The sequence below is a fragment of the Pangasianodon hypophthalmus genome, chromosome 16 (assembly GCF_027358585.1).
Source record: "Pangasianodon hypophthalmus isolate fPanHyp1 chromosome 16, fPanHyp1.pri, whole genome shotgun sequence".
Lineage (NCBI taxonomy): Eukaryota > Metazoa > Chordata > Actinopteri > Siluriformes > Pangasiidae > Pangasianodon > Pangasianodon hypophthalmus.
The window spans coordinates 4172896-4433761 of NC_069725.1; the positions used below are offsets into that span (position 1 = coordinate 4172896).

General features: G+C 39.0%; 11 protein-coding genes and 1 pseudogene across 16 annotated transcripts; 5 read left to right on the plus strand and 7 right to left on the minus strand.

Moving 5' to 3' along the window:
* The first annotated feature begins 3318 nt into the window (after positions 1 to 3318).
* LOC113545680 (PDZ domain-containing protein 4) lies at positions 3319 to 14830 on the plus strand. Its single transcript, XM_034312240.2, has 5 exons — positions 3319 to 5240; positions 7103 to 7347; positions 7848 to 7938; positions 12653 to 12748; positions 12845 to 14830. The coding sequence occupies exons 1-5, from the start codon at positions 5181 to 5183 to the stop codon at positions 14294 to 14296; spliced, it is 1944 nt and encodes a 647-aa protein (XP_034168131.2). The 5' UTR covers positions 3319 to 5180; the 3' UTR covers positions 14297 to 14830.
* A 1484-nt stretch (positions 14831 to 16314) lies between these two features.
* On the plus strand, positions 16315 to 23703 carry LOC117599294 (cilia- and flagella-associated protein 100). The gene is made up of 13 exons (XM_053240690.1): positions 16315 to 17009; positions 17311 to 17497; positions 17770 to 17834; positions 18413 to 18570; positions 18754 to 18834; positions 18990 to 19159; positions 19648 to 19729; positions 20406 to 20463; positions 20885 to 20987; positions 21283 to 21446; positions 21577 to 21779; positions 22436 to 22541; positions 22690 to 23703. The coding sequence occupies exons 1-13, from the start codon at positions 16926 to 16928 to the stop codon at positions 22804 to 22806; spliced, it is 1578 nt and encodes a 525-aa protein (XP_053096665.1). The 5' UTR covers positions 16315 to 16925; the 3' UTR covers positions 22807 to 23703.
* A 247-nt stretch (positions 23704 to 23950) lies between these two features.
* cpne9 (copine family member IX) lies at positions 23951 to 78690 on the minus strand. 2 transcript variants are annotated; one of them, XM_026945099.3, is made up of 20 exons: positions 78150 to 78690; positions 70337 to 70377; positions 66998 to 67044; positions 57949 to 58052; positions 56440 to 56479; positions 55847 to 55923; positions 41872 to 41935; positions 36868 to 36971; positions 36555 to 36659; positions 34632 to 34673; positions 33178 to 33253; positions 32991 to 33044; positions 32841 to 32902; positions 31815 to 31861; positions 31492 to 31673; positions 30224 to 30351; positions 28609 to 28711; positions 28444 to 28501; positions 28035 to 28108; positions 23951 to 26719 (listed from the first exon to the last, which is right to left on the minus strand). In XM_026945099.3, exons 1-20 carry the CDS (start codon positions 78224 to 78226, stop codon positions 26537 to 26539), a joined length of 1668 nt encoding a protein of 555 aa, XP_026800900.2. In that variant the 5' UTR covers positions 78227 to 78690; the 3' UTR covers positions 23951 to 26536. The 2 variants fall into 2 exon arrangements, with proteins under 2 accessions (XP_026800900.2, XP_053096435.1); XM_053240460.1 differs by lacking the exons at positions 56440 to 56479; positions 57949 to 58052; positions 66998 to 67044; positions 70337 to 70377; positions 78150 to 78690 and adding an exon at positions 56029 to 56395.
* Positions 78691 to 85665: 6975 nt separating this feature from the next.
* cmtr1 (cap methyltransferase 1) lies at positions 85666 to 103983 on the minus strand. The gene is made up of 25 exons (XM_026945035.3): positions 103651 to 103983; positions 103357 to 103530; positions 100598 to 100728; positions 99675 to 99823; positions 99388 to 99546; positions 99097 to 99189; positions 97483 to 97554; positions 97125 to 97219; positions 96286 to 96358; positions 95137 to 95335; positions 94885 to 95003; positions 94678 to 94774; positions 94377 to 94509; positions 93267 to 93446; positions 92734 to 92790; positions 92545 to 92602; positions 92244 to 92312; positions 91307 to 91438; positions 90307 to 90432; positions 89727 to 89818; positions 88431 to 88499; positions 87945 to 87992; positions 87756 to 87868; positions 87551 to 87659; positions 85666 to 86949 (listed from the first exon to the last, which is right to left on the minus strand). The coding sequence occupies exons 3-25, from the start codon at positions 100710 to 100712 to the stop codon at positions 86793 to 86795; spliced, it is 2514 nt and encodes an 837-aa protein (XP_026800836.1). The 5' UTR covers positions 100713 to 100728; positions 103357 to 103530; positions 103651 to 103983; the 3' UTR covers positions 85666 to 86792.
* Positions 103040 to 103207, plus strand: LOC113545696 (uncharacterized; annotated as a pseudogene).
* Positions 103984 to 105856: 1873 nt separating the features above from the next.
* LOC113545659 (cilia- and flagella-associated protein 100-like) lies at positions 105857 to 115451 on the minus strand. The gene is made up of 12 exons (XM_053240691.1): positions 114231 to 115451; positions 113729 to 113915; positions 113323 to 113387; positions 112621 to 112778; positions 112357 to 112437; positions 111893 to 112201; positions 110735 to 110792; positions 109997 to 110148; positions 109066 to 109201; positions 108735 to 108937; positions 107413 to 107518; positions 105857 to 107264 (listed from the first exon to the last, which is right to left on the minus strand). The coding sequence occupies exons 1-12, from the start codon at positions 114312 to 114314 to the stop codon at positions 107148 to 107150; spliced, it is 1656 nt and encodes a 551-aa protein (XP_053096666.1). The 5' UTR covers positions 114315 to 115451; the 3' UTR covers positions 105857 to 107147.
* A 19690-nt stretch (positions 115452 to 135141) lies between these two features.
* si:ch211-225h24.2 (uncharacterized protein LOC564539 homolog) lies at positions 135142 to 152406 on the plus strand. Its single transcript, XM_026945044.3, has 4 exons — positions 135142 to 135819; positions 141777 to 141824; positions 147517 to 147632; positions 149559 to 152406. Exons 1-4 carry the CDS (start codon positions 135724 to 135726, stop codon positions 149995 to 149997), a joined length of 699 nt encoding a protein of 232 aa, XP_026800845.1. The 5' UTR covers positions 135142 to 135723; the 3' UTR covers positions 149998 to 152406.
* Positions 152407 to 154319: 1913 nt separating this feature from the next.
* On the minus strand, positions 154320 to 169060 carry fbxo25 (F-box protein 25). 2 transcript variants are annotated; one of them, XM_026945042.3, is made up of 11 exons: positions 168918 to 169060; positions 168541 to 168656; positions 165454 to 165557; positions 163790 to 163839; positions 163593 to 163685; positions 163417 to 163510; positions 162399 to 162583; positions 159657 to 159839; positions 158098 to 158241; positions 156400 to 156426; positions 154320 to 155171 (listed from the first exon to the last, which is right to left on the minus strand). In XM_026945042.3, the coding sequence occupies exons 2-11, from the start codon at positions 168654 to 168656 to the stop codon at positions 155082 to 155084; spliced, it is 1086 nt and encodes a 361-aa protein (XP_026800843.1). In that variant the 5' UTR covers positions 168918 to 169060; the 3' UTR covers positions 154320 to 155081. The 2 variants fall into 2 exon arrangements, with proteins under 2 accessions (XP_026800843.1, XP_026800844.1); XM_026945043.3 differs by lacking the exon at positions 156400 to 156426.
* Positions 169061 to 171959: 2899 nt separating this feature from the next.
* On the minus strand, positions 171960 to 180074 carry fam110c (family with sequence similarity 110 member C). The gene is made up of 2 exons (XM_026945045.3): positions 179116 to 180074; positions 171960 to 176028 (listed from the first exon to the last, which is right to left on the minus strand). The coding sequence occupies exons 1-2, from the start codon at positions 179873 to 179875 to the stop codon at positions 175823 to 175825; spliced, it is 966 nt and encodes a 321-aa protein (XP_026800846.3). The 5' UTR covers positions 179876 to 180074; the 3' UTR covers positions 171960 to 175822.
* Positions 180075 to 192052: 11978 nt separating this feature from the next.
* Positions 192053 to 204338, plus strand: acp1 (acid phosphatase 1). 2 transcript variants are annotated; one of them, XM_026945048.3, is made up of 6 exons: positions 192053 to 192125; positions 193943 to 194016; positions 194655 to 194768; positions 198745 to 198806; positions 200968 to 201073; positions 204073 to 204338. In XM_026945048.3, the coding sequence occupies exons 1-6, from the start codon at positions 192083 to 192085 to the stop codon at positions 204148 to 204150; spliced, it is 477 nt and encodes a 158-aa protein (XP_026800849.1). In that variant the 5' UTR covers positions 192053 to 192082; the 3' UTR covers positions 204151 to 204338. The 2 variants fall into 2 exon arrangements, with proteins under 2 accessions (XP_026800849.1, XP_026800847.1); XM_026945046.3 differs by lacking the exon at positions 194655 to 194768 and adding an exon at positions 194822 to 194935.
* Positions 204339 to 208417: 4079 nt separating this feature from the next.
* Positions 208418 to 216183, minus strand: LOC113545651 (ALK and LTK ligand 2a). 3 transcript variants are annotated; one of them, XM_026945082.3, is made up of 6 exons: positions 213624 to 216183; positions 212463 to 212766; positions 211345 to 211398; positions 211156 to 211236; positions 210114 to 210188; positions 208418 to 208840 (listed from the first exon to the last, which is right to left on the minus strand). In XM_026945082.3, the coding sequence occupies exons 2-5, from the start codon at positions 212716 to 212718 to the stop codon at positions 210124 to 210126; spliced, it is 456 nt and encodes a 151-aa protein (XP_026800883.1). In that variant the 5' UTR covers positions 212719 to 212766; positions 213624 to 216183; the 3' UTR covers positions 208418 to 208840; positions 210114 to 210123. The 3 variants fall into 3 exon arrangements, with proteins under 3 accessions (XP_026800883.1, XP_026800882.1, XP_026800880.1); XM_026945081.3 differs by having other exon boundaries at positions 208418 to 208843; positions 210103 to 210188; XM_026945079.3 differs by having other exon boundaries at positions 208418 to 208843; positions 213624 to 216180.
* Positions 216184 to 257134: 40951 nt separating this feature from the next.
* Positions 257135 to 259405, minus strand: tmem18 (transmembrane protein 18). The gene is made up of 5 exons (XM_026945056.3): positions 259159 to 259405; positions 258862 to 258979; positions 258719 to 258773; positions 258532 to 258625; positions 257135 to 257603 (listed from the first exon to the last, which is right to left on the minus strand). Exons 1-5 carry the CDS (start codon positions 259249 to 259251, stop codon positions 257505 to 257507), a joined length of 459 nt encoding a protein of 152 aa, XP_026800857.1. The 5' UTR covers positions 259252 to 259405; the 3' UTR covers positions 257135 to 257504.
* Between the last annotated feature and the right edge of the window lie 1461 nt (positions 259406 to 260866).

Here is a 260866-nt window from a genome sequence, read left to right on the forward strand (position 1 = left end):
CTGGAACCTTAGCTGACTAGGATAAAATCTGCTAACATGAGGCCTTGTGCTAAGGTCATCTATTAGTGGATTTCTAAAGATGATTGGGTTACTTAAAAACTCCAGCTTTCAGTAGGCATTTTACAGGGTTAGCATTGTGCTGTATCTCTGGCCTCATTATTTAATTTGGAACTGCTATATACAGCTATTATTATTGTTAATCATGTTGGTAGTGTCACTAACTGTGTGTGTGTGTGTGTGTGTGTGTGTGGATGTTCTCCACCTCACTGCAGGATCACTGCGGCATTCACACTGACACTACACTATTACATATTCATCTCACCCACTCCTCCAAATCTCTCCATCGTGTGCTCTCTCACTTCTCTTCACTGCACCTAGAAATCCCACACTATCTCTCTCTTCACACCTTCTCACCTCACTGAGTGGCACAGAGCAGAGAGGATAATTACATATTGATCTGTTGCTGCCTTGGGTTACACACTGCTCACACCAACCTACATTCCAGCACTAGTTTTAACACTTTGCCTTGGGTGAGTCCCCTTGCCTGTTACATTGCTCTATTAGCTCGAGCGTAGTTGTGGGATTAGGTTCTAAGGGATTAAGTCACTGCAGACTTTAGGACCACATTTATGTCCCCAAAAGGCATTGTGTGTCCAGACTGGGTTATGTGCATGACACCAGCAGCTCTCTGCTATCAAGCTCCCTGTTCTTGTTTTAAAAAATCTGCTTTGATACATATGTAATGGATGGGTTTGGTGTCATCAGCGTAGCAGTGTTATGAAAACCGTATGAGGATATGTCCTCACTGAGAAAGCAGGTATAGGGAGCAGAAGAGGACCCAGTACTGAGCCCTGTGGGACACCAGTGATGAATCAGCATGGAGCAGATGTGGATCCCCTCCATGTCACCTGATATGACTGTCCCTCCAGGTAAACCACTGCTACGATGTGCCACTAATTCTATAACCTTAAGTGCGAGTTTGAATTGGAATAATTGTGAAGAATTAGTTGATTTTGGGGAAATGTTGGTGTCCAGTAGTTCAAAGAAAAAAGTTGTGGATGAATGGCTTTTAATGTTCTTGTGATGGTCTTATATGAAGCAAACAGTAATGACTGCGGAAGCAGGATTGGTCAAGAGTGACCTTTGGGAGTTATAGGGTATTTAAAAAAGGGTCTAGTGCACACCTCTAGTATAAAGTTTAAAACCTCTGACAAGAAAAATGTACTAGGTATCTTATTGCCTGTAGTGAGAGAGAGAGAATTTAGAGTTTATTCTTTGGATTGCAACTCTCCAATTATCCATGAGTACTGCCAGGATAATCAGTTTGATCAAATTTATATACTAATTGCACATTGTTAAAAATGAGGTAATGAACTTCGTAACAGTTCAAGTGACCATATTGGGTAAAATTGTGCAACCACCAAAAGTTAAATACCACTAATAACTAAAAATGCTAAATGCAGGTGGTGCTCAGAGTATGTAGTTTTAGAAAAACAAAGGAGAAGATAAAGAATATAGACACATAGGATGCTGTTGGCACTGTTCAGCTATTGCTGCTTCCATTACCTAGGTGTTTTTGTGAAAGTTTTTCTTTTTTCTTAGTGACTAGTTTGCAAACAGTGATCTAGTTTGTTTTTGATTTTAAACTTGGCTAAATCATGTCTAAATCCAGCCAAAATTGTACAATGTAAGCCTGGCTCAGGGAATTTCCCATTGATTACTATTCATTAATAAGCGTCAGAATATGTTCCTTAGTCTTACATGCACACACACAGGAGTGTGGAGTGTATTATTTACTGATTCCCTGAAGCAGTAAATAAATGATGAGAAGATTAACATTCCGCTGGTATTCCACTGCGCTCTCTCTCCCCCTCCCCTTCCCCCTGTCCCTCTCCAGTCTCTCTCGCTCTCTCAGAATCTTCCATGTCCCCACCACTGAATTTTAACCATGTGCGAACACACAGCTTGAATACCTGCACTCCTGCCCCTCCTTACTGTGTCTAAAGTGCAGGTGTCAAAATGAAAGATTGCAGACCAAATCCAGTTCACATCGTTTCATTCAGACTGCGCATATGTATACACACACACCATCCACTGTAATAGGAACATCTAATTGCAACTATGTTTTAACTTTCTGGCCTTCTTGGATGGTGTGTAGATTAAAAGCCTCACCTCTTCATAGAACTAATCATTATGGCCAAACGGTAAATTTTTGTATCATTTGACCAGGGAACACTCCTCCAAAAGGCTGGTGATTGCCTGCCAACTTAACTTCACTCTGGCTTTTTTTTTTTTTTTTTAATTCCGGCCTTGGAGTAAGGGCTTCTTCTTTGCACCACAGCCTTTCAGGCAATATAGGACTCTCTTAATGATGGATGGACATACATTGGTAGCTGATGCCTCCAACTCTTGCTACTTCCTTTGTTGCTGTCTTGGGGTTCTGTTGAACCTTTCGGACCAAACTTTGTTCATCCCTGGAAATTAGTTCGTGCCTCCTTCCTGAACGAAGCAGTGTTGCAGTGCTGAGTTGATTGGATTTTCCCATGTTATCAAGACACTGACATGTTTCCCATGACACTGGCTCTGAGTACAGCCATAAGTGCAATCCCAATTAACTTCTAATTATGACCATTGGCAAATTGGAGGCTTCTAAAAGTCATTACCTCAGTCTGTGGAGTCTTCCAACCAATTTAAAGAGCCTAATGGTTAGAGTCTCGGACCTGTAACCTGAAGGGGAACCTGAAGGTTGTGGGTTCGAGTCTCAGGTCCGGCAGGGATTGGAGGTGGGGGGAGTGAATGACCTGCGCTCTCTTCCACCCTCAATACCACGACTGAGATGAGACCCTTGAGCAAGGCACCGAACCCCCAACTGTTCTCCGGGAACTGCTCAACTGTTCACTACTGTGTGTGTGCACTTGGATGGGTTAAAAGCAGAGCACAAATTCTGGGTCACCATACTTGACTACACGTCATGTCACTTCACTTCACTTCACATACATATCCACTGGAATTCTGATATAGTGAATTAAGGCTGAAATAAATCTGTCTCTAATTGATTTTTTTTTCTTTGCCAAAACAAATGTATGGTAACATAAAATGTGTGGAGTTGTAAAAAACTGAGATTGAATCGTTAGCCTAGGTGTATGTAAAGTTTTGGCCTCAACTGTACATCAGCTCCAACCTTCACCCCTGAACACTTTCAATAAAGAGGTGCAGGACTAACCACACCTTTACTGCACTGTTTTGATGAGAATGATGTATTGACACACCAAACACACATCAGTGCACAATGATGTGTAAAAAAACAAAAAACAAAAAAAACCACTCTGTTGTTTATTAAAGGTGTTCACCAGAGTTTTGACAGAACATACTCTACTGTGGCCAAGCGTCAGCCAACAGGAGAGATCTTGGGTGGGGCTTCAGTCATTCACACCAATATTTTGGGTTATAGCACAAAACAAATACACTTAAATTGATCATTATGCATACAAATTCAAACCAGCAATACATCCATTCATCCATCCATCCATTCTTTGTACCACTTATCCTATACAAGGTCGCGGGGAGCCTGGAGCCTATCCCAGGAGACTTGGGGCACAAGGGGTGCCAACCCATCGCAGGGCACAATCGCACACACGTCAAACAATTTGGAAATGCCAGCTGGCCTACAAGGTATGGCTTTGGACTGGGGGAGAAAACCCCCGAAGTGGAAGTGGGAATCGAATCTCCAACCCCAGAAGTGTCTGTCTAAACATACATGTTAAAGTACACCAACCCAATTTTGGCCACATCACATGCAAAAGGTTTTGGAAGATAATCTGTAACACCTGTTCCTCGAAAGCACTTGTATTCATTGTGTCTCTCTGAGGCAGGGGTGTAGTACAGAGAGTACAGAGACAGTGTGTGTGTGCGTGTGAGAGAGAGAGAGAGAGGAGCATGAGGATGTAGTGTACGGCCGGGAGGAGACACGCCTTGGTGTGTGTGAGTGAGAGAGGTCTTTGTGTTCCTGCTGCAGTGGGGGGAGTGAATTCAGCATCGCACACAAGGAAACCAGACAGCAGGAAGCTCTTGTCACCTGCGTCTTTGCTTCTGCCATCATCACACCAGAATGATTTATTTTTTTATTTATTTTTAAAGAAACATCAAATGAAAGGTGGATTTATTTCTTGTTCTTATTTTGCTTTTCCCAGAGAGGATTTTTTCAGTTTCTTTTATTACTCTGGATTATTATCAGTGAGGGAGAGAGAGAGAATGAGAATTACACTCCTCTTTTATACATCTGACTTTGTACCTCCACTCCTTTGTTTGCATTCTTCTTTCGCTTGCCTCAGCTGACTGGCTGATGCTTACTTGTTTGCTTTTTTTTTATAGATTTCTTTGCTATTTTTTCTGTTTTATTAAGATAAGAGGACTATGGAACAGCGAACATGAGGAAAACTAGTGCAACTGGGACATTTAGTGAAAATAAGTGAATTGGGCAGTTAAAAAGAAATAACAGGAACTAGGAGGAATGAGTGAGGGAAAATGAGGAAAACAAGAACTAGGGAAATGGATAACAAGACTAGGAGAAAAAGGAGACTGGAAGAACTAGGGAAAATATAAGTTAGATGAAGAAGGTGAGTAAGGAGAGCTAGACAACACAGAGTTGGGGAAACTCTGGGAAAGTAGAACTTTGACAAATGGGGAAAACTACAACAATTAGGGCAAACCAGAGATCTTGGGAAAGTAACAAGACTATGAAAACTAGGGAAATTAAAACTATGTGAATTCAGAGTGCTGGGGAATCTACAAAAACCAGGGCAAATCACAGAACTACGCACACACAGAGAAACAGCAATGGAGGTCAGAGTAAAAGTGGAAACTTCCAAAATGTAAGTACACACTTATTGCACACACTCACTGGAACATAGAGTGAGACAGACACATTCATACATATGCTTTTTTTTTTTTTTTTTTTTTTTCAAATTTGGTGCTTGAGTTAAGAGCATCTTGATATCTGATGGTGACCAAAGAGACATTCTGAGCTGATCATTACGATCAAAAACACATGAACACGTGTGTGTATTTCCAGATGAGTTGCAGTTTGCTGTGTGTGGAATTTTGTTGTGGTATTTTCATCCTCTGGACGAGAGAGGTGTAGAGTGGTAAAATTGTAGCAGTGATCTCTTGTTGCGGTCAGGATGGGGTGTAACATGTGCGTAATGCAGAAGACTGCTGAGCCGTACCAGGTCACATTCCAGGTAAAAGACTCCTTCTTCTTTTCTCCTTTCTCTTTCATGATGTCTTTCACGTTCTTGTTTTTGGGACAAAGATGAAAAATTTTGATATGATAACCTGTGATTGGCTTTTGTTGCTAAATAGATTTAAGTAGCTGGAATTAGCATAGCATCATTGCTCAAGATAGGAAAAGAGATGAATTCAGGATCTAGATGATATGCTGTATAATATACAGTTCCCTTCAAAAGTGCTGGAATGACAAGGCCATTTTTTTTATTTCTTTTGGCTATACACTGAAGACATTTGGGTTTGAGATCAAAAGATGAATGAGATTTCAGCTTTCATTTCCTGATTTACATCTAAATGTGTTAAACAACTTGGAACCTGGCACCTTTGACGTTAGATTAAAGTGAAGTGACATGTGGCCAAGTATGGTGACCCATACTCGGAATTTGTGCTCTGCATTTAACCCATCCAAGTGCACACACAGAGTAGTGAACACACACCTGGAGCAGTGGGCAGCCTTTTTTTCCTGCGGCGCCTGGGGAGTAGTTGGGGGTTCGGTGCCTTGCTCAAGCGTCTCACCTCAGTCGTGGTATTGAGGGTGGAAGAGAGCGCTGGTCATTCACTCCCCCCACCTACAATCCCTGCCGGACCTGAGCCTCAAACCCATGACCTTTGGGTTACAAGTCCGACTCTCTAACCATTAGGCCACGGCTGCCATTAACCAAATTTCTAGCTGAGCGAAAGTACAGGAACAGATAATCTTAAAGTAAATGACACACATTTGGTTGCATATCCCTTGCTTGCAATAACTGCATCAAGCCGGTGAACCACTGACATCACCAAACTGTTGAATTCTTCATATGTAATGCTTTTCCAGGCTTGAACCACAGCTTCTTTCAGCTGGTGGTTGTTTGGGGGGTTTCTCCCTTCACTCTGCTCTTCAGGAGGTGAAATGCTGCTCAATTGGGGTAAGGTCTGGTGATTGACTTGGCCAGTCTAAAACCTTCCACTTTCTCCCCCTGATGAAGTCCTTTGCTGTGTTTGGGTCATGATCTTGCTGAGTTACATCATTAATAAAGATTAGTGAGTCCATTCCACAAGCAGCCATGCAAGCCCAAGCCATGACACTACCTCCACCATGCTTGACTCATGAGCAGATCCTTTCTTTCTCCACACTTTGGCCTATCCATTACTTTGGTAGATGTTAATCTTGGTTCCAGAACATTTGTGTCTTGTCTCTGTATTTCTTTGTAAATTCCAATCTGGCCTTCCGATTCTTACCGCTGATGAGTGGTTTGCATGTTGTCGTATAGCCTCTATATTTCTGCTCTCGAAGTCTTCTTCAAACAGTGGATTGTGACACCTTCACCCCTGCCCCGTGGAGGCTGTTGATGTCCCTAACTGTTATTTTCCTTGGTCGACCTGTTTTATGTCTTGTTAATACACCAGTGGTTTCCAAATTATTGCAGGATTCCAAATTTTTGTATTGCCTATACTCAGTACTTGTACAATGACTCTGATTTTTTCCCTCTTTTCTCTTTCAAAATGGCTTGCTTTTCTCCCACAGACAGCTCTCTGGTCTTCATGTTGCTTTATCCATTTTAACAACAAATGGCACCTTTACAGGCAAAATCCAGGGCTCAAACCGAGAGTAGACATTCAGAGCTATTAATTATTTAAACAATCAATCTAACAGGGCACACCAGGGCAACAAGAAACACATGGCAGTCACATGTTCCAATATTTTTGATCAGTGGGAAAAATGGTTGTGTTAAATGCCATGTTTTAATTTGTTTAACACATCCAGCTGTAAATATTGGGACATGAAAGCTGAATATAACAATTATCTTTCTCAAATTTTGTTTCTTCCTCTCTGTAGATTGACACTAAAGATCTTTCTAGACTCACTCAGGATCAGACACGTGCGCCTCGAAGTTGTGGAAGCTGGAGGCGGGGCTTCAGGACAAAAGGGGTTGTGGCCAGAAGAGGCAGCTTGTTGGTTGATTGTGTAGACAGTGGGACACAGACAGACGTTAGCTTCAAGAACAATCTTATGTCAAGCTCCATCAGATCATCGTCTCCTCTTCTGGATTCTTTACCAGAGCCATACCAATTAAGTCGAGTGTGAGTGAGCACATGAGCAAACTCCATTCCAATACTGTCGCTAATACACTCTTATTTACAGTATTTTCCCTAATAAACCCATAGTAAGTGAAGTGACGTGTGGCCAAGTATGGTGACCCATACTCGGAATTTGTGCTCTTAACCCATCCAAGTGCGCACACACACAGTAGTGAACACACACACCATGAACACACACCTTGAGCAGTAATAGCAGTGTCACACACGTGCAGCACAATGGGAGGAGTGTTTATTGGGGTGGACTTTTTGATCTAGATAGCGACAATTTGTTGATCACATCTCTAAACTTGCAAATAATTTATTTACAGTTTTGAAATAAAGACAAAAAGGACCTTACTGAATTTTTTTTGTGGGAAGAACGGGTCAACGGAGTGAGGTCACAGGTCATTGTGACAGTGGGTCAAGATACACTTTCAGGGTTGTGGTGATTTTTATTTTGTTATTTTTACAATTATTTTACTGTGCTTATTTGTTCACTTTAGGCCTATTTTAGATCCTGTGCACTATGATCCAATGGATTATCTGGATATTAGTCAGCATGAAGTGGACAGACAGAGTATCCTGGAGTATCAGGTAAGAATGATTTCATTCAATCAATCAAAATAAAATAAATACCATCCTCCCCAGAGAATAAGAAATAGGGGAGCACACTGAATACATAACGATGTAAAGAAATTTTACATTTTAATGCCACATCATATGTTTTATTGCTTTTATTTTAATCTTGTTTATTGTCTGTATGCTGGCCTTCATCATGATTTTTCTTCATATTGCATTGTTAATTTTTTTTATTTTGTTTAATTTATACCAGTTTTGGATTGTTTATCTGTATTATCTGTTTTGATTTCTATTGTTTGAGTTAGTCATAAATAGGTGTTTGGACTACATAAATAAATATTCACGTGTGTAGGAAGTTGAGCTGTTTAAGTCAGGGCAGGAGAAGCTTGGACTTATGCGGTGTTATTGAACCGATGATGAGGAAGATGTCACCATTTACATTGGAGCGGTAAAGTTCAAATAATTAATTAATAGTTTCATAGTGCATGACCAAGTATTGTTTTTTACTTGTTCATTTATTAGAACAGATTTCTGGAGTACAACCAGGTTGGAAAACAGCTTTCACACTTGACCACACATACCAAGCTCTCTATGCAAACCACATGCATTCATTTTATCATTTTCCTTTCGCTTGTACTGGTGGGTGTCATGGAGGAAACAGGCTGAGGTCAGCATAGACGTCTCTATCCCTAATCACATCCCTAGATGTTCCCAAGCCAGCAGTGAGATAATTCGTACATTGAGTCCTGAGTCTGTACGGGGGTCTCCATCTAGTGGGACATACCTGATACAGCTGTAGCGGAATCTGACCAGTGGGCATCCTTTATGGCACCTGAAATACTTCAGCTGGCCATCTTAATTCGGTGGATCAGCAGGTCTACTTCCAGGATCTCCCAGATTGTCAGACTCCTCATTTATCACACAGAGTAAGTCCAGCAACCTTGAGGAGGAACTCATGACCATAGCTGAGGATAGGGATGTAGATTGGCTGGTAAACAGAGACCTTTGTCGGAAAACTGCTTCAACACCTCAGATCAGTTCACTGGCTGTAAAGCTTTTTCCATCATTCGTGAATAAAAACCCAAGATATTTAAACTCCTCCATCATGGGGAAGTGCTCTCCCCTATCCTGAAATGGGTATCCCAATCCTCTGCAGTGTCCTGTGCAACAAGCCCAACTTACCACTAAGTGCCTTTGGTGCATACATACCAAAACTAAGATATTTCCTTCCTGATACTTGAAATTCTCAGAGACAACACTCCTGTCCACTGGGGAAAAACTCCAACCCTATCTCCTGTGTGAACTTATGCTACACTCAACTTGCCTCATAAGCAGTAATTCACAGGTCGGAATGGCATCATTTTTTACCGTGGTGAATTCGACATACAAAGTGGAACTAATATGAAGTGAAGTGAAGTGACTTGTGGCCAAGTATGGTGACCCATACTCAGAATTTGTACTCTGCATTTAACCCATCCAGTGCAAACACACACACATACCATGAACATACACCCAGAGCAGTGGGCAGCCTTTTTTGCTGCGGCGCCTGGGGAGCAGTTGGGGGTTCGGTGCCTTGCTCAAGGGTCTCACCTCAGTCGTGGTATTGAGGGTGGGAGAGAGCACTGGTCATTCATTCCCCCCACCTACAATCCCTGCCAGACCTGAGACTCAAACCCACAACCTTCAGGTTCATCTTCGGGTTGCAAGTCCGACTCTCTTTCCATTAGGCCACGACTAATATGGATGTCTCCATGTTTGTCTTTTGTTAACAAGCTAGCCAGCTAAACTGTTATGAGTGATGTATATTTTCCTCATTAAACAGCAAAATGTGTAGTCATGTTTTAGATTTAACAAGCAAATATATCTGTATGTTGATTGATCTAAAGCAAATACTGGTATATACATCATAACTAGCCATGTTGATTTGCCGTTACTCCATAACCAGGGAAGGAACTTACATTTGAGGAGACTACCCCAAGTGGACAAGTAGGAATTTCAATTTGAGGGACATTTTCTTTGGCTTTTCCATCTAAGACTGTTCATCCCATACCTGCCGCATGATACCTGCTGCAGGGAGGTTGAGATTACAAGTTTGACCATGAGTCAGTCACAGAATTAGACCAACCCCGATCAAGAATTTTGGTACTGCAGTCCATTCTGTGTGTGTGGTTGTAAGGCTGACTATATCTAGTCCATACCTTTCATCTCATTTCTTAACTTAGGCTCTTTCCCCTCCAAAGAAGTGACATTCCACATTCCCAAAGCCAGTTTCCATTGCATGTGTCTAGTCCATCTCAGACTGTCCATCCCATACCTGCTGCATGATTGACATTGCACCTGACCCCCATCCTTCATCTTCCAGGTAGTCTACCCATAAGATGGTTCCACATTTCCACCTGAGCTTGACCGGCTTACGTGGGTGGCCTGGTCACCAGGCACTCACCTGTGGAAGCCAGGCTGGTTGCCTGGCTATATGGGAGGGCCCTGTCATAATGCAGACAGTGTATTCTTAATCCTTATTGTAGATTTCTTTAGGTTTGCTGTTTATCTGACCTCTCCCCTCAGATCTGTTCACTAAGGGTTGGGGAACAAAAATGCCCTTCTGGGAGCATTAACCTGCTGGTGAAATAGCTCAGAGTTTCACATAAGTACACAATCATGGTCATCATGACAAGGGGTCTGTGTGAATATGAATAGTCCTGTTAAAAAATATGCAAGTGTGAAAATGCCCTTGGCCAATTAGTACATCTACTTTTTTAGTCTAAAATGTATGTACAGTTTTTCTATGCAGTGTGTGTGCTGATCGTCCTCTAGCCTTCAGGCTCTAACCTCATACACTCATTCATAAATGTCTGTATGTGAAGAACATACCTGTTCTACATCATCTCTTTCTAGGTGAATCCAGACAGCATTGCTGCTAAAGGTGGACACATAAGAGAAGGAGACTGAATACAGCAGGTGTCATAGCTAGTTTTGGGTTAATACTGCTGTGATGTCATATTTCATCCAGTAACACATGTACACTCCTACCACTCAATGTTATTTGTTGTAGTTTCTTAACTAAGTACTAGTTTCCTGTGTTATCATTCCTACTGATCACAACACACTGTAATGCTCTCAGACCATCAGAACACACTGTATTCCATGCAGCCAGTCAGAATATAATGTACACATTTCAGTTCAATTCTTATTTATATCCCCAATTTAAAAATAGATTTTGTTGCAAAGCAGCTTTACAGAAATCTGCATATGGATTTAGATCCCTAATGAGCAAGCCAGAGGTGATGGTGGCAAGGAAAATCTCCCTGAGATGACCTGAAGAAACCTCTAGAGGAACCAGACTTGAAAGGGGACCCATCCTTTTCTGGGTAACACCGGGTAGCGGGATAATGAATCATTATCCAAATCATTACACAACTGTATATTATAAAGTCAAACAGTACTAAGTGTGTTGAAAGGCTCTTCAGTACAAGCATCAGGGTCATTTTTGATTTCATTAGTGTTTTTAACTTTAAGTCTATAGTACCCAAGTCTAGTTATCCACTGAATAATGAATGAGACTTAACCGTAAACTGTTTTCAGTAAGTGCAGTCTTTCAGCTATCCAAGTGAGACTGTCCACAGCGATCTTTAGGGTATCCATGTGGTACCTTCCACAGCAATCTTATGGCAATCTGCTTTGCTGCTTTGTGACAAAGTGCATTGTTAAAAGTGCTATATAAATAGAATCGAATTGAATTGAATTGAAAGGCTATCTATCTCATCAGGCAGCTGGAGTAACATGTGTAGCTCGAGATAGGGAGAGAGGGAGAGAGAATGAGAACACAGATTATTATACACTGCCCTGTAGTGTTTTAAGAGAATGTACAGTAAATTGTGCAAGCAGGGACTCCAGCAAGGCTAGCTATGGCCACATAACTAAAAGGGAGAGCCAAAAGATAACACAGGCATGAGGGCACCCTGGGACATAAAGTGGCCAGCCACTTCACTGTCAACAAAACTGAGTGAACCAAAACACACTATGCCCATGGACCCTCCAGATCTGTGCCTTTACTTGAGAGAAAAGCTATTAACAAAAGGCTTGACTAAACAAATATTTTTTTTATTCTAGACTTACAGACTAAGACTGTGTCTGAGTCCCGAACACCAATTGGTTCCATTTAGTTTGTAAGGGCTTTGTAAGAAAAAGCCCTGCCCCCTGCTGCAGACTTTATTATTCTAGGTTCTAATAAAGAGCCTGCATCTTTTGCTCAAAGCAGCGTGGCAGATCATAAAAGACCAAAAGTTCAGTCAGGTACTGCGATGCAAGACCATTCAGTGCTTTATAGGTCAGCAGTAATATTTTATAATCAAGGCAAAATTTTACTGGGAGTCAGTGCAATATGGATTAGATAGGAGTGATGTGATCAAATCATATGGTTTTATTAAGGACTTTGGCTGCTGCATTCTGGACTAAGTGGAACTTGTTTATGCACCTACTGAAACATCCAGACATCAATGTGTTACAATAGTCTAACCTAGAGGAAACAAAAGCCTGAACTACATTTTCTGCATCATGTAGTAATGCCAGTAAGCCAATCAGGACACAGCAATAATCAGAATGTAGCATAATGTAGCTTTCTGCATATCAATACATTGTACTGCTCTCAGCCAATCGGAACACACTATGGAGTTAATTTAGTTTTGTTTGTGGAACAGATTGTCACTGCTGTGTGTGTATGTGTGTGCAGATTAATGGTTTGCATGTACAGGATGGAGAGGAAGTTGTTGCCATTTTGACCTCTGAAGACAGAACCAACATTTCACTACTACTGGCCAGACCAGAGGTAAGATGCACACTACAGCTTTTCCTCACTGCTTCTGTTTGCCTCGATCCCCACTGACCTTTGACCATCACCTTTCATTACCTTCCTGCACTTCAGGACGAGGCAGAGGATTTGGAGTTGGACCAGGAACTCCTGCATCATGTGTCTCAATTTCCTGGTTTTCATCACAGCGAAGTGGATGTCCTTCATGCCAGTCAGAATCAAATCTTCTGGAACACGTCGCTTGGCAACAGCCAGGAAGTAGACAGTGGTATGGGACAGACAGATGAAAGCGCAAGAAAAGAAGCGTCATCGGAACACGATCTTTTGGGAAGCATGCAGAATTTCAGCAGGAAGCCACATGCTTTAGATATTGCAGACTTGCTTATTGTGCATAATGGGGCAGCAACCATGATGGATGCATCAGAGGAGAAGGACGAGCAACACCAGAAAGCTTGTTTTTGCTACGGAAGAAACTGGAAACCCTTTAACCTGCTGGATGATGATTCAAGCGAAAGTGTGAAGAATGAGAAACCATTTCAGGAGGAAGAAGTGAACCACCTGCAGTTCAAACAGCGCAACGTGCAGAAAGTGCAGTCGCCGAAGAACCAGCATGTAAAGAATGACCAAATGGAGGGTGACACGAGGGGAATGAGGCTATGTCACAATTCATCCATCAATCCTGAGCATGAGAAGTCAGATAAAGAGAGCACTAGTGCCTATAACACAGGAGGTGAGAGTTGTAGGAGCATGCCACTAGCTAGTGAGCATTACCCATCATCTTTTGCTACTGATGATTCCAGGACTTGTGTGACATTGCACCCTCAACCCCTCGGGGCCATCCAAAAATGTGACCTTGCTAACAATACTAAGAACCCAGCAATGGCATTTTACGATGCCAGAAAAGGTTCCCATAGAAGCATGAAGATGAATGTGGCATCTCCTAGAGGAGGAGCTAAAGGATCCCAATGTCACTATGGAACTGAAGCACTGCAATGGAACCAACATTATGTAGACTCTAAAAGTCTGGAAGTTCAGAAAGTCATGACCGAGGACCCTACTGGTGGATCAAGTAACTTCCTGCTTAGTGCTAATACATTAAATGTGCTGTCGTCTTCTGAAACATTAGCATTTGCTTCACCCTGGATGGAGCAGAAGGCAAAAATGATTGAAGCTTCAAAACATCGTCCCATCAGGGCTCAAATTCTTAAAGCAAGAGCTGTGAGAATCAATGAGGAACGAGGAGGCTTGACCACGGACGATGATGCTGTTAGTGAGATGAAAACAGGACGATACTGGAGCAAAGAAGAGCGCAGACAGCAGCTGCACAGAGCCCGAGAGCAACGCAGTCGGCGCGAAATGATGATGCAAAGCCGCCTGGACTTGCTGAGAGACAGAAAGAAGGACCAGGAGACCATTTTGGAGCTCTGCCAAAGAAGGAGTATAAAAAGAAGGAGTCGTCGTATTTTGGACAACTGGACCACCATTCAAGAGCTTCTGGCTCAGGGGACTCACTCAGCAGATGGAAAGGCAGTGTACAGTCCTCTTCTCTCTGTAACTACAGTCTGAATCAGGGAGGTTGTGACACTAAAGGGGGTCTGTCTTCAGGCTGAAACTGAAGTAGCTATAGTGTGATTTAGGGGAAGCCCAGAGAGAAAGGGTTAGGGTTAGTAAGGAACTTGAACGGGTAAAAATATTCACAACTGTGGTGAAAGGAAAAAGCCCATCATTTTTTGAAAAACTGGTCAGTGAGGCAACCATCTGATCATACACTGTGAATAAGTGTGACCTGACATCTTAATAGCATATAATTGCATAGCAGAAAACAAGCGTGGGTACTAAGCAACAAGTCATAATTCACACAGACACAAATAATGGCACACACTGCGCTATTATGGCACTGCTGCTTGAGTTCAAAGCTTTAAAATCAAATCACTAAATGCACATACTGGCATTACCACCATGGCCACATAACAGCAAAGTTATTTAAGTTACTGAAGATCATTTGATGGGCTTTCTCCTCTTAACACAGTTGTGATGTTCTTTAATTCCAAACCCCAGGCTCTGACAATGGAGATTATAATGGAGAGACAATAAATTGAATCTTTCCTGAGAAATAATGCTCCTTGGCTAGTTCTTATGTTTATTAAAGTTCACTTTAATTAAATAAATGAACACAGAGGCTGGTAAGGAAATACCTGTTTATGACTGCTATAATCTGAGTGAAAACAGAAAATAACTGTGTGGAAATCTGATCATGCTACTGTGTGCCTCCATCTAGTGGACACATCTGGAACTGCACAGCCTGTTTAAAAAAGATTAATTTACAATTAATTAAATTAATTAATTTGTTAATTCATTCATCTTCATTAACTGCTTTGTCCTGGTCAGAACTCAGTTCATTTTAAATGAATCTTACTGGTTTCAGGTGAGACATGAAGCTGTAAAATGCATGATGGGACAGAGGAGTGCTGTGGTATCTGGCACCAAGATGTTAGCAGCAGATCCTTTAAGTCCTGTAAGCTGCAAGGTGGGGCCTCCATGGATCGGGCTTGTTTGTCCAGTACATCCCACAGATGCTTGATCGGATTGAGCTCTGGGGAATTTGGAGGCCAGGTCAACACCTTAAACTCTTTTCATGTTCCTCAAACCAATCCTGAGCAATGATTGCATTATCCTGGTGAATGAGACCACTGCCATTAGGGAATACTGCTACCATGAAGGGGTGTACTTGGTCTGCAGCAATGTTTAGGTAGGTGGTATGTCAAAGTAACAGCCACATGAATGCCAGGACTCATATTGCCCAGAGCATCACACTGTCCCCGCCAGCTTGCCTTCTTCCCATAGTGCATCCTGGTGCCATCTCTTCCCCATGGTAAGCGGCACACACGCACCCAGCTGTCCACATGATGTGAAAGAAAACGTGATTCATCAGACCAAGCCACCTTGATCTGGGCCACTGCTGATGCTTACGTAAATACTCACTTGTAATATTCACTTGGTTGGAGCACGTTACTATAAATCAGTGAAATTTTGTATGTAAGAACCACTCAGTTGAATGATGCAGTAAAAATCCTCACCATTCAGACACATACTGTATTGCAGGGAATTGTCAACACTGATCAGTTTCATGTAGAAACTCAAGCCTTCAAAAATTGTTCAGAAAAGGTGAGTGAGTGCGTCATTAAGAGATGACGTCACAACGCACCTGGATGGTTGGGGACCTTTATGACGTAAGCTGTAGAGCGTTTGGACTCATTTGTGTTACAGAATCAGACGCTGAAGATACTGAACATGAGCACAGGTAAGATTTATGCTTATTTATTCAATTTATTACAGTTTCTCTTGCTGAGATTATTACTAATTACTTGAATTAATGAACATTTATAAACCTTCATTTTGAGATGTTCGTGTCCAGGCTATTCCGGGTTTTTAACCATGTTTACAGACTTGAGCCAAAACAGAGAAAAAACTTTATCAATCAGAACTCTTTTACAGTTTTTAATGAAAAATATTCAGTCTGTAAATACGATTTAATATGATTTAATATGATTTAATATGATTTGTGCCGCCCTACGTGCGCACGCGCGCATTTGTGGGCGTTTACGTGAGGTTTACATGGATTAGATTATTAGCGAATTAAAACGCTTCCCTCCATGAAGCAGTCTCCTGATTGGCTGATGTTGGCGCTTATTTGCATAAAGTTGAGCCTCGCTAAACTCCGAGCGCTCAGGAGTGACATTGCGCATGCGCTGTCCGGGAAGTTTCGCTCTGAGTAATGTAAAAAGTCATTTCTAAGACAGACAGATCAGCTATTCTCACTCTTCCTTCCTAAAAACAGATTGTAAGCAGCTGAAAACTACTTTGTACACTTGAAGCATTCATAATACAGAAGTTCTACATGTTTTACAACTGGACAGATGTGAAGCTGTGCACATAATACAAAGAGCTAAACACAGTTACATGACCTGAGCACAGCAGCCTTTTGTATGATAAATAATGCATTTCAATTATAATTGACTCAGATAGAAGATTAGACTGATCAGTTATTCTCAGAGAGTTTGAACATCCAGAGCGATGAATTTAGTAGGACAATATACACTGCTGTTTTTTGATGTGATAATGATGAGGGTCTTAACATTCAACTAACATCAGTCAATTTGATTAAAATCCAGAAGTAAAGAAAGGAAGCAGCAAAATGACATCCTCAAGCAGCAACCCCTTTAGGATGCCCAGGAACCTTACAAAGTTCAGGATCCAGGAAGAAGAAGAGAAGAGACAGGTTACAATACACACACACATACAGGCATTAAAAGAGCATGCATCTCTTTTTAGGTAAACTGTAGAAATGTGCCAGACCCAGTACATGGTAACACTGCAGATCACAGCCTTTCTTAGAAATCATAAGATTATTATAGGCCTAGAAACATTTTGGACATCACAAACTGCACATTTAAGTGCTATGCAGCATATCTACCAACCACAGAACACAGAACATCACACAGCCCTAAACCTCTGAAAAAAAATGTTTAATCCTTCATTAAACTGAGTATACATGTCTCCATCAACCTGTTTCATCTCAGGAGCGGAGAAGACAGCACACTCTGAAAGTGCATGAGAAGGGGCTTAAACCCAGAGAGAGCAGGCGTGCGATTGTGTCACGCTATTTACAGGAGATTGAGCAGGAGGAGCAGAAGGAAGAGGAGGAGAGAATATGGGGTGGTGAAGCCTACATCGCTCCCCCAAAGACACACAAACCACTCGAATGGGGTGAGCAAGTGGAGTAATTAAAGCTGTGCTGGCGTGAAAGTGTTTAGTACGAGCTTGTGATATTGTGATAATATAAACAATATTTTGTCTATTTATTAGAGCCATAGAGATTTCTATTCCTGACAGAGCACATTAGGTCCGTTATTCATTGTTTTCTATTAAAACAAAGAAACCAGTCAAATAGGAAAATAATGAATAGACTCAGGATTAAATGTCAGTCTGTTTCAGATCTCAGATGTTCCCTTCAGTCTCTTGTCTTGTTTTCCTACCAGACTATTACCACATGGGGACTGTGAGAGACTTCATTGAGACGGAGCAAGAGATTTCTCGACTGAAGGTGAGGGATCATGTAGGCTTTATTTTATTATGTAAATTAAATGCATAAAAAATACTAACCTGTTGTGTCATAATTGTGCCTGAAATGCTAACTAATTAGCAGTACTTTGAAAGTCTCAGTTTGTCTGAAATTACATTTGTTGAATTTAAAAATTAATGAGTATTTCATTTTCGATCTGAAATATTTACACAGTCTAATTTAGTCTTTTTAGGTTATTCTTAATCAAATTTTTCATTGATTAAATCTGTTCTGGAGACATTAATCTAGAGTAAAACTAGAGTAAAAAACTAGGCCAGTTTATCCAAAAGTTGATCGGTTCTGCTGAAATACTTTGCTGAGTCTACATCCGGACTGCAGTCTGCCATTTGATGACTTCTGCTCTAGACACAGTCCTGTTTGTGCTTTTTTGCTCAAACAACAGAATAAATACATCTGTTCATGCTCTAAAATTTCAGTCTCCCTCTCACACACTCACCAACTGACTGACACAACATAGCATCTATTTTCTATTCCCCTTACTGGTGTTGATCTGTTTGTCCTCTTATGCTCTCTCTCTCTCTCTGTCTCTCTCTTTTCAGTACTCTATTGCAGTGGGGCGAGAGACAATTCAGGGTCTGAAAGGGCAGGTACCCTTGCATGAAGAGGAGATGGCAAAGGCAGAGCATCGCTTTAGTGAAGAAGCGTTTGCGAAGTATGTCAAGGAGGAAGAGAAGAAGACGATGCTGGCTTTAAAAATGTATGGATATGAGCTCTAGTTCTACTGGAATTCTGTAAAGATGTGATATGCTAAGATCATTGGGTTGTAACTGTGTATTATGGTTCAGCTGCTTATTAAAGGCTCTGTGAAGATCATGAATGAATAAATGTTTATTATGATTGTTTTTTTAACCATTGAATATTCATTTCTTTCATGCTGTAGGGCTGAAGAAGAGAGCAAAGCCATACTGGAGACAAGGGAAAAGATCCAGAGGACCAATAATGAAATTGTAAAAGTTAAAAAGTAAGCTGCTAATAGAACAGAAACACTACACAGAATGTTCTTCAAAACTGTTGAGAAAAACAATATTCAGTGGGGAAAAAAAAGCAAAACAAATTTTTACATACAACCCCAAAAGACCTGCGCCTTTTTAACTGCACAGTGCAATCTCTCCCCAGGGAAATTGTCAGGTACCAGGAAATGCTGAATTACGATCAAAAGTGTCGGGAGTTTCTCTGGAAGCTCTCACCCCCTCAGTGGCAGAAGCAGCAGGAAGCCAGGAAGCAGATAGCTGAGAAAATCAAGGCTGCTGCAGAAGAGAAGGAACCAGCTACACAAGCGAACCTGCGTATGTCCACACACCTGACCTCATCACCGCGACAGTACAGAGAGTGCCACATTCTAGACTTAAACTACATAAACACTACAATTTACGGGTGCTTTCACACTATGCATTTTTTTCTCGACTGCCAGCACACAATTTACATGTAGTTCTATGGGACGTGGCAGCACAGCGGGTGGGACATGGCTGGAGAATTTGTTCATAGCAGAAAATATAGGGAGATTTGACATGTTGAATAAAAAAATATTTTTATGCCAATATTCCAACATTGCAGTATGAGTAATAATAACGATGAGTCTGTGCCATGTGTGAAAGCATCCTAACAACACAAGTGTGCTGTGATTACAAACAGTCTAAACTTCAGTGCTTTCCTGAACACTAAAGTACTACAGTACAGTTCTGACAATTTCCTAAGGTCCAGACTTAAATATAACCTGCCACTTCTTGGAAATTTTCTAAAGCTCAGTGATCTAAACGATCTTAATCATTCACAGGTCGAAGCAGTGGCTGTAGTCCAGGGCTTCCCGCAATTCAGAATTCTCATTCCACGTTCTTCTCTATGGAAAGTTGCAAACCGTAAGTGACAACTGATCCAAGAAATCACACACCAAACCCAACAGCTCTGCTCGGTCCAACTCCTGTAGGGATACCTGTGCTGCAAAATGTACAGCCTGTCATGTTCTGATGCTCCAGCAGATAAAGTACATCATGGTGGAGTAATCAATAAACCTTGAAGAATAAGGTCCTCCCAGGACACGGGACTGAAAACTGCTGAAACACACACGGCTAGTCTAATGTTTCTGAACAGCCTATACAGTATTTCAGCGTGCTGGTTCAGCCTGCTGGTTGTCCTAGTAAAAATAAAGTGTAGTGCAATCAGTATTTGGTAATGTAATGCAAAAGTGAAAGATATTTAATACACTTAGGAGACAGGGAGACTGTACCTCAGGTAGACAGCGTTTCCCGAATAATTGCAGTCGTCCACATGTGGAGCCAAACAGGACAGGGCAGGACATGAGGAGGTCATTAGTTAATTAACTGAATAGCGTTTGAGGATATTATGTGAGGTCTGATCAAGAAAAAAACAAAGCAAGTTACAAAATAAGGAGCATAATTCAACAATATAGCTAACATATTTACTCCTTAAACTGCTGATGCAGTAATGACATATCAACGAAGATGATAATGAGGATGATGCACACTCATTTTCTATGTCTTGTCTTTATAACGCTGTCTATCTGTGATGCCCCAGCAGTGAGAAGATGCCTCAAGAGGACGAGGGGATTGTGGGAAACCTGGAGGTCTATGAGGTCTGATTCCAGCAATGTTTCTTCATCTTATCTTATTTCACTATACAAAAATTCATTAAGTATCTCCACTGTAACCAGATTGTGGTATAGTTTATTTATGTTATTTATTTATTTTTTTGCTGTAATGACGTAACTTGACGTAGCTGTAATGATGTATGTGACACAAGTTACATATATCTGGCCACACCCCTGTACTTTTTTTTTTTTTCTTTTTTCTTTTGAACAATTTGAATTTCATGATTTTATTGTATAGCTATAGGACAATATGACAATACGAAATTAGGAATGTTTAATGTTGCTGATTGCAGCTCTAGTCAATTACAGAATGTACTGTATATCTACTTCTTATACATTTCATGTTACAAAAAAGAAAAGGATTGTGATCATTTACAAGGCTGTGTACATGTATCTGCATGTGCAGAAACCTCAGATCTATTTCACGGACCCTAAGCAGCTGCTGAACATCATGGCAGAGATGGAGGAAGAGACCAATCATCTCTGGACCAAACTCCTCGCTCTGAAAAGTAGCCCCAGAAAGGATAAATTACAGATTAACTTCTTCATTTTAACTGCTAACCTGACAAAGATTCACTGAAAATGATTGAATGATCATGTAAAGCTGCACAAGCACTGCACCACATACACCACGCTACCATATTACTGAACGTGGTCTTTCTTTGTCCCACAAGCTTCATATCTGACTGCCTGACCACATGAGAGTAAAAAAAAAAAGCCTATTCCTGACATTTTTTTTTGGAGCCCTGCAGGAGCCCAGTCCTGATGCACACATCTACAGTAGACTCTCTGACTGCATATTCTAACCTCTGAGGTGTTTGTGTACATGCAGGGAGAAGGAGGCTGCTCGGGTTTCTAAGGAGATTGACTACCTCACTAACTGCATTAACGCAAACAAAGCGAAAGCAGCAGAAATACAGGAAAAAGTCAAACTTTTCAACATGAGCGAAGACAGTGTTGAAAGAAAGGTACACACACACAAAGAGTGGAATTTTGTGCATAAAGATTAACTTAAATAGGACTTATTTAAAACCACTAGAGTGCAGTGCTTAACACCTTTTGTCCACTGTCTTTCACTCTCGTCTCCTTTCCACTCAGAATGCAGTCCTGAAGCAGTTGCACCAGAAGATAAAAGAGGTGTACAGTGTCTGCATGGGATGTTCACAAGACACTGCGACCTCATGTCAGCTACTCGGAACCATCGAGATGTACTTGTATGACCTGCTGGAAAAGTTCGACAGACTTCCGGCGGAGGAGTTAAAAACCATAATGAAGGAGTACCGCAGAGAGAAGTTAGCCAGGTTAGAACATGCAGGAAAACAAACACACACTTGTTTAAACACAGGTCATGCAAACACAGTTAATTGGGTACACATGACATATTGATGCACTTTACATGTAGCTTATCTGTTGCTATGCACAATTCAGCCCCCTCTACCCCATTTAACCCCATCAATAGAAACAGAACAGCACTGATATTATTTTGGTTTCTTGAGACCATTGTCCTGTTAGTCTTAGTGGATATACTGGGTACTCATGATCACCCTTTTAAAACCCAAAATGAAAGTGAATAACTACAAAATGGTCACCTGGAGACCCAATTCCTTTCCACTATATATTAGTACAAAACAAAAGAATAGAGCCTCAGCAGACATGTCCCACCTGCAATTAGATTTTTTTTGCCTAACTATTCCTTTAAGATATCAAAGAATAAATCAGTTTGCTTTCATGTACTAAAATCTCACACCCAGTTACCCTTACACAGCCTTTACAGATCTGAGACTGAAATCTAACATCATCCTCTGTAATAATCTAGAAGCTCTAACCCTGTCCATGTAAATCACATTGAAAAATGGATCCTAGATCAGCTCTCACACATACAGCTCTGTAATGGCTGAGAGCCAGTTTAAAAGTTGCTGTAAGCATGGTTTCACTCTTTGTCTCTCCATTGCCCCAGGGCTAAAAAAGAGGAAGAACTGCTGAAGGAGTTGGCTCAGCAGGAAAGGTGGAGACAGCGTGCTGAAGTGATGCGACAGCGGGCTCTGGCAGAAGTTAAGAAACCTGTAAGTTCTAACTAATCACACACTACACTCACTAACTACCCACAACAAAAGTGAGAGTGTTTCCTTTGCACACACCCAGATACAATTTGTATCTCTTGTAATATTAAGCAAAGTGAGATTTTAAAAGTCTGCCACTTTTTTATTTCAGATGGTAAAGAAAGTAATGTGGCGGTCATGGCTAGAGAAGAAAGTCCCCAGAGAACAGGAGAAAGCCGACCTCGCCAAGAAGGAGAAAGACCTTGAAAGCTACTTTTTCGAAGAGTAACACTGTACTATAAGGTCCAGAAATAAGCATTTAATAGTTTCTTGTTTTATTAATGCCATCATCCTTAGCAAATCAGGAAATAATGAAGCGCCCCAATTCTAAACCAAACCCAGGACAGGATATGTGTGTGGCGGCCTGTAAAAACCTGCCGGAAGTCACTAAGGCTGAATTCTAGCTCTCGGTTCTTGCTGGTGAGTGTTGTGAGGTCACCTTCAGTTCTTTCAGCGCTAGAATAGGATGGAGGTCAGCATCCTTTTTCTGAACAAGAAAAAACGTTTAGCAGAACACCTTGTTCTACTTTCTTGATCGCACCTCTGTCCAAGGAGGAAAGAACACCTTGTGCCAGAGCAGCAGCTTTTTCAGGGTCTGAAATTGGTGAGGCCTTGAAGTCTGAGAAGTTTAGTGGTCAATGGTGGACCTGGAGTTCACAGGTATTCCTGTGATATGGTTGTCAAGATGAAATCTACTGATCGGATGAAGTTGCTTGGGAAACACTTTAAAATTCACTCACGGCTGCTGAGGATGGCCCCACATGAATAGCCTATTGACAGTATAATCCCACTATAGTGTGTCACTCAGAAGAGGATGGGTTCTGTTCTGAGTCTAGTTCCTCTCAAGGTTTCTTCCTCATATCCTCTCAGGGAGTATTTCCTTCCCACAGTCACCTCTGGCTTGCTCATTAGGGATCTAAATCTATAACTGGATTAATGTAAAGCTACATTATTTACTGATTATTTATGTTTAGCTTTATACTAAAATATTAATATTATTTTTGGACCTTATTGTGAGGTGTTAACCGAATAAAGTGTTTCCACACTGCATCAGCGTTTAGTCATGGTTCTGTACAATTAACAAGACAGAATATATTTTAAATATACATGCCATTGCCTCACTGACTCTTTGTGGATTTATTTGATTGTGACTGGTTTTCTCCAGCAGATATAATAAAATCTAAACTCTGCAAAATGTAATTCCTGAAAATTACAAAAAAAGAAATAAGTGCAGTCAGATGCGAGCTTTAAGAAAAAAGAGGTTTGAAGACTTAGAGTGCTCTTTAAAAATGCAACTTTTTTAAAAAAATCTGGAATAGGATTTTGACAGTAGTTTGATTGATACCTCTGCCAAAAAGCTTTCTGACAACATGTACCAGACATACATGCTTTATTAAAAATGTGGTAAGACACTGATGGCAAAGAAAAACTGAAACTGTCCTTCATATCCTAACAGTATGCTAGATAAAAATGTTTTAAATATTTTACTAGATTTAGATATTACACTGAGGCATTTTGCACAACTACATGTGATGACATTGTTTACCACAAGATGGCACACAAGCACAATAAACTTGTACAAATATAATTATATTTAGCTGTAAGTTGTTTCACTGTATGTAATTCAACCATGCAACATTTGGGTTGGTGGGGAATTGAGAAAACATCCATTAATATCAGAGCAAGTTGTGCAGACTTATACATGCAAAATGCTGTGCAATTACTGCAACTTATAGAACAATATAATTACACATACATTTTCAGTACAATGCCATTACTCCAACATGTCCTCCTTCAATGGCAGATTCAGTGTCCTGCCTCATCCATGACTTCCCAGCATAATACAAACCTCTTAACATAAGATACCCTACTCCCAAACACTGCCAATAATATTCTCAGCACGCTCATCCCTCTGTGTTGTTGTGTATGTACAACCAATCTGTCCCATTTTTCACTGTGCCTTTTTACTTCCTCTGTCCATGGCAAGGCTTTTATAGTAGTGCCAGCTGCAAGGCTAATGACAGGTATGCATTAATGTGCTGGGTCTAATACATTATCTGTGAATTTCCATATCAACAAGGTCAACACTTTACAATACTGTTCCATAATTCATACGAAACTATGCAGGAAGTAAGCAGAAACAAATGCACAGTTCTTCATTAACACTTGTGTTACTCCTATTAAATACTAAAAATTACTAGTTGATGAGCAGCTGGTAGGAGGAGTTCGTTATTAACTTAGCACTAATCACTGCATCTTTAATAGTATTTACAGAGTTGAACATATCTCTGAACATATATATGCAGAACTACTAGCTAACTATGGCTATTTTATAATAACTACTAATGAAGTACTAATCACATCAACATTAATTCCCAGTAGCTATGCTTTACTTTCCTCATGGAGATCTACTACCTAATATACCTCAACTTATTCCAATACCTCAGTCTCTAACGTACAGTATAAATCAATATGAGTTATTATTGTCCACACAAACAGGTCTCCTCAGAGGAGTAAAGGGTCGGTGTGTTGTTTTATTTAGCCAGTCAAGGCCTAAAGAGAGAAATTGGCAACAATAACCTACAAAGGTACAAGGTTAGTTCTTAGTAATTAAAAAGTGTATGGCAAGTTTTAATGAAAGACTATTCATTCGTTCTTGCTTAGGGACCTATTATTTATGGAACGGTATTGTTAAGTGTCAAATATTACCTTACCAAATAACTCAGCAGGTCTTGCATGGCAGAAACTCACATAATTTAAATTTAACAATTAAAAAATTTCTTTTTTTAAAAAGTGTTGCTTAACCAAGATGAACACATTGTAGTGAAGCTTTCTGGAGACTCCTGTGTCAGACAGTAAACTGTTCCTTTACGTTTTTTGCCATAGGGAATGTGTTCAGGGTAGATGATTTTCTCAGTAATGTTCTCAGTTTCTCAGTAACATGACAAGCTGCATTTTTTTTTTTGCCTTGAAAAAAACAAGAGGCTGGTGAGGGAACGAATATTTTTACCTGTTATATCACACGTGATAACAGGAACTAACTTGTTTCACGGACATTCTGCAACATTAAATGTAACAGCATCTGTAATTACATGTAAAAATATAATTGTTGAAACATTCCTATGGAATAAATGTAATAAAACAACTTAGGTGTGCTGTTAAGGGTAAACAATGTCTTTAGTTCTTCTCTTTCTCAACAGTGTCTGTTTAATTTCTGTTTATAAATCTTTCATTTAGAAATGTTGTTGTTGTTCTTTCAGCTACTCCCATTAGGGGTCACCACAGTGGATCATTGTCTGCATATTGATTTGGCACAGGTTTTGCACCAGATGCCCTTCCTGACTCAACCCTCCCCATTTATCCGGGCTTGGGACTGGCACTGGGCGTGCACTAGCTTGTGCACCCCCAGTGGCTGGGGTTGGCACCCAGCGTGGGGCTCAAACCCAAGATCCTGAGATCAAGAGTCCCATGCTTTACCAACTGAGCTAGCCAGACGCCAAAACTTCTGTTTAGAAATAGCTGCACTTATTTACACCACTTGTTCTCTCTGAACAGGTAAAGGGTGAATGTATATGAGTTGACAAGCTGTTTTAAGAGAAAAAGAAAAACAAAGACAGAGTAAGAGTGAAGGCAAAACAGCTGAAGAAGGAAATAGATATAAAAATGAATAACTATTAGGGGCTGCACTACATGTTAAAGACATACCTACAAGTGTGCATGAGTTAAACCGTCCATCTTGGACACACATCTACAGCATGTAGAGACTGTGGGAGAGCCATACAGAGATGTCATACGTCCATAAATGACAAGACAGTACTTAAAACCTGAGTAAGTGTAAACCGATGAAAAAACAAGGTGATCATTACCATCAAAGGGTGACGTTACCACATACACTACATTATATTATACAGTTATTATATCCAGCTAATCTGCAGTGTGAACGGGAGCTTGATCTGGGTTCAGAGATGTACGTGGATATGCGGTGTAGGAGAGTGGGACAGAGCAGGTCTGGGTTCGATGCCACGGCTCTTCATGTAAGACAGCAGCTGCTCAGGGATCTCAGCCAGTACATCCTTGGCCAGACGAGCCATGCTTAGCACCTGATTTCCTGAGCGGTCGATGTAGTCCCTGAACGGCACAAACTGAGAGACACATACAGGACGATGATCTAAAACAAGATGCAAGTAATTACAGCTGAGAATTCTGCATATATACATATATATATATATATATATACATATATATATATATATATATATATATATATATACACTGTATATAGATAGATAGATAGATAGATAGATAGATAGATAGATCTAAAATATGTAAACCAAATGTGGGTGGTGAGCAGGTACAGTATAAAATAGGTTTGTGGGTGTATTCTTAGTTTGGTAACCCAAAAACATTCACACAGACACACTCAGTAGTTGTAGTCACAGTGGTTTGCTAGCTTTATTACAGTTTATACCACAGCGTGGTTCAATTGTGATTGGTCAGCAGGTTTATATTAATTGGTCATAGGTCTATATTAATATGCTTGTTCTAACTGTTCCTTTACTGACAGCTACATACGTCACAGTGATGTGTACAGTACATAGAGGACACTACAAAATCTAAGCCTAATAACTGATATGATGGACGTTTTCTGCAAGGAGACATTTAGCATTTATGGAAGGAGTCTCCAATGCTATCACTGTTTAACAGTCAGAGGTAAAGCTGCCACGGTTTTCTGACACGGGGAAGTCTTTAGGGCAGAGAATTTTCTGTTTTGTTGTTCCTTGCTAACATGACAAGCTGTATAAGTTTTACTAACTTTAAAAGAGATAACTATAAACATTTAAAATGTGTAAATAAAAAATTGTTAACTATGGCCCTTTGTTGGGGTCTAAGATGAAAAAAAAAAAAACACTTCAGGATGTAGTTTGGGGTGATAACAGTAACTCTTCATTCAGTCACATAAATTCCAATTTAATCATTCTCATTCATGTCGCACTGCCACTTATCGGATATGTATTTGATAAGTGACCACATATATCAAAGTGGTTCAGGTCAGATTTGAACAGATTAGATTTTTGTGTCCACACAGTCCTGAAAAAATCAGATCTTTGTTACATCAAGGCAGAAAATCAGATTTGTGTCACTTCAACCGGGTAAGGTGAACATAGCCAATTTAGAGGATAAATGTGGGTCCTGAAGCAAGACCAACTGAGAACCGCTGATTTATATTTTTATACTGTATTTATGCAAGTGTACAGCTAGAATGAAATTCCTACCTGGATATTAACCACTGTAGCTGCTCAGAAATGAAGTACAGTAATGAAAAACTCTGTGCTGCATGTTTGTGTTCTTCCTGCTCATTGGCTCAAGCTATTGAATATTTAACTCATTAGATAATAAGCTGTATCAGGTGCAGTAGAGTAGGAAGAAAATGGGAAAAGCTGGTGTCATGATGAGCACCTGAACAATGTCCCGTTCTGCGACACGGCCCCGGGAGGACACCCGCACCTCGTCTCCATCCAACTCCTCCATCGCTGGATAGAGAGAGGCAGACACAGTTTTCTTCTCGTCAACACACAAATGGCAAAAGGCTCCACAGGCTAGCAGTCACCAGCATTTGTATATATATATAAAACATTAAAACCATGCGAAATAAATGCCAGTGAAACAGATAAAAGGACAATATCCAAACCGGGAAACACGTCAGGTTTCTGAGCAACCAAAACATGAGACAGTGTGGCACATTAGAGCTTTCACTTGCCTGGTTTGTGTATATACACAAATATATTTCTTCAAATGGTATTGTGTATTTCCCTACGCTATCTTCTATACCAGAGCAGCTCATAAATTCAAAGTCTTCTACACTCACCATCAAACTCGGCAGGCCCCACCCCGACGATGATGATTGACATGGGCAGGGAGGAAGCCTATAGGGAGAGAGAGAGAGAGAGAGAGAAGTCTCATTTTACTGAAAGAGCTCACATTTGGAAACTGCAGTAAAGGATTGATGGAGCTGATGGTGGAAGAGACGCACATTGACCACGGCCTCTTTAGTCTGTAGCATGTCGGAGATGACTCCATCTGTGATCATGAGCAGCACAAAGTACTGTGAGCCGTCTGTCACACCTGCTGCAGCCCTGTGAGAGGAGGAACAAGCCTTTACACCTCAGACTTACAACCACAAACACAGAAACAAAAGCTTTTTCCCTCATTTGAATGTGAAATTTATTCATACGGCTTATTGTCAGTATACCACAACAGACATTTGACATGACGTTGATCGGAAAATGACAGAGAATAGAACATTTTTAAAGCTAGTAGGCAATTCCAGCAGTATGGATGTAAAAGTTAAACTCATGCTGACAAAGAACAAGTTTAGCTTATGTAAGACAGTCTGCATATCTTGTTGATTTCTTTCTAGCCTAGAATGTAAATTCATGCAGCTTATCAGTGACAGTCGTGTCTGGTGATTACACCAAGTGAAACAGATTTGATCTGCATTTGGACTAATATTTTTCAGCCCGCACTGACACATCCATACCATGTCATCAGCAGTGATTGAGAAGCTGCATGTGAAATACAGTCGTGGGTGTAACGCACACAAAGTAGGTGGATTATTTACTCTATTTTCCCCAAAATTATTTAGACAAGGAAAAATAGAAAAAATAGCACATATTGTCCAAAATACAACAGAACCATAAGTTGAATTTTTTTCTTCATTTTTCTTTTTCTTTATTTTCTTATATTTATTAAAAAAAATGATGTTTTAATATATTTTGTAATAGCAAAGGGTACTAAATCTGGAATGGGATGTTCAGCAAGTACATATGAATGTGAAGGTGTCCACAAACTTTTGGCCATATAGTATAGACTATATAGGGAACAGACATAATCCTAAAATCTTTACCAAAACAGACCTTACATATCAAGTGTAAATAAATATAAAAGAAAATAAAACACTAAAATAAGGTATTGAAAGCTATAAAACACAGTTAATTTTAGAAAAGAGCTTGTGAGAAGTCAAGGAAGGGCCGAAAAGAGCATTCCTTAGAGCTAAGCCCAGCCATTGATGCCCTTGAACTATTCCACATCAATACCAATCTCTAAATCTTTCCTCAGTTAGCTGCAGCACTGTGTTGCCATTGTGTTGTTATTAAATGTAAACCGCTCAAGATCGATCAGTGGGGCCTCCTAAAGCCCCCTTTCAACCCTGCAGTCAGGCAAGGATCCGACAGTTTCAGGCTCCCTAGATTGGGGGATTTTCTCGCATCTGATAAAGCTGTGCACCAGAGATAATTAACATTAAATACAGAGAAAGAACTGAAGCCTATTGCATATCAGTCACAGTGTGCAGTTCTCTCGAAGAGGGTATACACTGCTGCACACCAGTCTGCAAAAGTTAACTCGACATGTATTGAGCGCATCTCCCTTTGGCTTTACCTCAGCTTTCTGCAAAGTAATAATGACACTGACAGCACACTCAGTATTCAGACAGAGTTTTTGATGTATGTGAGTGTGGAGAGACGCTGGAGAGTCTGGGCTGAGCGTATTAATCACACTAATGGAGAGGGACTGAGAGTTAGCAACAAATAAAATGGACAATAAAGAGAAGAGAAAGAAAGCAAGGCATTTGAGAGAATGTCGCTTACTCTGCCACCTGGCTGATGACAGGAGCAAAGTTGGTGGGTCCGTAGAGCTGCACCGTTCGCAGACATTCGTAATAAGCTTCCAGGACTCCCTCAATTCCCACACAGTTAGCATTCTCACAGTCTGAGTTCTACAGCAGGGGGAAAACCACTTACACTTAATGCATAGATTTTTAGTTTACAATTGCACAATTACAAAAGGAGTTATGAAAGGAATAAAACTCTAGGGGGCGTGCTGTAACAGGAAAATAATGATCAGTGATGGGATGGTGCAATGTGGCCTGAAACAAAGCTGAATAATGCTGCATTCCACTTACCTCAGAAGTGGGAAGTCAGAACTTGGAATTATGTCATTTTCAGGGAAAAAACTTTTGTCTTTGTGTGTGATGAGCGATGTATATTTTTCTCCTCAAAACAGCGAACTGTATAGTCAGTGTTATAGATTTAACAAGCGAATATATCTGTATGTTGATTGATCTAAAGCAAATACTTGTATTTGTATATACAGTATAACTTATTTAAAGGTAAGAAGTGCTACATTGTTTACTGGTGATGCTGTGAGCAGCCATGTTGATTTGACATCAAGTGCTGAACTCGGAGTTGAGGAAGGTTCCCGAGTAGGAATTCAGAGCCGACGGGGCGTTTTCTTTGGTTTTTCCTAGTCCAAGGTCGTCAGTTACAAGTTATGACTTTTACTCAAATACAGCATTACTCTTATCACCCTATTCTCTTTTATTCCTCTTACACCACAGTGATTTGTGGTATCACTCTCTACTTCATTTCAGGCTTCTGTTTACATTTTACAGCCTGGAAATTAGCTTTGGAACAGTTGCTTTTTCCCCACTGAAAACAACTTTAGACTATTACATAGTTTCACCAGAGGGTCAGCTAAGGGCTTTGGAAAGGTTTTTTTTTTTGCAGAAGAAGGCTCTAAAAATTACAAACATCTCTGTTAGCTAATGTTTATCCTATTTAGTTTTCCAAGTAAGTGTATGATGATCAATGTATTATTTAATGAGTTATGAATAAACCACAAACTTTAATTAATTAGTAATTAATAAACCATTAATTTTCATTATGTAGGTACAAGTTCTTTAACTTTACAAATGATGGTTTAATGTTATTAATGTTTGATGAATAACTGATAGCAGTAAGTGAATAAAGTGTTTTAATGTATAAAACAAGTAAAGCACCAACAATAAACCTAATCAACAAATATCATCCTTGATGTGTTTGTACATTTAAAGCTGTACCGCTCAGGTGTAGCTCACCAGAGGAAAAGCATGGGAGACATTTCCATCAGGAGGAATTTTAGCCCCAAACCCATAAGCAGGGAAGAGTTTGTCACTGTCGTAATCCTGAATGATTTCACCAACTGCTTTTAACGCCATTGCGTAGGCATTCATCTGATACGGACTCATGTAGTGGAGAGATGTGGGCTGGGATGGGTTACCTGCAGTGTGCGCACACAGCACAATGAACACAGAGTTAGAAACTGCATGTTGCAATACATTGTAATCAAATCCTGAAGTTCTAAAAAAAAGATCCAGAAGGACAGATGTCAGTAATAATAATAATAGAAAGTCAAGCTCACCGTTGGAAGCAGTGAAGTCTATGGCTACTGTGAAGTTGAGCTGAGTCCTGTTTTAAAATTTAAACAGTTTTCAGTTGTCGAATTTGGAAATGTTACCAATAGTTGAATTATGTCTGACTGACTATGATAAACAGACACTGAAATTTCTTTATATTGGGCCTCATTCGTCATTCTTTTAGTAAAGTTGTGTGTAAATGTTTGCATAACCCGAACTGAACTAAAAGTTTCCTCCGGATTTACAGAAGTTTTGGAAATGTTGATTTTCTTCATACTTGCATGTCAAGTGGACAGACAGCTGAGAGCATGAACTGAACGATCAGGGTAAAGGCTGGAAGACAGCAGCGGAAATGATTTTGACTCATGTCTATGCCAACAAAAAATACTGAATAATATATAATATTAATAATAACAAGCAAGCGCTAAATCCCCCATCAGCTGAGGCGTTTGTTTACAGCTTATGACTATGCACAGACAGACCGGCCCGTCCTCCACTTATTTGTCTGCTTTATTTGTCTTAATTTATGGACTTGTGCTGGCTCACCTTCTTTATTTTTTTATATTCTTTAAATTATGCCAATAAAGTAAAATATTTTCGATGGTACTCTTAGTCCCTGACCTGGTGAACTAGCATGAGGATGTGTTTTTGATAGAGACTCAGCTCTTCTATAAGTCGCTCTGGATAAGGGCGTCTGCTAAACGCTGTAAATGTAATAAAAATAAGCAATTTAAACTCGACAGTATATTCCAGATATAAAAGTGTAGTAATCCATGCTATGATATGATTTGAAGTCGAAGTTTGCAGTAGTTAGTCTTCTAATGCGTATATTTACACACACTCAGGAGTAGGATAAGAACCTTTTTCCAAATTTGCAGGATTTTCATGAATACCAAATTTCTTGTGTAAACAATTTATGAATAAATCTGTCCACATTCAGCTTGATAAATGAGGCCCATTGTACAGAATAATGCAGGTGCATAAACATCTCTACTTTATTTATGTTGTACAAAGTTGTGCAAAGTTCTCACCCGCCCCTGATGAAGTCCACAAAAGTGTACTCTGATTCCACTTTGAAGGACAAAAGCGTCACCTGGAGAGAGTATGAAAGATTAGATAATAAGGGTAATTATGAAAATTAATTTGTAGGAGAGGACACGTTGACAGGCCATCCTACTTACTGTGCCAGAGTTTATGTATTTCTTTTTCCTGCCTTTCTTTTTGGGGTTGAGGACCTGAAATTAGACACGGCAAAAAAATGAGGCTGATGACTGCAGGGCTTTATAGTTACAATCAGCATGTCCTTTCTTGCTCAAAAGGTAAATAAAATTATATTTAGCATGAATCGCGCATGAGCTTTTCTCTCACCTCGTAGACATTAAACTGGCTCTGGCCTCGAGACAGCTCTCTGTAGCTGGTGGTAAACTCGCCAATAAAATCATGACTAAAGAACAAAACTCAAATGAATCAACTAAATATGACTGAATAAGGTATAAATCTCCACTCAGATATTTCACTCAAAGACTGAGGAGCATGTGCTCTTTAAATGGATCAGCATCCTTGTCGTGTTTCTGGAACATCAATTATTTTAGCTAATCACTGACCAATCAGTATGATGTCATCAGTATGCGCCTCTAACACCTCTCTCTTGAGCTCCTTGAAAATTCCCTACAGCGTAGTTCTGTATTTCAATTCATAAAATTGAGCAAAATTGTTAATTTGTTGCAGATATTGAACCACTGAAATATTATACTAAAATACTGACGTGTGTTTCCTCAGGTTCTCCAGTTTCCTCCCACCTCCTGTAGGAGGACTGGCTAAGATAAATTGCCTGTAGGTGTGAACAAGTGTGTGTATGGTGCCTTGTGATGGACCAGCGTCCCACCCAGTGTTCAATCCTGAGCTCGGGTAACTGCTCGTGTGGAACTTCCTCCTGTATGTTCTTTCCATAATCGTCTCCGGCTTCCTCCCATATCCTGCTAGGTGGATTGGCTTCTCTAAATTGCCCCTATGTGTGAATGTGTGTGTGCATGGTGCCCTAAGACAAACTGGCATACCATCCGAGGTGCATTCCTTCACCATACCTACAGATCCTGAGATAGGCTCTGGATCCAGTGTGATCCTGACCAGGATAAAGAGATTACGGAAAATGAATATTGATATTATGCATCCACGGTAGACTACTCCTAGTAAAAAAATTTGCTAAGCATGTGTTAACGTCAGATCCTGTCAGCATTGCTAGCTTTCCTACAACAAGCGAGGGGACTAAACTAAAGAAAATTGGAAAAGAATTAAAAAAAAAAAAAACAACCTCTAAAACACACCATTTTGTAGAGTGGTAAAGCATGACATTGCCCCACATTTCACACCATAAAAAAAAATCTTTAATTCACTGCACATCTTTCTTCATTCATTTAATTAAAGGCTTTTAGGACTTTTATCTGTATAGCCTTCTGATGTAGGTGATGCAAAGTCTTATCAGAACTAATGTTACAGAGCTAACGGTCAATTGCAGCCACCATGTCATCAATATTTCAATATTTAATAAATAAACAATTTTACAAACTGAAGTGAAGAACTGCACCATAGTTTAGCAGTTTGGAAATGGACTGGTGACTCTGGAGAAAACTTTCATGTGACTCAGGAGTAGGAAGTGTAGGAGGCACACATTGATCACATCAGGTGGGAATGAGTGGTTGAAAGAAATGTTCCAGGAGCAAGAAAGTGATGTTGAAACAGGAACATGTCCTGGTTGAAAAAAAAAATCAGGTTCAAACTCTGCTAAAGGTCAGTGAGAAACACAGTGTCAGAAGATACAGTACCTTCCATCTCGGTCCCAGTCATAGACGTCGACTTTAACTGTTCTGAATTAAAAAAAAAAAAAAAAAAAACTATAAATAAATTTAACCTGGCAAACGTGATTCTAACTTCACATCCTTAGACTTTCCAATAACGCTCAATTTGAGGACAGATGCAATGAGATGCCAATAAAAAAACATCATCTTTGTAAAACTATCTTCCCTTTTTTTTCCCCCCAAACAAAGCTGTTAAGTAATGTCACGATTATCAACATTGTAATTCCATTCCTATTTCTATTCCTACACATTTACATTCCTAGTTGCCTTAGATGTGTCAGGAATTCTTCATGCTAAACCATCAAGTTACTAACAGGCAGTACACTGGAGTTTTCAACATTCAGAAATGGCAATATATTGGGTTCAATATATAGGTATAATAAAAAAATCCAGATAAAATAATCAGGTATAATAACAAATATAGATACAATCCCAAAAAAATCCAATGTTAGCTGGGGAAAGGTGCTTAGAGTTAATTTTAGTTTAGAAAATATGACTCTCTTTCATATTAATTAACTACATTTAACTATTAATAAGCATTAATAAGCTGTCTAGCTACCTAAATGGATTTTATGTTTTCTTGTCCTGGGAAAGCAACTACACTCTCAAATCAGATGTGTTAAAAACAACACGTAGTGAGTCATACCTGTGTGTCCGGTTAACCCCTAAACTCCTGACTTATTATTTAATTATTCACCTGCAAGCATATTATTTAGTAATCACTATGCGTTATTCAGTAACTATTGCAAAATGTAGTCACGAGATGGAAGAATTAAAGTCAGGTACTGTTAAATCAAGGGGTTATGAACAAGCATAACTTTTTTGTATAACTTTTGTGTAACACAACCATAATTGGTGAGGTGAGATTTTTTACACAAACCTGCAGGACCCTCATCTAATCCTAGAAGCAAGTTAATGGCTCTGTAGAGGATTAGGCCTTTAACCTAAATGTGTGCAAAATACCTCAACAGTGTCTGCTATACATATAGACCAATTTTACACCCGCATTGTGATTTGCTAAGTTTGAGAGACACTTCAGCAACTTTCTGATTATTTTATTAATAATTTAAATAAACTTTCTCAGTAGTTACATTTAATAAATGGTTTTGTCTTCGACTGTCAAAAAAGAGGCTTCAATACACAACACAATTTAGTACAAAAACATCATATATATATATATATATATATATATATATATATATATATATATATATATATATATACACAGACATATATATTTTTCTTTCACTACTTTTTAGGATATAACCCATGTGATTACTCTTTGTAATTCAGCCACAACAGAGTCACTATTTGCTACTATTTGCTATCATATCATACACTCAAATTAGTGCTCATTATTTTGGATCTTAATAAATCAGGGCCAAAATACAGAAGGGGTTCACGCTACTTTCTAGGAGGATTTCTGTCACTTAATTTTTTTAACACTTTTTTTTTTTTTACACTTCTACACAGTATACTTGCAGTAGACCCTTACACATACTGTGATACTGTGCAAACTTTGTGGGATGAAAGAGGAGCCGTTTTATTGTAGCGAAAGGTCAGTGTGAGCAGGAAGCTGGAGCGAAGGCGTCACTCACTGCTGGTGTTACACACAGTGCCGCAGAGACACAGCAGTCAGGCTCCAGCACATGCTCAGCATGGCTGCATCCGAATCGCACAGCTACACCACACGCAGGCAACATTTTCAAGCTAGCCAAAGTACTGAATATCTCGGGCTACCACTTCAGCAAGAGGGCTGAGTGCATGAGAATATAAATCACCATGCAGTAGATAACAACAGCAACAAGAACAGAAAGTAAAGCTGAGAGCTCTGTGTGTGTGTGTGTGTGTGTGTGTGTGTGTGTCGAATGCATTGCCCACTCTCCTCACCTGTCATAATCTCCATTACACAGAGCACGTACAGGGATAGTGAAGGGCTGCCACACTGGATTCAGAGTGTTTTTGATCACCTCTGTTTTATGGCAGATGGTGAACCTATAACAAGAAGCACCATGGCGAGTCAAATAAACAGTGGCTAAGAGCTCAGACAACAGTCATATTAATAATAAGCACATATAATGAGCACTTTAATGAGCACTTAGCACCTTATCTGTATGCAAGAAATAATCAGGCCATGCTGGAATGATCTATACTGGTAATTTTAGTCAAAGAGCATCCATCTAAGCTGGTAGCTGTTGCTTACGTGCCGTCCTCGTTGCTGCGGTAGAACACCAGGAAAGGGTCCGATTTCCCAAAGAAATCTTTCTTATCCAGCTTGTTGGCACAGAGCTGCATGGTGGCAATATCCTGTTTGAAAGTACATAAAGCCCTATAGTTTGTTATATTTAATTTAACCTGAAATTCAACCTCACTTTAAATCCTTTTGACAAAAACATAATCTTCATGCAGTTGCATCAAACAACATGGTTAAGCTATGTATTCTGGAGCTGTACTAAAGTGTCAAGTAAGCACATATCAACCATCCATCCAATCTACATTGTATACATTATGCATCACTGGTGCAATACCACTCTCCAATTATTTTTAAAGAGAGCTAACAGTTGAAAGTGCAGTGTCCACTAAACATGACAGATGGGGACAACACTGCACCTGTTGTATGTACACTATACGGCCAAAGGTTCTGTGGACACCTGACCATCACAGCCATATGTCATTCTTCCCTAAACTGTTGCCACAAATTTGGAAGCGCACAATTGTATGCTGTAGCATTAAGATTTTCCTTTACTGGAAGTAAGAGTTTGAGTCTAAACCTGTTCCAGCATGACAATGCCCCTGTGCACAATGCGAGCTCCATGAAGACATGGTGTGTGAAGGTTGGAGTGGAAGAACTCGAGTGTCCTGCACAGAGCCCTGACCTCAACCCCACTGAACACCTTTGGAATGAACTGGAACACCGACTGCACCCCAGACCTCCTCACCAACATCAGCGCCTGACCTCACTAATGCTCTTATGGCTGAATGAACACAAATCCCCACAGCCACATTCCAAAATCTAGTGAAAAGCCTTCCCAGAAGAGTGGAGCTTATTATAACAGCAAAGGGGGAATAAATCTGGGATGGGATGTTCAACAAGCACATGTAGGTGTGATGGTCAGGTGTCCACATACTTTTGGCCATATAGTAAACAATTCCAGTAGTAGTAAACAATTCGCTTAACGATGTGACGAAACAGTGACAGAATGAATAAACTGCGTGTTTGTGTTGACATATTTCTGTGACGCATGTCCAAAACGCTTTAGAAACACATCTGTCCTTTTATATAATCAGTGACTCCAAATGCCTAAATGCATTACCCATGAAGCAACCTAAAATAATAAATACAAGAATGAACTGATACTGAAGACATGTATGTTCTTAGTGAAGACTGTATGATTTCTTTTTCACTACAGCACTAAAAAACCTGTGGTATGAAGGAATAAATTTTGTCATCATTATGAAGCAAAAATAAACTTGGTAAACTGACTCACAATATTAATCAGATAAGAATAGCTGCATTTATAATATTATGTTAAAATCATAATAGCCTCAGTTTTTGGACTTTCAGGGCCCAAAGCAATGCAGATGCGTCCCAGGCTGAAACTGCATTTGACAGTCAGAGAAGTTTTGTTCATGTTTTGTTCATCAGCAGATCTGTCTGACATCACTGAAGAAATGGAGGTGGTTTAAGGCATACATGTACAAAAAAGATTTTAGTTGAGGCAGACATCTTTTACATGAGAGGTACATTACTCTCTTAGCTCCAGAAGCAATTTCAGACACCAAACATGTCTTTGCTGAAAGCCTATATTTGGCGAAAAGGGCAAAACTGTGTAAATTCAAAAGTTCACAGTTCTGTTTCTTTATTAACCTTTAGTAACCATCGCTGAGACACTGGTTCTGGATGCATCTTAAGCTTAATTATAGAGGGAGAAGAATATTCACTTCCTTTATACCATTCACTTCCTTGTGCTTAGCAAACTGAACAGCTTTTGTGCAAACCCTAAAACATTTTTCCTAGAAATAACGTTTTTTAAAACTCACTCACAGACCAGGTTGAAAAAGGCAACTTGAAACCTGGACAGAGACAGAGACAGAGACAGTCAATGCCTCTGAGAGGACAGTGTCATGGTAGAGAAGAAGAGCAAGTTCTTCATACATACTAATGGTCCATTTTTTCTGCCTGCATACAGTGATGTGTTGATCCCAGGGGCAAGTCATGTCACAGAGGAGAGGACAAATGCGTAACGGCTTTAACTGGCACCTACAGTAGTGGAGACATGGTGTCACGGGAAAACTCTCCACACTCTCATACTGATGAGGTATCGCTAGGAATTTTGGTCTCATATACAGTCAACTCTAGAGCTATCAACACCCTTCATAGGAAATGAACAGAAATACATAAAAGACATAAATAATACATGGAATAAGTTACATTTTTCTTTTGTAAAACACTGTTTTCAAAATCATCAACACCCTTGCAATTAATATTTGTTGGAACCTTCACTGGAGAGATGAACAGCTCTGAGTCTCTTTCTGTAATGTCTAACAAGGCTGGAGACCCCTGTAGATATTAAACCACTCCTCCATGCAGAAAATTCACATTGATTAGTAATATTTATACCACAGAACGGTTGAATTCTCAAATCTGATTGGTCAGAAAGAGTGCATAAGTTTTGTACAACAGTACAGCTCGGACTGTAGCTCCGCTGTAACATGAACGATAGGTTAATAATAATGTGCTCGATCTAATACGTTATTGTTTCTATGGTAACAGCTCATACACAGGGACTTGCATTGCAGAGCTGCACATACTAAGACTAATAATAAATAACAAAAAAAAAAAAAAAATTAAAAAATTAAATAAACAAAACCGTTTTTTAATAAGGAAAAATGTATAATTGTTGATGTGGTGATGTTTGTTGTAAGGAGACGTTTATTTAACATTTATGGAAGGCGTCTCTAGGTTGCACTCGTAACAGTCACGGTGCTTTGCAAAGCTTCCTATCACGGGAAAGTCTTCAGAACAGTGGAGTTTACCACTTTCCAGTATCTCGGTAAAATGAAAGGCTGCATGTGTCGAGAAAAAGAGATGGAGAGAGAAAGAGAGAGAGAGAGAAGGAGAAGCTGGTGAGAATGACTGTTTATCGCAGCTATAACGTAAGTGATAACAGGAACTAACTTGTCTCTCGGACATTCAACAACATTGAATCTAACCGCTAAAATGTGTGACGTGTCGTTCATGAATAAATTATACATTGTAATTGCTGGGAAATCGCTGTGGTTTAAGTGGAATAACACATCAATCTTCCTGAGAGCCACAATGATCCACCACCATATATTACAGTGCATTTGGCATCTTTTGGTCAGTTTTTACTGTTCAAGACCTCTGTGTGATTTTCTGTTAAATACGTTTCTCAAACCATAAAGGAAATATGGAGATGGGTGATGGAAAACCTGTCAAATTTGGTTAACAAAAAAACCAAAAAAAAACAAAAAAGACATAATGCCGAACTCCCCAGAAAAGGCTCGCCACACGTTTCCTTTTCTTCTTTTATTGTCATTGTTGTCTTTGTAAAATAGGGACAACTGTTTTTCAAACTGATACAGTGATATAAAGCATCAAGAAATAATCTCAACAAACAAACTAAAATCTGTTAGAGAGAGTGTGTGTAAATTACTCTTGAGCACTGTGCTCCGTATTACACAATTGTGTAGCTTGCTTTCAACTCTTGAGCATTTGTGGAATAATCACAAAATTGTTTGTCAGTGTTTAATTTCCATTTCAGCAGTGTGATGAGTGTGTGAACCCCCATGAGTGTGTGTGAGCTTGATTTGATCTTCATTTTAATGCTGAACGCCCCTGACACCCCAGTCTTTACATTACTCCTACACTCTTTACAGCAAAACCCTGAGTCTCACATGTAAACCAGGAGACTTGAAAAGTATGGATGTCCAAGTATGATACAGACCCTGTTTTTATCAGCCTTTGAACAAATATTAAAAATTTATTATAAAATCCTGGTTCACAACTCCATACATTTTTAATTCAGTTGAAATTACAGATACAAGACTATTTACCAAAAATTTGCTCATGTTTCTACAGTAGATGCGGCAGCAAACACATTTCCCCGATTAGCTTCCATAGAGTTATTACTGCACTTATTATCCTAGTGGTTAAAAATGGGAACTGCAACATGCTCGTTATGAACATTTTCAGTGGAGAAGCAGGAGCAGCACGACATTTAATGACCAGGTTGCCAGACTAAAATACTTGTTTAAAAATACTTACCGGCTATCAAGTTCTTGTTTTATCGCAAATAACCGGAACTAAATCCAACATATTTCTGCAAAATGGCAAAGTTTAAGTGCAGTTTGTCTGTGATGAACAGAACCATTACTATTGTAAGATATAGTGCAAAGATTGGGAAAGGGAAAGGGGGATTATGGAGTGGATAATGTCTGTACATCAGAAATACATGTAAAATACTTGTTTCCCCACCCAAGGCTGAGGAAAAGAAGAAAAATGTGTCTGCCGTTGCCAATGCCCAAATTTACAGTCTTTTTGAGATGAAGTTGAGCTGGGAATTTTTCTGAAACCTGTTAACCCTGGTTAATGATATTACCTTGAACACAGCTGAACTGAGGTACATCTAAAAACCACTCAAAATAAGTTGCTAGACTATGCTAAAAAATTCTCTAGATAGTAGCCTATAGCATTCTCCTAAATGGTACCAATAATTCTGGAGAGGACTGTATATGAATTTCTTCACAACAGCTGCAGACATTGCATGTCCTTACAGAGATGTAAGAGGGAGTGTCACTTAAAATGATTCAGACAGAGGAGTTATTTGAAGCTGTACCTAAAAAGTGCTGGGTGAAAAATGAACCTCCTGCTGGTTAGTGCAGCTGTCAGTATTGATTGTACAAGGTAATAGTGACAGTGGGCACTTATAGTGACAAATGTATTTGTTAGAGTGAAAATGGGAAACGCAGTGCTTCGGTGTGAGAGCAAGATGGTCTCAGTGTAATTTGCACTTTCACTTCCCACCCTGCTTGCTCTAAATGACTTCCTTGTCCACTGAGATTTCCAAACATATATGATAAAAAAAAAAACATGAAAATAGAAATATTTGTGTTTCTAATGGCATGGCATAATGTGTGTGTGTGTGTGTGTGTGAGAGAGAGAGAGAGAGAGAAAGACACTGACCCTGCAATTGCTGAGCTCCTCTGCTGTAAATACGATGTTCCCGCATTTCTTGCCTGGAATACCCCTGGAGGAGAGAAAAGAAGGCAAAAGTAATTTTTCTTAGAAAATAGTGAGCATGATTCAACGTCAAGAGTTTAATTCAGCCTTTGGGAAGACAAGGTAGTGTAGGCATGTACAAGTCTGCAGTGGGGAAAAAAAAATAAGATCTACTTTTCTACAAGCAGTGTTTTCTGTTGGATGAATTCAGTTATTTGCGGTACAAGATGACAGCTTCTGTCAGAAAATTGGACCTTTTTCTTCAGTAGAGGCGATAGAAAAAAAAATATAACAGAAAGAAGACAGCAGAAATGGAGTTATTAGGTGGTAAGAACGGGGGGGGGGGGGTGGTGAAAAGGAAAAATGAGAAAAAAGGAGGCCATGAGGAAAAAAAAAAGAAAAGTGCAGAATAAGAAAAGGTCGCAGGGTGGTAAAAGCAGAGCGAGGTAGAATCCGCAGTGGGTAATGTAAAATAAACTCAAATTATACCACATTACAAGTAATTTTATACCATAGCACTGTTGAATTCTCTGATCTGATTGGTTCGTAGTGCTGGCTGAATATCTCAGGTTTAATATACTTGTTCTAATATGTTTATTTAGCATTTTAAGAATGAGTCTCCAGTGTCAGTACTTTAGAGTTTAGTTTCAGAGGTTAAGCTGTAACTTTATGGGAAGCTCTTCAGGATAGAGGAGAGCAGTAACATGACATAATGCACCGGGGGAAAAAAAAAAAGCGAGGCTGGTGAGGGAGCAATTCTTTATAGCTGTATAAAGAAAGTGACAACAGGAACTAACCTGTGTTGCATTCCACAACATTAAATGTAAATATAAACGGGAGAAGTATGTGTCCTTGATAAATCAAAAATTCTTTGGAAAATTGTAAAACTGCATGTGGTATTAGGGGATAAAACAATTTGATCATGCTGTTATTAGAAAATAATTAACTTTTGAGGTGGTACCAGTAACTTAGCTTTATGTTGGGATATGGCTGTAAACTACAGTCTTTAATCTCTATTTATCTTTACAGTATATAAAACTACTGATTATGATTTTGAAAGGCATCCCTCAGACAGACAGACCCCCCCCCCTCCCCCGCCCCTTTCCTTATCTGCCTCCTCCTGGGGCGAGTGTCAGACACCAACATGCAGGTAGGATGGATGCGCTAAGTCAAGGCAGCCAGGCAACTGATTAGAGACAGCATGTTCAGAGAACAAAGAGCTTTACTGAATCAGTGAATAACAGCAACGTTTTGAATTTAGCATTTAAGGAAAGATGACCAAAATGCTGGGAAAAATAATTCGCCAATGTGTAATTCTGGTTGTTGCTGAGATGGTACAGCTTTTTGTACCTTTATCCTGGGAAGTTGCACATGGTGTTCCTTTAATTAGCTTTTAGAATAAAGCTTCAAGAACATCAGTGGTCTTTACGATCTGAAGGTTTGTAGGTATTATATAACATATAATATATAAAGGTATTGTATTATATAACATTAAAACCACTGAGAGATGAAGTGAATAAGATTGATGATCTCATTACAATGGCACGTGCCAAGGGGTGGGATATATTAGGCAGCAAGTGAACAGTCAGTTCTCAAAGTTGATGTGCTGGAAGCAGGAAAAATGGGCAAGCGTAAGGATCTGAGCAACTTTGACGAGGGCTGAGTTGTGATGGATAGACGACTGGGTCAGAGCATCTCCAAAACAGCAGGTCTTGTGGGGTGCTCCTGATATGCAGTGATTAGTAGCTACCAAAAGTGGTCCAAGGAAGGACAACCAATGAACCAGCAACAGGGTCATGGGTGTCCAAGGCTCAGTGATGCACATGGAGAGCGAAGGCTAGCCCATCTGGTCCCATCCCACAGAAGAGCTATAAGGTGTCAGAACACACAATGCATCACAGGTATGGGGCTGTGTAGCTGCAGACCAGTCAGAGTGCCCATGCTGACCCTGTCCACCGCCGAAATCGCCTACAATGGGCAAGTGAGCACCAGAACTGGACCAAGGAGCAATGGAAGAAGGTGGCCTGGTCTGATGAATCATGTTGTCTTTTACATCATGTGGAAGGCTGGGTGCGTTTGCGCCACTTACATGGGGAAGAGATGGCACCAGCGTGCACTATGGGAAAAAGGCAAGCCGCTAGACGCAGTGTGATGCTCTGGGTAATGTTCTGCTGGGAAACTTAGGGTCCTGGCATTCATTCAGACCAAGTACACCCCTTCATGGTAGCAGTACTCCCTAATGGCAGTGGCCTCTTTCAGCAGGATAATGCACACTGCAAAAATTGTTCAGGAATGGTTTGAGGAACATGAAAAGAGTTCAAGGTGTTGACTTGGCCTCCAAATTCCCCAGATCTCAATCCGAACGAGCATCTGTATGATGTGCTGGACAAACAAGTCTGATCCATGGAGGCCCCACCTTGCAACTTACAGGACTTAAAGGATCTGCTGCTAATGTCTTGTTGCCAGATACCACAGCACACCTTCAGGGGTCTTGTAGATCCCATGCCTCGGTGGGTCAGAGGTCACATCAACTTCTAGAACTAACTGTTCACGTGCTGCCTAATATATCTCAACCCTTGACAGGTGCCATTATAACAAAATAATCAATGTTCACTTCACATGTAACATTAGTGGTTTTAATGTTATAGCTGATTGGTGTGTGTGTGTGTGTGTGTGTATAAAGTTTAAGTGGATTAATGTAAATCAAAATGCTTTACACTAATCCTAACATTAAGCACTATTTAATTTAACAGAAGAGTCTGAACCAACCCACTTACCCTGCACTAAACTGGCCTTTAAATGGAAGGCTATTTAAATGTCAAGGACATTATTCCATATACAGCCTTTTGAATTAAGTAAATCCTTTTTATAACTGTTTTACCTTTACACATTACATTTAAGGTCATGACTAATTATACAATTAGCTTGCATGTCAATTTAACAGCCAAAGCAACAAACTATAAAAACGAAAAAGAATGTTCAACTGATTAATATTATGATAAAATTTGGACTAATAAGAGCATTATAAGCATAAGTATAAGCAGTGTAAGCACAATATAAGCATAAGCATAAGCAGTGTAAGGACAAGTCTAGGGTGCTGCAGGAGTTCAGGGAAGAAAACGAGTAGCAGTGAAGCTGAAGCTCTCTCATTATTTTCAGGGCTGATTATGTAACAGTTCTGGACAGAGCTGGTTTCCTGTCATGATATACTAGTTCAGTATACTAATGCAAGTTGTCTCCAAGTCAGGAGGAGTTATGGGACATCCTACCGAAGCCGCATCACGAGCGCCGTCTTTCCATTAAACGAAAAGTGAAGGCAGAGAATGTCTTAAATTCAGACAACACAAATGACCTACTATCATATTAATACATACAAAATATGAATATTGTACCACAGCAGTGTTGAATTCACAACTCTGATTAGTCAGTAGGTTCATTGATTCATTTTCTAGACCAGCAGCTCTGACAGTAGTGTCAGCTGTAATTCAAATCACAGGCTTATATTAATACACACGTTCTAATACATTATTGTTTCTATAGTAACAGCTCATTCACAGGGACTTGTATGGTGGACGCTGCACATAATCTAAACCTAATAATGAACAAAGAAAGATGTATAATAGTTATTTTTCTGTAAAGAGGCATTTATTTATCACTTTTGGAAGGGGACAGCGCTTTGAAACAGTCAGTAGGTTTTCCTCTACAGGAAAGTCTTCAGGACCGAGGAGACAGGCCAAGCTGATTATTTTTTTTTCATCTTATTAACTTCAAGGAGGGAAAAAAGAGAAGCTGGTGAAGGAGCGACAGGTTATAGCTGCTATAAAGTAAGTGATAACAGGAACTGACTTAATTCGTGGACGCTCCACAACGTCAAATATAACTATAAATGGATGAAAGCTATGATGTCTTTCTTTAATAAATAAAAGAAGCATAATTGGCAAATGTTAACTACTAGCTAACTGTGCGATGTTCCTCTTATAATACAGCAAATGCTGTATTATAAGAGGAACATCGCACTTTGTGTTTAGAATTGTACTTGATTATTCAAATTGAGTTTTTTCTTTTTTGAGGATTTTGAGGAAGATAATACTACTACTACTACTAATAATAATAATAGGTCTACTACTATTATTATTACTATTACTACTAATAAAAATACCAATAATGCAAATGCCTTCTGAAATCTGTGGCATGAGCTGTGGCACTCATCCAGCAGAAACTTGCATCAATTCCATTACCACAAGGTCGGAGGATCAAATGTCTGTGTCGTAAACAAAAACAGATTTCAGAGATGGCTCTGTGGGTTCTGATTCACTGGCTCATCTCCAAGCCAGGGAAAAATAAGCCCCTATTCTTTTCCACTTGGCGAATACATGAGACAAGGACAAATTAAAGTGCGTTTCTGAATGCGACAGTGATGAAAGGTCATTGTCTTTCTGAAATTACCACTGCACAACCGACACTCAAATCCGTTTTTACATAAATCTATCTCACATTTCCCAAACTGTTGAGAAGACAATATATAAAATGTTCCCATAATATGACTTTATGGTTCTACAAATCCTCTCTAACGGTGTGTAACTGAAAGACTATGGGGACAAACTGTTTCTGTTTCTAAATATTCTATTTTTATGAGAACGTTAACTGGCCTTTTTTTTTAAAAGCACCTATCATAGCTCACTTAGGCATTCAATTATCGACTGTAGCACATCTGTTGCTATTTTTCATCCCCCACCGTCACTGACAAACATCTGGTTATTGGTGGTCCTACAGTGTGCTTGTATGATGGATATATCTGATAAAATGGCTAACGGGTGCAAAGTAGGTGTAACTAATAAACCAATATGACATGAATGGAGTAGAAACAGCTTGAGCCAGTTATATTAGTGAGTCTCAAATGTCTCTCCCTGGCACACTAATCACAAATGTGCCAACTTTTTTTTTTTTTTTTTTTTTTTTATAAATTCCTAATTAGGGCTTTCAGGAATGCAAAGGGGGAAAAAAAAATAAAACAAGACATAGGTAAGAGTCTCCCAAATTCTTTCAACTGCATAACAGGTTATGTGTTTTGCCTGAACTGATTCCATTTGTAAGTGTACGACCTTCTTAAAAACTTAGAATTCAATTAACAGCACTTTGAAATGTTAAAAGACAAAAAGGCACTGACACCGACTCGATCTGTTGCGATGTTTTCTCCCACATGTTTTCTGAAAGGAACACAGAACTGTAATTTACAAGCCTTTTGTATGCTCTGGGATCTGAATGTTCTTTTGCTCTTAGCAAAAATAAATAAATCTAAATAAAAAATCAATGTTATGATGTTGCTATGGCATTGGCCAGCTTGCTAAAGTCATTGCATCTAAAGCAAACTGGCCGGCAAATGTATAATTCAATAAGTAACTACTTTTAGTTCAGGCTGTAAATAAAACAAATAATCTCAACATTCTGACCAGGAACCACATCCTAAAAAGCCTAATTTTTCTGTATTTGTATCAGAATAAAACATGGTTTCTTTTTATAAAGTCTAACTGATTATTATTTATGAAAGGGAAGCAATAGAGCATTAAATATGTGCTAATTTATCTATTGCAAAAGTAGTTTTGATTTTTTTTTTTCATTTTATTGTGATACACTAAATAGCCAGACGTTCAAAGTAATGTTATTTAATGGAATTCTAAAAAGCCTATCTATGTATCACAAATCCATATTTAGTCACTAAATGTGAAATTGCTGAAGATAACAAAAAAAATGTATCAAAATATGGATTTAAAACCTACGAAATGTTATGAATGTACAGTTATAGGCACTGTACCTCTTTTAAACTTGAGAAATGTAATTTTGCTAATGGGAATCGGGTCATTTTAAAAAGCCAATCAACATAACCAGCAAACAATACAAACCTACGCAGGAAACAATTAATATTTCAACATGAATCATTCTATCATCTAAAAATAATGTCTGTACATGCGATACATAACATTTCATTTCAGGAAATAAGCTTTACAGTGATGTAGTATTCAATATGGAGAAGTTAAACATGACAAACTTCTAGTGGAAAACTGAACCCTGAAAGCACTGTAAACGTTGAGACTTTGGTCATGGTCCTCTTGAAAATGTCTCTTATTGGTTTATCCTGATCTTTAAGCCTAGCAAATGGTCTACCTTGCTCTCACTGACATCTATTTGTCTTCATTCTGAGAGACAGCGGCACTAGACTTCAAATGAATTAATGAGCCAATGACTGAACCAATGAGCAGGCAATCGTTCAGTTACATTTAGCTCCTTAAAATATAAGAACAGAGCTGTACCATCACCAAATATAGACACACACAGACACACACACACTCTTATTAAAGCTAGGGTGCTGAATTATATCACAAAATAAACATGTGCCTCAAAACTGCATTGTAGCTATGGAGTTCAGGAGGATGAATCTGTGGTGCTTAATTAAAGACAAGCACGATCAGTAATGCTTAAGATGTTCATAAGACGTTCTCACCAAATTAGGCACCACTGAACTCAAACATGTTTTTCTCACCTTCTTCCATTTAGAATACAGACTTTTCAGTCCCAGAGTTTCTGCATAAAACTGATTCGGGGAACATTATGAGCTCAGTTAGTCGTCTCATTAAATAGGCTCCAAAAAGGTGGACCAGTGATGTTAATGTTGATTGAAATGTGCAGTCAGAGAAACTGTGTGTTAAGCTAGAATGCTAACTTGGCCAATTTTAATGATGAATATACTAGTGTACTGTAGATTGTTATGGGGAACATTATACTTTGGCAAGGTCGCGCTGAGAAAATAATGATGCAAATCGAGACTGATAATGAAATCCCCACTGTCACCAATGGGAGCTAGCACTTCAGCTAGCTAAGTGTAGCAAATGCTAGTGATATTAGGCTATTTGTCTAGGATAGAAAGAGATGGGGGAAATTTCAAATGAAATATTCAAATATATTCATACATCCTGGAATTTTTAATAATAATAATAATAATAATAATAATAATAATAATATTAACATAGTAATATTATAATAATATTCAAATAGCAATGTTGAAGAGACATTCATGTGGCAAATGACATTTTTTAAAATTTATTTAAAGACATATTTACTTATTCTATATAGAATTTTAACAGCTTAACATATTCAGAAGTACTTTATAGAAAACCACAAAACTATTCTTCTGATAATACTGAGAGAGTGAGAGAAAGAGCAAAATATTGAGAGAGAAAGAGGAAAAGAGAAAAATACCAAGAGAGAAAGAGAGAAAATATCCTGAATCATGCTGCGAGAGAAGACAGCAGGGGATAACAGAATGTGGCCAATTAGGCTGTAAAATGATGACAATTTGGAGAGAACATAATGGCAATCAAGCCTAAGTGACTTCTGACTCGCTTACACAGTACATGAGTCATTTATGATCCCTTATTATATCTCTTGGAAATATACAAAGTTTTTCTTTCTAGCAGAAAAAAAAATCACGAGACTTTTCGATGTTCGGACGGGCATTTATATGAAAAATGTAAATAATAAAAATGAGAAAAGCAATCTATAAAATGCTAAAGACTGTAAGGATTTATAAACAAGAAGAGTAGGATATACCAGTCGACCTGAGATGGCTTGCATGTGTGTTTCTGAACCACGGCACACACACTATTGACTGCAAAGCCCTTGAGTGAGTTTTGAACTTAATTCTTGCAGCAGCAGGAAAGCATTGAAGTGACCTCAGTAGGGAGATCACTTGAAAGAACTTCGGGAGAGTATGATCCTGACAAGGAAGCGAAATCTAAGTGCTCTGTAGAGGTCACATGGCACAGGATATGAAAGTACAGAATTGCATTAGTCCAATCGAGAAGTACACTAGAGTTTGTGTAAATATTTCAGTGGATTCTCTAGTCAAGATATTTGGATATTGTGAAGCATAAATCTACAGGATCTGCTGGTTGATCAGAATCTCAGATCACACACTGGTGGCTTGGTGGGATTAACTGGATGGACTCTGAGGACTGTGAGTGACTCTAAGATCCAGCATGGGGAAGTCCTTAAGACAGTTCCACTTTGTCAAGCGTAGTTTCAGGTGGTGAGTCTTCATCCGGAAAGATGTCAGAAAGGCAGTTTGATATCTTTGGCTTAGTCTAGCAATAAAGTCTGGTACATTTCATCAATAAACGTGGTCAAGAACTACCCACTTTCACTGAAAGAGGAAATCAGAATGATACGTCAGATGACCAACTACAGAGCTTTCTGCACAAAACTCTTTAAAAATTTTTTTTAGCAATCCAGTGACTGTATCTTGCTCCAAAAGCTCATTGTGTCATGTTACGTCATTCCAAATTTGGAAACTTGTGTACGGAAGTGAAAGAGCCAATCAGATTGCATCCTCAACATTCTGAAGCTTATGGCCAAAATAATATCAGCATCTTAGCCTGAGATCTTCTGAGAGTCTTGGGAGTGTGGATGGACAACTCGAGATCAGATCTTAGCAGTAAAAAGGATCTTCACTTAAGAGAAGCGTTTGTATAATTAGCAGTTCTCTTCAGAAGAGCAGCAGGATGCAAGTAATTATATATTTAAGGGCATTTTATACAATTCAGAAGGCTACCCACACACACAGCATGGATAGAAATCCCATCATCTTATTCACTTATGTCTGAAGTGGATAATTTCTCTCTGAAAGAATCCCACAAACACCTTCTTCTAGCAGTCAAAACCATCAGCTTATTAAAGACCAAAAAAACCCATGGAACACTGAAAGTCTGAAACTCTGATGGGAGACACTAAGAATGAGAAATATTAAAAAGCCTCACAGTTCTTCCTGACACACTTTTATAGCATCTTCATCGGTATTCACATGCAGTACAGACACAAACACGAGTACTTTCTGCAGCCACTGAAAGATTTTGTGCAAAATTAAGCAATTTTACAGTCACTTTTCACCTTGTATTAGTCACTCCAGATGGGAATAACAACTCAGCTGAACTATTGATAAATTTGCAATGGTTTAGGCCAGTGTTTCAGTGCTTTTGGCAGATTATTCAGTTCTGTTTCTACCTCATATATCTCAATACACACCTGTGACAGGACTATGGCTGTGATAAATGGTGCTGCTGTTGGATGGGGAGTGTTTTGGACAGAAAATGTCAGGACTTGCTTTCTTTATCTAATTGGGCCATGCTGCTAACTTGGGTGCAGAGCTACAATCAGCAAGATGTTTCTAAAACAGCCCGATGGAGCCGATATAAAAAGATATCGATTTAGTACTAAGTAATTTACCAGGTCGTTTGTCAACTCTTCATTCTAATAAATGGAATGTATTTCCTATTGTGTTTGAAAATATCTGAACAAGAAACTAATCACATTTTGACTTTGTTTTCATACCGAAGCATATCAATTTTCCTGCAAATTTGTAACATATAAATATTCTTCCCTAAAAATAGATTCCAGTCTGGTCCAAAGGTCCAAACCCTCTGCAGAAAAACACATTATCTGGGTCCACAACAACCCCAGAGTTAGAGTTAAACTGAAATCCATGCCTCAGGCGTGATTCAGTGGCCTGTCATGTCCTGAAGACACCACTGCCTTATCTTAGAGAAACATGGGGAAAAGGAAGATGTTGTTGCTCAACTGCAGTCCCAGCCTCCCGTGCACAGTGCACAGACCTTGGCGAGTTGCCATAGAAACCGGCAGGTAAGAAAGTCATGATTCTTTTCCTTACTTCCACACAGCAGTGACACTCTGTACCTGCCTACAGGCTCTGGAAGGCATGATGACCTAGTAAAAGATGCCCACTGCTGCCCACTTCTCCCCACTGCTCTCTGCTTACACAATGAGGGAAACAGAACAGCTTAAAGGCCACGAGGATTGTGGGGGTTTTACTTCCATGCAGCGTCCTGTACTCACAAATACCAGTGGCACTGTGTGCACCGAGCTGAGATACAAAAGCATCTGAAGTTACAGATAAGCTGGATTTCAAAGTGTGACTGCAGTCGAAATAACACAGTCAACATAATCCTTCTGATCCTTTAGCGTGGTCCACATTCAGCTTTGTTCAGCAAAAAAATAAATAAATAAAAAAAATAATGAAACAGCCAGTGGTTCCCAAGTTTTAGTACAAAAAAAAATCCAACTACCTGCAGAATATTAATAGAATAGTAAAGCCAAATTAATTCTACTTGATATTCAAATTTCTTCCCCAAATGTAGTGTAACTAAGACGTGTCTGGTGTCTGAATTTTGCTTACACTAGAGCTACGAGGCTAATGTAACCAACATATAGGGTAAGCCCATCTTACAAAATACCCCTCCCATAAATACATGCCCAAATCTTTATACACTCGCTTCAACAACCCTATTAAGGTATCTATTCTAATTAATAAATAAGCAGTTTTATAAATAAGGAATGATAGTTCTTAAATGGAGCTATAATCCAAACTGAGGGAGGTGAAGCCTGAGCCGTTACTAGTACAAATGTTTCTACCAAATAGCTCTGAAACACAAAAAACCTTCATGTATTGTTTTTGAATTTGCCTGAAACATCTTTCTCTTTGTTATGGGGTTAGAGTTAGTCACAGTGTATGAGAGGTTGGTTATTTCTATCACCAATCATGTCTATTACTGTCTATCTGTTCATATTTTTCACCCAATCAAGTTCCTTGATTGCTTCTTATCATTTTTGTGTCAGGTTGTAACTCCATTAAAAACTTTACAACCTCATCCCTCTGGACTCGACCTAAATCACACTACAGCAAACCTCTGTTTCTCTGCGCAGGGGGCACGACTGCACTGAAAACCCTTTGCCTGTATAATCCGCTACGCTAGTAAACATGTTACCTTAAGACATCTTCTGACACTTATAGCATGTTCTTAACTTTAGCATATGGATTTGATGGATATCAAACACACAGAAGAACATGGCATTGCTGACCAGAACTAAATAAAACAACTCTATTTTTGGCTAAGCAGAGCTGCACACTGCCATGCTAGTTTGATTTTTTTTTTTGGCTCCGCTGCCCTTCCTCAGAGGAAAGACCTGCTCTGTCTTTCCTCTTGTAAAAAAAAAATATGAACAATAGGTTTCTTTTAATAAGCTGGACACGATGGATTTATTCTTAATTTGTTCATACGGAAAATATTCATATCCTACTTGGACTCCTGAGTGTGTGTGAATTTAAGACTAACTAATGTAAAACTCAGCTTGATCGACTTCAAATCAAATCATTAGCATGGATTACTGCACTCTTCTATCTGGAATATACTGTCGAGTTTAAATAGCTTATTTTTATTACATTTACAGCGTTTAGCAGATGCCCTTATCCAGAGTGACTAAAAGTACCATCGAAAACATTTTGTGAAAACCAGTCATTTTATTTTATTGGCATTAATTAAAGAATATAAAAAAGCAAGTTTTCCAAAACAAACCCATAAATTAAGACGAATAAAACTAGTAATTCAGTTGTAACAAAAGAAACGGCGCCGTATAAATGGAAAAGGCCGTAAACAAACACCTCAGCTGACAGAAGATTTAGTGCTCACTTATTATTATTAATATTATATATATAATTAAATATTTTTATTGCCATAGATGTGAGTCAAAATAACTTCCACTCCTGCCTCTCAGTGTTTACCGTTTTTGTGGGCGTCACTAAATGCAAATGAGCTGTGTTGGGGAATGTGCTTTGTACGTTACGGATGATCGACATATGCACGTGAGTATGAAGAAAATCAGCATTCCCAAAACTTTTGTAAACCCAGCGCGAAAAATTTAGTTCAGTTTGGCTTATGCAAACAATTACACACAACTTAAAAAAAAAAGGTTGATAAATGAGGCCCATTGTTAGAGACTTTATGGAAAAGTCATTCTCAAAAATATCTTAAATATCTTTCTAAGAAAGAAGAGCATTAAGGGGATATGAAGCTTATTTGCCTTTTGGTTTTTGTTATACACTCACTGTCCACTTTATTAGTGTATATACAACAATGTACAAATTATATACATACATACATACATACATATACACACATATATATATATATATATATATATATATATATATATATATATATATATATATATATATATATATACTTTTCCTACAGTTTTTCCCAGCCAGTTAATGGGTCATTTAATACCATGAAACCGATATTTTCAGAACAGGTTTTCATACTGTGAAAATCTGAAACTGTACCTCCTCTACTCTCTAACAGAGTTTCAGCTTGATTGTATTCTTAGACACTGACCTATTTGTACCTGTGTGAGGATGTGTTTTGATGGAGACTGTGAAGCTGTTCTGTAAGTCGCTCTGGATAAGGACATCTGCCAGATGCTGTAAAAGGGATTCTGCTTTCTTTATAATCTTACAGTGTTCAGCTACACAGTGAAGTTTACAGATGAAATGAAGTTATCCATATCGATCAAATTTTTTTTGTAAGTCCTAAACCACATCAGCATGTCTCTGTCACTACACTGAATGTGATTGATACTGTTTAAGATTTTATAAAAAAAATTGTGTTGGGAGAGACGTCAACTAGCTGTTATCTCCATTAGCCTTGAAGCTCTAATGCATAACTACAGAATAAAATTTCGGACACTAATCATGTCTTGACTGATGACTGATACAATTGGGGTAAGCAGTAAAATGATGCGAATTTTTATGTGAATGTGAATTTGGCTGAACTCTTTAAAATTTTCCAGTGTTCATAATGTAAACAAATAAATGGCTATTTGCAGGAAATAACTGCAGTTCCTCCAATGAACAAGGCATCTAGATTTTCTCAGTGCAGTGTAGTAAAAAAAAAAAAAAAGAGGGACAGATGTGACAGGCATGTTGGACTGCTTTATATCACCAGTGAAATTCCACGGTTACTCAGTGCCATCCTCACACATCGCTCTCTGTTTTTTTTTTTTTTTCCCACATCTGCCAAAGCTGTGCAGTCTGAGCATAGAGCCGCTGGGTGCAGGGGCATGATAAGGCATACACACACAAAAACGATCTGTGAAAGCCCAAAGAGGTTTATAATGTGTCTGCTTGCTGTGTTTGTTTAGAGCATAAATAGCATGTCAGAGTTTATCCAAGTAAGCCCATTTTTTTTAAAAAAAGAGGTCATTCAAAGGCCATTAACAGTATCCAGAACTGAGGAATGAATAAACGTTAAGTTAAGCAATTTTCTTCTTATTAAAAGCAATCATTAAGTCAAGACATGTTTGCTAGAGACAAGACAAAAGACTTACCCAAAATGTTTTGCAAAAAAAAAAAAATCTAATTGCATCTAGATATTCAGTGATATGACACAAATATGCTAATGTGGTCTAAGTCACAGTGTGATTTACTGCTTTTAATGAATCACCAAACACTGTATAACCAAATACTTTAACATTATGCAGGTGGCCATCTTGGACAACCAGAAACATTTTTTTCACTAAGCACAATTGCTATAATTCCATGCAAGACAACACGTGATGATTATACCAGAGAACTCAATGTTATGCGAATGATCTTCATTTTTTAAATACGGACTATCCCTATTATCTTACACAAGTGATTTGTAGCATAAAGATGACAGTCAAAGCAAGATGTAGGAATATTTGGCCATGTATTAATGAAAAAAGTGTTTGGGCAAGACTAGTACTTTGAGGTTAGGTTGATATTAGACTTGTAGCTCCAGTGCAAATTTTGGACACAAAATGTGTCTTGTCTTATCAGCTACATTTTGGTGAAAAATTGTTTAAATTGGTTAAACAAAAAAACATTTATTAATCCGTCATCCTGACAATAATAAAACCATATTACTGGTATTCTGATACGAAAATCAAGCAATGAAAGCACATCTTATTTCTATCTTCTGACTCAAATCTATGGCATGAATAGGATATCAGCATGTGTTCCTAGTGTCTAAAAATATTATAGCTGAGCTCCAGAATAAAACCGGAGGAAACTTACGACAGCGCTCTCTCCAGACGAGCTCCAGACGAGCCAATGATTTCTCCCAGAGTGCAGAAAGTCTGGCCCAGGAAGGACTGGGAGAGACACGCACTCATCAGTTACACAGTAATGTGGGTCACTGAGAATACACAGTAGCAGTGCTGTCTAGACGATATCAGCATTCTCATACAAGCACTCACCTCACAGAATTAAAACACAGATGATGCCTAACTGACGCAACCTAAAAGCAATGGATTTGATGAGTCGATGACAGATACGGCACAAGAAGCAAATGATGAGACAAAACAAAAATTGTCTCTGAAACACGGACTGTTTTATGTTCTTGCTTCGGCTTAGCTTATGACAAAGTGCAACAGGAGACGTGTTTGTCTGGCGTTGAGAAAACAGGCTGATTTGAATGAGAAGGGCAAAAATTACGATAATATGCAAAATGAGAATGAAACTATGATAGAACATTTACATGACTTACTTTCTGTTATCCACACATCCAGAATAGCAGGAAATCAGAGTAATAACACCATAAATGTTGAGCGATGTGATATATTTCAGCATTATGCTATAATTATTTTGTATAGAGTAGACATGCTTACATGCTTTGAAATGTTTGAACTTCTGGAGTCCACATTATATCTGTAACAATAAAAATATGACATTTGATCACACAAAAAAAAAAAAACCCAATAATATTAAATCTGTATAGAAATACATTGAGATCCACACATATCATAGCACTACAGAATAGAAGCAAACAATAAAATAACAACAAAAACACATTTGGTCCATAACGCAGAGGACAGCAAGTGTTATATTCTATACGACAGGTGCTGTTTCTGGAGAAAAAGTGAGGAAAAAGCAATTACGTTAACCCTTTCAGACCTAAGTTATAGACTTTCTGCTTCTACATTCTTTTAGTTTTACAATTATTGACATTATCTGAGGTATTCCCCATATTCACAAAACACTTGGTTTTGAAATATCACTTTTATACAATGCATACTAACATATGATTATCTGTGAACTCCTAATTGCAACCTCCAGAGCCAAAAGATATTAAATTGTGTAAATTCATATATCATTAAAATAATATGACATATGTCATTTTTTCATATATGTCATTAAAATAATATGACATATATGAATTTACTTTTTCAACATACATGAATTTTAACTCTAAATTTTTATTTTAATTTAATAATGTGTGTGTGTATGTGTGTGGAGAATTCAGTTGTTATGCAGGCTATATTTTAATATTTTATATATCACATATATAATACGCATTCAGCTAATTCATATATATTTTAACATTCAGCTGAAATGTATTTAACAACAGTTATTAAGTTGGTTGCTGATACCTGTGATATCTCAGTAAATTAAGTTATGGTGTAATTGATTGCAATATCCACATTACATCATCCATCTGTTATAAAAAATTAGAGATCTAATGCCAAAATGTTTTGCTGCAAATGGAAGTTTGATGACAGATGAAAATCACACTCATTCCTATCCTGACTGATATTTTTAGGTCTGACAGAGTTAACAAACATGCATTTGCAATTTACAGAAAACACTTGCACTGCAAAAATGACGTCTTAGCAAGTGAAAATATTTTAATTAATAAATTTATCTAGTATTGTCCATTATCCAAATATCAGATTATTAAACCTATTTCTAGACATTTTTTACTCAGGCTTGATATAGTCTTGTTTTTTGGCAGATAATTTTGCTAATTTTAAGCATTTATTTCTAGAAAGAAGCAAACTTATTTGCCAAGAGAATAAGGAAATCTAAAGCTTGAAATGAGAAATTAATAATGTCTAGAAATAGGTTTAACAATCTTATATTTGGATTATTGTACTCTTACAACAGGAAATACTCGATCGTTTTGACTATATTCAAGATATTTCCCTTGCCAAGATGTCATGTTTTGCAGCGTGTAGTGTTAGTAACTGATTCTCACAATGTTCATTAAACTCTAACAGTATTGAATTAATTTGTATTAGTTCAGAGAAACACTGCAGGTGTTTGTTTAATGCTGGGATTTACTGTGTACCACTGTTATTACAAAATAATAAAATCAAATGAAAATATTGTCAACTTACACATCAAATCGGAGGTTCTGCTTCTCCTCAAAGAAGTAATCCAAAACAAACTTCCTCACAAAGTCTGGGTTCAGAGTGTTTTCAATCACTTCGGTCCTGCCAAACTTTCAAAAAAAAAAAAAAAAAAAAAAAAAAAAAAAAAAAAAAAAAAAGGTTAACGACGATACAGCAAGATGCTACAAACTCTGGATACATTATCATTACATCATTGAGTTTCTTTTAAACACAGTATGTTGAATGCCTAAGGGCTTTTTAAATTGTTTTAGGATCGAATATTGTGATACTACATTTGCTATCAGTATTAATTAAGTAAAAAAAAAGGATTGTGTGTTGTGACAACTGTACTCCCTCTCGAGCTGCATTACGAGCTGATCCCTCTCAGTGGAGCTCGATTAAGGGTTAAGGACGGGTGACCTGTCAGCTCGTTCTATCACAGATACCAACATTATCTTGTCAACTTTAATCTGATTTCTATATCTCTTTGGCATAAATGAGTTAACATTATGAATGAATATATATCAGATATATTGCTTAAAATATAAAATAATACATTATTAAAAGTAATACCTGCTCTGACCTTATTAAGGATCAAAGATTTACACCGATCAGCCGTAACATTGAAACCACCTGCCTAATATTGTGTTGGTCCCCCTTTTGCTGCAGCCAGAGCAGCTCTGACCCGTCAAGGCATGGACTCCACAAGACCTCTGAAGGTGTGCTGTGGTATCTGCCAACAAGACATTAGCAGCAGATCCTTTAACTCCTGTAAGTTGCAAGGTGAGGCCTCCATGGATCGGGCTTGTTTGTCCAGCACATCATACAGATGCTTGATCGGATTGAGATCTGGGGAATTTGGAGGCCAAGTCAACACCTTGAACTCTTTGTAATGTTCCTCAAACTATTCCTGAACAATAATTGCAGTGTGGCAGGGTGAATTATCCTGGTGAACGAGGCCACTGCCATTAGGGAATACTGCTGCCATGAAGGGGTGTACTTGGTCTGCAACAATGTTTATGTAGGTGGTACGTGTCAAAGTAACATCCACATGAATGCCAAGACCCAAATTTTCCCAGCAGAACATTACCCAGAGCATCACACTGTTTTTGCCAGCTTGCCTTCTTCCCATAGTGCATCCTGGTGCCATCTCTTCCCCAAGTAAGCAACACACACGCACCCAGCTGTCCACATGATGTAAAAGAAAATGTGATAAATCAGACCAGGCCACCTTCTTCCACTGCTCCATGGTCCAGTTCTGATGCTCACGTGCCCATTGACAGGTGCCATTGTAGTGAGATAATCAACGTTAATCACGTCACCTGTCAGCAGTTTTAATGTTATGGGTGATTGGTGTATGGCTTAATATTAAAAAAATACAAATTACCTATACAGTAAAAACACTGATAACATGACACAATTGTCAGTACCTTGTAATATATTATAATTAAATAATATGAATAATTATAATAATTCAAAGGTGTTAAGTTCTCGATAGTGGTCACAGATTTTTGCACCACTAACTGTAAAAGAAAATGTAACTGAAACAAGTAAATAAAGCAACCATCATGCAGTGGTACGTAAACTGAGTTTTTTTTTTTAAATTGTGACTAGACAGATTGCTTTCACAAATCAAGTTAGATCAAGTTAGAGCTTTGAGTCAATTGCTGTAGGACTGGGCAATATGGCAATATAATATCAATTGTGATAAATAATGTCACAATACACTTTGTTTGAGATCATATTGGTATCGTCAGTGTCAGCTGAATAGATAAAAAAATAGATAGAAAATTTTAAATTGTAAAATGATAAAATTGATTTTTTTTCTCCTTTTTGATGTTAAATACTTTTTTGTGGCTGTTAAACAAACATATCACTTAGCAAACCTACAAATCCTGACACATATTCAATTCAATTAAATTTTATTTGTACAGAGCTTTTAACAATGGACATTGTCACAAAGCAGCTTTACAGAAATAAATGGATTCACAAAAAAATAAATTGTAAATATGTGAATTTATCCCTAATAAGCAAGCCAGAGGCAACGGCGGCAAGGAAAAACTCCCTGAGACAATATGAGGAAGAAACCTTGAGAGGAACCATGCTCAAAAGGGAACGCATCCTCATCTGGGTGCAACGGATAGTGCAATTATAAATCATTCTCTTCTATTATTGTGTACTATATGGACAAATAGTGCAATTGTGCAACCAATAAATTCATCACAGTTTTTGCAAGAAGTCCGGTTGGTTAAAATCTATCCACTGTCCACTGATGGAGTCCTGAATACGAAGGTGCTCGTGGCAACTGCAGCCCCAAAGCCACTACAGCAATCGCAGTCCCAAGCCATTACAGTACAGCTCCCCACATGTGATCCCCAAGCCATCTCCACAGCCCCCAGGTGGCACCATCCCCAGCAATCCAAATGGTTCTTCAGGCCGTCCATATGGGGCCACCCCCAGCAGCAGCGAGTGAACTCAACCGATGAGAACTCCAACCAGAAGTAGGACATCAGGATGGGTCAGGCAGGTCCGGGGAGCAGTAGGGGTCAGGATCACTGGCATCTCAGAAGTAGCATGTGTATCTCGACAGAGAGTGAGGGAGAGAGACAGATGGAGAGAGAGGGAGAGATTGTTAGGTAAGCTTTTGTCCTCTAATGGTTAAGGACAATGTACTTTGCGTGCAGAGTGCAAGCAGGGACTCCGGCAAGACTAGCTATGACAGCATAACTAAAAGGGAGAGCCAGAAGCTAACACAGACATGAGGGTGCCCTGGGACATAAGGCAGCCAGCCACTCCACCGCCAACAAACCTGAGTGAACGTGTGAGAGTGGGGGGGGCAACAGCATCCAAACATCCCAGTTCACCACAACACTCTATGCCTATGAAACCCTCCAGACCTGCCCCTGTACCTAAGAAAAAATTATCACAAAAGGCTTGACTAAACAAATATGTTTTCAGCCTAGACTTAAACACTGAGACTGTGTCTGAGCCCCGAACACTAAGTGGAAGGCTGTTCCATAACTGTGGGGCTTTGTAAGAGAAAGCCCTACCCCCAGCTGTAGCACGCACTATTCGAGGTACCAAGAAATAGCCTGCACCTTTTGATCTAAGTAGGCGTGGCGGATCATAAAAGACCGAAAGTTCGCTCAGGTACTGTGGCACGAGACCATTTAGTGCTTTATAGGTCAACAGTAGTATTTTATAATCAATACGAAATTTGATTGGGAGCCAATGCAGTGTGGATAAGATAGGGGTGATGTGGTCATATCTTCTGATTCTAGTAAGGACTCTCGCTGCTGCATTCTGGACTAACTGGAGCTTGTTTATGCATCTGCTGGAACAACCAGACAGTAAGGCATTACAATAATCCAACCTAGAGGTAACAAAAGCATTAACTAATTTTTCTGCATCATGTAGTGACAATATATTTCTTATTTTAGCAATATTTCTGAGAAAGCGATCCTAGTGATATTATCTACATGAGCTTCAAAAGAAAGACTAGAGTCGATAATCACACCAAGGTCTTTTACTGCTGCAGATGATGAAACAGAAAGGCCATCCAGAGTTATTATGTAATCAGAAAGCTTACTTCTAACTGCATGTGGTCCTAGTACAAGTACTTCTGTCATGTCAGAATTAAGTAAGAGAAAGTTAATAAACATCCAGTTTCTAATGTCTCTTACACATTCCTCAACTTTATTAAGCTGGTGTCTGTCATTTGGCTTTGCTGAAACATACAACTGTGTGTCATCAGCGTAACAGTGGAAGCTAATATCATGTTTACGGATAATTTTGCCCAGAGGTAGCATATATAAAGAAAAGAGCAGTGGGCCTAAAACAGAGCCTTGCGGGACACCAAACTTTATCTTAGTACGATAACGTGATAACGATCAGTCAAATAATACCTGAGCCAGCAAAGGGATGTTCTCTTTATGCCTACTGCATTTTCCAGTCTATCGAGGAGAATCGCATGATCAATGGTATCAAAAGCTGCACTAAGGTCAAGCAGCACAAGCAAGGAGACACAACCCTGATCAGAGGCCAGTAGCAAGTCATTTACAACTTTTACCAGGGCTGTCTCTGTGCTATGATGAGGCCTAAATCCTGACTGATACATTTCATGAATGTTATTCCTATGTAAGTATGAGCATAGCTGCTGTGCTACAACCTTTTCTAGGACCTTGGAGATAAAGGGGTGGTTTGATATTGATCTGTAGTTAGACAGCTGACAGGGGTCAATGTCAGATTTTTTAATCAGGGGCTTGATAACTGCTAGTTTAAAAGATTTAGGTACATAGCCAATGCTAAGGGGAGAATTGATTATCTTTAAAAGAGGTTTAATTGTTTCAGGAATTATCTGTTTGAAGAAACAAGTAGGTAAAGGATCTAGTACACAGGTTGATGATTTTGATGATGAAATTAGTGAAATTAGTTCAGTCTCTTCAAGGGGAGTAAAACATTGTAATTGTTGATCTGATATTATTATATTATCATCTACATCGTTAGTTATAAAACTGTCCGGTTTTAAATTTTACATCACGATATCACGTATCGTAAAAACAACTTTAAGTATGATGATGATGATAATATTTTTGTCAGATCGCCCACTTCTGCATGAGAGTACTGAGTTAATGGCCTTTCTTGTTGGAGCCAGCATATCCAAACAGCAGATTGTGCTCAGCGTGAGACAGGAAGCTGAATAGACTCTCGCAGTGTGATCCGGTGCTGGTGTGGCAGCTGGCTGCCATCACACGTCCAGCAGATCCTCGCTGCTTTCCTCTGATAACCCACAGCAACAAGCTATTGATTCTTCACACCACCCACATCCTCGTCTCCACACTTAACACACGTAATCCCACCTATTACTTCGCTATCCACTCTATCTATTACCAGCTTTTTGAAAGAGGTCTGGGGATCAGTGACACCTATGGCCTTCTAATCTTCGCCACAAGTCAAATTAAAGCACTGGTGCTGATACTAGTGCTGATGCAAGTAGAAAAAAAAAACTGCATTCTGGTCTGTACTAGCTTTTCTACTACATCGTAATTAAAATGCAATAAATTTCAGAATTGCTGCTTAGGGATATGTGCACAGATTTGGTGTTGGTATGTATTCCGTCTGCCAAATGCCTGCAACTCCCTGCAATGGATGTGCTGGTGTTGTGTGGAAAGGTGCATAGTATGAATACTTCATGATTCCTGCTGGAAAATCTCTCTGGAGTGCACTGACAGACATGCTGGCTGTAGCTTCAAATCCCTGAAGACAGTCTTGCTTTCTTTTTTTTCCTCCCTGTTCCCTCTCTGAGTCTGCCTTTTCAGGACAAGCGTCCGATTTTAAAAGGAGGGTGTGAAATTGGGAAGGATGTGCAAGCGTATTCAGGTGCAACTCTGCATTCAGTGAAAGAAAAATTATATTTTATTTAACAGACTCAGACGAGCCAGCAATCTGGGTTGAAACGAGGGAGTCAGCAAGAAAAAGAATTAAGCAGGAGACCGAGGCGAATCCTGAAATCTTCTCTAGACAGCCATTATAATGACAGGAAGAGTACTGACAGAATGGCTGTTTTTTTAATAGCATAATCCATTGCTCCAATCACTGACTTTTACCAAACCATTTAATAATGTCCAAACCATCAATTCAACACTTAACTATTTTTAAAAAGGTACCTCGTTTTCCCCATGATTGCAAGCCAAAACCCAATTTATCATCTTTACATGCCTGTAAGGTAGTGTGTAGGGTTCGTCACGTTCCTGAAGCAGTGTGGAAGAAAAGTGCATGACTCTGAGTTAAGCCCGTTTCTCAGAGGTAAAACTGAGTACAACTGCTTTACTCAAAATAAAGAGATTTAAACCCACACCCCATCAGCCCAAATCCACTGTGCCCCATCAGCTCTATTCTGCTTTAGAGGACTCTTCAGTCAGGGGAAAGACTTTCACAAATGTATTTATGACTGAATGCTGAATGAACCTTGCATAATGAATTCACATTCTAAAATACATAAAAAGTAAGTTTCTTTGAAAAGGCGCCTCTATCATAAACACATTCAGAAAATTTGCTTTCAACCACACTTTGTGCCAACAAACTCTAATCTCGAGTGGTTCCCATCTTTGATTTTAACCCTTTGGAAACAGAAGGGTAGATGGGGAAACTTGTTTGGTTGTGATATGACTTGATAGTTGTGCAAATTTCATAAGCTTTACTCACTCATTCCAGACTGTTTCATAGTGTTGTTTGCAAAACTAACTCAGCTACAATAATATGTAATCAATATAGCTGGAAGCAGTGATTAAGGGGGCCAAACACATGTTGGCCCCATCCCTTAGCAATGGAAGAAGAACAGAAGCCATTGGGACCAGCACTTGTTCTCAAGAAGATATACTAAATTTGAAAGCAAAGTGTCAAGCCGTTGCTGAGATATTGCCTCACTTCCTGTTTTCAGTAGCCCTCCCAAATTCCAGATGAACTCAAATCTTGTTTGCTAACTTTAGGCCATGTTGGTAAATATATGTGAGTAATTTGGTGTCAACACATAAAAGCTTTGGTGAGAAATGCCTTCATTTCCTGTCTGGTGAATTAGCCATCAAATTCGTTTCCAGGTTATGGACAAAATGTCCTGCATAACAAAACTGGTAATAACAAAGACTGGTCTCATGATGCTGTGATCCACATTTTATGATGATTAGACAAAATTTGTAGGAGAAAAAGCAAAAAAAAATAAATAAATAACTTTTTTAAATAAATTTCAAAATGGCCAACTTCTAGTTTGGCAAATCATAAATTCTTTACATAATGAAATCTCAGCACCTTACAGGGAATCAAGAGAAAGAAGACTCATGATTGAATGCTGAGTGGTTCAAAAGTTTTGAGCAGTTTTACTCTTTTTTGAATTATAGCGTCCCTAGAGGAGTCCCTTATGACAAGGTCATTTACTCACCTGAAAAGGCACGACCTCACTTTTTGTTTGGTGACTTTGCCGTTGAATTCGTTTGTGTTATGGACGAACCTTCAAGCATACCAAAAATCTGAGAAATACGTTTTGTTTGGTTGGTCTCACAATGCTGTCTTCCAAATTCCATAGTTATTAGACAAGAATTATGAGAATTTGTACGAGAACTTTTCTTAAAATTCTAAATGGTTGACTTCCTGTTTGACAAATCACAAATTCTTTATATCAAGAAGACTCTGCACCTACCAGGGAATCAAGAGAAACAAGAATCTTGATATGATGTTGAGTGGTTCAAAAAAATTCAAAATGGCAGCAAATCCCATCAGAGGAAATTGGAATTTCTATGACATTGCGTTGCAGATTTATTGAGCCTACAGTGCTAGGTGGTGCTAGAGAGCTTGAGTCATGTACACCAAATTGCTGTGAAGGTGCAGTAGCTGAAACTGTCCTCTAACACTTTACCAAATTTCACAAAGTGTGTATGAAGCTTCCAATGTGGAAGAAGAAGAAGATGAAGCGGGGGAAAGAAACATATAATTCCAATAAGTTGTAATAAGTGTGTCTAATTAAGTGTGTCTACTAATTAAATGTGTCAGGTTCATATGCACCTGAATAATTGTTTCGAAGGTATATAAATTATAAACAGATGTTTTGGACATGTTCAGGAATCTTATGAAAACACCAATTATGTACTGCACTGTAGCCTTTTCATCACTGTACCTCAGTTCAGAAGAATTTATCTTACACTCTTTTCTTAAATATTATTTTGGACAACTTTTATACACTGGACTTCCCCACAACTGTTCTTATGTTATTCGTTTATGTTGCAATTCTAAAATTCAGCATATTGCAATTTGCAGTAAAGTTAAATCTATCAAAACCATGGAGTGTAACAAAGGCCGTAATTAATAAATAAGGTTTCGATTTGGGGTAGTTCTACTACTTTTTAGCAAAATACTTACAGCAATTAATTTGATCACCCTTTAAGCCAATCATTATAGACTTTGCACTGTGTGTACCAGATCAGTCAGAAAACAAGAAAACACTGTTTACTCTGTCTTCCCTACCAGATCTATAAAACAAATAGCTACATACCCTCTGGTTAGCTCAAGAGTGAACTATCAGAGACAAAAATCTCAAAAAAGTATCTAATTTACCATTCTGAACATCACTAACAGCAAGAGCTAATAAAAACTATTTACCAAACAGCAGCGCGAGAAATAAACTTTGTGTTTTATCCGATAAATTTACGTGGAAGTTTGTTGACACATAAAAATGGTCCACACTGACAAACTGATATTCACTAATTTCATGGAGAGAAATAGAAATCTCTCTTGTTGAGGATCACACTGTAAAAAGGGGATTATATACACTTACCAGCCACTTTAATAGGAACATCTTTACACCTGCTCGTTTATGCAATTATCCAATCTGCCAATCATGTCGCTGCAATGCAATGCATAAAATCACGCAGGTCAAGAGTTTCAGTTAATGTTCACATCAAACCTCAGAATGGGGAAAATGCGATCTCTTCACCAGATGGGCTGGTTTGAGTATTTCAGAAACTGTTGTCTCCTGGGATTTTTACGCACAATAGAATGGTGCGAAAAGCAAAAAACAACCAGAGAGCTGCAGTTCTGTTGGCAGAAACACCCTGTTGATGAAAGCGATCAGAGGAGAATGAATGGCCAGACTGGTCTGAGCTGGTAGGAAGGCTATGGTAGCCACTCTTTACAACTGTGATGAGCAGAAAAGCATCTCAGAATGCACAAGATGCCGCAAACCTTGAGGCAGATGGGCTACAACAGCAGAAGATCACATCGGGTTCCACACAAGTCGGCCAAGTACAGGACTCTGAGGCTACAGAGAGCACAGACTCACCAAATCTGTACAGTTCAAGATGTTTTTCTGTGACTGTGGTTATGGACTGCATGCCAATTTCTGATTTTAAAACAGTTAATAAAACAGTTACAAATGTTTGTCTTCTTTATTTTGAAGACTGTATCTTTTTCTGTTTGTTTAATTAGAAGGTAACGGTCATTACACCCCAGACATCTCGCTGTCAGATCCATCATTTCAGCCAGCAATGTCATATCTGCGTAGACTCACCTCTCTCCATTCTTTTGTCCCAATTCCTTGCACGTATAAGACAACAACTGCAGATAATGAGAGAGAAAACAGATTATTTACTGAGTCATGCATGTGAGCCATGAATCCATATCTAGAAGTTTGTTTTTCATCAGGATTAGACTAATTAAAGCTGGATAGCATGTTTATTTTTGCAGAATTACAGACACGCCGGTGATTGCAGCTGACGAGATGATGAGAGAGAAAGGAACGAAATGGAGTCAGGAATCGTGATGGACATGAGAGAAAACAGAAATGGCTTTTGAACAGATGGAGGAAATCAAACCCATGTGATTGTGATGAAGATGAAGCTGGGAGAAAGTGCGATGCCAAGTGGCGCTGGTGTCCGAAGACGGATTGCTTTATGAAATGTGACTGACAGAGAGGAACACTGGAAACTCTGCTTGGTCTTACAGTGGGACACGGATGCATGCAATCAGTTACTCCAGTGACCCTAGTGAATCGGTTAGGCACAATCTCTAGCAGCCTGGTTTAATCACATCTTTAAGATCCCCAGTCATTAAATGTGCATGGATTTCCACAAAAGACCTGCATAACAAAAATAGCTGAGCCTTCATTAAAAGCTCATAAAAAGACACACAGGATCATGGCTTTTTTTGCTTTCTTCCATTCCTGTAAACTCATCTGGTTTACTATAAATAACCAACGTGATATTATATGTTATATATTATACTGTAGAGGTGTTTGAAAGTATATTCTCTAACTTGCATTATAATCTTTTACTGAGGATAAACACAGGTTTGTGATTTGATATGCATGGTATCTCTCTTTCCATGATGATACAATGTGCATCTCCTTACATGAGTAACAATCAAATGCAGTGCTTAAACTGGAAAAAAAAGTACCTGTCCTCCTCTTTTTGGTATGTTAGGGAATGTTACCATTTTAGCAAATCAATAAAAAGCTCTGCAGGGAACAAGACACAAAACTGGCCATGTTTGAAAGCTACTGTCTACACTGCATATTATGAGATAAAGTTAAGACCATTTCCATTCAATCATTTAAAAATGTTAAACTAGGCTACCTAAATTTTCAAAAAGTATTAAATATATTTATCATTTTTGGATCAGTGCACGAGCTCAGCTACTGCTGTGATGATCTCATACAGGGGTTTTGTTTCTGGAGTTTTGGTTTTTTTATATGCAGCAGTTTATATTTTAACAAGCATGTCAGTAGACACCAGCTTCATTAGCCCTTCCTTTGCACTATGTTTGTTGGCATTTTTTTTTTTTTTTTTTTTTTTAAACGTGTGTGTCTAAGTGAAGTGTAGAATCCATAGAAGTCCATGGAAAACACAGAATTACATGCTAGGCTTGTAGGGGTGTTTGTGGCTAGGCAGGGGTAAAATGGAAGCTAATGTTAAAAAAAAGAAAGAAAAAAAAAAAAAAAACATGACGGTACATAAAACAAAACATAGAAGTGCCGTAACTGTATACTGGTGAGTACTGGCCCACTTCAAGCACTGATCTGATGTAGAAAAGGATGAATTTTTTTAATACAGTTCAAAACAATATCAGCTCATTCAATATGATTTGGCACGATACTCTGTAGCTCAGTGTTATTTAAATGGGTCAGTTTAAAGTGTTAGCTATCACACTATACCTCTTTCATTGAGATTGACATAAGCACAGAGGAGACAAAGCAAAAAAAAGAGCAAGAGTAATGCACAGTGGCAAAAAAAAAATCAATTGATAATGTTTCTAAATAACAAAATAACAGTTATTATAAAAAATGTGTCTGTGATATCAGATGCTCACACTAAATTGTCAGGGTTCCTGTCCACCTTTAATCGATACACACAGTTCTGAACTTGTGCAGACGTGTCCTAAATACTGAGAAATCGTCACACCCCGGTCATATAGCAACTTCATCAGAGGCTCCTTTAGTACAATTCATTTATGACCTTTGGTAAATCTTCTGATGTGGTTTAAATAGATCAAATCAAGACAAATGACTACAACTCAAATGAGATCAGTTCAACTGCATTGAATATTAGAGTATATTATCAATAAGTAAAATAAAGCGGCGCCTCCGAGACACTCAGTCAGCATCACCTTTAATCTTGTTTTGGGGATTAATTATGCCTGGTCTTGTCAGTTCTTTAAATTAGTGGAAAATATGACAATTATAATACCAGTGAATAGGTTTCAGCTCCAAACAACCTGGTTTAATAACTTTCTGGATTTTCAGCATTTAATCACTGTTTTTAATATTTCTAATTTTACATGGCTCTGAAACACTATTATAAGGTCTACAGAAAAATGAATTTTAGAGAAATGTTTGCAGAAGTCTCTCTGAATTTCAACCAAAAAAAAAAAAAAAAAGATTCGCATAACAAAAGAGCAGCTGCACCTTCATTAAACACTCATAAAAAGACATCCAGGCTTTACTTAATTTACTCCTTTACTCAGGTCCTGCACTTAATTTCCATCTTGAGAACCTCTGATAAAATAAAAGCCTCCGTAACTATTTTAGTCCAAAGGGCTCCTTAAGTACACCATATTGCCAAAAGTATGTGGACCCCTGACCATCACACCCATATGTAACCATTCCAAAACCATGGGCATTAACACAGAGTTGGTCCACCTTTGGCTGTTATAAAAATAATGCTGTTATAATAAATGTGTTTAGTGGGTTATTTGAGGTCAGGATTGCTTTGTGCACAGGGGCACTGTCATGCTGAAACAGGTTTGGGCCCCTTAGTTCCAGTTCCCCTTAGTTCATGTTACAGCATACAAAGACATTCTTACAACTCTGTAACAGTTTGGGGAAGGCACATATGGGTGTTGTGGTTAGGTGTCCACATGCTTTTTGGCCATAAAGTGTATTTTAGTTCTTTTTTCAATTAAAAATCTTACATGTAATAGTAAAATGTCAGAATATAATTTGTGTAATTATGCTTGAAATATGTATATGTACAATATTAACCTGTATTAAGTATTTTTTTCAGAAGACTATTACAGCTGGGCATAGCGCGTCTCATATACTGGAGATAAGATCTGTAATGTAACTGTTAACTAAAGAAAACTGATATTGAGGTAATACTGTTACATAACCCCAAAGTCATGTGTGTCACTGGAAGGTGGAAAATAATGGGATTCAGTTATAGGTGTATGGCTTTGTGTTACTGTACACACATAATAACTGAGAGCTTGAAAATGTGTTCACAACCAACATATGTTGTACAATTTTTTAAAGGTGAGGTGTGATTAAAAAGGGTATTTTTTTAAAGCTTTCTCAAACCCATACAGCCTGACCAAGCAAGTGAACAAGCTGGTAAAATTAACTCGGTGCACCTACCTGGATCAGACTTGGAGAAAGTGTCCACATCTAGCAGGTTTCTATGGGAGCAGAAAAAGAAGGGGGAAAAAAACAGAAATGAAAATGCTGCTTTTAACAAACAGAGCCAAGAAAAACATCCACGAAAATGCCTTCTTTTTTACTGTCACTGTAGCAACATGGTTTCCATGACCGTGATAAGCGTGAAAAGCTTGTGTACATCATGAATTGTACAACACGTGCAGCGTCAATAAATCCCGTTGTGACTTGTTTTTCCTGGGGTCTCCATTTTCTAAAAACATTTCAACTGCACAGTGGCAAGTCGCAATTCTGCTTGCTTCTACTTACTGTTTTTCCCCGTGTGGGAAGTACAAGTGTGAAAAAGGCTACTTAGAAAAAAAAATAAATAAATAAATGGGCAAAACAAATGATGCACTCAAAAATCGGTAAATGGTAATTGCAAAGCCGTTGCAGCATTGATGCTTTTCAAATGGCTTTCTTGATTACTGCAGTATAAGTGCCTTAAAAGGGTCTTTTTCTTAAATGCCAGGGCTTAAAAGACAGGTTTACTTTTTCATTTTAACTCCATTTGTACAAGTATCATAATTTGGGGTTATGAAGTTTGAATAAGAACCAACAGGATCTTTCTGGATGTACTACATGCACCATGATGTCTAAAAAAAGAAGACAGCATTTGTAAGGTAGACTAAAAAAAAACTAAGATGGAAGAGTGAGAGAGAAGAGGGATGGAGAAGTGTACACATTCACTCCTCTGAGGTAACAGGGAAACGAATTTCATCTGCTCCCAGCTGAGTGCTCATATGAGCTTCAGGAAGCTGTGAGACATCCGCTGTGACTCTGCCTGTGATGTTTCACCCCAAATGAACACAACTTTAATCCTTGCAAGTGTAGCAGGAGGTTCTTCGACTTATTTGCCTCAGTGTTTGATGGAACTTTGAGTGAATAAGTTGTGGTAAGTTGGAGCAGTAATAGTAGTAGAGGACATTTTTCTCTAAAAGGAAATACACACTTATTAATATCATTTAGTAAACAGAACTGTTTATGTATTTCCTTGAACAGACACAACTGATGCACTTAAATGAAAAATCCAGCTAAAAAAAACATAGAGCCAATTCCAGGTTGCATGTCTTGTCATGTGAAGTTTAAAAAGAAGTTACTGATTTACATATAAACAGATACAGTTTTTGGACACCTGATCATCATACCCATATGTGCTTGTTGAACGTCCCATTCCAGATTTAGTCCCCCTTTTCTGTTATAATAAGCTCCACTCTTCTGGGAAGGCTTTCCACTAGATTTTGGAGCGTGGCTGTGGGGATTTGTGTTCATTCAGCCACAAGAGCATTAGTGAGATCAGGCGCTGATGTTGGTGAGGAGGTCTGGGGTTCAGTCGGTGTTCCAGTTCATCCCAAAGGTGTTCAGTGGGGTTGAGGTCAGAGCTCTGTGCAGGACACTCGAGTTCTTCCACTCCAACCTTCACACACCATGACTTCATGGAGCTCGCTTTGTGCACAGGGGCATTGTCATGCTGGAACAGGTTTAGGTTAGGTCCCATAGTTCCACTGAAGGGAAATCTTAATGCTACAGCATGCCAAGACATTCTATACAATTGTGTGCCTCAAACCTTCTGGCAACAGTTTGGAGAAGAACCACATATGGGTGTGATGGTCAGGTGTCCATATACTTTTGGCTATATAGTGTATGTAGCGATTTGTTTGTGTTATGGACGTGAGAGCATTTGAAAAGAGATTTTAGGGAAAATACACTTTTTCAACACACACTGAATTTATTGTGAATTAAAAAAAAAACCTTTGCAAAAAACTTCATACAACATAAAAGAGACCAAAATATACACAGGAAGTACAGTTTCAAAAAATAGTTCTTGTTTATTCTATATCTCACTGAAGAAAATCTAGTGTTATTAATGTGACATTTAAGCGTTATGGATGTTACCTGTCTCAAACACACCTCCACATACTAAAATAAGTACATAGTGGAGTCGTTTCCCCCTCTTAAATCAACTGAAATAGCAACTCAGTTGTTAAAAACATGGCTTTGCTGAAACCGTTTTGAGTCTGAGAGCTCTTCAGAGTTGAGGGATAACTGATAAAATTGATTTTGTCAATCAGAGCAGATTTAATTGGGCAAAAGTGATTATTTTGATTGTGCTCACATATATTTATTTTTACATTTGCGTGGAACTGTCCATACCAAACAACTTAAGTATTTATATTACTACCACAGTGCTGGTAAATGCTCAATTCTGATTGGCCAGAAGGTGTTGATTCATTTTCTACCAGCAGCTCTTACAATAGTTCTGGATGCAAGGTTTATATTAATGCACTTGTTCTAATATGTTGTTTCTATAGCAACAATTGATACACAGGTTATATGATGTGATATGTTGTTTTCTGTAAGTTTTCTGTGAAGAGATGTTTAACATTTTTGGAATGAGTCTCCAGTTTCAGTGCTTCACTGCAGTCAGAGGTAAAGTTCTAACTTTAAATCTTCTGACACTGGAAAGTTTTTAGGATAGATGGCTTTGCAGTTTCTTGGCAACATGACAAGCTGCATTTTTGTTTGTCTTATTAATTTCAAGACAGAGAAAATAAAAGTGACTGGTGAGGAAATGACTGCTTGGAGTGTGTCTGTGAATGTGTACAGGTATGAAGTGTGTTGTTTCGCTTATACCACAGCACATCATAGCCCAGATAAACAGTCATTCCCTCTCTCTCTCTCTCTCTCTCTCTCTCTCTCTAACTATCTGTCTCTCAAAAAATTCAGTGCAGTCATTTTACCAAGAAACTGGAAAGCGTAAACTCCTTTGTCCTGAAGACTCCCACGCCACCAAAGCACCATGACTGTTACAAAGTGCTTACAACTAAGACTCCTTCCGTAAATGTTAAATAAATGTCTCCTAACAAAAAAACTTCACCACATCAACGATTAGACATTTTACTTTGTTAAACAACATATTTTTAAAATCTGTTTATTATTAGTCCTAGACTAATTTAATGTCAGACAGATTTAATGTCCCCTTAAGGTCTTAGTCAGGCAAGGCCAATTCTTTTGTTTTTCCTATACACTGAAGACATTTGGGTTTGAGATCAAAAGATGAATATGAGACAATAGATCAGAATTTCAGCTTTCATTTCCTAATATTTACATCTATATGTGTTAAACACCTTAGAACATGGCACAATTGGTGGCAGGACACCCAATTTCTAGGTGAGCAAAAGTATAATAAGATAATCTTAAAGTAAATGAAAGTAAATAACACGTAATATTTGGTTGCATATCCCTTGCTTGTAATAACTGCATCAAGCTGGAGACCCACAGACATCACCATCAACCGTTGCATTCTTCTTTTTTGATGCTTTTCCAGGCTTGAACCAAAGCTTCTTTCAGTTGTTGGTTGTTAGGGTTTTTTTTTTCCCTTCAGTCTCCTCTTCAGGAGGTGAAATGCTGCTCAATTGGGTTAAAGGTCTGGTGATTTGACTTGGCCAGTCTAAAACCTTCCACTTTCTCCCCCTGATGAAGTCCTTTGCTGTGTTTTGGGTCAATGTCCTCCTGCATGATGAAGCTCCTCCCAATTAGGTTGGATTCATTTCTCTGTAAATTGTCAGACAGAATATTTCTGTAGACTTCTGAACTCATTCTGCTGCTACCATCATGAGTTACATCATCAATAAAGATTAGTGAGCCCATTCCAGAAGTTGACTGATGAGTTCGTATGTTTTGGATAATGAGCAGATCCTTTCTTTCTCCACACTTTGGCCTTTCCATCATTTTGATAGAGGTTAATTAAGACGTTGTTTCCAGAACGTTTGTGTCTCGTCTCTGTATTTCTTTGTGAATTCCAATCTGGCCTTCCGATTCTTACTGCTGATGAGTGGTGTGCATCATGTGGTATAGCCTCTATATTTCTGCTCTTCGAACGGTGGCTTGTGATACCTTCACCTAAGGAGAGCGCTATCCTCCCTCTTCCACAAACATGAGCTCACAAACGCCAACGATTAGCTAGTCATTCTGTGATTTACATGGGAGAGAGAGTATGCCATCCCTCAGATCCAGAGAGAATGGCCAAAATTCTCACTTGAATCCCAGTCACACATGGCTGTAGCATCGTCAGGATTCAAATTTCTGATCTCCCAGTTTATGTGTACACATTATATATTCATATTCTAAATATTGGACCATTTCTATGAACATAGAGAAAGGTCATATAAATATCTGAGGATGCTAGAGCCTAAGAGGTGTAACAAGTTATAATAGCTGCATATGCATGTTGCGTATGTGTTGAACAATTAAGTTGCACAGCCACATTTAGTCAAAGCATTTTGTTCATAAAGATAAGTGTTTATGTTTATTTTTTTTATCAGTATTAGAGACCCAGCTAGAGGTCTGGAGCTGTTTTAGTCCCTCCCTGACTCTCCTCCAAACTCCCTGTTTTGAATGACACGATGGCGGGATGGCATCTGGGCCTCCCTGTGATGACAGCTACAAACAAGCTTGATGAATTGGCTTCCCTTGTGAAGTGCTTCAGTAATTTGGCACCACAAAGAACCCATAATTATCACTGGAATTAGAACTTCATATTCACAGCCTATATTTATAGCAGGGGTTGTTTGTAAAACCTTACAGATTGCATTATGTTTGATGATAAGTTATTTACTGGAGCACAAAAAGACTGCAAATTAGCCCGACATCTGAATATCAGCGCTGATTAGACTTGAGACTGCTGATATAGCTGTTTGTGTACAAAACTGTGTGTGTATTAATTTGAGTGGGCTTTAATTTTTTATTTACAAATTGAGTAGGAGAACCGTTTGCTGCCGTTCATCTGAAAAGTATAGCTTAAAAAAAACTTCATTGTATACACAAAAGAAATGGGATCTTAATTTTTCTCTCAGAAAAACAGGTACATGCCTGTACGACTGCTTGTGCTGGGGTGCTGCTCGAGCTGATGTGTGTCTCTGGATGATTATAATTATAATGAATATTGTAATATTTCTCAATATAAGACAAAAATGTAAAATTACTACTGATATTAATTAATAGTGAAATACATACAACTACGTTTGCATTTTATAGAGAATATATAAATACACTTACTGGCCACTTTAATAGGAACACCTGTACCCATGCTCATTGATGCAATCATCCAATCAACCAATCACGTGGCAGCAATGCATAAAATCATGCAAATACAAGTCAAGAGCTTCTGTTAATGTTCACATCAAACATCAGAATCAGGAAAAAATGTGATCTGAGTCACTTTGATATGACAGTGGTATGGTTGTTGGTGCCAGGCAGGCTGGTTTGTGTATCTCCTGGGATTTTCATACACAACAGTCTGACAATAGAGTGGTGCGAAAAACAAAAACATCCAATGGGCAGAAATGCCTTGTTGATGAGAAAGACAGAGGAGAATGGTTGGACTTGTTTAAGCTGACAGGAAGGCTGTGGTAACTCAGACAACCACTGCTTACAACCGTGCTGAGCAGAACAGCATCCACCTTGAAGTGGATGGGCTACAAGAGTAGAAGACCACATCAGGTTCCACTGATGTTCTCTGATTGTATTCGGAAGACGTCACCCATGCACACAAATCAACATTGTAAGAGAGTTTGCTCCTGTGCTGTTTGATGGGTCATGCAATTTAAGTAGGGATATTATTTGGGGAAAAAAAAAAAAAACCTTAAGTCATTTTGTCATTGCTGCCTTCCACTCAATAAAAATCAGATTAATCATGCAGGTCTAAGTGGTACCCACAAATGTAAGTTTCTTTGTACCTCTAATATGCATCTTTCACCTGGGAAAGGGAAGTTAGTGCACATTAAAAGCTCATTTAAGGTATGTAATTAAACTTTAAAGTCCCCAGGAAATGGCTTGAGAGCTGTGATTTTTTTCCCCATATGTTGACATATTTTTCTTTTGAAACAGGACGTCAGAGTGACAGTGTGTTGAAGCGCTTGACTGATTTACACAACACACAGTAGCGTTAGATATACAACACACACCTGCCCAATTTACCAAATTTAACAGCAGCTTTGAGAAAGAGCTTAATACGGAGAACAGTGAAGAGATTAACGAGAGCCTTTGTTTTCAGCTGTGGAGGATTTCTCACCACCACCTCACTTTAATGAGGACAATATCCAAGACGACGAGATGCCATGTGTTTTTGGAGTTATGCTGTATATGTTTGAGACGAAGCTCTTGACCTGTGTCTGTATGATTTTTTGCATTGTGCTGCTGCCACATGATTGGCTGATTAGATAACTGCATGAATGTGCAGGTGTACAGGTGTTCCTAATAAAGTGGATGGTGAGTGTAAAGTCCGAACCGTATTCTTGATAAGTCTGAGGTAGCAAGACATTTCGACATTGAATAACCCCGAGTTGGTAAAACAATTCCATCCGTCAGAAAAGGGAATAGTTTACAGGAAGACAAAAAGCCAAAATCACACTGGAGAACCAAGTTTGCTGCTAACAAGCTGCTATTGTATAGCAAGCCCCGCCTCCAGGGGCGGGATACATACATTCTGGAGAGAATTTAACTGGTCGAACACAACATAAGTACAGGTTGAATAATCAAAAATCTTTAATCATTGTCCTGGAAGTGACTATAACATTAAAATCTCCAAAACTACTTTTTTGTATTTATATCAAGACATCTATAATATTGGTCTCTATAACAAAACAGAGACGAAAAGCTCTGAAACACTGATTTTGATTTCAGGGGGATTTCAGAGATTGTGGTTATACCTACAATGAATTTTAAACATAACACTACATTGACTCCATGTAACTGATACACACTAAAGGTAGAGCAGAGTGATGATGATCTCCATGACAAGCAATGGTAAAAAGTTTTTTTTTTTGGAGAGTGTATCAGAACGGCACACTCTGTTTATTTCCTTACTCACTCGAGCATCGAGTATCATCCCAACAAGCATCATTCGACCAGAAACACAGCAGGCACGTTTGGGCAGCTGCACATGCGTCTCCTATCAAAGGAGCCACCCTGCGACATCAGGGAATGCACCTAGCGAAGTTAAAGATTTATGCAAACACAAATCAGCATCAGCAGTCAACACATTCATAATTTAGGATGGGATAAAAGGCTGGGCTGCTGCTCGGTGCTGGCTGTGTCTGTCCAGAGACGGGACGGCGGCGCTGAGGAACACAGCCAGAGCGGAGATCAGTGGGCTGAGCTGCCATTTATTAAGGGTGATACCAGATTGGGTTTCCTTCTATTCCTTCTCTCTGAAGGATGGAAAGTTGGTGAGAATTCAGCACAGAAGGACAGACAGGACATACTCGGGGCTGGGATGGAGGGGAGCACCGTAGTGTTTGTACACGGTTTCACTGTGTATCCATGCAAATTAAATACAGTTATAAGTGATACACTGATGGACAGACAGGCAGGAGACCTGAGCATGGAGAAGTTTCTAGAAGACATGAGGAAATGAGAACATTTTTTTTCTTCTGGAAATTTGAAATGTCTCAGCATTCTGTAATTATTCCATGTGTATTCAATTATTCTTGTTGTTCCGCTGTGGTAAATATATTCTATTATATTCATATATTCCATATTTTCCTTTCACAGCCAAATGATAAGTTAAAATATGAATTTAATAGAAAATATTACAATTCAGTGTTAATAATGAGAACTATAGGGTTTATTAGTCTGAGGCGACAGGTGTGATGGTAAAATGTGTATATATTATTATTATTATTATTATTATTATTATTATTACATGCATATTGTGCAGAAGATGTTCAGAGAGTTGGGTTCTGGGTCTGCTTACCTGCACGACACGGTCACTTCTATTTTTGTGGCAGGGACGCTGGTGTGAAGCGGGTCGAAGTCCCCGATGGACGCCATGTCTCCCCCGGGCAAAGTTTCCCAGCACTTCTGCTTTAAAATGTGTGGTTTTATTCGGCCTGAGCCTCAGGTGCGAGTTGAGAACTAGTCGCTTTCCTCATCGCAGCAGGGAACACAGAGGGGAAATACCGACAGACTCGTCCGCCTCATAACGGATAAACTCGGGACCGAGTCCGCGCGCTGCTCTCCCGACTGGCGCGAGCTGAGGGCGCGCGCGTTGTGCGCTACAGAAGCCCCGCCCACCGAGGCTCTCCTCGACAAGATGGGAGTATGCATGGGAATATGGTGTGGGTATTCATCATCATCATCATCATCATCATCATCAACATCTTCATCACTATCATCATCATCATCATCTTATTCTCCTTCTTCCTCTTCCTCCTCCTCATCATCATCTTTACACCATCATCACCAACATCTTCCTCACCATCATCATCATCATCATCATCATATTCTTCTTCCTCTTCCTCCTCCTCATCATCATCTTTACACCATCAACTTTATCATCATCAACATCGTCATCGTCATCATCATCATCATCGTCTTCTTCTGCTGCTGCTTCGTCTTCATCACCATCATCATCATCATATTCTTCTTCTTCTTCCTCTTCCTCCTCCTCCTCCTCATCATTATCTTTACACCATCATCACCAACATCTTCCTCACCATCATCATATTCTTCTTCTTCTTCTTCCTCTTCCTCCTCCTCATCATCAACTTTATCATCATCAACATCGTCATCGTCATCATCATCATCATCATCATCGTCTTCTTCTGCTGCTGCTTCATCTTCATCACCATCATCATCATCATCATCATCATATTCTTCTTCCTCTTCCTCCTCCTCATCATCATTATCTTTACACCATCATCACCAACATCTTCCTCACCATCATCATATTCTTCTTCTTCCTCTTCCTCCTCCTAATCATCTTTACACCATCAACTTTATCATCATCAACATCGTCATCATCATCATCATCATCGTCTTCTTCTGCTGCTGCTTCATCTTCATCACCATCATCATCATCATCATCATCATCATATTCTTCTTCCTCTTCCTCCTCCTCATCATCATTATCTTTACACCATCATCACCAACATCTTCCTCACCATCATCATATTCTTCTTCTTCTTCCTCTTCCTCCTCCTCATCATCATCTTTACTCCATCAACTTTATCATCAACATCGTCATCATCATCATCATCATCGTCTTCTTCTGCTGCTGCTTCATCTTCATCACCATCATCATCATCATCTTATTCTCCTTCTTCTTCCTCTTCCTCCTCCTCATCATCTTTACACTATCAACTTTATCATCATCAACATCGTCATCATCATCATCGTCTTCTTCTGCTGCTGCTTCATCTTCATCACCATCATCATCATCATCATCATCTTATTCTCCTTCTTCTTCCTCCTCCTCCTCCTCATTATCTTTACACCATCATCACCAACATCTTCCTCACCATCATCATATTCTTCTTCTTCCTCTTCCTCCTCCTCATCATCATCATCTTCTTCTTCTTCTTCTGCTGCTGCTTCATCATCATCATCATCATCATCATCTTCATCATCTTCTTCATCTACTTCATCTGCTTTATCTTCATCATCATCACCATAATCATCATCATCATCTTTTGGACATTGATGGCAGAGTTGAAACACATACTACTACTACTACTAATAATAATAATAAGAAGAAGAAGAAGCAGAAGAAGAAGAACAGCAACAAGAACAACAACATAAATATATATTTTTGATATAAGAGGAATTTCCCAAAACGTTGATTTTTGGATTTATGTTAGGATTTATACTAAAATAGCATTTTTTATATCATTGTGTAGTATTTTCTTGCTTATAAGGCAAATCACAGTAAGGTGAAGTGTCTTCACAGCAAAATAAGTATTTAATTCTAACAACATCAAGACTAAGCATGCAACTATTCACTAAGTTAATTGATTGTAATTTTAAAAAATTACCCTGTTCACCTGAAGTGTTTCACCTTAAGAGCTCTCATAATCAGGCAAAGCCCGCTTTATTGGGTACACCTAGCTTGCAGCTTCATTCTCATCATTTTATGAAGTAAACTTGATACAGACTGGAACAAATTAAAGAAAAAACAACCTACACTGTGTGAGTAAGGTGCCGGGCCACCACAAGCTGCCCAAACAGCTTCACTGATAATTGGCATAAATCCTGCAAGTCTCTGGAACTGTACTGGAGTGATGAACACAAAAGCTATTCCCTCAGGTTTTGTTTTGATGATGGAGGTGGAAAGCGAGAGTGGAGGTGGTTGTGATCTGGTGAGTGTGAAGGCTATAGCATATGATTTACATCATTTTATCCTCATCAAACCATTCAGTGAACCCTTGTGCCCCATACATGGGGGTGGGGTTATCCTGGAAGAGACCACGCCCATCGTGATAGAAACGTTTCATGTTTCAGGATAAAGATAATCAGTCAGGAGAACTGTGTTAATTTGCAGTGACTCTTACACTAAATTTCCAACCCTATATCCTGACGTCTTTCCCGTAGATCTAAATCCGGACGTATTCAAACACAAGTCTTTGTGACTGAAGCTCCTGCATCTGCACCTCAATACTGAACCATCTTTCAAAGTCTTTTAGATCTTTCCTTCTTGCCATCTTGATCCAAAATCAAGGTCGTCTGGCTATGTTTAGTATTTTTTGTACATGCACAGCTTTGTAGGCCATTAATTGCTTAATGCAAAACACCTGTCTGGAAGCATCTGTACTCGTTATATTTCTCCACTCATTTATTTAGGTTTTTTCCTTTAATTAGTCATCTGTCTGTAAGTGCACTTTGTAAGTGTACAATTACTGACTGCAGCCCAGCTGTTGCTATGCACAATTGTCTACCCCATCCATCAATTACCACTGCTGACCAGATATTATTTCAGTGGTGGACAAGGGCTAATTTGGGATTTAGGAAGTAGAAGTAGCCATACTTTTTTCATGCTTGGCAACAATGTGCAATTTACACTCACCATCCACTTTAATAGGAACACCTGTACACCTCAATCATACAATTAACTGATCAGCCAATCGAGTGGAAGTCAAGAGCTTTAGTCAAACATCAGATTGGGGGGGAAATATGATCTCAGCGACTTTGACCATGGCATGGCTGTTAGTGCCACATGGGCTGGTTTCAGAAACTGCTGATCTCCTGGGATTTATATGATTTATATGATTTATATGATGACTGAAGTCAGAGGAGAATGATCAGACTGGTCCGAGCTGACAGGAAGGCTACAGTAAGTCAAATAACCACTCTTTACAACCATGGTGAGCAGAAAAGCATCTCAGAAAACACAACACATTGAACTTTGAGGTGAATGGGCTAAAACAGCAGAAGACCATATTGGGCTCCACTCCTGTCAGCCAAGAACAGAAATCTGAAGCTACAGTAGGCAAAGAAACTGGACAGGTAAAGATTGGAAAAATGTCTCCTGGTCTTTTTCCATTCTTGTTTTTGAGAGTTCTTCTAAAGCATCTTGTATCCACAGCACTAAGTGGTCAGGGGAGGGATAGAGACAAACTGGACCAGGCAGCTATAAAGGACTTACAGTCCAACCACAAGCCCTAACCATTCATGCTGCTCATAACGATCAACTTATAGGTCCAGCCCTAGGGCAGATAAAGCTCCAAAATCATATCCATTTATACTATTGATCGTATGTTAAAGGTAGTAAATCTGTGCATCATTACCAGGTTAAAGGTTTATTTTCTGTATTTTACTGTATTTATTGTAGTAATTAGACAAAATTTTTCTGAAAATATGTGTTGTCATAAGGGGATGTTCTGAAGTATTTCTAAAGTCTGGGGCAAGGTTTTGCTTTAGTCAGTGATATAGAGTTGTGGATATTAAAGTGGGGTTTGTGGACCCCCGGGAGTGTACACATACAGCCAGGGATTTGGATCTTTTTTTTTTTTTTCCTGTAGTGGAGATCATCAGCTACTGTCAACATTGTTATAGATGTTATTTTGTTATTAGAGTTACTATATTTGTTATAAGCCTAAATGACTACTCACAGAATTTAACGGGTTTCATCTTAAACTCAGTAATAAGATAAGTATAAAACCATCACACTTAAATCTAACTGTACTTTTAATAAAACTAAGATGTAAATATAAATATAGTGCATTCATGCATTATGTTGTATTACAGCCTTATTGTAAAAATGGATTAGATTCATTTCTCTCAATCTGCAAAAATATACTCCAAAATTTAAAAAGGTGTAAATTAATTCATGAAAATGTATTAAAACATTAAAATATCACATTTAGAGTTTTCTCTCAGCAGAAGGTTGAAGAAGTAGAAAAGTATTCCCCCCCCACTTACTCCCTAATTTCGTCTTGGCCAATTCTCAACCAGCAGCCAGCTCTCCCAAGCGGGGAGGGTGAAAGCTAACACATGCTTCCTCCAAGACACGTGAAGCCAGCTGCCTGTCGAATTGCTGCTCATGCTGCATCATTGAGCAGCAGAACACACACCGAGGAATGAGCTATCCGCCCTCTTCTGCATGCATGCGTTCATGCATGCATATTGGCTACTGTTGCTGTGATTGATAGGAGAGAGAGAGAGAGAGGCAACAACATCCCTCGCACCCAGAGAGCACGCCAATTTTGGTCTCCTGGACTCCCAGCCATGGATATTCGGATTGTTAGGATCATCACTGGATGATAGAGAGAATGCTTTTCTGCTGTGCCACTACAGAGCCCTGTGTTGAAAAATTTTGCCAGTGTTTACAGGGATTAAGTCTTTTTTGGTATTATACTATAAATTTGGCACACCTGGATTTGTGGGGATCTTCTCCAGTTCCTCTCTGCAGAACCTCTCAAGCTCAGTCAGGTAGCACAGAAAGTGTTGCTGTAGTGATAGCTTCATTTTTCCCCCAAGTGATACTCAGTTAGGTTCACATCCAGGGTCTGACTAGGTCACGTGACATGCTTTAACACCTAGATGGAATTAGCCGGGTGTTGACAGTCCCAAAGGTACACTGTAAATCATTTCTGTACTTTCTACAATAAAATACTTCAAACCCAGATACTATTATGAATGTGTTTTAGATACAGCAGTTAGATTAGTTAGATACAGCAGTCTGCCAGTATAAGGGCCTCAGGTAGCAAACTGACCGTAGCCCATTGTCTAATGTGTGTGGCTATGATGGGCCTCTCTGTATGACACTGGCCCAAAACTTGCAAAGGAGAACCACCCTGCCAACAGAATGCCTGACACTGCCCCAAATTAGGCTAGGTGGATTTGCAAGTGATGTTTGTTGTCCCTGATGACCAAATGTTGGCTCATTGGACAAAATGACAACCCAACACCCAACACTGACCTAACAGAAGGGCTGACATCAGTTTGCTACCTGGGATCTTACTGTATAGCTGCTAAATCCTTTACTGCAACAACAAAGGAAGCTCATCTGGCAATTTTTCCATTTTCCATTTCACCTGTTATTTTGTCATCCTAAATTTTGCCAAAGCATTAAAATAAATCTTCATTTATTTTAGTGAAGCAGAGTAAGTGCAACAAGTTTAAACTGGAGGTAAAGCTAGGCAACATGAGATAATGTTAGCCTAGCTGAAGAGGTAAGCCATATAGCTAAGATTCATCTTGCTGTTTTAGGCGGTATTCAGAAGTGTTTTAGTATGTTCTTATTTGTTAGGATGCTTAGGATGCTTGACTCTTTCAAGTTTAATGAAGATTTATATATATATATATATATATATATATATATATATATATATGTATATGTATATGTATATGTATATGTATATGTATATGTATATGTATATGTATATACATATATATATATATATATATATATATATATATATATATATATATATATATATATACACATATATATACATATATACACACACACACACACACACACACACACACACACACACACACACATATATATATATATATATATATATATATATATATATATATATATATATATATATATATATATATATATAAAATTTCACGTGAATCACATGACCTGTTTGAAGTTCATGCAATTTTTCTGCAAGAACTACACAACTGAGCTTTACTGCCATCACATTTCCATCATGCACAACGTTGTCCTGCTCTTCCACTAGAGCATCCTCACTTTCACAGACTAGTCACTGTTCTACCACTGTGCTCAATTTGCCTTCTAAAACAGACCAGAAATTGAAATTCTCAGAGGAAGCAGTAAGAACATGGACAGGGGAAAAAAAAAGGTGTAAGACGTGCAATTACGCCCGCTAGATCCCTTTTGTACGTGGTTCAGTGTCTTTAGGGTTCTGAGGTAAACCCACTATAAGGCTAAGTGAGCCCATCCTCGAGGGGCTTTAATCATCCTGAGGGCGAGACTCTCTTTCGCTTTCCCGTCACACAACCCAGGGGAAGGATGTGGGGGCGAAGAAAGGAATTGGAAGACTCATTACACCTGAATACAAAAGACTGCCAGCGTCCTCTTGTCCTTGACATGTCAATGCAGCCAGCATGGAGACCAGCGCTGTGCACAACAGCTTATGCTGAATCTCAGGTACACCAGAGGTCCACTTAACACGAGCACTATTTAAAAGCAGAGATACAGCAAGGCTTACAAAGAACAAACATCTCATGGATTTGTAAAAAAAAATAAAAAATTGGCACTCTGCACACCTTTTGTGACCAAGCTCACTCTGCTCAGCAATGGTATTATGCTTAAATAAGCATGCTTTTAAAAAAAATATATATATTAGGCAAAAAATAAAATTAACACTGTTTCCCCCTCACCAAAGACATGTCTGGTTTCTGAATTTTACATCTTTAATTTTTCCTACAAAGCCAATTCTTGTTAACAAGTAATGGAAGCATATAGCCTCCAATTTAGGATCATAAAAAACTACATGCTTTTATAGGAAAATAATCAACGATGGGGTGGTGTGATGCGGCCTGACACAAAGCTGAGTTACACCCCAGTTACGATGCCAAAGCTGATCATTTTCCTTTAACAGCACAGCCTGAAGTGTTGTATTCCTTTTACACCACAACAGTTTGCCAAGATTTTCATTTTTTTTATTAACAAATTACACATCATAACTTCTACCCATTTATAGTTATAATGCATAGTGTATAATTCTGCATATACTGTAGTTATGGCTAACTTGTTATTATCTGATTTGTATAAAATTCTTAATTGTTACACAGACTACAGTGCATGTCTTGGCAAATAGACTACGTTTGGGTTGAAGGGGAGAAGGATGTCAATTTCATTTTGTAAACCGTTCCTTTAAACGGTTTATAATCAGAGATGAATGAAATCAATGCAACAGTTGATATGCTGTAATCTATAAAACACAGGTAGTAATGTATACAACTCATTAAACTGCATGTAAACGCTCTTTTCCTGATTGAGTCACCAGTCGTCCAGAGGAAAAACTTTTTTTTATTTATCACCTGCCACTGTAGGTTACTATTAGCACTCGGGTCACACTGTGTAACTTCAAATACACTCTTAGCTCCAAAATATACTCTTATAGAATTTTCAGTCATTTTAGTTGTGTTTATGTTCTCCATTGTGTTTACCAGGAATTTACAGCAAGCCAAACATGACGACACACTGCTGCTTTTTGGATATTTAAGGTTTTCTAGCCTCTCAGAAAGGGAAACTGTTTGTTGTGGGATTCCACAATGAACCTTTGAAAGGGTTGTCTAAATCAAAAAATCGGGAGGAAAAAAACTCCCTAGATTTGTTTTTTTCCTTTAAGAGTGTACTTGGAGCCACACACACGTTGACCTAAGTGCTAATATCCACCCACAATGGCAGGTGCTAATTTCTTTGAACCCTTTAAAACGGTTTAATAGGGGAACCGCACATTAGACTTCCACAGAGGGCTCCAAGCAGTAGTGCTTTAGGAAATTAGAAAGCCTTAACTATCCAAAAAGCAGCAGTGAGTCAGTCTGTTTAGTTCGAGATATCTCCCTTACAGTACCGAGAATACAAACACAGCTAAAATGGCATAAACACAGGGCGATCTCGCATGAGAAAATGGCGTCCTTGTGACTGTCACCCAAGTCAAGGACACTGATATCCAGGTGATTTAATAGAGGAAGAAATTAATCAAGATTTTTTTTTTTTTTACATTATCATCAAGGTTACTCACAAGCTCGAATGAAGCTGATAAAAATGAAACTCGTCTGCCTCATTCAAACAACATTTACAAGCAGACAAAACCAAAGAAAGAAGGGAAGGCAACAGGTCGTGCCTTATGAGTGCACAGAAGAGGAAATGTAGGGAAATGTAGAGTCCTATCACCATGCACTGTATTACTGGGAAATGAGCAGTGTATTAGTGTATCTAATTTATGAAGCCTAAGCACTGTGACCATCTATATTCCGTGTAAATACCTCACAGATATAATGCTTGCTGCCTGTAAAATAAATTAAGCTTTAACTCGGCGGTTTCATTTGCACACAGAATGAAAATCGTGTGACTACGAGCTACACTTCCTCTTCTGCAAACTACAGCTCCCTCTGCTGGTGAGGGGAGGCTTCACACACCATCACGGCTCTCCCACTGATGACAGTGTTTCCGGATAAAGGACAGCACGGAGTCTTTGGAGAGTTTCTGAGGATCGACACGGTTCTGGGAGTCGTGAACTCTGACCCCTTCCTCCCAGGCCCAAAACAATCTTTCCTGATGACACACCCTGAGAAAAGAGAAAAGAGAAAAGAGAGGGGGGGAAATAAACAGAATATTTAGCTTCGTTCCTAACTGGTGAAGTTCAGAATCTAATCTACATTATCATATTTACTGGAGTAGAGGTCACACCAGGTTTTAGATGCTTTGATTAAAAAAGTTAAATCCATATATAATCCAAGTTGGATTAAGGTTTGCAAGTGTGTAAATGTGACTTTCGGCCAGAGTCAGGACAATGTGAGGGTTAGATGAATTAAATCTATCAATCCGCTAGCCATTTCACAAAAAATTTAAAATAAAACAAAACATAAAGAAACTGCAGAAGAAAAATGTTGCTAGTAACTTAATATTTTGTGAATTTATGGTTTCTTAAAAAATGTTATGGGCATAAAAACACAATATTGGGCAAAACACAATTTTCCTTTTTCCTCCACAATTTTTTTTTGTTTGTTTGCTTTTTTTTTGGTTTTGTTTTTGCTAGAATTGAACCTCAGCAACATCCGACGTCTCTTCACAGACCCCACACATATCTACCTACTTGAGGGAAAAAATATGACTCCATAAAATACAGTGTTACTAAAATCCATTGTGGTGCAGGTTTTGAAACATACTGAAAAGGCGCTATAGCACTGGGATCCATGACGTAGGTGGACTGCTTTGTCTGTTTATTGTAAAAGAATTTCATCTTCGAGCTCTTACTGAATGCCATCGTCCATGGGTCTGAAATTAAGACATTAAAAAAAAAAAAGTTAAAATGTACACTAATACACTGACTCCCAATGCCGAAAGACAGCAGAACTCTGATGTTCTTCTCACCTCTGACCGTTTTGATGATGTAAAGACCGCTGGGCAGGAAGTGGCGATCGTCTCGGCCCGTGTAGGACAGCCGCGGCATTCCACCTGAGCTCTTTGTCACCTTCATCTCCAATCTGAGGAACATCAAACCTGCATCACATGCTGAAGATCACAGAGGAGCCGAGGACACGACCTCGCAGAGTTACTCACCTTACGAAGATCTTGTCCATCTCCTCCAACCGATACACCTCCTTTACTCTGGAAAACAACAGGCTGTTTAAAAACAGACACGGCTTGGTGGTGTACTTTAGTTTTAAATATACCAGGAATAATTTACATGTTGGGCTTTCTGAGCTGGCTGGCTAAATCTTTTATTTGTTACAGTGTTTTTTCATAATTCCAATAATGTGCACATTTTTTATTATGTACCATGTTTTTTTCATCCATTTGTTTTGTACTAAGAGCTAAATGATTAAGGTTTTCTATTGTAAAAGTATGAATGAATTTAATTTTGAATAACATGATGCATAATGTAAACAGAACTGCTTTTTCACAATGTGTGTTTGTCTAGAGAATATTTTCATTTATTTTTAAATGGGATCATCAACAATCTGAAGAAAAAAAATCTTATCAAATACTATATATGCAGGTGCTCTGTTCTGAAAAGCAGGAAGAGTACAGACATGCGTGGATTACCGTATAGGGTTCATGTCGGGCCGACTGGGTTTAGACACAGCTTTCACAAACTTCTCAGCCATTTGAATCCTAGAACACAGATAAAAATCACAATGAATGCAGATATGTATGTTAATATACAGTACAAATATAATTAACTGACGTAACTGCAGTTTAAACAAGGACTTAACTTATCTAGCTAATATATGTGTGTGGTGGCCTGGGAAAACCCTTTACATGGTGAAATTTAAACATTTTCTACCATAGATAGTGTGGGGAAAAAAAATACATAAATTTTTTTTTTTTTTTAAATTCTCTTTTGTATCTCAACTCCAAGTAAAGTTCCAGCATTTCAAAGACTGGTGACCTCCAAAAGTGAAAAGGGAGAAATTTCCATTTAAAGATTTGATTACGAACGCAGAGGTCATTTTTCGAGCTATAAAGTAGGGAAAAAACATGGATGCCATGGTGTCAAAGTATGTCATAGGCAGAAAACCCCAATTTTAGACAAAACCAGATTTTTAATTTTGTTTCTTTGGCGGAATGCAGCCACAGAAAACCTCACATACAGTAATGTTCCACAGATTTATCATCATAAACACTAAAAAATAAAATAAATAAATAAATCAACATCCACTACATGGCCAAAAGTATGTGGACACCTGACCTTCACACCCATATGTGGACCTTCCCCTAACTGTTGCCACAGAATTGGAAGAACACAATTGTCTTTGTATGCTGTAGCATTACAATTTCCCTTCACAGGAACTAAAAGGCAGAAACCTGTTCCAGCATGACAATGCCCCTGTACACAAACAAGCTCCATGAAGACATGGTTTAAAGACAATGTTGGAGTGGAAGAACTCGAGTGTCCTGCACAGAGCCCTGACCTCAACCCCACTGAACACCTTTGGGATGAACTGGAACACCGACTGCACCCCAGACCTCCTCACCAACATCAGCGCCTGATCTCACTAATGCTCTTGTAGCTGAATGAACACAAATCCCCACAGCCACACTCCAAAATCTAGTGGAAAACCTTCCTAGAAGAGTGGAGCTTATTATAACAGCAAAGAGGAAACAACTCCATATTACTGCCAATGGTTTTGGAAAGGGATGATTAGCAAGCACATCTGGATAGTCAGGTGTCCATATACTTTTGGCCATATAGTGTAATTTGGCAGCATGTAGAGAACCATGCAGTGCTTCCAAAAAACAAGATTTGAACTGTTTTTGATGAATGGATACTGAATAAATATTTGAAAATGGCCAGTAAAAGGAAAAATAATGCAGGGTATATCTGATGTAAAAACAGACCTCTGGTTGAAGTGCTGGTCTCTCACATCAGTGCCGTTGAGAACCAGAGCATCCAGGACATGAACGGCGTTGATCCTACGCTGGGCTTTACCCTGCAAACACAACACACTCAAAGGTAGGCAAGTAACTAAGGTAGATAGAAGAAGCAACTATTAAACAATTAAATAAAAAAAGAAGCACCCTACTGTGCCACCTTTACAGGTGAGCGGCCATGTTTACAACATCTGCATCACTGGTTAAATCATGATTTGTTGCTCTGGAGTCAATAATATTGTTTAGTTGTTTATGGTGTCCTGGAAATAAGTTTTGCTGAAACTGACACTGTTTACTACTTTTTAAAAAACACTGAGGCAACTGAACTGATGGAAGCTAAAGTTACACTCTTGAGAAAATCTTTTTTTTGTTAACATTGCTGTGGCACTGCATGCAGCTTCTTACATGTGCATAAATTTGGTTTAGTTTTAAAGCAATCCAGGAATTTTAACAAATTTAGGGTACATGGCAACTGTTCATTCGGTACCTGCACTAGGAATTACCTGGCATGGATGAAAAGCTTTCCCATAACACCCTGAGAGCTCACCTCTCCCTTCAGCTCCTGTACAATCTCCACACTCAGCAGAGTGTCTCTGGGCAACTCCAGTTTAAAGCTCTCCAGCTTCCTCCAGCGCACGGGGGATTTGCCATCCCATGTGTAGATCTGTGATTTCTACACACACGCACACACGCGCGCACACACACACACACACACACACACACACACACACAGAGAGAGAGAGAGAGAGAGAGAGAGAGAGATGTTTCACTTGCAATTCACTATTCACTAGGGATATAACTGAATACGAAGACATCATTCAGAACGAAAAGATAAGCCTCTATTCAGTTTTTTTTTTTTAAGAAAGCTTGCCAGAAAGACTTACAGGACATTTGGTTGAGACTAGAGGTGTGCATCAGGACTGGGACCCCACAGGTTTTAACTTTCATGAGCTCATGAGACGAACAAAGCCCATGTTTAGTAACATGAACATGTATTGCAGGGCTGTATGATGCATTCGGAGCATCCTTAGTAAGTGCCTGGTAGTGGAGTTGTAAATGAGGCTAGTAGTTTTTGTGGGGGGAAAAACTCTAAAAATAACAAGGGTTTTGAGCAAGATTAAAAAATAAGTAAATAAATAACTGTCCCACACACTTCTCTAGTGGCAAGCAATTACTCTGTGAACTGGAGTGATGTAGCAGCGGTTGAGGAACTGTCAGAGGAAGAAGTAACAGAGAATGCTGACAGTGCTGGCATTTCTGCTTCCAGTGTTTTCTAGTCTTCCCATGGGAACAGAGCTCATATTAGAAGCAAATTGAAAAAAATAATAAATCTTTTCTGATTTAGGTCACACTCACTTTTGGTGTAAACCCACATAGGTACAGATCCACTATATGGCCATGTGATGGTCAGGTGTCCACATACTTTTGGCCATACAGTGTATGATAGTGTATGATAGATACAGACACGGATATTTGGAGCACTATACAGACACTGTTGCAGATAGTGTCACTGCATCAAACCCCTAATATTTCACACACAATCTCACCCCAAGCCCAAGAAGAAAAATCTGTTCTCCCCCTCCAACGATGCACCGGTGGTCCAATACATGCTGCAGTTTGTCCAGAGTGTTGTGGTTGAGGGCTGTGGGCCGTGAGTTAAAGCTGTCGACATCTGATCCCTGACAAACACAAACACACACACACACAAACACACACGAGTTTGCAATCAGGGAGGAGAGTGATGTCAACATAATAGCTGTATATAATGTATTACATTTAGGGATGTAATGAAACTTAGGCAGCCACAATCTTCAGCAAAACCAAGTGTAACATATTTGACCATTTTCCGCTGAATCTTTTAACGGAAAAAATGTCCAATCTAACACTTGACAAATAATTTACTGGTACTGATACTCATCACAGCACAAACGTATTCAAAATGTATTTTGAATGCCCATGGACTTCACCAGAAAACACAGCATCCTGTGCAACATGCAGACTACAACAAACAACAGAAGCAAAAAAAGGACGTTCTTGCTAGCACAAAAACGCCATCTGCAGCCAATTTTTTTTTTTTTTTAATGACAAATAAACAGTGCCAAAGTGCAACATGTAACAAAAAATAATGGAATTCACTGTCATGGATGACTAACCGTTCTCTGGTGTCGAGGACACTGGATTTCCTTGCCTAATACACCATACTGAGCTTCATAGTAAATGGTATTTTTACATTCATAAGCTCCTGGCTATATAGACATTATGACTATACACACACACTACTCATTTTTACTACTCGAAAACAAACTTTTTTCATTGTTCAGTTTTGGTTTTCATCTCAAATGTGCCCTCAATTATGATTAGGGCCTGGAATTTTTATTTCAGAGCACCATTACCTACATCATATATTAGAAAACATGGAATATAATCTAAGAACCTGCTGGTATAAAGAAAAAAACAACAAACAAAAAAACAGTGCACACTGACGTTTATGAGTTCGTAGAACTTGGATTTGGGGTCTGAGGAAGAAGGTGCTACTCTGACTTGATCAGGAATCTGCAAATAGACACAGAAAATGTGTAAAGTCTGCTCCAGTAATCAGGACATTTAACTCACTGAGTTACACAAGCAATCACTATAGTCTCGTACAGTTTCAGCACAGAGGTGCATTATAAAACTTCATTATTTTATTATTTAATGCAATATACTCATAATGACTTGATTTATGACCCAGATGTGCGTGTGTGTGTCTGGGTGTGTCTGTATGTGTGTTTTTATAATTCCATACCCCCCATAGTCTGAAACACTCCTTGCGGATATCAGCTTGTCTTGGCTCAGACAGCGTCCTATTCCGAGGAAGTAAATCCCACGTGAAACAAATATGCACACACAGGAGAAAGTCAGTGTTAAAAAACAAAAAAAAACCACAACAACAACAAACAAACCAACTCACAGTAATGAAGAATAGGTGACTTACGTGTCTCTCACATAGGCATGGATTTTAGAAAGCGCTTTGATCTGCACAGAACAATGACTGAAAGATAGAAACAAAGAGAAAATACAGTGAGTGAGGAAGAGTGAGTGTCTGCGTGTGCGTGTGTGTGTGTGTGTGTGTGTGTGTGTGTGTCATATCAGCCATAGCATTTCAAGTCAGACTTCTAACTATCATTAGATCCTGGTAATTTTCATTACATGGTCATTTTCAAACTAATTTAGTTGGTTTTATTTCTCAAAATGTAAACTAGTTGCCTAATTTAAAGCACCACAAACCTGACCAGGTATGTAAATACACTACATGGCCAAAAGTTTGTGTCAACCCATGTCCTTGGGCAAACCAGGGAAATCGTAATGTTACAGCACACATTCTAGACAATTGTGTGCTTCAAATTTTGTGGGAACAGTTTGGGAAAGAAGCACATATGGCTGTGAGAATCAGATAGCCACAAACCTTTGGCCATATTGTGTATGTGGCTATCGGAGGTACACATGCATACATGCAGGACGTCCTACCGCTCATTGGAGTCCACCATGTACTGGAAGAAGTCTGTGTCTCCTTTGATGATCTCCAGAGGCACTACGTCTGTGACGTCCCTCTCCGAGTTCCTGAGGTGATTCAGCTTCAGGTTCACCTTGAACAGGTAATCCCTGACTGCATCAGAGCCTGGCTTCAGATTCTTACACACCACGTACCTACACACACAAAACACACATGCACACACACAAGAGCTGTTAGAACAAATTTCACTGTTCGAATGTCATGATGTTGTCTAATCCAATCTAAATTACCTAATTTACGATTTAATTTACAATCTAATAAACACATGTAATTTACAGCATATTTCATCTTCAGTACATACTTTTTAAAATACATATCAATCTCCTAATTCTATATAAAAAACAGAGCTAAGTATTTGGTCTAAGAGTGATACTACACATTACATGTGCTAAAACTGAAATTACACATATTAATGTGATATTAAGTCGCATCAGGTATATAGTGCAACACACAATTACATTATACCCTATGCAGTGAGCATATATACTGAAGCAACACTACATCCCTAATAAAGGTATGATCAAGCTAAGTATTAGCAACATTACTACGGGCAATCAAGCTATCAATCTATCAATCAATCAATAAATAAGTGTAAATAAATAAATAACATTATTATGAGCAAATAAATAAAACATTTCCGTGGATAAATAAATAAAAACACTGCTAAATAAATAAATAAATAAACTTTGTGCAAATAAATAAAAACATTAATATGGGTAAACAATTAAAAAAAACATTATTTTGGGCAAATACATAAAACATTACTGTGGATAAATAAATAAAAACATTAATTTGGGTAAATAAATAAAAACATTACTATGGGTAAATAAATAAAAACACTGCTAAATAAGTAAATAAATCCTATGGGTGAATAAGTATAAATTAGAATAAATTACAAACACTACTAAATAAATAAATAATATTACTATGGGTGAAAAAAATTAAAAACATTACTAAATAAATAAACTACAGGTGAATAAATAAAAACTAATCTGCCATGATGATAAAAAGATGATGTGACCCCTTTGTTATTTTCGATGCTTAGGAAAACAACACACACAGACCTCTCGGAGTTGGCGGGTCTGCTGGTGACCGGTTTGAAAAGCGATACTCTCTCGAAGCAGAGATACAGCAGGTAGATCAGACCCACGCTGAAGGGTGTGAACAGGTCAAACGTCTTACACACAAAGTGGCCTCCTAAAAACACAGACAGACACAAAACACACATAAAGGTGGAGGATGTGAGCAGCAACAAGGCAAAAGCATTTTTCAGATGAATATATCAGAGAATCAGAGAATCAGAGAAATATATAACTTTGAAATTCCATGGAAAATTCCATGACAATGTATGATAAAGGACAGCACCTGTTCGGACGACGGATAAGGCAGTGAGGAACTGGCAGAGGAGAAGCTGCTTGCTCAGGATCTCCTGCAAGTTCTCCTGCCCCTCCACTGAGAAACCCTGCATCATTAAACACACCACTACTCACATTCAACCAAGCTCCATAATGCACACTATAAACACCACCATCACTACATTTCCACTAATCAGAGGAATGTCAGTAAACTCACGCCGTCAGCCATGAGGAAGTGGACGCCTCGCTTCTCAGTGCTCTCCAGGACGAAGTTGCGAAACGCACTAATGTTCTCAGGACGTGTGATGTCGCCATCACCGTCAATCCCACCTTCACCTGCATCACACCGTGTGGTCAGGACAAAGAAACAGGATACAGTTCAGATATCTTAACGTATTTTAAAGGTGCAGTAGGTCATTTTTTTAATCCACATGATCCACATGGCATGTGTAAAAATGTAAAACATCACCATAGTACGGTTCGAAGAGTTCGCTGGGGGCGGAGTAGAAGTCCTCCAGTTTAAAATCATTGGCTCCTTTCAAAGTCATGCCGAAACCTTTCGCATGCCAACGTTTCCGCCACAGAACGTACTCTGAGAATCCTCCAGGCCCGGCGCACACGTCCGCGAAATAAAGCAGCTCGCCCTCCCTATCACGAAATAGCTGCTTCTACATATGCACATGCATACGCACACGCACGCACACACACACACACACACACACACACACACACACACACACACACACACACACACAGAAAATGGGCCTCATTTCTCAGTCTTTTAGTAAAGCTGTGTGTAAATGTAATGCAAATTTTAAAGTTTACAAAATGCTGATTTTCTTTGTACTCGCGTGTGTATGTTGATGACTGCCAATCACCAGTAAATTACCAGGCACATGCACGGCACAGCTGATTTGCATTCAGTAATGCCCACAAAACACCATAAAAGGCAAAGCTCACAGAGCTCAAATGACAAGCGATAGGCAAAAACAGCCTTTCTCAGAGGTAGAAATGAAAGTTATTTTGACTCACATCAATAGCAATAAAAATATACATTATTTAACAGAGCAACAGCACCTGAGAAGCGAATTAAAGCTAGAGACATACCAGATCGGTCAGTTATCAGTTGCTTAATGCTAGCTCTAAAAAAGTGTTAAAGTATTAAAAGATGATGCCACAGCAAACTGAACCGGCTTATACACCACCTGAGCCTGTCCTCCTTTTTTTATACAGTCACATTCTTTATTGAATGGCATGATCTGTCGTAATTTATGGATTTATGTTGGCTTGCTTTCTTTATTTTTGCATATTTGATATTTCTTTAATTAACACCATTAACATAAAACAACTGAGTTTCACAAAAGTTTCTGGAAATTTCTGTGTGTAATTTAAGTACATAAAAATGCATTAACACATTGCACTTTATATGATTTGAAGATACAAATGTTTTTTTCCAAAGTTACAGGATTTTCACGAACACCAAATTTCTTGTATAAATGCTCGCACAAATGACTGAATTATGAAAATCAAAATAAAATAAAAATTAATTTATGCTCAGTAAATATATAGCCTAAGCATGATGTGGGCTCTTATTATGAAACATATTTCAGGATTTTACCCCTTGGGAGTCCTTTGGATTGGTAAACATATAGTCAAACACATGGTCCATGTTTGCCATCTTCATTGCAGCTCTGAGAGAGAGAGAGAGAGAGAGAGAGAGAGAGAATGACAGACAGACAGAGACAGATAGATACAGAAACAGTGTGAGAGAGAGAAAGAATGTTTAAGAACAAGAGTCTATTGAAACATTTTCTAAACTTTTTTCTATACTTTATTTTCATACTTTAAAAAAATGTCATTAAATATAATAATGAACAAAGTACACAATATGGCCAAACGTTTATGGACACCTGACCATCACTCTCATATGTGCTTGTTGAACATCCCATCCCAAATTTATTCCTCTTTGCTGTTATAATAAGCTCCACACTTCTGGGAAGGCTTTCCACTAGAGGTTGGAGTGTGGCTGTGGGGATTTGTGTTCATTCAGCTATAAGAGCATTAGTGAGGTCAGGCGCTGATGTTGGTGAGGAGGTCTGGGGTGCAGTCGGTGTTCCAGTTCATCCCAAAGGTGTTCAGTGGGGTTGAGGTCAGAGCTCTGTGCAGGACACTCAAGTTCTTCCACTCCAACCTTCACACACCATGTCTTCATGGAGCTCGCTTTGTGCACAGGGGCATTGTCATGCTGGTGTACACAAACTTTTGGCCATATAGTGTATGAGTTACAGCCCTTCTGTGGTGGGTGTTTAAAATAGTGTTTAAAGCATTTTTTTCTATAGACATTATCTCTGCTTTATTGGAGTGATTTTTCCTGACGTTGATAAGTCAGTGAAACTTCTATATATCAGTGTGTGTGAAGTTATTAACAGGATATCAAATCCTGTGTGTGTGTGTTACCTGTTGAGGAAGAAAGCTCCTCGTATCGTTTCGTATGGGTTGGACCGTGTACGAGCTCGCCTCATTTCTTCACCCTCTAGCGTATCAAACACACTCTGCAGCGCATACACATACACACACATGGCTTTAATGACAAATCAAGAGCCAGTGCTACTTCACTGAAGAGCTAAAACCATCACTAATGCATGAACATTAATTGCAGCACTGTTAATAAACGCTAACAGGAAAGATTGGAGAGAAAAATGGCAGGCACCTTTGACTAATGACACCTTTGCAATGACCTGCTCTCAGAAACACAAACACTGTCCCTTACACACTACCTACCACCTGAGCATCACGTGAAACGTGCGCATTTCACCTTGCAGCGTAGCAGCAGGTGCAGTAGCTCCTCTGAACAGAACTCGGTCTCATCTTCAATCTTCAGTTTCCTCTGCAAACACACACATTCAACACAAATCAATATTAATACACATGTCTAAAACACTAAATACAGAGAAAACAAAGATTCAGATGGAGAACACTTGGTTCTGTGAATCCTGTTAAAATTCCACTTAAACATTAAGTACTTAAAATCGTTAGCATTTTGATATTAATAATCCTAGCTGTATTATTATTATTATCATCATAGCTGTTTTATATCTCTACATATATCTATTCCATTTAAGGCTATTGTCTTTACTGTACAGTGTCATATATTCTCTCATATTTTTATTATTTGTAAATTTTATTATTATATATCTTGCCATCTTATTGTTATGTGTTTTCTGGAAGCTTCATACCAAGTTACATTCCTTGTGTGTGTGTGTGTGTGTGTGTGTGTGTGTGTGTGTGTGTGTGTGTGTGTGAGCACACTTGGCAATAAAAGCTCATTCTGATTCTATTATTTTTATACTTATACACAGACTAAGCATTTGTGTCACAATCCACAGAAGCTGAAAACTGCCTATAAAAAAAAAATACCAGAAGGCTGCTCGAGATTTCTGCTATATTTGTTTACCCACAATAATGATTTCCTGTCAATGATATTTAGCTACGTTCACTACATTTGTTTAGGTGACCTGGGGTCCATGTAACAGCCTGTCTTCTTCAGTTCGTCTTCATTCAGGAATCTTTTTGTTTTATTTAAGACCATCCAGCACGCAGTGATGTCGAATTCCAAAATGCCTTCCTATTCACTATATATGCTCACTACATAGGGTGTAACATTATGGTGCTATAGAACCTACATAGTGCACTACATGCTCAATAGAACAGAAGCAGTCAAAACTCCAATAAGTGCTTCTTGGAAAAAAATGCTTGCATGTAATGGAACTTCGGTTTATACGTGATTTTTTCAGATTTTCCCCATTTTCTTATCATTTTGCTCCCCTGCCAATTCTCACCCACCAGCCAGACCTCGTCTATCATACAAAAGCTACCAACCAGGGAGGGAGAAGGCAAACACGTGCTCCCTCTGAGGCTCGTGAAGCCAGCTGCCACATCTTTCCGAACTTCTGCTCATGCTGCATTACATGGCTGCGTAACACACTCTATCTATCCTCTAAGTGCTATCTACCCTCTTCCACATACATGAGCTCACATATGCCCACAAATGGCTTGGATTGCTGTGATTGACAGGTGTGTGAGAGTAACACCATTCCTCCCACCCTGAGGACATGGCCAATTTTGCTCTCTAGACTCCCAGCCAAGGATTACTATAGCTTTATTAATGCGATTTCCTGACGATAAGGCAAAATATAATGGGCAAAAAATCAGTCTAAGTGACACAAGGGTCGTTGAAACTGAAAACATTAGAAAATATGATTTTAATGTTTTTAAGTATAATATTGAATGTTACCCAGTCGAATATAGTTATAGCCTTTGAATATGTACATAGTATGAATATTTGTATTGATAGCATTGAGATGATAAAATTTCTCCTGACAGCCTTGTAATTTTATCACTTTAGCATGTGTAATTTATGCTACAACACCTCGCCTATAGTCATCCAGTCTCTCAGCTCGTCAGAGTCCGGCATTTCTGTAGTACATTCTGGGAACCAGGACACTTCTTCAAAAGCACTAGGCTGAAAGACAGAGAGACAGAGAGAGAGAGAGAGAGAGAGAGAGAGAGAGAGACAAGAAAGCACACACGAATTGATATAAAGTATCACATAAAAGCATATCTGGCATACTGGATATGAATATAATGGCTTGTGTATATACGATGCATTGAAGATAAAAGTGTAATCATGTAATAGAGAAAGTGGGAACATTGTGCGCACCTCAGGTTCGTCCTTCCATTCGACGTTGAGATCTCCCTCAAATCCCTCCAGCGTGAGGCCGAGACCTCTCCTCCCACGCTGCGTAGACGCCTCCACGATCTCTCTCCGGCCCTGACCAAACTTTCCCAAACCCTCACCTTCTTTAAAACCCATTTTGGCCTGGAAACAAGAGACAAGACTTATTATAATGTGCAGACAATATTTACCATCCATTGGGCTACTTGGCTTTAATGTTCTCTTAAAAAAAAAACAAAAAAAAACAAAAAAAACAATGCTGTGTGTATTACCATGAGCTTCTGGGAGACGCTGTTGTACATGGAGAATTTGGTGGCGCTCTCTGAAGCTTCACTGCTCGAAGCATTTTGAGATGCTGATGGTTTGGAGAAACTGGGTCTCTGATCTTCAGCATCACTGAGAGACTCGCTCTGACTGGAGTCTGTGAGAAAAACACAAGCTCCTATTAAAGCAGCGGTCCGTGACTAGGTGCACACAGGTACTGGTGTCCTTGAGACATAGGACTATGGAATCTACGGAATCTTTAAATGATGCACTGAAACGCACTCAAATGGATCTTTTTATTTTTAAAATGTAGCCACATTTTGTAGTTATGCCAGTAGCTTTGAGATATGACAGAGAAGTGGAAATTAAACCAATATCAACCAAACCCACTCAGCATGATGAGCCGTTTACAGAAAAGATGTCGAAAGCAACACAAGGGACCTACTGAGTACGTTCCTTAGCCTATACATCATGCACTAGCTTTAAAATTAGGAAGCAATGGTAAATTATTTACGGAAAGTAATAAGGTCAAATGCCAGCATTACTGTTGCGTCTTTTGCTGCTCAGCTCTGTGACAAACTCTGAGTTAGATTCTGCCTTACTTGGAAGTGGCTTTTGATAAAAGCCCCTGCCAAATGAGTACATATAAATATAAATAATCCAGTGGGATAGTCATGAATAGAGCTATACCGTTAAGTTTGTATATAAATGATGGAGCCTGTTCCTCTATACAGAAAAGACTTAACAGCTTTCAAACTATGACTACGTAGTGAGGTCATAGAGGTCAAGGTGAAGAAAAAAAAATTTGTTGCATACTCAGTCAGGCGTTTCCATGCGTACATGGTATTAAAAGTTCGGTGTCTGGTGTCTAGCGACAGACCTCATCATCACAATGATGTCATCTTTCATTCTGAACAAATATTAGACTCACCATGGCTTGTGGTTCTCTGTGATGATTCGTCATCTTCATCAGAGCTGGCCTCCTCCCGTTTGGCCTTCTTCCACTTTGGTGCCTCATCTGATGCATCCAGACTCCTCTTCATCATGGCTGCAGGTGAACTCCTGCACAAACACCAATCAGACGAGATGCATATATCCATACTAGTGCAATTCCCACAACCTGCTGTTATACTACTATGTACTGTTGTATATGTGTGCATCAATCACAGATAAAACAGCAGCAGCAATGGTTACCAGACCTAAAAAAGTTCCATTAAAATAGAGCTGGGAATTATAACAATATAACACTGATCACGTGATAAGTTACATCACAACACAGTTTTCTTCTTTGTATCAGATGATTAATTTATGTCCTTTTCAGCGTCCTGAGCTCTGTTTTTACACACTGCACTGCTGGTTTGATGGGTAACAAACCTAACATATTATAACATACACCATGCATCATGATATATTTTCCCAATCATCCACATGCACACCTTGCTGCAGAACCAAAAGTCCAGGGTGTGGCGTCAGAACTGATCCAGTTGCCCCTACCTGAGCAGAGTCAAACCAGAAGTCCAGTGTGTGGAGTCAGACCTGATCAAGGTGCTCCTACCTGAGCAGAGTCAAACCAGAAGTCCAGCATGTGGAGTCAGACCTGATCCAGCTGCTCCTACCTGAGCAGAGTCAAACCAAAGGTCCAGGGTGTGGAGTCAGACCTGATCCAGCTGCTCCTACCTGAGCAGAGTCAAACCAGAAGTCCAGCGTGTGGAGTCAGACCTGATCAAGGTGCTCCTACCTGAGCAGAGGCAAACCAGACGTCCAGCGTTGGAGTCAGACCTGATCCAGCTGCTCCTACCTGGATGGAGTCAAACCAAAGGTCCAAGGTGTGGAGTCAGACCTGATCCAGCTGCTCCTACCTGGATGGAGTCAAACCAAAGGTCCAAGGTGTGGAGTCAGACCTGATCCAGCTGCTCCTACCTGGATGGAGTCAAACCAAAGGTCCAAGGTGTGGAGTCAGACCTGATCCAGCTGCTCCTACCTGGATGGAGTCAAACCAAAGGTCCAGGGTGTGGAGTCAGACCTGATCAAGGTGCTCCTTCCTGGACGGAGTCAAATCAAAGGTCCAGGGTGTGAAGTCAGACCTGATCCAGCTGCTCGTCCCTGGGCAGAGTTAAATCAAAAGTCCAGGGTGTGGAGTCAGACCTGATCAAGCTGCTCCTACAACTCAGTGTGTTTCAGGCTGGATAATTTTGTTAGTTGTTCTGTGTTGTAGAGCATCTCATGAGTTAGGGTCATAGGAGGTGATGGATCAGGTTCAGCTCCATCCCCTGGACATGTGGTTCTGCAGCAAGTACTATCTCTAATCATGAACCTCTACATCTAGATACACACTATATGGCCAAAGGTATGTGGACACCCCTCTAAATTATTGAGTTCAGGGGTTTCAGCAACACTCATTGCTAACAGGTGCATAAAATCAAGCACATAGCCAGGCAATCTCCATAGATCTCCAAGCATTGATAGTACAGTGGGTCGCACTGAAGAGCTCTGAGGTTTTAAACATGGCACTGTCACAGGATGCCACCGCTGCCACAAATCAGTTCATGAAAAAATCGCCTATTCTCTGGAACTCATTACAGAATTCCAAACTGCCTCTGGAAGCAACATCAGCACAAGAATTGTGCATCAGGAACTTCAGGAAATGAGTTTCCATGACCAAGCAGCTGAAGACAAGCCTAAGCTCACTATGCGCAATGCAAAGTGTCCGCTGGAGTGGTGTAAAGCACGCCGTTACTGGACTCGTGGAAACATGTTCTCTCGAGTGATTAATCACAAGGCACTACTTAGCAGTCTGATGAACAACTCTGGTTTGGCTGATGCCAAGAAAACGCTACCTACCAGAATACACAGTATCAGCAATAAAGTTTGGTGGAGGAGGTGTAATGGTCTGGGGCTGAAGGGAAATGTTAATGCTACAGCGTCCAAAGACTTTTTAGACAATTTTATGCTTCCAACTATGTGGCAACAGTTTGGGGAAGGCTCTTTCCTGTCCCAGCATGACAATATCCCTGTGCACAAATCAAAGTCTATAAAGACATGGTGCACAAATCAAGGTCTATAAAGACATGGTTGGACGGGTTTGGTCTTGAGGAACTCCAGTGTCCTGCACAGAGCCATGACCTCAACCCCACTGAACACCTTTGGGATGAACTGGAATGGTGATTGCAAGCCAGGTCTCCTCGTCTGACATCAGTGCCTGATCACTAATGCTCTTTTCACTGAAGCAGCACAAATTACCACAGACACACTCCAAAATCTAGTGGAAAGCCTTCCCAGAAGAGTGGAGGTTATTAGGTTATGAGGTTATATCCAACAAGCTCAAGTAGATGTGGTGGTCAAATGTCCACATACTTTTGGCTATATAGTGTACATCGCTTCTCGGCCTTTTGGCTAAGACCAAGTGCTCCTATCAGTTTAATATCTGAAATTATATTAATATTAAACAGATTTTCAAGCAGGGAGCTGTAAGAGGGGCTTGCTCCGTCCGCTCCAAGCTTCGACCTGGTACTGCAGTACCTCCAGGAACGGTGCACTCAAAGGGGGCTCAATAAAGTTACATCTTTAACTAACAAAAAGTAACATAGATAAAATGCAATAAATGCAATTAGTAGTTAAAATGCATTTTAAACAGCACAAACTCAATCCAAAAGTTTTCACATTACAGCCAGAGATGCTTTAGGAACTCACTTTTTCACTTAATGATGATCTTGAGGTTGGTTGATTTATTTATTTGTTTATCTTTTCTGGCTTTCTGGGACTAGTCATACCAGAGTCAGCTCATCTTAAACTTCTCTTTTTAGCTGTTTTTAATCCTGGCCAGGGTTTCCGATCTCTTCTTCTTTAGTCCGATCTCCTTCTCCTCTTTGCTCAGGAAAACAAAACTAAAGTCAGTGTGACTCTTTATGATCCAGTTTCTGTTTCAATTTCAACTAGTCCATTAGAAAACAATAAGCAACAAACTGTTTCTTATCACAAAATTACCCTGTTTCTGGCCAGGTCTGGTAATATGAGGAAAATATTAAGTAATGAACTCTTTCGTAATACAGATTTGATTAAAATGCAAATTATCAACTACTTCAGAAACAGAGGTAAATAAAGGCTAGCTTGCTAAGCTAAATGTCAGCAAAATTCCCTCCCGTCGGCGTTTTAAGGACAAATCAAGTACAACAGCAGCTGAACTACACAACGCATCGTGAATATTTTGGCTACATTATATACAAGTGGAACAACTTTGTGATAATAACAACATTTTTACAACGTCAATGAGTCTACGTGCTAAACCCGCGTTCAACTTTCATTGGGGGCCTTGAAGTATCAGCGGCGCATGATAGTGACGTTTAGGACGGCTAAAAAAGTGCCTGAACTGATCCATTACGTTTGACTTTGTTTTTTTGTAATTGTTTGCTTGTTGGTCAGATTTTATGAAGATGTACTTAACTAATGGGCTTTTAATTAATACATTATTACTACTACCTTCACAAGTAGCTGCTTCTTAAATATAAATAAAGGACAGCGTTTTAATTTTAAAGTTATTTTTCATAGTATTTAGGCTTTAAAGTACAGTTTCATTAAACTCTATTCTATTCTGTTAAACTTTGCTGACACTTTTGATGGTTTTTCAGTGGTACAACATGCAAATATAATACAGTATCCCATTAAAAGTGAGAATCTTCACATTTGCCTCAACATTTGTTTTATAATTCATGCAGGAGTGTCATACATGCAGTTCAATCCAACATCACACAACAATCAGTTTTAGAAAAACATCATGCCCATTGCTTCCCCTCACCTAACTGGGGACCAGAAATCATCCTGATTGTCATGTGTCATGATTTCTAACTTTTAGTATGCCTGAGTAAGCAATATGGCATTCTGAGACAACCAAACAACACGTTAGACTCTACTGCATGTGAAACATCGTTAATGAAAATCACTTTTCTCCAAATTAAAGGTAAAATAAGATCTGACATGATTTATCTTGGTTTCCTTTTTACATCGCAAAACCTAGATAAATCATGTCAGATCTTATTTCACCTTTAATTTGATGTAGCTACAAACAAAATTCAAAGTGTAAAACAAATTGAAAAACAGATAGAAACAATTTAAGTGGGAAAAAAAAACTCACAATAACCTGCTTTCACAACTGTTAAACTGTTAAAGCAGTTTTTTATATATAATACAGCATTCACTCTTTTGGGGTAAGAGTCTACCGATTTAGCACGTCTTGATTTGGCAATTTTGTTCCAATCTTTCTCGCACAAATTCTCCAGGGGATCTCCTGTGCACAGTCATCTTCACGTCCTTCCACAGGTTTTCGATAGGATTTAGATCTGGGTTCTGAGTGAGCCGTTCCAAAATGCTGATCATCTCCTTCTGATAGCATTCCTTTGTTGACTTGGATTTGTGCTTTGCATCGTTACTGTGCTGGAAGGTGAAATTTTTTCTTCAGCTGTCTAACAGAGGTCTGCAGGTTTTATGCTAAACTAGATCAGTGTTTGGAGCTATCCCTGATTCCCTCTATCTTGACTAGATCCCCAGTCCCAGGTTAAGAGACGCAGCGCCAAAGCATGATGCTGCCAACACCATGCTTCACCATGGGTATGGTATTCTTTGGGTAATAAGCTGTCTTGTTTTTGTGCCAAATATATATACATCTATATAAATATAAATATACATCTTTAATAAATATATGTGCCCAATCACCACCATGCTGATATTTAAGATATTGCTTAATTGGCATCTTTCCTCAAATTGAGGCTTATTGGAAAGCCTAAGGATTTGAAGTTATTTTTTAAAATCTAGAACAGGTTAAGTTGACGTATGAGACTGAGAAGTTATGTATCTTCTGACACTGTGTTTCTCAGGGCACAGTCACACACACCATGGACAATTTGGAAATGCCAATCAGCACATCTTCAGACTGGAGAGGAAACCCTTAAAGCACAAGGAGAATATGTAAACTCCACACACACAGGGCAGAGGTGTGATTTGAACCCCCAACCCTGGAGGGGCAAGGCAACAGTGCTGACCACTAACCCACAGGGCCCCACAGGGCCCCACAGAATCAGTGAGGCAATGGCCTGTATATTTAAAATATATTCTCCCTTGTTATTTGTACAGAGCCATGACTAAAGCTGGTGCAATGTGGAAACTCTTTATTGGATTAACACATCAAAATAAGGTCCAAAAATAATATTTAATACTTTATTATAAAGCCAAAAAGAAATAATCAGGAAATAATGGAGAATATAGCTTAAAATCCTTCAAATGCCTCTTACAATGGACACTGTCACGCAGTTGATCCCTAAGGAGCAAAACTCCTTGAGAGGATGTGAGGAAGGAAGCTTGAGAGGAACCAGATTCAAAAGGGAATCCATCCTCTTCTGGGTGATACTGGATAGTGGGATTATAAGTCAATATATTAAGTCATCAGGCTATGCATGTGGAGCCATCTTCAGAAGCGGCGAGTGAATTTCAAGTGATTCTCAAGCAACTTCATCACATCAGTGGATTCTGTTGACCATGACACAAGGGTACAAACTCTTCTTCCACTGTCTGCCACAACACTTCTTAGAACCAAAGGCTCTCACTATTATTAAAGATTATTTACAGGGCTGTTTTTTCATAATGTAGGTTTGCCCAATGTGAAGCCATGCCATTGATGAGCCTAACTGGCAGACTTAGAGTTCTGAGTCCGCCCTGACCCAAGCTAATCAGACTCTTAGCCGCAAAAGCTCAGGCCGACCTCCAGGTGACACCCTTAGCTCAGACCCTTAAGCAGAACCCTCCTGTCAACTCAGGGCCCTAGCCCCCCTCTTGGTGCTTGACCGAGGAGCACAAAGACGGTATGACTGTGGCTGCGTCTGAGGACGAACCAGCAGCTGAGCCGTACTGCTCCACTCGATAGAGTCCAGAAAGTGGCCTGGAACAGCCTCTGTCAGCTCACTCCCACCTTGAAAGAATCCCAAGGGAGCCCATTAATGAAAGACAGGATGAAACCATAGCTGACTGGGCAGCAACTACATCAGATTATTTCATCCTGATGACTATATCACAAGGGTACCTGTGAACTCCAGGTCCACCATCGACCACTAAACTTCAGAAACTGAAAAAGTTGCTGCTCTGGCACAAGGTGTTTGGTCCTCCTTGGACAGAGGTGCGATCAGGAGAGTAGAACGAAAGGTAGAAAGGTGTTCTACTAAATGATTTTTCTTGTTCAGAAAAAGGATGCTGACCTCCATCCTATTCTAGCTCTGAAAGAACTGAAGGTGACCTCACAACACTCACCAGCAAGAACCGAGAGCTAGAATTCAGCCTTAGTGACTTCCGGCAGGTTTTTACAGGCCGCCACACACATATCCTGTCCTGGGTTTGGTTTAGAATTGGGGCGCTTCATTATTTCCTGATTTGCTAAGGATGATGGCATTAATAAAACAAGAAACTATTAAATGCTTATTTCTGGACCTTATAGTACAGTGTTACTCTTCGAAAAAGTAGCTTTCAAGGTCTTTCTCCTTCTTGGCGAGGTCGGCTTTCTCCTGTTCTCTGGGGACTTTCTTCTCTAGCCATGACCGCCACATTACTTTCTTTACCATCTGAAATAAAAAAGTGGCAGACTTTTAAAATCTCACTTTGCTTAATATTACAAGAGATACAAATTGTATCTGGGTGTGTGCAAAGGAAACACTCTCACTTTTGTTGTGGGTAGTTAGTGAGTGTAGTGTGTGATTAGTTAGAACTTACAGGTTTCTTAACTTCTGCCAGAGCCCGCTGTCGCATCACTTCAGCGCGCTGTCTCCACCTTTCCTGCTGAGCCAACTCCTTCAGCAGTTCTTCCTCTTTTTTAGCCCTGGGGCAATGGAGAGACAAAGAGTGAAACCACGCTTACAGCAACTTTTAAACTGGCTCTCAGCCATTACAGAGCTGTATGTGTGAAAGCTGATCTAGGATCCATTTTTCAATGCGATTTACATGGACAGGGTTAGAGCTTCTAGATTATTACAGAGGATGATGTTAGATTTCAGTCTCAGATCTGTAAAGGCTGTGTAAGGGTAACTGGGTGTGAGATTTTATGGATATAAAAGCAAACTTATTTATTCTTTGATATCTTAAAGGAATAGTTAGGCAAAAAATCTAATTGCAGGTGGGACATGTCTGCTGAAGCTCTATTCTTTTGTTTTGTACTAGAGCTATAGTATATTATATATACTACAGTATATTATATATAGTATATTTGTAGATTACATTAATTCTTATGCAGTTGCAGGCATACATTCAGCTCCAGGATTATTGATCTTATTAATCTCACACGGAAAATATGAGAGAAATCTAACCATTAACTGAAGTTAATTTATTTTAAGAAAAACAAAAAAAAAAACAGTCATTCATAATTATTGGCACACCCGCATTTAGTACTTTAGGCAACGTCCTTATGACAACATGCATCATAGTGTTAATAATTGAGAAATGGACTTTAAATTTAAGGTGTGTTAGGCATAATATACAGGAATATTTTTGTAGCTTTTTAGCTATATTAGCCTTGAAGCTCCAGTGTCAAATTAAAGAAGCAAACACTAGACATTAACCATGTCTTGGGTGATCAATTATATTAGTTGTGAGTGGGAAATTGTGTAAATTTGATTTTTTTTTCGCCTAGCAAAGAGTTTATTTGGTTGGTTTATGAGGCCCATCAATGCTGTACCATCCAGGTGCACCTCAAACTTTTCCCCCCACCATCAGTGGAAAGGAATGGGGTCTCCAGGTGACCATCTTGTAGTTATTCACTCTCATTTTGGGTTTTAAAAGGGTGATCATGAGTACCCAGTATATCCACTAAGACTAATTGGAGAATGGTCCCAAGAAACCAAAATAATATCAGGTCAGCTGTGGTCCAGCGCTGTTCTGTTTCTATTGATGGGGTTAAATGGGGTAGAGGGGGCTGAATTGTGCATAGCAACAGATGGGCTACATGTAAACTGCATCAATATGACATGTGTACCCAATTAACTGTGTTTGCATGACCTGTGTTTAAACAAGTGTGTGTTTGTTTTCCTGCATGTTCTAACCTGGCTAACTTCTCTCTGCGGTACTCCTTCATTATGGTTTTTAACTCCTCCTCCGGAAGTCTGTCGAACTTTTCCAGCAGGTCATACAAGTACATCTCGATGGTTCCGAGTAGCTGACATGAGGTCGCAGTGTCCTGTGAACATCCCATGCAGACACTGTACACCTCTTTTATCTTCTGGTGCAACTGCTTCAGGACTGCATTCTGAGTGGAAAGGAGACGAGAGTGAAAGACAGTGGACAAAAGGTGTTAAGCACTGCACTCTAGTGGTTTTAAATAAGTCCTATTTAAGTTAAGCTTTATGCACAAAATTCCACTCTTTGTGTGTGTACCTTTCTTTCAACACTGTCTTCGCTCATGTTGAAAAGTTTGACTTTTTCCTGTATTTCTGCTGCTTTCGCTTTGTTTGCGTTAATGCAGTTAGTGAGGTAGTCAATCTCCTTAGAAACCCGAGCAGCCTCCTTCTCCCTGCATGTACACAAACACCTCAGAGGTTAGAATATGCAGTCAGAGAGTCTACTGTAGATGTGTGCATCAGGACTGGGCTCCTGCAGGACCCAAAAAAAAAAAAAGTGGCAGGAGTAGGCAGTTTTTTTTTTTACTCTCATGTGGTCAGGCAGTCAGATATGAAGCTTGTGGGACAAAGAAAGACCACGTTCATTAATATGGTAGCGTGGTGTATGTGGTTCAGTGCTTGTGCAGCTTTACATGATCATTCAATCATTTTCAGTGAATCTTTGTCAGGTTAGCAGTTAAGATGAAGAAGTTAATCTGTAATTTATCCTTTCTGGGGCTACTTTTCAGAGCGAGGAGTTTGTGGTTATGCCTTACCAAACCTAAGTCAGTTTTCATCTGATCACACATGGATACCACAAAACCTCAGATAATCGCTTTTCACTGTACTGCTCCATTTAGATAAAACTATATAATAGTTTTATATAAACATTCTGTCATGTTTGTCTGATCCTAATTCTTTTATTTCTAGAATTTAAACCTTTTTATCAACTGCCCTTAGATTATGCATTATAGGTGAGTTTCAAGTCAACTTATTTTCCTGTTCTTTTGTCAGTAGGGGAAATGTTTCCGTTCTTGGTCATAGTATTTGCACACACACACACACACACACACACACACACATACACACACACACACACACACACACACACACACTACAGAAGCGGTGTGTAGAATTTAAGTTGAATAAACCTGCAGTATTCCTTTAATGTAATTCTAGTAAGAGGATTGATTGTTAGTGTCACTCACATGTACATGTGCTGTTTGCCCTCGCTTTCTTTGTACAATTCCAGAGACTGCTCAATGAAATCTAGGTCCTGAAACAGATTATTGGTCTCTTCCTCCATCTCTGCCATGATGTTCAGCAGCTGCTTAGGGTGTGTGAAATAGATCTGAGGTTTCTGCACATGCAGACACACAGACAGCCTTGTAAATGATCACAATCCTTTTTTTTAAACATGTATAACAATGCATAAGAAGTAGATATATATTCTGTAATTGACTAGAGCTGCAATCCGCAACACTAAACATTCCTAATTTGGACAATCAGAGTGTCCTATAGCCATACAGTAAAATCATCATCATCGTAAGATTCAAATTGTTTAAAAAAAAACTCCAGTACAGGGGTGTGGCCAGATCTATGTAAGATGTGTCATGTACACTTTACGTTGTTACAGCAAAAAACTACACCACAGTCTGGTTACAGGCCAGCTGTATCCGCTAGCTGCTAGCATTCACATTTATTCATGTTTTTTTTATTAATTCCCCTTTAACACGGTCAGTAATTCTTGCTAAACTGAAGATGGGGCTGTAAATAAACCTAACGAGTTATTAGCAGTAAATACGCTCATAATAAAATTGAAGTAAATTATATAAACACTCCGTGCATGTGCTCTGTGTTGAACAGCAGTGGAGATACTTAATGAATTTTTGTATAGTGAAATAGCCCTGATAAGATAAGATGAAGAAACATTGCTGGAATCAGACCTCATAGACCTCCAGGTTTCCCACAATCCCCTCGTCCTCATGCGGCATCTTCTCACTGCTGGGGCATCACAGATAGACAGCGTTATAAAGACAAGACATAGAAAATGAGTGTGCATCATCCTCATTATCATCTTCGTTGATATGTCATTACTGCATCAACAGTTTAAGGAGTAAATATGTTAGCTATATTGTTGAATTATGCTCCTTATTTTGTAACTTGCTTTGTTTTTTTCTTGATCAGACCTCACATAATATCCTCAAACGCTATTCAGTTAATTAACTAATGACCTCCTCATGTCCTGCCCTGTCCTGTTTGGCTCCACATGTGGACGACTGCAATTATTTGGGAAACGCTGTCTACCTGAGGTACAGTCTCCATGTCTCCTAAGTGTATTAAATTTCTTTCACTTTTGCATTACATTACCAAATACTGATTGCACTACACTTTATTTTTACTAGGACAACCAGCAGGCTGAACCAGCACGCTGAAATACTGTATAGGCTGTTCAGAAACATTAGACTAGCCGTGTGTGTTTCAGCAGTTTTCAGTCCCGTGTCCTGGGAGGACCTTATTCTTCAAGGTTTATTGATTACTCCACCATGATGTACTTTATCTGCTGGAGCATCAGAACATGACAGGCTGTACATTTTGCAGCACAGGTATCCCCACAGGAGTTGGACCGAGCAGAGCTGTTGGGTTTGGTGTGTGATTTCTTGGATCAGTTGTCACTTACGGTTTGCAACTTTCCATGGAGAAGAACTTGGAATGAGAATTCTGCTGAATTGGGGGAAGCACCAGACTACAGCCACTGCTTCGACCTGTGAATGATTAAGATCGTTTAGATCACTGAGCTTTCAGAAAATTTCCAAGAAGTGGCAGGTTATATTTAAGTCTGGACCTTAGGAAATTGTCAGAATTGTACTGTAGTACTTTAGTGTTCAGGAAAGCACTGAAGTTTAGACTGTTTGTAATCACAGCACACTTGTGTTGTTAGGATGCTTTCACACATGGCACAGACTCATTGTTATTATTAGTTATACTGCAATGGCAAAAAAATATTTTTTTATTCAACATGTCAAATCTCCCTATATTCTCTGCTATGAACAAATTCTCCAGCCATGTTCCACCCACTGTGCTGCCACGTCCCATAGAACTACATGTAAATTGTGTGCTGGCAGTCGAGAAAAAAATGCATAGTGTGAAAGCACCCGTAAATTGTAGTGTTTATGTAGTTTAAGTCTAGAATGTGGCACTCTCGGTACTGTCGGGGTGATGAGGTCAGGTGTGTGGACATACGCAGGTTCGCTTGTGTAGCTGGTTCCTTCTCTTCTGCAGCAGCCTTGATTTTCTCAGCTATCTGCTTCCTGGCTTCCTGCTGCTTCTGCCACTGAGGGGGTGAGAGCTTCCAGAGAAACTCCCGACACTTTTGATCGTAATTCAGCATTTCCTGGTACCTGACGATTTCCCTGGGGAGAGATTGCACTGTGCAGTTAAAAAGGCGCAGGTCTTTTGGGGTTGTATGTAAAAATTTGTTTTGTTTTTTTTCCCCCACTGAATATTGTTTTTCTCAACAGTTTTGAAGAACAGTCTGTGTAGTGTTTCTGTTCTATTAGCTGCTTACTTTTTAACTTTTACAATTTCATTATTGGTCCTCTGGATCTTTTCCCTTGTCTCCAGTATGGCTTTGCTCTCTTCTTCAGCCCTACAGCATGAAAGAAATGAATATTCAATGGATAAAAAAACAATCATAATAAACATTTATTCATTCATGATCTTCACAGAGCCTTTAATAAGCAGCTGAACCATAATACACAGTTACAACCCAATGATCTTAGCATATCACATCTTTACAGAATTCCAGTAGAACTAGAGCTCATATCCATACATTTTTAAAGCCAGCATCGTCTTCTTCTCTTCCTCCTCGACATACTTCGCAAACGCTTCGTCACTAAAGCGATGCTCTGCCTTTGCCATGTCTTCTTCATCAAAGGGCACATGCCCTTTCAGACCCTGAATTGTCTCTCGCCCCACTGCAATAGAGTACTGAAGAGAGAGAGAGAGAGAGAGAGAGAGCATGAGAGGACAAACAGATCAACACCAGTAAGGGGATTAGAAAATAGATGCTATGTTGTGTCAGTCAGTTGGTGAGTGTGTGAGAGGAGACTGAAATTTTGGAGCATGAACAGATGTATTTAGTCTGTTGTTTAAGCAAAAAAGCACAAACAGGACTGTGTCTAGAGCAGAAGTCATCAAATGGCGGACTGCAGTCCGGATGCAGACTCAGCAAAGTGTTTCAGCAGAACCGATCAACTTTTGGATAAACTGGCCTAGTTTTTTACTCTAGTTTTACTCTAGATGAATGTCTCCAGAACAGATTTAATCAATGAAAAATTTGATTAAGAATAACCTAAAAAGACTAAATTAGACTGTGTAAAGATTTCAGATCTAAAATGAAATAGTATAAATACGCTTCACATTCAACAAATATAATTTCAGACAAGGTACTGCTAATTAGTTAACATTTCAGGCACAAGTATAACACAACAGGTTAGTATTTTTTTCTACACAAGCCTACACGATCCCTCACCTTCAGTCGAGAAATCTCATGCTCCGTCTCGACGAAGTCTCTGACAGTCCCCATGTGGTAATAGTCTGGTAGGAAAACAAGACAAGAGACTGAAGGGAACATCTGAGATCTGAAACAGACTGACAATTAATCCTGAGTCTATTCATTATTTTCCTATTTGACTGGTTTCTTTGTTTTAATAGAAAACCTCAGTAACTCAGAAACAAGTAGCCCTATAAATAATGGACCTAAAGTGTTCTGTCAGGAATAGAAATCTCTATGGCTCTAATACAGAGACAAAATATTGTTGTACACATTTAAATGATGTTCATGAAATAAGTCTTTCAAAACAAGACTTTTCATTGAGTCACAAGCTCGTACTAAACACTTTCACGCCAGCCCAGCTTTAATTACTCCACTTGCTCACCCCATTCGAGTGGTTTGTGTGTCTTTGGGGGAGCGATGTAGGCTTCACCACCCCATATTCTCTCCTCCTCTTCCTTCTGCTCATCCTCCTCGATCTCCTGTAAATAGCGTGACACAATCGCACGCCTGCTCTCTCTGGGTTTAAGCCCCTTCTCATGCACTTTCAGAGTGCGCTGTCTTCTCCGCTCCTGAGATGAAACAGGTTGATGGAGACGTGTATACTCAGTTAAATGAAGGATTAAACATTTTTTTTCAGAGGTTTAGGGCTGTGTGATGTTCTGTGTTCTGTGGTTGGTAGATATGCTGCATAGCACTTAAATGTGCAGTTTGTGATGTCCAAAATGTTTCTAGGCCTATAATAATCTTATGATTTCTAAGAAAGGCTGTGATCTGCAGTGTTACCATGTACTGGGTCTGGCACATTTCTACAGTTTACTTAAAAAGAGATGCATGCTCTTTTAATGCCTGTATGTGTGTATGTGTGTGTGTGTGTGTATTGTAACCTGTCTCTTCTCTTCTTCTTCCTGGATCCCAAGCTCTGTAAGCTTCCTGGGCATCCTAAAGGGGTTGCTGCTTGAGGATGTCATTTTGCTGCTTCCTTTCTTTACTTCTGGATTTTAATCAAATTGACTGATGTTAGTTGAATGTTAAGACCCTCATCATTATCACATCAAAAAACAGCAGTGTATATTGTGCTACTAAATTCATCGCTCTGGATGTTCAAACTCTCTGAGAATAACTGATCAGTCTAATCTTCTATCTGAGTCAATTATAATTGAAATGCATTATTTATCATACAAAAGGCTGCTGTGCTCAGGTCATGTAACTGTGTTTAGCTCTTTGTATTATGTGCACAGCTTCACATCTGTCCAGTTGTAAAACATGTAGAACTTCTGTATTATGAATGCTTCAAGTGTACAAAGTAGTTTTCAGCTGCTTACAATCTGTTTTTAGGAAGGAAGAGTGAGAATAGCTGATCCGTCTGTCTTAGAAATGACTTTACATTACTCAGAGCGAAACTTCCCGGACAGCGCATGCGCAATGTCACTCCTGAGCGCTCGGAGTTTAGCGAGGCTCAACTTTATGCAAATAAGCGCCAACATCAGCCAATCAGGAGACTGCTTCATGGAGGGAAGCGTTTTAATTCGCTAATAATCTAATCCATGTAAACCTCACGTAAACGCCCACAAATGCGCGCGTGGGCACGTAGGGCGGCACAAATCATATTAAATCATATTAAATCGTATTTACAGACTGAATATTTTTCATTAAAAACTGTAAAAGAGTTCTGATTGATAAAGTTTTTTCTCTGTTTTGGCTCAAGTCTGTAAACATGGTTAAAAACCCGGAATAGCCTGGACACGAACATCTCAAAATGAAGGTTTATAAATGTTCATTAATTAATTCAAGTAATTAGTAATAATCTCAGCAAGAGAAACTGTAATAAATTGAATAAATAAGCATAAATCTTACCTGTGCTCATGTTCAGTATCTTCAGCGTCTGATTCTGTAACACAAATGAGTCCAAACGCTCTACAGCTTACGTCATAAAGGTCCCCAACCATCCAGGTGCCTTGTGACGTCATCTCTTAATGACGCACTCACTCACCTTTTCTGAACAATTTTTGAAGGCTTGAGTTTCTACATGAAACTGATCAGTGTTGACAATTCCCTGCAATACAGTATGTGTCTGAATGGTGAGGATTTTTACTGCATCATTCAACTGAGTGGTTCTTACATACATAATTATCTATGTATTATTATTATCTGTGTAATCTTACATAGATAATACTGATTTATAGTAGCACACTCCAACCAAGTGAATACTCATAAAAATATATAAAACATCCCCTAAGTATGTGCGTGTTTGTGTGTGCGCGTGTGTGTGTGTGTGTGTGTACAGTTCTGTGCAAAAGTCTTAGGCACATGCCAAGAAATGCTGTAAAGCAAAAGTAAAGATGCTTCCGAAAATAACTAAATTAAATGTTTCTACATTTAATAAAAAAAAATACAAAAAGCAGTATCAGTAATAAACTGAACAAAGTCCATATTTGGTGTGACAACCCTTTGCTTTAAAAAAAAAAAAAAGAGTAGTCTCAGGTACAATTTGTGTAGTTTTATAAGGAAATTAGCATGTAGATGTAGGTTTTGCTGAGCATCTTGGAGAATCTGCTCCATTTCTTCTGGAAACTCTGACTCTTGCACTTGCTTCTTTTCTTTTGTATGCAAAACCCAGCAGCCTTTATTATACTCTTTGCCTGAAAAGTTGCCTGTTACATAATATGTTGCTATTTTTCTGCAGCATTTCATTTTTTTGTTGGAAAAGTAATGTTTGGAAATCTAAAAAGTTTTAAACATTTTTAACATCTGTATCAAAATTTGTACAAAAAAAAAATAGGGTGCCTAAGATTTTGCACAGTACTGTGTGTTTGTGTGTGTGTGTGTGTGTGTGTGTATAGGGTGTCTGATAAGTCAGGGAATATGTTGATCTGAATATGTTGAGCAAAGACATTTTGTATAGAATATAAGCTCTAATTCATGCATTCAGTCCAACTACATTGTTAGAAACTCATTCATATTTGTGAAACATGGTTCCTTCCCTGTGTTATTCTGTATAGTCCTCTGTCCCATCATGCATTTTACAGCTTTGTGTCTCACCTGAAACCAGTAAGAGTTATTTAAAATGAACTGAGGTCTGTTAGAACAGTTAATGAAGCTGAACGAATAAACACATTAATTAAGTAAATGAATTGTAAATGAATCTTTTTTTAAACAGGTCGTGCAGTTCCAGATGTGTCCACTAGATGGAGGCACACAGCAGCATGACCTTGTACAAAAGAAGTAAAATATAGTGGAAGGAACATAACAGCAGATGGATGGATGTTAGATTGATGGAAATTGATTGATTGATTATTAAAAAACATGAATTACACCATTAAATGATGATGATGATGATGATAATAATAATAATAATAATAATAATAATAATAATAATGATAAGAAGAAGAAGAAGAAGAAGAAGAAGGAAAAAAAAAAGAAGAAAAGTGGAATGTGATATTAATACACATTTTATAAAGGGGAGAGGTTGCTTTTAAATTCACAAATTTCATTTTGATTTTGATTTGTTTATAACTCTTGCTCTTTTTTCCTTATTATTTTTTTCCCAATGCGCTTTTAACTATGAAAATGTTTCTATTTGAATAAATATCACAGGGCATTTTGGTCCATTTGGCACAGAGCCTGGTCTTTCTGAACAGTCGAACCTGTGAATTCATCTTTTGAAACTCTTTATTTAACCAAGTCTATGTCAATTTAACACTTGTGTGTGTGTGTGTGATAATTTAGCAATGTTTGGGGGAGGTTGAACATATATGTATATGTTATTTTTGGCTAAACAGCATGTTTAATGGATTTTTTGGGAAGATGCACTCATTCTGGAGAAAGAAATCAGTAAAAAAAAAACATGTATAATAAATGCAGCTAAAGAATATTTAATGTTTTGCAGAATATCAGCATACAAACTTAAACATGGTGAACGTTTAAGGCTGCTCTCACACTTTTGCCTCAACTGCAGGTTTTATAGGTAATTCTAGGAACTGCAAGGTGAGCAGAATGCGACCACCTTTAAAAAGCTAAGCGTGTACAAAGTGAAGGTTTTCTGAAAAAAAAAAAAAAAAACACTTAGAGAATTTAAGTGAGAAAAAAAACATGGAGGACAAAGTGACAGTGAAAATGAATCTAGTTGGTTGGCAAATATGAGGAGATGTTGAATTGAAAATATTTCATTACCAATACCTGAAAAAATAATAACTTGTCTATTTTTGGGACATTCACCCATATGCAATGTGACGTCCCACTTTAACTGTGGCTGCATACAGTCAGGTCACACAAGCAGCTCAAATTCTCTTGATTTACTAACTCCAAAGCAAGAGTTAAACCAATCCACTGTTTCATGATATTAAGAAATCAAATCTAGATAGAAAGTCAGACTACTTAGTGAGCTGATACAAACTAGAACTGGTAAGAGTGTTGCATGGGCCACTTTTTATTCATATCTGCACAAAAGTGGCTCCATTGGCTGATTTTTCTGAAAGTGTGAAAGCAAGCTAACTTTAATTGTGCTTGTTTTGAAGGAATAATACTATATATGCAAGCACTGTAATCACAAATCACGAATGTATATGATGCAGTGATTGTGTTACAATAATTACAGACTAGTCTTGCTTTAAAGAATCACAACACCCTGAGATTCCTTGGACATGTTTACAGTGTACACATGCAGTGAAACGCATGGTACACTCGGTTCTGCTCATCTGCTCACACTTTCACAAGCACAGGGGACTGCAGGGATGCAGGAAGAAGACATGTGACCCATTACACAAGCAGCTCAATATTTATGACGGCTGTGGAGATATCTATACAAAGACAACTGACAGATCAGGCCTTTGGGAAAGAGGTGTGTGTGTGTGTGTGTGTTTGAGAGAGAGAGAGAGAGCGTGAGGAGATGTTTTACCAAATTCGACGACTGACACCTGGATATATTCGATACCTGCAGGTGAGCAGCACAAAACACTGTTACACAATTAAATTTAAATGTACAGTACTGTGCAAAAGTCTTAGGCACATGCATAGAAATGCTGTAGAGCAAAGAAGATGCCTTCAAAAATAATGAAACTAAATGTTTCTACATTAAAAATAAATACTATAAAGAGCAGTGAACAGTAATAAATGAAACAAAGTCAATATTTGGTGTGATGATCCTTTGCTTTTTTTAAAAAAAACAGTAGTATCAGGTACAATTTGTGCAGTTTTATAAGGAAATTTTCAAAAATCTGGATTGATGTTTCATGCAATTCAAAATTTGCTCGTAAATCTGCTCACACATATCCACACAGCCACAGACACAAATATTACTGTTGTTAAATAATGTAGTGTAATGTAATGTATAATGTAGTTCATAATTTATGTACTGTATATCACTGTATATCACTCAAGTGCTTTACAATAGAATTTAAGACTTAATTCAAAATAAATTCTGAAATAAATATTAAGATAATCACCTGGAATTTTCTAAGCAAAATGTTAAGCAAAGAAATTATTTCAATACATTTTCTTTTTTTTGAAATGCAATGCTAATATCTGCCGAGTGTTAAAACAACAACAACAACAACAACAGAATTTCAATATAAAAGGTATACAGGTACATTGTGTAACTATGCTTAACTAAATATTAAAGTAAAATAAAATAAAATATTCAGAGTTAATTGAAACATTCTTTAATGCGATATAGTACTTTTGTGTATTTCATTATTGTGATTCTTTCCATTAGTTTAATGTCACATTCCTTTAATATCTCAATTATGATAATAAAGGTATTGTTTAGCTAAACGCATTTACACAATCTTCCACCAAATGTAGTGGATCACTTGACACATGTTTGGTGTCCATCATTTGCTTGATAACATTCTTTAATTAAAATTTTGGTATTAAATTTAACAATAAAGTTAAAAACACTACTTGCGCCTTCGGTCTGCATTTTCTAGCCCTGACTTTTAAAGGCAAGAAGCATCAATAATCTAGACTCAAGAAATTTCTGGCAACCTCTGAGACTACACGAACTGCACGCAGGTGATTTTAATAATCTGAATTTGGGAGACAAGCAGCTGCGTAACTCAACTCTGAATACGAGGAACTTTCCCTGCGTAAATATTTACATAACCTTTGGACTTAAGTTGCCAAATCTGAACACGACCCCCAGTGTTTAAGATGCGCTGCAATCTGTAAAAATAAAAACAGTCACAGTGTAAATGAGTTTAACTGTAACATTATGAAACATTATGATTACAAACAGTAAACATTATTGAACCAGAAAGCTGGACGTTATGCAGATAATTATATAATTTTACTTCAAGCTTAAGTATGTAAACATGGAATGACATGGGATTTTACAAACTTATATATTTCAAGTATATGAAGATTTAAGAATGGATTTATGGAAATTCTGGGTGAGACAGACTTCCATTAGTTGTGAGCTAAACCTAAATAAGCAAACCTCAGAAATCCAGCTATTTGGGGTGAAGATTCTCTGGGAAATTGGGGTAAATTTTGAAGTGATTCCTGGACATTGCCTTATAATTCCAGCTGCTTCTCATTTTACCTAATTTACATAAAATCTCTATTTGTGAGATGTACGTTTTTGAGAAAAAAAAATCTCAAAAAAAAAAAAAAAATCTCAAAACCATAACCTGTAAAAAAAAAAAAAAAAAAAAAAAAAAAAGTAAATTTATTAAGTACACCCAGGGGTGGATTTAGTGATTTGGGGCCCTATGCAAAATAAAGGAGTGGGGCCCTATTCAGTGTTTTGACATCAATATTTAAATTTTCAGCATAAATTATTTAGCATTAATAATTAAAAATATATAAAATATATAAAATTTGCATTTTTAGGCGGCTCTTGGCTTCTGGGGGCCCAAAGCGGTTGCTTATCTTTGCCTAGTGCTAAGTCCGCCACCTGAGTACACCACAGGAAGAAAGATTAATTTAATGCGACATGTATATTATTCAAATATATGAAATTCATATTCAAATACTTGTCAGCTCCCAAGCTCCACAGAGGATAAATGCATGTTTTTTGGTGATAAAAAAATCACACTATTAAGCCTTTTGACTCTCACCCTTTGGTCCAGCAGACTCAGGCAGCACGGAGCAGACGGGAGAACGAGGGCTCTGTGGTGGCATGTTTCGCCGTGCTGCTCGGCCTTATGGGTACTGGGATGTCAGGCTACAGTTCCCGTCAGCTCACTTTACACTCCAAACTATCACCACATCTGCTGCACTGAAGAAGAGGAAGAGCTAAAGAAGGTAGAGCTTCGTCATCAGTGTTAAACAGTAATTACGCTGTGCCTCAATACATACTGAGTTATTTCATGTATGTTAAATCAAAAGAAAAAACCATATTAAACCTTTTTAAGGTTTCTGTGTCATGTTAAAATGAATAATCTTGTCTTTTCACCTAATAGTACTCAGCCAAGCTCTCCTTAAATAGACAATCCTCTAAGCAATCTTGTAAAGATTTAATCTGTGTGTAATCTGTTCTACGAAAAACGTATGCACATATACAGCATTCATATTTTCCAATGTACAATTTGTGTATAAATATGTGTGTTCATTTGTTAATTGTCCATGACAGTTAATTGTCCATGACAGTTCTTATTTATTTAACCTAGCATTTAGCGACTAGTGTTTTTATCAAAGGAGTAGATCTGGGGGACTCGTGGATGTTGAGTTTTATCTCCACACAGTGACTGTGAGTGTACCTAACCACTTTCCTTCTCCTTCTGCCGAGCTACACTCCTGAGCTGCCGGTGATCCAGACCTCCCCCCCTTCACTCTGGACCTGTCCACTGGCAATGCTTCATACTGCCACGAAAACGCTTCAGCTGTTTTCCATGGACTACACCAACACACATTGTGCTCACACACACGCACACTACAGTGTAAACCCATATGAGGATGGGTTCTCTGTTGAGCCTGGTTCCTCTCAAGGTTTCTTCCTATCACCATCTCAGGGAGTTTTTCCTTGCCACCGTCGCCCTGCTTGCTCATCAGAGACGGCACACACACACACTTCACTTTACTTTTGTTTGTGTAAAGCTGCTTTGAGACAATGACCTTTGTAAAAAGCGCTATACAAATAAAAATGAATTGAATTGAATGTGTGTTCATTTGTTAATTGTCCATGACAGTTGTAAACAAAGTGTTTTATTCCCCTTATACCACAGCAACCTGCCAATGCTAAACATTTTTTATACTGAACAAACCTGTAGTATGAGCCGTATACATTTAACATCTAAAAACATCTGTTTTTCTTTGTTAAATAACAACTCATTTTTAATCCTTCTTATAAACGTATAAATCTTGGATTACATGGATTGATCAACACCTCCTGACCAACCAGATTTGAGAATTTGACACTGTTGTGCTATAATTATTTGTTAAATCAGTAGATAACCGCATCAATAAGGACACCGAAAGTGCTCTCGTGATGGATCCAAGACTGCTGAGTCATACGCTAAAGATACACGTGACTCGGCATTAAGCAGGAAAAACATGATAATCCTCTCCTCCTTGGGTGATTAGCGCATGGCATCAACCGTAGCATCAGCGTCAGGTCAAAACCCTGGGAATAGAAGCAAGTGTGAGGAAGAGGAGCAGATTACACTCTGAGCACGTCTCAGAAATTAGGACAAGATCTTATCATGGGATCAGACTTTTAAATAGACATTCCAGGGACATGAAGGCCACACTTCTCAGTACTGTGGTCACCAGAGGGTCAAGAGCTTCAGTCACGTGTGTGAGCTTACTCTAGAGGGTTTGGTTTGTTAAGGGATTTTTTTTAATTTTTTTTATTTGAAGTTGTCAAATTTATCATTTTAGAGTTGCACCACAGGCTGAGATTTCTTTATTTTTTTAAACTCTGAATAACTTATCTGCTGAAATACTAAATAAATGACTTCTCTGCAATTTTCGACTCTAATTATTGTATTGTGATGATGATGATGATGATGATGATATGTGAACGGTGTATTTAATAAAAAAGAAGAGAAAACAAAGATTCATGCAAAGTCTTATACATCAAAAACATTTGCATCCTTGTCATTCTTTCCCTCACCTTTTACTATCACACACACACACACACACACAAACACACACACACACACTGAATGATGCTTGATCATGTTTTAAGCAGCAGGGGGAGCCACTATAAAATACCCATTATAATGAACTATTGTTAACGGACACAGCACTCATGTTACACCAATATAATCTGTTGGAGCCAAAGTGTGTGTGTGTGTGTGTGTGTGTGTGTGTGTGTGTTCACTCTCCTAGATGGTCACTTACGGTCTATAGCCCATTGTTGACAGAGTGACCCAGTTCACTAAGCTGTGCAAATCCAAACCAGTCTGAACACACACCCCACACACACACACACACACACACACACACACACACACACACACATACATCTTCCTACACACAATTACATATAACATGTATGTAAAAAAAATGTTCCTATGAACATAACGAAAGCAGTGTTACATTACATGCCCACTCAAACCACAGATCACTCAGATGGACCGTCCACATTAAATGAAATTTCATGAAAGGTGATACGCCGATGTCCTCTGAGTGAACATTATCTATCTTACAGCATTTGTTTGGTGTGTGTTATCTGTGTGTGTGTGTGAGTGAGAGAGAGAGAGAGAGAGAGAGAGGCTCTGTCAGGATGAGTCAGCTCTACTGAGATCTCACTGGCTGATTTTGCTGCTCAGAGTGTAGAGAGAGAAGAAATCTCTCTTTTTTTAATGATTAACACTTAAGGAATAAAACATGAGGCTGTTATAGGAAAACAATCAGCGATGGAATGGTTTGATGCGGCCTGACACAAAGTGGATCTAAGTGTTTTATTCTGCAGAAAGTTGCCAACAATTGCAATTTTTTCATTGTATAATGAACATCCGTGAGACAAGTTAGTTCCTGTTATCACTTACGTTATAGATTTAATCGTTATCGTCATTCCCTCACTATCCTTTTTTCTCTCTCTTGATGATAATAAAAAAACACAGCTTGTCATATTATTAAGAAACTCCAAAAGTGTCCCGAAGACTTTCTACTGGCAGAAAACTTACTGTTCCAAAGTACTGACACTGGAGACTCCTTACAGAAAACGAAACCAGATCAATGAGTATAAGTTTGTTTGATATAACAGCATATACTTTAATCCATTTTATTATTAGGCTTTGATTATGTAGAGTGTCCATCATACAATTCCCTGTGAATGAGCTGTTACTATAGAAACGATAACATATTCGATGGATCACATCAATATAAACCTAACATATGAATTACAACCGGAACCACTGTCAGATCTGCTGTTATAGAAAAATAATCAACACTTGCTGTGAGAATTCAATAGTGCTCTGGTATAATTCATACTAAATGACTCATCTATAATTTTATTATATTAATTAATAAGAACTCTTGACATGATCAGCCAAAGATGTTTCTAAACAGTTTCAGGGACCCATTTCTCCCGAGATGTTCTCTCTCTAAGTGAAACTGGTGGTCTGGTGAACTCGGGTGTGTGCTGCTTCATGTGTGAATGCTCTCAGGGTACAAGCTTGAATGTGTTATGTTACATCGTGTTTCAGGTTTTTACAATGACAGGAAAGGGGATGTTGGGATCTGTGGATGAAACAGAATGGATTCTCAATACATCAAACCAGAGACATTATGAGCAGAAACAGGCTACTGCTTGAAAAACAAATGGACAGTGTGTAACACTCAGCATGGTGGGTGTATCACGCAAGTATCCCCTTAGTAAAAAGAGCCAGTATTTAACTTATTGGTAAAGATGTTAGTGAAAAAGCCTGGCTTATCAGATTCTTACACGGATGTATGTGCAGACAGAGAGGCACTTTGCTTCGTTTGTAATTAAGAAACAAAAAATTAAACAAAAATGAAACCTTAGCAAGTAAAAATGTCTTGAATATAGGGAAATTCAACTAATATTTCTCTTAATTAGATTACTTTCTAAAAAATATTAGATTATTAAGCCTATTTCTAGATATGCTCAAACTTGGAATGGTTTAGTTCTATTGGTAGATAATTTTTCTTATTACAAGCTTTTATTTTTTTTTTTAGAAAGAATTAAAATGATCTGCCAGACAATGTTAAGCTTGAAAGGAGTAAATATGTCTAGAAAAAAGATTAACGGTCTTAAATTTGTTATATCATAATCTCATAATTAGACAATGTTTCCTTTATTCAAGCAATGTAGTCATAGGACATGCCACTGATTGTCTCTTTAATCCACTACCGAGTAATACCAAGACTAATATCCCAGTGCCAATACTTTTAAAGCTCTTCTTGTGTGTATATATAAATGGAAGATCTACAATTAATACAATATACAAGCATAGATGATATTGTATCCATGCTTGTATATCTGACTCTGTGTGTGTGTGTGTGTGTGTGTGTGTGTGTGTAGGAAATGGACTGGCAGGCGGAAGGAGATGGCAGAAGCAGCATCAGTTCCTTATACTGCATATCAATATTACCTCCTACAAAATTCTGCATATAGTATCGATATTCTTATATTAGGATCACTCTAAAAAAAAATTCACCATCAGAAGTATTGAAATTCCAGCATGAATCGGTCCATCCCCTTTACCTGTAGGTGTAGTGGCCTGGGAAACTTGAAAAAGTCTGTATTTTTTCATAGCATTGGAGCCAAAGTCCAGATGTTACTAACACTGTTTTTGTCAGATTTCAGCCATTTCAAAGCTGGAGTTGAGAAATCATGATGTTGATTCATTTCTGATATGAGTCTCTACCCATTCAAGTACATATGATACTCGACTTGATATAATAATAATAATAATAATAATAATAATAATAATAATAATAATAATCCATGACAGGGTGGTGTGATGTGGAGTTACTGTATCTACCTTGAAGTGGATTATTTTGCCATAACAACACACTGTGAAGTTTTTTATTCTTCTTATAACATAGCAATTTGCCAGTGATAATTGACGACATTAAATAATTAATGAATGAAACCTCATGCTTTCTATTTATAGTTACACTAATTTTGTGAAACATCCATGAGACAAGTTAGTTCCTGTTGTCACTTAATGTATAACAGCTGTAAACAGTTTTTTCCTTCCTAGAGAATCGTTTTCTCTCTCTTGAAGTTAATATGACAAAAAAAATAAAAAAATTAAAAATCACAGTTTGTTATGTTACCATTTTAAACAACCCTGTCTATAGTGAAGTCGAGTCCAAGGACTGCCAGATCACCACTGTTCGACCTCAGCTATAGTCTTGGGTGGAATTTTGCCCTCATTTCTCAGTCACTTTGGATAAATGTGTATATTAGGGTCCAAAATTTTGACTCTGCTCCTATAAATTATTTTTATTTCATCAGTTACTTAAAAAAATGTGGAGAGGTGAGGCATGAGCTCATGTGAGAGTTTCTCTAATATTCATTAATATGATTTTATACCAAACGTTGTGTGTTTTAGGACAACGTGCATGAGAGCCTTGAGAGTTAAGCAAATTGGATTAGAAGTTTCAAATTGATTGAGTTTCAAATTTCTCTGGATTCTCAATATATTAATTTCAAAAATATATTTGAAATCACCAACCTCAGATCAACACCAATATCAAAGATTCAGGGATTTATTTATTTATTTATTTTTTTTATCAGAGTGGTGTCATAGCATTGTGAGGATCTGACGAATAATATTTATGATTGCTGTAGGTGATAAGGAGGAGCTAAAAGCCCTGACTAGCATGTGATTGAGATGTAGATATCTCGAGAATTGCTGATGCAAGAAGATAAATTGTTTCAGATTACTGAAGGACTCCAACATATTACATTCACGTAGACCCGCATGAATAAAAGTCCTATTAAGATATCATTTCTAAAAAATATAGTATATGGAAGCTTTAAGATGGAGGTTAAATCCAAAAATGGTACCTAGTACATTTCCACTCATTACATTAGGAATAGTGTTAGCCATGTTCGTTCTCCTGCTTAAGTTTGGGAGTAACATGGTGAATACAGTAGCATGAAGAGGGCACACAAAGAAAGCTAAATGTCAAACCAGGGATTCATGGAGAAGCGAATAGTGTGCCAAGTGAGAAGACAAAATGCTATCCGGTATAATAAAAGGTTAGCAACAGCAAGTCTCCCCTGATCTACAGTCGTCTGCAGTTTTCTGACTTTATAGCTTGGACGCTTGCCATTCCAGAGAGACTTACTGCAGCATGTGCCAAAAGTTTAAAGCAGAGCTTACGTAATCAAAGCAGAAAACTCAATTTAGGTACATATGTCATTTGATTAATATTATCAATGGCCACAGTTCAAGTTATGTCAATTTAAATTTAAATCAACTCTTAATATGCATCAGAGCAGCTTTACAGAAATAGAGACTGAAATATAGATCTCGAATGAGTATGTTAGAGGTGACAGTGGAAAAAAAAAATCCCTGAGATGACATAAGGAAGAAACCTTGAGAGGAACCAGATTTAAAAGGGAACTCAGTACTAACTGTGTTGATAGGATCATTAGATGTAAGGAGTAAAACATGACAGGTTGAGGTATTATCAACAAAGGTTCGCGGAAGACCACTGCAAAGTTGACAAGTTTCCAATAACAGCACATCCTACAGTGTTTTATTCCTCTTATACCACATCAGTTTGCTAAAGAGCACAATTTTTATTTTTATTAAAGGATGACGTCATACTTTTTCTCCATTTATAGTTACGTTTAATGTTGTGAAATGTCCATGAAACAAATTAATTACTCACCAGCCTCGCTTTTTTCTCTCTCAAAGTGCAGCTTGTCATGTTACCGAGAAACCACAAAGCCCTTCATCCTGAAGAATTTTCTGCGTAAACAGCTTTACCTCTGACTGTTACGAAGCCCTGACACTAGGGACTCCTTCCAAAAATGCTACATAAACATCTCCTTCCAGAACTTTTACAATTACACATGTTTTCCTAAACGTGTTCTCCATTACAGTCCCTGTATAACCTGTTACTATAGAAACGCAGTAATGTAAACTTTGCTACTAGAACTAATATCAGAGCTGCTGTTATAGACAATTAATCAACACCTTCTGACCAAGCAAATTATTCAACAGTGCTCTGGTATAAATAGAAATAATGGACAAAATCTTTCTATATAACTCTGAAAAGAGTGTGTCTTAGCAAGATCTGAACATATTGTAACTGTGATTAAGGGATTGTGAAATCTTTGATCTAGGACACTTCAGCCATTTTTCCGTGTTTATCTCACTCATTTGATTTAATTTAATCCTGTTTCAAAACAGCCCTAGGGTGCGAGCTTCACCATTAAGCCATACTTTCACCAGGTGTGTCCTCAAGGAGCTTTAATTCATCCCTTGCTCTCTTTGATCATAATGTAAGGTTTTCATCTCTCTCTCTCTCTCTCTCTCTCTCTCTCTCTCTCTCTGTGTTCCAGCTTGATTGCTCTCCCTAAGGCTCCTTTTCTCTTCATACACCTGTGAGAAATGGAGTTCTGGGCTTTAACATATCCAGTATAAGTCATTTGCTGTGTCACTGATCTGTTACATTTCCCAAAAAAAGTATGACCCTCAGATGTGCATAACAAACCCACCCATCCACAAGTGCACACAAACACACTAGTGCACTTCTGGCTACTAGTGCACTTCTGGCTTTGTTCTTTTCATAGAAAAAAACATTGCAACTGGTCTGACCTTGTTATCACACAAATGCTTACTCAGCTATGATAGAACAACTCACAATGCCATCTGTTTACTTACAACAAGAACACACGAGTAAAGGTGACTTTACTGTCACCGTTTACCTTTCAGCATTCACATGGACGCAGGCCTGCATGAGCGCGTGTACAACACAGCGACTCCATTATGAGGTGCTGTCAAAAGGACAAGAGCTTCTACTATATGCACCAAGCAGAGAATTTGTAGCTATTCCACAAAATCATTGAGTAATCAGTAAGTAAGGAATAAAACACTCGGGGCTGTGCTGTTATAGGAAAATAATCCATGATGTTGTAGTGTGATGTGGCCTGACACCAAGTGGGGTTACTGTTACCACCTCGAAGTGGGCTATTTTCCTATAACAGAACATCCTAAAGTGTTCCACAATTGCAAACAATTACAATATTTAATTTATTAGTGACTGACACTAACCATTTACAGTTACATTTAATGGTGTGGAACGTCCAGGAGACAAGATATCACTATATCACCAGCCTCTCTATTTCTCTCTCACAAAGTTAATAACCCAAAAAAATGCAGCTTGTCTTGTTATCAAGAAATCAGAAAGTACAAACTCCTCTGTCCTGAGAACTTACTGACTGACCATTACAACGTGCTGAGGTCCGAGACTTACGAGCGAATTAGAGCGAATAGATATTCCGTATATTCCTTTGTTAGAAAACAACACTTTGTAATCTGTATATTATTAGCTTTAGATTATGTAGATTGTCTGTCATACAAGTCCCTGTGAATGAATTGTTACTATAGAAACAATAACGCATTAGAGCAAATGCATTAATGTCTGAGTGGTCTTTATAGAAAATTAATCAACACCTTCTGACCAATCATATTGAAGAATTCAGCAATTTACAGTGTGGTATAAGTAATGTTTTGATATTTAGAAATAACCTACATTAAAGGAATACTTCATTGTTTTTAAACCTAATCTCTATTAACTATATGTTTAGTGTATGTATGATTAACACAGATGAGATTTTTGATACATTTCCCTGTTCTGAGAAAAGGGGCATATCAATAATATTTACATGTAAAACATGCTTTTTTATATACAGTTCTTACATTAATGCTTTCTTCAGTAAAATATATTTGCAAATGAAGCTCTAAATTCCTATAATTTCAGAGATAGGACTACTTTTTCAGAGGGAAGAATTCGTACCAGTGAAGATGTGGTGGAAAGTTTGAAAAAACTACATAAAAGCAGCTTTGAAAAGACGTTCTCACATGTATGCCTGAGATCATAAACCTCTACTGTTAGAGCGTAACAAGTGTCATTCTGAATTTGAATAATATAATTGCTTTTATTGATGAGATTTATTCACAACTGCCCTTAGACTCCCATTATAAATGAGTTTCAAGTCAACAGGATTTCCATTCTTTTGTCAGAACAGGGAAATATGTGACAATGATTATTGTCTGTAGAAGTCACACATATACAACAGATGTGGTGGGTAGAAAGTGTGTTTTAAAAAACTCGGGAGTATTCCTTTACTTCATGCTTGACTGAAACAGGGTGAAAGCCTGTATAGCTCTGTTCTACCAGCTTGCAACTCTGGTAGTTCTCTCCAGCTCAGTTGTTTACATCGACACGCCTGAAATGTTGGCAGCAATTAATGACATGCCAAGGGAGGATTCAGCCAGAGGTACATAACTGCACCTAACACCAGTGCTTCACACGCAAATAGCACTGTTTACAGTTTCTATTCCAAATCTGAGCTGGAACACACTGTGAATTATTCATAAATGATCAACGTATCTGTTCATACAGTATATTACTGATAGTCTATCTAAACTAAGTTTTGGCTAATGTGTTGCAATTGGTGTACATGCATTTTGTGCAAGACTACATTAGATAGTACAATCCAGTCAAAACTCTGGCTAATTATTAATGTGTTAGCACAGAAACAAAGTACATGTGACAAATATTTTACATGACGAACAATAGTAGCAAATTGCTTAACTTGTTCAATAGTATCTAGCTGTTAATAGCAAAATAAATACAGCCAGAATATTACACACTGGATATGGGTTGGTACTTTTTAAATTGTAATTCAACACTTCCAAAATCTGTAGAAATGGTAATATTCAGCATTTTTGAGCAATAGGCAAAAAAGCCATTTTTTTCCTATATGAGCAAGAAAATGCAAAAGAAAGAAGTTTTGGGTTTTTATATAGAATGAAGAGAAAATCATAACTGGTGCATTCAGGTATTATCTTTTTGCGTAAATCCTGTATAAGGGATGTCTTCTTGAGTCCAACTGTACATTTCTTTTTAATCGTCAGAAATGTCACAGAATTCTCAATAGACACACAGGTTAATGCTGCCTCTTTAAAAGCTAGTTTTTAAACAAACAAAAAAAAAAACCTTGCTTTGCAGAAAGCTCACTATGGTGCTGTTACTTTCAGGACATGACAGTTAGATTTGCTGTTATTACAGTAAATAATCTTCTCCTGCAAAAGGTGTCCATTTATATTTACTATCTTTGCCTTAACATGGCTCTGATCTATGAATCAGCATTTTTGCAACCAGAATCATGGTGAAGATGGTGATCATGGTGAATTCTCAATTCTGATTGGTCAGAAGGTGTTGATTCATTTTCTATAACAATACAACTGTAATTCAAATGTTTTATATTAATGTACTCATTCTAATAAGTTATTGTTTCTATAGAAACAACGCACTCACAGGGACTTGTATCTCGGACATGCTAATTTATCTACAGCTAATAATAAACAGATAAAAAAAAAACATGTTATTTAACAATAAGAATAACATATGATTATTTATATTGTGTAGCTTTTTGTAAAGGGACATTTATTTAACATTCATGGAAGGAGTCTCCAGTGTCAGCTCTTATCAAGAAAGCTTTCAGTAAGTTTTCCGTCACGGGAAAGTCTTCAGGAGCAGGACGGAGGACTTTACGCTTTTCTGGTTTCTCAGCAATATGAAAAGCTGCATGTTTTTTTGTCTTATTATCTTCAAAAGAGAAAAAACAGAGAGTCTGGTGAAGGAACTGCTGTTTATATCTGTTATAACATGCATGATAATAGGGTTCTGTCTTCTGGACATTTCACAACATGAAATGTAACTATAAATGATTACAAAGCATGAAAAGTCTTCAATTAATAAATTCAAAATTGTAATTGTTGACAAATTGCTGTGTTATAAGAGCAATAAAACACTCTGGGATGCATTGTTATAGGAAAATACTCAACTTTGGTGTGGTAGCGGCCCTCCCCTTTGTGCTGGGCCACATGACACCACCTGAGCACTGATTATTTCTATATAACAGCACAACTGGAAGTGTTTTACTCCTTACATATCAGTCACTGCCTGATCACTTCATCTTGCTCCATTGTTTTTCCAACCTAATTTCTTTATACTGTTTATGTGTATATGTATTAAGGTTCAAGGTTCAAGGCTTATTATTTGTCACACACATATTACATACATGTGATGTAATGTAGTGCAATGTTTTTCCTTAGTGCCTCGTCCCACAGTGCAACAATGAACAGAACAACAACGAACTAGATATAGACATACATAATAAAAAATGTTATTATTATCCATGTAGCTTGATGAAAAAAATTAATTTCCCCTCAAAACTCGAAAGGGCAGCTGTTGGGGCAGTCAGTAAACACAAACAACATGTGAACTGTTCTATCAAAAGACATTTATATAAGAAGATCTTAATCTGTAAAACACGTCCTCTCAGAGACAGGATTTCTTTTACAGAGGAAAGAATTTGTGGTTATGTGTTACCGACATGGCTTAAAGTAAACACAGGAGTGTTTCAGTTTCCACCTAATCCTATTTGAATACCGCAAAACCTTAGGGAAAGCAGAAACAACCATGACTTTTTTTACATATTGGGCTAGTGTTGGACAGTTGGATAAAATTCCACAAGAGCAGCATTGCTAAGACTTGGTGTCATGTTTGTAGGTCTCATTATTGCTTAAGACTGTTACTGTTAGACTTTCATTAGAAGGAGTGTAAACAGGTTATTTTCTCAAACATGTTGAAATCTGTGGTAAGTGCACATACTCTAAATGGGGAAAAAACGCTTGATTATTCATTTCTCTGATAGAAACAGCACTTTTTATACAAATTACAAATAAAAATGCTTTGTATAGTCATATAGCTGTACTTAATAATAATAATAATAATAATAATAATAATAATAGTACATTCCATTTATATAGTGTGTATAGCCTAGCAGAAAGAAGAAATGAAAAAGCTTTGGGAGAAAATTAACCTTATCTCTTAAAATGAGAGAAGGAATTGCAATAATGAAGTTCGTGGAAGACGGCATTCCAAAGTTGAGAAGCTATGGCACTAAAAGATCTGATGTCAGTCTTGTCTTAGGCATCACTGAAAGTCTGAGCAGGGGTGTAGGAGCTCTAAGAGGTAAAGCAGTCCAAGGTGCTGCTGAGTAAGCGAGAAGTCGGAGTGTGTATTTGATTCTCTGTGAGACGGGTAAACAGTGTAACTGTTGGAGTATGGGTGTGATGTGTGCTATATGACTAAGGACTCTAGCAGCTGAATTTTAAATACGTTGGAGTCTATTTAGGGTTTTACCAGAAATGCCAAAGAAGAGGAAATTACAGTAATCGAAGTGTGAGGTTATGAAAGAATGACCCACTCTTTCAGGATCTTTCAACTTGGCAAAGATGATCAAAAGTGATTTTCATGAGTGATGGAGCTCAGAAGAAAGTGTGTTGTCAAAAATGATACTTAGATTGTGATTATTTTGAAGAAGGTTAAACAGTAACTCTATCCATATCAACTGAAAATTCTGGGCATTTACACAGAAGAGGTTTGGAAGTTAAAAAAAAAACATTTCTGTTTTATCAGAGTCTAATTTAAGAAAGTTGGAGTCCAGTCATGATTTTAGATCACGAATACACTCAGTTCATGAAGTGGGAGGAAGCTGCAGTGCAGTGGACCAAGTACTAAGATAAAGATAAACTAAGATAAGTGTCATCTTGGTAGGCATTGCCTTCTTCTGGGATTTCAACATAATTCAACATTCAACAAATTTGCTAAACGGAGGTCTGAGATTCATATCTGAGGAGCCTAGATAGGCCCAAAGTCAGGCAATGTTGTGGAACTGGTAAACAGTGATTTCTATAAGTGACAATATGGGGTTCAGATGAAACTGTGTAGTCAAAAATGATACATAGATTAACTTATATGAAACTTTGTAGAAGGTTTAACAGTGACAACGTCTATATCAACTGAAAATTCTGGAGTTTTAGAGAGGCAACAAGTAAAAAATTACATCCATCTATAACAGCCATAATTTTAGATCAATGGTTCTCAAAGGAGGGTCAGATCACAGCCAGTTACAGCGGTGGAAATCACAACTCATCATTATCACAGCTAAATATTTAGTAGTGAGTCCTTATAGTTATTATTGCTATTTGATGGGACGGTTGAATTGAGTGGGTTTAATCCAAACCTCAGAAACTTAAAAACATGTTGGCCTATAAATAATGTGTTCTGTAAGTGGAAAGTTCAGGAATAGAAAGCTCTATGGCTCTAATGAATAATTTAAATACTGTTCAGGAAATAAATCTGTACTGAGGTGGTCTGTTGAGATTATTTTACAGTTATGGAGGTTCCTGGCTGCAAAATAAATAAATAAATAAATACAGTTAATGAAGAAGGAGGAGGAGCTGTGGTGAGATTAATCTGAGTGTGTGTGTGTGTGTGTGTGTGTGTATGAGTTTTATAAGTGAGCCTCTGAGATTTATATTTCGAAGTCTAGCACAGCTTTAGTAATTTTCCCGTCCTCTAATAAGCTGACTTGATGCTAATTTGACATTTCACCATTAGCGTACCACTGAGGCATCAATAGTCTTCAAAATCAACTTGTTTGTTATAGGGTTTTATGGTTGTTCGGTAAAAAGGTTGCTAGTAACAGGGTTAGAGATCCAGGCTAATAAATCAGATAAAGATGTTAACTTTGGAACCATGTGTTGCTTTTAATATCATGACAAACACATTTTTACAATTAAAAAAAAAAAGGAAATTGTTTAAATTAATACTCCTTGTAGCTAAAATCTTAGGAACATAGTTGAGTTGTTGAGATGGAAGAAGTCAAGCAATGCTGACAATATTTTAAAAAAAAATGATGGGACATACTTTTCTCTTGTGCCATTCAATTCCAATTCAATTCAATTTCAATTCATTTTTATTTGTATAGCGCTTTTTACAAAGGTCATTGTCTCAAAGCAGCTTTACACAAACAAAAGTAAAGTGAAGTGTGTGTGTGTGCCGTCTCTGATGAGCAAGCAGGGCGACGGTGGCAAGGAAAAACTCCCTGAGATGGTGATAGGAAGAAACCTTGAGAGGAACCAGGCTCAACAGAGAACCCATCCTCATATGGTGCCATGCTGTTAAAAAGGGTCTTGGTGATGAAACTTCCTGTTGGTCATATGTTTATTTTTCCTTTAACTGGGTAAATGGGTTTCAGTAACAGGGTTGCATATACACTGAGGGAGAAATGTATTATTATTATTATTATTATTATTATTACTGAAAATTACTTTTATAAGAAGTTAATGGAGAATAAAGTGAATGTTTTCACCCTTAAATGATACATCTAACAATACAAAAAAAGAGAAAAGACTTTATTTTTTATTATATGAATGCAAAATGATTGTCAGTGAGGTGAGAAAACAGAGATAATGTTTCCAGAAAGAGAAAACAGCCTGTTTGAGAGGTTTACTGAGGTTATTGGTATTTAAAATAATAATAATAATAATAATAATAATAATAATAAAGCACCTCTTTATTTGGATTTTGTAACAGAACAAGTTCATTTTATGCAAATATTATTTTTATTTGCATTATTTCTGTGTATGTATTCTCTGAAAATGTCTGGTGTGACAAAAATAAGGTGCTCTACTAGCGGAATGTTCCTACTAACGGTTTTGGAAACACACTAATAATGGCGGCTGGAGGATTGTGTGTTTATACAGGAGCTAAGTGCCCTAGATAGAGCGCAAGTGCGCAGGATGGACCGCAGTCTGGCAATCTGATGTGAAGGGGCCGGTGGGAGGAGCAGGGGAGTGCGTGGGGGGATTCAGGTGATCCAGTCCTCTCAGATCCCGCACAGAGGAGGCGCAAGACGGCGGGATAAGCTGCATACAGAGCGCACCGTCCGATACAGCCACTCCCGACCACACGGAACAGAGAGAGAGAGAGAGAGAGAGAGAGAGAGAGAAAGAAAAAGAGAGAGAGTGAAGGGGAGAGACAGAGAGAGAGTGGGATAGTGTGTGTGTGTGAGAGAGAGAGAGAGAGAGAGAGAGTGGGATAGTGTGTGTGAGTGAGTGAGAGAGGGAGTGAGAGAGAGAGTGAGTGGGGGAGTGGAGAGAGTGGAGAGAGGGAGTGAGAGAGAGAGAGAGAGGGATCTCACAGCTCGGCTTTGTTCTATTTCGGTAATCAGGGTTTGAACCGGTGCCTCTCTGTGATCTCCCCTAAAATCAGTTTGCTTTCTTCCCCCGGGCTAAGAAGTGTGACTACAAATCTTGTGCCTCTGAATCCTTTTTTCTCCTCTCTCTCTCTCTCTTTTTCTCTTTCTCTGTCTGTCCCTCCCTCATTCTCTCTGTTTATCTCCTGCGTGGAGGGTTCGAGATGTTTAAAAGAAGCAAAAGCGAAGTTCTGGTGGACGATGAAACGTCTGAAGGAGAGGAGGACGCGCCCTGGCATCGGGAGCGCGCGGATAATAAGGTGAGCTCGCGGATGGAGTGGATCAAACAAAGCCGTACTTGGCAACCGTGCCGTGAGTCTCATGCACGAGCGCCGGTTTAAACTGCCTCCACTCGGCGTTTTCTCTTCTCTTTTCTTTCAGGACGTATGTAAATGGCTTTGTCGTTATCATAAGCTAACCAGAGAAGTACGGGTCCGGTTATATGGCTTTACGCATTCGCCACTAGCTCGACCATTTGTTTGGTGTAATCGCGCGAGGGTCGTTGCTAGGATCGCGTAGACATGGCCACGCCCCCTGACAACGCCGGCGTTTGAGAACTCTAGTTAGCTACTTAGCTACTTTTATTTTTGTAGTGAATAAGTACCACAGAAAGATGGTTAAGGTTATAACGCAGGTGGAAAAAAAATGTCTGCTGTTTTTATATTCAGGAGACTTCTGATGCAGGAGACGTCTGGAAAATCTCCCTAGCCTCTTTCTGAGGATTAAATGTTGTCAAGTTGAGACTTTTAAAGGATTAAACCAGGCTCCTGTAGCTACTTCAGGTCTATGTGTAATGCTCTTCTAAAGCAGAAGTGCCACTGAACTCTGATACATTTCCATTTATTTCCATACACTCATTTGCATGACACTTTTATCTGAGGCAACATACAAATGAAACAGGATATAACTGAGCTTTTAATGTTTTTGTTTTGACCAATGGCAGCTTCATGGTGTGGGGATTCAAACTCACAACCTTTAGTCAGCAGCCCAAAGCCTTTAACCACTGAGCCACTATAACGCCTTAAAGCCTTAAAACAGATGTTAAAACTGGAAATGGCGATGATTTATTTCTGTTAACCTGCTTGTTTCTTAGTTTGAATGTTAAGAAACCTCAAATATTTTACACTAAATGTTTGAAGGTTTCTACCCCTGCTGAAAAAACAATAGAAACCCTCACAGAATTTGTAATGGTTATAATGGGAATTGTATTGGTTTTAATGGAAACTGTAATGGTCCCTGTGGGTCTCTACTGGTAATTCCTTGCCTTCTATTGGTGGCATGTTGTGTCTAGTGGATACCATTAAGCACCAGTAATGGTATTTGGTTAGCTGATGGTTTGTAATGGTATTTGTAGTGGAAACCATTAGAATTTCTGTGATAGTTTCTGTTGTTTTTTTTTAATTTTCAGCAGGGACACTTTATCGTACCACATGTGATTGGCTACAATTAAAGAAAAACTCCACTAGGAAACACACCACTATATTATATATGTTTATATTAAAATATTTGTGATGTGCTTAGCGATTCCAGTGCTGATTTGTTGGTTGGTGCAAGTGCTAGATCAGAGACATGTGATTTTTAAGAACATGACAAAACAGTGAAGTCAGTAAGAAGATATTAACATTTATTAATCAGTTTAGTCAAGGACATTGATAGGGACATTGCTTGCGCACTTACAGTTGAGCAATAGTGCGGTTAGACTGATTTTCAGTATCTGTACTGATTTTCAGTATAACTGCACGATTGCGAGTGACATATCGCTTTTATACAACAGTTCTATAAACAAGAAATTATTATAGAGTAACTGACATTTTGGATACAGTATAAGCAAATGTTTTGTTGTTTTTATGCTCCGCTAATGGAAATAGATCCTAAGGGTCCCTGGAGGACTAGTGGTTAGGCCTCGGTGCTCTCACCACCACGGCCTGGGTTCGATTCCCGGCCAGGGATCCAAACCCAGCACAAGACAGTGCACTTCCAGTCCAAAGCCCTGATAATATTGTGGAAGGTTGCGTCAGGAAGGGCAATTGGCATAAAAACTATGCTAAATCAAACATGTGGACCAATGAAATAGATCCCAAAGAAGCTACGCTCACTTTATAGCCTGTCTGCTAGCTGGCTAACTAGCTCACATTGATTTGTGCTGCCAGTGAAATTGGCTTCCCTTCTTCCTTTTCATCTTCATCTGACGACCTTTCATATTTTAAGTCAAAAGTTATATTTACGAAAAATGTCAGGTCTGCTGATGATGTTGCTAACACTACTGTAGTAACCGTTTACGTAGCGAACTGTTTACGTAGCGAACTGTTTACGCAGCGAACACAAACAGTGAAACGTCTCAGTGTGGTCATGCTTAATACAAGCACTCTTGGAACGCCGCTCGACCAATCAGATTAGTGGACGGAACTACATGTTTTATAATGGTGTTTAATAGGTGAGAAGTTTTAAACAATCAAACGTAAGTAATAATGTTCAGGGTTTGCTGTGAGTTCCTAAAAACAAAAGAGCAGAAGTTTCTTTTCTCATTCACAATTTTACAGCAAGGTTCAATATAATACTACTGAGAAATACAATGTAGAAGTAGCAGAGACAGCAAACATTAGCAGTCTACGAGATGCCACACGTGATGACGTGGGCGGCGGTTTTAGTATGAAAGTTGAAGCTTTGGAAGCTAATCTGTGTAAGGAGGTGGGAGAGCTGGACAGAGTGAAGACGGGAAGCCGAACGGCATCGTAAGTAATGTATGAAACCGTTAAAAAATGTACTGAAAATTTCATTATAAAATAAATCTTAAACACCACTGAAGATCACATGTTGATTATAAAGATTAACACCCAGGTCATTCAGGGTGGATTTTTCCTTTAATAACTAAACTTTGAATGCTGAAACCCTGGAATAACTCGAAAGAAATAGGCTGGATACAACCTGATACAGCCTAGGCTCTTTTCCAAGTTCTGACGTTTCTTAAGTTTCAGCTCAGCTCGGTAAGGTGTAGAAGAAAGACTGAGGACTGAGAGCAGCGCTGCACGGGGTCAACATTTTCCCTTTGTTTCTAGTTTGTTCAGAAATCTCCCACTTTCGCACATTTGGTTTTGGAGCTGATTTGGGTGACCAGTGGGAGTGTGAGCTCCTGCAGTGCTGAAGTTCAGCCCAGTTCAGGCAGCATGGTGTACGGCCTCGTTCTTCCCAGCATGCCCTGCTCTGTAAACATCTATGAGACACAGCTGTGACGGAGAGCAGGCTGCAGCTCCCATGTCCAAGTCTATAATAAAGACCAAAAGCTTCATGAGCAGTCCCATTTCATAACCAACCAAGTTACATAACACTGTAAGATTACTAGACCTGCTGCTCTTTTTTTAGTAATCAAAGAGAACTTTACTGAAATCTGAACCTTTAGCTACAATATCATTTCCTACAGGATCCTGCTTATATTTTCCTAAGGGCAGAAAGTATGTACACGTTTTTTTACCGAGGTAAAAAGGAGTATTTGAAGGCTACTTCCTCATCCTCATTTGAGATGTCTGTGTATGTCTACAGCTCTGTGACAGGCAAACCGATAGTATAAGGCTGATAAGCAAATTAAGGAAGTACTGGTTTAACACTGTGCTTCTAAATCCTAGTACTGTAAAAGAACAGGGACAAAACAAATTATCCCGTGCTTTACAGTGGTCTTGCGAACAGATCTTGACAACCAATCGCACGGTATTGTTTTCTGATATCATTTGATTGACTTGGTTAAGGTCAGGTCATCAGAGTATCCCCAGATATCATTTGCCTTTGGACATAAGTGTATAATAAGATATAAAATATTAATCACTTATGCTCTTATGCTAAAAGCACAGAACGGAGCATTCTTAAAGGTACAGTACGTCGTATTTTCTCTTCAGCCATCACGTGGAAGACGCTGATGACTTACTGTAATGTATATATTTAAAAAAAAAAAAAAAAAAAAAAAAACTTCACAGCATAGCTAAACACTGTATAACATCATTGGGGCAGCCATTAAGAGGAACATTTGTGTATGTTAGATAGATAGACAGCTGTAAATCAATCTGTCTATCTATCTATCTGTCTATCTATCTATCTATCTATCTAAACATTACAGCAGCCTATAAAGAGAATAATAAGCCAGTGGATATAGTGTGCTTTTGGTGCAGGATGATGATTCATTCAGCCCTGTGATGGTGCAGTAATAGAAAGTGCACACCTCCATCCTGGACATGATCTTCCCTATGCCTCATCTCGAACAGCACTAGAGTTTCATATCGTATTTCACAGAAAGAGAAAATATCCTCTTCATACGATTTCCTCCATCCAGAGTAGAATTAGTTTGTCTTCAGGGCTGAACTGGTTTAACTGCTTAAACATGGCGTGCAATGGTGTAATCCCAAGGTCAACATCAGAGGAAGAAGGAATGCTCGCTCGAATCGGAGATCATGTCCAATTTGGAGCGGCTTGTCAGCGCAGATGCTTGTGGACTCAGTGACTTGAAGGACATTTTGATATTATTTTTGACATCGAGAACAAATTTCCACCACAAATCAAGAGTAGCAAGAACATTCATGTGAGTCAGTCTCATGCTCCCTAACTCATAGGAAGGCTGGGAAACTCCCTGATCCGCTCCCACTCCGTCACCACCATGATAAAGCCTAGCAGAGTTCAGAGGGCGAAACATTTTAAATATTTTAAGTATCTCATACTTTTACCCCCTTCTGCTGCAGATCAACTACTGAACATTCTTTTTTGGGATTGGGCCAGTTTGTACACTTCTCTCCCTTGCTATGAAGGCAGAAAAATCTCTCGCTCTTTCTATCTAAATATATAAGAGAACTGTATTTTTTTTATCAGTTACTTATTATTTAGGAATACATTATTTAGAACCTAGAACAAATTTCTAGTATTTTTAGAAAATCTTGCTTCATTTGTTATTTACCATAGATATATAATTGTATATATGGTGACACTTTCTTTAAAGAGGATGCATTTTTTTGTCTTATCAACTTAAAGAAAGAGAAAAAGTGAGTGAACGATTGTTAATAACTGCTATAACGTAAATAATAACAAGAACTAACTTGTTTCACAGATGTTAAAACATGACGTAACTATAAACACATAAAATGCCAAAACTGAAATTCCACCTCTATCTACACGTGACAAGTGTGACCTAGTTAGCTAACAGCTAGCTAGCTTTGTGCTAATGTAGCTAATGTAGCTAATGTAACTAGCTAGCTAGCTTTGTGCGATCTCAGCTAGCTAGCTCGTGCTAATGTTACATACAGTATAATACAGTTATGTAACACATCAGCAATAAACACATGTAGAGCACTAAACTGAACTTTCTGATGTTCTGATCTGTGGAGTCTAAATTCAGTATAAATTATTATTTTAATCTTGTTTAAGGAATGTAATTTGATTTAAAAATATCTTCATAACAGATGACTAACAATAAAAATGACTTTTTGGCAGCAGACTTATAAGGTGCACAATTACTCTGCTTTAACGGAAGTGAAATCTGGAACTTGCGTATCTCGTGGATGTTGCACAACATTAAATGTAACTATAACTGGATAAAAAGCGTAGCGTGTCGTTTGTCAATAAGTGAAAAATTGTAATTGTTGGAAAATTGTTGTAGTATAAGAGGAATAAAAGGCTTTGTGATGTACTGTGATTGGAAAACAATCATGTTCAAGGTGGTGACCCCGAATTCGCACCTACGTCCTTGTTTGGTAACGATATCGTTACCTGAAAAACAGACCCTATTTTATTCATTTTGTCCAAAATGATGCAGGATCCACTGGGACACACCCATGGAGCCACTAGTGCCCTCTTACCTCTGGTCTTTTCTAGCTTTTGAGACAGGAAGGAAATAAAATAAATCAGACTCTTAGGAAGATTTACCATTATTGATCCCATAGTCAAAGGTCACTGTACACATGGTTTATGCCTGCTTTAGTGGGTCATTGTTAATGGAGTCTTATTGTAATGGTTTCGTCTGCAGCCTGGACTGGAAAATAACACATCTGTTCACTCTAGCGAATACTGAAATACTTCTGTGAAGTCTGGCACTGAACGATCTGTGCGTGTTGATAGCTCCCCTCCTTTACACCACACGTCTCTGTTTATGTTACTCGACTAAAAATATTTCTCCCCATTAGCAGAACCGTGTATGTGTGTGTGCGTTTCCTTATTGTGTTATTCACCGGCTTCTGCTTTTCAGGATAAAGAGTCAGAGGGAACAGAGGAAGCGCTGGGCCCCTCAACCAAGGTAAACACACACATGTGCTCTTACACACACTACTCATACACCCAGTGCGTATACAATAGCTAAAGCGTCTGTCCCGATAACATGGTCTCTGTGGGTTAGAAAAATATTTGTCAATTTCCTGACACAAATAGGGACACATGAAAGGAATTGTTTTACCTTTGCCCCAGATGTAGACAGGTTGGTGTGTTGTGTCCGGTGGTTGCTACTTTAGTTTTAATGCAATAGAGCTACGAGGTTAATGTAGCTAACAAGCCATGGAGGTCTATTTCACCCAAAATGTTTTCTATAATACCATACCCCAATATTCGTACACATGCTTCTTATGGCATTGAAAGGAATAGCATCTTATTTTGGAAAATAACGAGTGTTAATGATGTGAAAGTAACAAAACCCTGTTGCAATCATTCCGTTAATGATCAGCTACACTGTAATATTTTGTTGACGTTTATAGATCACAGGAAGTCATATTGTTTCCTAACACATCTGAGTGTCCTTATTGAAGAACTGGATGTGTTTAGAGGTAGATAACGTAACGCAGTGCCACTATCTGTATCTCTTTAGTGCTCCAAATATTTGTAGCTGTATAGTATCTAAGTGGGTGTGGCCTAAACCAGAAAGTATTACTATTTTTTTTATTAAATATGAACTCTCTCACTATTCCTCCAGAAACACTGTCACATGGAAGTAAAACCTGCTCATGTGATTTTTATTTTCTTTTGGGATCCCAGTCCAGATTCACAATTCTAGTCTTAACCAGTCACTCAGGGCGACTTTTCTTTGGGAAAAAAATAACTCCAACCCAAATAGTACACCTCTTATTTGTATTTGTATCTATTTAGAACACTATCTGTTCATTCTGAATAATCTATTCATAATTTGTTACATCCCTAACATTTATGGATATGATTCTGGGAGAGGTAGACTTCCTTTATTTGTTACTGTTAATATTTTACCCTCATACTTGGCCTCAGCCTCAGCCTCAGATGCTCCACGTGTGCCCCATGGAGCGTTTGAACATAATGGTACACTTTTCTGGCCACATGCTTCAGAAGTTTGAAGGAAGCAATCTGATTGGCTGTTCTCTGTTCTGTGTATGTGTACACATGAGCGCTGGTTTTGTGAAATAAATCAAAAGTGACTCATTTGAACTTTGGGAAGCAAAATATTGTCACTGGATTAAAAAGTACAGATGGGAGCCACTAGAAGAGCTTCAGTGCCCCTTGGCATAGATTCTGCAAATCTCTGGAACAGCACTGCAGTGATCAACACCGTCCTTCCAAAAGATTTTCCTTCAGTTGGTGTTTTGACGATGGCTGTGGAGCCCGTTGTTGCTGTCTAACACGTCGCCGAAGAATATCTCATAAGTGTTTATTTGGGTTGAGATCTGGTGTGTGAAGGCCACAGCAAATGATTTGCGTCTTCATCGAACCATTCAGTGAGTCCTCATGCCCTGTGGATGGGGGCGGAGTTGTCCTGGAACAGGCCACGCCCATCAGGATAGAACTGTTTCATCATAGGAAGAAGGTGATCATTGTATTTGTATTGATTTGCAGTGATGCTTCTATCGGAGGGGACAATTACAGCCAAACCTTGACAGCAAAACAAACAAAAATAAATGCCCCCCATAGCATACCAGGGCCACTGATTATTTATTTTTTTCCCTTAAAAGTTTTTTAATGTAAACTAGTGGCAAGTACACATGATACTCTTGCAAGTTTGCCAACAGACTCCAGGAAAAGACTGTGGTTGGTTGCAAGCTACATTTTGGATGATGATGATGATAATAATAATAATAATAATAATAATAATACTTATAATAATAAGAAGAAGAATACTTTCAAAAGCACCACACTGCTCTTTCCTAATCAGGACATGCCACTCATGGTGATGATATGAATACACACTCATAAACCGTGCTGTTCCTAAAAAGACTCGGCTTCATCTGAATTTACATAAGGCTAGAGGTGAAAACCCAGCATGTGGAATATTTCTGCATCTAGGTCAACAATTTCAGACGAATGAGACTCGTCTTCTAGGCAGTTTGGCCTTGTTTCACGAAAGAGGATGTTTGTGTGTTTTTAATTCGTCTGGCGTGCGTGCGTGCGTGCGTGCGTGCGTGCGTGTGTGTGTGTGTGTGTGTGTGTGTGTGTGTGAGCGAGTGTCCGCTGTAATCTCCAGGACACATTCTTTCACAGGCTGGACCAAAGCAAAACAGTTCTGGGAATAGCAGCAGGCGTGTGTTGTGTCTGCTTTCACACTCACTGCAGGTTCTCACAAACGCCGTAGTGTGGGGCTGCGCATTAAAACTAAAAACACTAATCACAATAATTTATCACAATTATTCTTTTCATTTAGGACAAACAGTAGACTCTGCAATAAACAGTGTTTTATTTCACATTGCATCCTGTTTTCTTTAAAATGTCCTAAAAATAATTAAAACTGTCCTTTAGTTATGTGATGTTAATCATGTAATTAAACATGAACACAATTAAATGTAAATTAAAATAATTATTACATTACAGTGTGCAGTTGTGGATATCACATCACAGCTCTAACCCACTTTGTCTGGGGCAGTGAACCAATCACGTGATTTCTAAGATACTTTAGGAAAACTGTGCGTCCCAAAACTCTGAGGGATCTCGCTAGATTCTTTTATTAAGATCTCTGAATTATTTATGGCATGGAAATTATCCTCCCCCCAGCGGAATCAGAGCTGCTTGGCCCCACCCCCCAGCGGGATCAGAGCTGCTTGGCCCCACCCCCCAGCGGGATCAGAGCTGCTTGGTCCCACCCCCTCAGCGGGATCAGAGTTGCTTGGTCCCACCCCCTCAGCGGGATCAGAGTTGCTTGGTCCCACCCCCTCAGCGGGATCAGAGTTGCTTGGTTCCACCCCCTCAGCGGGATCAGAGTTGCTTGGTCCCACCCTCTCAGCGGGATCAGAGCTGCTTGGCCCCACCCCCTCAGCGGGATCAGAGTTGCTTGGCCCCACCCCCTCAGCGGGATCAGAGCTGCTTGGCCCCACCCCCCCAGCAGGATCAGAGCTGCTTGGCCCCACTGTTTTTCCCTTTATAGTATTTAAGACAGCTTTCTCTAGAGCGAATTACTGAAGTGCTTTATAGTCTCTGTCAAGAGCACATGCTCATGCTAGTATGCATAAGCATAACTACAAAAAAGTCTTTTTTTAGACTAAAAGTCATTTTTTAAAAATTTGTTCAAGTAAGTAAACCTTTATTTATATAGCACTTTTCGAAACCAAATGTTACAAAGTGCTTCATAATATAATAATAAAAAAGACTAAAACAGGATCAAAAGTGAATTATATAATAATATAGAAAAAAAAGCAAAGTAATTTAAAGTAAGTTTAAGGTTTAGTGCTAATTTAAGAGCTTGGTGAAAATGTTAAAAAAATAAAAACATCTCAGTATTTATACTGTAACTGCAGTTTGCCAGAGGGATCTAAAAATGACAAACTGCTCCTTTAGTGTTTGCTGTACAGCCAAATGAAAGTGCCTTTGTCTTTAGTTAATGTGTGTTTGGGAAACAGAGACGGGGAAATTGTCTGTTCTGTGATTGGTGAAGACATCACTGGGAAGCTTGGAAGCAAATGCACCAGAGGAATCTAATTAAATTATGAACATTAAATCATGTTATTAAATTAGCTAAATTTGAATCAGGTCCTTAAAGTAGCTAAACTAACTACACAGTTTTGACTTCCTTATTTAATTAAACATAATCAAATGCAAAATTGGTGATCACAATTAAGATACTATTGATTGTGAAACCTCACTTCAGTCTCAAGTGAATTTGATTCTGGGTGAAGAATGGAGACAGAAGGAAAGATGGGGCCTCAAATCTGTCTGGCTCTAAATATTCATAAAAAAAATGACATGTACTTATAACTTATCTATACAAAGGATGTGTTTTTGATAGAGACTCCAAAGCTCTTCTGTGAATCGCTCTGAAGAAGGTGGTCTGCTAAATGCTATAAAAGTAATAAAAACAAGCAGTTTAAACGCAACTGTATATTCCATATATAATAGTGCAGTAATCCATGCTAATGAAATGATTTGAGATTTGTAAATTTACGCACACTCAGGAGCACGAGTAGGTTACGAACGTTTTTCCGAATTTGCAGGATTTTCACGAATACCAAATATCTTGTGTAAACGGTCATATGAACGATTTGCGAATAAATCTGTTTGTATTCTGCTTGATAAAAAGAAATTTGTGACAATGATGTATTACCTTTCTGCCCACACTTATTGGTCAGTATAGTCTTTACACACTTCATTTTGACTGTTTGGTGGAGCTACACATGGGTTGGTGTTGGTTCCGGGTCACTGAGTCTGCACAAAAGCATTGGATTTGATTTCGTTTAGCGTTTTAATGTGTAAAAAGTACTTCTGAATCTTCAAATCCTCTTCCACATATATATATATATATATATACACACACACACACACACACACACATAAATACCATGAACAGGACTTTGATAAAATCAGGAGGGTGAGAGGTAAAATGTGCCAAATGTTTTTCACCCCCATAAGCTGTAAAGCCGGCCTGGTATTTAAAATCCCAAGCGTCTGACGAACTTAAGCAGGAGGGCATCTGCAGGAATGTGCACGCCAGCCAAATACCCCTCAACCACAGACTGTATAAAAGACTCCAAGATTACAGACTTAATGAAATAAAAATCAGTGAGTTGATTTAGGGCCAATAAACCTAAAAATATGTTTATTCGTATTTATTTATATAGCAACTTCATTGTCAGATTCGTTGTCACTTACAATTTAAAAAAGCATAAGAAATAAACAAATGCAAGTAATAAACATACTGAAAGTGTAGGAATGACAAAGAAATGTGGTGTGATGTGGCCGGATGTGTAGCGGAGTCACCGTTAACACCCCAAAGTTGATTATTTTCCTCTAACAGCATGTCCCACAGCAAGTGTTCCTCTCATACCACAGCAATTTCCCAACATTTCCTTTTTTTTTCAACATAATTCGAGAATGATACTTCATACTTTTTGTTGGTTTAAAGTTCTATTTCATTTTGTGGAACATCTTCAAATCCAGTTCGTTGCTGCTCTCACTTATGTTATAGCAGATGAACAGTCGTTCCCTTCTCTCTCTCTCTTAAAGTTAATAAGACCAACAAAAACAGCACAGTTTATGTTCCTGAGAAAGTGTAGAAGACAGCGTCAGGTATCTGAAAACGTAAAGTTACAGTATTCTCTCTGAGTTTTACAAAGCACTGACACTGGAGACTCCTCCCAAACTTATTACAGAAACTTACAGAAAACTTCACCCTATTGATGCTTGCACTTTTTTTTTTTTTTTTTTTTTTTTTTTTAAAAATCCATTTATGTGGAACTTCCACTATATAAATCCCTGTGTAAAAATGATGACATATTAGAATAAGTTCATTAATATAAACCTGTGATCTGACAGCAAAACTACTGTCGCTGCTATAGGAAATAAATCAACACCTTCTGACCAATCAGATTCATGGATTCAGCAGCACTGTGGTCTAACTGCATTTACATGATTACAGGTTGTTTTTTTTTAGTCAGCTATCTGATAAACATTTGTACTGTATACCTATATTTATGCAAAAAAAAAAAAAGAGAGAAAAAGTCATGTGAATACTAAAGATCATGCCTGATGTTTATTGCCGTCATTTCCCACAGGACACCAAGAGTAAGAAGGTGAAACCTAAGAAGGACAAAGGAGACAAGAAGCTGTTTCCTTCACAAGATGACGAGCACTTCCTGCTTACAGGAGTCACGGTCTCACACCGGAAAGGGTAAGCTGATTCAACGCTGAAATATTGTTCTTCCTAGCACAGAATAAGTGATGCATTACAAATGTTACAAGAAATCAAGAAGGAGCCTGAGATTTAGACTGAATCCTGAACTGACTGAAGCCATTAAGGAGCTAGGAAGCAGCAGTGAACAAGGATCTCACACATTCCTCAGCCTTCTGATCATCAAGCTGCTGGAATATTTTAAAAATAGTACGCCTGTTCAAAGTGTGGCTGGATTTACGTATACAGAGTACACGTTACGCCTTTACAGAGTAAGTGTGGAGTAAATAACACCCTGAAGCATTAACGTAATGGAGGAATCTAAACGTCTCACTCATGCACTACAAATGGAAACCCCACCCTGCGTCTTATGCCGTGTGCTTCCTTCCAAAGCCGGGGAAACTATTTGTGCCTTAAACCTCAGCTTCCTGTCTACAGCAGAGCAACAGGCAATAAATCATCATACCTGTCCTAACATCACGATAAAAATGTCAGGCACATCTGGTGTAGAACAATTATAATCACATAAGCATTCATATGCAGATGGAATTTGGGGCTTAAGTGATTTTAAGTGTCCTGTTGGTTCAGTTCATGTTACTAAAAAGAAAATACGCCCATGTTTAAAATAATGCAACGCTAATCCTTCACTGATACCGATATATTTTTCTTAGAATTAATTGCCTGCCTTATATTGTGGTCAGTATTGTATTAAAAACGTTGTGTATTTGTCTTAAAAAAAGAAAAAACTTCAGTAGATTCATCATATGTCATTACTGTTATTGTGTACTGGGCATGACATTTTTTTACTCAGTCATGCTCAGATCAATTATTAATTTATTTTATAGCGAGTCCGCAAAGTCAGGAACCAATGAGAGTAAAACTACATACACTTAATTTTGTTTTTATTATTTTAAAATTTTTTAAAATTTATTATTATATTGTGTGTTTTCTCAGCCGCTGTATCGTTTTTTGCACATTTTGCTCAACATATTTGCTCAAAATATTCCCATTGGTTCCTGACTTTTCGGACACCCTGTATTTATTTATATTACTTTAAAAAAATATTTAAAATATACATTTTTAAATACTATAATCTTGAAATTCAGCTCATTTTAATATGCTGCTGCAAGAATGGACAAGAGCGCCTTTGCTGTCCTGTTATTCTTTGTAATGAGCTCTCATGAGGTTTTCAGCTGACCGTCACTACTGGTGTTAGCTAGATAGCACTGGTAGCTAGACAGGAGTTTAAAGCAGTTATCTTGTATTACATACATTTCTGTGAAGGTGCATTACCTTGGCTCTCTACATGATTCGTTACATAAAACCAATCATCCAAGCAGATTGTGTTTACATACATGTCCAGGAAGAACGTCGATAATTCCTCGTCAAACTTAATCCCCTTCACCAATAATAAATTTCTGCATCTTAGAACAGCGCTGCTAATATTTATTCTAGTTTTACTCTGTTTCTTGTCATTAAGTTTTTGGAAAAGTATCTGGCTGCGTTGGGGGCTTTCCAGATTCCGTGACGTTTTACTTTCCGAACAGACTGCCGTGGGGGCGGAGTGAAGGGCTTCTGGGGCGGGACTATAGAACTACTGACAAGACACCCATGTAAACAGGACAAGAAGAGACTTGTGGCGACTTCCATTCCATTACTTAAACAATTGTTTGTTTATCATGTTTTACATATTTTCCTACTAGTATGAATATTTTTTTAAATCTACTATTGCACCTTTAAAAGTATCAGTATATTGTATAGCTGATTACAGGCGCATGCGTACTTCGTACAGTTTATTAGCATTATGTAATGACACCGCTTAAGCGCCACCAATGATACTATAATCAATGCAGACAGTTTTTTTACAGCAGCAATTTCATTTGAAAGCATATAATTGTTTTTTTTTTTTTTTTATTTTTCTCTCAGGTCTGCTAAGAAGAGCCTGGAGGAGGAGAAGGAAAAGAGTAAAGCGCACTCAGAGAAAGACCGTGTCCACTGCTTGTGGGACAGCATCACCATGACCATGCGTCAGATCACTCCAAACCGGAAGATGGACAGGATGGAGGGCTGGGAGCCGCCGCAGCTGAGCGAGGAAGCAGAGGGGAAGAGAAGCGAGGGAGAGGGGAAGAAGAGCGACTCGTCTCCGCTCTCTACCGGGCTCTCGCTCTCTCTGCCTGGCTCGCTGACCCTGCCGTCCTGGACGGGCATCGGCTCAGAGGAAGACTCTTCACGTTACGCCAGTCTGAGCGAGCCCCAGGCCACAGGACCCTCACAGTGGGCCGCTCGTGCTCGAGATAAACTGGCGGCCGTGCGACGTCGCAGCCCCGGCAGCCAATCAGAGAGTGCGTGGGAGGGGCTTAAGTGAGAACTCAAACCTCTTCATAGACCCCATATGATGCCGAACACTCAAGCGCATGGAAATGTAACTCAGAATGGATAGCATGCACAGAAGCAAAAAAAAAAAAAAAAAGAAAAGAAACAAACAAAAAAAAAACAAAACATGGGGAGCAGGTGAACAGAATGAGGACGTGTCCTTTTGAGTGTACTGATGACTTGGTGGGTTTTTTGAAGGTCTAGAACTACACAGGACCCTCGTCTGTTAAGATCCTGTGGCTTTTTAAACCAGAAATGGCTGTTTTTGTTAAACCTAAAATGCTATGATTAATCAGTTTCCCTTGAAGGACAAACACTGAGTTTATGGATGGACTTTTCTGCCTTTTTGACCAGTGACGCAAGACTATGGCATTGAAATGCTTGTTAACGTTAGACCAAACAGTTTAATATTTAATCATAATTATAATTGCAATCAGCCTTAAATCTTTAATTGTTTGACCAATTGCTTGGACGCCTCGTTTGTCTGAAGGTTGCCCGCGCTGCTCAAAGCCACAGACAGGGGCGACGTAAGAGACTACTGTGCCTTATAAGCTCTAAAACGAATCGGGATGTTATGATTAGTACTGATTAAGAGGAGAAAGTGATGGAAGTTATTTAAACAATGCCTTATACCACCTGACTGTGAACACCACACAGTACTGTACCTTCACCGACGCTTTTGTTTTATTAAGCATCACAGGAAACGAGTCTCATTCAAAACACTTCATGCTTCATCTCCCAACTCAGGCGTTCAGAGCATTTAATACAAGGCGGTGCAGATGCAGACATGCCAACCTTTCTGTGTCGCAACTTCATATTTTTAACATCAGAGTATGGTGGCAGATGAACCACCAGAATCGACATGTGAATCTGCAATGACTTAAAATCGTGTAGGTGTTTTGAACATCTCTCTGATGTTATCTGACCCCCTGGAAGCTCCGCCCCTTCCCCTTTCCCCCATTACATTAGTAATCTCTTGACTTGATTTTCTCTCTGAAAAGATGAGCTGATGCAGTGGCTTCACTTTCAAAGTAAACATGAAATCAAATCTGTATGTATGCCAAGTATGTTTGACTTGGCTAACATAGACACGTTATAGACAAGTGTTGCATCGACGTCAGTTAAATAGACCGAAAATATTCTGCCAAAACTGCTCACTTGTTCAGCCAAAAAAAAAAAAAGCTGAAAATTTTTGACAAATCATTTTAATGCTAATGATAATCAGAGAATGATTAAAAACACTGTTGTCCTGCAGCAAAAACACATTCAAAGTGTGGTAAAGCCCCAGTGACTAGAAACCAGAGTGCGCATATATACAGGGTTTTACGTTAACCACCAGGTGCTTGGGGGAAAAAGCTGCCGCTCTTCTGTTTTAGTTAAGATGTTAGGGATAGAAAAGATTACATACACACTTTCTTATTAAAAGCTTTATGTAACATGTATGTAAACTTTTGTAAAGTCTAGTGCGCCTGGTGCTTACCATAAACCCCTGCATCAACACATAGTCCAGTTTCTTAGACAAGTGAATACACAAGGGACTACGCAGGGCTATGTCTTCTTCCTCTTCAGGGTTGGCAGGTCTGCAGATATACTGTATCTCATCCCTACAGGCATTTGGAGAATGTTATTACAAGGTACACTTTGTCACTGCCTTATGAAAGCTCTACTACTGTATAAGACATCCATTCCCTTCCTCCTTTTGAGCCTTAAAAAAAAAAAAGAGTGAAACTACTGTACTGCTACTGATGCTGAATTTCCTGCTTCGTCTTATAATTACACTGAAGGAGTTCGGGAAAAATTAGAACTAAATATCAGATTCACGTTCTCTAAATGTAGTCGATCAGCCAACACGTTTGCTGCTGATGAGACATGGAAGGTCACCCAAAATCTTTTTTTTTTTTTTTTTTTGAAGAGGGGCAAGCAGAAAATTTCGATTGATTTTTCACTGAACTTTCAGGATTCAGGCCTCAATATGATGTAGCACACATCAGGGATTCTCAGTACTTCCACTGATCTCATTCGAACACACTTTCCCCTTCTAATGTCAATGCTGATCTGTTTTCCTCTTTTGCTAATTCACCATGATCAGACTTTTATTTAGTTATAGTGGAGCCTCTACACTGATGCTCACCATAACTAGTCCAATTCTGCCAAATCTTCACTGAGTGAACAGAAATTTAACAAAGACAATCATGCTTGTCAAATTCTACTGATGTTAATAGGTTTATGTATACTAGCGCATAATGCCAGTTCTTTTTTTGAGTATTCTCTTAAATTATATGAGGATTTTATGGATTTTATTTGATTTTTTTTTTTTCGTTTGTTGAAAATGTCTAAATTCTGCTTGTATCATTTGGTTTTATCACCAGACTTTTGATTCCAAATAAAGCATCTTCTGACACTTCTGGTTACTCTGATTTTGTTAATGAATGTACCTGTAAATGGAAAGTGGAACCATGTAACAAAACTAACAGGACTGAAGTTTAGTGCAGCCTACACCAACAGCATCAAACCCAAACAACCAAAATCTGCCGTCCATTTCTGACATACAGTTCTGCCAAATTTTTAGTCACACCTCCTCAATCTGAAGCTGGCGAGGAGTGAAGCCAAACTGTGCTGAATAGTGTGTGGAGTTCCAGCTCTTTTCAGTGAGTCATGTCACTTGGCTCTTATTACTGAGCTGAACCAATACGATTCGATTCTTTTGAGTCATAAGCAGGTGTCCTGTTTAGAACAAAATAGCAAGGAGCTGATCGTGAGCCAAATGAGTCGATTCTTACTGGTGAACTGAGTCACACTGGAGCTGAAAGAGTCAACTCAGCTCACTACTTAGATTCGACTCTTTTGAGTCATAAGCAGTTGTCTGGTTTAGAACAAAATGGCAATGAGTTGCTTGGGAGCCAAAAGAGTTGACTCTTTTCAGTGATTCAAATCATTTAGCTCATCTCACTAAGTTGTCCGGTTTAGAACAAAACAGCAATGAGATGCTCGGGTGCCAAATGAGTCAGTTCTTATTGGTGAGCTGAGCCACTTGGGACCCAACACTTTCGACTCCCAAACGACTCAGCTCCCCAGTTAGAGTCAGCTCTTTCGAGTCATAAGCAGTGTAGAACAAAATAGCAATGAGTTGTTTGGGAGCCAAAAGAGTCAGCTCTTTTCAGTGAGTCAAATTATTTGGCTCATGAGCTGTTTGGACAGATGAAGGTGTGAAAGTTTTATCTGATTTAATTAATGAACAAACCCTGACCAGGAAGAAGCAGTTACTGATGCATGATGAATTCACAGTAAATAAACATCTCAAGGGGGGCATGGCGGCTTAGTGGTTAGCATGTTTGCCTTGCACCTCCAGGGTCAGGGGGTTTGATTTCCATCTCCGCATGTTGCTCCAGGTACTCCAGTTTCCTCCTGCAGTACAAAGACATGCATTGTAGGCTGACTGGCATCTCTAAATTGTCTGTGGAGTGTGTGTGTGTGTGTGTGTGTGCAATTGTGCCCTGTGATGGGTTGGTACACCGTCCAGGGTGTCCCCTGCCTTGTTCCCCGAGTCCCCTGGGATAGGCTCCTTGTGACCCTGTGTAGGATAAACATCTCGCATGTTGACGAGGCTTCCATGGAAGCATTTTGATTAAATTATACTGTGTGGTAGATAATTAGTACATCTACCAAAAAAAAAGGAGAAAAAATGGCTGACATATGTGAGTCTGCTCTCAACATTCACCTAAGAGTTGACTCAAAGAGTTGACTCGTTCATATACAACACATCACTAGTGCTGAGAGAGAAAGTGATTCAACTTTGACAAGAGCTTTGCAAAGTCCTTTTTAATCCATTGTTATAGATAAGTGTCATACAACGTCAGAAAGCTCATCAGCATATTTGTTTGAGACTCAGTTTGAGGCTAACAAGTGGCTATAAGCCTTTCTGACTTCCAGCTACATTAGCCGCATAGCTCTAGAGGAAAAGTTACCAAACGTTTTAGCTGATTTACAGTGAGAATTTTTTTTTTTTGCCAAACTCTTGCTAAGGTACGAGATAAAACAGCACAGCACCATGTTTGTGTCATCGTGTAGTTAACCATCACCACATACACTGCTATACACACCTGAACAGAAGACTCATTCTGCCTCACTTGTAATGGTGCTTTGGGATAAAAGCATCTGAATAAATGTGAATGTAATTACTAATTAGGTGAAGATTTGACTCAGGTGTGAAAACACTCACTGGCTTTCCAGCATGAGTATTAAGTAACACAAGCATGCAGTGATATAAGGCTAAGATTTCTGTCTTCTGCTAACACAATTAAACTGACAAGGAGATCATTTTCCCCATGAAAGGTTTAATCATCAAAGGTTTTTCATATTTTTAGCAAATCTTCATCAGTACCATCAAAGGCCACACTTCTGATTGGCCAACTTCATTGATTATTGACAGAAATGTTTCAGGAATATTAAAGAAATATTACAAAGTGCAAAAGAAAGAATATAAAATACATTAGCTCATAAATAGCAGTGCTTACATAATTATTTTTTGTTTTGAGAAAAGTGTATCATAAAAAGTCAAGTTTGATATGGCAAAAAGCAACTGGTACAAATGTACACTTTAGTGTCAAACACGTCAGATAAATGCACAACACAACGAAATAGCGACGAAATAACTCGACGCTACGGCTACGTTAACATGCATTCAGTTACTATGAAAAGCCTCGTTCTAATTCTTCCTGTCCCTCTCTCACTGTAGCATGCAGCAAAGCCTCTTTATTAACTCCACCCAACTATTCCACAGACCAGCACTGAACATAGTGAAAAAAAACCCAATGAAAACGAGAAACGAGAAAACTCTAACACCATGACATCTTTAGGATTAATAAGCCCTTAAAGTTTGGGTGAGGAAAAGAAGAATGCCAGTCGTTCAATAACGGCAAACACACAACAGGAATGTCGGCTCGCTCCCACACTGCTGCTAACGGGGAGGAGGAGAAGAGCGCAGTCTGGAGTCAGACACAAGGAAATCAGAGTCAGGAGTGAGAACTCAGGTGTTTATAGATTCAGTCCTTCACTGTGCAGCAGATGGTGTGAACTTCAGAACTTGAAGAGGTCTATGAAGTGCTGGGGTGAGACAGGTGTGAGGCAGCTGTCGGGGTCGTTGGCCGTGCAGGGGTGTCCCGAGTCCTGACAGAGAGAGCGAGAGAGAGAGAGAGAGAGAGGGCGAGAGAGAGAGAGAGAGAGAGAGAGAGAGCGAGGGCGAGAGAGAGAGAGCGAGAGAGAGAGAGAGAGAGAGAGAGAGAGAGAGAGAAGTGAAGACTCAACATTAATTTAATTTGAATTTATGTCATACTTTTTATCCATTTATAGTTACATTTAATGTTCATGAAACATGATCACTTTCACTACAGGAGCTCTAAACATTCATTCCCTCACCAGCTTCTCTTTTTTTCCCCTTCTTTTTAAGTTAATAAGACAATAACACACAGCTTGTCATGTTACAGAGAAACTGAAACTACTTTGTCCTGGGGACTTTTCTGTGGCAGAATATTTACTGACTGGTACAAAGCACTGACACTGAAGACTCCTTCCACAAATGCTAAATAAACGTCTCCTCACAGAAAACATCACCATATCAAACAGTTACACTCTTTTAACCAGTTTATTAGGTCTATGAGGAATTGTCTTGTAGCCGGAACTACTGTCAGAGCTGCTCTTATAGAAAATTAATCAATACCTTCCAATCAATTAGAATTGAGATATAACATTGCTGTGGTATAAAAATTGTGACTAAAATGAAACATGTGGCAACCAATCACAATTCACGGCCGCAATTAACGTGTTAGCTTTTATGTCATCAGAATGTAAAAGCAAAACGTAAACGTAACGTAAAAGCCCATGTTTTTACCCCACCAGCTACTTCTCATTATCTACCCTCTTCCACATACACAAAAGAACATGAGCTCATAGTTAGTGCTGCTGTGATTGACAGGGGAGAGAGAGAGAATGCCATCCGTCACTCCCAGAGAACCTAGCCATGGATGGCCGTGACATCATCAGGATTCGAACCTGCGATCACCCGACAAAAGGAAAAACTCTTTTCTGTTGTGCCGCAGTTACACATGCTATCCACAAAGGAAATGTTACATTAAACATTTATTATGGTACAGTAAGAACAGACACTGTGGAGTGGAATAAAAGTTTCAGTAAAGGGGTTACACAATAACAGCACAGTGAATGAGGATTCTAAACGAGGACGTGCGAGAGGGGCTGGAGTTCAGATGAAGTGTAAAGAGTTAAAACTGAGCATGATCAGAGAAAAATGAAGCAAAGATGAGGACAGATGGACGGGACAGTCAGTGCAGGACAAAAGAAATGAACACAAACACAAAGCGAACGATGACTCAGCCTGTACCTTAAAGAGCCAAGCCACATGTCGGTCCTTTAGGAGGGAAGAAGCCGGGGTGGAACAGTAAAGCAAACCAGCAGCAGAGCAAAAAAAGGGCAAAGGGCAAAGGTTAAAGGTCACAGAGGAGGACATTCTAGAGGACAGCATCACAGTGACTATGATTGGAGCTTGTATGAAAACACTACTGAGTGTGCTGTCCTGAAGATTTCCCCGTGCCAGAACACTTACTGACTGTTACACTTGTTAAGCACTGACACTGGAGACTCCTTCCATTAATGTTACTTAACTGTCTCCTTACAGAAAACTTCACCGTATCAACAATTACACATTTTTCTTCTTTAAATAACACTTCTTTTATCCATTATTAGCCTTAAATTATGTTCCTGTGCATATACAGCATATACTATAGCTGATATACTATAGCACTGTTATGAACAAGCACATTAATATAAACATGAGTTACTGTCAATACCTTCTGACCAATCAGAATCAAGAATTCAGCAACATTGCATTATAAGAGGAATAAAACACTCGGGGACATGCTGTTTATAGGACAATAATCCACAACTCTTTTCCTATAACAACACATCCCAAAGTGTATTAATAAGCTTATACCACAGCAATTTGCCATTGGTTATAATTTTTAATGTGTTAATGAACAACCCAACATACTTTTTAACCATTTATAGCAAGAATTAATGTTGTGGAAAGCGCACAAGTTAGTTCCTGTTATCATTAGGTTATAGCAGCTTTAAACAAGTCGTTCCCTCAATTTCTGGCCTCAATGTTTCTCTCTCTTAAGGCTTAAAACAAGTCAGTAACAAGCACTATTACATATACTAGCAAATGTAAAGTACATGAGAGGCTACAGAGTGCTTTCACTGTTCCCCAAGGGTCCTTTAGGTCTGCTTGGAACCCTCTCACCAAAGTCTGTTGCAGAGTTCAAGATATTTCTTTTAAAGGTTTGCCCAGAGGGACAAAGCAAAAAAATGGTTAAGGCTTCTACGCTTCTTTAACTAATTTTTGGACGAGGCCAAAACCATATAAATATTCACAACTGCCCTCTTCCACATACACACAGAAAAAAAACAGTACTCTGACAGTACATTCAAAATAACATCGCTATCATCTGTGAACTGAAGTCTAAACGATTTCATGAGCTAACCGATATATCAGTCAGGCCCTACTCACAAGTAACTTATATTATAATGTATTAAATTTGTGAATAAATCTTTGGTGAGGGGGCATGGTGGCTTAGTAGCTAGCATGTTTGCCACGGACCTCCAGGGCTGGGGGCTCGATTACCGCCTGTGCCCTGTGTGTACGGAGTTTGCATGTTCTCCCCGTGCTTCGGGGGGTTACTCCGGTTTCCTCCCCCAGTCCAAAGACATGTGTTGTAGGCTGATTGGCATCTCTAAATTGTCTGTAGTGTGTGAGTGTGCGATTGTGCCCTGCAATGGATTGGCACCCCGTCCAGGGTGTCCCCTCCCTTGTGCCCCAAGTCCCCTGGGATGGGCTCCTGGCTCCCTGCAACCCTGTTTAGGAAGTTACCCCAGAAGCTTGATATACTTATCCCAAAAGCCTCGTTCATCACTGCCTGCTGATCTCTATCAGGATATTTATGGCTATACTTCTCAAAGTAGTGCGTCATATTTAAAAATCTGATTCCATCTTGTGAGTCATTCCCAGCGCCTGAGTGTTTACCTTCCAGAAGAGAATGCTACAGTGTCTGCAGAAGTGGAGTGTGTCGCCGTACTGCTCCTTCTTTGGGTAGTACTTCTGCAGCGTGAAGAACATCAGCTTCCAGTCCACGTGGCCTTTCTCTGACATAATCAAGTGCCTGCAGAACTACACACACACACACACACACACACATACATTTACATTCACGTTTATGGCATTTGGCAGGCACAGCGTCTGTCACAGCGTTACTGAGAAACACAGCATTGCTCCTAAAATGCATCACGCCTCTGACTTTTCACCTACACTGCCATCTTGTGGATTTAGTAAAAATAACATCTCATCAGCACAGCACCCTTTAGAAATTTTATAAAAGACACACTGAGTAAACTGTTATGCAACAACACTGTCGAATTGTTGAATCTGATTCACCATAAGGGTGTTGATTAGTTTTCTCTAACAGCGGCTTTGACAGTAGTTCCGGCTGCAAGGCAAATCACAGCTTTATATTAATGCGCTCGTTCTAATATGTTACCGTTTCTATAGTAACAACTAATTCACAGGGGATTATATGTTCCACATAAACGGATAAAAAATGCGTGTAAGGTGACGTGTTCTGTAAGAAGATGTTTATTTAACGTTTACAGAAGGAGTCTCCAGTGTTGGCGCAGTCAGAGTTGTAACAGTCCCAGGTAAAGCTGTAAGTTTAAGTTTTCAGACACAGAGAAGTCTTTGGGGTTTGTGGATTCTTGGTAATATGACAAGCTGCATTTTTTTGTTTTATTAAAAGAAAGACAGGAAAAAGAAGAGACTGGTGAGGGAATTAATGTTTATAGCTGAAAAGTGATAACAGGAACGGACTTGCTTCACGAACGTTCCACAACATTAAATGTAACTATAAATAGGTAAAAAAAACAGACATGTCATACTTTAATTTTTTTTTTTATACTAAGCACAAAATTGTTAGCATTGGCAAATTTCTAAACAGTCCAGAACATGCTGTAAAATAATCCTCTTCGGGGTGGTAACTGTAACGTTTTGAGTCAGGCCACATCACGCCACCCAACCACTGATTAATTTCCTCTAACAGCACACACCCCACGTACTTTATTCCTTATTTAAATACAGAAGAGAGGAAAAGTTCCCAATCATCATATGTATTTGTGGTGGCTCTAGAGTTCTTTTAAGAAGAGGACAGTAGGGGTGGGAGGTATGACAAAAATATCCTGTCATATAATACTTAAAGGGATTTTCACGTGTAACGATATGAAAAAAAATACTCTCTTGGATTGAACAAGAAAAGAATATCAACAGGAACAAATCATAATAACTCTTAAACACAAGGAGAGGATGTGATGTGAACCACTTAACGTCTATTTACAGTGCCATCATAACAACTTTACTACAGCGCCTACAAATCAATTCACACACTCACACTGTGTCATGTGACTAACTTCTGCCTTTAGCCCCGCCTTCACTAATACACTAACACATCACTTAATACATATTTTTCCTTTATCTCTTTGTTCTGTCACCCTTTATTCCTTAAGTTTAAAAGATTTTTCCTGAAGCCTCTCTTTCACCTGTTTCTCAGCAAAGTGGAACTGGCACAGCTTCTTCCACAGCTGCCGGTCCTCACTGAGCATGTGCAGTGTGGGCGTGGCCTGTCCCAGGTTGATGATGTCACAGGCATCGCTGAACTTGTACAGGATGTTGTTCTGCATGTGTAGTGGAAGGTCACTCAGTGTCATGCCGTTGGAGATTCGCTGGAAACGGAACGAGCATTATTAGAAATAAAACAGCGTATTAACTAATCAGATAAACAAATACTTTAAGAGTTTAACAACATTAAGCTAAGCAATCCAGCTACCAAAACACACGACTGCACTGAGATTAGCAAACCTGGAATGTGTTTGTCATGCTGTAATTACGATAATTACAAAATGATGACTCTGATGTTCTACAAGTACCTGATCATTTGCTCATTTCTATGGAAGCGCTCACTCACAAAACTCTCAATGCTAAACTATTCATTTTGTCGTCAATACTAGATAATAATAGGGAATGTTAGACAAATATAGAGTTAAATCCTGACATTACACGCCTAAACATTTACACTATAGAAGCTGCTCTAATTGTTTCGGTTGTGTATGTTTATAACGTGATGTCAAAAACACTTTTTTAAAAGCCAGAAACTCGTAATTACTGGAATTCCAACATGACAGGAACCCACCATGTAAGGAATAAAACACAACGAGGCATGCTGTTACAGGAAAATGATCAACGACGCAGTGCTGTGATGCAGCCCGATGTGAAGTGGGTTTCCATTACTAACCCCAAGTTGAATATTTTCCAATTATAACATGTCCTAAAGAGTTTTATCTATCTTACCCCACAACAATTTGTCAAGAATTACAACGTTTACTTTATCCCTGACTGTTACAAAGTGTTGACACTGGAGACTCCTTCCAAAAACTTACTTTACCACCTCTTCACAGAAAACTTATTATAAAAATGATAACATATTAGAATGAACTCCTTAGCATAAACCCATGACTGGAAATACAGCTGGTACTACTATCCAAGCTGATGGTATAGAAAATTAATCATCACCTTCTGACCAATCAGATTCAAGCATTCAACAAAACAGTGGTACAAAAGTACTTAATCTAGCTGACCTTTACTGTACCCTGACATTAAGCAGCTAGCCAAGTTAATAGCAAGCTTGCTAACATAATGACATTTATTATACTGCTCAAAAAAATTAAAGGAACACTTTTTAATCAGAGTATAGCATCAAGTCAATTAAACTCCTGGGATATTGATCTGGTCAGTTAAGTAGCAGAGGGGGTTGTTAATCAGTTTCAGCTGCTTTGGTGATACCTGGACCCTACAGAGGTTGCACAGGCAGTCCAACTCCTCCAGGATGGCACATCAATACGTGCCATTGCCAGAAGGTTTGCTGTGTCTCCCAGCAGTCTCAAGAGCATGGAGGAGATTCCAGGAGACAGGCAGTTACTGTAGGAGAGCTGGACAGGGCCGTAGAAGGTCCTTAACCCATCAGCAGGACCGGTATCTGCTCCTTTGTGCAAGGAGGAACAGGATGAGCACTGCAAAATGACCTCCAGCAGGCCACTGGTGTGAATGTCTCTGACCAAACAATCAGAAACAGACTTCATGAGGGTGGCCTGAGGGCCCGACGTCCTCTAGTGGGCGCTGTGCTCACTCCCCGTCACCATGCAGCTCGATTGGCATTTGCCATTGAACACCAGAATTGGCAGGTCCGCCACTGGTGCCCTGTGCTTTTCACAGATGAGAGCAGGTTCACCCTGAGCACATGTGACAGATGTGAAAGGGTCTGGAGAAGCTGTGGAGAACGTTATGCTGCCTGTCACATCGTTCAGCATGACCGGTTTGGTGGTGGGTCAGTGATGGTCTGGGGAGGCATATCCATGGAGGGACGCACAGACCTCTACAGGCTAGACAACGGCACCCTGACTGCCGTTAGGTATTGGGATGAAATCCTTGGACCCAATGTCAGACCCTACGCTGGTGCGGTGGATCCTGGGTTCCTCCTGGTGCACGACAATACCCGGCTTCATGTGCCGAGAGTATGCAGGCAGCTCCTGGAGGATGAAGGAATTGATACCATTGAATGGCCCCCACGCTCGCCTGACCTAAATCCGATAGAACACCTCTGGGACATTATGTTTCGGTCCATCTGACGCCGCCAGGTTGCACCTCAGGCTGTCCAGGAGCTCAATGATGCCCTGGTCCAGATCTGGGAGGAAATACCCCAGGACACCATCCGTGGTCTCATTAGGAGCATGTCCCGACGTAGTCAGGCGTGCATACAAGCATGTGGGGGCCATACAAACTACTGAGTACCATTTTGAGTTGCTGCAATGAAATTTCAGCAAAATGGACTAGCCTGCTGCATCATTTTTTCACTTTGATTTTCAGGGTGTCTTTGAATTCAACCCTCTCTAGGTCGATAATTTTCATTTCTATCAAACAATGTGGCATCCTTTCGTTCCTAACACATTACCCAGTCCATATCAGTATAGATATCCAGCATGCTATTTTTCCCCATTGAGATCTGATGTGTTTTCAAAGTGTTCCTTTAATTTTTTTGAGCAGTGTATATTTATTATAGTTTGTAATTAAATCAGTGATTCATGATCAGTAGTACATCGATCCAAAGTAAGAAAAAAAAAAAGTTAAATTCCTTAACAAAGTCAGGATGTGCAACAATCTTGCAAAATCCTGCTCAGTCTGTTCAGATAATTTCACAAAGTCAACACACAAAAACACATACTCAATACCTTCGGGATCTGTAAATTGTTGAGCTGTTGTTGCCAGTTGTGAATGGTTTCCAGGCGGCAGAGCCAGATGTTGATGTTGCCTACAAGTACAGACTTGCCCACTTCACGGATGAGAGTCCCGAGAACTGAGCTGAGGTCCTGCAGCAAGGCTTTAATCAACCTTGGGTTCTGATGATCGTCCAGAGCTAAGCCCGTAAAAAAAAAATAAAATAACAAAACACGTTTTAAATTCGGAAAAAATATAAAAGAAATAAAAGTATTGCAATATCTACATTGTGGTTAGAACTGTATACAAAACTCTGCTTTAAAGAGGATGAGGTTATGGAGAATATGGAGCTACAGTGTGAGGGTTTAATTATTTGCTTTGAAAATATTTCGAGATTTTTTTTCTTTGTTTTTTTGTATTTTCTCCCTAATTTGGCCTCGGTCTGTTTCCACCCACCAGCCAGCTCTCCGCATTATACAACAGCTATCAGTTTTTCAAAAGCAAAACAAAATCACTCTTATTCCAGAGAGAAAACTTTGGCGAAAACTTCATTTTAAGAAGTGCTTAACTGGGTAATTTTTCCGTTCCAGTGTGATTTCAAGAAAGTATAGCCTAAACCTAAACATTTTCTCAACAGACCTTAATTCCTGTACAGAATTCGTCACACATGAAGATGCTGGGTTTTTTGAAAACCTGGGGGATTTTATGTGTAGAAAGTATTTTTCCTACAATTCTGCAAGAAACAAATCACACATCAAAGTAGAAGGATAATCTGAAAATGCTAAAGATAAATACACACAATTCTGGTTAAATGTTTGGTTTTATGTATGCGCTAGGCTTCCTGTAAGCAGAGAAGGCTATCATATGTACCTTACTTTTCTTTTATTTCATTCCAACCTGTTTGGCGTGTCTGAGCAGGAATGTAAAAAAATATAGCTTCTATTCAAATGAAAAATAAATCGTGTCTAATCCTTGGAAAGATGAACACTGTAAAAGGAAAGCCTAGTTTCTGGTTTCTGGCTCGTCTCTCACCCTTTCTCACGATCTTCTCCAGCACGTTGAAGTAGTTTTTCTGTGCAGCGCCGCTCAAAGACGTCAGCTGGGACTTAGCGATTAAATGCAGCAGCTACACAGACAGAAACGAGTCAGTGAGTGCGAGACAAAGCGATGTGGAAGGCTAGTTTTATAAAGGAAGGAGAACATCGTACTTTGACCACGTAGTTGAATCTGCGCACGTCCTGGATGGCGCTGGAAAAGTCCAACCTGTTAAAAGCTTCCCCCAGCGTACAGTAGCCGTGTCTCTACAAAACCACGACACACACGACACATAAAACACAGCTGACATGTTTATGGTCATTTGCTGACCTTTACGAAGGACCAGTGCAGTGTGGAACAGATGGCTCACCTCTCTCGTGCTCTCTTTCTGAACGTAGATCCACCGATCCTTGTATAGAACTAAACACAAACAGATTCATGCTGTGATTACGCTGCTGATTGTGGTATGAAGTGCATCAGTGAATGCTGGTAAGCAGCAGTGATTTTGACAAGAAAATGAGCCACGTGAAGGTTTTAGATAAATGCATAGTGAGTGAAAAGGCTGCAGGTTTCTTTTCTAAGTAGCTATTATGAGTAGGAGGACTTGATTTTGATGTTATTCTAAACCCTTATAAAAGACTAATACTGCCACGTATAATATACTTAATAATAACATAGACAATAATACACAATATATAATCAACCATAATATTTAGATATTTTCTTGGTCAAAAAATCAGTGAGGAGAAAAGAATCAGTGGCTTAGGAATAATTTGGTGAAAAATTGAACTTACACATTCAATAAGGCCCTGCTTTATTAAATTATTATTCACAGTGAGGTTGTATTCTCAAATCTGATTGGTCAGAAAGTGTTGATTCATTTTCCATAACAGTGGCTCTGACTGTAGTTCCGGGTGTAAGGTGAATCCCAGGTTTATTTTAATACGTTATCATTTCCATAGTAACAGCTAACACCCAGGGCCTTGTGAAGTTTTCTGTAAGAAGGCGTTTATTTAACATTTATGGAAGGAGTCTCCAGTGTGAGCGTTTTTTTTTTTATTTTTTTTTACAGTCAGTAAGGAAAGTCTTTAGGACTTTGTACTTTCCAGTTATCCTGTAACATTTCAAGCTGTTTTTGTCTTAATAACTTCAAGACAGAGAAACAAATAGAGGCTGCTAAGAGAATGATCGTTTCTATAGTAACAGCTAATTCACAAGGACTTCTATAGTGGATGCTTAACATAAACTAATACAGATCAAACTAATAAAAAAAAAGTGCTGTTATTTAACAAAGAAAAAAGTATGGTCGTTGACATGGGGAAATTTTCTGGAAGGAGACGTTTATTTAACATTTATGGAAGGAGTCTCCAGTGTCAGTGGTTTGTATGTCAGGAGTTTGTGGGGTTGGTTTTTCTCATTTTTCTGTAATGACAAGCTGCATTTTTTCCTTTTTGGCTGATTAACTGCACTTGGTGCACATGGAAAATTGTATGAATTTTTCGCAGGACTATTCCTTTATTTAAATTGCATCACACAGTGTAGCTGAAAAAATGCCGGTATGTCTGCATGCCTTTGGGGAATTGCACTGATAGGATAGCAGATGATTCCGGGCCAAATATGGGGAAGCTGTGGCAATGGCAAAATGTTTTGTTTGCAGCCAAATGTAAGGTTTCCACAACAGATAGAATCTGGGCCAAAAATGTCGAAATGAAACCGATTATATCCAGCGTGCAGGGTTATAAGTGGCGCAGCTGTATGTTCTGTTCCATCCCATGCCTGAGTTATTGAGATACTGAGATATTGAGATATTGAGGGTAAGTTGTGGCTGTTTTCTAGCTGGCAGGTTCGGATTATTTCATTCCACACTGGTATGTGAGCCAGATTAAAATGGTGAGCGTGCACCGGCACTCAGCCTTCACTCATCTGCTATCTGGCTTTACCATAAATGGTAAACCCAACTCATGCTAGAACAGGATATTTACAATCTTATACTAAGAGAAGTTTAGATCTATTACACTGACGGATGCGACTTACACTGTGATTTTGTGTTGTTGTTGACGTAGTCCTTTTTCCTTTTCTTGGCAGCTACTTCACACACATTTTCTGCGTACAAATTCTCTTTGTTTTCATTGTCGAGTCTGTAATAAAGACAAAAAGATGCAATGGATGTGAAAAATGAAAATGAACAGGATTATGAGTACAGGCAGCAAATCTTATTATCAGTCTCAGTTACTCAGAAATTAAAAAAATAAAAAACGAATGGTTATTTGATTATTGTTTTAAAACCCAGATGGGACAAAAAAGTAATTTTCCATTTGTTTCATTGTAAGTAACCGCAGATACAAAAACCAAACCATGATGTGTTTTTCTAAATGAATTAAAAAAAAAAAAAACATTAAATTGTAAAAGAAGCTAAAATAGAAAAATGATTTTCAGAACCCCGTGTGGCCGTAAATCATTAGGTCAAGGCCAGCCAATGAATCTTGCTTTTAGCTAGCTTTAGCTATGACGTTCGATCTAAATTCGAGAAGAGGATGAAAAATTCTATACCTAAACCTTTACATTTTGTACCAGCTTACTTTTTTAAATGTTGTAAAGATTTTCCTTTCTCCCGCCTGGATTTTGAAACATCAAATCAAATCATTTTTCATGTTTTTTTTATTTTTTTTTAATTTCTCTTAATGTTACGAAAAAGTACACTGGCCCTGGGAGCCCTCTATATTGAAATGATAGTCCCAGAATACATTTAGTTCACTTGCTACAGAAGGTTGCTTCCTCATACCATCTTCGTGAGTGTATCCTTGGGGTTACTGTCCTCATCTTGCTTACTAGAAGCCTGGATCTGGACCTTTAGAGCTTCTTTTTGGCACCGTCTATTGTAAAGCTTGTTACATAATGTCGTGGATGGTCTAAAAATTTGCACTTCCCAAAAAGTAGTTTCAAGTCTCACCCTTGCTTCAGTGAACAATTTCATTTGGATTCTGTAGATTTGTACCTAAGAACTGCTGCTGCTATCATAAAATCTGTCCTGTGCTCATCCCAGGACTCTTATTCACAATTAGCTCATACCAAAATCCTGTGAACAGACTTAGTCCTGTCTGAGTGTATAGCACACTGAATCGCAGTATTCAGTGTCACCCAGAAGAGGTCAGGTTCCATTTTACGTCTGGTTCCCCTCAAGACTTCTTTCTCATATCGTCTCTTAAATCGAGAGACTTTCCTTTCCACTGTTGCCAGATTTCTGCACAGCTGCTTCGTGAAAATATCTAGAGCTACACAAATCAAACTGAATCGAATAACGAAGACTAATTTGTTTTGCTGAAACTAAACACTTAATTAGCCATTAACATGAGCAGTGAAATGAAACACGGCATAAAAACATGTGGGCGTGTGCATACGTGTTTGTGGTAAAAGGGGAAAACAAGAATACTCATCAGTGTGCTGAATATAGGCATGTCCACGTGTCAAAACCTCCTCACTTCCTCTGTGTGCACACTCTTTCACATAGCCCAAATGCAACCTTACCTCCATTTCTGAGCCGTAATTACAGGTTATTATGCCACACTCAAGTCTGTCCAGGCTGATTCTACACAAAAGCACTTTGCTGCTACACAAAACCACATTTGTATACATGCATACACACTTTCGACTGTTTGTAGGAAAGTGGCTGGACCTCAAAAGGAGATATAGCTTGTTTTGTTTCTTTTATACTGAGTTAAGAAAGATGTGGAGTCAATGATATGATATGATATGATATGATATGATATGATATGATGGGTCAGAGTCCATTGTGTTTTACATGCCTAATAAAACATTAACTGGAGACTTGATCCCAAACTCAGGGGTTGTCATAGATCAGCGGTGATCAGAAGATTGTGAGTTTGCTGTATTTGTACTGCCAGAGAGCCACCTTGAATACTTGGATCATATCCTCTTTTAATTAGATGTTGCTTTGAATAAAAGTGTCTTCCTAATATTTGAGAAACAAAGGGTACTGTACCTTAACTGTACCTTTCCTTGTCAATGCCATGGTCCCCTTAAACATACATCTGTCATACCTTTAGTATGTATATATTGTACCTGGAAAGCTAAAAGCTAATTAAATGTATATATCGTACCTGGAAAGCTAAAAGCTAATTAAAGGTACAAGAATGGTCCTTAACAGAAATGCATCAGGATCAGATATTGCAAAACATAACATGAATTCAGTCCAAGGCTGCACCAGATATAGTTATATAGACATAATATAGACATATCAGAGAGAATTTCACAACAACGTACAGCAGGTTAAACAGGATCATGCGATAAAAACAATAGCCCACATTAACAACAACCAGTGACCTTTCAGCAAAGCACGTGTGGGAGTTGCTCTAATGTCAGTGGTGCGGAAATATTTCACACTAAAGGGAAGAAAAGATTCTAGAAATGTTCATGTCGACTGTATTTTTTGTTATGATTGATTTTATTATGCTAATACATTTACATTTACGGCATTTGACAGACGCCCTTATCCAGAGCGACTTACAATTATCTCATTATACTTTATATTTCTGCAATTTTTAAGTAAGGTAATCATTTTACATTTTTTTTATTTTAAAGCTTAGTAACAAAACATCAGATGGGTTTCGATACGGGTTGATAGTCACAGCTTTAGGATCAGTATCGGATGAAAAAAAGTGAAATTGGAAGTGAAATCTCTAGTCTTCAAGCTCCAAGGTCCAAGCTTGATGTACCTTAAATCATTTTTAAAAGGTACGCTACATACATAGTAAAGGTACACAAGATGTAATTGTACAGTGACAAAGAAAGGTGCAGTTTAGAGTAATGTAATGTAAATGCAGTGACCTCATTTAGGCTTCTCTGCATTCTTTATGCATTTATGTACTATATATATATATATATGTATATATATATATATTGTACATAATATATATACATATATATTTATGCACTTATGTGCAATACATACATGTGTGTATGTGTGTATATATAAGTATATAATTATATATAATTATGTGACAAATAAAAATTTTGAATCTTATGCATGCAAAAATGAATATTCCATGAACATCCAGAAGAATAGCAAAAGCTATTTTAGTAAAAACTAAGCAGGACTCTTACTCTTCCAGCTGAAATTCTTTGCTGTTAGCCCCAAAAAACTCGAAGGGTTTCCATCCATCCTCGGTTTTGATCCAACTCCAGCCAGGAGATCTCCAATCTTGGCCCAAGAACGGCATCTTCAGCATTATCCACAAACAAGACACACATAACAGACATGAAACTACATGATTACAGCTGCCAAAAAGAACGTCGATCACATCTGTCCAGCTGTGTAAATGCTGATGTTGTTGTTTGTTTATGTAACAGCTGGTTTTTGCTTTGTGTCTCTCTTCAGATGTCATCATCTAAACCAGATAAATATTATACAACATGCACAACGCTGTATCAGGACACATGCATGAGATTTAACAACAACCCAATGATAAAACTTGTCTCACCGCGATTCCTCTTTGTTGCTGGACGAAATTTCTTCTCTCTTCCCTCTAATATTGACGGAAGTAAACAGTCTGTACAGCGGAATGTGGAACGCCTCTACGCGCTCCCTGATTGGTCGACGCGTTTGTGTTTATTTTTGTTGCTACCCGGCATTCTTTGCTCTGATTGGCTCCCGGAGATGTCACTCATTCTCAGTTTTCGCCTCTGTGTTTTGTTAAGGCGGCTTCCAACACGTGACTAAGAACCGCACATGTTTCCAGTGGGTTTTTTTTTTTTTTTTTGGTGGGAGAAAGGGGATGAAAAGAACCAGAAGAAACGTGAATGTGTGCTATTCACTGCAGAAAAATGATGGACAGCTTCAGCCAGCCAGCTATTATGAGAGAACATAGGAAAGTGAGCAGTTACAGTCAATGACTGTAGTGTTGAATATTTGGAGTAAATGCAACCATTTGGTTCAGTGTGTGTGTGTGTGTGTGTGTGTGTGTGTGTGTGTAGCAGTGTGTGTTCATTGGTAGCACAGGATGATGATCCAAGAGCAATATTTTGTGTTTAATTTATAACCATACTGCCACCTAGACTCTGGACTCATACACTGTAAGGCCAAAGGTTTGTGTACACCTGATCATCACACTCATATGTGATGCTTCCTCAAACAACAAGCTGGAAGCACACAATTGTATAGAATGTCTTTGCATGCTGTAGCATTACAATTTCCCTTCACTATCCAAGCATATGTTTCAGCAATGCAATGCCCCTGTGGACAAAGCGAGCTCCATGAAGACATGGTGTGTGAAGGTTGGTGTGGAAGAACTCGAGTGTCCTGCACAGAGCCCTGACCTCACCCCCACTGAACACCTTTGGGATGAACTGGAACACCGACTGCACCCCAGACCTCCTCACCCAACATCAGTACCTGATCTCACTAATGCTCTTGTGGCTGAATAGGAGAAAAAGCCATTAATTTATCACATATACATTACAGTACAGTGAAAGTTCTGTACAGGCTTGAACCAGCAAATCCCCACAACCACACTCCAGAATCTAGTAAAAAGCCTTTCCAGAAGTGTGGAGGTTATTATAACAGCAAAAGGGGACTAAATCTGGAATGGGATGTTCAACAAACACACATGGGTGTGATGATCAGGTTCTGGTCACAAGCTTTTGGCCATATAATGTAATAAGTGTTAAATTTTAACTAAGCATCATTACACATAGTCTTATATCCTGTCCTTGACCTGTACACATATTCTTCAACTGCACAGCCCCCAAAAGACATTTTATAAAGACATTATAAAATATTTGTAACGATGAACACATGCTGGTGCTATTATGGCTTATAACGTTTAACCCCGTATTATACCACAATGCTGTTGAATTCTCAAATCTGATTTGTCCTAAGGTTTTGATTAATTTTTTACAACAGTAGCCCTAACAATAATTCCAGCTGCAAATCACAGGTTTATATGAATGTGTTCATTCTGATATATTAGCGTTTATAGTTATACAGGTATGGAGGATGCATAGTAAAGGTACACAAGATGTAATTGTACAGTGACAAAGAAAGGTGCAGTTTAGAATTTTTTTTTTTTTCCTTAGAGTAATGTAATGTAAATGCAGTGACCTCATTCAGGCTTCTGTGCATTCTTTATGCATTTATGTACAATATATATATGTATATATATTTATGCATTTATGTACAATACATACATGTGTGTGCATGTGTGTGTATATATATATATATACATATACACACACACACACATACTTTCTGCACATATATTTAATATTTCTTATTCTTTACTCATTTCTGATTTTTTTTTTTTTTTTGCACAGTCTAAAGAGGAGTAGGCCAGGTTCTCATTTCACATCACATAAACTGATTTTTATGTATTCTATAAGGGGGCATTTATTTAGTGTTTTGGAAGGAGTCTCCAGTATCAGCACTTTGTAACAGTCAGAGGTAAAAACCATGATTTTATGTTTTCCAGGACAGACGAGTTTGTGTTTCTGATGTCTCGATAACAGGACGCTGCATTTTTTTGTCTTATTATCTTTCAGAGAGAAAACAAAAAAGACAGGCTGGTGAGGAAATGACTGTTTATAGCTGCTACAACACAAGATATAACAAGAACTGACTTGCTTTGTGGATGTTTCACAACACTAAATGGGTGGTAAAAAGTATGTTTTCTTTAATTAAAATCTATTCCACAGTGATGTTCCACAACATAAAATATAACTATAAATGGATAAAAAATGACATGTCATTCATTAAAATGTTTTAAAAAATGTAATTTTTGGCAAGTTGCTGTAGTAAAAGAGGACCAAAACACGTCACAGCATACAGTTATAGGAAAATACACAAATCCAGGGTGGTAACAGGAACTCCACATCACATTGAGCCACATCACACCACCTTGTTGTTGATTATTTTCCTATAACAGCAAGCCCCCAAGTGCTTTATACTATGAATCACTCAGTAACTAGAGTGAAACAAGAGGTGTAACAAGATTCAAAGCTTTATGGATAATGGATATAAAACAATATAGGTCTAGAGATGTTGCATTAAAAAGATTATGACTGATTATTAGACAGGAAATCTATTAGTCCCGATGTAAGCTCTCTAGCTGAAAAATAGAAAATATAAAACTCTGACTTAGCACTGCTTTTGGCCCTTGACTGAGTCCATCGTGTGTGTTTCTACTTGTGAAGACAATATCAGATGTTATTTAATAGTATGTACAGAAAATCTGGACAGGTATGACTTACCTATTGCTGATAAAACAGACAGAAAGACAAACCCCTGTTAAGAGCGTGTGTATCTCTGCCTGGATATGTCTGAGCCTGTGATTTCACAATGATTAGTGACCTAGGGCTATATTTTTACCCACTTCTCCTTCTTTTATTGAAGTCTGCATTTCAATAGAATTTATTCAAACAAACCATTTTTTTACAGGGAGGATTTTATACACAATACTTTAGGACCTTTTATACAATGAAAGCAAGTAAGAAGTAATACATCAGGTAAATCTTTCACTCACACCTCATTGTGTTCACTGTGGGATTTATTTCAAAGCATGTTCAGTCATGAAAATTTTAGCAACACATTACTTTTGCATTTAAATAGTGTAAACCAAACAGTGTCGATGAACAGTGTCAGTACAAGTGCCAAGTAAGTCTTTATGTATAATCGTGTAGGTGTGAGCACACACATGGGCTGGGCTTTCTTTCTTCCTCAACAGATATTACGCAATGTAAAAGTAAACACCGTTCATGCAGGGTCATATTCTTCCATATTCCAGAGACACAAAATTACTGTGTGTTGAACTTCAGTCTGTTAGTTGTCTAGTTTTGCAGTGTCCAACGTAAAATCATGTTTAGTGTTAGACATATATTTAGTGCAAAAGTCTTGAAAAAAAAGAAAACAGTGTGTATAACAGCTTATTTGGCTAGGAAGTGCTGATTTCTTTATATTCAAAATAAAAAGCTATATGACATTCATGCAATAAAAGTAACAAGGATTTTTCACATTTTCCAGCTATCGGTATTTTATGACGTGACCAGAGCACTTTATTTTTGGCCAAACCTCAGCAAAAGGTCGTTATTTATTCCAAGTATTTGTTAAATAGCTAAGCTGACATACTGATAGATATGTCCTTAAGAGCTCAGTGAATTTAACTGACATAAAGACTTTAAAAAAAGGTGGGTAATTTGAAGACAGAAAACGCAGTGGAAGAGCCAAAAGCTGTGGATTTTAAAGGTCATTTCCTTAATGGGCAGAAAGAAAACGCAGTCAAATGTTTGCTCAGCGTCTGGCACCAAAAATGAAAGCTTGGGGTATGAGAAGAAGTCTTGTAGAGTGTGCTGCAGCGAAAAAGCCTTTTTTGTAGAAAGACAAAGCAGGAGATGATATAGTTCACCAAACAACATAAAGCGTAGCAGAGGTATGATACGTGCACAAAGCAATTTCATGCTTATTATACACACTCACCGGCCACTTTAATAGGAACACCTGTACGCCTGCTCATTCATGCAATTATCCAGTTAACCAATCACGTGGCAGGAGCGCACTGCAGCAGTGTATAGAGTCATGCAGATACAGGTCAAGAGCTTCAGACCATGTCCACCTCAAACATCAGGGGAAAAAAATCTCAGTGATCTCAGTGGCTTTGACCGTGGCATGGTTGTTGTTGTTGGTTTGAGTATTTCAGAAACTGCTGATCTCCTGAGATTTTCTCTAGGGTTTACACTGAGTGGTGCGAAAAACAAAAAACATCCACTGAACAGCAGTTCACTTGTGTTTGCAAGAAAATTATGTTTAAAGCAACTCGTGGCAGTAGTACATGTTTAAGTGCTGCTTTCATTTTAATGGCTGTAATAATTAAAAAAATCTTTATAATATTACAATAAATGCAAATTAATATAAAGCATGAGAAGACATCTTGCAGTGTGAGTTGCAGATATGAAGCATTTTATGCAGAAATACAAAGAAAAAGAGACTGTAGTACACTGGAATAAGAAGAAAGTGCATAAAGCATGACCAGCTAGCAGAAGCAGAAGAAGTCTTATGGAACAATGAGTCCATACTGAAGTTTTTTTTTCATTCACAAAGGTATATCAGAAGAAGAGTTGTTGAGAAAGGCATCAGTGTGAGGAGTCTCTTAGGCGGGCTAGTTGCACACTGATGTAGAGGATGTCGTAAAACGTATTATACCACAGTGCCCTTGAATTCTCGAATCTGATTGGTCAGAAGGTGTTGATTAATATTCTATAACAGCAGCTCTGACAGTAGTGCTGGCTCTAATTCAAATCACAGGTTTATTTTAATGCATTTGTTCTAAAATTTCCATAGTAACAACTTACACAGAGTCTTGTATTGCAGACGCTCCACAGAATCTAAACACATTTTAAAAACTGTGATTTAACAAAGAAGAGCGTATATTTTTTAATATAGTGACGCTTTCTGTAAGGAGTTGTTTATTGAACCTTTATGGAAGGAGTCTCCAGTTTCAGCTTTTTGTGTAACAGTCAGTAAGTTACTGGCATAAAAAAAAGTCTTCATGACAGACAGCTATGCGCTTGGTTTCTTAGTAACATGAGAGAGAGAGGAAAACAGCGAGGCTGGTGAAGGAATGAGAGTTTCTGGCTTCTAGCGTAAGTGATAACAGGAACTAACTTGTCCTGTGGACATTAAACAAGATCAAATGTAGCTATAAGCAGATACAAAGAATGATATTTCACTCTTGTTGACAAATTGCTGTAGTATAAGAGGAAGAAAACACTCCAGGAATGCCCTCATAGGAAAATAATCCTCAGCCACATCACACCACCCCATCATTGATTATTTTCCTATAACAGCACACCCCCCTAAGTGTTTTATTCCTTATTTATTAACAAACCTCACTGTAACCATAATTAAGACCTAACTGTAGTTGATAGAAACCTCTATATAACTGTGTGATTTTAATAAATCCATGTAATTATTTATATATTCATATTTATTTCTACTTCTTCCTATTGATATATAGTATTTTTTCAAGCTATGGTTGCTGTCAGGCTAAACGGCATAAATGACATTTTCTTAGGTGGCCTAAGACTTTTGCCACACAGGAAGACCTAAAATTGTTGAACAGGAAATAACACACACACATCTATAAATATATACACTGGTATATACTAGTATTTTGTTCCTGTACACTGTTACACTCTGATACAATATGAAAATACTTTGTGTTAATGAGATTCTGACATCATTTTTGATAAATTAAGACATATGTGGAACCACGTTCCCTTTAAAAAAAATACTGAGAAAGAGGAAACGCGCAGCACTGGAGTTACAAAGAGGGCAGATGTCCAAATAACAGACGAGTGGTGTTATTTCCGAAGCTTCTTAAAAAAATATAGATATCTCTAACAAAATATGTGTTAAATTATCAGCAGAGGTACCAACATCTAGGGTTTAGTCATAGGATTTACGATTTTTGACCTGGGAGACACCTGAAAAGTTCACTTTTCAGTTTTTCAGGTTTTCATATTTTTTCAGCCCAAACGTGAATAAAATTCACCAGGCGGAAAAGCAGATTCACTGAAGGGGAAAGAACAGGGGATGTGAAAGATACTCGCTCGTGGTAGCAGGTCTCCACGAAAGTGTGTATTTTGTTTGCTCTGCTACTTTAACCACACTTTTACAGTTACAGGCCTGAGTGGCTATTGGTGCTGTTCTACTATAGTGAACTTCAAACATTCGTGCAACATTTTGGACTGAAATCGCAGCACAGCAACAACAGCGGACAACAGCAGTAGCTTAGCAACAAGCTAGCCGGCTAACAACAGATATATGAGTGATAACTCTAATGTTGATGATTGCCCTCTCAAAACAGTGATTAGTATGGCCAATGTTATAGATTTAACCAAGTACTGTATCTGTATATTAACTGATCTAAAGCTAGTACAGCTATAACCTCATTTAAATGTAGAGGAGGGGCACTTAACACTGTTCACAGTGAGCGGCCATGTTGAGTTGACCTCACTTTCTAAACAGGGGAAGGAACTGGTAGTTGAGAAGACGACCCCAATTTGACGAGTTGAAATTGCAAGTTGAGGGGACGTTTTCTGTGGCTTTTACTAGTTGTAGGCAGGGAATTACAAGTTGCAACGTCAGCTCGAATGCAGCATTTATCTAGGACCTGTGAATTGACAAACCTTGGTGTTGTGAGCGAACAGAAAACAAGATATCTGGTCGATAAAAGTGCAGGGTAGAATGTTTCTCATTTATGCTCTTAGCATGAAAACGTCACGGAGCTGAAGACGGTCTATGACACATCTCCATTTCTTCACGAGTACACAGCAAACATGCCAGTACTGCATTACTACCTGGTATTAGTGTTCAAAGGTGTTCAGGATTTTGTGACTAATCCAGATCTCGCAACGTTTTCCCAGACTGACTTGCGTTTCTGCAGCTGTACAGCCACTTGATCACTCGAGCGTTGCGCTCTATCACGGATGAACCTTGTTGGCGAGTCTCTTTCACTTCTTCCTCTTGAAGCCCATCAATGTCACCGCTGGCGTGTGAAATCTCACTGTCTGACATAGCCATGCTTACGCTCCGGATCTTTGCTGTGAGACACCACAAAATATCGTTACCATGCACCCTGTTATAGATATACTACATACTTATACAAAGAATGTTTGAGGGGGAAAAAAATCCAATTCACATATTATCCATCTCAAATTTAGTAAAACTCACTGTCACTCTTAGGGTTCTCCACAGGTTCTTTAAGGGTTTATTGGGTAATTAAGAGTGCTTACCTCCCAGAAATATGTGGAACCCCCTTTAATAGGATTTAAGTCCCAACACTTAAAAGTTGTGAAATTTCGAATAGTGTTGCTTATATACAGTATATACACACACTTACGACGAAGCACTGGGTTGGGATGGGGTGAGGTGTCTGGAGAAAAAAAAAAAGATCTATCTACACTCTTAGAAAACGGGTTCTTCAAGGGTACTTCAAGGGACTCTTTGAATAGTTAAGGGCTATTAGCTTCCTAGAAGGGTTCCAGTTTGATAACCACTGTGTTGTAGGGTTCTACATAAAGTCTCTTTAACACTGTGTGTTTTTACTGGTCTGTTATTATTACTTGTCACGCTGTACAACACGACCCCAGCAGACTGATGTGTGTACTCCATGTACGATGAAGATCCTCTACCGATGGATCGGCGATTAAATAAAATTCCTGCATTCTGTATACGTCAATCAGTGCAGAAACCTCAAGTCCTGGGTATGATGATAGAGACACAACATTTTAAACGGTGAATAGGACGTGTTTGTAGCTGTACGCTGCTGGGTAAAACGTGGAATGCCCATTCTTCGACACGAGCATGAGGTAATAAACATATGCTTTTCTGTACATTAGCATGCATGGTAGATTTTCAGCTCGCTGTACGAGCGGTCAGACCTGTAGGCTGGTAACGTTATATTAATTAATGTCACTATTTTAAATTATAGATTGCTCAAGCATTAAATATTTCATTTTGCATTTTGCCTGATCCTATGGCTTCACAGCACAGCGTCACAGCTTCATGAGCATTACTGCAGCGCTCACACTCTGAGATTTTAGGGAAAAAAAATAATTCGGACAGTTTGTCATCACCTCTGTTTGGTCTCAGTGTCACTAAATCGGACGTCGGTGAGGACATCACATTATGCCTTCTAAGACCTGTCCCTGTCCCTGTTTCTCTCCGTCTCCCTCTGTGTCTTTCTTTGTCGCCTCTGTGCTTGTCTTTGTCCTGTCTCTGTCTCTCTGTCCCTGTCTCCCTGTTTCACTCTGTCTCTGTCCCTGTCTCCCTCTGTCTCTTTTCCTATCTCTCTGTCTTTGTCCCTATCTCTCTCTGTCTCTCTTCTTTTCTCTCTGTCTCTGTTACTATCTCCCTGTCTCTGTTCTCTCTGTTTCTGTTTCTATCTCTCTGTCCGTCTCCTCTGTCTCTGTCCCTGTCTCCATCTCTCCATCCCTGTCTCCCTCTGTCTCTGTCTGCTTCTGTCTCTGTCCCTGTCTCTGTCTCCCTCTGTCTCTGTCTGTCTCTGTCCCTCCCTCCCTCCCTCTGTCTGTCCCTCCCTCCCTCTGTCTCTGTCCCTGTCTCTGTCTGTCTCTGTCCCTCCCTCCCTCCCTCCCTCCGTTTCTCTCTGTCTCTCTCTGTTCCTATAATATTATATTAATTTCTGTGTAAAATTCTTTTTTTTTAATGGACACATTTGACCTCATCCTATGCCGTTCTCCTATTGGTGGCTTTTAGATGAGTATCGTAGCAGTGCGCACATCGTGAAATTTTAGTCAAAAGATTTGAACGGTTTGTTGTCGGCTCTCTCTGATCACAGTGGCACAGTGTCGGTGAGGACAATCTTATCTCATAACCAGTGATTCTGATTACGATGGGCAAGTTTTGTCTGCAACAGCAAAATGGGGCTGAAAATCATACAGTGTCCACCGGCGTAAGATTTCCTCAACTGAGGGATGACAGAAGTCGTAGTCTGTTTGTTCAGGCCCCCTAGTGGTGTGGACGCCGACATCTACAGTCTGTGCAAATGTAGCTTTTGTATGAAAAAATAGTGATGATATTAACAAAAGCTGCATGTCAGCTATCAGAGTAATAAGTTATCTATCTGCATATGAAATGTGAGCTTTCTTTGTCTCAGTGTTGTGGAGCTCTCAATAACTGGACAGACGTGTCACCTCAGGACTGCCTGACTTCCAAACGTAACGTGGCCTAGTTTTTTGGGAGATCACAACCCAAATAATTTTATCATCAGAAAAACTGTGTTCCAACAAAGTCACAATAAAATCCAGCTGAGGGGTAGAAACAACGGTTCTATCATTTAGTAAAATGAAATCCGTTTTTTAAACCGGGATCTATTTTGGTGCATGGCTGTCTTTTATGTGAGTAGTCACTGGTGTGTAGTGCTTACATTTTGGGACAGTAAGACTTACTTTAAATAAGTGAGAAAAAAAAAACCAGGAAGTGACTCTATTCTGCTGTTTGAACAAAGTTAAGAGTTCTAGATTTGACCTTTTTCTAAGAGTGTAGTGTTGCCTGGCCCCTGATCTGGTTCTGGCTGCAGGGACGAAGCTGGAAGGAGCCTTTAAGGGGCATGTGAGTCAGTATTTACACAAGGCCCAGAAATGATTAATTATAAGACTTTTGATTAGCAGTTTCAAAGCTGTATGTGGAAGCCGGGAGAAAGTTCCATTATGCATCATATTTTACTTTAACAAAACAACAAACATAGTTATCTGTGAAATCTGAAGGATAACCCTGGATTTTATTTATCCATAAATCTATCCATTGTCTGTAACGCTTATCCTAGACAGGGTCATGGGGGAGCATCGAAGGAGCTCAGGGCAGAAGGTGGGGGACACCCTGGACGGGGCGCCAACCCACTGTAGGGTGCAACTGCACACACATTCACACACCAAGAACAAGCTGGATATGCCAATCAGCCTGCAGTGCATGTCTTTGGACTGGGGAGGAAACCGGAGTTCCCAGAGGAAACCCCTGAAGCAGGAGGAGAACATGCACTCAAACCCCAAACCCAGGAGGTGTGAGGCAAACGTGCCCCCAGGATTTATTAATGCATTAATTCATTAATTTATTTATGTATAAAAAATGTATTAAACTTCATGTGATGAACATCTGGTGCAAATCCCTACCGTAGGAAAGCTCACGCTCATCCGAGCGCGAGGAGAAGTTTTCTTTGCCCAGGGACTCCAGGACGTCGCTCTCGAGGCCGCAGTATTTAAAAAACGCGTCGAAATCGGCGAAGTTTTTGGAGTAGCGCGAGCTGATGTCAGAGTGCGAGCGCGACACCCCCTTCCTCGCGCGCTCCGACTCGGACCCTCCTCCTGCAATGGCTCTCCTCGCCACGTTCACGCGCTCGGGGCGCCGCCGCACCGGGCCGTTATCCTTATCGTTGTCTTGATCTTGATCTTGATCGTCCTTGTCCGCGTGAGGCTGGTCCGAGTCGGAGGAACTTTCAGCGCTCTGACCCGCGGAGACCGGAGCGCCCGCGCTGTTTCTCTCTCTCAGGGATTTGAGTAATGTCCGTTTGCGCCGGTAGATCCCTCCCGGTGATCCTCTCTGCAGGTCGCACTTCTGTCTGTACAGTAAGATCGAGTCCGGTCGCTTCTTGGAGCTGTTCCTCTTCACGGAGTTTCCTTCCTGTTCGGAAGCAGGTGTCCCGGAAGCAGGTGCGCTCCGCTCGGTGGACCCTCGGCCACAGGGGGAACCTGTCCCGGTAACCGGCTCCGGGCCGGAGGGTGAACTCGTCACCTGTGGGCTCTTGACGTACTTAGGCTTGGTAGCCGCGAGCCTCTCCGCTGCGCTCGCGCGCCCGTTGCTCTCGCGCTCCAGCTCCATCTGCTTCCTCAGGTACTCGGGCCCCTTTTCCAGAATCCGCGACGCGCCCAGCATTGTGCAGATCTCACCTTTTGCTCAGTCACACACACACTCACTCACACACACACACACACACTCGGCTATACTATTACAAACGAGCTAAAAGGGTTAAAAGCCACCGGGACTCTCAGTCAGTTACAGATGTGGAATTTGTACTGGGAGAGTCGGTCCTGTTACAACACGTTACAGCTCTGCACCGAGCACGCGCTTTTCACACACACACACACACCTTTACCTGGGATTTTTTTCCCCACCTATCACACACTCTTACCTTACACGTGCCTCTTCCTCCTCTCTGCTCCTCCTGCCTTTTCTTACACACTTATTACTCAGTATTTTACAGTAATGCAGTGTTCAAAACACACAGGAAATCAGTGACACAAACCTCTCACTCTCTACATCCCAGTGTCCCTGTACCAAATATTACATACTTAACACTTATTTACTCCCTCCTTCTGTCTCTGCCACTGATTCTCTGTCTCTTCCTTGTCTCCTGTCTTTCTGTTCTTCCCCTTTCTCTCTGTCATCTTCCATCTTTGTCCCTGTCTCTGTCCCTGCCTTTCTCTGTCTCTTTCTGTCTTTCTTTTCTTCCCCTTTCTCTCTGTCGTCTTCCATCTTTGTCCCTGTCTCTGTCTTTGTTTTTCTCTGTCTCCTTCTGTCTTTCTTTTCTTCCCCTTTCTCTCTGTCATCTTCCATCTTTGTCCCTGTCTCTGTCCCTGCCTTTCTCTGTCTTTGCCTTTCTCTGTCTCTTTCTGTCTTTCTTTTCTTCCCCTTTCTCTCTGTCATCTTCCATCTTTGTCCCTGTCTCTGTCTTTGTTTTTCTCTGTCTCCTTCTGTCTTTCTTTTCTTCCCCTTTCTCTCTGTCATCTTCCATCTTTGTCCCTGTCTCTGTCCCTGCCTTTCTCTGTCTCCTTCTGTCTTTCTTTTCTTCCCCTTTCTCTCTGTCATCTTCCATCTTTGTCCCTGTCTCTGTCCCTGCCTTTCTCTGTCTTTGCCTTTCTCTGTCTCTTTCTGTCTTTCTTTTCTTCCCCTTTCTCTCTGTCATCTTCCATCTTTGTCCCTGTCTCTGTCTTTGTTTTTCTCTGTCTCCTTCTGTCTTTCTTTTCTTCCCCTTTCTCTCTGTCATCTTCCATCTTTGTCCCTGTCTCTGTCCCTGCCTTTCTCTGTCTCTTTCTGTTTTTCTTTTCTTCCCCTTTCACTCTGTCGTCTTCCATCTTTGTCCCTGTCTCTGTCTTTGTTTTTCTCTGTCTCCTTCTGTCTTTCTTTTCTTCTCCTTTCTCTCTGTCATCTTTCATCTTTGTCCCTGTCTCTGTCCCTGCCTTTCTCTGTCCTTGCCCTTCTCTGTCTCCTTCTGTCTTTCTTTTCTTCCCCTTTCTCTCTGTCATCTTCCATCTTTGTCCCTGTCTCTGTCCCTGCCTTTCTCTGTCTTTGCCTTTCTCTGTCTCCTTCTGTCTTTCTTTTCTTCCCCTTTCTCTCTGTCGTCTTCCATCTTTGTCCCTGTCTCTGTCTCTGCTTTTGTGTTTCTCTGTCTCTGGGTGCATCTCAATCAGCTCCATAGTTCAGTAGTCAGGGCTCTGATCAGGGAGTCGGCCATTTTAAGGGCTGTCTCAATCACAAAATCCTTCCAGTGCAGTGGAATGTTTGCTCCCTAAAAAAATTCCCACAATGCACTGCAAAAACCAGGGAGCATCGATGCTCATTATGTTCCCTTACTGGAAATAACGCCATGTTTTCTGAAGCCTCTCACCTTGAAAAAAAATGGTGGACGAACTCTCAGCCAACTTCGTCTGCATATGTACTGTAAGTGCCTTGTTATCGTTGTTGTAACTCTCAAATGATTACTTACATCAGCGATTTTAACTTTATTCGATGTTCTATATACGATTTGTTCTATATACGAAGTGTTTAATCATTTTACAAAATCCACTAGCTAGCCTACGATCCTGCTTGAAGTACATTGATTATTATTGATCAATTATCAATTATTAATTTGTTAACATCTTTGATTGTGTTTTGCGAATCATGAATTTATTCTTCCTGTGTTCTTTTTCTATTTGTTTTAATTTTGACTGTCTGAACTGGATGGGTTTAACTCGTGTTTCTCTGCTAAAGGGTCACTCTCTGGGTGTCCTGCTCTGTGTATATCTGTCTCTCTCTGTCCCTGTTTCTCTCTCTCTCTGTTCCTGTCTCCCCTGCCCCTGTCTCTCTGCCCCTGTCAATTCAATTCAATTCAATTCAGTTCAATTGAGCTTTATTGGAATGACTGTGTTGTACCACAATGTGCCTGCCCCTGTCTCTCTCTTTGCCCCTGTATCCCTCTGTCCCTCTCTCTCTCTCTCTCTCCGTCTCTGTTCCTGTCTCCCCTGCCCCTGTCTCTCTCTCTGTTCCTGTTTCCCCTGCCCTTGTTTGTCTCTGCCCTGTCTCTCTCTGTTCCTATTTCTCTCTCTCTCCATCTCTGTCCCTGTCTCCCCTGCCCGTCTGTCTCTGCCGTCTCTCTCTGTCCCTGTTTCTCTCTCTCTCTGTTCCTGTCTCCCCTGCCCCTGTCTCTCTGCCCCTGTCAATTCAATTCAATTCAATTCAATTCAATTGAGCTTTATTGGAATGACTGTGTTGTACCACAATGTTGCCAAAGCATCAATTATTACACATTTAGTATATTTTAAAACATTTAAAACATTACCAGAAAATCATATATTGGCACATATACAGACAAGAAAAGAAAACATTGCAAACAAATGACAACGAAAGAGAACAATGGCAAAGAAGTGGAACATGTAAATGAAAGTAGCCGTTTCAATAGAACTACACTGTATGATATGAAGAGTCAGCCTCTCCGCCTCATATAGTGACAGGAAGACACATACTGAGCTGTGTACAGTCTGTCTTCTCTCCCAGAAGATAGGAGAGTTTGTCTAGATTACCTATCTGAAGAAATTCAGGTAGAATTTGCCCTTTGAGTGTAAAGTATGTGTTTAATGGCTGTGTATTTGCTGCAGTCAGTGAGGAAGTGCAGCTTGTCCTCCACGACTCCTTCAGTGCACTGTGAGCACAGTCTGTCCTCTCTGGGCCGCCCGCTGTGCCTGTGTTAGCCGTCTCCACAGCCGGACTCTGCTCACTGCTCTTCTTTGCTGGTAATCTTTAATGTTAATAAGTTATGGTAATGAGTTAATAAGGTGTAATGAGTTTTAATTCTGTGGAAATAGATTAATTTGTTAACATCTTTGATTGTGTTTTGCCAATCACAAATTTATTCTTCCTGTGTTCTTTTTCTATTTGTTTTAATTTTGACTGTCTGAACTGGATGGGTTTAACTCGTGTTTCTCTGCTAAAGGGTCACTCTCTGGGTGTCCTGCTCTGTGTATATCTGTCTCTCTCTCTGTCCCTGTCTTTCTTTGTCTCTGTCCCTGTCTCCCCTGCTCCTGTCTCTGTAACTTTCTTTCTCTGTTTCTGTTCCTATCTCTCTCTGCCTCTGTCCCTGTCTTGCTCTGTCCCTGTCTTTGTCCATGTGTCTCATTGCCTCTGTCTTTATCTCTGTTGCTGTCTCTCTCTGTCCCTGTCTCTCTGTGCTTGTTTCTGTCCCTCACTCTCTCTCTGTCCCTCTCTCTCTCTCTCTCTCTCTCTCTCTGTGCTTGTCTCTGTCCTTGTCTTTCTCTCTGTGCTTGTCTCTGTCCTTCTCTCTGTGCTTGTCTTTGTCCCTGATTCTCTGTCTTTATATACCTTTGTAAGACAGCATAGAGAAGAGAAATGATGTTCTAGTATAATAATTATAATTATATAATTATAATAATTATATAATTATATTATAATATTATAATTATAATAATATATTATAATAATGATTAAGAAATGAATTTTCTATAAAAATGTTGCACCTATAGCCAATAATATACAGAAAAGCTGAATTAAAAGGGCCAGCAGAGGGCAGTATCTTAGTAGTGACTGTGTGTGTGTTTGTGTGTGTGTGTGTGTGTGTGTGTGTTTATATCTTGATGTCCCCCTAAGGATAGGGCTATCTGACAGTCTTCCTTATGGCTGGTTCCCATGAGGAAAACTGCAGCTTTTATTAAAGGAGGCAAAATGTTTCATTTTCATTACTGAGGTCAAGGTTAGTGTTAGGTTGAGGTGTATTAATTAATACTCCTCAACCTAACACTTAATTAATTAACTGCATCAATAATTATGCCAATGGAAGGTCCTCACAAGGATAGTAAGACAAACATGTGTGTGTGCATGTCCATGCTTGTTGCAGGTACAGGAGTGTATTCTAATATGAGGTTAAACCTTTGTATAAGTGCCTTGTTTTCATGACGCAAAACATAATTGCCGCTCGCTCTGAGTACCTCGGGAGCATTTGAAGATAAGTATCTTTCTCTAACATGTCTCTTTTATCACCTGAAGTGATTCCCTCCCACAAACACGGCTTTGATCATCATTCATTCAAAGATTGCGCTAATCATATTCATCAGAGAGGATGACTCAGGCGTGTGACCTGTACCGGAGTGGGTGCTGGATTATGTAAAACCTCACAGGACTGGCAGGGCTGGATGTATGGCTTGTGCAGGTCAAACGCAGCATGATATGACATTTAGCCGTGGTGAGTTTATCAATGTCCCACTTAGCGTTATCAGTGGAGAGTGCACTTATCAGTGGGGAGTAAATCAGAAGGCCTGTTTGCAGTCTTACACCTCCTTTCTCAAACTCCCTAAGCTTCCAATCTCCTTCTTGGGAAAAAAAATTCAGACTCTGTTTAGCAATAAAGAAACAAAAAGAGATCCTTAATATTACACTGTTTTTCATGCGAAATATGAATTCTATTCATTCACATCACAACTTTTGCATCTTTACATCTTTTTTCTGGATGATCGCATTACATTACTGTTTGTTTGAAGTTTTTTTCCTACCCTGCTAGGCGAGAATTCCTACAAGGTGGATTTTGTGTTGTATAGCACGCATACACAACATGACACTCCAGAGAGCTGGAGCAAATCTCAGCAGAAGAGGGAAAATTACTTATCATAGCATTTCACCTCACCATTGCCCCCCGGTGCCCCTATAGTCAAAAAAACACAGTGAAAGTGCCCTCTAGGGTGCTCCTATGGTAGATAAAACCTGATAAAATGACTTTAGGGTGCCCTTACATTGGACATAACATGATGATGTGCTCTAATGGCTGCCCTTCAAATGAAATTAAAAAAAAAAAAAAAAAAAAAAAAAAACTTAAACAAAACATGATGAAATGCCCTCTAGGGTGCTGCTACGTGAAAGAAAACTTGATGAAGTGCCCAAGTGCACACTTAGGTGCTCCTAGGTGCAGGAAAACATGATAAAGTGCCCTCTAGGGTGCCTTTCCAGTGGAGAAAATGAGATGTAGTGCCCTAAAGACTCCATATAAATGATACAAAGTGCCCTCTAGGTGTTCCTACATGTGAGAAAATGTGTCTTGGTATCTCTATAGTAGAATAAAACATGCATTAATGTGTCCTTTTTCAGTTTGCACCCGTGCCCTCAGACAGCCTGGTGGCATGGTGGTGCAGCAGGTAGCATTGCTGCCTCATAGCTCCAGGGTCCCAGGTTCTATCCTGAGTTTTGCATGTTGTCCCCTTGTCCCCGTCAGTTTTCTCCGGGTTCTCCAGTTTCCTCCACCTCCCAAATACATGCCAGTAGGAGCGGTAGGAGGATTGGCTATGCTAAATTGCCCCTAGGTATGTGTGTGCATGGTGCAGTAGAATGGCGTACCTTACAGGGTGTATTCCCAACTTACACCCAACATTCCTGGGACCCTGCCCAGGATAAAGCACTTACTGACGATTAATGAATGAACAATGTACTACTGATACACTCTACGCAAACACTATTTAGAAGGTTCAGTGACAAACTTGATTTTATGGGAATAAATATGGACTGAATATAGATACAGTTCTATGCAAAGGTTTGGACAGTGGAAAACTGTGTGCTGGAAGTGCTTTAATATCTTTTTATAACCTTCTTCTTTTCTGTAGGCACCAAAACAAATTCATTTTCAGATCCTCAGTTTAGGCTTAGAGGAGCCCATGGTTGTTGAGTGCTAGCACAAGGTTTAGCACAAGAGTCAGAGAATGTACTACCCTCTGGAATTGTTATTCCTAATGACAAATCTTGACATGAGAAACAAGTCCTAATGAGTCAATTACAGCCTAATGAGTTAATTGAGATATGAGAGGAAGGGTGTCCAAACTTTTGCACATGCATGCCACAATTACTATTTTCTTTCTATTTTGAAGTTCATCAAATATTAAGTAAATGTGTAATAATATTTGCAGAAAAATGTCATTTAAAAAATAGTTTGCTGCAGAAGTTGTGTTTACTTCTTTTCACTTCAATCAGCAAAATGTGTAATTTGGCCAAGGGGTGTCCAAACTTTTGCATACAACTGGACATTACTATTACTACTACTACTACTACTACTACTAAGTTGTTTATTATTATTATTATTATTATTATTATTATAAGAAATAAACATTATAAGACTTCCTTTTGGCATTTTATTTTAAAGGGGGCTTTTTGTTTAAACAAGGGAGATATTAATATTACAAGAAAAAGATAAAACGCATGATGAATTAATGATTAATATAATAAATCTGAAAATATCAGTAATAAATCAGTTTCCAGCTGTGTTTTAAAGCTGATAACAGCGGGTGAATAATGACTATCTGAGCACAGAGTGTTCCAGATCTGATAAAACCAGGCCGATGCGTCTCCACTTTTCTTCTGGTGAAATGTTAGATCTGATAAGGAAAATATTCTCTGGATGTAATGCAGTACACTGAGTCTCAGATTCAGCACTGCTGCTGAATAAATTGAAATTTAAACATGAAATTGTCCTTCAGAGTCTGTATTATTGGACAATATTATTATAAGAACGAATGTCACACCAGTCACTCCACAATCTCAAATCATATCTGATATGCACTGGTTCCCATCACCGCTAGTCAGCTGATTAGATAGCTGTGGATCAGATGTGTTAGAGCAGGAAATAGACTAAATACTTTCTTTTATTAGACATCACTTAGAGACATCAATTTAATGCAAATTCATGATTGCAAAATGCTGAAGACTTCTTGTCAGTTGTCACATTAACAAAACTTGCATATAGATATGTGTTTAGCTATCAGTCAATTTTACGACATGGCAAACATGCCTTTTCAAAAATTTCTCACTCCTCCTGAAGAAGGAAAAGTCAAGCTATCTAGCAAATACAGGCTAATAAAAAACTAATTGATAGTCTATAAAATGTGACACTATTTACTATTTATATACCACAACCAGCTAACCTTGCCAGCTAGCAAAATATCATATCAACTTAGCTAATATGCTAGTTAGCTGCATTAACATTACTGCAACGATTTTGAGTTAGCTAGCATTAACATTCTAACCATCAAAGTAAATATGACAACTGTTAACGTTGCATTGGTTTATAAGATCTGTTTGAGGAACAGGAAACCTGATCAAGGATGTGAAGTCACGCCTTTGTAACATGAGCTAGTTACCAAGAATTAGCAAGCTCACTATGTTTACCCCAATGACTGGTTTACCCTTTTCCTATCTAACAAGCTTGAGAAAGCCGCACTAATAAAAGCATAACCAACATCAACTTTAACATACTTTGAGTCGTTTACTTCTTCCCTTGTTCTCTTTCTTTTCTCTGCTCCAGATAGATAAGATTTTCTTGACATTTTTGAACCAAAAATGGTAAATGACATGGGGTGACGAGGAATTGCACGAACCGTCACTATACCAGTGCGCAGGTCAGCATCTAGCTAGCTTGAGCACCGTTATGTGATGTATTCAGTGACTCAATACATTAATGTTATGTACTTCAGCAATTAAGATACCTAGAAGGTAAGGTATATCATGTGTTTTTATAATCATTTCTGCATCAGTAACTAGGTGATGATTAAATCACAATATGATCAATATGTAACACGATACACTGAAGGAACAAAGATGCCACACAGGGCCTTTCTGACCACACGGGGCCCTAGGAGGTCACCTATATGGCCCTAATGGAGAGGCTGGCCCTGCATACACCTTATTGCCTTATACAGAATTATGAAATTTTACCCTTAACAACACTATCTCAGGTGACAAATGACGTTGGCCCTCTGTATGGCCCAACATTGGCAAAGAAACGCTTTTCATAACAGAGTGCTGACCCAAAGTTGATTTGTTATTTGGATCCAAATATGAAGTGTTTGAACAAAGTTGGTCCACTGTTGGCAAAGTGCATTTAAAGGTGGCTACAAGTCTGCTGGCCCTGCAATCAAATCATTGGACCAGTGTTGGAATTAAAGAGGTTGAAAAGGCTGAAAATCTGGTGGCCCAGTGGCGGCCCAACGTCAGGTGTTTTCTCTGTGGTAAACATAGTGATATTTATTGCACAAGCTATACTGAAGATATTTTACACACAATAAAAAAAGCTATTTATGATGGATTTTTTTTGTTATATCATCCACATAAAGTACATACAGAATTCCACAGTATGTGGAATTCAGCATACATGATCAGTGTATGGTTTCAAAAATCTTTTCATTACAACTTGTACTTGCAGAACATTAACACAGAATAGTGGTGATATAGATCCAGCAACACAACACCGAACACGAAGAGAGGCATGAGATACAACTAGATTGTATAATCCACAGCTTATAACCTATAATATCTGGAAAACATAAATACAGTCCAAAAAATACTGTGCAATATAGTGCTGATGTGAATAGTACCACTGCTAGACACACTGCTAGACACACTCCTAGACGTTCTTATTTGTAAATTTCACTGGTTTAAAATAAGCAAGCATACGCCCTAAATCCACTGTTATTGTGGTTGTCAGGTATGAGTAATGTGACAGAACAGAGTGCAGTGTCCTTAACAAATGCACTTTCTGTTGACTAAAATCCAGTAGGTACCTCTTCATTGTGACACGTATGCGATACAAAACAAAAACTAAAACTTGATGACATCATAAAAGCCCACCATCCAACTCAAATAATGTAACTGTTGGCAAATTGTTATGGAATACACCTTGAATGGGATGTCTTCACAGGGCACTATGCACACACACACACACACACACACACACACACACACACACATTCACACATTCGTTCACACTTAGAGGCGATTTTAGAGTAGCCAGTTCACCTACTGGCATGCGGGAGGAAACAGGAAACCCAGGAAGACATGGGGAGAACATGCGGACACTAACAAGCTCAGGATCGAATTGTGCATCGTATACTTTATCCTTTATCTTATTGGGATTTATGTGGACATGTGTAATAGGAGAAATTCCTTGCACAAATTGTACTTGTTGAATAAATATTCTGATTTGGGTTCTGATTCGGATCTATCCACGGTTGTGTAAAATGCCTTGAAATGCTATGCACGTCTAAATACACAATAACACACAGAATATGGCTACAGGTTTAAAGCTACAATATAAGTATAATAATTCAGTCACAATCAATCAGTTTGACCTCTTAAATTCATAAAGAGGTCAGAAAAGGCAGAGTAGTGAGAGAGATGACAGTGAAATCAGATTAAAGCCCTATTTCAAAGTTAAACATTGAGGACGAAGAGCATGAAGCAAACAAACAGAGAGGCCCAGAGCTAGTCAGCTGACACCATCACTCTGTAGGCTTTTATTCACAACACAATTTCAAACTATGAGTCATTTTATAGGGCTCTTTCCTTTCTGAACTAAGCAGTGTTTATTCATCTGTTCTGAACTTGAACCGTAATCATGTCGAGAAAGAATGCACGTTGTTTAACTCCGAACTGAAAGAGTACGGGAAAGATTTGTGAAAATATGCCGGCGTTAATGATTTCAAAACATGTTATAGCATAATTCATTGGTACTTTTGTAGAAAGCATTTACTGTATATAAACACTATGCACATATTTCTTCAAGTAAAGTGAACTTATTTGTGTACAGTGAGTGATTGGTGTGTGTGTATGTGTGTGTGTGTGTGTGTATGTGTGTGTATGTGTGGGTGGGTGGGGTGGGGGGGAGGTTAATGGGTGAAATTGTACAGTATGTGTGTAGTGAAAAAATAAACTTAAGCTGGTTTCATAACAACTAAGAATGAAAGGTTTAGCAGTTCAGGCAGCAAACTTTATTTCAAATTAGAGAATCATAGAAAACAGAGCCATCTCAAAGACCAAATAAATCTGCTGATCTCCAGTAAAACTCACATTTTTTAAGAAGCTTAGTTTGCCAAAATTATAAATCCCACAAATACGAACACCTGAAATAGGTGTTTTTAAATAGGTAACATCATGTTGTGAAGGATCCCTTTTTTAAACTGACAAGGTGCTGGTTTAGGGACCCTCAAACCTTTTCAACCTTTTCAAGAATATAACATTGATTACGCACATATAATTCATTTTAATAAAAAAAAAAAAGAAAAAAAAAAGCCACAGCCGCCAGTGATTAAGACTCAATCGGTCACTTATATGCTTTGAGTGTTTCGCCTCAGTTGTAAATTGCTTTGAATGAAAGCATTTACGCCAAATAACCGAATGTAAAAGACCTTTGAGAGACAGAACTGAAGTACAATAACCGACATTTGAGCATGGAACTCGAGCGATTAAAACAGGGGACTACGACAGGATCCAAAAGACATGATCCAGCATCTGAATCTGATCTGAATGCTAAACTTTGTGATTTTTATATGCCATCATATATTAAAAATAAGTAAGTAAATAAGTAAATGGACGGTGGCATGGTGGAATAGCAGGTAGCGTTGCCGTCTCAGAACTACAGGGTGACCGATTTGATCCTGAGCTCGGGTTACTGACGGTGTGAAGTCTCAGATATTTTCTCTATCTCTGCATGGGTTTTCCTCCAGGGGTCCCATTTTCCTACCACCTCAAAAAACATGCATGTAGATGGCTTGTCTACTCTTAATTGCACCTAGGTGTGAATGAGTGTGTGTGTGCATGGTGCCCTGTGATGGACTACTGTCACATCTAGGGTGCTTCCTGGATTCCCACCTCAGGCCCAGTGTTCCCAGGATAGGCTCCGGATCCACCACAGCCCTGGCCAGGATAAAGCTCTTACTGAAGATGAATGATTAAATTACCTAATCTAAATAAATCTATTAATATTTATTTTATAAATATTTTATCATATTTAAAGATTTGTCTGCATTAATTAGATCAAAATAAGGCCTAACTGTTTATTTTGGATCACATCTATGCAACATTCATTCATTTATCTTCAGTAAGCACTTTATCCTGGTTAGGGCTGGGGTGGATCCGGAGCTTGTGCCGGGAACACTGGGCGTATTTTTTATTTGTCTAATGATTTCAACAACAGCCATGGTCGTAACACAAAAATCCAGATCTATATCGAAATCCGTAATGATTAATCTAGATGCGATCAATGGCAAAACTCCCTAAGACAACATAATAAAGAAGCTTTGAGAGGAACCAGACTCAAAATCAAACCATTCCTCTTCTGGGTGACTTCGGATAGTATGATACAGAAGAAGGGCAAACAATGCCGAATGTGGTGAAGATGTACAGGTTATGAATATGTGAATAAGACAAGACTGCAACAGGTTATAATGATTTCTGTGCAGTGTATGTCTCTCAGGTATTTAAGTGAGATTATCCACAACAGAAGGAAAGCTGAATCATAAAGTGATTCACGTGCTTCAGTGATTAAGTGATTCAGTGATTAATAGCTTCACGGTTCGAAAGAAATAAAATGTAGCTGGAAGCTCTGGGATCAGCCATGATGCTTGCAGACTACAATAAAAATGTGGGCTTATTTGTATATTACAAGCTTCTGTGATGTCAGTATTACAAGGTCAATTTTGCAATAATGCATACACTGAGGGACCTAATCAAGTTGCAGGGATTGTAAATGTGTTATGGATTAGGAGAACAAAATATCATCTGGAGAAACTTTTCTCCATTTGACTTTCATTTGTAGGACTGGAAGTGGGCCAGCAGTCAGTTAAATAAAAGCCAACCATTATATTACTACTACTACTCAATGCTTTGGGATGATTTCTCTCTTGAATATTCTCTTTTCTTTTTGTTGTATTGCACTTTTATAGTGTACCTTTTGTACGATGTGTAGCCTGCTTCATGGATTGTGTACCTGTTCCGTGCCTGTTATAAAAAAATATTTCGATTTTTCCTCAGGCAGATGTTGGGGCAGCTACTGAAACAAACATGGCCGCCGCCGGAGGGAAGTCGGTTTTGTTCGTCTGTCTGGGTAAGAACTCTTAAATAAATGTTCAGTAGCATTCAGACGTGTTGTATACATGTGTTAAATTCGGGATGATAGTAGCGGTTTGATAAAAAATGAAAACAAAGCCAGAACAATGGCTCTGAGAGAGGTTTAATTCATTAAATGACATTTGAGCTAGCTCCTTCCTGTTTACTTGTCATAGCGGGCTCATGTACCTGATACTGACCGACTGGTTTTATTTATTTATTAATTTATTTATTTATTTAGGCTACTGTTGATTTAGTCGAATTATTATTTTTTTTTGTCTACATGAAAGTTTTTTTTTCTTTACGTATAACTAATTAAGTTACTTATAAACTGGTCAAAAAGTACGGAATGACGCAATGCTGTGCCATGGCGCAAGACGTCGTTTAACGCAACGCTGTTGAATTCTCGAATCTGATTGGTCAGAAGGTGTGCATTATTTTTGAATAACAGCACGGCTCGGAAAGTAGTTCCGGCTGTAACACGAATGATAGGTTAATACCAATGCGCTCGTTCTAAAAATGTTACTGTTTCTATGGTAACAGAGCTTACACAGGGACTACACGGAAGTACCACACCAAAGTGCATTATGTTTTCACATAATATATTATAACAGGGTTTTCCAAACTCTTTTAGTCAGCTGAACCCCTTCGACCTGAATTCTTTGTCTTAAGTACACCGTGGGTGCTAACATTAAGTGAACTTTGTAATAAATGGCAAAAATTTTTAGTTAAAGTGTTTTCAGTTCTTGGAAATGTATTAACATCATTACTCATGTTTGTATTTTTTATCACTCAGTAACTGCTTTATCCTGATCAGGGTCATGATGGATCCGGAGTGAGGCGAGAATACACCCTGGATGGGATAACAGTTCATTACAGGGCACCATGTACACACACGCACGCACACACACACACACACACACACACACACACACACACACATTCGCACATGGCGCAGTTTATCTTAGCCAATCCATGCACTAGCATGTTTTTGGGAGGTCGGAGGAAACCGGAGAACCCGGAGGAAACCCACCTGGATATGAGGAGAACATGTGAAACTCCACACAGACCATAACCCGAGCTCAGGATCGAACCCTGGAGCTTTGAAGCAGCAGCATTGCCTGCTACGCCACGGTGCCACCCTTGTGTTTTTATTATCATTACAATTTTAACTATGACATTTCTATCACACTTCGTCAAACCCCGGGTTGCATTTAAGTCAGAATGTTGGTGGTACACTGGTAGAGCAGGAAGCGTTGAAATCTCACAGTTCCTGAGCTCGGGTTCCTGTCTGTGTGAGGTTTCTCATGTTCTCCTGTATTCACATGGGTTTCCTTCCATCTTCCAAAAAAAAACATGCATGAAGGAGGATTGGCTGTGCTAAACATTGTCCCTGGGTGTGAATGAGTGTGTGAAGTGGTGTGTGTTTGATAGACTGGTGTCCTCTCCAGGGTGTATTCGCGCCTCACGAGCAGTGCTCCTGGGATAGACCCCGGATCCATCACAACCCTGACAAGGATAAAGCGCTTACTGAAGATGAATGAATGATAAACGTCTTAAGTGTCAGTCTACTAATCATTATAAATTTACACATAATTTTGCTTTGCGTTCTACAAATCTGAGGCGCAGTGAAAGAGCTAGTGTTATCGCTGACGCTAAATTATTACGATTATTAATAATGCCAGCTCACTTTCTCAAGCTGTGACATTCATGTAGGTATGTGTTTAATAGATTTCCATCAGTGTGCTATAATAATTTGAACGCAGGTAACATCCAAGTGTTCTAAAGACGGTTTTAAATGATTTTGTTTTATAGGGAACATCTGTAGGTCTCCGATCGCCGAGGCCGTCTTCAGGAAGATGGCCACAGAAAGTGGAGTGGTGGACAAGGTGAAAGACGCTGCACATCATATTTCTGATACATAAGATGGAGGAAATGTTATACACGTGTAGCTAGGAGTGGTGATACTCTTCACTATTTACACTGTATATGAACTATTCGTTAATGAAGTGTGCAATGAGATCCACTTTAGCCCAGTGATGTACAGAAACGGCTGAAAGTAAGATTTGTGGATGCTGAAGGACGCAGAGCCAGATGTTCTTAGCTGTTTCCTGTTTTCAGACATAATTAGGATGCATTCTACATGAAAAACCCTGCGTCTTATGTACAAAACTGGCGTACGATCCTAAACATGTAATTAAACACCATTTCTCTAAGTGTTTATACAGAAATGTGTGTTCTAAACAGTCAGCTGAGTCTCACGTAGAGCATTTGTGCTTTTGCTCCACATCTGGACGCCGATGGTCTGAATGAAAATGAGTGAACGTGACGATAAGTGCATCTTCCCTATAAGAATTGAAATTTTGTCCAGCAGTGTGTGATGTGACGATGGTCATGTCAGGACATTGTGTAATGTGATATGATGCCTGTACTCCTGTCTTTTCTCCTGCTTTATGTTTTTGTGTGTGCGTGTGTGTGTGTGTGTGTGTGTGTGTGTGTGTGTGTGTGTGTGTGTGTGTGTGTGTAGTGGAGGATAGACAGCGCGGCCACCTCCACCTATGAGATCGGGAACCCTCCTGACTATCGAGGTGCAGCCTGCATGAAGAAGCATGGCGTGCCCATGCGCCACGTGGCGCGTCAGGTACGGTGGGCATGAACGTAGCGCTAGTTCCATTCTGTGTGTGTGTGTTGCAGTGGGTTATAGATTCCGGTGCCACGTCAGACTGGAACATAGGCAGCGCTCCGGATGACCGTAGTGTTGCCTGCCTCAAGAAACACGGCATTGATACAGATCACAGGGCACGACAGGTACCTGCACCATGTGTGTGTGTGTGTGTTTGTGTGTGTGTGTGTACATGATTGTTGTTCTTTTACATTACACTAGCAAGAGCTTGCACTCCAAAGAAAAAAAAAAAAGAAATAGAGTTGAATGCAAAAGTTTGTGCCCCCATGGTTACTGTGTGAAAAACGGACAATGTTTTATACAATTTATCAACAGACATAAGTGTTTTAATGAAGGTAGCATATGATGTGAGAGGTAGGTGTGTGTGTGTGTGTGTGTGTTTGCTCAGTACTTGAGCTGATTAACCCTCACTCCTCCCAGCAACCAAACCAAAGGGCCAACAAACTCTCACTCTAATACAAACTAACATTCAAATAATTCTTCTTTTTCTTCTTCTTATTGTGTGTGTGTGTGTGTGTGTGTGTGTGTGTGTTGTAAGTTAAAGGGTAGACATTGAAAAGTCATTGAAAATTATTTATGTTGTATTCAGAAAGACAGAAAGAGGGATGCAAATGTTTAAACTGATATCGTTCTAATTTTTCGCTTCTTAACACGCAATGTTTTACCTGTTTTGTTTTTCCTTTTTGCAAAATATTGCACTCCTGTAAGACAGCGATATCCTGTAGGACATGAAATGTGAACGTGCACAGCGCAAATCAATTTCAGTTGACTAAACTTTCATCACTGCATGACAGAATAGCTCAGAACAGCTAGATTTATACCGAGGCATCAGAATCACATGAACCATGAACCCAGTTCGTGACAGCTCTGTTTAATCATTACATAATTAAATAAAAAAACATATCAATCATTTATAATATAAATCATAACTATCATAAATCAAGTAAATAATTCATGTAGCCAATGACAAAAATATTTTATTAGGGATGAGAATATTTTCAAAATTCAAAATATTTTAAAAGTATTTTTAAATATATTTATATATTTTTTTAAATATAATTTTTCTTTTATTTTCAATGTTTGAAATACACTTTATAATTTTTAGAGAGAATATTTTTTCAAATCTAAAAACAAAACAATAGTGACAGTTTTGCAGTTTCATATTTCTAAAATAATTTCTCTTAATATCTAATTTAACGTAGCGTATTGGAGCTTGTGTCCATTACCACCACAGTGAATATTAGCTAATAGCAGATTGCCTCTTTTCTCCCTAAATCCTCTCTGACGTCTCCACTAGCTCTGTCCTCTCACCCCTGACCCCTCTCCATCCATCCTTTGTGCTTCAGCCATTGTTGATTTCTCCAGTGGACTTCCTCTGGAAATGTTTAGAGCTTGTTATCTTGGATTTTGACTGACCTTAATGAATCCGTTTGGGTCATGTATGTTCTGACAAGTTCAAAAAAAAAAAAAAAAAACCCAATGAAAAACAAAAGCATGAACTAAACACTGACCCTCAACAGTTACAACTCATACACTGATGGAGCTGGGTTTAATTCTCCAGTAGCCTCCAAATACAACACAGTGAGCTTGCACAAGGCTGTGATTTTTTTTTTTTTTTTTCTTCTTTTCATGTGCATCAAAAGGAAAACTCGCAGGCCATCCGAGATCCCCCGCTTTGAACAATAGCAGGGATGTCAGAACAAATTTCACTGTTTGCGAAAGGTTTGAATTTTCGTAATGCACAAAAATCCACATCTGATCTCATTTTTTTCCGTATCATTTTTGAAATTTTGTATTAAAAAAAAAGAAAGAAAACAAAGTGAGTATCTTAAACTTGATATTACATTCAAGTAGCTAGATTTTCTTTTTTTCTTTTCTTTTCTTTTTCTTTTTTTTCCTTTTTTCTTTTTTCCTCCCTCTGGCCGAATTTCAAACATGTTCAACTGGGCAGATGGTCCCTACATAAGTTCTACAATAGGGCCTTTTGCACCGCGGGAACCTTTTCATAGTACCTGAACTAATTGTGGAACTACCCACTTTTTGGCGTTTTCGCACCTCCGGAACTGGGTGTGATTTTAATACCGGACTGCCTTTTTCGAGAACCAAATTAGCTCCTACTCCGGAGCAGGGTCTAACCAGCACAACTGGTACTATCCGTGACGTAAGTAGACATTGATTGGCCAAACCTGTACGAAAACGCCCTCACCCGCCATGATTGAAAACGTACTTATTTCGCAAGTAGAACGGCGATAGATGGACGCGAGACACAACAAAAACACAGCTCCGATCACAGCATCCTCCATCCTCTGGTTGTTTACATTGTTCTTCTTTGTTTCCGTTGTTGGAACGCCGCTCACAAATGACGTCGCTGTCGACCAGCTTACGTCACTTCCTAGTGCCCACTGTCGGTGCGAATGCAACCCTTTAAACGGTACTGGGAAATAGTTCGCGCGAAATCACCCAGTACTTTAGTTCTGTAAATTTAGTTCTGGAACTAAAGCGGTGCGAAATGCCCTAATGCAGCTATGTTCTCCCCTATGTAGTGAGCATATATAGTGAATAGGAAGCCATTTGAGATTCCTCTTCCCTGTGCGTTATAGTGATTTAATTACCCTCTGAAAATTCCCTTAAACTTCCCTTTTCTTGTTCCCCAGCAAAAAGAAAACATTCCCGTGACACAAAAATGAACAATGTTGTCTCCTTGTGACGTGCTCTGCTTTACCATTTTCACTTGTGGTTGATGTGATAAGACCACACAGTGTAGCTTTACTGCTTTTGTTCACTCTGTCTGTGACTGTATAAAATTCCTGCCTCATTAACATTGAAATGCATTCCTATATTAAATCTTTCACATGAATTCAAATTCAAATCTAATTTCGAAAGCCCCGAACTGGAGTTGCTTTGGCTCTGTGGGTCTGAAGCCGCACCTTCTCTTATCTCTTTTAAGACTAATTGGTGATGTTGAAGAAGGATGACTGAAAGGAATGAAATGTGACTGATCCCTGCTGAAGAGCTTTGTAGGAGTTTTCTGGTGTCTTATTCAATCTCCAAGAGGTCGCTCGAAGGGCACAGTGATGTCCAATACACCTTGTGAACACAGAGTGACTGTTATAAAAGAATCACGGATGCAAAAAAAAAGAAGGCACTGGATAAATATTAACTAGCAGAGTAACTTATGTAGAGCTTCTTAAATAATTTTACAGCCAGGAACTTCTTTGAGTGTAAGAAAACTTTTACAGACCCTGTTGTGATTGCAGCATTCGTAGATATTGGACTATATGCAAATACGTACCATAATATGTATTTATTGGAGTCGTGTTATTTTAAACCATCGAACCCAAACCACTAACACTGTAGTACCATCATCAGGGGTCTTATATCATTTAAACAGCACTTTATTAAAATTTCAGTTAAATTCAGTCTGACATTGTTTGTTACTGAGATTTATAATAAACCCATTCGACTCAGGTACTTATGCTCTTTTAGATACTGATGCCCCTTTCTGTGTTGTGTTTTCTCTTTCCCAGTGTTCATTTCGCCGCTGTCCGCTCTTCTTTGGTCGTTTTGCAGTAGAATGAAAAATTCGCTATCACCCCTTGCTCCGCTGTCTTGCAAAAATAATGTCCTGTCTTGCTCAACCCATGCACAAACACGTTTAAGAGTACACGTGTGGCCACAGATGTGCTTTGATCTGCATCTGCGAAGGATTACTCCTCTCGCTCAAGACACATCCACTTGTAGCTCTCCCTCCTTGTCTAAAGACTGTTGGAGCGCAGCCAGTGTATACGAGCTTCAGAAATTCTGAGAAACGCCCGAAGATCGCTCTGTCAGAGAGAGAACGACCTTTTTAGGTCACTGCATGTCAGTGAAAGTGAAATGCTGCATGTTTACTCCTCTCTCATTCTGTTGCTCTCTGTTTTTTTCTTTCCGTTAGGTGACGAAGGAGGATTTTGCGACGTTTGAATACATTCTGTGCATGGACGAGAGCAATCTGAGGTATGTTCACAGGATCTTTTTAAAAGGCTTGTCCCGATTTGTAGAAGTAGCACGTTCTGTATGAAATGGTTTCAGAAGTGTAGTAAATATCCAGCGCCCATCTGAGGGAGCGTGGAATGCGCATTACGGGTTGCTGTTCTAAGAGCGGCTCTTAGCGGAGGTCTCCCGAATGGAACCGAAGCTGCTGTGGATCTGTGAGAATAAAGTGCCCGACTCCCGTCTTCATCTCTCCTCTTAAGACTAATTGGTGAAAGGAATTGAATGTGACTGATTCCGGTCTTAGAGCTTTGTAGTGGAGCTTTGGATCATCTCATCCAAGCTCCGAGAGGTCACACAGAGGCCGTGGAAATGTCCCATACACCGAGTGTACACTCCAGTTGTCGAGTCTCCAATCATGGTGAAATGTCCCGATAAACCTTTAATCAATATCACACAATATTTACAACATGGTATTGTTACTTTATCATGTACTCCTAAAATGCCATCACTACTCCTACAGCTTTTTCTTGGGCAGCATTTTCACACTCTCTGTATAAAGGTTGTCCCAACTTAACCTCATCTTTATTTGTGCCCAGTTTAAACAGATCACTGAGACAAGTGTGTCATTTTAAGAGACAATGAAGCGCTAAAAACTAGAACAAACAGAATAACATTAGACAGTGAAACACATAAAGATTAAAACACTTGGGGACATGCTGTTATAGGAAAATAATCAACAGGTAGTGTGATATACAGGTAGCCCCTGTATGTACAGGTAGGACGTTAATCAGTGGCCTTAGTGACGTTAATCGTGGCATGGCTGTCGTGCCAGATGGGCTGGTTTGAGTATTTCAGAAACTGCTGATCTGGGATTTTCACAGGCAACACTCTCTAGAGTTTACAAAGAATGGTGCACAAACAAACAAAAAAAAATCCAGTGAGTGGCAGTTCAGTGGCGGAAACCCCTTGTTGATAAGAGAGATCAGAGGAGAATGGCCAGACTCATTTGAGTTGCTAGGAAGACTATGTTAACTCAAATAACCACAACGGTGGTGAGCAGAAAAGCAATCTCCCGCACAATACATTGAACCATGAGGCGGATAAGAGACAACAGGCTCACTCTCGCTGGACCGTTGATCACCGCCTGGTATTTTCCCAATCTTGAACTGTCCAATTTCAGTGCGATTGGTCTGTGATTAGTCAGTGTCGTTATGATTGACAGAGATGGGGGAAGACTGTCTCTTCTACCCAGAGCACGAGGCTAGTTATTCTCTCTGGAACTCCTGTTCTCCCAACAATGGGGCAGAATTTGAAAGAGCCATGCCACTCAGGCGTTTTGTTTAACATCATCATAAACCATATAAAAAGCATAGCAGTGTGTAGATTTTTTTTTCCTCACTAATGGACCAGTTTGGGATGGATAATGCCCGAATCACATGTCCCAGTCCCAGTCCATGTGCTCCTGCTTAAGCAGCTTACCGAGTTCCTCGGATTTTTGCGTAGACGAGACTTTTCTCCTTCACCCCTCTTTTTGATGCTTGGCTCTGAGATGTTTTAAGTTATTTCCCCAAAGGATTTTTTTTGGTCACTGACCAACTGGTGATGTCAAAACATGCTAAGATTTACTACAGACTTGAACTTCTTGTCTTAGAGCTTGGAGATGAACCCGCACCACACCCATCGTCCATCTTGTGTGATGATCAGTGGGTCTACAATGCTGGCTGATGAGAGACTTTCCTTCTGTCCTTTACCTTAACCTTGTGTGTCCTTGGGAGGACGAAAATTGGGCCTGGGAGATTCAGGAAAGGAATGAGATTAGAGCATACAGTATATACTACACTGTATATGAGCACTTGCTAGAGCCGTTGTGTCTCTTCAGAAACAGATAGTGACGTCTTTTGTCACACAATTTTGAGTTACGAGGTTAACAAGATACAACTTTGGGTTTAGTGTTATGCAAACTACATTTCTAAATCATCACACACTCGGCTTAAAAGACAATGCTCGGCTCAGTAATGCCATTTGTACGTAACCGGCTTCATAAAATAGCCTAAATAAACATGCATTATACTCTGTGTTTGGATTGGATTTTAACTTCTTTGGATAAATGTAAATGCTACATGATAAAGCTTGCTGTTTGTCTCGTGTGTGAATGAATTTAATCGTTTGTGTTTTGTTGCAGAGATCTGAACAAGAAAGCGAACAGCGTAAAGAACTGCAAAGCCAAAATCGAGCTGCTCGGCTCATACGATCCTAAAGAACAGCTGGTTATTCAAGACCCCTACTATGTAAGCCTACACACACACACACACACACACACACACACACACACACACACACACACACACACACACACGTGGTACACACGTGCACACATGCCATCATTTGGCATACACAAAGACTGGGTATTTTATTAGGACCACCTGTACACCTGCTTATTTACGCAATTATCCAATCAGCCAATCATGTGGCAGCAGGACAGTGTATAAAATCATTCAGATACAGATCAAGAGCTTCAGCTTCAACTGAACCTGAGCAGTTTAAGATTGGAAAAAGACCTGGTGGTGTGGAACCACATGTGGTCATCTGCTCTTGCAGCCCATCCACTTCAAGGTTCAGCATACTGTGTGTTCTGAGATGCTTTTCTGCTCACCACGGTTGTAAAGAGTGGTTATTGTAGCCTTCCTGTCAGTTCGAACCAGTCTGGCCATTCTGATCTGACCTCAGAGTCAAAGCCTGAAGGTCGAAGCCATGAGATCACTTTTTTTTTTTTCCCCCATTCTGATATTTGATGTGAACATACTAACTAACTACCTGAAGCTCTTAACCTCTATCATGATGATTAGATTAGATTGCACAACTGCATGAATGTGCAAGAGTGCAGATGTTCCTATTAAAGTGGCCAGCGAATGTAGATATTACAAGTAAGTAGCTGCAGCCCCAGTGGGCCTCTCTTGTCTGTACTAAAAGCATTACAACATCAAGTTCATCAAGATGTAGTTCTGAGCTCATCAGTGGTAAAGCTTATTCCAGCTCAAGGTGTATTTATTACAGAGAAGCTGATTCACTCTCCCACAAGGATCCTTACCATGGCCCAGAATTCCCCTCTTCACTTTGTAGAGTGTGTGTCTTCCTGACAGTGTCTCGCTTTACCCTCAGCAAGTGATCTTCAGAGTGAAATAAATTGATCTTTTCAGGAACATGGAAAGAAGTGCAATAATAACACGAGTAAAAACGTAATTTGTCCAGTCCACGTTACTATACTTTTTGCTTTGGTTCATTGTGTGTTTGATAAATGTGTTTTGTGTGTCTTTCTGACCTGGAAAGTGTAAATTTAATGCTTAAATAGAGCACTGAGACTCATAAAAGAGACTGATTAGGTGAGTTAAATGAATATGCAGAAAGCAGGGAGTCCAGAACTAACACACGAGGAAAAATGGATCCCAGGAGAGGTGAGGGCTTTTCTAAAATCTCCTCAGCGAACATGAAAGAAAGAAAAATGGAGGGAAGACCGTTAGAAGCAGACTCGAGGTAGAAAGTAAACACACACTACTGCAAATTGACCTTTTGTAGTCTGACTATTGTGTCCAGGCCATTATTTTTTTTTTTATTCCTAGTAGCCTCAGGAGGATAGTGGGCTCTTTTTCAACAACCAGAGAAAGAAAATCCCTACTCAGTATTTACTGTCGCAAAACAAGTTTTAATTTGAGGTATATATTTAAACAATATGTTCGTCTCAACGCTGCATCTATAGCGCATGCTAGCTGTCCTGAATCCCACCGCCTGCTGCACCACACACATCAGCTTTACTAGTCAGATTGACTCAGGAACACACAGTAGTGTGGAAAACAACTGAGTCTTATAATTCTCCTGCTAGCATCCCGGAGATAAACATGTCAAGAAAAAATAAAGACGTTGACCAGACTTATATGTGCGATGTGAAGGAAAACACCACGTTGGCCAACGACTTGTCGACATGTCTTTGTGCTAACACAGAGAAAAGCTTGATAGCTATTTATAACCGAGTCTCATAACAGGCTCCGGCATTTTTACTTTTCCTCCACAAAGCCTTAAGTGGTGATGTAATAAAAAAATCAGAAGATTAGTGAAGACGCGGGCAAATGTCACTGCACTGTGATGGAAGATTACAACCTTGTTGTTTTTTTTAAGCGCTTGATTTTGATGAATTGTTCACAGTACAAACACGGACATAAACTAACAACCTGAAATCAAAACAAACTTTTTTTTCTTTGTCTTTAACAGCACTGTGCTTGGATTTGATTCTGACTCGTGCGTCACTTTGGATGGAAGCATCTGCCAAAGAATTTTTTTTAAAAAATGCCTTTTCACTAAGGGACACACTGCAATTGAGATTTTGTTAGTTTTCTGTATATTCTCTGCTAGTCAGTACAAAAGATAATGGGATGTCTAACAAAAACAATTCAGAACAGGGTGATGATTAACCACTCACCCTTACAATAACATGGCAGAGTTAATTCCTCTCCGCTCAGCCTTTATGGTGAGAAGCCCTCAGGATGCAAGTGGCAAACAGCCATTGTTATAGCTCTGCTATTGTTAGGTCTCAGAACAGGTTTGTGAAGGTAAATCGGCATCGAACCCTGTTTCGTGCAGCGAGAAAGCAGTAGCGCAATGTATGAATTTTCCCAGACGTGTTAGTTAACAGGCTAAAGGTCCTGGAGCGACATATTATACATGACCTGCAACCTGGAAAAAACAAAAGGTAAATTGTTGCAAAATGAAGTGACGGCAAAGTGATGAAGTGAAAGAGCTTACATGGCGTTCTAGAAATTCAGCATTTTTTTTAATAGTGTGACACTTTTGTGTGTGAAATGTGGACAATGTGGCTTCAAATGGACTATGTAGAAGGATGAATGCAATAACTCACAATTAGTTCATCATTCGTTGAGATATCTTCAGTAAGCGCTTGGTCAGGGTTATAGCGGATCCTGAGCCGATGCCAGGAAAGCCGTGTGTGTGAAGCAGGAACCTGGATGGCACCAGACACACACACACACACTCACTCGCACACTTATTCACACCTAGGGGCAATTTGTAGTCGCCAATCCACCTTTTCCACTCACTGGCATGTTTTTGGGAGGTGGGAGGAAACCGGAGAACCCAGAGGAAACGCTCGTGGACATGGAGAGAATGTGTGAAATGCCACACAGAGAGAAAAACTGTGAAGACGTGTTGTGAGGAATGTACGCGATGCCTTTCCAGACCACACACACAACCCACGATTTCTTCTTTTTGTTTTTTGTTGCAGGGAAGCGAGCGGGACTTTGAGGTGGTGTACGAGCAGTGTGTACGGTGCTGCGAAGTCTTCCTGCAGAGAAACTCCTAACACACACACACACACACACAGGCACCCATATAGCCATTTTATCCTGTCATATGTGTGATGAGTGTTATAGTATGAATAACTGATTGCACTAATGGGTTTTGCCTACACACATACACACACACGTACATATATATATCTGCTGTGTGAGATGGATGTCTTAATTGGAAGATAAAGTTTATTTGAACGTGGTTTGTGTACTCATTCTAAGAATCTGCTTTCAACATGCTGACCTCTTCATCTGAAGAGAAGAAAAAAAAAACAATAAACCAGATAAGAGGACGTAAATAATCTCAGCATATGAGTCGCTTCAATCGATGTGGAATTCACATGATTAATAACATGCTCCGACGGGTTCTGCACTCCAGACTAAATTTAAATCTCTCGTTCTCCTTCCCTCCCTCCCTTCCTCCTCTTTCCAGAGCCGTTATGGATTCGTCTCCGTAATAACAAACATCGATTGTTCACATTTCCGCCTCAGGCGATTGCGGCTGAGCTTTCGCCGTTTAATCGGAAGGAGAATGGGCAGGAACTGGTGTAAATCAGATCTGCACTGGAAAAAGGAAGGATAGATGGTAGAGGGCTTAATTGCTTTCTTCTTTCATCTCCTGTGCTTTTTCACTTTCTCTTTTCTCCTCACTTCTGTGCGTTACAGTTTTCGAGATATTTCTGCGCAAATTCAGTGTACAAGTTACGCAGACTCCCTGAAACATTTTCTGTTCTAAGCTTTTACACATGCAGTGTGTTCCACTTATCTGTTAGAAAAAGAAAAGTTAAATCTAGAACCCTTAACGGTTCTTCAGTTTGTCTGTCAGGGGAAAGGTTAAAGATTGTACGTAGAAACCCTACAACAGAGCGTTTCCCAAGTCTTACCCCTTAACTAGTCATAGAACCCTCAAAGTCTTTTAAATCTAGGAGTGTATCTGAACATCCTGTTTACACCCTTCTTTTTTCCTTGTTTAGAAAGAACTCGTAAGGAATCTTTTTTTCTTCTAATAATAGATTATTACAGTACAGTCTACATTCTTACAAAGTGAAAAGGTTAACTCTAGAATCTGTACGAGTTATTCTGTCATTCTTCTTTTTTAAAATACATTTCCTTTTTTTTTTTTTAAACTAGATTAGGAAGAACCTTTTAAGGAACTTTTTTCTTCTGACAGTGTACTCAGAACTGTTTATATCAGTTGTCGTTTGTGACACACACACACACTTATTTCATGTGAGACGTTTTCATATAAAATGGTTTCATATGAAATGGTTAAATATAGAACAATCGTAGAGTATAGAAGAATAAATGTTATTCTGTCATCCTTCTGGGGAAACCTTTAAAGGTTCTATGTAGAACCCTGCAACCTCATAGAAAGCTAAAAAAAAAACTTAACTACTAACAAGAACCCTTGAAGGTTTTCTTTTTCTTTTTTTTTTGATAATTGTAGACAGTAGCTGAATATCCTGTTTAAACACCTGTTGATTTTTTCATTGTTCAGGAAGAACCCTAAAGGAACCTTTTCTTCTAATAGCATACACAGAAATGCTTTTATATCAGTTATCAAAAATGAAAACATTTTACACATTTTGGACAATTTTACACTTGAAAGTTCACTTGAGAACCCAACATATACAATAAAAATCTATACTATTAGAAAGAAGAGATTAAAGAACCCTAAAGTGGTATTTGGTCTTCCCTCTAGGGAATCCCTAAAAGGTTCTATGCAGAACCCTACCACTGCATGTTTCCCAAGAAGAACCCCTTTAGCAAGTTTAACTTTCCAAAGAACTCCTTGAGGAACGCTTGTAGGGTTTGTTGTTTTAATCTAACAGAAATCTGAGAGTTTACCTGAATATCCAGTTTACACATGAGCTCTATTGTTCATTGGAAGAACCCTTAAGGAACCTTTTCTTTTAGTTGTGTAACAAACCTGTTTTTATATCAGTTATCGAAAGGGAAAACGTTTTACTCATTTTTTGACCTGTACACTTATTATTCAAAAATACATTACAAAAGGTTTCCCTTGACAAATCTTCATATAAAAGTAAAATCTACACTCTTAGAAAGAAAATGATGAATCTAGAACCCTGTCTTCCTTCTGCAGAAACCATTAACTATTCTATGTAGAACGCTACAACAGAGCATTTCTATATTAGAGAGAGTTCCAAGCAGAAAGCTAAGGACCTTCAACTATTCTTAATTTTCTTTTTTTTTTTTTTAATCCAAGACTGTGTCTGAATATCATGTACATAGACACACACACACACACCTGTTCGTTTTTAATCAGTTGAGGAAGAACCCTTAAGGAACCTTTTCTTCTAGTAGCAAAACATTTTATTTATTAACACGCATTACTTCATTTGAGAAGTCTTCATATATAATGGAAATCTACACTCTTGGAGAGAAAAGGATAAATCTAGAACCCTTCATGGTTGGTTGTTCGTCCTTCTTGGAAACCCTTAAAGGTTCTCTGTAGAAACCTGTAACTCAGTGATTCCCTGTAAGAGAGAGTTCCAAGCAGATCTTTTTTTTTTTTTTTTTTTTTCCAAGAGTGTATCTTGTTCTCATGTTCACACACCTCCTCATTTTTCATTGTTTAGGAAGAACCCTTAAGGAATTTTTTTTTTTTTTTTTTTTTAAACAAATTGTAATAGTGTAATACATTTTACCCATTGTTTAACACTTAGGTTTATTATTCAGTTATACATTTATAAAGTTTCATTTGATAAATCTTTATATAAAACTAACATCTATACTCAGAAAAAAAAGGTTAAACCTAGAACCTTTAATTCAAGAACCCTCCTTTTTTTGTCCAAGAGTGTGTGAAAATCCTGTTTACACAACAGTTCGTTTTTTTCTGTTTGTTTATTTGTTCGTTCATTGAATCATTTTTAACTGATTAGGAAGAACTTTTAAGGAACCGTTTTTTTTTGTTTGTTTGTTTTTTTCTGTGTACCCAGTGTACCCAGAACTGATTTTAGATCAGTTATTAAAAAGGAAAATAATTAACAAAATCTTTTGACATGCATACTTAATTCTTTATAGAAAATGAAAAAATATGGGGACACCATTAAATGTTCTGTGTAGAACCCTGACTGAGCGTTTCCCAATCAGAAACCCTTTTAGAAAGAACCCTTAACTATTCAAGTTTTTTTTTTTTTTTTTAAATCTAAGAGTCAATCTGAATATCGTGTTTACACAGCGCTTTCTTTTGTCATTGTTTCTCCTTTTATTCTAATAGTATAATATATTTCACCAATTTTAATCTTTAAACTTATTATTCAATAATACATTTTAAAACTTCGTTTGAAAAATCTTCAGGAAAAATTAAATCTACACTCTTGGAAGAAAGGTTAAATCTAGAACCCTTACGGGTTTTTTTTTTTTTTTTTTGTCCTTTTAGGGAAACCCGTAATTGTAAATTTTTTAACATAACTTTTTTGTACTTGATTAAAATGAACCTTTAAGGAAACTTTATTTCTAGTAGTGTACATACAACTGTTTGGTTTTTTTTGTGAAGTTTCAAAAATGAATTACTCTTTTTTTTTTTTTTTTTTTTTTTAAAACACTTATTACATATTAACCCTTCAGGTATTTAAAAAAAAAAAAAAAAACTAGGACCCTTTCAGAAAGCTAAAAATCCTTAACTGTCCAAAGAACCCTTCAAGGAACCGTTAATTCCTGTTCATTTTTATAAAACTGTTTCAAACGCTAGACGTCCATTCCTACATATTGTGTGTTATTTCATACGCAGCTTCATTTAGAGATGAAAAATGGAACTTTTTGACAAATAATATGATAATATGTTAAAGAAATCTCCTGCGGCTTATACGATGAGGCTGTAAATCTCCTTTATATCTCTCTATAACAGACTTTCTTTTTTTTTTTTTTTTAAACTGTCTCAGGAATGATTCATGGTCACTGTGTGTAACAATCATATAATTTATTTAAATATACTTTCTCTTAAATATTTATGTATCCCAACACTTCACTGATCTATCAGACACGTATAGCCTTATGCTCATTACAGGGATTTATGGCTCCTTTATGTACAGTATTTACACACTGATTTTTGGTTTGTACCTCTATACATCATGTACATCAAAATATATGGACTATATTTCCTATTCCCCACACACACACACACACACACACACACACACACATATTCTGGTCAGCAAACATCTGGCTGTTTCACAGACATACGCTGGAGAGATGAAAAGCGTTGGGATGAAAATAAGTTAGCGGTTACGTTTTAGGAAGCAGGAACTCCCTGATCAGGAAATAAACACCATTTTTTTTTTTTTTTTTTTTTGCCACACTATAAAGTCACTAATGGCGAAATAATGACATTGAGAGTGTCATTATCTTATCAGGACAAAATATAAACCCAAGGCAATCCTTTTCTCTTGGAACAAGGAATTTCATCAGATTCTGTGTAAGTTCAAAGCATTTTGATGTAGCTCCGTTGAGTTCGCATCTCAGACAAGTTTATGATGAATAAGTCCATTTTTCTCCACCATCATCTCCATGAGGTGCTCCATCTGTTCTTTCTGTCTGTCTGTCTGTCTGTCCGTGTGACTTCTGCAGCAGCGAAGTCGTGTCCTGGACTTGATTTGCTGATTAGATGGAACGATGAAGCTTGGTCTTGTCCAAAAGGCACTTGGCGATTTTTTTCCCTTCCTCCTGTGGTTTGGCTTGAACCTGCTGGAGAAGAGAGGAAGTGAGAAACCTGAAGCTTGGCTGTAAGGTGTGTAAATACAGTATGCATGGATGCTTCTGAGAAGTGTTTACGAACTGCCAGGAAAGAGGTGACAGAGAAACAGGATTTTTTTATACAGGAGACTCCCTGTGTGTTGAGCTTTAGGTTGTAAATCCTTTATTTTGATACGATAACTGGTAAAATGGCAGCAGATGTGTAGCCTCTGATACGCCTTGCTCATACGGCTACATTGTACGTTCTCTCGGGGGCTAAACAGCACAGTGAGACAGCATTACATTCTTATACAACGAGTTCCGCAGTCTGTATAACATCCATGTGTTCACGGAGCGGTCGATGATTCTTATAGTTATATACGCTCTAACGTTTATTCAGTGGGCCGGTTGGTTTTACCACCCTGGATGGGACACAAGTCTGTCACAGGATATAAACACACACATTCACACACTCATTCACACCTAGGAGCAATTTTGCGTAACATTTTTGTGAGGAAACCAGAGAACCCAGAGGAAATCTGTAGCACAAACAATAACCTGAGCTCAGGATCAAACTGGACACCCGGAAGCTATGATGTCGCAATGCTACACGCTGAACCATTTTGCTAAGATCGATTAATTCGTAACAAACAGCGACAAGATTATATGAAAAGTTCGCAATGTTTCCTAGACCTTTTAATAATCACAACTTCAGAGACGCCTTTGAATGAATTAAAATGTTCCAGCCTGTAAATAAGCCTCCGACTGGAACATCTACTCAGTTCCCTTCGTTTTCCTTAAAAGGTAACTCACGCGGGTCGATGTGGTGGCGTAGCGTGTAGTGTTGGTGCCTCACAGCTCCAGGATTCCTGGCTCCATCCTGAGCTCGGTTTACTTTCCATGTACGGTTCTGCACGTTCTCCCCACATCCATATGGGTTTCCTCTGGGTTCTCCAGTTTCCTCCCACCAAAAACATGTCAGTGGATGGACAGGCTACTCTAAATTACTCCTAGGTGTAATGTAAAGTGTGTGTGCATTGATTCCTGGGATGGACTGAGGTCCCATCCAGGGTGTATTCCCACCTCACGAGAAGTGTTCCCAGGATAGACTCTGGATCCACCTCGATCCTGACCAGAATAAAGCGCTTACTGAGAGCGAGTCAGCGAGAATACGCAGTTTCAGCACAATTAATATAATTTTCTCCCCACCCTTGTTTAGAGATAAGGCTCGCATTCTTTTGGAAAAAAAAAAAGGCATTCATCATTCGTACCAAAAAAGTACCTGGTTGAAGTTAGCTCTCTAGGCACCTCGGACTCCCAGCTAGCCGAGTGAGAAGCCGCGCACATCTCCTGTAATCTGAAGACAAAGCAAAGACACACAAGATGAAATTCCTGGATATGCCTTTACAATGTAAGCATGTTGGAAAGGATGATTTATGTCTGATGACACTAATGTCTGGGCATGTAGTATGGGTTAGGAGTCATGCAAATGATGGATGCTTCGGACCTTCTCCATGCTGTGAGAAACTGTGATTTACTACGTTCACTTTTCCACGTAAAAGATAAGATACATACCAGTAAATAGCATACTCTAATCATGATATTCCTGGAGGTTTCAATATATCAGTATAGTAAAACCCAATATACTGTATGCAATATATGAAAATAATATCATGTGCATTTATTTGATCAAAATTTGTTATTTTTTTTGGACCATACCAATGGCACAGCTTATAAAAAACACCCACAAAAACTTGAATACCTCTGAGACTTCAGGATCATCATAATTTGTGGTTTGTTAGCGTGCATTGATTGCAGTATTGCAAAAAAACGATTAACATACGGCATATTGTGCGGTCTTACATACTGAACGCTGGTACGCTCTTTCATGATCATGATCATGATTTTTACAGAAGCATTCATTAGAAAATTAAGGAAAATGTTAAAAATTAAAGACATCCAGATTCCAGTGAAACTGCTTTGTGCCAATGTCTATTGTTAAACGCACTATACATATAAAATGGAATTGAATTGAATTGAAGGGAAACCTTTCTGAGACAGAATTGCTCTTTAAGCCCCAGATGGACAACCGAAGAACTATTTAATTTCTACTTATACAAAAGATGAACCCTTAAGGAGCGTGCACCGCACCAGAAACCAGCTTTTCACCCTATTTTTCCCCCTGTGAGTGCATTCTCATGACCACGACGTGTTGTTGTAGGATGACGGTGTGTTCGTATCCAGGTAATATTATCACTTATAAATGGAGGCCATGTTGTTTTTCGTGGTGTGTGTGTTGTCCCAGTGCAGGGTGCAGGACTCACATGCAGGAATGGTGCAGTCTCTGGTGTTGTGGTAGAGCCTGTAGACATGTTTCCTGCACTTCGGGCTGAAGTACAGAGGCCCTGAAGTCAAAAAGTTCAAACACTGTCAGTCTTCTACCAAATCTAACATGCATCCATTTTTATGACGTGTCCCGTATATGTCCCACGTCCCCTCGTCTCTGTGCTCACCTGTTAAGTGCTTTAGAAACTTCTCCTTCTTTCTGAGGTCCCTGGGAAAGATTTCTGCAAGGACACAGAAATAGGAGGTTAAAGGTTAAAGGTTAAATCCTAAATCCGCTGACCTCGAGGAGGGAGCAGTGACCCTAAAGTGCAGACTTTGCTCCGCTCCCAACATTCCCTGGCAGGATCGTGCTCAGGCTAAGCACTTCAGCGAAAAAAAAGAAAAGAAAAAAAGAACAGCAAGCTCTGCAACCGATTATCTACACACCACGCTCACCAAACATCCTCTGTTAACACACAAACAAACAAATAAATAAAGTGCATAGACTGACAAATGAGATACCAGCTAAAAGCCCGAGCAGCATGAACAGATCAGTGAGGCTGTTTCTGAGGAATTGTTTTAGACTCATTTGAGCTTCTGTAGTTTTTGTCGCCTTGATTCAGTTTTCAATTCAGGCTGTCAAAAAGCAATTATAAAACGATAAATCTTGATCTAGCTCAATTTTTAAAATTTATTTATTTTTCACCCCACTTGCTATTTTTAAAGCATGCAAATGCCTGATTTTTTTTTTTTTGCACTGATGCAGATTTTTTTTAAAAGAGCATCACATTATTTAATAGTTATTATTTATTCATATTATTACAACAGATTCTTATTTCATTTATGTTTAATAGTGGTTTAATACAGCTGTGGAGAGAAAGTGAAGGTGTGTTGGATTTATCTCTCACTGGTTTTAGCCAAGACTTCACTTTTCAAAGTAGCATTCTGTGTATCACTTGTGTATCAAATTAAAGTAACACAACTCAAGCACAGAAACTGCAGTGATAACAAAGCTCAGAGGTTCAACTCTCTGTGCTGTTACTTCCAAACCTCACGTGCATCCCAAACATAGAGAAGTGTACTTCCACACCATCACAGATTACTTCTCTCTCTCTCTCTCTCTCTCTCTCTCTCTCTCTCTCTCACACACACACACACACACCTGGTTCAGTGATAGCTTTAGTAGTTGCGTTATAACAACTGAAAAGCTGCATGAAACAGCTGTGCATGCTCGCTCTTGACGCGCGCGCTACCCAGTACTCGGTGTGTGTGTGTGTGTGTGCAGAGGAGAGAAGCGCGCGCTCACCCAGGATCTGGTCCCCGCTCTTCGTCTGCTGTAGATGATGCTTGCTCTCGTTATCGGCGGTGACCTGCGCGAGCTCTCCGCCGCCGTCCTCCGCGCTGCGCACCATCTTCAAGATCCGCGCGAACAGGCTGTGGTAGCTCCGCGTGCTGTCCGTGTCCGCCCACGCGCTCGCGCTCTCGCTCTCGCCACCACGCGCGGCGGCGCACATGCACAGCGCGAGCCCCATGACGACGAGCACAACTCGGAGCGCGCGCATCGTTAGAGGACACAAAGCGGTGCACCGATGAGCACGCACGGTTCCGAGCTGCGACAGAGAACAAGCAGGTTTTAGTCTGTTGAAAAGCCATTTCTACCCGTTAGAAGAGAAAAGGAAAAGTGTTTCATTGACCTTTTCTTTATTTTTGCCCTCAGCAGTAGTGTGCAATTCTGACTTATCTCAAAATTCTGACTTATCTCGAAATTCTGACTTATCTCGAAAAAGTTACTTATTATCTCAGTATGCTGGCTCATCAAACGTTATATGAGACGTTATATTCTGACGTACTATCTCAAAATTCATAGTTATCTCAAAGTTCTGACTCACTATCTCAGAATTCATAGTTATCTCAAAGTTCTGACTTACTATCTCAAAATTCATAGTTATCTCAAAGTTCTGACTTACTATCTCAAAATTCATAGTTATCTCAAAGTTCTGACTTATCCCAAACTTTTGACTTATCTCAACATTCTGACTTATTTTTCCTCAAATTTTTTGCCTTATTCATTGAAAAATTCTGACTTACTATCCAAAACATTTGACTTATTATCTCAAAATTCAGACTTCTTATCTCATACTTCTGACTTTTGGGCTTCCATATTAGTCAGATGTAATATAGTGAGCAAAAAATAATGTATGCAGATTATAAACATGCAAAACTGACTACTTTAAACATTTTATTTTATATTTAAATTTATTTTAGAATTACAAATTTAAACTTATTTGCACACTGTCTTCTCATAAAGCATGCATTTTTCATGATTATGTAGAAAGTAATCAAACAGCACAGCTGTGCAGTCGGCTTGCTGTTGACTTGTGCATCAGTCATGCACATCTTGCGCCTCAGAGGAAAGAAGATGAAAAAGCGGTAACAAACAAACCAAAACAAACCAGTTGTGACTTACCAGTGTTCTCCTGCGGGTTGACCTCAGAGTGCGAAAAGAAACTCACTTTCTGCCTGCTCGGTGTTTCAGTGTTAAAGCTGATTAAGAGCGCTCCGCTTGGGTCTGTTGGTCAGCGCGCGCCGGCGGCCGAGTGTGCTGCGTCCATGCGCGGCGCGTTATTATAGGCGCGCGTGGGAATTGCGGGGTGGCCACTCTCCTCCGCACACACTCATTCGTGCACACGCGTGGGGAATTCATCAGAAACAAGTTGCCAGTGTCGCATGTTTACATTCCCGTCCGTCGCCTGCCATGGAACGGTTTCCTTTCTCACGTCGTTACACGAGAGCAGCGTTTACCGGGAACTGTTCCGTACCCGGAGTTCCTTCTGACTCAAAAGCAGGAATAGGCAGTTTTCCAACACGGTCATTAATCGGCTCTATGTCCACTCTGATGTCTCCAGTTACAGATCATCCATGCCTGGAAGTGATGCGACCCGTATTGCTGATGTAATTCATTAATGATGTAGTTATTGGTGAGGACCGAGAAACTCTCCAAACAGCCTGCAGAGAGACTGAGCACTGAGCACATGAGAGTCCTGCTCTCTTTCTGTGTGCTTTCGTTTTTTTTTTTTCTTTACTCCCACCCTCAAATAAGAAGAACATGGAGCTGTTAGTCCACGGGTGTGTCTGAAACCAAGAAAAAAAAGTGCTGCCTACTGAGGCGGAAAGGCCAGTAGAGTGTAGTGCCCAGATCCACAGCTGTGAGCGGGCCACATTTCTCACAACAATTCTTAACATTTCTCTTGCATTATCTTCTATATAAGCTGATCCACAAACTATAAACATATGAATCATTTAAACAACGTGAAATTTTTTTTTTTTGTTTTTAATCAATACAAGAAACATTTATTCCAACTAACACATATACGCTACAGAGTTAAGCTACAGCTAAGCAATATCGCGTGTGCAAGATCGTAGTAAATGTAGTGATGGTTTCAGGGTAAAGAACAATTGCTAGAACTGAAAATTTGTGTAGCAAATGCAAATAAGCGGAGTGATACAAACATTGAAATGTACCAGTGCCGTTATACTAAAAATCAGCGCTCTGTTCTTGGAACGGTGCTTGTCCAATAATATCAGTGGAGTGGAATTAACTGTTGTATAGTACGCAAGGAGAGATGAGGTCAAACCTGAAAAAAATACCTGATGAAAAAAAAAAGGCAATATGAGCATCGTTTAAGTGAATGTTAACCCAAGAAACATCTCCAGTTACAGATCATCCATGCCATCCTTGGAAGTGTGAACCAACAGAAAACAAGAAAGCAGAATGTCACGTCTTCCTTCTGAAAAAAAGAAAAGAATCTAAAGAAAGTAAAACGGAGGAGGGCGGGACATTGTTGCAGCGAGTTGCCTTGCTGTGTCACACCTCCGGGGGCCCTGTTTCGTCCTCCCTTTGTCCCTTAGAAGTGGAAAATGGCGAGTAAAGTTAGCTCAAATGACTGCAACATGACAATAATTACCGTCAGTACTGCTTTGTTTTTATGTAAGGCACTTGTCTCTCATCCAAAAACACTGTCTTCTGAAACACTGACTTATTACACATCACAGAAAGCTTCCTTCTGTTCTAAACACACCCTACATTCAAAATGCATGCAGTGCAAATATCTACCCCCCAACCACCCCCGCCCTTTGCCTACGCCTTACAAACGGGAATGTTTCGTTAACCAGTCACAGTTGACTTAGCATCAATCTAGCTGGATTTATGCTAGCCTGTATTTCAGATATTATTATTCTTTAAAATGTCAGGAGTAATTTACCTCATATGCTACAATGAGGAAAATGTCAAGTTGTATGATGGACTGTTGCTTTTATTATACTTGGCAATAGTTTGCTAGCTAATATTTGTAGTTAGCATTATCTGCAGTCATGTCCGCCCAAAATTACATAAGATTCGTCATCAAACCTGATGGTCCGTTCAGTGGCACACTGTTTTGGGGCTGCGGTACAAAATGGCTGCCATCCACATGCTGTTTGGACCACACTCAAATATCTCGTGTCCAATTTACAGTGAATCAGAGCAAAATTTCAGAATTTCAGCCTCTGAGCTACAGTGACCTACAGCCCTTTAATGGCATCATAACAGTTATATATGGCAAGTAGGCACTATGGTTTGTGTTATTTGGTTTTAGTTGTACAAGAAGTTTCCAAAAAGAAAAAAGAAAGTTATAACAAATAAGATCAGCTGTTGAAATACAAGGACATACAATAGTTCCTAATCCGAACCAGACCTGTTAACAACACTAAAAGCTTCAGCCTTTAGTCCGGACATGTTTTCAGATTTCTGGAGGAGTTACAACCATTTCCATGGATTGTGGAGCTTTACTGATCCACACAAATTTTTAACTGGAGACATGTGGTGCGTGAGAAGAGCCATCCTTTGAACATGGGTTTGGAAACAGCACGAACCAAAACCAATGAATTAACAAAACATGGAAGTCTTGAAATTTAAAGCCTTCGACTTCATCAAAGAAATGCCTCGGTGATATGATGGAACAATACAACAAATGTTCAGCCTAATATCAGGAATTTCAGGAAATTTCAGTATCGCCTATCATCTTTATATTTTAAAAAAATCTGTATAATTTCTGCAGCAGCAGTGCAGACAATAAATTATTATTTGGTAAAGGCAAGCGATTATATTTCAAAAGCTGTACTTAGCTTTCAGTATTTTGTAAAAGGAAAAAAAACAATGTTTAAATTTATTTTTTGCTGATTTGCAAATGTTGTGCAAATGTTGTTCTTTTTGAAGTATGTGACCGCATCAGCACTTGAATTCTCAATTCGGATTGGTCAGCTCTGCAATCGCACAGCTCTGACAGTAGTGCCAGCTGCAAGGCAAAACATATAGGTTTATATTAATTAAGGAGTAAAACACACTTGGGGGAGTGCTGTTATAGGAAAATAATCAACAACACAGTGGTGTAATGTAGAAGAAGAAGAAGAACAGAAGCCTTTGCTTATTACATATGTTATGTACATTATAGTGACCTAATGGGTAGTTGTGGCCTAATGGATAGAGAGTCGGACTTGTAACCTGAAGGGGAACCTGAAGGTTGTGGGTTCGAGTCTCAGGTCCGGCAGGGATTGTAGGTGGGGGGAGTGAATGACCAGCGCTCTCTTCCACCCTCAATACCACAACTGAGGTGAGACCCTTGAGCAAGGCACAGAACCCCCAACTGCTCCCCGGGCGCCGCAGCAAAAAAGGCTGCCCACTGCTCCAGGTGTGTGTTCACGGTATGTGTGTGTTCACTACTGTGTGTGTGCACTTGGATGGGTTAAATGCAGAGCACAAATTCTGAGTATGGGTCGCCATACTTGGCCACAAGTTACTTCTCATCTCCCAGAGATGATAGCAAATAGCAGCAGCAGGGGGAGCTTGAACCCCCAACCTTCTGCCCAGTAACCCAGTACCCTTAACCACTGAGCCACCACTACCCATACCATGCTGTTTGTGATTATTTTCCAAAAACATGTCTTGAAGTGTTTCAAAACCATCATATTTTTCCATTTATAGTTACACTTAGTGTTGTGAAACTTACAACGTGCAGGGTTGATAGGCAGGACCCAAGTACATGAAATCAGCGAACATGGGAACACAGAAACTAGAAAATAAGGCTCGGAGTTAACGGGTATGGCATGATAAGACTTCAAACCAAGACTAGGACACACAAGGATATAAATGGGCAGACTAATCAGGAATGAACTAAATACATATGAGTACAATCAAGACAAAATTTGGAGACAGATCATTGACAAGACAAGGGGCACAGACAGGACTAGGAACATAACGAAAGGCACATGGTCAGTGATCAAACCAAAACAAAATACGGAAGCACTGTTTGCACTGGGAGCCGCAGCGCGTGCTGAGGGGGATTACATGGCAGAAACAAGTTAGTTCCTGTTATGTCTTTTGTAACAACAGCCATTCCTTCACCAGTTCAACTACTGGCATGTTTTTGAGAGGTGGGAGGAAACTGCAGAACCCAGAGGAACCCATGCAGACACAGGGAGAAGTTATACAGACACTCTTCACAGACACTAAGCTGAGCTCAGGATCGAGTTGTGAGCCTGCAACGCTGCCTACTAAGCCACTGTGCTGTCCAAATAATTTTACAGACAAATATAAATAATATATTCTGACAGACTGTGGATCAAAAAAATGGTTAAAGAAGACTGGGGAACAAAATACTGAAAAAAAAACAGTCAAGTTCAAGTGGTGCATGTTATATTGTCACTGCCATTTACCTGATTAAAGACAAATCAGAGTAAAAAAAAAAAAAACAGCATGTACAAAACTGTCATCACTTCTGGTTTGAAGGCCTCTGCTTGTGTTACATCAGTGTGCATTTAAAAGCCTCTCATGGTAATGGGTTTATATTAATTATTGTATTAAGTCTTGCTTTTCTTGCACTTCTGCTCATCTTTTCTGTTCATTTTTCTGTGGTAGTTGTGATGCATTTGATTACTGATGTAATGATTTTGTACAGTAACTGGCCACCATCAGCCAGTCCCGAGAAACCCGGGTAACTGGAGCACTTCATAGCAATTAGTGGTTTTAAAGGATCAGCAAGAAGACTGGCCACACTTCAATTTCAAATTACTTTGAAAAACGGTGATTTGAGAAACATTTACCCAAGAGACTGCTCACATCTCCCACATCTGCGATACAATATAAATGTTTATTCCAAGTTTAATACTCACCTAGAGCTTTATCCTGACAGCACTTCTTTCACAGAAAGCATGTAGGATTATCCACCATAAGGTTTCAGTTTCATGCTACATAAAATAAAGATTTATAAAAGAAAATAACCAGCACCTCTGTGCAAAACACGCTGTTTGGCATGACCCATAATGTTTCTTTTTGTTATAAGTAAATGGTTCATTTGGATTTTATTACAGGATCATCTGAACAATGGTCTGAATAATGGAATAACTATGCATCGAATTAACTGTGCCTGGCCAAACGCCACAGGCTTTTTAATGAGAAAATGTTAAAAAAAAAACCACAGAGCATGTAAAGTAAGGAATAAAACACATCTTTTCCAATAACAACATATCTCAACGTGTTTTATTCCTCTTATAGCACAGCAATTTTTAAAATTCATTAATGAATAACACATTATTCGTTTTATCCATTTGTAGTTATTGTTAATGTGACGCATCCACAAAACATGTTCCTGTTATCACTATGTTATACAGTTACACGTTAAACAGGTCACTCCCTCAACTTCAGCCTGTCTTTTTTCTCTCTCTTGAAGTTAATGAGAGAAAAAAAAAAACACAGCTTTGTCATGTTATTGTAAAAACTTTCCAATGGCTGAAAACATAAAGCTAACAGCTATATCTCTGTTACAAAGCACTGACACTGGAGACTCCTTCCAAAGAATGCTATATAACAAAATTTTTTAAAATCTATTCATTATTCATTGTAGATTCTGTAATACATTTATGTAAGCAATAATGTATTAGAACCAGTGCATTAATACACCAATCAGCCATAACATTAAAACAACCTGCCTAATATTGTGTAGGTCCCCCTCGTGCTGCTAAAACAGCTCTGACCCGTCGAGCCATGGACTCCACAAGACCTCTGAAGGTGTGCTGTGGTATCTGCCAACAAGACGTTAGCAGCAGATCCTTCAAGTCGTGGAAGTTGCGAGGTGAGGCCTCCATGGATCGGACTTGTTTGTCAGGCACATCACACAGATGCTCGATCTGAGATCTGGCTAATTTGAACTCTCTGTCATGTTCCTCAGACCATTCTTGAACAATTTTTGCAGTGTGGCAGGGCGCATTATCCTGCTGAAAGAGGCCACTGCCATTTTTGGTAAGTAAGAACGGTTGGATTGAGTCAGTTTTATTAAACAGACCTCCATTGCAACACATTGTTTGTAAGTGTAATGGGCTGACACGCTGTAGAGATTTAATCATATCCATGCTCTCTCTGCTATTAGGTAGTAAATGATCAAATACATCACACCTATTATTTTCCATATGTACAGTACCAGTCAAAAGTATACACAAAGACACACACACACACACACACACACACACACACACACACACACACATATATATATATATATATATATATATATATATATATATATATATATATTTCATTTTCCGATAAAGGCTTGTCACAAATGCAAATAGTGAACATTTATTTCTAAGTCCAAATGTATTTTAATAAGTAAGTTTTACTTCTAATGAAATTTGAAAAAAGCTTTAGGGAAGTTTAACAAAAGGTTACGTTTAAGAAAAATGTCTCCTTGGGGGAAAGTCCATCATGATGCTGGTTGAGAAGATGCCAAGAGTGTAGGGAACTTCATCAGGAAAACTGTTGCACATGTAAATTATAAAATTAGTTTTGATTTGAAAAGATGAACACTTTTCTTTGTCAGTGCATAATTCCATATGTTATTTCATAGTATTAATATCCTCAATATCATTCTAAAATACCTAGAAAAGAGTAAAAATAAAAAAATATATATGATCATATTACATTCTGTAATTAATTATGTAATATATTATTGTTATATATTAATACAATGATGTAATAATAATGATTTATAGTGATCACTGGATATCACATATACAGTAATTAATGTACAGTATAATGAAATATAATTAGTAATAACATTGTACAGATTAAAGACTATTAGAGAAGAAAGGCTTAGGATGAAGGCTAATTTAGGTCAACCATGCAGGACTCAGAGCCAAAGAACAGATGGTGCTCATGCATTAGAAGAATAGTTTGGCCAAAAATAAAATTCAAACAACATTCCCATTACCCCAAATGTAATAGATCAGCCAAGACATGCCTGGATTCTGAAATTTAGTTTTGTCTGGAGCTTCAAGGACAGTGCAAATAATAATCTAGGAGAGCTTAGAGCTACCAGTTTAGCACTGTTTGGCATACAACTACCAGTTTAGCATTGTGCAACTGGCATCACAAAGTCATCACACCATGTTTAAAAGACATTGTTTGATTTACTGTTACCATTTGTACATAATCAGGTTAATAAAGTCGAAGAACTAGCCTTCATTTTTTTTAAAAAAAGTTCAATAAGCAAACTTTATTTAGATATAAAAACCTCATTCTGAAACTGCTGAGGTGTGTTCACTAGCTGCACATCGCCTCCTCTAAACTCTTCAGTGGTGTAGCAACATCCATTTTACCAAATATTTGAGTGTTTTGGATCATTGTCCTGCCAAGTTCTGTGAGGTTTGTTCTCTTAGCAGTGTCTCTTGACAATTTAATGATTGACTGATGAAGCTTTAATAGGCTTTCTTTGTCCAGCTAGACTGACACTGGTTGCAGTTACTTTCTTTCATCTTTATAGCCAGCATTTCTCTTGTAACTCTGTTAATCTGAGGCCTAGCCAGTGCTCTAACTCTAGATCTCCATCACTATGGCTCCAAAAGCATTCCCCTCCATCCAGCCATGATGTGATGTGATATGCATGATGGTGCAACAGAGGCCACGTTCACTTTATGTGCTTCTTTGCACAATTCAGATTGTTTGCTCAGATCAGATCTGTCTATGTTGACAGTTTACATGCATAACCACAGGTGACCCATATCTTTCTCATTCATGTCTCCTGTCCACTTACTAGATATATATCCAATCTAGGACGATGTCCAAAAGTGACTCGGGTCTGATTTCTGTGTCTACACAGTCCTGAAAAAAAAAAAATCAGATCTGTGTCACATTAAGGCAGAAAACTGGATTTTATCACTTGAATGTAGCCAGACTCATCAATTGAAGTCAGGAAACACAGAAGGCTTAAAAAACCTGCTTGATAGCAAAGCAGCAGATGGACTTGTTTTTGACCTGGAGCTTCAAGGCTAATGTGGCTAATAATTAAATAAAAGCTTATAGCTACCGGTTTAGCACTGTGAAAATGGCATCACAAAATCATCACACATATAACTCCAAAGACATTGACTTTTTGATAACATTTGGAGATAATCAGATTAATAAACTTGAAGAACTAGTCTCCATTTAAAAAAAAAGACAGGTAGATAATTATTTAGATATAAAAACCTTGTTTTTTATACTGAAACTGCTGAGGTGTGTTCACTAGCTGCACATCGCCTCTTCTAAGCTCATCAGTGACATAGCAACATCCATTTTACCAAATGATTAAGTGTTTTGGGTCCTTGTCCTGCCAAGCTCTGTAAGTAATAAAAATGCCTTTACGATTTGTTCTCTCAGCTGTGTCCCTTGTTGATTTACTAATGGAATGATGATGCTTTAGTAACCTTTCTTTGGCCAAATAGGCTGACAATGGTTATGTTTAGTTTCTTTCACTTTGATAGCCAGTGTTCCTGTTTTAACTCTATTAATCTGAAGCCTAGCAAAGTGCCAATGCTCTAACTCTTGATCTCCATCACCATGGCTACATGCACTACATCCAGACATGATGTGAAGTGATGCGTATGGTAGTGCAACAGAGGCTATGGTCATATTACAAGCTTCTTTGCACAATTCCAGTTTTTTGCTCGGATCGGATCTGTCTATGTTGACCGTCTACATTTGTAACCAAGGTCACCAATTTCCCAATTATCCATCCACTGAGGTAGTCACTGCTGTTGACACTGGTAGACCCTGGATGATGACAGTGATATGTGAATGCATTGGGGAAAAAATCAACAAATTCTGTTCAATGACTGTTCACATTCATGCCTCATGTTGACTTATTGGGTATGTATCAAATCTAGGACCACATATGGAAGTGGCTCAGCTCTGATTTTTTTTTTTTTAAAAAATCTCATTTTTGTGTCCACAGAGTTCTGAAAAACTCAGATCTGTCACATTCAGGCAGAAAATCAAATTTGTGTCACTTCAATTTGGTAATTTGAATGTAGCCAGACTCATCGTGTGAAGTCAGGAAACACAGACTTAAGAAAGTGCTTGATAGCCAAGCAGCAGGCGGGCTCAGCCTCAGCCGTTACTCCATCTCCAAAGCAAACACGCACTGTGGAAAACACATGCAGAAGCAAATGCAAACATAAATCCAAATCCAAATGAAGACGCATTTGAGAAAACAATCTCCCCAATCCCATCAGTGGGCCTTTGTAATAGATTCTGTTGTGAAATCATTATTTACGAACGGATTACTTTCATTCCTTGAGCTTGCTTCTTCAAACTTTGTGCAAAGAGTTTGCGGGCGTGGCTGCCAGGTGCTACAGAATATATGAAAAGGTAGTAGAAAAAAAATTATTGGGCGTGTCAGGGCAGTGTGCCGGGCATTTATAAGTGTTTAGATTGCTGTAATAAATTGGCACAAATCCATAGATTTCTCATGTAAACTTATGTATATGTTTTTCCACACTCTCCTGTGCTCTGCTAGTGTATTGTACATGAAGAACCTCTCAGGCTATATTGCCAAGAGGTTATATATACTTCATAACAGTATTAATGATTTATTTTTAAATGAACACATTTTGAACATATTTCAACTATTAGAAAATTTTCCTGTGAGAATCAGCATGCCTTGCAAGCACACAAATGAATTCCCTTTCATTGTTGCACTGGCATTTCTAAAGCTTGGTTAGATAATCCCGTGTAAATGTTTCAGCATGAGTGTGTTTGTTTAGCAGGAACCGGCTCCTTCAGGTCTGAAAAAGCTCCATCTATCTTTCTAGATTGATAGCTGCTTTAAGATGACCGAATGGAAAGTGAGCATGTTTCCCAATTCCAGAATGTCAAAGCTGCACAGTTCCTATACTCCTGCCAAGTAAAAAAAAAAAGTGTATGTGCATGTGTGCATGTGTCTGTGTATGCATGTACTGGGCCTGAGTATCATGGGAATGTGCTATACAGTTCTCACTAAAATGAAAACAGGTTTGATATGGAATAGGTGTTTACATGCACTCGGCGAGTTGTAAGTCTGTGGGAAGCTTCTGAAGGTGGACGATATTTCTCACTGTGTCTCTCGGCATTTCTGTCTATTTCTCAGTTTCTCTTGGCTTCTCTCCACATTTCTCTCTCTTCTCTGTTTCTCCATGTTCTGTTCTCTCTGCATTTCTCTCTGTGGCTCGCCACATTTCTCTGGGCCCCTGGAAGACTAGTGGTTAGGCCTTGGCGTTGTCAATGCCACAGCCCAGGTTCGATTCCCTGCCAGGGAGCCGACCCTAGCCCCTGGGGTTGCACAAGACAGCGCGCATCCAGTGCCAGTCCCTGGATAAAACTGGGGAGGGTTGCATCAGGAAGGGCATCAAAACTGTGCCAAATCAAATTTGTAGACCAATGATCCTCTGTGGCAAACCCCTAACAGGAGCAGCCGAAAGAACGGCAACAGTTTTCTGCATTTCTCACTGTTTCCCTATAAATTTGTCTCTGTTCTCTCTTAATTTGTCTGTTTCTCTCTGCATCTGTCTCTGTTCTCCCTGCAGTTCTCTGTTTCTCTCTGCATTTCTCTGTTCTCACTGCAGTTCTCTCTGTTTTCCTTTTAATTTGTCTCTGTTTCTCTCTTCATTTCTCTCTGCATTTCTCTCTGTTCTCTCTGCAGTTCTGTCTGTTTCTCTCTGCATTTCTCTCTGTTTCTCTCTACATTTCTCTCTGTATTTCTCTCTATTTCTCTCTGTTTCTCTCTCTGCATTTCTCTCTGTTTCTCTTTGCATTTCTCTGTTCTCACTGCAGTTCTCTCTGTTTTCCTTTGAATTTGTCTCTGTTTCTCTCTGCATTTCTCTCTGTTTCTCTCTGCATTTCTCTCTGCATTTCTCTCTATTTCTCTCTGCATTTCTCTCTATTTCTCTCTGCATTTCTCTCTGTTTCTCTCTGCATTTCTCTCTGTTTCTCTCTGCATTTCTCTCTGTTCTCTCTGCATTTCTCTCTATTTCTCTCTGCATTTCTCTCTGTTCTCTCTCTGCTTATCTCTCTGTTTCTCTCTACATTTCTCTCTGTATTTCTCTCTATTTCTCTCTGTTTCTCTCTGCATTTCTCTCTGTTTCTCTTTGCATTTCTCTGTTCTCACTGCAGTTCTCTCTGTTTTCCTTTGAATTTGTCTCTGTTTCTCTCTGCATTTCTCTCTGTTCTCTCTGCATTTCTCTCTGTTTTCCTTTGAATTTGTCTCTGTTTCTCTCTGCATTTCTCTCTGTTCTGTCTGCATTTCTCTCTGTTTTCCTTCGAATTTGTCTCTGTTCTCACTGCAGTTCTGTCTGTTTCTCTCTGCATTTCTCTCTATTTCTCTCTGCATTTCTCTCTGTTCTCTCTCTGCTTATCTCTCTGTTTCTCTCTGCATTTCTCTCTGTTCTCTCTGCATTTCTCTCTGTTCTCTCTGCTTATCTCTCTGTTTCTCTCTGCATTTCTCTCTGTTTCTCCCTGCATTTCTCTCTGTTCTCTCTCTGTTTCTCTCTGCATTTCTCTGTTCTCTCTGCATTTCTCTCTGTTCTCTCTCTGCTTATCTCTCTGTTTCTCTCTGCATTTCTCTCTGCATTTCTCTCTGTTCTCTCTGCATTTCTCTCTGTTCTCTCTGCTTATCTCTCTGTTTCTCTCTGCATTTCTCTCTGTTCTCTCTCTGCTTATCTCTCTGTTTCTCTCTGCATTTCTCTGTTCTCTCTGCATTTCTCTCTGTTCTCTCTGCTTATCTCTCTGTTTCTCTCTGCATTTCTCTCTGTTCTCTCTGCTTATCTCTCTGTTTCTCGCTGCATTTCTCTGTTTCTTGCTGCATTTCTCTGTTTCTCTCTTTTTTGTTCTTGTTTTTTTCTCTTCTGCATTTTTCATTGTTCTCTCTGTGTTTTTCCCTGGGGTTCTTTTGGGTTCTGTTTTTCTTTCTGTCCCTCACTCTCAGATCTTTTTGTCTTTGTCTCTCTGCATTTCTGTTTCTTTTTGGATTCTCTTGTTCTCTCTTGTGTAATGCTCTTTGTAATTCTCCTTGTTTCTTGTTTTCTCCTCTCTCTGCTTTTTTCTGTTCTTGTATTCTTTTGTTCTGTATTTCTCTCTTTGCACTTTTCTTTATGCATTTCTAATTTCTTTGTGTTTCTCTACTGCAGTTAAGTAAGGAAGCCAGCTACAGGCCTTAAGCTGTAGGAGAAAGATGAGAGGATGTAACAGCTTATGTTGGGGAAGGTGTTTCAATAAGAGTAGAACTTTGTTTTAAGTCATAATTACATTTTACTAGGAATTGAAGGAAAAAAATAATAAATAAAGATATTTAACAGTGGATCAGATTTCAATTTTTTCAACTGTTGACTGCTCTAGTAAAGTTGTTAAGTAAACACTTACTCCTTTCTCACAATAGGGTACACGGAAACAGATTTGTTTTATTGGACTGTTAACATATAAAGGAATGGATAATGGGCTGATAAAGATGAAACAGGTGTGCTAGAGCAAAGCGTAAGACAGAACATGCATTGGTCCTCCAGGATTTTAGACTTGAATAGGCTTGTTTGTGTGAAAACAATTAAGAGTCCAACCTTTATTTACGAGCCATCTAGACAGAACAGCAAAGCAAAATTTTCTTTTTTATCACATGGACAGATGTTTTCTTTCTGATCCAGTTGTAACCTATTAAAATCTAGGATTTCAATACAAGTGTCAGCAATTCAGTGTGGTATCTAAACCAATGTGGGGAAAAACCTAGGCCCAGAAAGAGTGAGTAAATGCAAGAAACTTCTAAGAATGCTATAGATATATAGCAGCATAAAAATGTCCATGTATAGAGCAGTTAATAACACCAAAATCTTTCCATACATTTTAGATCAAATGACCAAACCACGCATGTTACTGCCCTGTTTTAAAAAAAATCGCTACAGTCCATTAGGAAAATAGTTTCCATCACGTAATGGGAATTAGCTTAATGGTTTACACCAGATTCCTGTAGGCTTTCAGTTACGGATTTTCTGTTTACTATTAAATACCACAAGAACCCAATAGGGCCTTCTTTCATAGGTGATCATCACTGTGCATTCATTCCTCTTCAGTAAGTGCTTTATCCTGGTCAGGATCACAGTGGATCTGGAACCTATCCTGGGAACACTGGGCACTGGACACTCATTCTAGCCAATCCATCGACTGGAATGTTTTCAGGAGGTGGCAGGAAAATGAGAGAACCTGGAGGAAACCCATGCAGAATAGGGAGAACATGCAAAAGTACACACTGACAGTAACCTGAGCTCAGGATCAAACTGGGGACCCTGAAGTTGTGAGGTGCCACTATGACCTGCTCTGCTACCGTGATGACTCCAGTTTCAGAATAAGATTATATAGGAACCAGGAACCAATAGGCACAACCCATTAAACTACATTTAAACTACCTTTAAAGTACCTTTATTAAACTACCTTTATTCATTAAAATGCATTAAAAAATAATTTTTCATCAGGGCATAGCAAAGGTAGAGCATGACTATTATGGAAGTAAAAAGAGGCTGCAGTAATATGAGTGAAAGTGAGCTCAAGCCTTAACTACACAACACTTTAAACACTTTAAACAAGCAAGTGCTAAGTAACAGTACCATTTGCAGATGTTAGCTGTAATTTCATGGCCAGATCTTTAAAAGAATAACCTGAGAAAGGTTATTTATGTAACCACTACTTATTTATTGCCTGAGTACTTTTTTTTTTTTTTTTTAGAAAATTAGGCAAATTTGTAAGAACATAGGAAAAAAACCCTACAACTTTCCACTTCCTGTGAAATGTTTTTGAACATCTGATGAAAATTTTAAAGTTAAAATGGACATGAATTGCCATGTTTTGACTTTGTATTTTATTGACAACTCTCTAATTGTAAAAGTTGCAGCTCTTTATCACTCTACTTTGTTACTTTGATTACTTTCTGACTTCACTTTAATCTAGTTTTAAAATGTCTGTGTTTTTTTCACCTTATTCTTTTGACTTTTACTTCTGCCAGGCAGAAGAGATGGCTGCAAGTGCAGGCAGACTTTACTGTCACGAGTTAAAAAAAAAATCCGCAATGATAATCAAAAGCAGAGTTAAAAAACAGGCGATCAACAAACAGATTTTTCAAGGACAAAACCAGAATAAAAAAAAAACAGAAAAACAGCACAAGAATAAAAAACAAATAGCGTGCACAATATACAAAGGGTTAGCGCTGTCATGAGTTAACTCAGACCAAGACTTGGGTCTCTGTGTGTGTGTGTGAATTGAGTCCAGGTGTGAGTGATTAGTAATCAGGTGAATGTGAACATGATAGTGGCTGTGGGTGATAAGCAATGGAGTACGGCTCAGCCATGCTCTGATGCTGTGGTGTGACCTTTGAATTCTAGGGGAGCTGTTGGCACCCCTATGTGGGGATTCCCTCAGACAAGGGACCAGGTGTGACAGGTTTAAGCTTGGAAACATAGAATGATGGGGCTAGGCAGCAATGACAGATAGGTCCAGCTTATAAGTTACCTTGTCAACCGGCTGCAGGATTTTGAAGATGTAACCATGGGTCAGTTTTTGGCACTCCTGTCTTACGAGGATGTCTGGTGTGGAAAGCCACACTGATCCATTGGCTTATAATGGGTTATCTCTCCATGATGATGGTCAGCAAATTCCTTGTTTGACTGAGCCATCTGCTCTAGAGGCTGGTGAGTGTTCTCCCATACCTTTTCACTTCTTCTAAACCATTCATCCACCACAGGAGATTGGTGGGGTTTGCATTCCATGGGAACAAGGGTGGCTGATAACTTAGGACACATTGGAATGATGTGAGTTGCTTGGTTGAGTGGCAATGAGAATTCTGACTATACTAGGTTCAAGGAGACTTGACCAGTCTTATTTATTGTCTTCCTGGAACATCCACAGAAACTGATCTCCTGCTTGGCATATTCTACTTGGCCACTGGCCTGTGGGTGGTACCCAGAAGTGAGGCTGACAGTGACTCCCAGTTTTTCCATGCAGGTTTTCCCGACCTGTGATGTGAACTGGGGTCCTCTGTCACTCACTATATACTCTGGGATGCCATTAGGTCTGAGAACATGGTTGAATAATAATTTGGTGGTTTTTAAGGTAGATGGTAGAGCAGGAAATGGGATAAGGTGTAGGGACTTAGAGTGTAGTGCTGTGATGGGGAGATGGTTTCTGGGTGGTGTGGCACCTGCGAAGAGCTCAGTGGTGCAGTCATTTGGTGCATGAGGTGGTTGACTACTGACCTTGGCCTTGCTGAACACCTCCTTGAACTTCAAATAAACAGAGGGAATTTCCATTTTTGAATCCATTTCTGGACTTTCAACTGAGGTGGTGACACTGGAGACTTTGAGGCAGGTAGCATGACACCTAGGGGGCCAACAAAGAAGGTATAATGGTATAATGACCAGGAGGTATAATGGTTGTGTCTTTACAGCCATGGGAGCCCAAGAACAATGGGGTATTTAGCTGTGGTAGTGACCAGGAATGATATTTTCTCATGAAGCATGATTTCTGCGGTGCAATGTGTGCTGGGTCCTCCATCTAGTGCTTGGACTTTGATGATTTTGATGTTGAACTTTTTGAAAACTTAATGCCGATGATATTTGGTATGGACTCAGCAAAGATGAGCAAGGAGCAGGGTTGACTTGCACATGAGCGGGCTGTGGCAGCTTCTAGACATGAGGAGAACAGAGACTTGGTGTGTGGGACTGCCACGGTAGAAACAAAGTTGCTCCCTTCTGCACTTTTCTTCTTCTACAGTGGTGAGTCTTATTTGGTCTATTTGCATGGGCTCAGGTGGGCTTGTGACTTGCACATTGATTGTTTCTGTTAGTTTTCCTCTCTGATTTTGCACTAGCTGGTCCAGGCGGATGGAGAAGTCAGTGAGGGAATCTAGAGACACTTTGTCATCATGGCATGCAAGTTCTCTGTCTCTGCTGCCTGACAGAAGCCCCACTAGTGGCTTACAGCTGCCTCATAGGGGAGGCAACAATAACAGCTTGCAATGATCAACACGAAGCTCACGCAGCTTATTGGCATGGTACGAACTCGGCTAAATCAACGGTGGCACCTGCATCATGGGTTAGGCGATCAACAAACAGACTTTCAAGGACAAAATCAGATTTAAAAAAAAACTAAGAACCAGAACAAGAATCAAAACCAGATAACGTGCACAATACACAAAAGCATGTGTGTGTGTGTGTGTGTGTGTGTATACTGTTAGAGCTAGGTAATATGTTAATATCTTTCAGCTAGTTTATATAACTGGAGTTATCATGCTATATGCTACACACACACACACATATATATATATATATATATATATATATATATATATATATATATACATACTTACATACATACACACACACACTGTGTGTATGTTAAATATATATAGTTTATACTTTACTTTTTTTTGCTTTTCTATTTGTACTAGTTGAGAATTCAGTGCTGTAGGATCATGTGGAGAGAGGCATGTTTGTGCTTGCCGTTTGTTGTGTTCTGTTTGTGTAAGTTTTAATTAATTTTGTGTGTCTGTATGGTATTTTTGTGAATTTGACTTCGACCACAGTGTTGCTTGTTGGGGGTGGGCTGGGGTTGGGTAGTGGGAGGGAGTTGGGGATTTAACAGGGTTTATTTGGTTATGTACTATATCCGTTCAAATCATTAAAAAGTTTCAATAAAAAAAAGAATTCAAAGCTGTATTCAAACTCGTTAAGTGTTCCATTAGACGTCGGTGTTTGGTAAACCATTGTTCTGTGGCACTAAATATCCTTATTACTTAAATTGGTTGTTTAATTGTCACATGGATAGTTCACCTCTTACTGCCCGAAGACAAAAGCTGTGTCTGAGCAGACATGCTGAAGCGATTTAACTTTATACACACCTTTATTATTTAATAACTGTATACGCAACCATCAGGGTGTAGGCTAGGTGATTATTGTAACAAGACTTCAGTAAAACATGTGTCTCATTTCACTCAGCTTGTGTTTGTCTGCACTGCTTTCTCATGTGACTGATACGAGTGTAACTGACTGCTACTGTTATAAGCCACATGGATGAGATCTACAGCAGCACACAGAAAGGGAGATTTTCATAAATTAGATAAATTGAGGTTGAACATCAAATTGGTCCAATAAAAAACAGATCTAGATGGTGCCAAAAACACCAGGGAAATGATAATAGCAGCAAGATGCTCACGGTTTTCTTTCTTTTCTCAAGATTTCTGTGTATTAGGGGCCTAAATAAAATCTAATTCTGTCTGTCTGGTCGTCCATTCATCCACAAATGTTATTTTTCTACTTAATATTATACTTGTTCTAAGCTTTCTCTCACCCATCTACATGCATGCAGGATTTTTACAGCTTAATAACGTTAAATTCAAGCATTTTTCCAGCACTTCTAGGTGATTAGTCAGACTTCTATAAAACCACTGACTTGGAGGAAAAGGTTGTAGGAGGTTGAATAACATGAGATCCTATGCAGCTAACACTTTATTTTACATTTTATTGAAGTCCGTAAGTGTGTATTTAATGGCTCTGTAGGATGTTTGGCACAAATTATAACTTGATATAATTGTAAACACTGGGAATTTATTTCTCACTGGAGGCTTGGTGGGCTCTCAGTACATAAAAGGTTAGAAATCCTAACTAGTTGCAAAATTGTGTCAAAATTCTGCAAAATCTTTTTTAGTCCACTTACAATGGAAAATCAAGAATCTCCAGTAAATTATGCAACATGAAACACAATTAAACATTATATTGAAAGCATGCTTTTTAAGGCTTTTGAAGTATCTGTACAAACCCTGAGGAAGGATACTGCATCATTGTGTTCCCTCTTTATACTGTTTAACTTTTAATGACTCTTTTTTTCATCATTTTTAATTTTATTATTTTAGTCCCCATTGTCCTGTACAAACAAGAAGTCAATTACAAAGTGATAAGATCTTGAGTCAAGTGCCAGTGCAGAAAGTAGTTGAATTTTTCTCTTTGTAGTTTGTATATAAGAGAGCATTTAAAATGGTAAAATCTTTTAGCAAACGTTAAATAAAGACCCATCAAACAAATAAATATTAACAATAGCTGCCTGCACAGCAGATGTTACATATAAAATCAATCTGGAATTAATTCATTTGTATGAAAAGCATACAATGATCACACCACCCAAAACATAGCCAAGATTGATTACAAGTGTGAAAACAAATTTCCAGAAACATATTTCCTATTTGCCAAATATAAAATGCTGAAAACTTAACGCAGATGCATACCACTGTTCACCACAGAAGCGTCCCGCTATTTTTCATCTCTATTTGAGTCAATACTTCTATTATATAGCGCCTCTTTTTTTAATTTTGTTTTTCTTCATTAAAAATTTCATTAATGGATGCTGAGTAACAGACGTTGGTGAAACTCCTTCACTCGCTGACTGACGACTGATGCAAAACAAGAAGCAGGATGTTTGTGGTCGGAATTTAAAAGGAATGTGTGCATTCCAAACATAACATATAATGAAAGATTATGAAATGCAGAAAGGAATGAGGACACGTCATTTATACAAACAAAAATGAAAGAAGACTCTTTTATAAATCCTGCAAAGCTGCGTTTTTTTCCTCATGGGGACCAGCCAAATGTCCCCACAAGCTCAAACTGTCTGATATTCCTATGCTTGTGGGAACATTTTATTTTATTCCCCAACCCCACACACATACATGCACACACACTTGCACACACTATGTACTTGTTGCGGCTGTGTTTTACAAGAAGGACCTGTGCATTGCTCACCATGTGAACATAACTGACAATAAAACACATAATAAACATGTCATATAAACACATCACTGACACTCTGTTTTAAAAAACCCACGTTATATTTGTTACTGCACGTCCCCTTCGTTTGCTTTTATCTGTTTGTGCTCATGTGCAATAATGTCATACAAATGCATGACATTACTCCAAGTCATGACTAACCTCTTCAGGCATGTCACAGCAAAGGAATGAAGCTACAATACTGCAGAACAGACTAAATGAGGCGTTCATCTCTTAAGTTATTATCAGCCAACTGGAGCCATACACAACACATCAGAAAAATCATTGTCATCACGTTCAATTCACTTTTCTGCTCAGGAAGCAAAGACAAATTAAAATAAATGTGCATTTCTTTAGCTTTTGTTACTTTTGTTCCTGGTCCAGCTGCTCATTGATTCATTTCCTCTTCCAGGATCCTTTATCATAACCATCATAACACTGTGAAACCCAGCCGAGTTCACTGGAACTGTTACATTGCTTTGACTCAATTATTTTTCTCACAATCACTCAGTATCTGATTACATATATATTCCTGACAATGCTGAAAAAGCACACTGCATGGCAACCATTAGGAGCTTCAATTGGTTCCTGCTGGTTTTTAATGCTTTGTAAGGATATTTGGTGCTTTTCCATAAATCATTTTAACAGGTGACTGACTGCAAACACATTTGATGGTCTTCGAAAGTGATTCAAATGTGTCCCACAGGGGGTCACATGGTCTCTGATGTGGTGAACATGTGGTAACAGACTGGGGTTTAATGCCAGTTCAATTCAACTGACCTAATGACCTAATGATATCTACATGATCCTGAACTTCAGGAAATGGCTGAAGCATGAATGTTATTGCATTAATAGTTATTTAAATAGAACTGGCAAATATTCAATTAATGCAAAACAGATCACTGACAAACTGGATATATCCTGATTCAAGAATGAGAGGACTCTAAGAAGCAATTAAAAACCAATAATAAATAAATAATGCGATAAACAATCTAATTTGTGTATTTTGTCCTCCAGGATGTTTGGCATGAACTGGATAGTGTTAACACGCTAGCTAAAACTCACACCAGAGGATAATAATACACAGATTAGACATGCATAGGACTTCAATCACTCTCACTCTCACCCGGTATAACCAAGTTTGGCACACAATAATACGGAGAAACTTAGAAACACCACCCGTTGGTCATTACCAGCTATCTTGAGTTCTCTAGCTCAACGACTTCACTAGTGGGTAAAGATACACATTTCTCAATGAGGAGAGTACAGCTGACTGTCTTCTATTTTCCTCTAGCTTCCCATCAAATTAGAGAACAAATGAATGCCTTATCTATTCAGCAACAAAAAAGGTAAACCTCCATCATCCAAGAATCCTTTTAACATTTATAGTATAATATTACTTCTCCACATTCCTATTTGGTTATATTTTCACACTGTCTCACTCCTTACTGGCTGCCAGCTCCTGCCTGTCACCTTACGGTTGGATTTCTTTTGTGCCCAATGCTGGGGTATGATCATTTTTGATGCCGTACCTGAGGTCTAGATTGATGTATCTGTATAAATTTCCCAACAATTCACACCTGGCATCCCTTTGACAACTGAATTTCAACTCAGGAATTTCATAATATATATGGAATTTTTTCTCACCTGAATCAAACTTCATTCATTCGTCTTCAGTAACCACTTTATCCTAATGAGGGTCTTCATTTTTAACAAACAAACAAAAAAAATTCTACACACAGTAGCTTTAATGCTCTTCCATTGTTGCTACTGTTGATAGCTAGTGTGGTGAGACATGCCCCTATATTTCTACATGCTGTAAAGGGGATTAGTTTTTGACCACAGTACAGATAGTTCTGGATTCATTTTAGTAACTGTGCCATACCATGGAATTACTCTCGTTGAAAAAAAAATGCTGTTTGGTTGTACTTGTTTCAAGAAATCTGACACCACAGGAAAAGGTTTTTGCAGTTGTTTTGCACGAATTGTGTAATATTTCAATAACATTTTCAGGATGTGGACTGATAAACCACCAAAGCACTGTCCCCTCAGTGTGTGTGTGTGTGTGTGTGTGTGTGTGTGTGTGTGTGTGTGTGTGTGTGTGTGTGTGTGTGTGTGTGTGTGTGAACATGTTTTTATATCTTGATGGGGACCAAACACACAAGGATAGTAATATAGGATAGGATAGGAATATCTGACCTTGTGGGGATATATGACTGGTTTGCTTTTTCACAAAAGCTGCAGCTTTGTGTGTGTGTGTGTGTGTGGGTGTGTCCACATCCCTCAGCATGCCATCTCCTTTTCTGTGTCAGTATGCAGCATGTAATGAGTATGTTAAGTGTTTGATCTGATTTATTTGTGGTCCCTGCTGCCTGGTCCATTAATATCAATAGAGAGGAGATCATTTGGCTCTGCCTGCGTTGTGTCTCAGTCTAATTCTTCCACAGAATTCATCTTCCACACCCTACTTACAGTAAGCTATCTTTCACCCTGAAGAAGCGCTCTCTGATGGAGCTCATGATAACTCCTCTGTGTGCCCTTAAGACCAGACAGAAATTCGTAAGGGGACAGGACGGGTCAATGTTTCTTCAGTTAAGGAGAATTCATGCAATCTGTGTGAAGATGTTTTTATCTGTGTATGATCTTTGATATGTTAGATATGTTGGATGAACTGACGTTGTCTTGCACTTCCTGATCACATTAAAGCAACATCTACACTGGAATTCCTAATATAATCACTAATATAATATAATTTGTCCGAGAACAAGATCAATTAGGATATAAATAACTCTGGGAAGTCATTTCTGTCTGACCGTGGTTCTAGTGTATAAGACTATTCAATTACCATTTTATTCGCCATGTCATGATCTCAAAGCTATTCCGATTTTCCCGGTTGAGTTTTTCCCCTGAGCTTTGCTTGAGACTAGGGCTGAACAATAATGAGTAAAATGATAATCATTTAAATTATTTATTATTATTTACATTATTGCTATTGTACTTGCTAGTGTACATGTTATGTCCTTCTTTAAGTTGTTCGTTATTCACTAAGTTTCATTGAAACCCATCCCTGGTCCTGCAAATGTGTGAGAAATTGGATGAATGTATTGGAGGTTTTGGATCATTATAACACATCACTACCAGATGAACTGTCAATTTCGAGATGGTGAAACAGGATTTCAGCATGAAAACCCGCCTGGACTGCATACAATAAAACTTCTGATCCTACCTGCTAAACTGTTCACCATTCCCTCTGTCTCAAAACACTAATCAGAAGTAACAACCTGCGTCACAGCTGAACGAGCAGTCATTCAGTTTCAGGTCACTAATGCAACGAAGGTCATGTTTCCATTACAGTAAACATAACTGATGACAAGTGGATTGCTAGTGGTGGAAAATATGATTATAATTATGATTATAGCAATGATGATGATGATGATGATGACAAGCAGAAAGCCGCCTCACAGCTACAAGTTCGGTCCTGAGCTCTGGTCGCTGTTTCCTCTGGGTTTTCCAGTTTCCTCTGACTGTACAAGAATATTTACTAAAGAACCGTGATGCCATTGTGCTGTTTTAACTTTCACCGTTTGCTCTTTTTTTTTTTCTCGCCTCCAAATGAATTTACAGGGTGTTAGCTGGAAACAAGTGTAGCCGTGTAGCTTTTCAGTTTCAAAGGACTATTACTGACATGAAGGAGCACATCGTAATTTATTTTTCATATGCCTCCATATGTCTAAACTTTATAACAGCTCATAAATATAACTATTCAAATGCCTGCAGATACAGTATGCTGGTTATAATTATTATCATGTCTTATGTAGATATTTTAAAAAAAAAAAATGAAACTTGCTCCTAATGGTTCGAAATGAAATGCTAGCTAGTTAGAGTTAGCTGGCTAACTCTGAATATAGTGTAGAGAACAAAACAATAAAAACATCTGGTGGCATCCTGTGCTTTTATTTTGTTTTTAACCTGATCTGTGTTCCATGTATTTGGTGATCTAATCTGTGTATTTTGTTTCCAGCCTGTTAGAAATATTTGGCATGAGACTAGATAGTGTTAGAACGCTAGCTAAAACCCACATCAGAGGATAAAAACATATAAATCATGTGAGCACAAGGCTTGAATCAATCAAACACTTAAAGATAACACTTAAAATGCCTTGATTTATGTGACATAATATTGACATGTATGTAGATAGCAAAAAAGTGACATATATTTCTCATATATTTCTCTTGCTCATAATGGTACTAAATAAAATCGACGTGCAAAATAGAACAAATATGACAGTGTGATACAATTTCTATTGCATATATCGATAGTTTAGTTCCCCAGTCTGCCAATATCCAACGTGAAAACTGCATTTATTCTTTTTTTCTTACAATATTGACAAAAAAATCAGAGGTGGCCAAAGACTTTAGTTTGACTGGAATTTAGCATCTTGTTTAGTTGTGCAGTGCTTCTGGTAATGATTTGTGTTTGATAATGGATTTCTGGTGTGTGTGTGTGTGAGGCTGGCATGGTGTGTGTTATTTCTGATTCATCATCTGCTAACATTATGGAAGCTCAAGCTGCAGTAATCCTAAACAACCAGACGACGATACGTGCATGCTCCGTCACGTGCCAACATTTAAATTAAAGCATGTTCCGAGCCATACTGACTCTTTCCCTGTCTCTCTCTCTCTCTCTCACACACACACACACACACAGACACACACAAACAAGCAGGTGGAAGTGCACAGCTTCTATCAGTTCTTCTCTTCTTTCAGTATTTTGGGTGTGATGTCACTCTTCACAGTGAGATGCAGCTTTTTTTCTCAAACACCCGATGAGCACGAAGCCTAACACACAACCTCCTTTAACCTTCATCACAACATTCATGCCAAATCAAAAACCGAGCACAGCTAATACACATTAATAACATTATAAAACCCTTTCTCAACTGTTGAGTCACTGTGCTGGGTTTGTATACTCCAGACACTGAAGAACGTGTGATGATAGTAACGAGTGACAGAACTGACCAGATCATGAAATGAATAAAGGAACAGATGTAAGTTATTAGCTACTTATTCTAACTGGAAAATTTGAGTCACTTTCTGCAGTTTTTTAATCAGAATCTTCTGCCCACTGAACAAGACCCCTGAAAATACTAGCTTCAACCATTCAACCATCATTGGACCATCTGCGATAAAATAAGGAACCTCTTATTGTAGGAGAGAATGCACTTTTGTGTAAAGCCTGTAGTTATTGACTCTTGGTGTCCACCAGTTTAATGGTTCAAAGAGTCCACATACGGTCACTTAGAAATCAGGGTCACATCAGTTCTAATGTTCTCCTCAGATTTCACACCAAGCCATGCAGACTTTTGGGGAAAAAAGTGTTCCTAGAAAGCACTTTGGATAGTATAATACTCCTAGCTTCCTAAGCTCTTTTTGATATATAAAGCCACTGTTGTAGGGTTCTACATAGAACCGTTAGAAAAGGTTTCCTTAGTGGGAACCCTTTAGGATACCAGTTGAAACCTTTTTTTTCCTCACTGTAGAATTCAGGAAAGTTCCAGTTCAGCCACAAGCAGCATTCCAAGAACCCTTTCACCATCAGATCTCTTAGATCAACTAAAATCTTTCAGCCTACATTCAAGGGTTCTTGGAATGACCAAAGGGTTCTAACTGGAACCTTTTTTGAAAGGAAACACACCGATTAGGACTTCTTTCTGAGAGATAAACTGAAAGACCCATAATGGGGATAGATAGATAGATAGATAGATAGATGGATAGATGGATAGATAGATAGATAGATAGATAGATAGATGGATGGGGTTCTTTGGCTGGTCAGGGGTTCTGAGCTCCTAAAGGGGTTCTGCTCTACCTCTGAAATGGAAACACATTGTTGTAGAGCGGTACATAGAATGTATAAGGATTGACACTAGGAGACATGCCAAAAACCCTTAAGGGTGTTAGATTGAACCATGTTTTTTAGAAAATAATGGGTTCTTCACGGGTTCTTTGGATGGAGGATTCCTGATTATTAAGGAGATTCTACTTTGAATCTTTCCTGAAAGGGAATCTGTTGTAGATTTATACATAGACCTTTCAAGTGTTTCCTGTTTATTTAAGGGCTTGAGGGAGTGAGGGTGTGTGGGAAAAGAGTGTGGTAATTGTGCAGTGAGGCGGGGCTGGGCGTAGCAGGAAGTGAGCAGACAGAGAGCTGACTGGCTGGGTGAGCAGTGAACCTGGAACGCGAGGAGAAAACACAGAGTGAGCAGAGGGAAACGCGCAAGGATTGCTTTTATTTGATTACTTTGTTTTGTTTTTAAATTATTGTTATTACTATTATTGTTATTGTTATATACTCTTATGTAAAGCGCATTGAGAGGCCTTTTTAAAGGTGCTATATAAAAAAGTTTATTATTATTATTGGCATCCGTCCTAAGTGGGATGTCCTTGGCTGAAAGCCATACCTTTTGACCTGGCTGATAGCTAGGTGCTGGAACCCGACAGTGGTCACCCAGGTGACGGTTGCGATTGGTGGAGTGGAGCAGGGCAGAACGGGCTTCTTTGCATACTCGAAAACGGCAGAAAACGGCAGAGGTGGGCTTGCATAGAGGGGACAGCAATGTCACTTTTCTGGATGGGGAACAAGGGAGGCTGATAACCAAGGGAACACTCAAAGGGGGACATACTGGTGGCGGTACTGGACAGGGAGTTGTGAGCATACTCAATCCAGGGAAGCTGGGAGCTCCAGGGTGGAGGGGTTGTTGGCCGTGACACACCACAGCACTACTTCCAGTTCCTGATTGGCCCCCTCCACCTGACTGTTGGTCTAGGGGTGAAACCCAGAGGACAGACTTAGTGATTTCCATATTTGGCAAATGAACTGAGGTCCATGGTCAGAGAGGATGTCCTGGGGATTACCGTGCAGCCAGAAGACATGGCTGACAAGGAGGTCGGTGTTTTCTCGGGCGGTGGGGAGCTTGGGAAGGACCACAAAATGTATGGCTTTGGAAAACTGGTTGACTATGGTCAAGATGATGGTGTTACCTAGTGAGGGGGGTACACCGGTGATGAAGTCCAAGGCGATGTGGGACCAGGGCTGGGAACAGGCAGGGGTCGTAGTAGGGTGTCAGGCAGGCGGCCTTACTTCAGGCACACATGGTACAGGCAGCAACAAAGGCTCGGGTGTCAGCGTCCATCGTCGACCACCAGAAGTGCCGCTTCAAAAGGCCTAGGGTGCAACCAGTTTTCCAAAGTCAACCAGTTTTCCAAAGCCACGGTGACAGGCAAACCAGGAACAGTGAGCCCACTGGAGGACCTGGGAAAGCACAGAGTCAGGGATGTACAAGAGACCAGAAGGCCCATTACCTGGGTAATGTTGGGTGGAGACCCATTACCTGGGTCGGGTTGGGTACGTTGAGCTCTCCAGACCAATCTCAGACTCCAACTCCCATGTGATTGACCACCACACAGGCAGGAGGGAGGAGGTGTCTTCAGGGTCTGAGATGTCTTCTTCTGGGGCAGACGGGTGGAAGAGAGTATGGGGCTTAGCATTCTTGGAGCAGGGACAGTAGATGATCGTGAAATTAAACCACCCAAATAACATGGCCCAGCGAGAGTGAACCCAGAAGCAGAACACAGACACAGAAGTTCAGGGTTAAGCAGGTTTTATTTAAGGGCTTGAGGGAGTGTGGTAATTGTGCAGTCGAGGTCGATTGTTCAGTCGACGCGCCCGGGGGAAGCAAGGCAGAGGGTGAGTCAGTTAGAGAGTCAGCAAGGCCAGGGTTCGAACTCAGGTCGGCAGCGTGAGAGCTGAGTGCAGGGAGGCGAGGTGGGGTTGGGCGTAGCAGGAAGTGAGCGGACAGAGCGCTGACTGGCTGGGTGAGCGGTGAACCTGGACACACAGTTAGCACAGGGAAACACAACATGAGAAGCACCAGAGAAACAACATAAAAAGTAAACGTGAGGAAAGCCGAAAGTGTACTACACTGGAAGCTGAAGCAATCTAGCGATGAGTGGCTAATGAATCGGGGTTTATATACACTGCGGAACGGGTGAGTAGATGGGGAACAGGTGTGATCAATGCTGCAATCAGGCGAGGTGTGAAGTGGAGTGCTACGCCCAGACACGCACATACACTCAAACAGAAACGAGAGGGAGAGAAAACACTGGAAACACAAGGAAGGGGAAAAACAGGGAAACACATGGAAATTCATGGCTCTAGCCCTGACCATGACATGGTCAAGGTTTCTACATTCCTAATTGGAGTTCCCACTAGGAGACACTAAAGACAACCTTATTTCTAATACTTTAGATTTCTTCTGAGAGGAAAAAACATCTGTTGTAGATTTCTACATAGAACATAAGGGTTTCCCAAGCAGAACGAACCAAAAAACTCTTTAGGATGCTAGATGGAACTGTAAAATTGTAAACTGCGGAAAGACTCAGATCAGTCACAAGCACCAATCACAAAGAAAAAAGGTAGTAAATTCCTCTTACAATCTTATGTAAGGGTTCCTGAAGGGTTCTGGCTTCTTAAAGACATTCTGATTGGAACTTTCTGCTTGGAACTTTTGACACAGGGTTGTGTCAAAGCACAGCAATGTAAAACACAGGGTTCTACATCAAATCTTAAATGTTTCCCTGTTAAGGACCTTTTAAAGGTTCTAGAAACCTTATTTACTATTGTACTATTGTACAAAATGTGTTTCTCAAGAGTTCTTAGGATGGTTCTAGCTTTCTAAAATGGTTCTATTTGTGACATTTCCTGAAACCAAAAGCCTACAGTGGTTTGTTAATGGTTTTGTTTTGGGTTCTGAAAAGATTCTACTTGGACTCCTCTGAAAACAAGGGGGTTTGGTGGTTTTAGGGAGAACTTTTAATGGTTTCCCCAGAGTAACAAACCAAAGGACCATTCAGAACAGTAGAAACAGCCTATTTTTGTCACTGTAGAATTGAGGAACAGGTCAGATCAGTCCTGAGCACCATTCACAAATAAATCAGAACCCTTCAGGAACCCTTACACAAGAGTGTAAGAGGAATCTACTGCCTATGACTCTCTAGAAAAAAAATCTCTCAGCCTACACTCTTAAAGGTTCCTCAGTGGTTCTAGGATTTTAAAGATGTTCTACTGGAAACCTTTTTTTGAAAAGCAAACATACTGTTGTACTTTGAAACTTTAACTGTAGAAGGTGCTAGAGGAAATCTTACCATTGTGTACCATGGGGTTCTCCAGGATTCTTTGGATGGTTATGGGTTCTAGCTTTGTAATATGGTTATACTTGTAACATTTCTGAAAGTAAAAGACTTAAAACAAATGTTTCATCCAGGGTTTTTGGGTAGTTCCTGTCTTTCTGGAGTGATTTTCCTTGGAATCCTCTGATAGCAGGGGTGTTGTAAGGTTTTAGATAGAACCTTTATAGGTACCCCAGAGGGAAAAGCCGAAGAACTCTTCCTCAAAACTCTAATCACAAGTAACAAGTTGTGTCACAGCTGGACGAGCAGTCATTGTGGTGGTGTCTAATGTCAAATCCTCTTGGCTTCATGAAATCACATCAAATCAAGTCATATTAAATCATGTTTTTTTTGTATATGCCATGTGGATGAGTTTAAAATGAATTTTGTAAGAGAACTCTTGAAGGTTTAATGTTCTTTGGCAGATCCAGCTTCCACAAAGCAGGAACCTGAGAAAGTCAAAGTGAAATAATGTGAGAATTCTGATACGAGAGAAAAAGAAAAGCCTCCAGTGATGTAACTCTCGACTCGTTATGTAAGAAGATATTTAATCATCCAGCATACAGCAGGCCAGGGTTTTTTTCTTTCTCTTGAGAGTAAGATCTCTTGACTGTGTTCGTAGATGGTTAGCAGCGCCTTTGACGTGAAGAGATTTTCTGTAACTGACAGGTCTCAAAAAGTGACAGTTTTCAAAAGTGGAAAACAACTTCAACAATGTTGTGTGTTGTGTGTTTTGATTTCATTTTACCTTTAAATGCATAGGTGCTTTTTTCATTGTACATCTTACCTATGTCATGTCACTTTTAGGAAGTTCTCATTCCTCCTGAAAGGCACACATTCTCAAATAATAACAGTCCTTGTGGAAGATGATGAGACAACAAGGACATGTGAACGTCCCAGACAAGGGCAAAGCTCTTCTCTGTCAAAAGACAATATCAGTAATGAGTTTTGATTTTTTTTATGTTATTGATTTTCAATCCCTGGCTGCAAAATGGCAAAAAGGGATTTCGGAGCTGAGAGAGACGGCCAGAGGCATAAAAGCAAGGCAGGCAATTGGTTGGGCCCCGAGTTTTGAAGGTGCCCCCTGAAGACCAACAATAAGTCCATGAAAATGTCAAATCTTAAAACAGCAGAACCCCCCCCAAAATCTCTGATGGGTAATGTACAGCGCCATACCAGGACCCCCCTAAATGGTGCCCCATCTCTCTAGCATGTAGGACTTACACAGTTTTATTTTTTAATTGTCACACTTTTCAAAATGAACAGAATTTACCTGTTTGGAATCCAGAGAAGAAAGAGAAAACAAGAAGAGGAAAAGAGGAAGCAGAACCATGGTAAGTGGTGGAGATAATCTAATTGAAATGATTAAGAATGACAACCGTAGGCTAAGCCATAAAGTAATGTAAGCAATGCGAGCAGCTAGTTCAGAGTTAATTTTAATTACTTAGCTAGATTTCTCATCATTTTGCTCAAATTGTCTCGATAGATAAAGTACACTATATGGCCAAAATTATGTGGACACCTGACCATCACACCCGTATGTGCCTGTTGAACATCCCATTCCAGATTTAGTCCCCCTTGCTGTTATAATAACTTCCACTCTTCTGGGAAGGCTTTCCACTAGATTTTGGAACGGGGCTGTGGGAATTTATGTTCATTCAGCCACAAGAGCATTTGTGAGCCACAAGAGCACTGATGTTGCATGAGGAGGCCTAGGGTGCAGTTGGTGTTCCAGTTCATTGAGGTCAGGGCTCTGTGCAGGCCACTCGAGTTCTTCCACTCCAAGCTTGACAAACCATGTCTTCATGGAGCTTGACAGGGCACAGGGGCATTATCATGCTGGAACAGGTTTGGGCCTTTTAGTTTCAGTGAAGGGAAATCATAATGCTACAGCATACGAAGACATTCTAAATTGTGTGCTTCCACTTTGGTGGCAACAGTTTGGGGAAGGACACATATTGGTGTAAGAGACAAGTGTCCACAAACTTTTGGCTGTATAGTGTATATAGTAGGCATTGGTGGGTGAACGGTTAAGGCTCAGGGTTACTGGTCAGAAGGTCAGGGGTTCAAGCCCCAGCATTGTTGGGCACTTGAGCATGGCCCTTAACCACATCTGCTCCAGGGGTGCTGTATCATGGCTGATGCTGTGCTCTGACCCCAAGCTAGGATATGCAAAAACTGCATTTCACTGGCTCTGCACAATGAAGTTGAATCTTAATCTTGATTCAGAGTATAAACACCAACACTTTACCAAAGGCATGTTACTGAAGCCTGAATGATGGTTTATCTAATTGTGTAGCTTGATCTAGCACTACACTGAGCATGCAGAATATAATGCTAACACTTTCAGGCATGTATTCTTTATGAAGGAATCTGGGTAAAAAAAATAAAATAAATAAAAACTCAAACTGTCCCTCGAATCGCCTCTGGAGTCGATTCCTATTGGCTGAAAATGATCTGAGTCACTGAAAAGAACTGGAATTTCCATAACTAGTTTAAACTGATACTCACTAAATCCAAATCATATAACAAAAAAGCAATATTATTATTGCTAATTATATTATTATAAGATGTTGCTCAGGTGTACTCTATCACAGTGTTATAGTAAAGCTGCATTACTGGAAATATTTAAATGTGACTCTTGAGTATATATATATATATAGATAGATAGATAGATAGATAGATATAGATATACATATAGATATACATATATATTTTAATTGCATCAAATTTGAGCTCATAATGTGGCATGATGTATAATAAAAATGTTACATGTTCCTTTAGATGAAATTTTATACTCTGACATGAACACTATAGCTGAAAGCTGATCTGTCAGAGATACAGAGATCATTCTCCTCCCCAAATCAGGCCTGCTGAAATGTGAAATAATTTCCTTGGTAATTTGTGCTGTGTACTCATCTATAGTGTACAGACCACTCTGTGGGTGAGAGGAAACTGTTTTCTGCTGAACAGACATGCATTTTTCATTTGTGTCCAAATGCATTATTAATCTACTCCTTACATTTAGTGTTTATTCCACTTCCTGAGCTTCTGTTTCAGTTTTCACTGCTAGTTACACATTAGTAAAATATTTTCTTTTGTCCTTGTGGCAGTGCGGCCTAGTTTCTGTTCTTATAGCTGGGGACACGTTGAACTTGACAGGAGACCATCAAATAACAGTTTTCACTGCCAAGCTTAAAAAAACTCATCAATGATATTGTAGTTATTTATTATTTATATAATTTAGATATTGTTTAGATATCCAGATTATTTTCTGTTTTCATCTGAATTATGATTTAGTGTATTTTTAAATTTTATTATTTTTTAAGAAATATTTTTAATTTTCAATTTTTGCCTAAATCAATTCATGTCTGCATTTTATTTCAGTTACCTTTAACAGAAATAGTATCTAGTTTTTGGTTAGTCATATTTTTGTATCCATTTTTTTACAGGGTTTTTTTTTGTGTAATTTTAAATTTTACTATGGGTAAATTATTTTTGGTTTTGTTAACTATAATTTGTTTGGTTGCATTTTTCTCTCCAATAACCTCATGGCTTGACAGATGATGAGCTCATTAAATTGGAAGTGTGATATTAAAGGAAAAAATAAAAAGCCAAACCACTTGAGTTGCTCTGACTGGCAAGCACAAGCTCACAAGGACCTGTGTGGTTGATGCGCCACATATTCCACCTAATAACAAACTGGTTTTTAAAAAAGGTGGTGTTCAACAAAGCCTATAATTCATTGATATGGTGAAGATTTTCTGTAGACATTTATTTAACATTTATTTATGGAACAAGTCACTTTTTTTCCAGTCAGAAGTAAAGCTTAGACCTTTCTGCCACAGGAAAGTCTAAGGATGGAAGGTTTTGTGGTTTCCCTGTAACACGCTAGGTTTTTTCTGTCTTAACTTGTGTAGCTGCTATAATGAAAGTGATAACAGGAACTAATTTGTTTCAATTTGTTCCACAACATTAAAAATGTTGTTCTTTACTAAATAACGACCTGTAATTGTTTGCGAATTGCTGTTCAAAAACAGGAATAAATCATTGTATGGCATTGGACACATCAGCGCCCCAACATCCTGGGGTTCATCACAACCTCATAATACGGCCGCTTTGGAATTCATTTACCATCTTCCTCACAGACTACAACCGGATTACATGACCCTGTCATGTGTTATTGCCTTCCTGATTGCACTCACTTGTTTTGTGCTCCCCTGTTGATTAGTGTCCCTATTTATAGTCATTTTGTTTTTGTTTTAGTGCTAAGCTTCTGTTGTGTGCTCCATGCTATATTTACTGGTTTTTGTTTTGGTCTCTATTTTCTGAATCTTGTTTAACTTTGTTAGTTTTGTTTGTCTGTTGTAAAATAAAAAGGAGATGCACTTGCATCCATGTCCATCACTACCTGATGGCATGCTGGTACTGGAAAATAATCAGCTTTGAGATGGTAACAGTAACTCAGCCCTGTTGTGTTGTATTGCTTATATATTGTATTTTTTTTTTTTTTGAAATGCTAAGCACAGAACAGTATGAAAATGCAAATATTTTATTTGTAATGTTAAAATGAACTTTAATATCGACCTGTATAAATTAACACTCCATGACCATTTGGGTGAAATTGGAATTAATGTACTGTACATTTTCCCATCATTATTATTATTATTAAATGGCTATTTGATTGAAAACAAAAGGGTGGTCTCTGACTTTTGCACAGTACTGTATGTGGTGTGACTCCTCATCCAGGACCTCCAAGACATTCATCTCACACATTGTTCATACACGTCATCTATCAGGCTCAGACCTAGAGCAGGGAATCCTCATTCACTCATCACTGTGAGCATGACAGAGGGATGATGAGGGTCTGAGATGACAGGGGGATTAGCTGTCAAGTGATCGAATCATCAAATATGGAGCACAGGCCCTTCAGAGAACCCTCAAAGGACCATCCACTTTGAGTTACAAGACACTAGTCGAGCCAAGTATCAGCATCTCGCTTTACTCAATGATGAATTCTCTGAAATAATCCAAATTTCTGAACTTCAACCATTATCTCGTTTATTAATGAAAGAGCCTCATTTAATAAACCATACACAGTTTCCTCTTTTACGTTGTCATGTCTATATCAAACTGATGGTTTAGAACATCCAAGGTCGCTGACGAAAAAAATTTCCGTGAGCCTCTAAAATCTAATCTTCAACTGGAGCCAGATCAATCAATTCATCAGGCATGTTTTTTTGACCTGCATACTTGACCTGCTGTAAGGAGAGGATGAAGAGAAAGCAGATTAGATAACAATCAAATCATTTTAGGAGTCGTCGATGCAGAATTGCAGATAACTTCAAAGGGTTCACAAACTTTTGCTTCTCCTATGATGCTGCATCCCATCGACATTTGGCCGACAATAAACAATCTTACAATCTTCTACATCTTTAATCCGAAGAAACAATACAGATGAGGAAATTGGGGGGGGGGGAATTCGTAGTTTTTGGAATGCTTTGTTTTTTTCTGCTTGAAAGAGCGTACATTTTCATGCAGTCTCTCAAACAGGATAAAGGTTCTTTCAGAGCTGTCAGCACTTAAATGATAATGGTTATATGTGGATTTGGTGCAGATGTGAGACCACCACTGGTTCTCATTAGGGCTCCGGCTTCTCTTTTTACCCATATTTCTAACTATATAGTCATCGCTAATTCCCATCTACTAGCTAGTTCTTCCCTATCGCACGGCAGCTACCAAACCTGGGAGTCTAACCTTTTACATTTACAGAAATTAGCGGATTTCCTTATCCAGAGTGACTTACACAAGAGCTTTGTGGTCTCCATCAAGGAAATGACAGTCAACAAATTCTTTCCCTAAGACACATGAAGACAGTCGTTGCATCTTTTCCAACTGCTTCTCATGCAACAACATAGGATATGAACCTTAGAATATGAATTTCTTATATTTTAATTATATACTTCACGTTAAAGAATTTTTTTTTAAATTAAATAAACCTGTGGTGTATTTGGAAATAAAACCAAAACATTTTACCAGTGTTTTTTCTTTGTTTTGAATTTGCTATGGGTAAGATTTACCTTTAAAAACATATAGATCAGAATCTTAAATACAAATCTCAAAAATACAGATGTTATGTAAATTAGGCTAAATGGTGAAGCATCCAGGATTCCCAGGAAAAAGCAGATGAAAGATGAAGAAATTGTAAAAAGGTGTTTATGTTCTACTCAAATAGCTATTTTGCTACAGGAATGCTAAACACTCTATGCTAAATGTGGTAATCAACAAAGCCTATAGTTCATTGATATGGTGAAGTTTTTTTGTAGACATTTATTTAACATTTATTTATGGAAGGAGTCTCCAGTTTTAGCACTTTGTACCAGTCAGAGGTAAAGCTTAGGTAAAGTTTTCTGCCACAGAAAAGTCTAAGGATGGAGGGTTTTGTGGTTTCTCTGCAACACGCTAGATTTTTTTCTGTCTTAACTTCAAGTGAGGAAGAAAGTGAGGGAATGACTGTTTATAGCTGCTATAATGAAAGTGATAAACTGAAAAAAACAGGCATGTTTCTTTGACCTGCATACTTGACCTGCTGTAAGGAGATGATGAAGAGAAAGATTAGATAACGATCAAATCATTTATACGTAGTCATTTAGGGCTCCTCGATCACCAGAAGTCCCCATAATTTTTAATATAGATATACAAAAAGCACACTTTGCTATCATTTGCAAAGGTTTGTATCACAGGGCAGATCCTTGCAGTGTGAAAAGAAAAGAAACTACAATTTAAGTAACTAAGTTAGGTAATTAACACAACTAGCCTTGGAAAATCATGAAGAAGTGGCGATTATTAAGCGTTCATACACTGCCTGGCCAAAAAAAAGGTCGCTGTTTGGGTTTAAATAAGCAAATATTTTTTGAGCCTATGATTGGATCATTACTGCAGTGATTAATATGTTTCAGCTGGCAGCAATTCTTTTAACCTTAACTGATGCAGTGTGTAGCTTCTCATTTCTTAAACAACCATGGCAGATTACGTATCCCATGGTCGTGGAAAAGATGTTACTGAAGGGGAAAATTGTCGGCCTGCATCAAGCAAAGAAAACAACTAAGGAGATTGCTGAAATCACTGGAACTGGGTTATGAAATGTCCAGTGCATTATTAAAGCCTGGAAGGATATCGGTGAACCGTCAACTTTACAGCAGAAATGTAGTCGGAAAAAAATCTTGAATGATTGTGATCGGAGATCTTTAAAATGCTTGGTGATGTCACATCGTAAAAAACTCACGGCTATATTTAATAGTGAAAGTAAGAGCATTTCCAAACACACAATGTGATGAGAACTTAGAGGATTTGGACTAAACAGCTGTGTGGCCACAAGAAAGCCATTTGTTAGTGAGACTAATTGGAAAAAATGACTTCGATTTGCTAGGGAGCATAAAGACTGGACTGTGGAGCAATGGAAAAAGGTCATGTGGTCTGATAAAATCAGATTTACCCTATTCCAAAGCAATGGGCGTGTCAGGGTAAGAAGGGAAATGCATGAAGTGATTCACCCGTCATGCATAGTGCCCACAGTACAAGCCTCTGGAGGCAGTGTTATGATCTGGGGTTGTATCAACTGGTCAGGTCGAGGCTCAGCCTCATTGTGCGGCAATTAAATGAAGTCAGCTGAGCACCTGAATGTGCTGAATGACCAGGTTATCCCATCAATGGACTTTTTCTTCCCTGACGGCACAGACATATTCCAGGATGAAAATGTTAAGATTCATCAGGCTTTACTTGTGAAAGAGTTGTTCAGGGAGCATTCAGGGAGAAAAATCATTTTCACACATGAATTGGCCACCACAGAGTCCTGACCTTAACAATGAAAGTCTTTGGGATGTGCTGGAGAAGACTTTACGGAGTGGTCCGACTCTCCTGTCCTCAATGCAAGATCTCAGCCAAAAATTAATGCAACTCTGGATGGAAATAAATGTTGTGAAGTTGCATAAGGTTGTTGAAACAATGCCAGGACGAATGTGTGCTCTAATCAAAGCTAAATGCAGTGCAACAAAATATTAGAGTGTGCGACTTTTTTTTTGGCCAGGCAGTGTATTAATCAGAGGTGGAAAAACAGCAGAAGAGGATAAACAAACCCAAAACACTGGAAAGAAATGAATGAATAAATTCATTCATTAGTCTGCATTCTTGCTTCTGCTTGTTGACGTAATTGATATGGGAAAAGTTAGTGGATAACTAGCTTGCTAGCTACAACAACAGTAGCCTGGTGACTCAGCTGAGATAATGAAGTATTAATTCTGTTTGTTCTTGCATATTAAATAATATTATTGGTGTGAGGGCAGGCCCCTGAGTAAGGTGTTGCTTAAGGGCCCCCAAATGATCAGAAACAGCCATGATGCTTAGTATATTCCCTGCGTATAGGTAACTGTATAGGTAACATTCTAGCTAGTTAGGCTTAGTTGCCAATCGTTAGTAGCTAATCGCCAAAGCTAGCTGCTTAGCAGAAATTTAGCTATTTCGGTAGAATATAAAAACTTTAGATGGACTTACCTCATTACTGTTCATATCTTCCTTTTTAGAAGATACTCCACATCTCTTCATGTCACTTCATCTACGTGAGCATGGTATATGACTGACTGTCCAAAGTTTGACCACTTTGAAAGCCTCTCTTTTCCCTGGGAATCCTGGCTGCTTCACTTTTGGCCTAATTTACATAAAATGTATTTTTGAGATTTGAAATTTCGTGATTTGTATTTAGGGTTTTTTTTAAATCTCAAAACTGTATATCTGGTTAAAGTATATCTGTTTATATTTCAAAGTAGATGTTTTTAAAGGTGAATCTTACTCCCAAGTAAGTTCAAAACATTGGCAAAAAATGTACATTTATTAAATACACTATGAGAAAATAAAAGAATTAGATTTTATGTGATATAATACAAGTAAAAGAAATTCATATTCGTATACTCAGCTTGTTAGCTTCCAAGCTCCACAACAGAACAGCTGAGAACACTTGACTACAATTGCTCTCATCCATATGCATGACTTCACAGACGCTGATGATTAGAGCAGGGTCGATGCTTTCTAGGTAATGTATAGCTATGGCATCATCATAGCTATAATCACATGATCACCCGATGACAAGGTGAAACCTTAGTACCATTCAGAATCCACCACATGGTTTGGAAGTCCCAAGGGGGATTTCTGCACTGAAGCCTGACTTTGATGAAGTCTCTGACATTGTGGGGTAGATTTTCCATGTAAGTGAGTCAGCATGATAAAACGGAGAAAGGGGAACATAACTCCTCTGCATGACTCTGTTTTCCTGAGGTCGGTGTGCTTCAGGGCTCAGGGTTGGGTGCGCTGCGAGTAATGGCACTGATGTCATCTCGTGTATCCTCAGAAATGTGATGAAGTAATCAGAACTTTAGGAAAGTGAGTTTGATCAGTTGATATTTTCAGAGTTAAGGGGTCACCTGCATGCTGCTGGGAATTTTTGAGTGCTTTCTCATGTATTAGTCAAATCAGAGTCCAAATCAGAGTTTAAATTAGTTGTTTTGCTTGTTTGTTTGGTCCGATTCACTTTTACACCTCAAGAATTGATGTGGATTAAAAAAAAAAAACGTTACCAGAAAATATAGAATTGCATTGTCACCTCACAGCTCCAGGGTCCCCCAGGGTTCAATCCTGAGCTCGGGTTAATGTCTAAGTGGAGTTTCACGTGTTCTTCCCGTGTTCACGTGGGTTTCCTCCCACCTCCCAGACAATGACTCAACTGACTACTCTAAATTGCCCCTAGATGTGATTGTGTGTGTGTGTGTGTGTGTGTGTGCAATGACCTGGTGTAAGATCCAGGGTGTATTTCCTCCTGACATCCAGTGTTCCCAGGATAGGCTCCGGATCCACCTCAACCCTGACCAGGATAAAGATGAATTAATGATTTTATAAAATTTCATATCCACATTTCATATGCACAGTTTATGCCGCTTCTGTTATTTTACCTAATGGTTACATTCCCTGCAGTATAGTGGAAACACAGAACCCAGAAGTCCTTTTTGGAACTATTTGTTTCTCTTTCAGGAGAGTTCAGGACCTGTTTACTTACCCAAAAGATTCTGGATAGGTGCCTGATGATGACCTGACTCATATGATATGATATCAGCATTTACATTTAGTGCTCTCAGCTTCAGAGAGTGGAAAAGTTCTGACAGGTGACTGCATTTCCTTTAAATGGTCATATTCCTTACATTCCGATAAACCTGAAACTGTGCTAGGATTCCTAATAAATCTGTGTTACATCATGGTGTGAGGTACTGGCTGAGACTGAGACAGTGATACACTTCTCATGAAGGCTTTGGGGTAACTTACATAACCCTGCTCCAGTTACTTATTTATATATATTTATGTCATTTTCATCTTCAGTGACCTCACAGCCCTTGAGAGCTGAACTAGAGGGTATTTGGCAGAACAATCAGTGTATTTGGCTTTCGAAGAATCACTAATGGAAGTCTTCTCGCTTATCCAGTGTGTGTGTGTGTGTGTGTGTGTGTGTGTGTGTGTGGCATCTCTGGTTACTCTCATGGGATCAGATTAGTACACTCTGCTCCTTGCTGAGTGTCTCAGCGAATGCAGTCACCGCCTGGGCTGCTGGGAAGTCGGAGAGCCGTTTGTTCCTGAGCAGCTTCCACTCTCTTTGGCCCTGCAGACGATCGATAACTATATGCACTTACAGTAAAGCATGTTAGCTGGAACACACATGGAAAGATGAAGTGAAATTCTGAATAATTTGGAACTTCTACGCAAAATTGCCCTGCGTGTAGGATACTGCAGATGGAGGAATTGGCGAGGTACTGCGGGTGACTTCCTGATGTAAAAGCATTTATGAAAGAGAGCCAGAGAAAAATTATACAAGCGTGTACTTGGTTCCAGATTTGTCTCAGATTTCCCTGTTTGTCCCGCTTTTGTAAATATTTTTATACATGCGACTCTGTGAGGATTTCCCAGTTGCTCAAATACACAGGATTTTTGTGCATTTGAGCGCTGTGTTTAATGGCAAACAGATAACAGAACACAGAACAACGTGAAGTCATTATCGCCATTTAATTTTAATTTAAACTACTGTTACAAGACCATCAGGCCCCGGAGGTCTCTGTACCACCAGGAGGCTGGAAGGAACACGTCCCATGCAGGCCAGAGTATAATAATGTGTAGCCATTTAACAGCAGTTTAACTATTGTAATTAGACTGCGCCGTGTGAATCAAATCCCGACCACATAAATCCCTTTGGGAGGTGGAGTGAGAAAGAAGGCAGAGACGGACAGAGTGTCGGGTTGTTTTTATGAGATCTTTAGCGTGAGTAGCTGCCAGGAGTTTGCGAGGAGGACGGGTTGCAGATGATGGATGAGCTCCAGTCCGAGGCTTTCAAAACAGAGTGATCTGCAGCTGCGGAGCGCTGGGAAGCTGCAAATTATTCAGAGAGAGAGAGAGAGAGAGAAAGAGAGAGAGAGTGAGAGAGTTTTGTTTGCTAAATTTTGTTTATTAATGTGGTTATGTCTCATATATACACTGTGACAGGGGCTGTCAAACTTTTGTATCCAGGGACACTTGCTATGCAACTATTCAAATATTAAGCACATTAGGCAAATACTCTCACCGGCCACATTATTAGGAACAAGAGCCGACAGAAAAACATTTTCCAATCTTCAGCTGTCCAGTTTTGGTGAGACTGTCCTCACTGTAGCCTCAGATTCCTGTTCTTGGCTGACAGGAGTGAAACCCAATGTGGTGTTCTACTGTTGTAGCCCATCCACCTAAAGGTTCAAGGTGTCGTGCATTCTGAGATGCTTTTCTGCTCACCACAGTTGTAAAGAGTGCTTATTTAAGTTCCAGCCTTCCTGTCAGCTCCATTCAGGCTATTCTCCTCTGATGTCTCACATCACCAAGGTGTTTCCGCCCACAGAACTGCTGCTTGCAGGATGTTTTTTGTCTTTCGCACCATTCTGCGTAAACTCTACATACTGTTGTGTGTGAAAAACCCCAGGGATCAGTTCAGCAGTTTCTGAAATACTCAAACCAGCCCTCCTGGCACCACTAAGCAGGCCACAGTCATGCAAACTCACATTGCATTCTCATTCTAATGTTTGATGTGAATATTAACTGAAGCTCTTGAACTGTATCTGCATGATTTTATACATTGCACTGCTGCTACATGATTGGCAGATTTTATCCAATCATTAATGTGTAGCGGTATTTTATTTATTTTATTTTTGGCTGATTTTATCAAAATTCATGTATCAGCAGGTGACCAAAGTGACCAGTAGTGTACCACAAGATTTATTTATCAGAACCCTAACAGCTTTTTATTCCTAAACCCAAGGAACCAACAGAACCCAAACCACTTACATTGTGTTAAAATGTATATTTTGTGTATTTTAGCATACTTCCATGATTCCCCATGACCCTGACCAGGATAAAGCGGTTACTGAAGATGAATGAAAGACTTAACGAATGAACTTCCATGTCAGTGTCACTGATGCTTATTCATTCATCTTCAGGATCCGCTTTATCCTGGTCAAGGTCACAGAGGATCTGGAGCCTATCACAAAAACACCAGACACACACTCATCCATTACTAGGGGCAATTAAATGTGTTTGGAAAGTTGGAGGAAACAGAGGAACCTAGAGGAAACCCACACAGACACTGGGAGAACATGTGAAATTCCACACAGACAGAAACCAGAGTGCAGGATTAAATCCAGGATGCTGGAGTTGTGAGCAACGTTACCTGCCATGTGAGTGATCCACCACCCAAGTAATATCTGGTTAGAGGGATCATATGGTGGTCCATTTCCAGTGATAGACAGAGTAAAGAGGGCTGATATACTTATATGCTGGATTTACCTGACAAAATGCCCAACATACTGTATGTGCATAATGCTTGTCCAAAGTTCAATATTTCATTTCACCTCAAACACAACCTAAAGCTACACAAGAGATATTTGGAGAGAAGAAGCAGGCAGTCGCTTTCTGCAATAGTTTTGCTGGAGTCAAAGATTTAAGAGAGAACAAGGGATGTCCAAACAGCTTTAGAAACCTCTGGATGGGTGTTTTTTTTTTCATGAACATATAGTGGAATTGTTATCTTCAGTTACTATCATATATATTTATATTTATATAGTATATGGAGACATGCTGTTATAGGAAAATGATCAGCAACAGGGTGTTTTTTTTGTGGTTCCAATAACAACACATGATTTATGAAGTGTTTTAGTCCTCTTATCCCACAGCATAGTTTTTGCTAACAAACTTTTATTTATGAAAGAACAGCACATTCATTTTTATCTGTTTTAGTTGCATTTAGTGTAACATCTGTGAAATTTGCTCTGAGAAAGTCCTCCATCCTGATGACTTTTCCGTGGTGGAAAATGTACTGACTTTTACAAAGTGCTGACACTGGAGACTCCTTTCATAAATTTTAAATAAGTGTCTCCTGACAGAAATCATCACCATATTAACAGTTATTTGTTTTTTAAAGGCGCATTAGGTAAGATTTTTTTTCAAGATTAGGTTTCTAACATTCTAGCATTTGAATGTTTTCCACCCATGTTCACGAAGCTCCGCCCTCAGGATCTACAGTGGCCAGGAGAGTAGAAGTGTGTATAAAATGACAGGAGACGTATCCAAACACAAACAAGCATTCCGGACCAGAAGTCAGTTTTCCAAATGAGTTTTCTCAGTGACTTAATACAACTTCTGCTAAGGCCACGACTTATTCCATTGTTTTTATTTTTATCATGTTCTACGTATCTTCAGGGTTATTTGTACAAGTAAAGAATAAAAAAAATTGACTGCTGTTAAAGGAAATGAATCAACGACTCATTAGAATCGAGAATTCACCAGCACTGTGCTATAAGAGCCTATCTAAAGATTGTCATTTTAGGTAAAATGAAGTTTTCCCCTGAATCTTTTGTGGTCATGTTTCTGTGAAAAACCTCCTCACCTCCTCAGAACACCTGCTTTAACCCCTGATCCCAGAGCACTCCCTCTGGCACGGCTCAGCAACATCAATCACTGCAACCAAACCTCAGGAAACACTGCACACACAAACTGGGCCGAATCCCAACTCTGCTAGAGCCTCCTGCCTCTAAAACTATGCCTGATTTGGACCAAAAATTGAAGCTGCTAGCACTGACAGGTCCAGAACAGATTACACATCATCACATCTTGGACATGTCCGACATGTTGGATATGTGGAGCACGTAGAATATGGCAAGCAGATAAGCAAATAGCTTACAGATGGAGCTGGGTGGACTTTTACGGAAAGGTATAGTGATAGAGGAGATTTAGACAAGCTGAAGTCGAAAGGCTATTACACTTGACTTATGCTATAGGTTACTATCGAGTGAATTTTTAGATGAACCCAGTCTACCAGCTTGTTTTGAGTGGTTTTAGATGTACCTGTGTTGAACTGTTTGCTACAGCAGGTGTGTTTCCTAAAGAGCTAATATCATTAACCAGGGCTGACAGGTTCAGCAAAAAATTCCAGCCCAAATACATTATGAAAACCACACAAAAAACCTGAAACATGCCCAAAAAAATTCACGCATTGGAAAAGAGAGATGCATTTTTCTTCTTTTCTTGACCTCTGTGTGGGAAACATGGTCTTCATGGTGCACACGCATTTCTGATTTACGGACTTTATTGACCTCATAATCCCCTAGATAAAACTGGGGAGGGCTGCGTCAGGAAGGGCATTCGGCATTAAAAAAAAACTGCGTCAGATCAAAATATGCGGGCCAATGATCTGCTGTGATGAAAGAAGAACATTCACTTCATAATCCTCCTTTCCCTCTCCCTTGGATTTAGTGCCAAGATCAAGATCCTGGCAGCCATGGAGTATTTTTAAATGAGTCCAATTTGGCATAAAAAATGTGACCCTTGAGACCCTGTCATTAACTGTCATGTCTGCTGCTCCTCCGCTGTGCATGGGGCAGCATGATCCGTTCCCCAGTGGGCCTCAATTAGCACTTAGTGCAGTTCCCATTTTTGAACACTGGGGCAATAATAACTCTATGGAAGCTAAGTGGGGCAGTGGATGCTTTTCGACCATAATTGCAGAACAAATCAATGGGCAAATCAATAGAACATTGACTTATATCTATGAAATAGCAACATTTAAATCATTGCTCACTATTATCACATTATATCCGTTTGCAATGTGCTAAACTGGAGGCTATAAGCTTCCATTACTTGTTAGCAACATCATCATCTTATCTTGATTGGAAAACTAAAGAAGCAAATTTTAAACACCTAATATGTCTCGGCAGAGATCTTGGTTGCACCTGGGGTGAGGAGAAATTTCATTTTTGCATGAACTGTTCCTTCAAACACAGTTTTGTATAATTTTGCCTACTTTTCTCACTGTATATATCACAAAAATCAATGTAATCTTCTACAATTCTTCAAGGAAGCTATTGTAGAAATCATGTCTTGGTGTCCACACAACAGGATGACCATTGGACTTAGTGGATGTGAAGAAATATTGATGCAGCATCGCCCTCTTCAGGAAGATCTTAATCCAACCACGTTTATCATAAAAACAGATCAGTTTATTGACACAAACGTTATTTATACACATTATTTAGATTTTCCCATGCATATAGTATATGACAAAACTGTTAAAAATGTCTTCTGGTTTTTAAGAGTTATGGTTGACAATCAGAGCTTTTCTGTCTCCATCAGTCCACTTGAGGGGTAGCTACAATACTCAGTTCCAGGTGTGTGTGGGGTTTTTAGACAGACATTACTCCCCAGGACATGTAATGATCCATCAGCGTTCTTTAGCCATGAACTGATGAGTTCTGTGGTCAGCCTCAGAAGGAAGTCGTCTGCTGAGGTCTAGCATCTCGGGCCACTTTAACGGGAAATAGTTTGGCTCAGTCCACATTATTCTCTCTCTACTGGGTTTTCTTAGCGCTTTCTCTGGCAGCTTTCCTCTTCAGCTGCAGTGTCTTCAGCTCTGTCATGGTCGCAAATGTCCTCCTCACCCACACGACCTAAAACACATGCAGCAAACCCAAAATCACTTCAGTTCCATTACGACTGTAACTCAGTGTGAATCTAAATCCTTCTAACAGCAAAGCTCAAATCTGTCCTAATATCTCCAGGTATAAAAAACAATTTCAGTATGGACATTGCCTCAGTCCCAGTGAAGGAGGTGTGGCCTCTGTGTCTGTCAGTCTCAGTGAAGGAGGCGTGGCCTCTGTGTCTGTCAGTCTCAGTGAAGGAAAGGTGGCTTCTCTACCTGTCAGTTCAAATGAAGGAGGCGAGGCCTCTGTGTCTGTCAGTCTCAGGGAAGGAGGCATGGCCTCTGCATTTGTCAGTCCTAGCAGAGGTGTGGCCTCTGCATTTGTCAGTCCTAGCAGAGGTGTGGCCTCTGCATTTGTCAGTCCTAGCGGAGGTGTGGCCTCTGGGTGTCAGTCTCAGTGAAAGAAATATGTCCTGTGTGTCATCCTGTGGCAACTAACACACAGAGGTGTGAAAGACGTGTGGCCTCTGTGTGTCAGTCCTAGTGGAGGTGTGGCCTGTGTGTCCATCAGTCCTAGTGAAGAAGGTGTGTGAAGAGGGTGCAATCTGTATCATCAATGCATGTCCAGTACTGTGCTTCTCAAAAATAACTCCTTTTTTTTTTAAACTGAAATTACCAAACTCAAATAGCTCCCGAGTGTTTCATCATTAGCTGCTTCAAATGTATCTTTCATATTTCAGATTGTTAATCATATAATGAGAGAGATAATGTAATGAAAGAGATACACACCCCTATTACCCAAGTATAGCAGCACATACCTTCAGAAGATGCAAGCTTCTCATTAAAACAATGTGAACTTCTAATTCAATTAGTTTTTATGTACATTTATTTCATCTCTTCTTTTACAGCTATAATTATACATTGTTTAAAGACACTGATGGGAGATAAAATCTTACCACGATGATCATGGTGTTGAACAGGAGTGGTGCAGAATACACCAACGATATGAACATCCCCCTGGAGTCAAAGTACTGGAACTTGGAAAATGATCTGCAAAATTGAAATTATAATCCAGATAAAACTGCTCAGAAGGAAACAGATGTGCTCAGATGTGAAGGATGAAAGAAAAAAACCTCATCTTACCTCCAGTTCATGGCTGCAATCTCGTTCACATATTCTGCACTGTACACCATTGCAACTGAGGAGGACAACAGAATGTTTTTTTAAAAAGCTTTTTATCTCTCCATTAATTTCACTGCCTTTTAAATCACAGTGAAATCACTCACCCATCAGGAGGAACTGGAAGATCTGGAGTCTGTAGTACCTGCAGGTCAGGAGAGTCAAAGCAAAGCACAGGATGTGAAAAGAAATCAGGCCAATGAGCCATGGCTCAGACCACTGGACCTGTGGGAAGACAGAGAGAGAGAGAGAGAGAGAGAGAGAGAGAGAGAACACACAAATGAGTTATAGTGACGTAGTAAAATATCTGCAAAATGAATTACTGCTTGAATAAACAACCAACTCCAACACACCCTAGCTAGCTCATAGCTAACTCTGAACTATTATTGAATTATGTCTCTTACAGACTGTAAAAAAGTCCATGTTGACGTAATGCGAACTTTGCTGAATCCGTCTATAGGGATGGCGCTGATATTCTTCGCTTTATCCGCATTCATTTTGTGAAATAATACTAAAAATAATAAACAAAAAATGAACACTGCCGTAAACCATAAACCAGGCTAACGCTCCGTCCCAAACCGCGCACTTCCGTACTAAAGAGTGACGACAAAATAGTGCGCCAGGCAAGGGTAACTATGGCAACATGTGCCGTCGAAATATGCGCATACTATTTAGTAATGTAGTATGCGATTTGGGACATAGATACTTCCGCATTCGTCACATCTATAGACCACGCCCATCAGACGGCCCACTTCAGTTCACTGATGTAAGTCAATGAAATTTCATGGTAGACAACAGCTTTGTTTTGAAACGTCTTAAATAAAGCTTTTATTTATATTTTTCTAAATAATTAGATTCCTTACACTGAATTTTCTGCTACCTTTAATTAAAAAAAAAATAGTTTGAATTAGATAGTTTCCAAAATATTGTTAATGGACTTACGGGAAAATAAACACAACGAAATACAATAAAAAATAATTTACAATTCAACAAGTATGGTTTTATGTTTAATAAAATGAAATTTTGGATGTGCTTAATCATACACACCTTTCAAGATGTCTTTTGTGGGGAGAAAAAAAAGCCGGATCTGGTATATAAATAATTTTAAGGTCTATTAAACAAATTTTAATGATCTATTTAAAAAAATACCAACTTATAAACTTATAAAATGTGTAGAGATATATGAACTGAAAGATAAAAATTCATAAATGTTCATTTGTTCTTCATGTTTAATATGGAGCTCACTCAATATGTCAGAATTTTAGAATAAATGAGAAGAAAAAGTGCGAAAAAAAAAGAGATTAAACTTTGCATATGCATATTCTTTTAGACAGATCCAAGCAAGAAATGAATTTATTTATTTATTTATTGGTTTGTTTATTCATTATAATATTGATGTTAATGCTAAGGAAGGTTGCTTTGATCCTTTTTTTTCTCATGCAAGAAAATTGTTGAATCTGGTACACAATTATTGTCGATATTGTGCAGGATAAAGAAAGACAAATTTAAAAATATATATCTATCATTAAATCATAATAATCATTAAATAATCTATCAATAAATAATTCCATGAGTACATTAATGTTTTACTGAAAACAAAATGAAGCAGTTTTTTATATGATTTATTGGTGGATGAATTGGACGTTCATTGAAAGATATTTTGATTATATAGAAAAAGTATATTGTTGGTTTTAATACTAGATATACACTATATGGCCACAAGTTTGTGGACACCTGACCATCACATCCGTATGTGCTTGTTGAACATCCCATTCCAGATTTAGTCCCCTTTGCTGTTATAATAAGCTCCACACTTCTGGGAAGACTTTCCACTAGATTTTGGAGCGTGGCTGTGGGAATTTGTGTTCATAGTGAGATCAGGCACTGATGTTGGTGAGGAGGTCTGGGGTGCAGTCGGTGTTCCAGTTCATCCCAAAGGTGTTCAGTGGGGTTGAGGTCAGGGCTCTGTGCAGGACACTCGAGTTCTTCCACTCCAACCTTCACACACCATGTCTTCATGGAGCTCGCTTTGTGCACAGGGGCATTGTCATGCTGGAACAGGTTTGGGCCTCTTAGTTCCAGTGAAGGGAAACTGTAATGCTACAGCATATA

Coding starts and splice junctions, on each gene's coding strand:
- LOC113545680 (XM_034312240.2), top strand. CDS start 5,181: ATGGGGTGTAACATGTGCGTAATGCAGAAGACTGCTGAGCCGTACCAG. Junction 5,241..7,102: donor CGTACCAGGTCACATTCCAG/GTAAAAGACTCC, acceptor TCCTCTCTGTAG/ATTGACACTAAAGATCTTTC. Junction 7,939..12,652: donor AGAGTATCCTGGAGTATCAG/GTAAGAATGATT, acceptor ATGTGTGTGCAG/ATTAATGGTTTGCATGTACA.
- LOC117599294 (XM_053240690.1), top strand. CDS start 16,926: ATGACATCCTCAAGCAGCAACCCCTTTAGGATGCCCAGGAACCTTACA. Junction 17,010..17,310: donor AAGAAGAAGAGAAGAGACAG/GTTACAATACAC, acceptor GTTTCATCTCAG/GAGCGGAGAAGACAGCACAC. Junction 20,464..20,884: donor GAAACCTGGAGGTCTATGAG/GTCTGATTCCAG, acceptor CTGCATGTGCAG/AAACCTCAGATCTATTTCAC.
- cpne9 (XM_026945099.3), bottom strand. CDS start 78,226: ATGGCGTCCATCGGGGACTTCGACCCGCTTCACACCAGCGTCCCTGCC. Junction 55,924..56,439: donor GTTCAAACATTTCAAAGCAT/GTAAGCATGTCT, acceptor TGTCTCTCCCAG/TCCTTCCTGGGCCAGACTTT. Junction 28,502..28,608: donor CTAAAGAGGCCGTGGTCAAT/GTGCGTCTCTTC, acceptor CTCTCCCTATAG/GCTTCCTCCCTGCCCATGTC.
- cmtr1 (XM_026945035.3), bottom strand. CDS start 100,712: ATGATGAAGAGGAGTCTGGATGCATCAGATGAGGCACCAAAGTGGAAG. Junction 92,603..92,733: donor CATGCCTATGTGAGAGACAC/GTAAGTCACCTA, acceptor TCCTCGGAATAG/GACGCTGTCTGAGCCAAGAC. Junction 87,660..87,755: donor CATCATCAAAACGGTCAGAG/GTGAGAAGAACA, acceptor TCTTAATTTCAG/ACCCATGGACGATGGCATTC.
- LOC113545659 (XM_053240691.1), bottom strand. CDS start 114,314: ATGACATCCTCAAGCAGCAACCCCTTTAGGATGCCCAGGAAGCTTACA. Junction 113,916..114,230: donor AAGAAGAAGAGAAGAGACAG/GTTACAATACAC, acceptor GTTTCATCTCAG/GAGCGGAGAAGACAGCGCAC. Junction 110,793..111,892: donor TGCCAGCACACAATTTACAT/GTAGTTCTATGG, acceptor GTGATGCCCCAG/CAGTGAGAAGATGCCGCATG.
- si:ch211-225h24.2 (XM_026945044.3), top strand. CDS start 135,724: ATGTTTAAAAGAAGCAAAAGCGAAGTTCTGGTGGACGATGAAACGTCT. Junction 135,820..141,776: donor GGGAGCGCGCGGATAATAAG/GTGAGCTCGCGG, acceptor TCTGCTTTTCAG/GATAAAGAGTCAGAGGGAAC. Junction 147,633..149,558: donor ACGGTCTCACACCGGAAAGG/GTAAGCTGATTC, acceptor TTTTTCTCTCAG/GTCTGCTAAGAAGAGCCTGG.
- fbxo25 (XM_026945042.3), bottom strand. CDS start 168,656: ATGCCGTTCTTGGGCCAAGATTGGAGATCTCCTGGCTGGAGTTGGATC. Junction 159,840..162,398: donor ACAATTTACAGATCCCGAAG/GTATTGAGTATG, acceptor TTCCGTTTCCAG/CGAATCTCCAACGGCATGAC. Junction 158,242..159,656: donor TCCACTTTGCTGAGAAACAG/GTGAAAGAGAGG, acceptor GTGTGTGTGTAG/TTCTGCAGGCACTTGATTAT.
- fam110c (XM_026945045.3), bottom strand. CDS start 179,875: ATGCTGGGCGCGTCGCGGATTCTGGAAAAGGGGCCCGAGTACCTGAGG. Junction 176,029..179,115: donor TGAGCGTGAGCTTTCCTACG/GTAGGGATTTGC, acceptor GGTGTCTCACAG/CAAAGATCCGGAGCGTAAGC.
- acp1 (XM_026945048.3), top strand. CDS start 192,083: ATGGCCGCCGCCGGAGGGAAGTCGGTTTTGTTCGTCTGTCTGG. Junction 192,126..193,942: donor GGTTTTGTTCGTCTGTCTGG/GTAAGAACTCTT, acceptor TTTGTTTTATAG/GGAACATCTGTAGGTCTCCG. Junction 201,074..204,072: donor TTATTCAAGACCCCTACTAT/GTAAGCCTACAC, acceptor TTTTTGTTGCAG/GGAAGCGAGCGGGACTTTGA.
- LOC113545651 (XM_026945082.3), bottom strand. CDS start 212,718: ATGCGCGCGCTCCGAGTTGTGCTCGTCGTCATGGGGCTCGCGCTGTGC. Junction 211,237..211,344: donor GTTTCTAAAGCACTTAACAG/GTGAGCACAGAG, acceptor TTTTGACTTCAG/GGCCTCTGTACTTCAGCCCG. Junction 210,189..211,155: donor AGACTGCACCATTCCTGCAT/GTGAGTCCTGCA, acceptor CTTTGTCTTCAG/ATTACAGGAGATGTGCGCGG.
- tmem18 (XM_026945056.3), bottom strand. CDS start 259,251: ATGAATGCGGATAAAGCGAAGAATATCAGCGCCATCCCTATAGACGGA. Junction 258,774..258,861: donor CTTCCAGTTCCTCCTGATGG/GTGAGTGATTTC, acceptor TGTCCTCCTCAG/TTGCAATGGTGTACAGTGCA. Junction 257,604..258,531: donor TCAACACCATGATCATCGTG/GTAAGATTTTAT, acceptor CATGTGTTTTAG/GTCGTGTGGGTGAGGAGGAC.